The following is a 288,358-nucleotide window of genomic DNA, read 5'->3' on the forward strand; positions in this document are numbered from 1 at the left end:
TAACCTACTGATGACTTAATTAATGTATTTTTATTGGTATCTACAGTAGAGTCTCACTTATCCAACATAAACGGGCCGGCAGAATGTTGGATAAGCGAATATGTTGGATAATAAGGAGAGATGAAGGAGAGGCCTATTAAACATCAAATTAGGTTATGATTTTACAAATTAAGCACAAAAACATCATGTTATACCACAAATTTGACAGAAAAAGTAGTTCAATATGCAGCAATGCTACGTAGTAATTACTGTATTTATGAATTTAGCACCCAAAAATCACGATATATTGAAAACGTTGACTACAAAAATGCATTGGATAATCCAGAACGTTGGATAAGCGAATGGTGGATAAGTGAGACTCTATTGTATTTTTATTTCTGAAATTTACCACCTTTGGCTTATACTGGAGTCAATGTTTTCCCAGGTTTTTTTGTAGTAAAATTAGGTGCCTCGGCTTATATCCGGGTCGGCTTATACTCGAGTATATACAGTAAATAAATACTTGCTTTGTATTGGGGAAATGCTGCTGCGTTTGGGGAGGTCCTTGGCCACAACGGCGATACTTTCACATGCGGAGAAATAAGTCCGTGATGCCAGCAATGGGACCCAGGGTGGATAGTTTAGCGGCTTCGGATGGTGAATCCTTCTGTCTTTGTATATCGGAGCCTTCTTTCCGAGCAGAATGTGCAGTGAATCCACATAAGAAGGAAGACATCTCCATCTAGTGGCAAGGCCAAGGTCCTTTGAGTCCCTATTAAGCAGGCCTGGGCAAACTTTCGGCCCTCCAGGTGTTTTGGGCTTCACCTCCCACAATTCCTAACAATGAACGTTGGATAAGCCAACGTTGGATAAGAACGTTGGATAAGCAAATATGTTAGATCAGGGGTCCCCAAACTAAGGCCTGGGGGCCGGATGCGGCCCTCCAAGGTCATTTACCTGATATTTTTATATCAGTTTTAATAATATAATATTGTATATAATATAATATTGATAGAAATATTATAATGTAATACAATATAACACTAATAATAATACCATATAATAATAATTATATATTCTATATTACATATAATATTACTAATAATATTACAGTATAGTGGTATCGTTCAATATAGTAATATATAATGCTAATATTGTGCTATGCTAATAATATAATATATTGTATGTACATATAATTTGTAAGCCACTCTGAGTCCCCTTTGGGGTCAGAAGGGTGTGATACAAATGTAGTAAATAAATGCAGTAAATAAAAAATAAATTTTAGACTTAGACTCACCCAAAGTCTGAAATGACTTGAAGGCACACAACAACAACAACAGCAACAACAACCCTAATTAACTTGACTATCTCATTAGCCAGAAGCAGGACCACACTTCCCATTGAAATCCTGATAAATGTATGTTGGTTAAAATTGTTTTTATTTTTAAATATTGGATTGTTCTTTCATTGTTGTTGTTGTTGTTTTTGCACTACAGATAAGACATATGCAGCGTGCATCGGAATTTGTTTGTATTTTTTTTCAAATGATAATCCAGCCCCTCAACAGTCTGAAGGATTGTGGACCGGCCCTCGGCTTAAAAAGTTTGAGGAACCCTGGTTTACACCTTATTTAATTTTTTTGGTTATTTAATATTTAATGTTTATTTTACTTAAGTGATATTTGTCTTTACTGTTCTAATGTAGCACAAATCCTATGTGAAATCATACTTTGTATTTTTGACATTAATATTGAAATCTGAAATATATACAGAAAGTCTTTATGCCCAAATTCGGGCATGTCGGGTATTTGTGCCAAATTTGTGAATGAACATACTGTGAGGGTCTGTAAAAAAGACACCATGATGGAATGAGTTGACTGGAAAGGTATGTGGCGACAGCTGATTGGCTGAGCCAGCCAGGAGCCAGAATTCTGATTGGCTGCTGCCTCTAGCTTGGTGTTGAGGCAGTTTTAACTGCCACTTTCATCTCAGGTAGGGAGGAGAGCAGCTGACTGAAAATGGTCAAGGAAGAAATGGCTGCCATACTCTTCAAAGCCTGATTATTTATATGGCAAATGAGGCATATTTAATGACTGTTAAAAGGGACTGTTTATTCTCTATGTTCTCTGTGTGAATTCAGAAATACTGTTATATATATTGTTGCCCTGTTTGAACATTTGAACTGAAGTAAAGATACTGTTATTTGTTGCACAAGCCTGAGTGACATTTTATTATACGGCAGGGTTTATCTTGATTCAGAAACTGTGCTAAAGCTTCTACGGTAGAGTCTCACTTACCCAACATTCACTTATCCAACGTTCTGGATTATGCAACGCAGTTTGCCTTCCGCCCTGATCCACAGCTGTTTCTCTTGGCAGCAAGGATTGAACTTTTTATGGATTTAATTTCTTACAATGTTGTTACTGTAAGTTCATTTTATGCAATTCTATCTTTATTTGTAGTCAATTTGTTAGTAGCCAATGTTGTTTTAGATAATATTTTTTAATATATTGCAATTTTTGGTGCTAAATTCATAAATACAGTAATTACTACATAACGTTACCGTCATTTGGACTGCTTTTTCTGTCGATTTCTTGTAAAACATGACGTTTTGGGTGCTTAATGTGTAAAATCATAACATAATTTGATGTTTAATAGGCTTTTTCTTAATCCCTCCTCATTATCCAACATTTTTGCTTATCCAGCGCTCTGCTGGCCCATTTATGTTGGATAAGTGAGACTCTTCTTGTAATGAAGTACAAATTTTTGGTTTACAGATGTTATGTTTAATTGTGTGTTTGTGTTTTAAAAGGGTAAGTATTACAGTTATTGCATCTCAGCACTCAGAGGCTGGTTGCCATGGAGAAGTAGGCGGAGCCAACTGCGTTTAGCTGAAGAAGTGCAGAGTTTTTAAAAAAGAGGGTCAGTCTGTGCTCTGATGAGGCACAGGGAAGATTGATCCTGATCCTAGGTTGATGGGATCAAGGGGACTCAATTGTACATTTTGAGTCAGTTTAAAATAAGTTTGTTGACTTATTTAATATAATCTGTGTCCTGGTAAGGAACAGAGAATCTGTGATAGCATACCACAGGGGTGACTGTGGTATAAAAGTGGCAGAGGAATAGGGTTTAACTACCTTAGGTAAAAGAAGTGATACTTTAGAGATACTTTAGAGAGTTGATTCATCTTATTCTAGAATTGTAACTGTTAATAAGAATACCTCTACGTGAGAAACAATATTGTAACCACTAAGCTCTGTGCCTGAATAAACTACCATCTAAAGTGAATGAAAAGAAGAAAGAAGTAAAAGTAAAAGGTCTCCTCCCTGAGTCTTTGGTGGTTACATCTTTCCAAATTGGTGGCAGTTGTTATTATTCTTTACAAATTTGGGGCAGCGGATGGGATAAAAGCTTCCCCCTGCCTGAAAGAACCTTCGTCGTTCGTAGGCCCCTTGACACTACTGTATTTATCTATTTATTCATTTCTACAACATCAACAAATACATCCTGCATATCAGATATTTACATTGCAATACATAACAGCAGCAAAATGACAGTTATGAAATAGCAACAAAAATAATTTTATGTTTGGGGGTCACCACCACATGAGGAATTGCATTAAGGGGTCGCGACACTAGGAAGGTTGAGACTATTGGGCTATAGGAACAAACAGCTTCATATTATGTGCAGATCTTACCGGATCGAGGCCCGGACTCATAGGGAGCCCCATGGAGAGCTAAGCCTGCCATGCATTCCTAACTGCACCCCATACGGTGCCGGTTCCCCTGCAACGGGATCTATAAAGCGGAGCGCATGGCTCACTTTGGCTGATAAGAAGCCCCTTTGCCCCTCTCCCGGTGCCTGAAGCCTTGCAGATAAGGCAGCGCCTTGAGTTCCTCCATAATCCAGTCAAAGCAAAGCACTTTGTGGAACCCTCTGCTCATTTCAAAGGTGCTCTGATTGATTTGAAACCGAAGAGGGAGGAGGAGGGTTTTAGTGGGACTTAAAGGGGGCTCGGCTTTGGCGCACGGAAACGGGAGAAAGCACCACAGAGCAAATCAATGGGCACATCTGCATGGCATAAATGTGCACACGTGTCCTTCAATGGAGGAGGAACAACAGTACCTTTCGGCTGGACGGCAATACAGTGCGACCAAAGGCGCATCATCCAATGCGCCCGCTTCATGCTCACAGTGTGCACAACAGCACGACTCCACAGCCTCAAACCGAATGAAGAAATTCAGACTGCATTCATCCAATTGTGTAAATAATCAGCATGTGCAATGCGCCTCTATGCACAATGCGCACCAATGCACAACAGCACTACACATCCTCAAACCAAATGCAGAAATTCAAACTGCATTCATTCAATAGTATAAATAACTGCCATGTGCAATGTGCCTCTATGCACATTATGCACCAATGCAAAACTCTATAGCACAGCTCCACAGCCTCAAACCAAATGCAGAAATTCATAATGCATTAATTCAACAAGGTAGATGCTCTCTAGGTGCAATGTGCCTCTATGTGCAATGTGCACCAATGTACAAAAGCACGACTCCACAGTCTCCTACTGTGATGTCTCAGGGACCTTTGGCCCATGACCCCGCAGCCATCACAGATCAAACTGAAGAGGATTTGGGCTTTTTTCCATCTCAGCAAGATTCCTTCCCTTTCCAGATGTCTCCTGTTGACATTTTCGTGCCAGAGCCAATTAGAGACGCCCTTGAAACGGAGCCTGGTTCTCTGGAAAGTTTGGTCTTTGATAGAAGGGCATTTCTCAAAACAGATCTCTCACAAAAGCAGATTTTAAGGAGAAGCGTGAGATTAGCGGAGAGAGGTGATTGTGGCTAAACCGTTTCCCTTGGGAAGTTTCGGGGAGGCAGGCATCTGGTACGATGTTGAAACAGCTCCGTTCTCTGGGAAGATTTGGGGAGTCAAACACCTGCTTGGGGGGAGCTCTTGAACTTCCATAAAAGTTCTGCGCTGAGTTTTCCCTATCGCGGTGTCAACGTGACTATTGATTGAAGAACATCGTCTCTTGTTCCTGAGCTTCCAAGCGGCCCTCCGGTGTGCTTACTCATGAGTAGACCAGGAGTTGCGTTCCACTCCTTGTCAAGTTTGGACTGCATTTCAGATCCACCACGAATTACCTTGCCTAGCCTTGAATCCTTGTTCTGGACTTTACTTCAAGAATCTCCCTGTGAAACCTTGCTCTTTCCCCACTCAAACTTCCAAAGAGTTTGAATGTGTTTCAGTTATTTGGATTATAGACTTTGGACTCTAATACTGGACATATAACTTCATTATATTGGACTAATTTTGATCTTCTCTAAAAGGTCAACTGCTGGACTATATACTCTGCTTATTTTTGTTTAGAACTTTTATTGCTTTAATAAAGACATTAGATTGTTTATTGGCCTCCGTGTTGATTTCCAGTGTTCGCGCTGCTTAGGGGTGGTACACACCTACAGCCTCAAACCGAATGCAGATTTTCAAACTGTATTAATACTAATGTAGATGCTCTCCATGTGCAATGTGCCTCTATGCACAACAGCATGACTCCACACCCTCAAATTAAATCAGAAATTCAAACTGCATTAATTCTACAGTGTATACTCCATATTATATGCAGCAACACTTCTACTTTTGGTAGCACTCTTCTAATTTCCAAACCCTATGGCTGACATTTGTCCCTGTTGATGCCACGAAAAGGTGGTCAAGAGGAGTCTTGAAAGATTTCTCGTGGATCCACTGAGTAACATTATGTAGTAATTATTATATTTATAAATTTAGCACTAAAATATCCTCCTCCCCACTTCTTTTGCATAGCAACGAATGAAAGTTGAGAGCAAATGGAGGGAGAAAGAAAGAAACTGGGACACTTCCCAGAAGTTGGGAGAGAATGAGAGGCTTGGATGTGCGCATGCGCTACAGATATCCCCCCCCCCCCGCCGAATACGGGGACTGGCAGCGAAAGCAGCGCACTGCGCACGCGCGCACGGTGAGCCCTTTCTTCCAGGGAGAGAACGACAGGCTTGGAAATGCGCATGCGCCGCCCACTACCGATGTGAGACCCAGCAACGCAAGAAGGGCACTGCGCATGCCCACTGGGAATTTCTCCTCAGAGGCCTTTCTTCTTCTTTTAGAGGCATTTCGGTGAATGCTAAATAAAGATAATGTAGTTCCCACACACACACGCTACCATTAACTGGTTTCTTCAAGACTGTAAGTGAAAGGGCTGATCAGTTTCCCTTTGCCTATTTTTTAAATTTCGCCCGTCTCCAAAATGGCCGACGGAGGCATTTCCGCGCCCCGCGACGTGGTGACGCAATTTCGACCTCCCGACCAATCAGCGGCGGCGGAGGGGACGCGGCGGAGATTTGAACATAACGGCGGTTAGTCTGTGAGGAGAAGGAGCCGCCGAAGGAAAGAAGGAAAGAAGGCGAAATACGTCGAGAAGGTAGGGAGGAGATTACCCATAGCCATAATAATAACATTAATAGCCATAATGATAATGATAATAGCCATAATAATAAAACCAATAGCCATGATCATAGTAAAGGCCCATGGTTGAGAGGCCTAGTTCTCGCCTGAAGTCCATTTAAATGAGGACATGACAGCAATTTTTATATTTCTTTTAATTTTTTTACAGATTTTCCTCATCAAAGCTTTCAATAATATGTGTAATATATATTATTCTAATATTTTCTATAATATATATATATATATATATATATACATATATATACACACAGTAGAGTCTCACTTATCCAACGTTCTGGATAATCCAATGCATTTTTGTAGTCAATGTTTTCAATATATCATGATATTTTGGTGCTAAATTCGTAAATACAGTAATTACTACATAGCATTACTGTGTATTGAACTATTTTTTCTGTCAAATTTGTTTTATGACATGATGTTTTGGTGCTTAATTTGTAAAATCATATCCCAATTTAATGTTTAATAAGATTTTCCTTAATCTCTCCTTATTATCCAACATATTCACTTATCCAACGTTCTGCCGGCCCGTTTACGTTGGATAAGCGAGACTCTACTGTAATACAATAATGATACAGTATTATTATAGGGAAAAGAGCAGCATATAAATAATATATTATCATTTATTATGTAATAATGTTTTTTTAAAAAAAATAGGGAAGGGTATTTGTTCTGCTGTCTGTGTCCCTGTTCAGAAGATTTCATCTTCCTTTCTGTCTCTGTGATAATTGGATTTGGTTTATTGTAGAAACAAGATAAAGCTTCAGTGGAGACCCCATTACCTCATGATAATAATTCTTCCAGGAGTAGATTTCCGTTCTTTTTGAGGGGGAAATTTCACTTTCTTCCTGCTGTCCTGCTTTCTTCATAACTAGGAGACCTCTGTAAGTTGGGATGTTTGTCACTTGGAGACGGCATGTTATTTACACATTTTTTGCTGCTTTTACAGTAAGTTGATCATTTTAGATTCTGGAAGTTCAAGATGGCTGAGAATAATTCATAAAATCATAGAGACTCCATAGCCCCGGTGGCGAAGTGCATTAAAGCACTGAACTGGAGACCGAACGTTCAAACCCCGGGAGCAGCGTGAGCGCCCGCTGTTAGCTCCAGCTCCTGCCAACCTAGTAGTTGAAAACATGCCAATGTGAGTAGATCAATAGGTCTGGCGGGAAGGTAACGGTGCTCCATGCAGTCATGCCGGCCACATGACCTTGGAGGTGTCTACAGACAACGCCGGCTCATCGGCTTAGAAATGGAGATGTGCACCAACACCCGGAGTCAGACATGACTGGACTTAACGTCAGGGGAAACCTTTACCTTTAGACCATCTAGGCCAATCCTTTCTGCCATCCAGCCTCTGTTTTTTTAAAAAGCTTCCAAGGAAGGAGTTTCCACTGAATTCCAAGACATAGAGTTCCACTGCTGAACAGCTCTTCTTACTGTCAGGAAGTTCTTCCTAAAAATGTTCAGGTGGAATCTACTTTCCTGGAGCCTCCGGTGGCCTAGGGGATAAAAGCCTTGTGACTTGAAGGTTGGGTTGCTGACCTGAAGGTTGCCAGGTTCGAATCCCACCCGGAGAGAGCGTGGATGAGCTCCCTCTATCAGCTCCAGCTCCATGCGGGGACATGAGAGAAGCCTCCCACAATGGTAAAACATCAAAAACATCCGGGCGTCCCCTGGGCAACGTCCTTGCAGATGGCCAATTCTCTCACTCCAGAAGCAACTCTGCTTGCTCCTGACACGGAAAAAAAATACTTTCCTGGGATTTGAACCCATGGCTCTATAGAGTCCTAGTTTCCAGGGCAGCAGAAAACAAGCTTACTCCCTCCTCCTTATGACAGCCTTTCACATATTTATGCATGGCTCCTCTCAACCTTCTCTTCTGCAGGTTAAACAGACCCAGCTCATTAAGACACTCCTCATAGGGATTATTCATGGTCTCAAGACCTTTGATATTTTAGTTGCCCTCTTCCTCTGGACCCCTTCCAGCTTAGAGTCAATATCTCTCTTAAATTGTGCCCAGAGTTGGACACAGTATTCCAGATGTGATCTGACCAAAGCAGAATAGAGAGGCACCATGACTTTCCTCACTCTAGACCAGGCTTGGACAAACTGATCCTCCAAGTGTTTTGGACGTCAACTTTCACAATTCCTAACAGCCTGGAGGGTTGAAGCTTGCCCATGCCTGATCCCATAGGCTTTTAAGCTGCTGCATCAAATTGTTGGCTCAATTTACACATGCTTTGAATCTTGTCTTTAAATCATTAGTAATAGGAACTAATACAGAGTAAACTATGGAATATCTAAAGTGCTCCTTTGCTGTGTTTCCAATGAATTGGTCCGGTATAAAACAGTTTAATGGTGAAGCCGAGCATGGCAAATAGTCCATCAGCATGAAGAAGAATATGAATGGTGATCAATCACAATGATAAAACAAAAAATTGGCATGGTGAGAAGATGTCACATACCTATTAAAATAATTAAGTTATAGTGGGAGGGACAAAAACAAAAGCCGCTTTTTGCTTTCTGTTCATCTCACGTAGCTGTCCTTAGGGCCATGGATGCGTATTGTTAAATTCATCATCATCTGAGGCAGTTCCTTCACCTCTGTTTTTGGACTACAGACCTCAGCATCCCCTGTTAGATATTTTGGGAACTGTTAGTCTGTGTGAGGGAGAGATGTGAATTGATGGGCGGGTGGGTAGACAGACAGACAGAATCACATCTGGAGACCTGGGTTTTATGGGAGGGAAAGAATCATCATCTGATGCCATCTATCTGCCTTCTGTAGATACAAATCCCATCAACCCTAAGCAGCCATTCTGGGAATTGTCAGTCTGGGTGAGGGAAATATAGCTAGATAGACAGACAGACGGGCCGAGTTGGGTTTGGGTGTAGAGAAGTAATCATCCTCTGGTACCGTCTACCTTCCTCTTTTGCCTAGCCCTAATTTACTGATAAGCTTGTGCTCAGCCCTTTACCCCCAGCCCTGGCCCTATAGTTTGCTTCTTGCACAAGTCCATGCCCAGCCTTCTGTAGTCTGATCATGCCCACCATATTCCTGGTTACTGATTGTTGAGGTCAATTTGACACACTTTTATGATGTTTTTATACCCTGCTGTCTTTAACTGTTTTAATTAGACTATTTATGTTATATTATATGTCACTACATTTTCAACTGGTTTTCAGCTGGTGAATGTTGTTATACACTCTGGGCTTGGTCCCGCATGTAAGCCGTTCCAAGTCCCTTTGGGAAGACGGTGGCGGGGTTTAAAAATTAAGTTGTTTTGTTGTTGTTGTTGTTGTTCCAAATCTCCTTATCCTCAGGTTTTTGTTTTTTGTGTGTGTGAAAGAGAGTATGTAGAATGAAGAGTTTTGGAGAATGAAGGAAAGCTTCATATACTCTGTAGTAGTTGTTATTGCTGTATCCCACGTTCTTAAAACAAGAATTGTTTGTGTGGAAGTGTCCTCATCCTGGCCCTCTCTCTCCCTGGTTTGCTGCATTCCTGGACAGCCATCCATTTCTTTCCCCAGATTATGGGTAACTTGTTATGGTCACTTGCCAGTCAACATGAGGAGTTTTGTATCCTGAAAACTAGGACAAAGATCAGCAATTGTTACTTGAGTCTGGTGTAAATAATATTATTGTTCTTAGACACAAAACTAACCATTGTATTTTTCTTTTTAGCTAAGATGTGAAGGCCCTCTTTTCATAATAAAAAAAAATCAAATTGAAAGACTTTGCCATTGGAACAAAATGGAAGAGTCAAGTTTTGTTAAGGTACTTGCTACCTCACTGATAGTTTGAGGGATTTTGATGTCTCCATTCCCTTTGGGTAGAAGAGGAGAGATGAAAGCCGTTTCCCTCAGCATCATCCCTGGAGGCACGCCTCTAAAAGACTTAGGGAAATTTCGGGTGGACAGAACTTCTGGTTCACCTGTCAAAGAAGCTGTTTTTCCTTCATCGGTTCTTCCTTGTGGAAATAATGGCTTGAGAAAAGAGGTTAAAAGGGGAAACACCCTCCAGTCAACTCTCATCGCTGGTGCTCCTTTTGATAAATTATTTCTTGACCTCAGTGAGATAAAGCCAGTTACTGAAGAACCGGGGTCACCTTTGTGTGGCGTGAAGCATGAAGCCATGCCACCAACAGGGAGCACCTTCCTCAAAGGTAAAGCTTGCGAGCGGCTGCCTTTTAAGTCTCCATCAAAAGTCTTCTCAGACATGAAGACCAGGGCAGTTCTTAGAGCTATACAGCAGGGCAAGCTTCCGGAAAGGAATCTTCACAACACAAACAGCATTGCAGACTACATCATCACCCCTGCAAGACGCCCAGGCCTTTTGGGAAGGCAAGGCGAGAAATCAAATGCCGAAGAAGAGAAGCCAAAGGAACCGCTGGCTGAGGATCCACACGGAGAGGCCAAGGCGGAAAAAGGTTTGTTCTTTCAGTCCTGTCTATAAAAGTCCCCCATCCATCCTTCTTGGCTGTGGCCCCTCGGCTCTGGAACACCCTCCCTAGGGAGATTAGGTTGACGCCCTCCCTACCATCCTTTAAGAAACAATTGAAAACCTGGATGTTTGGGCTGGCCTTTGGAGAGACAGCTATTGGATGACCAGCCTCATTATAATTCTATTCTGAATGTTATTAGGTTCCTTTCATTGGGGTATTTTAATCTAATGATTTTATCTTATATTGCTGCTATAGTCTCCCCCCCCCCCCACCTTTGAAGCTGACTGAATTGCATTGGTGGTTGTTTGCTATTATTACTGTTGCATAAACCTTTGTTTTAACTTCAGTTTTATCATCTTCTTATATTTTAAACTGTGTATATTGTTAATGTATTTGCGCTGTTACTTTTGTAACATTGTGAGCTGCCCCGAGTCCCCACGGGGAGATGGTGGTGGGGTATAAATAAAGTATTATTATTATTATTTTATTATGACACAGCAAACAAGATAGATATGCTGGATTTTGTATCACAAAATCACAAGTCGAACACTTCCCAAGTGTCTAGGACTGTGTGATGTATTTTCGGATGATGCGTGCCGATCACCACCGGGACCACCTGCACTGGTTTCTGCCAGAGTCTTTGAAGTTCAATCTTGAGGTCCTGATAGCGGCTGAGTTTTTCCTGTTGTTTTTCGACAATGTGACTGTCACCTGGGATGGCAACATCAATGATCCAAACCTTTTTCTTTTCCACAACTGTGATGTCTGGTGTGTTGTGTTCCAGAACTTTCTCAGTCTGGATTCGGAAGTCTCACGGTATCTTTGCGTGCTCATTTTCCAATACTTTTGCAGGTTTGTGATCCCACCAGTTCTTTGCTGCTGGGAGGTGGTACTTGAGGCATAAGTTCCAATGAATCATTTGGGCCACATAGTTGTGCCTCTGTTTGTAGTCTGTCTGTGCAATTTTCTTACAGCAGCTGAGGATATGATCCATGGTTTCGTCAGTTTCCTTGCACAGTCTGCATTTTGGGTCATCAACTGATTTTTCGTTTATTATTATTATTATTATTATTATTATTATTATTATTATTATTATTATTTCCTACTCCCCTTCTCCTTGGCCCCTCCTACACTACCCTATATTTGAAGATCTGACCCCGGATTATTTTCTCCCAGATTATTCATAGTGGCGAGTCATATAATCCAGTTAAAAGCAAAATAACCTGGGATCTGATCCTGGGATATAGGGCAGTGTAGATCTAGCCTCTGTCTCCTGGCTGCAGAAGAGTTTTCAAAGAGAACAGGTGCTATATTGTTAAGTTTGAAATGCTTTTGAACTGCTTTAAATTAGTACTCTTTTTAATGTTTGTATGAGCCTTGAAGTCACCCATCAATGTATAGCAACCTCATCGGTATCATAGGTTTCCTTCGGCAAGGAGTATTCTGAGGTGGTTTGCCAAGGCTGTCTGCTGAAGGATGTTCAGAGTAGTTTATTTAATAGTTTAATCTATATTGTGTGTCTACACCAATATAGTTTTCAGCATTTCCTCAGCAAGATCAGCTTTTCGCTACCTTGATTGTATTGTTATGAAAGTTTGAAAACAAGAGACTCTACTATTGAAAACTACAGCAGACTCGCAATTAACTAGAAATCAAGCAGCTGGAAAAATTTTATTTTAATTAAAAGTGCATACTGCATTCTCAACACTGTATTTGATAATACAGTAAAACTGTTACATTAAGTTCAGTTTGTCATTATTTGCTTTTTATTACCTTATTTCAATATTAACATCAAATCAATGTAGAGTTTATGGTGTGGTATAGTATGAGATATAGTATTAGTTAGGCCTATTTTTAATAGTAGCTCTCACTCAACCAGAAGCTACATTTATGAGGCGCCTGCCAATCCCCGTGGTGGCCATGGGTTAACAGAGTTTCCTGAACTCATTACAAGTGTTGTTTCTGTATTTGAGGACCTGCTGAGTTTTCTTCTTTTGTTTCAGTGCCCAGCCATATTGCAACAAATGAAAATGTATGCGGCCCAGTTGCAGTGGAATCGCCTCATAAATTCTTCTCCCGCATAAAGCAGCAGCTGCAGCAGAAACTGGTTCGAAGAGGTACTTCTCCCCGCCTGCCCCCCATGTTTCTATCTGGGCTTGGAGACTTTTCCTCTCAGGCTGTTTGCTAGGTGGTAGTGACCACATGCATTCAACAGAACACCATTTTTGACAGAGTCCTACAAGCCTTTCTTCATATTGCCATTCTCTTGTAGTATCTCTTATTCTCATGGTGCTTGCAGGGAGCCTGGAACGACTGGGCAAAGATGGTGCCAGGGAGCTTCAAAATCCAGTGGCACCTGTCCAGCAAGATGCCTGAAGTTTCCAGGCTTGCTTCTGCCCTTCTCTTTGCACAGTACTGTTCCTACTCTGCCATTGAGCTTTGTTCCTTCTGGTGGGGTATGTGTGACCCAGTTAGGACAGCGAACATTCTCCTTGCATTAGAGCCACAAGAATAGCTGTGGGAGTTCAAAATATTTTGCCGTGTTGATGCAGGTTAACTCCCACTGAGCTTTCAGGGGTTATTATTGTTATAATTTATACCCTAGTTTTTCTCTCTGAAAAGAGATTCAAGGTAAAATGATAGGCACTTTTTTAGGGTCAGGACAGCTTTGTTTGCTTTCGGTGGGAAGTAGTAGTAGAGTTGGGTGTCATCCCCATATAGGTGTCACTAACCACCAAAACTCCGGATGACATCCCCCAGTGGTTTCATGTATATGTTAAACAGGATGAGGGATAAGACTGAGCCCTGAGGAACCCCACAGGTCAATGGCCAGGGGTTCGAACAGGAGTACTCCAGCGCCACTTCAGAGACTGGCCCTCCAGTGAAATAGATCTGGATAGGGATTACTTGTTATTCTTGTGTTTTCTGTGGTAGATGCTTCACTTGGCCAGAATAAGCAACCTGACCCTCCTCCAGCTGCTGTGAAGCCCCCCTCTACCCAGCAGTTAAATGATCTCAATGGAGGGTGTGTGAACCCCGCAGCCTCTCAAGTGGACACTTTCATAGTGGAGCCAGTGGAGCCAGGATCAGAGACTCTCAACCTGGCAGCTGATGAGATGGACACCAGCTTCTACCCTGATGAGCCCGCCAGACTTTTAGAAGGAGTGGCCCCTGGAAAGCTCCCCCAAGAAGGAAGGGCAGTGCACCTGTCCAACGAGATGTTTGGGCCAAGGGGACCCCAAGTATTGGAACATGGGCCACCGATGCCATCACAGCAGATGTGTGATATTGTCTTTGCTACTCCAAGAGTCCACATACCAAGAAAGCAAAAGACAGGAGGGGCTGTCTGCAAGCCTCTCTTGGAAATTCCGTATGCAGATAAAGCCAGTGATGGAAAGAAAGGGGTAGGATATTGTTGCATGTTAAATTGTATTCTTTGGTTTGTGGTGCTCAGAGAACATTGTCTTTCCTTTTTTCTTTTTGGATCACATACATTATTGTATTTCTGCTTTTGATACCATCAGGGGAGAGGGGTTGCCTAACGCACTGCTTCTTAAACTGCTGAGGCTCCTTAACTCAAATGTTGGGAGTCACAAAAAATTGGCGACAGTAAAAGGCTTCTGAATGCCACCTAGACAATTACAAGAACCTGTTTGCAACAACATGCAGCGTTTACAGTGGAGTCTGCAGAAAATGCTTCAGTTGTACTTCACAAAAAGAATAAAATCAGCCTGTTTAGCAAGCCTTGCACATTCTGATTTAGTATTACACTATGTAACAAAATTGGATTTTTTTTTCTGTTTCTGATTTGAAACTATTATTTCCTGTTAAATTGTGTGGCACTTTGTTTGAAATTAGTTGTTCTACTCCAGAAACTTCATTTCTGTGACTGCCACAAACTATGTTGTGCCTGTGAGCTGGCAAACTACGTATTGTGGGCAGGAGGACAGCCCAGCTCTTTTGGCTCCTATTGGAGCAAGTCCTAGCTGAATGTTCCTTTTCATTTCTCTTCATTTTCTGTATGGATTTTTAAGTGAGCTGATTCTGTAAGGGACCATAGATCATGCTCTGATTTCTCGCCATTACACTCGACAACACAAGATCTGTTGCTTTGTTGTGTATTCATTGCATTCACTTTTGCACTTGGGAGTCCAGGTTCTAAGATGGTATTAGCCAAGCTTTTGTTTCTGCTGGTGACAGAAACAACCGTAGCCATTACTTAATCTAGATGATTTTGTTCTTAAAGGGACAGCAAGTGGTCCATATTAGTGAGTGGCGAATTAAGGTGATCAACAACAACACTGCAGTGTGCCTGGAAGGAAAAAGGAGGCAAGTGACTCTCTTGATGTTTTGTGACTCTGGTTCAAATGTTGTTTTTCTTTATGTGACTCAGGACAGTGGGATCATAGAATCAGAGTTGGAAGAGACCTTGTGGACCATCCAGTCCAACCCCCTGCAATGAAACAGGAAAATCGCATTCAAAGCCCCCCCCCCCCTCCCGACAGATGGCCATCCAGCCTTTGCTTGAAAGTCCCCAAAAAAGGAGCCTCCACCACACTCTGGGGCAGAGAGAGAGTTACACTCCTGAACAGCTATCTGTCAGGACGTTCCTCCTAATGTTCAGGTGGGATCTCCTTTCCTGTAGTTTAAAGCCATTGCTCCAATGCGTCCTAGTCTCCAGGGCAGCAGAAAGGAAGCTTGCTCCCTCCTCCCTAGGACTTCCCCTCACACCTTGATCCATGGTCCTCATCATGTCTCCTCTCAGCCTTTTCTTCTGCAGGCTAAATATGCCCCGCACTTTAAGCCGCTCCGCATCAGGCTTGTTCTCCAGACCCTTGATCATTTAACTCATCCTTCCCTGGATCTACCACTAATCACATTCCTTAAATTTCCTTGGGCTCTGTTGAAGGACTCTGCCTTGAAAGGTGCAAATATATAATCCATGCTATATGATGCGTTGTAGACACATGCACTAGAATCACATTTGTGTAAGTCCCCAGGGCGCTCTGCCCTTGCCCTTGCATTCCATGCAAAATCTTCTCTCCATCTAGGAGGGGCTGCTGCATGAAACGGGGGCAGAGGCCCTTGGATGGCTTGATAGCTGTTGGATGGAAAGGGGTGCAGCACTATGCAGCCAGGCAGGGCAGAGCCAAACCCACATGTACAGTCTTCACCTTTGCATAGATAGGACATTCGTATAGGAAAACAGTTGTGGTTTAAACAGGTATGGTATATGTATGGGAGTGGGGAAGCAACCAGAGACATGGACCCTTTCTCATATACATGTTCAGTTTTGGAAATCAAACTTCTCAAAAGTCTAAACGCTTTATATAAAGAGAAAGAAAAAGAGTTGATCACAGTACAATGTATGCTGTTTAGTCTGAGGGGTGAATAACATATGCAACATATTTGTAGGTAAATCCATTCAGATATTTTTGCAGGCTTGTATCCTTTTCCATTGAAGAACTCCAGTTCCTCTTGTGCAAGTTTTCCCCTGGCAGCTTAACCAAAGCACTCCAGGAATGGCCCTCCTTCCCCACTCCTCACAAGGAAAGGGTAACCTAATGAGAGAAAGTGGCATTCCTTCTCAGCCCCATCATGCAAGCAAGTACAGGAATGATTCAGTGCATGGCAGGAACCACATCCAGTGCACATAATGCATAGCCAAATCAAGCATCTTACATACAAATAGAAAAGGGAAAAAAAGCATGGCAGGGCTTTGTTGGTGACATCTCTGCCATGTCAAATGGGGTGTAGGGAATGGTAAAGCCTCCCCGTGCTGGATGCATGGGGCTATTTCCCTGATCTTCACCTCAAAAGGAAACCAAGCCTGAAACCTCTTGCTTTGTCTCTTTTGTCTTAAGAGACATGAACGATGCTGAGTGGCACAGCAGTGCGATTGTGGAAAGAATTTCCTGCAAGCAAGTTAAAACGCTGACTGGAAACATCTATGTCTTGGAAGGGAGTGTGAATTCAAGCGCCATGAAGAAGGAAGGTAAGAGGCACACTGGAGGGCCTAGTGCAGGCATGGGCAAACTTTGTCCCTCCCTCCAGGTGTTCTGGACTCCCAACCTTCACAATTGTGGGAGTTGAAGTCCAGAACACCTGGAGGGAGGGGCAAGGTTTGCCCATGCCTGGTGTACTCATTCTCCTAATTATTAATTAGAATCATAGAATCCCAGAGTTGGAATTGAGGCCCCCGGGGGTCATCCAGTCCGCCACCATCTCCCAAAAGGGACTCGGGTCAGCATCATAATCTTTTCCCAAGGTGGCTTACAAATTAAACTATGCACAGCATGGTTGACACGTATGATAGATCAACCTTAAAACAAAATTACTGCAAATGCTGAGAACAATTCAGAGCATACAATTAAAAGCAATAAAAGGACTTTAAAAGCAGTACATTTAAATTAGTATGCTATCCTCTTATGTCACACACACAAAAGGATGGGAGAAATAAATTGCCATGTTTCTGGGTTATTCCTTTCATTCAAGGCCTGATTACGGGCCTGGGTTTTCAACCTTCAAGTGGGCAACGTTCCCACATCCCTACCTTAAGGGCTTCAAATGGAGTGGAAATGAAATGCTAGTCAGTTCAAGCAGGAAATAAAACATCCCTGTTGTTATCTCCACAAGTTTTTAAAAACACATACATGAAATAACTCCAGAACACAATATTTGTCCAAAACTTAATGGAGGACCTGTGTTTCAAACAGGAATGCCATCTACATTCATCAAGAGGTTCAGTTTTGGAATTCCAGAGAACTGGAAAAAGTTTGTTGATGAACTCCTTCGCTACTTGAGGTAAGTGCGGCCGAGATCATTCATTGGCATTCTGGAATTGCCAGGAGGGAGATGATTCAAAATTACAAGCAATTAACTGTTGTTTTCACTTGCTAATTACAATTTAGAAGCTTTCCTAACTTCCTGTACAGAAGAAGCTGGGAAAAGCCTGACACTGGGAAAAGCCTGACCTCTTGCTCTCCTTGTTCAGTTTCAGACTAAGTGCCTCTACATTATAGCATTAATGCAGATTGGCACCACTTTAAGCACCATGGCTCGCTGCTATGGGATCCTGGGAGCTGGAGTTAGGGGAGGCACCAGCACTATCTGGATAAAGCAAAGGCTGAAGACCTCATAAAACTTCAACCTCCAGGATTCCATAGTTAAAATGGGGTCAAGAGCCATATCGGGAGAGCTTTGCCTGGGTATGCTTTAGTTTTATGTTTCTTTAAAATGCTTTTATACCGTTTTAATTGTAAAACATATTGCATTTTGTAGTAGTTTTAATTGTTAAATTGTTTTTTTTAACTGTGATTACTGTTAATGTTTAATGTTTGCATATTTGTATATTTTAAATTGTATGCTAATGATTTCATGTTAAGCGCTTTGAGCCTCCTTCGGGTATAAAGCAGGGTATAAATAAATATAATGATGATGAACACACAGCTAAATAACCAATGCTGTCACTTTTCAGCACCTTGAACTGTTTATTAGCCTATCATTTGATTAGGAACAGTGCACCTGCTATCAAACCAAGTGTCTTTATACCAGGCATGGGCCAATTTCAGCACTCCTTCCAAGTGTTTTGGACTTCCATCTCCCACAATTCCTAACAGTCAGTAGGCTGTTAGGAATTGTGGGAGTTGAAGTCCAAAACACCTGGAGGGAGGGCCAAAGTCTGCCCATGCCTGGGTTGTATTCTTGTCAGGACCCAGGCTGCAGAACACCAATAACCATGCGCAGACGCCAGACTCTATCTAATATCTTTATTAAAGAAATATATAAAAACAATAAAAACAAGTGAAGGATATAGTTCAGAAGCAGACCTTTCAGATAAGGTCAAATATAGTCCAGAAATATATTGTCCAATACAAGATATTAGAGTTCAAAGTTTTAATCCACTTGACCGAAACACACACTTTGCCAAGCAATAGTGTGGGGAAATAACAGAGTCTTTAAAGTCCAATGAAGCTTGACAACAAGGCTGAATAAACTTGATTCTCGACTAGATCCTTGACTGGAGGCAAGATGAACATGAAGCATGAAACTTAGTCCGAGGTAAAAACATGAGACAAAGGCAAGGCTTGAAACTTGATCCGGGAAGCAAGGAACTGGGATTACGAAGTCCACACACGATCTCTCTCCTCAAGCTGATCAATTGACTCCGCAAAGTATCCCTGGGGCTAAGCACCTATATTGGGTCTCGTTTTCCCGCCAACAGAACTCTTTCCCTAGAGAACGAGAAGCGAAACCCAACTCTGTCCAGATGCATGACTCCTTAGAATTTCCCAAGGGAAGCAGGCCTAATCAGCCATTTGTTTGGCAGCGATTCTCAGGCTTCTGCGATTAGCCTCCCTGACTCCCCTATCTTTGGTATAATTGTCCCTCCGGGAAAACGGGGGGGGAGTTCTATCCAAGGCCTGTTTGGCTGGATTCTTGTGGGCAAATATCAACATCCTGCAGGTGAAGAGGCTCCGGCTCTGGCTGAACCGGCGAAAATCCCATGTTTTCCTCTTCGTCTGTCACAATAGTACTAGGAACAGGACTACAAGGCCCATGAGTCATCACAATTCTGCATGTTAAAGTGAGATGCCTGGGTAGCAGTAGGTTTCATAGTGAAAGAGCTCTGGACCATCGAAATGTTCTTCCTCCTTGCGTTGCTTTCTGGACGTTGTTTCTTGCTGCTTTAAAGCCTTCAAGGGGCCCTTGAGGACAAACAGTGCCAGAAACAGAACAGCAGAAGGCTGTTTGTGGAGCTATTGGTGTTGCCAGTCTCTTTGCATGTTTTGTAGAGCTTCTTCACCTGCCTCAGTGTGTTATTCCTTTCTTCCAAACCATCTAACTACCAGGAAAGAGAAGAGAACCTTTCCTTTAAGCAGCAATGGCAAGGACCAGGATGATCCTATGGAATCAGAGGCCTTGGAAGAACCGGGGCATCTGCCCAAAGATGTGAAGCAAAAGACGAAAGCGGAAAACATCACGTACAGCGTAATAGACCTGCACAGTAATAAAACACCCGGTAGGTCCATACTTCCTTTGAAAGGATGCTGGCAACCATTTTACTCCTCTTGTTATGTATAATAAGTGCCATTATAATATTCCATTCAAACTAGCATTGTATTTTAAAAATAATCTACAATGCATGGCTTTGGTCGGGGCCATGATATCTCCCAGGCTGAGCAGGTGTCTGATAGAGATGAAAAGAATACTATTAAAAAAAAAAAACCCGAAAAGTGGGGTTTCCCAAGTGTTGGCAAACTGTGAGGAAGAGTAATTCTGAATGGATGGATTGTTCACAGTTTGGGGCTTATCCCCCCCCCCCCCAAAAAAAAAGCCCAACCAGAACAGTTTTATTTATCTATTGCAGAAAATGCAATGTTTGTTTTCACTGTGAACATACCCTCAGAGCTTCAGTTTTGAGGACTATTTGGGGTTCATGACTCACTCTTTCCAAAACCTTTCCCCAACATGCACAGTGTTTATTATATTCAGCTGCCCTATTAGGCAGAAAAGGAAGCTGTGAAGAGCCTCCCTGCTTATTTGTGGTTCTTTTGCTGGGCAGGCAAAGGGCAAAGGCTGCCCCTTCCCCAGAGCAGCCCCAACGTCAGCTTCACCCGCAGCGGCCGACGCGTGAAGCCCCCCCTGCAGTACTGGTGCGGGGAGCGGATCCTGGTCGACCAAGAGCTCAATGTCATGGTGGCCAGAGGAGGTACCAACTATTTGTCGGTAAGATTTATTTCCTCTCTTCCCTTCCCTGTTTGTTTGCTCTTGTTCTAGAATGGATAAGAAAAACAGATCTTATGCAAGGGATGGATAGCAATTTTGCGATGAATAGCAGTGAACAAGCTCAACCTGAACCTGGAAAAGATGCCTGTTTTTTGGGCTGAGAAACCCCAGTGACAGTAGGGAATGGGGTGTGTTTTATGTGAAAATGTCTTTCTTGATGTCATTTATAAACACCTTGCAGCACAGAGGAAATGAAGCTCTCCAAAGTCAACCAGCTGTTAGGAATTGTGGGAACTGAAATCTAAAACACCTGGGGGGAGGGCTGAAGCTGGCCCATGCTTGGTCTAGAAGCTTTATTTAATAAAACAGAGGTCCTCCCCATACTGTAGACATTGTTAGTTGTTGCAACCCAGCCACCTACTTGATCCCCTTTTCACCCAAACACCACACAGATGAACAAGAATAGTTAATTTATTAAGGAAAGGGTATCTAATATAAAAACAGGTTCAAAATACATCTATGAGCTAGATTTCCAGAAGCTGAACAAAAAGCAAGAACCAACTCTGAGTAGGAATTCCAAAAATCATTTAAGGCAAAAGCAAGAAAGTGTAATCCAAAGGTTGTTGCACTTAAACTAGAATTACAGTAGAGTCTCACTTATCCAACATAAACGGGCCAGCAGAACGTTGGATAAGCTAATATGTTGGATAATAAGGAGGGATTAAGGAAAAGCCTATTAAACATCAAATTAGGTTATGATTTTACAAATTAAGCACCAAAACTTCATGTTATACAACAAATTTGACAGAAAAAGTAGTTCAATACAAAGTAATGTTATGTTGTAATTACTGTGTTTACGAATTTAGCACCAAAATATCACGATATATTGAAAACATTGACTACAAAAATGCGTTGGATAATCCAGAATGTTGGATAAGCGAGTGTTGGATAAGTGAGACTACTGTATATCCAAAAGCTTGAAAGCATGAACATGACGATAATCCAAAGGCTTGAAACTTGAAACAATATCTGTAATCCAAAGAGGAGACATGGAACTTAAATAGGAAAACAGGATACAGGCCCAAGAATAGAACTCCTGATTTAGAGCTCCCAAGACAGGCAACTTGACACATGCAAATCCAACCTTGATCTCCCCACCAAACATTGACTCCAATTCCTTAAGAATCCTCCCTATTGCTCCTGACATAACTCTTTCTCACAAGTGGGTTCCCTTTGTTTATCTTTCAGTCTCTGGGGACACCGGATTTGTCTCTGTTTTGCACTATCCCCTCTGATCTGCAAACGCTGGGTTATCTGTAACCCTCCAGTCTCCTCCACATTCCTTTCATAGTCATTCCCTGGCCTGTCACTCCCTATTTCCCCGACAACAGATCTACCCAAAACATTCTCATCGTCTCAAAAAACACTTTTGCTTTCCCCCTCACAGAAACACCAGGCTCAACCAAGAAATCCTCATCCTCAGAGGCTTCACAGACCTCAACATTGGGTCTGAGGAAAGAATGACTGCACAGTAGGCTTACAGGAAAAGCTATTAAAATATTCATTTGATGCATTCTTGCATGATTCCCCCTCATTGGCTCATTAATCCAAAACATGCAGATGTAGAGAAGGGGCACCTGTGGCCTCTGAGGCCCCCTACAGACACAGAGCCCCTGCCCAGATTTGGTTTTAAATGGATGAAAAATGAACAAAACACACAAAAATCTGGACACACATGATGCCATGGGTCCTTTCCTCCCACAGTCCCCATCCCAAACTTACAGGTCTACATAAAATGCCTGGCATTTTACTGTGTGATTTATTTATAATAGTTGGCTCCAGGGATGCCTCTTGAATGTGGGTGAAGAGCCTCCCAGGCCTTGCTCCCTTTGTGCTTATGTACCTTGCCTTGTTTCCCAAGACAGTGAGCAGCACGCAGTCCAGGGAAAGCTTCAAGTCCCCAAACAAAAACACAGCAGGTGAGATGAAGGCGAGCAAAGAGGGAACTCCAAGCCAAGCCAAAGGTAAAGAAACAGTTTTCACTCTTTGTTCTGTAATCAATAGTCCATAGTCTTTAAGTATACTTGTAGTCACTAAAGTCCATAAGCATACCTCTATATTGAAGTCCAAACAGCAACATACATTCCTCCACCTCCACTGAGATCTGATGCAAAAGGTAAATACAAAACGGAGTCCTGAGTCTGAACATGCTCAGTACAATCACATGTCTATAATCCTCCCACACCAAAGAGGTACAGTCAAACTGGCAAATCAACATATACATAGAATACAGGTTAGCAAATTTATATATTAACAAATAAATAGTGAGAGCCTTGGGATGTTGCTATTTCCAACAATGGGTCCATTGAGTTTGCGGTAATAATAATAGTAATAATAATCCGTAGTGCAAGAGTCTGGACTAAGCCTGTGATCCTACTAGTGCATAAAGGGTCTCTGTCTTCTTCCCATTCCCAGAAAGAACCAATAAAAGAGCTGAAGAGGTCATCAAAGAGCCTGAGCACAGAGAGCGGCAAACTCCACAGCGTTTTGTTTCCGATTCTGAAGAAAGTGACTCCGGGAAGGTAATTGCCGAGGTCCGCAAAAGGAAGGCCGTTGTCCCCTTGACACCTCTGAATCCAAAGCTCCTGCGTGAAAAGAACCCCAGGTTCGTCAGGCAGCCCAGGTTGGAGCGGAACGTGCTGCGTCCAGACAGAGAGACCAAGGGCGGTGGCAGAACAAGCGGGGCACCCGAAAGCAAGCCCCCCACCTCCAAGCACCCGAAAGCAGTCCTCTGCCGGGACTCAAGTGCGGAGAGCCTCCCCAACAGCAGCCAAGACGAGTCTGACGAGGACGACATCCTTTGCATCAAGAGGAAAACCCAGCCTTTCAGGAGAGAAGCTTTGAGATTGCAGCCTCCAGAAGCGGGTCCTGCAGCCCTTCAGAGCAGAAGGGCGATAACGGTGGTGTGCTCTGGTCAGGAGGAGCCGCCTGGAGAGACCTCTTCTCCGGATTCGCCGCAAAAGGGGTGGAACATAAAGAACGGGTTGCGAAAGAGGGTCCAAAATGACGCGGTAAAGAATGGCCTGGGATCGGAGTCGGAAGTGAGTGTCGGGGAGTGCCAGTCGAAAGGAGGGCGGAAAGGAGGGGCAGCCGGCAGAAGAGAAAGGTCCCCGGCTGCGGAGAGAAGAAAGGCTGGCAAAAGGCAATGGCAGGTCATCCAGGATCCCCCCTCAGAGACCAACGAAGAGTGGAGTGAGAAGGAAGTGCGGAAACTGCACAGGCAAGTGAGGCGGTTTTGCGGGGTGTGTATAAATTGGGTGTTTCAAAAAGAGGGACTCAATTTGAAATCCCTATATCTCTGCAATCATGAACTGTCTGTGAATGAAACTTTTGTGGCTTGAAAGAGCAGAAAGGCATAGAACAGGCATGGACAAATTTTGACTCCTCCAAGGGTTTTGGACTTTTAGGAAATGTGGGAGTTGAAGTCCAAATCACCGGGAGGGCCAAGGTTTGCCCATGCCTGCCATACTTTTTCAAATTATTACTGCTCAAATATATTAAAAAGATAATCTCCGGTTTTGTGGTTATTTTTTAGATTTGCCTCTGACTCAAAAAGGTTAGTCTTAATTGATAATGCAGTATACCACTGTACCGTTGTTGCCAACGGGAGGTATACTACTTTGAAATTGATTGGGTTCATTATTTTAGGGCATGTGCAAATGACTCATAAAAATTGGAAATCGAAAGAATTTGGAAGTTTTTTTAATCATAAGTCTTTTTGAAGTGTTAGCATGGCCCACTCCAAAAACTTAAGAATCAAAGTTGACCCTCAAAACCTTTTTGTTAGTGTTTTGTAAAGCTCGGAAGGCTCCCAGTCAGTTTCATTAAGTGTAAGGCAAGAAAGCAAGCTGCTACTAGTGAAAGGAAGCATAAAAGGCTAAAGCTACCATTCCTGGCCTCTTTTGCCATTCCTCTCCCTGTGTTTAATGGCTTCTCCACTTGAAGATTTCATGATGGCTTGCTTCTCATGTGAAGACAGGGAGAATTGCATTAGGAACACACTGAATTTGGGAAATGTAGTTTGGGAAAGGGAGAGGCCCTATGCCAAAGAATTCAAAAAGCTATTTCCCAGTATGCTTCAGAATGAGAATGCGCCAGTCAGGAGAGGAGAGAAAATTATCCCTCCCCCTAAACAGTTTGTTTTTCTGAAACTTTTTTTTAAATCCCTTTAATCAGTAGATGTATTAGTATTTCTGAAAGTTTGAGGGAATGATTCCCTGTTATCTTGTGTCATTGGATAGAAAATTCAAGGAGATTGCTCTTGTAGTTTTTTTAAAATGTTAAAAACTTTAAAAATTATCCATGGATAAGTCAAACGTTCTGAAAATTGGTGGGCTAACAGTGGTAAATGTGTTCTACCACTGTAGCAAGTTTCATCAGGATAGTTCAAAAATGAGTGGAGAGAGGAGCCCTTGACATTTCCCCACTGCTAGTGATGTTTTCCTATTGCGCAGTTGCGACTGCCATTTATGAAGATTGGTAAGTTTTGTTAAGTTCTGAGATTTTTACCCACAAAATTTGGAAAGAATTTCAGAAACGAAGTGCCAACACCCCCTACTTTTGAACGCAGTTTAGAACCATTTTTTAAATGGATCACACATGTGTACCCCACCTTTCTCCCAAAACTGGGACTCAAAAGTGGCCAACAACTTATTAAGACAATACAAAGACATTAAAAGTATGAATATGAGATTTTAAAGCCAATCCAACATTTTAAAAAACTGGTGGAAGATGAGAAGCAGGTTTGACTGTTGTGGGTTTGATTCACATGTCTTTAGGAATCTCTAGGTCCTGCTTCAACAGATGTGGGCCGTAGAACCGTACTGGAGGGCCTGGAGATTCCTAAAGAGGTATTCCCTCATCTTAAAAAGATGGGCATGGTTTTCCCACTTTTGTGGAAGACGTGAGCCCCTCACTCCAGCAAATGTGGAAAGCAAAATATTAGCATTAGGCCTGCCTGAACTGATTTAAGTCTCTTAACAACTATAGGAAATGCCAAAGGTCTCTTCCTGTATTTATCAGAAACCTGTCCTGGGTCTAAAATGGCTCAACCCCACCCATGGGGCAAAAGTATCTCTTCTTCCTTTTAGATATATCTTGGGGGTGTTGTTCTGAAGGCAAAAACATTGGACATCTCCCCCGGAGTCACTAGAGCCGCTAGACCAGTGGTGTCCAACCTGTAGCCCCCCAGGTGTTTTGGACTTCAGCTCCCAGAATTTCTGGCCATTAGACAAGCAGACAAAAGAGACTTCTGGGAAATGGAGTACAAAACATTTGGAAGACCAGAGCCTGGGAAACACTGTGTTGAGGCTCAGTGCCGCAAAAATCTCTAGTTCTATATTCCGCTCAGAGACTAAAGACAAGATTAAAATACAATATGTTGTCAAAGGCTTTCATGGCTAGAATTACTGGATTGCTGTGAGTTTTCTGGGCTGTATGGCCATGTTCAGAAGCATTTTCTCCTGATGTTTCATCTGCATCTATGGCAGGCATCCTCAGAGGTTGTGAGGTATGTTGGAAACTAGGCAAGTGGGGTTTTTTATCTGAGAGAAATAACTTGTCTGTTGGAGGCAAGTGTGAATGTTTCAAATGATGGCCAAGTATAAGTATGTGAAGGGAAGCCATAGGGAGGAGGGAGCAAGTTTCCTTTCTGCTACCCTGGAACCTAGGACACAATGGAACAATGGCTTCAAATTACAGGAAAGGAGATTCCTCCTGAACACGAGGAAGAACTTCCCGACTGTGTGAGAGAGAGAGCTGTTCAGCAGTGGAACTCACTCTCTCTCTGTCCCGGAGGAAGTGTGGTGGAGGCTCCTTCGTTGGAGGCTATGGAGCAGAGGCTGGATGGCTGTCTGTTGGGAGGGCTTTGAATGCGATTTTGGCCCACGAGGTCTCTTCCAACTCTAGGATTCTATGACCCATGTCTTCCCTTCCTTTCTTCCAGGGCCATGGCTTCCCTTCCGAGGCACAAGAGCGGCTTCTGGCTGGAGGTGGCGGGGTGCGTGGGGTCGCGCACGGCGGAGGAGTGCCAGCAGAGGCACCATGCGGAGCAGGAGGGCAAGGTGCAGGCCCCAAAGAGCACCGCCAGGCCTGGAAGAAGAAAGGAAGGCAGAGGTACAGGCCTGTGACCCTGTGCCTGCCTTCTTCCGGGGGAGGCTCTGTGGGCAGCCACTTTCCAAAGGGTCTTGAAAATTGCTTTCTAAACCCCACAGAACTGTGTAGTGTGGTTCATGTGGCACTCTCCCCAGGAAGACAACTTATATTTGTGTTTTGGGGGGCAGGAGAATCTTCTTGGGTGACCAGAGGCTGCATGGGCCTCTCCCTTGCCCAGTGGCTCTTTGTTTCCACTGAGGGCTCTCCTTGTTTGTCCTGCTTCTTGGCAGAAGAGAAGGAGGAGGAGGAGGGGGCCAAGCAGCCTGTGACGGTGGCAGCCAGAGTGGGGACCCTCAAGCGCAAGCAGCAGATGCGGATGTTCCTCGAACAGATGCCCAAGGAGAACCATGATGACATCTTCACCTCCTCCCCCTTACAGAAGAGGAACACCAAAGTAAATATCGTCCCAGTCACATGCAAAAAGGGATATTTTTTTTCCTCCAAAATTTTGTTTAATTGATATTTTTCCACAGTGTATATTAGGGAGTGGGAGGCAGAGGTAAAACTGATTCAAGTTATTCATAGTGTAATAAGTTTTAGCACATACCTAGCGAATCATCACAGAAAGGGAAAATGTTGTGGAGGGCCAGTGCACAAAACATTTAATAACATTATATTATGTTACATCCCAGTTGTTAGTCTCTGTTATCTTGACATCCTTTATTTAAACTACTAAAAAGTTTCTGAAAACAAGTGTTTCTTCTGTGTAAAGGAGGGATCTTGTTCTTTAAATCTACAGTTCGTTTCTTCTTTTAGAAAGTCTCTATGTCCTTTTAGTTGTCTTCATTTTCCCTCTTTCTTTCTCTCTCTCTCTCTTCTTGGACATTCTTCTTAGTTTTACCTGTTGGGTTACTTCTTTTCGATGCTGAACAGTGGTTCTCTATGTTTTCCAGGGGGCTTGGGAGTGCCACTGATTTCCCGGGGGGGGGGGGAGATTGCTACCCTGAGCATGGAAAAGATGGAAAAGTTCACTCCTGACCTTTTCCTGATCTTCATAGAATCCTAGAGTTGAAAAAGACCCCATGGGCCATCCATCCCAATCCCCTTCTGCCACAAAGGAAGACACAATCCAGGCCCTCTCGACAGATGGCCAGCCAGCTTCTGCTTAATAAGGGAACTCCATCAGATTCCACTACTGGACAGCTCTAACCATCACAAAATCTTTCCTAAAGCTTAGGTGGAATCCCTGTTCCTGGAGTTTGCATCCATGGCTCCACTGTGTCCCAGTCTCTGGAGCCACAGAAAACCTTACCCCTCCCTCAATGTGACATCCATATCTAAAGGCTATCCTGTCCCCCTTTTCAATCTTTTTTTTTCCAAGCTGAACCTACCCAGCTCCCTTGGCTGTTCCTCAGAGGGATTTGTGGCTTCCAGACCTTTGATGGTTTTGGTCACCCTTTGCTGAACACTTTCTGTCTTGTCCATCTTCTCCTTGAGTGGTGGTGCCAAGGGATACTCTGTTGAATGCAGTTTGACTCCTCTTTCCCTGCCATGGTTTAATCCTGGCAGCTCATTGTTGCGTAAGGCACTATTATTCTTTCAAAGAGAAGGCTAAAGATTCTCCAAAACTACAACTCCCATTATTCCATAGTGTTGGGCCTTGGCAGTTAGAGCAGTATCAAACTGTGTCTGTTCTATGGTGCAGGTGCACCATCTGAAACAGACAGAGGTTGGCGAGATGAGAACCTTCACTGAGGTTATAGTTGGAGTAAGGATTGCGACTTCTGGCTGGCTTTAATGATTCCGGCAGCTCCTCTGGATATTTCCACTGGTGACTGGGCGCCACGTCTGGGAGCATGGCTCCTTGTTCATTTATGGGGAATGACATGATGAAACAAAAGACTGAAAGAATTGTCTTAAGAAAACACATCCAGTCACAATACATGCCCAGGGGCTGAAGGGAACGGCCTCAGAAAGGAGAAGGTGGAGCAGGGTGGATTATGATTGCACATTAGAAGGGCCTTCTTGACAGGAAAAGCTGTTCAATAGTGGGGAAAGCCAGTGCAATTCCAGGCTGCATCCAGAGGAGTCTAGTGTCTAGATGGATGGAAGTCATGGTGCCTCTCTCTCCTGCTTTGGTCAGACTTTCTCGGCAGGAATCTTATCCCTGTGTCCATTTCTGGGCGAAGCAATTCAAGGAGATGGACAAGATAGAAGATGCACAGAGAAGGGCCACCAAAATGGCCAAAGGATTGAAAGCCATGACTTCCACTGAGGAGGAGATGAGGGAGCTGGAGATGTTTCTCATGAAGAAGAAAAAGCTGAGGGCAACTATCAGAGCCATATTTAAATACTGGGAAGGATGTCCCATTGAGTTGGGGGGAAGCTTGCTTTCTGCTGCTCTGGAAAGACAATGCAGCAGTGGATTCTAATGATAATAACTGTTCAGCAGTTAAATTTGCTGCCTCAGGAGTCCAGTGGATTCCCTTTTTCTGGAGGCTTTTAGGCAGGCAAGTGCTTTTCACCTCTAGAACAGACAAGTATCTCAAGCTCTGAGGATGACCTGGGAAGGATCCCCTCTGGAGCACTGCAGCACACCAAAACACCTGGAAGTCACTCTGGACTTACAAGAAGCACTGCCTGACTATCAAGCAAAACGTGGATGCTAGAAATAATATCATACGAAAGCTGACTGGCACAACCTGGGGATCACAACCAGACACAGTGAAGACATCTGCCCTTGTGCTTGGCTACTTCTGCTGAATACATATGCCCAGTGTAGAATACATCTCACCACATTAAAACAATGGATGTGGTTCTTAATGAGACATGCCACATTAACACAGGATGTCTACACTCCACACCACAGGCAAAATCATACTCTTTAGCTGGCATTGCACCACCTGACATCCGCCAGGAAGTAGCATCCAGCAATGAAAGGACCAAGGCAGTGACATCTCTGGTCAATCCTCTGTTCGGATATCAGCCAGCACACCAAAAAAAAATAATAATCAAGAGACAGTTTTCTAAGATCTACAGAGATACTCGCAGAAATGCCTCAGCAAGCGAGAGTCCAAAAGTAGCAGGCTAGAACCCAGAACCTCAAGCCATGGCTGATACCAAATGAGAGACTCCCTCCTGGGCAGACAGAAGACTGGGCGACTTGGAAGGTGCTGAACAGACTGCGTCCTGCCAGCATGAGATGCAGACCCAACCTTAAGGAATGGGGCTACAAAGTGGAGTTCACAGCATGCGAGTGTGAAAAAGAGCAAACCACAAATCAAGTAATACAATGCAGCCTGCCACATGCACAATGGAGGACCTTCTCACAGCGACACCAGAGGCATCCCAAGTGGCCAGCTTCTGGTCAAATACATTGCAACTATACCCTTGGTTCATTCCCGACACGATAAATAAATGAAGTAGAGGCTGGATGGCTATCTGTTAGGTGTATTTGGATTGTGTCTTCCTGCCTGGCAAAATTGGGTTGGACTGGATAGCCCTTAGAGGTTCCTTCCAGCAAATTGATTCCCTGGGAGGCGATGGCTTCTGGCCCATGCCTGCTGCTGTAGGGTAATAACAGGTGTGCTTTGCAGCTGCCAGAATTCCTGACGGTCCCGGAGGAAGATGTCTTCCAGCACAAGGAGGGCCACCCCATCACGCCCGGCTCGGCCGTCTTCCCTCCGGTCAAGACCCCGCAGTGCAGACATGTCTCCCCCGGGATGCTGCTGCAGTCCCAGGACAGGTGGGTGGTCGGTCTCTTGCGGGGGGTGAAGCGTGAGCCAGCGCTGTCCTTCGGCTAGATTCGACCAAAACAATCCAGGTCGCCCGCCTTTCTCTGGGTCTCTTAAACGTTTTTGTCTTCCAGGAAAGACCGCGAGAAGCATGTTTTCCAGCTGCAGAAGAACATCAAGGGCAAGGAGCGCACCTGGCAGAACGTGAAGAAGAAACCGGTATGGTCTTTCTCTTGTCTTGGCTTCTTTTTACCATATTTATCCCTCCCTATGTCCATGTAGAGCAGGCATGGGCAAACTTTGTCCCTTCAGGTGTTTTGGACTCCAACTCCCACCATTCCTAACAGCCTCAGGCCCCTTCCTTTCCCCCCTCAGCCGCTTAAGCGGCTGAGGGGGGAAAGGAAGGGGCCTGAGGCTGTTAGGAATGGTGGGAGTTGGAGTCCAAAACACCCGGAGGGCCCAAGTTTGCCCATGCCTGATCTAGAATCATATTCAAAGCTGTTAAAATAGGGTTAAATCGGATTACATTTCTTTTGCTGCCTCCAGGCTGGGACCACCTTCACGACCCCCACTTCCCGGAAGCGCGTCTTTACCTTTCAAGGTGGGTAACACCTGCCGCTCGGGCAAACACCGGGGAGACTGGGCTCTTTTGCAATGGAGATGCTTTGATGACGAACCTGTGGCACAACAGAGAGGAACACCGCCCCATTCTGATAAATGGCCCCTAAAACAAGTGGCGTGCAGTCTTTTCAGACCCAAGGGTCACATTCGAGATGCTGGGAGAGTGGGAGTGCCTATACAGAAAGATAGCAAAGCTCTTTCCAAGGGAATGTTACTTTCCCAGAATATTTAGTAGATTAGCAATCTTGGTTCCCAAAAAATTAGACTTCCGAAGCCATTGCTGCACCATGGCTCATGCCCAAGCTGCCTGGGCACATGTGGCAGGGAATTCCATTTTTCTAGGCAGACATCCACGTGCAATTGCTCTCCTCAATGAATACAGTCCCAGGGTAAGGTGGAAAGCTGGACAGAGATAAATAGTACATATAGCAGATTTGACTTCCTTCTGCTGAGTTGGAACCTCACAGTCCTTTGTGGGCCTGTCCGACTTCAGATTGCCTGTTGATGTGTAGCAGCCGCATGGATTTCAGAGGATTTTCATAGCAGAGGAATGGTAGCCAGAGGTAGTGAACCACTGCTGTCCCTTCAGTGCAGTGGTTCCCAATTGATTTGGGCCCGAATCCTGTTTCATCTGTTTCTTTTGTGGTTTTGTAACGTTCCGAACATTTGGATGGCACGGATTGGTACAACCCCCTCCGGAATGAAAGAAGCAGTGAAACAAAAAAGGGGGGAATGGTAGCTTTTTGGTTGGCTAATTTTCGGCGCTTGGCTGTAGGCCCTGGCTGGCAGGGCCTACAGTCAAACGCTCAAAGCCCGTAGGCCCAGCAGGCAGGCCCTACAGCTGAGCGCCAGGACCACTCGGATGTAGGGCCTGGCTGGCAGGTCCTGTCACTTTGCCACCCAAGGTCTGAAAAACTGGTGTGTGTGTGTGTTTTGATATCAGATGTAAAAGCTCATTCAGATAGGTTCCTGTTCTCATAAGCGGTGGATGGAAACGAGGCCATACGAATGGTACAAGTAGAAATGGGTAGTGATTCCATACAAATGCACAACACTAGTTCCAAACCTTTTTTTGACCAGGGGCCACTCTCCAACATTAGTACCAAAAGGGTTACGAATCAGTTTGTGATCAGCTTTAGATTTAGTTTGGTTATTTAGGGTGCTGATTCAGAAAAGTGCATTGAATAGACCACATCAACTCTAGTTTAGGATACAGCACATTATCCATCCAGTAGTCGCCATGTGCTCGCCCACAGAAAACCGTATTTAATAATGGTGTGGTCTATCCAATGCAATTTTCTGAGCTGATGAGGTCTATCCAATGCAATTTTCTGAATCGGCACCCCAAAGAACCCCAGGAACAAGCTTAAATGATGACACAAAGAAAATTTTTTGTTTGGGATGTGTTATTACCTGTGGATTTTGTTAACACTCATGTTAAAAAATAGAAGGGGAGGGGGCTGAGGTTCAAAAACATACAAACAGTGTAATGCGAGACCCAAGAAACTGTCCCCAATGACTTTAACAACAACAACAGGTCTTACAAAGGGCTGCTTTCCCATTACAACTGATTTGTGGCAATGAGAGCTAATAATACTATTAATACTATTAATAATAATAATAATTATTATTATTATTACTTTGGGGGACTCTCCTCTCTCGCTCGTGCCACTGGGTGAGTCTTCTTCGCCCTTGCCTGGAAAGCTGAAAAAGTGCTGGCAAGGGCAATGCGATGGCGTCTCCTTCCTTCTTTCTCCCTCTTCTCTCTCACATTCCTCCAACAGCGACACACACATATGTTGTTGCAATTTTCCCCACATGTCTCATGGACCTTATTTTAGGTCTCGGCCCACAGGTTGGAAACCACTACTTTAGTGTATTTAGGGAGTAAGTTAGTGAAAATGTGGCTTCCCATTAAAGGTTTTGGGAATGTATTGGCTGTGACCTCATCTGCACATGTGTGTGGTGTTAAAGTTGGTTTAACTTATCAACTGTGTAGTTTGGTTGAGTACGTTTCAATTATTTTCTGCTATTCCCCAAAATCCTATGATGTAGGGAGAGTGAGTCACTGAGAGAGAGAGATTTCTTTAGAAGCTAGAACAGCAGGGGTTCCTTGGCCATCTCCCACCCAGGCACTAACCAAAATCAGACGGGATCAGGTCCTTTGAGAGCATATAAACCCTGTCCTATATTGTATGTGTAGGTGCTTTCAAGCCACCTGTCGCCTTGCGAGGTCCCCATGCATCCCAGAGGGTTGGTTGCCTTAGTCTAGGAATCCCCAGTGGTGGCTCTGCCAGTTCCTTTCTTCCTCTTTCCTTGGGCAGCAGTGAACTTGGCGTCGGATGGAACAAAGCGGCTGTTCCAAGCGGAGGATGAAGAAATGGACTCTTGCGACGAGGTCGATTCGTATTTTTCCACGTAAGAAGCGGCGGGTCCTTCTTTGTTCCTTCCAAGACCCTCCTCTGTTCCCTCCTTCTGGAAGCTGGCGTTCCTTCTTCGGCGTTCTTCGGATGAATTTGGAGTTCGGTTCCATCTTTCACTTGGTTGGCATTTGCTTTCCCGGTTCAGAGTTTCTTTGTGTCCCAGAAGGCCTTCCAGGCGAGGAGGCCTAATCCTTCTCTCACTGGCCTGGGACTCTTCCCTGTGGCCCTGCCGCCTCTTGGAGCAGGGCTCAGCTCTTTTGATGTTTTTTTCTTCAAGGGGGGATATATTTTATAAAGAAGCAAAATAATGTTGTTGTTTTTTAAAAGCTACTGTCCAATAAACCGCCAAGTGCCGAGTTTATTGCTTGCAAAGGATCTTTACTGCATAAAAGAAGAGAGATTGTGTATTTTTGTATTAAATCTTTTTTTCCTCAATACCTTTTTATATGTTTTGATGCAAGTTGTTGTGCTGGGTTGCAACATATGATGGCATCACACGCATTGAAGGAAGGACAGCTTCATGCATGTTTCCTTTTCCTACTCTGAACAGCCATAGAACTGGCACGTCTTTCTTTCTCTTGTCCTGGCTTCTTGTTACCATATTTATTCTTGCATTTCTCCCTCCCTGTGTCAATGTAGAACACGCCTGGGCAAACTTCAACCCTGCAGGTGTTTTGGACTGCAACTCCCACCATTCCTAACAGCCTCAGGCCCTTTCCTTTTCCCCCTCGGCCGCTTAAGCGGCCGAGGGGGAAAAGGAAGGGGCCTGAGGCTGTTAGGAATGGTGGGAGTTGCAGTCCAAAACACCTGCAGGGTTGAAGCTTGCCCATGGAGTTGAAGACCAAAACAACTGGGAGGAGGGCCCAAGTTTGTACATGCTTACCATGGGACCCTGGGGTGTGAGGACTCCATGAACCAGATGAGATAGTTTATGCAGTTGCTTTTCTGAACGAGACTTGAATCCAGCGCTCCTAATGCAGACCTCCCCTTGCCGCAGTCCAATTTTGGCTCTTACTCTCTATCTTGGAGTCTTTCCTTGGAGGCTTCTAAGCACAGGCTGGATGGCCACCTGTTGGGGTTGCTCCGATTGTGCTTTTCCTGCATCGCTAGATCATCATCATCATTTAATTACTTATTAATCGCCCTCCATCCAAGATGCTCTAGGCGATTTACAAGATAAAATAGTAAAGGATAAAAATACATACATACAAATGATGACCAATGCAGTCTCGTCCAACTCTATAATTCGATGATTCTTACAAGAAGTCCCAACTGAGGCTTTGGTGACGCTCCAGAAGGACCACAATGTCTGTCGTGCCTATCAAATCTGTCATAGAATCATAGAATTCTAGAGTTGGAAGAGACCGTGTGCGCCATCCAGTCCAAATCCATTCGGCTAAGAAGCAGGAAAATTGCATTCAAAGCACCCCACACAGATGACCATCCAGCCTCTGCTTAAAGGCTTCCAAAGAAGGAGCCTCTGTCAGAACAAGCTTTTTCGGTGCCTCAACCCTGGACCTCTTGAGCTTTTGCTTTGGCCTCCAGAGCAAATGGAAATAGAAAACTGGAGGATGTCTCCCTCTTACTCTTCCACATTGATGCTAATCTTGGAGTGTTCAATTAGTATGGTTATTGTTATTGTTACTATCTTTTATCCCAACATTCTCCTGATATAGATTCTCTAGCCCTCTGATCTTCCTGGGAGGAAGAGCACGTGGCTAAAGCAGCCTCCAGAAAGTAAGAGACCAGACAGGCCCACATTTGCAGTTGAAATCCCAAGCGATCAAGCAGGAGAACTTGTGACTTTGGACACTGCAATCCAGTTCTGGCTTCCGAAGGAGGCCTTGTGCCAACACTTTGGGACCAAGCTGGATCTGGGTCTGACTTTATTGCTAGGAGCAGCTGCAGCCACTTCTAAGTATTTCTAAGCTTCGAGTCTTTTTGAAGAGCGAAAAGGAATATTGGTAAATGCTGTTGTTGTTATTTCTCCTTACATTGGCCACTACTACAGCCACAAGATGGCAGCAGATTATTTTTTTCCTGTGGCCCATAAATCAGCAGAACAAGCTCCACTTAAAAGCAAATAAACGCATCTGCAAAGCCTGACTATTACACCGTGTAACATGAATTTTGTTCCTGGGTTATAAATGTCATTTCCTAATTGGTTCTATCACAAAAACATGGGGAAAGTTTATTAAACTGCAAAAACTTCCTGTATCATATTTTGCTCTAGGTTTTCACTGGCTATCTCATCACTGAGTCTCAACCAATTCAACTTAGTTTGTGGGAGCCACAAAAGCAAAGATTCTGGAACATAACTAATTTCAAATGGAGTGCCACACTATTAAACAGGAAAGAACACTTTCAAACCAGGAACAGATTTTTTTTCAAATTTTGTTAGTGTTATTACAGGTGTTTTTCTATAAAAATAGCTTTTTTATTTGTTCCTTTTGAGGCAAATGCCTTGCAGCGCTCCTGGCTGTCCTTCCCTTTGCTCTGCTGAAGCTCCCTTAAAAAGGAGGCGTCCCCACCGCCTGAGAGAAAAGCAAGAGCCTGCGTTAACAGAGACTCTTTTCTGTGTCCAAGTTTATTTACATATCTTACAGTAAAGTGCATTTGCTTCCAAGGTCCGTGGGCCAGTCAGAGGCTCCCGTTGGGCAGCATTTGGGCATCGAAAGGGTGCCGCAGGTACTGGAAGACTTCCTCCGCCTTCTGCTGGCTCACCTGGGTGCGGGCCGCCATCTCACTGGGAGAGCTGGAGAGGAGCAGAGAGGAGCCATGGAGGGAGGGACAGCAAAAGGCAGTGCTCCCAGTAGCCCCGGCATGGGCCAACTTCAGCCCTCAACTCTCACAATTCCAACAATATGACTCCCGTATCCTCATGGGATACCTCCCAGGATCCCCACAAAAACGGATAATAGCACACTCTGTATTTTGACTTATATGTGGGGTGGAAGCATCCCATGGAACCACATTGTGGAGGATCTAGAGAGGCGCACAAATGCTCTCAGGGAACAAAGAGAAAGTGGAGTAAGTAAAACTGGATAGTGAATCCATAGATAAGGGGCTGCACAATATTTGTTGTGTGTAGGTTGCCCATGTCTGTGCTAAGGGTTAATGAACAAATCTACACAGATCCAAATGGGACCCAAATAGGGCTGCTGTCCCACTTGCTATCTAATCCTCCCATGACCAATACAGTAGAGTCTCACTTATCCAACATTCGCTTCAACGTTCTGGATTATCCAACGCAGTAGTCAATGTTTTTGTAGTCAATGTTTTCAATATATTGTGATATTTTGGTGCTAAATTTGTAAATGCAGTAATTACTACATAGCATTACTACGTATTGAACTACCTTTTCTGTAAAATTTGTTGTATAACAGGATGTTTTGGTGCTTGATTTGTAAAATCATAACCAAATTTGACGTTTAATAGGCTTTTCCTTAATCCCTCCTTATTATCCAACATATTCGCTTATCCAACGTTCTGCCGGCCCGTTTATGTCGGATAAGTGAGAGACTACTGTACTGTACACGAGAAATGCAGCATTTTGAACAACCACCTCCCAAGAACCCTGAATGGAGAAGGATGATGAGTATGAGCGAGTGAAAGCATGAATTACAAGTGAATTTTGGAGTGTATGTTCTTGTAACCAATATAGCCATTATAAAACCAGTACTGGGGTCTGTGTGTCTACTTTTTTATCTGGAAGTGCCTGATGCACTCTGTCTCACTGAAAACTGATAAAAGAACATTTTTAAGGTTCAAAAAGTATTCATGACACTGTTGCCTGTAAGATTACATACAATGCTGATTACACTGAACTCTGCTCTATGAGAGATCCCAAGTGTTCATCCATCCCTTACCGTGTTGAATGAGGAGGGGGCTGACCGAGAAAGCCCTCCACGGGCTGTACGTACCTATTGGCAGCCTCCCGGATGGAGCGGAAAGCGTGGCAGAGGGCCAGGGCCAGCGGGTGCCCCACGCAAGGGATGCTCAGGTAGAAGCGCAGGGCCCCTTCCTGACGTGGTGTGACCTCAACCGCTGGCCACGCGATGCCCACCTCCTTCCGCTGCTCCACCAAAGCCAGCTCCTTCAGCAGGCCGGCCGTCTCTTCCTGGCCAGAGCTGAAGAGGAGGCGGACCCCGGCCCGGACCAAGGCCGACAGGATGCCGTCGTAGTGCTGGGTCCGGCGAAAAGCCCTGCAGGCCTCTCCTGAAACAGGTATGAACACGGTTAAGGCTTCTCATTCTGATGCTGGGAAGAAAGAGGCACAGCATGCTGGCATTACAATCTAGCATAGGCATGGGCCAACTTCGGCCCTCCCTCCAGGTGTTTTGGACTTCGACTCTCGCAATTCCTAACAGCCGGTAGGCTGTTAGGAATTGCGGGAGTCGAAGTCCAAAACACCTGGAGGGAGGGCCGAAGTTGGCCCATGCCTGGGTTGTTATGAACCTGATGTTCTTTTTAATCCAAATATGATCAAGATAAGGGGGAATTCTCTTATGATATGAGCCAAGAGAAACAGGGAAACCAAATTTGGTTTTATCACTATACATGTAATATTTGAAACAAGACATTACATTTAATTCAGTATCAAGAGCTCTCAATCACACCCACCTTCATTCATCCATACTCGCATCCTCTTGAAAGGTGATCAGTCTTTTGAAGAGGGTCGGGCATTGTGTTACCATGGTTCAGGAGACGTGGAGACGTGGAAATCCCTGTTTTCGTATAGCCTGTTATCATTAAGTTGCAAAAACATGCTGTTTTGAGGTTCACCACCTTATTCAGGCTAGATAACCCTGGAACATCTTGCTCAAGGATGTACTCTATCACGTCTGCATTTCTTGATTTCTCCTCGCCTCGGCTGCTAGATCCATCCACAGAGATGCACTGATTCTCCTGTGTTGTGGTAATCTCTGAGCGGTTAGACTCAATTTAACCCTCTCTGGGGGAGATTCCACCAAAATGCAGCAGAGTAGCAAAAGCAAAAGCTTTCAAATGCAAGTTGCTTACATGGGGTGAGCAAAGAGAAGCCTTTCAGCTTAGGATGGCAATTGATTGCAGAGTCTCAGTAAAAAGTTCAAAAAGTATTTATTCAGGTAAAAAGAACTCCATTGTAGATAGAAAGGCTTGGGAGCTGTCTAGTCTACTCTAGACTGGTTTCTAAGGAAAAATAAGAAAGGAAAAAAAAACCAAACATCTAAATAGTTACATCTTGCCAGGAGAGACGGCAAGATGCTTCTTGTTAGCTAGAAGAACAAAGGGAAAAGAGTGAACCAAAATGGTTCCAACCTCATGGTCCAGTTTATTGGGGCCATAAAAGACATTCTGACCAATGAGAAGTTAGTGTCCCTAAAGATGCACATTTCTACTAACTTCAAAGTAAGGGATGTGACGTACACAGGATAGAGTGAAACACATTAAAGCCTGTCTAGGCATGCTTTGGAAACAGGGAAAAGATTCCCTTAATCTAACTCTATCATCTATCTGACTACATTTAGATTTGAGTGGTCTAGGGTGATTCCCAACATCCTGGACCGCAGCAATGGAATGTCTAACCCTCTTCAAAAGAGAGAGGTCTGTTGTGTGTATGATTGAGAGAGCTCTTGATACTGAATTAAATGTCTTGTCTCAAATAAATGTGACATGTATAGTGATAAAACCAAGTTTGCTCATATCATAAGGGGATTCCCCCTTATCTCACTCTGGATCAAAAAGAGCATCAGGGTCATAACAGGGTTAAATCCCCCTTCTGGCCAGGGACCCACCTGACTTGGGCCTCTCTTTCTCCACGATGACACAGATCCGGTCAAACTTCCTCCTGATCTCCTGCACCTTCAGGGCCGCTCTGCTCCGCTGCGCAGGGTGGAGGAGCTCCGCCGGGGACTTCCTCTCCACCGCCATCCGGTGGCTGACCACATAATCGCAGACGCCCAGGGAGCAGACCTGCACCTTGACCCCGTGGGCGGCCTTCAGGGTGGAGATGACCTCCGGACCAGAGGAGATCTCGCGGCTGTCCGCTAGGATGCACAGGGCGGCCGGGTCCTTCAGGGAGGAAGAGGAAGGGCAGGCGGCCAAAGCAGAAGAGAAGGAGGCACCCGAAGGCCTTTCCACCTGCAGAGAGAGAGCAACAGAAGGAAGCCTTCTTGTCACTAAGCCAAACCTATAGACCACCAAGGCCCTTCTCCTAGAATCATAAGAGTTGGAAGACACCCCAAGGGCCATCCAGTCCAACCTCAACCAGTGGGCCATCCAGCTCAAAAACCACCAAAGAAGAGGATAAGGTAACACCATGGGATGTAATATTAGACAAGGGAAGAGGAAAATTGCAAGCATATATAAAATTCTATTGGAATGGAGCACTGAGAAGGAACAAATAAAGGAGTGCATGACAAATTGGGCAAGAGATCTAGGAAGAACTATATTATTAGAGGAATGGGAACTTTTATGAGGGGGAAAATTTAATTACACATATGCCTATGAATTGCAAGAAAATTGGTAAGAAAATGTTCTATCGGTGGCACTTGACCCCAAGAAGGATATCAAAATTTACCAAAGGCAAGAAGATTAAATGCTGGAAATGTGGAAGAGGTGAAGGGTCACACCTACACATGTGGTGGTCTTGTGAGAAGGTAAAACCGTATTGGAGGGAAATCCATGATAAATGTCAAAAAATGTTAAAGATAAAAATACCACTACTCCCAGAATTCTTTCTACTGGGCATGACGAGTAACCAATGGGGAAAGAATGAAGATAAACTCTTTACACACTTAACAACAGCTGCCAGACTAGTTCTTGCAAGATTATGGAAACAGAAATTAATACCAAAAGTGGAAGAATGGATAAAAAGAATATGGGATATAATGAATATAGACTACCTAACATACTTGCTATCAACAACACAAAATAAGCCAAAAAATGATAGATTGGACACTAGTAAAGGACTGGATGAAGAAAGAAAAAGTTGGAATATTGTTATAAAGCCCTTAACACGAAGGAGAAGTGTTAGCAAAAAAGAAAAAAAAGAATGATACCAGCAACATAAATAATACAAATAATTATGACAACTTTATAGAGAAGAATGGAAGTCAAGAATCGACAAGGACCCCGACCCCAAATACCCTTATTACCCCTTTCCCTTTCCCTTCCTACCACTCCCCTCTTTACCCCCCATCCCTCCTCACCCCCATTACTTTCCTAACCCACTAAGATGGATTTTATTATTTTCAAAATTTAATAAAAATTATTTTAACATTAAAAACCACCAAAGAAGGAGGCTCCACCTGACTCCCATGCTGAAGCATATCTCTGCTGAACAGCCCTAACCATCAGGAAGGCCATGTTTCCTCTATGCAGGTGCCCTCACCGATTGACTTTGCAAACTTCATGACTACTCATACTAATTCAAGCTTGCCAATTGTTGCTTTAAAAACAGGGTTCTTTCTCTCACTCTGGACATTAGTCCACAGGGGTGTGTGTGTGTATATATATGTTGTACTTCAGCCCATGATTGTGCCTGCTCCTAATACCAATGAGAAAGTGGATCATGGGATTTCTGGGCCTGTGAGCCAGCATGAGATTTTAAATCCTGAAAGTGGGCACTCCGTGTCTCTTGCAGTTGGTGAAGGCGAAGGCCACATTCCAGAGAGAGGCCCAGATGCTGCTGAGAAGACTTTCTCGAGGGAAGCAAGTCCAGAGGACAAAATGCCAGGTAGAGAGGTTAATGAGCTCATAGATAAGAGACTTCGTTTTCTTAATCTCCGGGCTGCTTCACAAATTCGGCAAAGGTCACAGCACTTGTTAGAGAAAAAGTCGTTAAGGTAGTCAGGGAAGATGGCATGATTTCATGGCTGTATTAGCGAGACCAGAGGGATTTTCCAGCAGCCTGGTCAATGCCGGTTATTGAGGCCACATCCCATGCCAAGTTAATCCTGCTAAAGGAATTCTAGTTCCATGTCTTCGTTTGTTCATGTTTCATGCTTCCAAGTTTAAAAGTTTGTTCCTGGATTTTTTTGTATTGGATTTTATGCTGTGTGGTGTATCCTGGTTCTTTTGTATTCCTGGTTTTTGATGCTAGTCTTGTACCTTGGATCTTGTGAACTATTTCATACATTTAGACTTTTTACTATTTTTGCTGAACTGCTTTTTATATAATCTTCAATAAACTGCTTTGCTTTTTTACCTTGGACTGGAGTATGGTGGTTAAGTACAGAGGTGCTTCCTGCCTTGGAGTACAACAATGTGTGTGTTTGTGTGTGTATGTATATGTGTGTGTGTGTGTGTGTGTGTGTGTGTATATACACACACACACACACACACACACACAGTAGAGTCTCATTTATCCAAGACTTGCTTATTCAAGGTTCTGGATTATCCAATGCATTTTTGTAGTCAATGTTTTCAATATATCATGATATTTTGGTGTTAAATTTGTAAATACAGTAATTACAACATAATGTTACTGTGTATTGAACTACTTTTTCTGTCAAATTTGTTGTATAAGTTTTGGTGCTTAATTTGTAAAATCATAACCTAATTTGATGTTTAATAGGCTTTTCCTTAATCCCTCCTTATTATCCAAGATATTCACTTATCCAAGGTTCTGCCAGCCCGTTTAGCTTGGATAAGTGAGACTCTACTCTGTGTGTGTGTGTGTGTGTGTATATATATATATATATATATATATATATATATATATACACGAGGACTATCCACAAAGTAGGTTACGTTTTGGATTTTAAAAAGGATAAAGTATAGGAGAAATAATTTACCATATGCAGCTGAAAGACACATTCCAATACTACAATCTCATATTAATCCCCACTGAAATCTAGGCACGTTTCATATAGATAAATGAGTTTGAGAAGTACTGCTCCAGTAAATTCCCCGCTTGTGTCCTCAGCTCTTCCCCCTTCTCTCTTCCTGCAGCGTAGCAAAACGCTGCGCTGCTGCCCCATTGTTGGAAACAGAGGAGAGAGGCGGCAAATTTACTGGTGCAGACCTTTTCAAACTCATTTATCTATATTAGACGTGCCTAGATTTCAGTGGGGATTACATGAGATTGTAGTATTGGAATGTGTCTTTCAGCTGCATATGGTAAATGATTTCTCCTATACTTTGTCCTTTTTAAAATCCAAAACGTAACCTACTTTGTGGATAGCCCTATGTGTGTGTGTGTGTGTCTACACACACACACACACACACACACACACACACACACACACCACTTGCCTCACTGCCAATAGACCTCTGAAGATGCCATTAGCCACAGATGTAGTCGAAACGTGAGGCGAGAATGCTACTGCTACATAGTCATGCTGCCCAAAAAACTCACAGAAACCCAGTGACTCTGGCCATGAAAACCTTTGACAGTACATCAGGAAGTTCTTCCTAATGTTTGGGTGGAATCTCTTTCCCTGCAGTATGACTCTTTTCTGTCCTAGACTTCAGAGGAGCAGAAAACAAGCTTGAATGGGACCTCCTTTCAAATATTGAGACCTGGCTCTCCTGCCTCCTCTCAAGCTCCTCTTCTCCATGCTAAACATCCCCAGCTCCCTCCAGTCCACTCCTCAGAGGTGCCCAGATCTTACGGTTACTGTGCAGAGTTCAGGCCAACTGTCTACCTTGGTGGGATCCCGTAGGTCTCCAGCCATGGACTCCTTCTGGCCGTGGCTTTTGCGCAGAGGGAGGAAGTCCAGCTCTTCCGACAGGGAAGCCTTCAGCTTCAGGAGGCGGTGGGCCCTGCTTTCCGGGGGCCGAGGGGACAATGTCCGGTGGGGCTCCAGGGATGGAGTCGCGTGGGAACCCTTCTCTTCTCTACCAACTTCTCCCTCGTCTTCGCTGGAGTCTTCCAGGATCCGGACCCGGGAGGGTCTCCTTGGCAAGGAGGGAGCACCCTTTGCCTCTTCCATGCACTTCAGCTTCTTCCGACGGCGAGTGCAGTACAGTTTCCTCCCATTTGCAAAGCTCTCCTCCTCCAACAGGTCAAAATTGATGTGCACTTCCTCCTCCTCCTCCTCACAGGAGCCGACGCCAGAGTTGTCCTCCACATTGTCCTCAACGCAGAAACTGTCGGCCAAATAGCTCTCGTCCTGCTCCGGAACCTGGAACGCAAAGGAGAGAGTGCTGCGGTTTGTCTATGCTAGACATGGACAAACTTTGGGGGAAGTTTTTATAAACAGCATATTAAAAAGAAACAACACTACAAAATCTATCTCCTTGAATTATATATACAACACACAATATAACCAGGGCATCAATTCCCAGAAGTTTCAGAAAAATTCACCTATCTGCAGATCTTTGGGGATTTTTGAAAATTATCCCCCCAAAAAGTGACCACAGCAATCCCCTTGAATGCCTATTTATTTATTTATTACAATATTTATATCCCGCCCTTCTCGCCCAATAGAGGACTCAGGGCGGCTTACAATAAAACACACATATAAAATTGTACAATACATTGTGAATCAATTAAAAAGTTATTAAATTACATCAGACATTCATAAAAACACTTATAAATTACAGATGGGCATGTTCGAGTCTAAAATACTGGGTCTGTCAATTGAGTTCCAGCATACATAATAATAATTAGTGCTGCTAATTGTTATTCAAAAGCCTGGCCCTATCTTTCTTTATGACACACAACCACATAAGGTCGACTTAGCACAGATTTATACTACTACTGACTTATTTTAGTCCTCTTTGCAGATTCAATCATGTTATTTATTTATTATTATTAGACTGACTCTAAACGAGTGGTGCCATTGGGGCGTTCTGATGCTGGGCGCTGCATTCTGGGAAATGTAGTTTAGGGAAGGGCCTTTTGTATTCTCTGCCACAGGGCCTCACCTTCCCAAACTACATTTAAGATGCGATCGGGAAAAAAGAAAAAGGATTGGCTTTACCAAAGTTGCTTAACGCTGGGCTGTAGCGCAGCTGTTTAGTAGCCAGCTGCAATAAATCACTACTGACCGGGAGGCCATGAGTTCGAAGCCAGCCAGCGTTGGATTGAGCACCTGATCATTAAAAATAGCCCAGGTCGTTGTTGACCTAAACAACCCGAAAGACAGTTGCATCTATCAAGTAGGGAAATTTAGGTACCACTTATGCGGGGAGACTAATTTAACTAGCCTTTTAGTAGTCAGTGTTTTTGTAGTCAATGTTTTCAATACTTTGTGATGTTTTGGTGCTAAATTTGTAAATACAGTAATTACTACATAACATTACCGTGTACTGAAGTGTACACCATCCTGCCCCCCACCCAAGTGAAGGCTTTCATGCGGGGAACATTTCATCCTAGATGTTCTGTTTTTCCTTCAGACTGGACATCCCAGGGTTCCTTAATTTGCATGACCCCACTCACTGCCCCTCCCTTAACCCTTTCCTACCCTTTCCTATGGCACACAGCAAACAGAGGAATTGATCAGCAACTGAACAAGAGGTTTGGGGAGAATTCACTATGATTTAAAAGAGTTGTAGTTGACCCACATCCAGAGAACACTGTGAACCCAACCAATGATGCACCTGGACCACACTTGCCATGGATGAAGGGACTTGCAGTACCTTCACTGATACTGTGACCCCCACCAACAATGGACTGGGACAAAATTTGGCACAGAAATACCCCATGACCAACTGAACATACAGCAGGGGTTTAGGGGAATGGACCTTGATTTTGGGAGTTACAGTTCACCCTTATCTAGAGAGCACTGAACCCAGCTGACATCAGATCTGGACCAAACTTGGCACACAGACCCAACATGACCAACTGTGCATACAGGCCTGGTATCGGGATGATTGACTTCAAATCTGGGAGTTGTAGTTCACCCTTTTCCAGAGAGCTCTGAACCCAGCTGACGACAGATCTGCACCAAACTTGACACGCAGACCCAACAGGGCCATCTGCACATACAGGCACAGATGAGAACGCATGAGAGCTGTTCGGCAGTGGAACTCTCTGCTGCGGAGTGTGGTGGAGGTTCCTTCTTTGGAGGCTTTTAAGCAAAGGCTGGATGGCCATCTGTCGGGGGTGCTTTGAATGCGATTTCCTGCTTCTTGGCAGAATGAGGTTGGACTGGATGGCCCATGAGGTCTCTTCCAACTCTACTATTCTATGATAGGCAGGATTTAGGAATGATTGTCCTCGACATATGGGAGTTGTAGTTCACCCTTTTCCCGAGAGCACTGAACTCAGTCAACCACAGATTTGGACAAAACTTCAGTGATATTACCTAACATCCCAAAACAAATAATGCTTTCTTCTAATAATCTAGGCACTGACGGGTCCCCAAGCTAGTATCAAATAAAGCCCCAAACGGTGAAGGCAGTGGCTCCTGCCTCCTCCAAAATCATCTCCTATTGAGACAGTCCTTTGAACCAAGCCTCCAAAGGGAAATGAGGTGCCTTTTTCAGAAGGTGCGCAAAGGGGACATGCTCGCCTCTGAGCATAAAAGCTGAGAAGAGGAAGAGATTCTTTGTGGAAATTGCAGATCAAACTCAACCTTGGTCTCCAAGTCTTGCCGCACCGCACTGCTTGCCTTGAGTCCTACCTGAGAGAAGACGGTCAGCGCATGGTGCCCTCCTTTGCGCATCACCATCTTGTACCGGTTGCCCACGGCTGGGCTGCGCACCGATTCCAGGTAGACGCCTTGCATCTCAGACTCTGGAAGGAGGAGGAGAAAGACGGTCTGAAGGAAGAGGAATGGACATCATAGAATCCTGGAGCTGATGGGGACCCTCAAAGGCCATCCAGCCGTACCCCCTTCTACCAGGCAGGAAAAGCACAATCAAAGCCCACTCTGCCAGTCAATGCTCCATTTCTAGGTGGAAACCCTCTCCACCAATGGCGCTAAAGGTCATCCAAAGAGGTCAAAAATGGTTAAAAGAGTTGTGAGCCCTATCAAAGTCACTACACCACCCACAGACTAATATTTGCTCAGCCCAAAGCGAACGGCCTACCATTCAGGTCTTGTGTCTCGTCATTCAGGAACTGGGCGATGGAGCTGCTCATTGCGTCTTCGGAGGTCAGGCTCTCGTCCGAAGAGACCCCCGCGGATCCCTCTTCGGAAAGGGCGGCCTCCTCCTCAATGAAGCACCGGGCGGCCTCCTGAGGAAGCACCAGCGAGAGAGGAGCTACCATTATCACATCACTACTGTTTTATATTCCATTGCCATAGAATCTGATGGGAATTGTGGGTGTTGAAGTCCAAAACGCCTGGAAGGAAGACCAAAGTTTGCCTGTGCCTGTGATAGAGGCCGATTCCCTCCCTAACTTACTTATGGATCTGGAACAATGGGAGAGGCACACCTTCCTGCCTGGGTTGTATCCGCATCCTCGCCCCGGGTTCTGGGAGAGGGAACCGCGCTTGGAAATGCCACTCACTCACCTGCAGCCCAGCCCTGCCCTTCCTCCTCTTCTCCCTTTTTGCACCTGGAACTGGCCTCTTGCTCCCGCTGTTCACATCCCTCGGCACTTGGTTGGGTTTCTCAGTGAAATCTGTGTTTTCATCGCTGGACAAATCTGACTGGAAAGCAAATGAGGAGTGATAAATATGAACAATAGAATCAGCTGTGAATGTGTTTATGTGTATGTATATATATGTGTGTATATATGTATATGTATATATGTGTATGTGTGTATATATGTATATGTATATATGTGTATGTGTGTATGTTTGTGGATATGTGTGTGTATGTGGATATGTATGTACACATGTATATGTATGTGTGTGGATAAATATGTACACATGTATATGTGTATGTATATATGTGTGTGTATATGTATATAAGTGTATACATTATGTGTGTGTGTATATGTATATATGTATATGTATTTATATGTGTGTGTATATATGTGTGTGTGTGTGTGTGTGTGTATGTATGTATGTATGTACATACCGTATGTGTATCTAAGGCAAAGGTAAAGGTTTCCCCTGACGTTAAGTCCAGCCGTGTCCGACTCTGGGGGTTGTTGCTCATCTCCATTTCCAAAGAGCCGGCGTTGTCCGTAGACACCTCCATGGTCATGTGGCCGGCATGACTGCATGGAGCGCCATTACCTTCCCACTGGAGCGGTACCTATTGATCTACTCACATTGGCATGTTTTCGAACTGCTAGGTTGGCAGGAGCTGGGGCTAACAGTGGGCGCTCACTCCACTCCCGGGATTTGAACCTGCGACCTTTCTGTCTGCAAGTTCAGCAGCTCGGCACTTTAATACACTTTGCCACCGGGGCTCCGGTATATCTATGTATATGCATATGTGTATATGTGTGTATATATGTTTGTAGATATGTGTGTATGTGGATATGTAAGTGCACATGTATATGTGTACGTATATGTGTGTGTGTATAGTGAATGTGCATATGTGTATGCATACATGTGTGTATGTGTATACGTGTATGTATACAACTTCATACATTATTGTATTGCGTTCAGAGGCGTTTAGCTGGTGCATAATCAACAAATGCATAGCCTTGATTCTACTCCCATGTGAAAAGGTGTAAAGAAAGGGTATAAACACATTGCATTGCATAACTTGTCATTGGGATTCTCTTACCACCAACATAATGGATAGCTTTCCATTTGGAAGGTGTCCTTCTCTAATATCTTTGTGCCAGTTTGCCTTAATGTTGCAGTTTAGAGGGAAATATCCTCAAAAACAGATATGACTGTTTTGGAAGCTTTGACTGCTGCAAGAGGAGGGCCATGGGTTTTCTTTTTCCCACCGGCTGCTGCTCAACCGGCTGGGTTATAAATGTATAAATTAGCCTCACATATAAGTCGAGGGCAGGGTTTAAGACTAGAGATAAATGTTAAGGCAGAGTTATTATATTAACCAGTGGATACAAGAGGAATCCTCTCATCTCTTCAGGAGTCTCCTGTATCCCATGCAGCTGAGGACAAGTCTCCATAGGGACCACCACATGCACCAGCATTGCCCAAAAACGAATCAAAGGGCACGAAAGGCACTGTAAACTCAACCAGAGAAGTCAGCCATAGCAGAGCACCTGATGAAGCAACCTGGACACAGGATATTATTTGAGAACACAGAAGTGCTGGACCACTCTCACAACCACCATGTCAGACGACACAGAGAAGCCATTGAAATCCACAAGTATGTGGACAAGTTCAAAAGAAAAATGGAAACCATGAAAAGGAACAAAATCTGGCTCCCAGTATTTAAAAACTCTAAATCGGGACACTGAATAAAGAACAACACTCTGAAAACAAAGGAATTCCAGACAAGAAACAATCAGGGCTAGCTAACACTTCCCAACAAAGGATTTCCCCAGGCAGGAATCAGACAGGCTTTGAAGCTGCAAGGCTTTTCAATGCTAATCAAGGTGGCCAACTGCAACATTCGCACTTGCTTCCAACAGACAAAAGTTCTTACTCCCACCCTGGATATATATGCCCCACGTGCCTAGTTTCAAACAGACCTCACAACTTCAGGATGATTTATCTGAGGCACTTTATTCTGTCCCTTCAGTAGAGAATCCTTCACTAAATGCAGCACTTTATCTCTCTACCTCACCCTTTGGGTTTATAATTTCAGTGCTTGCACCATGGCCCAGTTCGCTTTTGTTTCATTCCTGTTTTGATTTATACTATACTTTATTATGTTATTGTTCCTATTTTACTGTTTTACCATGTTACTGTGCATATTGGGTTTTACTTTGTTGCCTTTTTTTATCTGCTAATGATGCATGTCATGTATGTATTTTATTTTGTTTTACTGTGTTGCCTGGGCTTGGCCCCATGCTAGCTGTCCCGAGTCCCTTCGGGCAGATGGAGGTGGGGTACAAAAATAAAGTTGTTATTATTTTATTATTATGCCTGCCATAGATGTGGGTGAAATGTCAGGAGAGAATGCTTCTGGAACATGGCCAGGCAGCCTGGAAAACTCACAGCAACCCAACCAGTGGATACGTCAGCCCAAGTTTTTAGGGTCATTTTGAGGGATGTTTTAGGTCTTCCAAGGACAGATTAGATAAAATGAGGGGTCCCATTTGGATAAGTGTCAAGGCAAAGTATTTTTATTGCTCAGTGGAAGAGTCAGCCCATGTTTTCTTGGACAATCTCTAGACTAAACCATCTAGACTTCTACCTGAGAGTATACAGTATCTTGCTGTGTCTGGAAAGCTAAGCGGGTTCTGTCCTATTGTGGGCCAAAATCCCTTTTAGGCCGGAAGAACTGTTTTCCTGAGAATAAAAATGAATACTGAACCCTGAAAGAGCAGCAGCTGTGTTGTAAGAACATTAAAGAACACAACGCACAGAACGGCGACTCACCGCAATGAGGGGACGTCTCCGCTTCTTGATGGTGTGAATCGGTGACTCAACGTCGCCGCTGTTGTTCTTGCAGGAGACATAAAGGAAAGGAAATAATGTCAAAATTGCACCTTGAGATTCCAGGGAGGAGAGGTTTGTGCGTGGCCTCTGAAGGCATTCAATTCCAGCCCAAGGACTTACATTTGGAGACGTCAGAATGGTTCTTTTCTTTTTATTCTTCCTGAGAAAGACAATGTCCTCTTCGCTGTCAGTGCCGGGCCCTGCTGGGAGGGAACAAACAGGGAACAATAAGGAAAGGTGGCTTTCCTTCTGCAATATATTGGGAGGTTAGAGAGAGAAGAGAAGCTTCATTTTGATCAGCCAGGTCTTTCTTCCTCAGAAGACGTCAGAACCGTCTGCCTCCCATTCCCCAGAAGCGCCGGGGACAAAATGGACAATATGAATGATGTCTCCTGCTGGGTGAATGGGACAAATTGGTCTTGCTGGGAAATAATGGGATGGAAGGAAGAAGAAGGGTGGGCAGGCAGAGAGCTAAATCTGTCAGGCTGGTTCTGAACAGTGACTTCAGCCATTGCATAAATGTCAACGTGGGACATACAAGCTTTAGATCAGGGGTGTCCAACCCTTTGGGTTCCTTGGACCACACTGGAAGAACAATTGTCTTGGGCCACATATAAAATACACTAATGATGACAGATGTGCTAAAGCTGCAATAACAACAGAGGTCTGGCTATCATCTTTAACACACTCAGCTTGTGTTAAAGATGGAGGGCCGGCCGGAGTCTGTACCCGACAGTTTTCATCAGTGCCTCGAGGCCATTATTGGATGGTTGCGTTCCAGTAGGTTGAGGGTGAATCCAGCAAAGACGGAGAACCAATGGCTGGGCCGACCGGGCAGTGGGGATATCTAGTTGCCAACCCTGGATGGCGAAGCGCTACGCCCGTCTTCACTAGTAAAGAGTCTGGGAGTCCTCTTGGACCCTTCATTGACGATGGAGGCCCAGGTCTCCGCCGTTACCAAAACCGCCTTTTTTCATCTTCGGCAGGCTAGACGGCTAGCCCCCTATTTGTCTAGGGACAACCTGGCTACAGTGATCCAGGCTACAGTCATCTCGAGACTGGACTACTGTAATGCCCTTTACATCGGCCTTCCTGTGTCGGTGATCTGGAAGCTCAAATTGGTGCAAAATGCAGCTGCCCGGCTCCTTGCGGGAGTCCCGATAAGATGCCACATAACACCCATCTTACGGCAGCTGCACTGGTTACCAATTGAGCACCGGATCACTTTCAAAGTGATGGTACTTACCTTCAAGGCCTTACATGGTCCAGGGCCGATGTACCTGAGGGACCGCCTCACCCCCTACAAACCCCAGAGATCCCTCCGTTCTGAGGACCAAGACCTGTTGGAAGTCCCCAGTTTTAAGACCTTGCGTCTAACGGCAACTAGACGCAGAGCCTTTTCAGCAGTGGCGCCATCTCTGTGGAACACCTTGCCACCTGAAGTTCGTGCCTTGCGGGACTTGCCGGCTTTCCGCAGGGCATGTAAGACACACCTGTTTAGGCAGGCTTTTGAGTTCTGTTATTGATGTTTTAAAAGGTGCTTTTAGGATGTTTTTAAAGATTTTTTTAAAAAAATGTTTTTAAGATGTTTTTTAAATTGTTGATTTTAGCCGGTTCTTGTAAGCCGCTCCGAGCCCTAGGGGAGTGGCGGTATATAAGTTTGAAAAATAAATAAATAAATAAATAAATAAATAAAAATTGTGATATCCAGCACCACAGGTAACTAAAAACGTCCTCACATAATAATCCTTATTATGCACTGTCCCATTCAGAGGATCTTTCAAAATCATCGAGCAGACCTTCCGGCCAAATTGTTTACAATTACAGAGTTTGTGCTCAAGAATTACATAATCGAGTTACGTTTTTTTTTTAATGTCATAATATTCTGAGTATCATAAATGTACAATTTTGCTTTGGGACCCATGCAGCTCATGGGCTGCGGGTTGGAGAAGCCTACTTTAGAGGAGGCCTTTTGTCCAAAACGTTTGGCTGAGATGACCCATGAAGCAAGAAAGGGTTGAGCTTGGGAGACTGGACCTTTCCTTAGAATCCTAGAATTGGAAGAGACCTCATGGGGCATCCAGTTCAACCCTCTTCTGCCAAGAAGCAGGAAAATCGCCTTCAAAACCTCCCCGAGAGATGGCCATCCAACCTGTTTCAAAGCCTCCAAAGAAGGAGCCTCCGCCACCTCCCCACGGGGCAGAGGGAGAGTTCCACTGCTCAACAGCCCTCACAGTGAGGAAGTTCTTCCTGATGTTCAGGTGGAATCTCCTTTCCTGTAGTTTGAAGCCATTGCTCCATTGCGTCCTAGTCTCCAGGCAGCAGAAAACAAGCTTGCCCCCTCCTCCCTAGGACTTCCTTCCCCTCCCATCTTGATCCCTGGACCTCCTCATGTCTTCTCTTCTGCAGGCTAAACATACCCAGCTCCTTAAGCCACTCCTCATAGGGCTTGTTCTCCAGACCCTCCTCTGGACACACTGCAGCTTAGAGTCAACATCTACCTTCAACTGCTGTGCCCAGAATTGAACACAGTATGACACACTAAGTGATGAGCCAATTAACATTTTGGATGTTCTTTTTCCAGAATGGGAGTTTTTAATGCAGGATAAAGCAGAAAACTGTTATAATGCCAATGAATGCCATGCAAAGGGTTTCTCTGCATTTTCTTAACAAATAAAGTACTATCAGCATGACAGTGAGGCTTTTCTCTGAAAGTTATAATGCCTTAAATCCCCTGTTCTTCCCAAAAGTCATTAATTAATCAGCCCCAGAGGGTTTTTAATAATCTATCCTGTATTTATTACGGTCTTACCATGTATGTGTTTTAAATGCAATTTTTTTATCCTTGTATTGTTGTTTTAATTGATATATTGTATTACTGTTTTCGGAGCCCCGGTGGTGAAGTGTGTTAAAGCGCTGAGCTGCTGAACTTGCAGACTGAAAGGTCCCAGGTTCAAATCCCGGGAGCGGAGTGAGCGCCCGCTGTTGCTCCAGCTTCTGCCAACCTAGCAGTTCAAAAACATGCCAATGTGAGTAGATCAATAGGTACCGCTCCAGTGGGAAGGTAACGGCGCTCCATGCAGTCATGCCGGCCACATGACCTTGGAGGTGTCTACGGACAACACCGGCTCTTCGGCTTAGAAATGGAGATGAGCACCAACCCCCAGAGTCAGTCATGACTGGACTTAACATCAGGGGAAACCTTTACCTTTACCTATTACTGTTTTATCTTTTTTATATTGTGATTTGTATTATGTTGCTTATATTTTGTCCTTATGTTGTTTGGGCCTCTGCCCCATGTAAGCCGCCCCGAGTCCCTGCAGGGAGATGGTGGCGGGGTATAAATAAAGTTTTATTATTATTATTATTATTATTATTGAATGGGCTTCCTGCCCATTCCTTTGGGAAGGGAGCTCCTTTCTGCCTCAAGATGCCTGACCCACAGACATGAGAGTCAGCATTAGGGGCTCTTCTCCCAAAAGTCAATCATGTTCTTTTCTGTCTACTCTTTTATCTGAGATATACTACATGTAGGAATAAAAGTTTTTACTTGTTTTACTTTACCAGAGCATCCTGCATGTTTCCTCTCTCACATACTCTGTACTCCGCTATAGATACCAAAGATTGCTAGAATATTCTGTTGAGAGCCTACCTTGAGCAGGGAGCAGCACGATGGAGCCCTTCAGGCTTTCCTTCTCCGCCTTTCCCTTTGCTTTCTCTCCTGGAAAAGCTGACTTGGCCAAGACTTTGACCAGGCTGCTTTGGGCTTGGCTCGGCACCGCTCCGGGTGGGCTTCTCTCCCTCTTCCTAGAAGGCAGACCACCCAGGGTTCCTTTCAAAGGCCCCTCCGGCCTCCGTCTTGGTGTGGAAAACTCAGGCTGTGCAGCATGGAAGGACGGGTGCTGTTTTAGTCCGGCTGGAGTCAGAGGGGAAGTCACGGGGATCACGCTTTCAATGGGCGGCAGGGCAGAGCGCGGGTCCGGCGGGTGCAACGGAGTGGAGGACTTTGTCCGGCCGAAGCATCCCTCGCTGGAAGTTGGTGGGGATTTCCTGGCCACGTTCCCCAAAGGGGAAATATCAGCACCAAGGAAGCCAGGTGTGGCATCTCTTCCGTCTCTCGCTTCCTCTTCCTCTGATTCCTGGATAGAGAAGCCAAGGTCAAAATTGACAGAGAACAACTCCTGAGACGCATCAAAGAGACCTTCGTGAAGCTCCGGCTTCCCTTCCTTTGCGGTACAAACATCACCAGCTGGCTCTAAAGTCTCTTCTCCATAAAGGACCAGTGAATCTGCGGGTTCTTGGTGGGTGACTTGAACGTGGTCATCGCAAGACGGCCATTCAAGTGTCCCTATGGCTTGACTATTGGGTTGACTACACAAGTCTGAAATCACCAAAGGCCTCTTCCCTTTCCCAATGGGTGAATGTGCGTTCTCCGATAAACATTCTTCCTCTACGGAATGCGTAACTGCTTGATCCGGGGTCATATTTCTCCCAGACTTTGTACAGGACCCTTGAGGCTCTTCATCGCCATCCTTTCCCATCTTTAGACAGTGTTTTGTCACAGGCAGGTTTCCCTCTAGGACCCCAATCTCTTCTTCACTACTATTATCAAACAGCTCATCCCAATCGAGAGCGCTCGTCTTGCCAACGGAAGGACTGGAAGCGAGGTTTGTTTCCAAATGGAAGTTCAAGGGGCCAAGTGCATGGACATCACTATGTCCAGAGATGCTGTCAGGTGCGCTGGGTGGATTTTTTAAAGGAACCGGGTTTTCTGAAGGCAAGGGGCCAAGAGACAGACTGGAACCAGATTTCTGCCCGGAGCCTCTCTGTCGTTCTTCGTCATTCCTCCTTTCCTCAGAATCAAAGATCTCCTTCAGGGAAGGAGGGGACCGGGACAGGAGCTTGGCAACTGCTCTGAGGATGTCTTCTCCACAAAGAGGGCCCTCACCCGCATCTGTACCTGCAAACAAGTCTGTCTCTGATTCGGGTAAGTAAAACAGGGAGGAAGCGGGGGAGCTTTCTTCTGCAAGACGGCCACAGCCAGAATCCACACTGTGTCCATTCTCTGGGATCCTCTCTTCTGCTTCTTCGGGGTGACTCTGAAATCCTCTGGATCCTTCACTTCCACAATGAGACGTGCCTCTTTGGAGAGCGTTTGTTTTGTCATTCTGTCCCATGCTTTCTCCATCCTTTTCTGCCCATCTTGGGTCCTCAGAATTGTTTGCTAAGAAGGTATCGGAAGAGCCAATGCCCTCTGAAGCCCGGGTGGAAGGGGCTGCTGTCCGCACGTGGGCCCTGCTCGCAGCTTTGACGCTGTTGGGCTTAAAGAGAGCGGCCCATTCTGTGTCCATCTCTGCGAAAGAAGAGGAGCTGCGTTTGGAGGCATCCAAGGCAGTTCTTCGGGACTTGGAGGTCTTCTGGGCGATTGCAGTATCGCAGCCGCTTTTCTTCTTCTGAACGCCCGAGATGTGCACATCTTCCCAGTGAAGATAAGGCCGGATTTCCTTCTCATAGCTGCAGTCTCCCTAACGAACAAGAAAAGAAACAGAGCTCGTTATTTTTCATATTTGCAGAGTTCAAACCTTCCATCCGTTGTGTTCAATAGGCTCCCACTGTTTTGGATTTGAGAAAATATGTCATCTTCTGCTGAGCTGGGGTTTCAGCCTGTTTTTCAAGATCCCAGGGGAGCCTCTTGCCTTGGTCCTCACATTCAGGCCATGGTGGTGCAACCCTAACCACGAATAACAGGAAACCAAAGAAATCTAAATTAGCAATCTCAAAATCATACTTCCAGTTGATTGCAGGTTAGGCTTCCATTTCAAAAATGTGTGTCCCCTTGCTGTTTTGAGTGTACATCGTGCTCTTTCACATGCCACCCCAGCAGTAAAAGATCACAATTCAGTTCTCAGGTGTATTGAGTCAATGGGATTGATTGCAAGGCTGTTATCTTTCTGTCTTGAGATGTTAAAGCTTGGCTTAAGAAGTGGGAGATGGGAAGCTTATTTATTTATACTGGGGTTGAGCCAACTGCACTTACACTGGGTGAAAAATTTTCATTTAGTCCCTTTGGCTTAATATCCAGGTCTTTTTTGTCCATATGTTCTCATAATACTAAGGCTGGTTTGATACTAAAAAAAAGTAGAGATACAGAATGGAGGACGATGCCTGGCTTGATAGAAGTACATGTGAGAAAGATCTTGGGAGACTTTGTGGGAAGGAAGGAGAACATGAACCAACAATGTAATGCAGTGGCAAAAAAGCCTATGGGATTTGGGCCTGCATCAAGAGGAGTCTGGTGCCTAGATCCAGGGAAGTCTATTCTGCCTTGGTCAGACCACTTTACCTGGAATCACACTGTGTCCAATTCTGGGCACTGCAATTTAATAGAGATGTTGATTCTAAGCTGGAAGGTGTTCAGAGGAGGGCGACTCAAAGGATCAAGGGTCTGGAGAACAAGCTCTACGAGGAGCCGCTTAAAGAGCTGGGCATGTTTAGCCTGCAGAAGAGAAGGCTGAGAGGAGACATGGATCAAGAGGTGAGGGGAAGGAAGTCATAGGGAGCAAACTTGTTTTCCGCTGCTCTGGAGATTAGGACACAATGGGACAATGGCTTCAAGCTTCAGAACATCCTGACTGTGTGAGAGATTGAGCTGTTCAGCAGTGGAACTCTCTCTCTACCCCAGAATGTGGTGGAAGCTCCTCCTTTGGAGGTTTTGAAAGAGAGACTCAATGGCCATCTTTCGGGGGTGCTCTGAATGTGATTTTCCTGCTTCTTGGAAGAATGGGGTTGGACTGGATGGCCCACCAGGTCTCTTCCAACTCTAGGATTCTAGGATTCTGTGACTCTATGAAATGACGGTTAAGGGGAGATTTGGAAAACTGGCAGTTTTGCTGGCACACACCATCTGCAGGGACCTAAGCATGCGGCATCACTTCCATGCAGCCTTTAATCAAGGATTTCAAGGCACACCACCACAATTGAAATATGGAAGCATCTAAAACCAAAAAATAAAAATAAAATAAAAGTTTGATTAAAAAGTCAGGAAGTTTAAGAAAGCTACTCCTCAGAGGGATTTGTGGTTTCCTTTCTTTGGACTAAAGGCAGCTCCCAAGTTACATACCAACAAGATAGGTTTTGTAGGTTTGTTCTTAAGTTGAATTTGTAAGCTGGGATAAGTACATTTCTCGTTGTAATTCCAGCCAATATATAGAATCCCAGAGTTGGAAGAGACCTGGTGGGACATCCAGTCCAACCTCATTGTGCCAAGAAGCAGGAAAATTGCATTCAAAGCATCCCCGATGGATGGCCATGCAGCCTCTGCTTAAAAGCCTCCAAAGAAGGAGCCTTCTGAGGGGGAGATTCCACTCACTTCCAGTTGTCTCAGCCCCGTTTGTAACTATGAGCCGGGCCGGCCAGTACTCTCCTCTGTGTCTCTGCTCAGAAGGAAGGCCCATTGTCCCAAACGAACTTGTAGCACTTTATCTAAGATTTAATTCGCAACTTATACAGTGCACCTTGCTGATCTATTATTACAGCCTCACTGTTTTTAATTCTATGTTTTTAATTAAGTGTTTTTAATTTTCTGGTTAATGTGTAAATGCTATTACTGGTGCATGTTATTGTTTGTTGATGTATTGTATATTGTAATTGCTCTTGTATCTGATAGTTCTGTGAGCCGCCCCGAGTCCCCTTTGGGGGAGATGGAGGCGGGATACAAATAAAACTTATTATTATGATTATTATGATTATTATTGTGGCTCTTGGGAAAAACATGGCTGTATCTGTTCGTATGTGTATATGAGTGATATATAGACTACACCATTCTTTCCCTCTGCAATGACCGAATTGTACAACTGGAATAGAAATATTGTAAATAAACAAACAAACAAATAAACGGGTACATCTCAGTGGTCTTTTTGTTATATAATGCCTGGTTGCCATGTTCCACCAAGAAAGATCAGGAGGGGTTTTTTGGAGGGGTGGGCAAAGAGGCATCATCCCGGATCTCATGTAAAACTGATCAAGAGATCAAACCGGCCTTGGTACACTTAGGTCAGACTCACCTGAGAACAGACTCTCTTTTGCATGTTTCCCACCCATTAATTGGCAACTAGTCAGCTGCAAATGTGATATTCAAAAATACTACCCTGGAAAAAAAGGCTAGCTTCCAATCCGAACAAAATCACTTAAAAATGATTTGATTGGTAAGTTGCATAAGGCCTTCTTCCAGGGAGGCTGAAGCCTCTCCCCAGCAGGGATCACGGTGTGGCCTCATTTCAGGCTGATTATTGCCGGGAGTTACATAAATGCTCTCCTTTGCTTCGGAGCAGGTCGCTTTGCCCTCACAAGGTTACAAAGTGCAAGAAAGGCCCACGGAGAAGATTCACACCTTTCCATTCTGCTTGGTGCGCATAATGCCCAAAGGGTTCACAGAGCCCAGGCTGGGACCTGCTGCTCTTCAAAGCAGAGACAGAGACAAAGCATGGGACAGAATGGCTGCCGGTCCAGAGGGACCACATTGGCAGCTCTGCAAGTTGCAGATTTCAGTCCCATTCACCATGGGTCACAACCCCAAGAAGGTGGAAGAACATGCAAAGACTGCAAAAGAAATGCTTTCAGTATGTGATTAAGAACACATCCTCTTCTAAGCATCAGTGAGGTTGTCAATGACTGGAAAAGTCCTAGCTGCAAAGGCTCAAGTCCACAGAGCCTTGGAAATGTGAGAAAACTATTAGTAGTAGTAGTAGTAGTAGTAGTAGTAATAATAATAATAATAATAATAATAATAAAACTTTATTTATACCCCACCACCATCTCCCCACAGGGACTTGGGGCAGCTTACATGGGGCAGAGGCCCAAACAACATAAGGACAAAATAAACAGCAACATAATAGAAATCACAATATAAAAAAAGATAAAACAGTAATACAATATGAAACAAGAGTATTATAACAGTTAAAGCCAATCAATTAAATGTCCCTGTACTGTGTTAGAACTTAACAAAATTTACATTATACTACTATTCAGATGTTCTTTGCAGAGAAAACAGACCCAATTGCTCTTCTAAGTTTCTTTAAAGTTTCCAAAAGTAAAACCAAGTCAATCCTGGTCATGATAAAACTGCAGGAAGGAGAACAAGGAAGGAATGGTGTGCAGGGAGAAACACTCTGTGAAAACGCAACAGTGCCTTTTTACTGCTGCATGCTGTGCATTTTCTGCAGCACGAAAGGGAAACACATAGGGAAAGTATTGCAAAGCCTCTCAGGCTCCCAAGCGCAACTATATCCTCTTAGATCTTCAAAGGGCCCTTTAATGCTCTGGGGCAAAGATATAAGTGTTGAGAGAAACCAACCAAATAGGCAAACAATTTCTGTGTTTGAGGCGAGAGGAGGGGCAATAGCGCTTTCTAGGGCCCTCCGTAGAGCCCTAAGAGGTGCCACGTTGAGGCCATTTCAGGCCCCACAAAGCCAGGAAAGCGCCACTGGCCTTCAGATGGTCAAAATGTCACCAGTATAGCAAAACAAGACTACATCTTTCCCATTGGAGAACATCACCAAAAGACACAAAGATGTAGCCTCTTTTAAAGATCTGTTTTACTATGGAGAGCAGAAGGAATAAAACAATTATTTATTTATTTATTTACAGTATTTATATTCCGCCCTTCTCACCCCGATGGGGACTCAGGGCGGATCACATTATAACACACATAGGGCAAACATTCAATGCCCATAAACACATCAAACAGAGACAGAGAGAGACACGCAGAGGCAAGTTAACAATCCTGCCAAATGAATCCCCTTCAGTCCAGTTAACATGTGAGCATCAAATTGGAGGGACAAAGGGGAAACTTTTTCTGATTTCCATTTGGGGTTCTTGTACTTTTAGAGTTTGGTGGCAGTAAGTATTATGGCAGGGTTGCAGTGAGTTTTCTGGGCTGTATGGCCATATTCCAGAAGCATTTTCTATGGATGTTTCGCCCACATCTATAGCAGGCATCGTCAAAGATGGTGAGGTCAGTTGGAAACTAGGCAAGTGGGGTTTATTACCTGTGGAATGATGTCCAGGGTGGGAGAAAGAAAGAACTCTTGTCTGTTGGAAGCGAGTGTGAATGCTGCAATTTCTTTCAACAGACAAGAGTTCTTTCTCCCACCCTGGACATTATTCCACAGGTATATAAACCCCACAACCTCCAAGGATGCCTGCCATAGATGTAGGTCAAATGTCAGGAGTGAATGCTTCTGGAATATGGCCAGACAGACCGGAAAACTCACAGCAACCCAGTGAATTCGGCCATGAAAGCCTTCGGCAACACAATATTATGAGATCTTAGCAACTAGGAAGCAGGCATTTGGTGATGCCCTTGTTGCTGTTATTTGCCATGAAGCCAGGTTTGACTTGTGGCAGTCCTAGGAATCAGAGACCTGTGCAATCCCTTTCTTGGTGGCATCAACCCACCTCTATTGCAATCTCCTTTCCCCAATACATTCCATTTAACCAAACACTTCCATCTTTCCCAATGACTGGTATCTATCACCTCTCTCTCAGGTGTCCTGAACTGTAACTCTATGAAGAGAACGAAGAGTTGACGACACGGATATAAAACTAACGGAAAACTCAAACCACCAAGAGATCAAGAAAGACGGTGGATGAACAATTAGAAAATATATTACGACGATTATATGTAACGGATGGAACTAGATGAAGCAGCAGTATAGAACGGACAGTGCTGTATTGTATATAACCCTAAGTGAATGATGGGGAAGGGCTGGAGGGAGTCAAGATGTGGGAGCAATCGATGTAACAATGTATTACGTGAAATGTTTCCTAACATGGCAAATATATTACATGAAATGTTTTCAATCAAGTAAATGATGCTTTTTAATAATCATAATAATATATACATAACGGTTATACAACGTAACAAGATAACCGTGTTATGTGAAATGTTTTCAATTAAGTAAATGATGCTTTTTAATAATCTTAGTAATATATCCATAATGGTGATACAATGTTACGTGAAATGTTTCCTAATAAGTAAATGACACTTTTTAATAATATTAACTATATACGTAACGGATATCTAAGTTTCAGAATGCCCAGATGTCCTCCCGATATTTGCACAAGATCTGGCCTGATTTCCAAGAGAGGCTAAAGTATCACAGCCATTTAATAAATGCTTCATAATGGTTACGTGCGCCTTCAGGCCTGACCCCTTCTGAGGCCAAATGGCTGCTTGTGGAAGATCCCATCTGCCTGCCACGTCCCTGTTGCCATAGCAATGCGCACAGAAGGCAATCACAGCAACTTTAATGGGGTTGTATATGTATGAATGCGCACCCAGGTGCAGCACAAGGAGACACGTTCTTCCCTTTCCTCCTGTTCCCCGCTGTGTACTTGGAGAAAAGGTACATCAAATTGGCCCGAGAGATACGATGTTCAGATCTGCTCAAAAACACATATGCTTAGAACTCATTAAGTCGAAATCCAACGTTTCATGAGCTCATACAAGGGGGTCTTAGATTAAAGAGCTGATTGGCCAAAATGAACAAAATGAATGTCAACAGGGAGAAAGGTAAAGTCTTGTACTTTGGCAATAAATATGAAATGTACAGACATTGGATGGGTGACATTTCGCTTGCAAACAATCCATGTGATGAAAGAGATCTAGGGGTCTTAGGAAAGCATAAGGTGAATGGAAGTACTGCTGAATATTGCAAATGCTTGGACTTTTTCCTGATAGTGGGGATGCGATAATTCCGTTCAACCAGGGTCCAATATAAGTTGACAAGCAACAGAAGAAGCCTGCAGGAAAGCATAGCCAAAGCATAGACAGTACTGGGATGTTTGGACATGCTGATCATGCATCTGGTGCAAATGTAGCAAGAATCTTGGCCATAGGGTCCAAGTCTAAACAGGACATTATGTTTCATCCACACATAGAGCCTGAAGGTAATTCTGAAGACAGTACTGGTAATAATTTTGTGCATGGAAGGAAGTTTGTGGACACTATTAGAAGGCACAGTTGTCACTCTCTCAGGCACCCAGGTGGACCTTTTCAGACTCTGTGGTATTTTGGATTTCCAGATAAGGAATGACTGCCCTGGATTTCCTTTTTGAGCACCTTATCGACCAATAACACTGTGTAACTGTCAGAGTATTGCAGCGCAGCAATAGTAGTATGAAAAGCAATGGAGCGCAGAATGAAGCAACACTTCAAGACGTCAGTAAAAGCAATATACAAAGCTTTACTGAATGAAGCAGTAAACAGCACAAACAGACTCTTGCAAACAACAAACAAACACAGGACTGATCTGTTCTCCAACAGATCTCAAACTCGACTTGAGCTCAAGACAGACTGAACTGATGCAATAGATATGCACATACTCTTGTGTCTGGATTCAGCCACACACCAAGGTCATCATAGCTCATTAACTCTTTACACACTATCACACACTCTGGATGATGCAATCTGACTGCAATACAAGCATGGCACAAATTACATTTAAACACTCTCATTACACAAATCACACATTGACAGTAACAACATTTGACTTTTTTTTCTGTTCCTGGTTTGAAAGTCTTATTTCCTGTTTAATTGTGCAGTCCTTACTTTGAAAGTAGTTGTTCTGCTCCAGAAACTTTATTTTTGTGTCTGCCACAAACTATGTTGAATTGGTTGAGATTCGATGAGCTATTCATTGAAAACTAGAGCAAAATGCACTGCAGGATGATGTCCCTCTCGCAAAGACCATGTTTTTGCAGTTTAATAAGCTTTCCCCATGTTTTCATGATAGAACCAATTAGGAAAGGGCATTTATAGCTCAGGAACGAATATCCTTGCAAGACACAGGCATCGGGGCCCCTGAGGGCACACTCACCTCCTCGTGCCGCATCTGCTCTATCATGTCCATGAGGCCAATGAAGTGTTGGCAACGGCCCGAATGGTCCACCAGGACAGTCGGGAAAGGGCGGCTCTGCCAGAGGCTCCATTCGGTCAAGGAAAGCACACGGACCTCTTCGGCCACAGGTACCTGGGAGACACGCCAACAGGGTCAAGAAAGAGGGTGAAATTGGTAGACTTTTTAGGAAAATAAAAAGTGGAAATCTATGTCAAAATCACTTAAAGAAAAGCCAAAGGATCAAAAGAAGTATTATATTAACAATAAAGATTTAAAAAGTAGGGCAAGCAACTCCAAAGGACCTGGAAGTTTAAGGATTTTCTTTTCTTTTCTCTCATTTATTATTATTATTATTATTATTATTATTATTATTATTATTATTCGTTTTATATTTTTCTCCCCTCCCCTCGCTCTTTTCTATCTCTGCTTTCATTCCTACTACTCTATAACTGAATTGTTCCACCACTTTTATTGTAAAAGGAAGGAAGCATCTACTATCTACTCCATTCACTATCATTTTATTCTCAATAAAAATGAATTAAAAAAGAAAGAAAGAGGGTGATGATCATGATTATTGCTATTCTGCTTTTTCTCTCCAAAGAGAAACCCAAAGTGGTTAGCATTAAAAGCAGCACAATACATAATTTATAGTTTATGGGGCACCTTCTCATCACAGCTTTATTTGCCCTCCATAAAATTCTTGGAGAACGGAGTCACCAACAAAATGCTGTCTGCTCATCACTGCTGTGTTTTGACCATCCAGGACCGGGCTGTGGCGCAGGCTGGAAAGCAAGCCAGCTGCTACAAATCAACAAATCACTCTGACCAAGAGGTCATGAGTTCGAGGCCAGCCTGGTGCCTGCGTCTTGATCTCTGTCTCTGTTCTGTGTCATGGCATTGAATGTTTGCCTTTATGTGTGCAATGTGATCCGCCCTGAGTCCCCTTCGGGGTGAGAGGGACAGAATATAATTACTGTAAATAAATAAATAAATAAATCCTCTTTAATGATTCAAGGACAGGCATGAGCAAATTAGGCTGGTGGGCCGACTGTATTGCTGTTTCCGAGAGCCAAGGGTGAAGGTAGGGCGAGGTTATGGCTGGATGGATATGCATTCCTCGGCATGTGTGAAAGCTGCCCTCTCCTGTTCTGTGCAATCAGAAGAAATGCAACTCTTCATTACTACCCTGTGGGAAACTCAAGCCTTTGGGCTTATTTAGTCTAACAAAGCTCAGAATTTATTTCCCCAACAACGATCATCTCCGACATGCCCCTCGGTATCCAACTTACGCTTTCCGTCTCCTCATCTGGGAAAGTTTCAAAGCGGCTTCGAGGCAGTGCGGGCATCTTAATGCCATCCCCAGGTTCTAATTTATACAACCGGCGCCATCTTTCAAACTCTTCTGGAGAAAGGCCCCACCCTTCGGAAGGACGCGGCTGCTTTCCTCCTGGACAGGGAGAGAAAGGGAATCACGACGGAGCGCAAAAAAGACAGGGACATTCTAGTGCAGGCTGTCCAGATCAGGCATGGGACAACTTCAGCCCTCCAGGTGTCATTAATACTTTTTAAACAAAGGTTCTTCTTATTGCAGTTTCAGGGTGAGAGGGTATCTCAGAACTTTTACACTTGTACACAAAGAATGACATTGGACATACAGACGTACAGATTCTGTGCAATTACACTGAATTCACAAACCACCTACAGTTAGACTGGCTAACAAACAAAGGGGAATTACATTTTTACTCAGCATTCACACACATATACACTCATTTATCATCATGTATTGTAAATATTGTCATGGTGGGTTTTAAAAACAATCAGCTCCGCAGCACCCTGATTAATTGGTGATCCTATGACCCTCACCAATTCCTCCTCGGTCCAACTGCTTGCTCGTCCGGAGAAGCAGTACCGACAAACGACACCTCACAGTCGTTAATCAGCTGCAGGCAGCGGTTCAAGGATTTATTCCATATATACAAAGATATTTACAAGTTGCAAAGTCCATTGCTAGAAGCAGACATGCTTCTCTTCTTGCCGTTCAGCAGAGCACACACAGACTACTGATAACAGCACATTCCACAGTCCGAAGGAAGAACGTCCTCTCAGGCCGGAAGTCATGGCCTATAGGATGCAGCCAGCTGTTAACTGTTTCATTGCTGGAGCACACAGTTGCAAACAGCAAAAAGCACTTGATTCAACATTTCGTACTTACACAAAAATACTCCAACAAGTATTTCTGCAATCATTGTTTGTGTCAGCACCAAATGCATAACTGGTTAACATTAAGACCAGATATAACAATGGAAGACTCTCTCAATATTCTATGTCTTGGGAGACAAGGAAGGACCCCCCTTGCGTGTCCACACAGTCCACAGGTGCAGCCTCACCTGGCCCCTCCTTACCTGTGCCAGCGGAAAAGGGAAGCCAAGGCTGGAGTAAAGTGTCCCCTTTGGTGTTCTCTGCTTCCTCCTCCTCCTCCTCCTCCTCCTCTTTGGGCGCGATGACCACCAGGTGCATCTGTGGGTCTATGCCTTCCGGAATCATGCGCGGACTGTGCTGGTACAAGCGGAGCCCCTTGTTCTCGGCGAGAGCTTTGAGGAGACTCTTTCTGTTGGACTGGCTTTGGTTGTAAGTCTGCAGAAACAAGGGGGGGGGGGGATTGGCACATTGCTGGCCTGCAGCACAAATGGAATCCCACACTCCAGTGGATTCTATCGGACTTGCTCCCAAGTAGGGATGCATGCGAATCCGCTTTAACACAGGATTGCAGGCCTTGCTCAAATTGATGAATGCCAGTCCTTCGTAGGTAAGATATTCTCTACACTCATCAGTATCAGCTGGATAATCTGTCTGAGGCTGAGTTTATACTGCCATATTAAATCCACATTATATGCTTTGAATTGGATTCTGAATTTTAGAAAAGCCCTGAAAACATGGCTATGTGCCCAGGCTTTCAAAGATTAAATGATAAAAGACGACCCTGGACTGATTTACGGCTACAGCACGAGGATTTTGGAGGAATGGATTTTAATCATATGTTTTATATTTTTCTATTGTTTTAATTGTTTTATTGGATTTTCATTGCTGTTTTAATTATGTGCAGGCATTGAATTGTTGCCAATTTGTACGCCGCCCTGAGTCCCTTCGGGTGAGAAGGGCGGGATATAAATGTTGTATATAAATAAATAAATAAATAAATAAATAAATTATATGACAATGCAGACTCATATCACCCAATTCAACTTAGATAACGTGTTTTATCTGCTTTGATAACCTGGATTATATGGCAGTGTAGATCCAGACTGCTTTCAAAACAGCATTAAAAACACTATGCAACATGATTTTTGTTCGTGTCTTATACATGTCATTTCCTGATTGGTTCTATCTTTAAAACATGGAAAAAGTTTATTAAACTGCAAAAACTTTGTTTTGTTGCAGGAGGGACATCATCCTGCGGCATATCATATCTGATGTATTCGCTGGATTAATGTGTAATTGAATACAGACTGGCTCTGAGTTTTGGCCCAAGGCTACTGGCCCTGTTGTAATGGCCACACAGTGTTTTACTGTTTTAAATGGGGTATGATATTGGATTTTAAGTGTGTTTTTACGATCGTTTGTTTTACTATATTTTGTATTATATGTGGCACTAGCTGTGCCCGGCCACGCGTTGCTGTGGCGAAGTATGGTGGTATGGGAAATAAAGTATTGAGGAATTCGTGGTAGTTAAGGTCAAGGGTAAAGGTTTTCCCCAGACATTAAGTCCAGTCGTGTCTTACTCTGGAGGTTGGTGCTCATCTCCATTTCTAAGCCGAAGAGCCGGCGTTGTCCGGAGACTCCTCCAAGGTCATGTGGGATGACTACATGGAGCGGCGTTACCTTCCCGCCGGAGCAGTACCTATTGATGCACTCACATTTGCATGTTTTCGAACTTCTGGGTTGGCAGAAGCTGGAGCTAACAGTGGGGGCTCTCTCCGCTCCCCCAATTGAAACCTGTGGCCTTTCGGTCCAGAAGTTCAGCAGCTCAGCGCTTTAACACGCCGCGCCATCAGGGGATATTATTTCCTAAAGGTTGTGAATATACAATATTTCTTATTGGTTTTTTTTGTTTGTTGGAGGCAAGTATGAATGCTGCAATTAGGAAAAATGATTAGGATGTAATGGCCTTGCAGCTTTAAAGCCTGGCTGTTTCCTCCCTGAGTGAATTTTTTGTTGGGAGGTGTTAGCTGGCCCTGATTGTTTCCTGTCTGGAATTCCCTTGTTTTCAGAGTGATGTTGTTTGCGATATTTTATGTGCTTCTACTGTCTGTGGCCCTGAGAAAACAGGATTTGCCAGACTTTGATGATGGGAATACTTTGTTGGGAGGTGTTAGCTGGCCCTGATTGTTTCCTGTCTGGAATACCCTTGTTTTCAGAGTGATGTTGTTTGCGATATTTTATGTGCTTCTACTGTCTGTGGCCCTGAGAAAACAGGATTTGCCAGACTTTGATGATGGGAATACTTTGTTGGGAGGTGTTAGCTGGCCCTGATTGTTTCCTGTCTGGAATTCCCCTGTTTATTTACTGTCCTGGTTTTAGAGATTATATTGTTCTGCATTATTCTATCCCAGTAATTATTTCATATTAAAGAAGAATCTCACTTATCCAACATTCGCTTATACCATGTTCTGGATTATCCAACATAAACGGGCCGGCAGAACGTTGGATAAGCGAATATGTTGGATAATGAGGAATTAAGGATAACCCTATTAAACATCAAATTAAGTTATGATTTTACAAATTAAGTACCAAAACATCATGTTAGACAACAAATTTGTCAGAAAAAGTAGTTCAGTACACAGTAATGCTATATAGTAATTACTGTATTTATGAATTTAGCACCAAAATATCACGATATATTGAAAGCATTGACTACAAAAATGCGTTGGATAATCCAGAACGTTGGATAAGTGAATGTTGGATAAGTGAGACTCTACTGTAAATACTACATAGCATTACTGCGCATGGAACTACTTTTTCTGTCAAATTTGTTGTATAATATGATGTTTTGGTGCTTAATTTGTATAACGATTACCTAATTTGATGTTTAATTGGCTTTTCCTGAATCCCTTCTTATTATCCAACATATTCACTTATCCTGCCGGCCTGTTTACGTTGGATAAGTGAGACTCTACTGTATATTTCTAATCTTATATTATCTGCTCAGAACTGGATTATCTGAGGCCCCTTCTCCACAGCTGTATAAAATGCACACTGAAGTGGATTATATTGTAGTGCGGAGTCAAGATAATCCAGTGCAAAGCAGATAATATAAGATTATAAATGGGTTATATAGCTGTGTGGTAGGGCCTTGAGTCTACACTGCCATATAATCCAGTGCAAATTAGATAATCTGTGGAAGAGGTCTAAGTGAGGCCTAAATCTGCCTGTCCCCTAACTGAAACCTGGCTGTCCCTTGGTTGCTAGGCAACCAAGTGGGCAGAGATTAGCCCTCTAAACTGGCAGCAATTGGATAAAAACAATTATTGCTCTCCCTCTAATTAGGACTTTATTTTTCTTTTCTTTTTGTTGTATCAACCTTGAGGCATGGATGATGGGTTGTGTTGTCAAATTTTGAGGTTGGGGGGCCTGTACTTTTGTTGTTTTGTGAATTGCCGTGATGCCATCACTCTTTTATATATATAGATTAATCTTGCCATTATGTAAGACCGCTCTGGGTTCCCCTGGGGGAGAAGAGCGGTATATAAATTAAATAAATAAATAAAATAATAAATAAATATCATCCTGAGTCTCAACCAATGCAATATAGTTTATGACACATTTTCCTATGGTTTTTCCATGAATATCTCATAGATACTAAACCAATTCAACCTGGTTAGTGGCAATAACAAGTGTGTGCTTTCCACCTACGTAACCGCGAAGCCAACAGGAAACTGAAAGTTACTTGGGAAGGCCAAGAGCTCGAACACTGTTTCCATCCTAAATACCTTGGTGTCACCTTAGACTGAACACTAACATATAGGAAACACTGCATGAACACCAAGCACAAAGTCGCTGCACGCAATAAGATCCTGCGGAAACTGACTGGCAGCGCATGGGGAGCAGACCCACAAGTAATAAGAACATCAGCCCTGGCCTTGTCTTTCTCAACTGCAGAGTATGCCTGTCCTGTTTGGCACAAGTCTGCCCATGCAAAGCAGGTGGACATAGCACTGAATGAAACATGCAGAATCATCACGGGATGCCTTAAACCTACACCTGTTGATAAACTCTACAAGTTAGCTGGCATTGCCCCTCCTGACGTGCGACGGGAAGTTGCTGCTAACGGTGAGAGAAAAAAGGTCGAACATTGTGAAAGCCACCCACTGCATGACTATCACCCTCCTCCCACCAGACTCAAATCAAGGAAGGGCTTCATGAGAACCACCACTCCTCTTGATGTTCCTCCAGCAGCAGCAAGGGTGTCCCTCTGGGCAGCTAAACCTGGCCATTCTAACTGGATGGCCCCCCAAGAGGGTCTTCCTCCAGGGGCAAACCAAGAATGGGCAACTTGGAAGTCCCTGAACAGACTGAGAAGCGGAGTGGGCAGATCAAAAGACAACTTGGCAAGGTGGCACTACCTGGAGGAACCCTCCACCTTGTGTGACTGTGGAGCTGAACAAACAACTCAGCACATGTATGCTTGCCCACAATGCCCTGCCTCATGTACGGAGGAGGAGTTGTTTAAAGCTACAGACAATGCAGTTGCTGTTGCCCGTTTTTGGTCCAAAACTATTTAGTTGCTTGTGATTTTTTTTCTTTTTTTCTTTTTTTTAAAATTTCCATTATTTGAAATGTATTTGTTGTACAATGCTCTTGACACGAAATAAATAAAAGTGGCAATAACAAAATCCAAGTTTCTGGAGTAGAATAACTACTTTCTAAGTAAGTACCACACAATGAAACAGGGAGTAATACTTTCAAACCAGGAACAGATTCCCCTCCCAAATATTATTTTGGATACATACTCTGCATGCAAAATGACAGGAGAAAATGCTGCTAGAACACGGGCATACAGCCCAGAAAACACACAACACCCCATTATTATTATTATTATTGTTTTCCTCCTTCGTCTCACCCGCTCTTCCCGTCCTTCGGAGAGGATGACCACGATGCGCCCCTGCCGCTTGCGCCCCGTCCGTCCCATGCGCTGCACCAGGCGGATGGGGCTCTTCTGGGCGTCGAAGCAGACAATGAGGTCGACCTCCCCGATGTCCAGGCCTTCTTCTCCCACACAGGTGGAGACCAAGGTGTTGTAGCCGCCCTCGCGGAAGCGCTTCACCACCTGCAGCAGGAAGGAAGGAAGGAAAGACCGAAACACTGGCCAAATTGGCTTCGCGTAACCCTTTGTTGCGACTACCTTCAGCGCTCATCATGTGTTTCAAATGATAAGCGAGGCATTTATGTCTTTCTACTCATACCAGAGGAACAGAAACTGGAGGGGTTTGCATCCCACACAACAGAGCCTTGAAGGCAATCTGCTTCAGGGTAGACATAACAAGCAAGACTCCTGCAACCAGGAGGTGACTCTGCTGTTTGAGTGTGTGCATAGCTCGGCCTCACCTCCAGCTGCTCCTTCTGCGTGAAGCCCCTGCTGCTGCCCCCACTGCCGCTGCCCTTGCCTCTGCCCACCGAATGGCCCACGAAGGTCATGACCCTCAGGAGGGGGTGGTGCCGGCTGAGCATCTCCGCAATTTCCTGGACGCTGTCGCGGAAGGAGGAGAAGATCATCACCCGCGTCTGGCCTGTTTGGTCCAGAGGAAGGAGCAGAGCAGTTAACAAACGGCGAAAAAAGTCCAGCTCAGAACCCACCCAGAATTCCCTACTACTATACAGTGCGGAAAAGTTTGGCAATATAAGATCAAGAAGAATGTTATTTTAATTTGTTGGCTTCAAATTTGTGTACGGATTTGTATGTATTTTAGATAATGTAAGAGTAATAATAATAACAACAACAACAACTACTACTACTACTACTACTACTACTTTATTTTTGTATCCTGCCTCCATCTCCCTGAAGGGACTTGTGGCGGCTCACATGGGGACAAGCCCAACAACACAAGTTAAAACACAGGACAATCAATAAAAAACATTATAACTACATAAAACAATAAAACACACCAACAGAATTAAAAACCAGGCAATAATAATAACTAAACATTCAGAGCGAAAAATTGTGAAGAGCTCTGAATAGGGCTCCTAAGAGTCATAGGTAAAGGTAAAGGTAAAGGTTTCCCCTGACGTTAAGTCCACTCATGTCTGACTCTGGGGGTTGGTGCTCATCTCCACTTCTAAGACGAAAAGCCAGCGTTGTCCGTAGACACCTCCAAGGTCATGTGGCTATAGGCATGACTGCATGGAGCACCGTTACCTTCCCGCCGGAGCGGTACCTATTGATCTACTCACATTTGCATGTTTTCGAACTGCTAGGTTGGCAAGAGCTGGAGCTAACAGCGGCCGCTCATGCCGCTCCTGGGATTTGAACCTGGGACCTTTCGGTCTGCAAGCTCAGCAGCTCAGCGCTTTAACACATTTCGCCACCGGGCGATTAAAAATAGGGGCGGAGGAGCAATCTCAGTAATCTCTAAAACCATAAAGGGTAGGAACAGTGATAAAGTGAAATAACTGATAATAAGATGTAAGCGGGCTGAGTATCTGGTGGGACTGCTTACTCAAAAGCGCACCAGAACATCCACCTCTTTAGGTCTTTGCAAAAGGTGGACAGGATGGATGCCAGTCTGATTTCCCTGGGGAGAGAGTTCCAGAGCCGAAGGGCCACCACCGAGAAGGCCCCCTCTCTCCCTCGTCCCCACCAGTCATGCCTGAGACGGAGGCGGAAACGAGAGAAGGGCCTCCCCGGCAGATCTTAAGGCCCACGTAAGTTGGTAGGGCAGGAGGCGATTACAAAGGTAAGCAGATCCTGAACCATTTAGATATCGGATAGTTTATTTATTTCATGCCAAAAGCATTGCGTAAATAGATAAAACTGATAATAAAGGGATTGCAAGCTGCTAAATAGTTTCAGACCAAAAACGGGCAACAGTGACTGCATTGTCTGTAGCTTGAAACAGTTTTTTCTCCTTGCATGAGGCAGAGCATTGTGGGCAAGCATACAGATAATAACTTTATTTTTATACCCCGCCTCCATCTCCCCGAAGGGACCCGGGGTGGCTAACATGGGGCCAAGCCCAGATAATTACTCATGTGAGGTGGGTGAATAAAGTGCTGCATTTCATGAGATTTTTGGGGGTGGGATACACAAGACTGAGATTAAACGAAGGACACACATTTAAAGATAGGTTGTGTAGTGGTAAAAAGAGGGAATGAACGATAAGGACACGTAGTAGATTAAGTATATATTCAGGTTGGTTATATAGTCTAAGTATATATATAGTATAAGTATATACAATACTAAGTTAATTAAGTACTAGCTTACTAAGAATGGTTTGGCAATAAAAAGAAACAACCTAACAGCACACCCAAGAAGAAGCTTCAAGAAGAAAAGGAAGAGGATAACCAACTGGAAAAAAGATCCATCATAAGAACATATGATCATTAGGTTTAAAGGCAATACAAGCCCTCTTTTATGCAGAAGAAACATTGACTCCCCAAAGATTTTAGTACTTTAAGCAATGAATGTTAAGGCACTAGAGATCAAAAGCTGGATGTAATACAATATAATGTTTTAAAAGGTTTTGTACTGGTACAAATGCAGTTTTGCACCACTTTAACCACCGTGGCTCAATGTTATGGAATAATGATAGCTGTATTTCAGTGAGGCACCAGCATTATTTGGCAGAGAGGCTTAAGACCTTGTAAAACTGCAATTCCCAGGGTTCCAAGCAATAAAAGTGGCGTCGAGACGCATCAATTCTTAAGTGTCGATCAGGCATGGCCCAACTTTTACCCTCTCCCAGGTGTTTTGGACTTGAAAATGCTATGAAATGGAGTTTTAAGCATTTTAACTATGGATGGGATGTACCTGCGTTCTCATTCCAGGACTGGAAATGCTCTGTCACGACCTCTTCTAATTTCTTCAGCTTTGGGTGGCCATAAACAAATGGCTTCTTGCTTCCAGTTTCTGTAATCCCAAAGGTATTTACTTTAGATATGTATCTAAGCAGCATCTCTTTTGTCTGAGTGAAAAGAATACTTAACAAAACAATACATCCTGGTGAAAGGCAGGACAATTGTTGAAATATACTGTATATTTTTTACATATATTGTATTCCATTCAAAAGCAACTTGAGAAAGGTCTGGACCATTCATAAACGGTTAAAAAAGGAAACACATTAAAAAGCATCACCAATGCCCAACACTCAAAGATGAATCATTTCCTTTCTGCCTCTCTATTTCTGGAATATCTGACCGTATCATAATATAGTCCTCATAATGGGCAAATTGAGCAGCTGCCTGACATAATAATATAATAATAGTACTAATACACAGACTTGAACCGAAAAGAGCCAACCTGGAACTTCATTGCTGCCATTTGCGGCAGGCGCACTTGTGTCTGCAAACATGCTTTCCAGCTGACTGTACAACGTCACAAAGTCCTCGTTGCGCCCAAGTTCATTCCTGGCACGCGTCATGCCTTCAAAAGAAAAAAAAAAGATGTCATATAGCAACCTTCTACAAGCCTCCTATAATAGTTGTTTGTTATATCTATAACCAGAGATTGCTTACGATATTGTAAGTATTGGTGTGCATTTTCCCTTAACTCTATGTTGTTAGAGGTTGTGGGAGGGACTACAGACCACGTGACCCTAATCTTAGAGTAAAACTCCCATTTTAGAATGTGTTTGAATCAGAAGTCGGTTGGAGTCAGTTAAGTTAATTTGAAGTCAGTTGTGGATCGAGTCTGTTTGTGTTAGAAGTCAGGAAAGTCTGTTGATGTCCATTAGAGCAGGAGTAGAGTCAGGATCCTGCAGTGTTCAGTTGGTATAAGAGTCTGTTTGCAGCAGATGTATAGTATAGTAGTTTGAAGATTTAAGCATTATCCAGTTAACATGAAACCAAGAAGCAATGTACAGTACCTGTATTTTAAATATATGAACTTTGTAAGTAAATCAACTACGTTAACTTTGGTCTCTTGAGAGCATGATTTGAAAATATATTTTATGGAAGATGTTCTTTTCAGCAACTGAAATAACACTTCTAAAGATCTGCTATATATATTTTATGCATTGGCCTATCTTTGTTCCTAACAGTTCAAAGAGATAACCAGGTATATCAGTCTAACAACTGAAAAGCGTAAATTGTCTTGCATGAATACTCGTGGGTATTTACCACTAAGGAGAAGGTTGACTCAAGCGAGGTTTTAACTGTGTTGTTGAAAGCTTTCCTTGCAATATGGATCAGTTGAAGTAAAAGTGGACAAACCTGCTCTTTCCTGTTCTCCAAGAGTTAGCTGTCTAGATATCTGAAGAAGTCTACCTCATTACCTCTCAATATCTCTTCTCTAGTTTAGTGGATTGAATATGATTTCAACATACAGTATAGTCTCGCTTATCCAACCTCCGCTTATCCAGTGTTCTGTATTATCCAATGCAGTTTGCCTTTTAGTAGTCAAATGTTTTTGTAGCCAATGTTTTCAATACATTGCAATGTTTTGGTGCTAAATTCGAAAATACAGTAATTACTACATAACGTCACTGTGTATTGAAGTGCTTTTTTCTGTGAATTTGTTGTAAAAAATGATGTTTTTGGTGCTTAATTTGTAAAATCATAAAGTTATTTGACGTTTAATAGGCTTTTCCTTAATCCCTCCTTATTATCCAACATTTTCACTTATCCAACGTTCTGCTGGCCCGTTTATGTTGGATAAGTGAGACTCTACTGTATATATTATGCTATGTCACACTATTTTTATTGCTGGGTTATCAATGTCATTTCCTAATGGGTTCTATAATAAAAACATGGAAAAGGTAGACTGTTAGGAATTATGGGAGTTGAAATCCAAAACACCCAGAGGGCCAAAGTTTGCCCGTGCCTGTATTAACCTGACCAGCTGGAATGTGTCCCCCATGGATACGAATGGGGGTCATACTGTATCTCTGATTTTTCCTGTTCTTTTCATAGCAGTTCCCAACATTCTGGAAACACTTCTCTCCAAGCGCCTCTCTTTTGGATGGTTTGGGGAGGAGCGGAGCTTTTACCTTTCGATCCATCCATGATTCCCGTCAAGAAGATATAGAGCGAACGCATCCCCATCTGCAGCAACAGCTCATAGCCATGATACAGGCTGATGCAAAGGGCAAAGTCGCCTTCTATGGCTCCTTGCTGCTTTCCCTGCCAAAATAACAGAATCAATGGATCAGAATCAAGAAAGGAATGGCAACATGGGACTTCCAATCCACCGCAGACAAGTGACAAAAGCCAGAGAATGAGATTCCGTACCGGCAAGTGCACCACACTTAATCAAGGCCTTTGCCCAGCTCCAAGAGGTCAGTTTTAATTATTTTAATAGTTTTTAATGGTTTAAAAAGATTTTAGAATTCATTATTAATAATTCTATGTTTAATTCTATTTTAACTTTTATATGTTGTAGGATTTAAATTGCAAATTGTATTGTGTTTGGTATTGTACCACCAAGTCCCCTCAGGGAGATAGGGCAAAATATAAATAAATGATGATGATGATTGAAAGGCACTTTTGAGTCTTGTTTTGAGAAAGGAAAGTGAAGTATAAGTCAGTAAATATAACATTATATAACACGGTTTTTGTTCCTGAGTCATAAATGTCATTTCCTAATTGGTTGTATCGTTAAATTATGTTATTTTATTATTAAACTGCAAAAACTTTGTCTTTCTGGGAGGGAAACACATTTTGCTATAATTTTTCAATGAATATTTCCTAATAGCCACTTTGTGTCACCTTTGGAAGAGATAAAGTAGGGTAAAAATAAATATAATAATAATAATAATAATAATAATAATAATAATAATAGTCTCAACTAATTCAACCTAGTTCGTGGCACCCACAAAACGATTAAAGAGGAAATAACACCTTTAAACCAGTAAAATAACCTTTTTCAAATTTTGTTACATAATCATCATCGTCACCGTCATGGAAGCCACTTTAACTGCCTTGGCTCAAGGCTAAGGAATCCTGAGAGTCGTAGGCCTCCTGAGGCACCAGCCCTCTTTGGCAGTTAAAGTGCCCCCCACTTTAAAGACCTTGTAAAACTACAACTCCTGAGATCTCATTGCATTGAGCTATGGCAGTTCAAAAGGAGTAGAATTACATTAATTCAACAGTGAAGATGCACCTCTTCCCTTTTACCAGTATGACCCAAAAGCAAATACAGTATTCCAGTAAGCTGGTATCTTCCTTCACATGGATGATTTTCTTTAAATTGGCTTATGATGAATTATGCATTTTATGCATTTGTGTATATGCATTTGTGTTTTCTAAACCTTTGTATACCACTTTGAACCCCACCAATGGGAGAAAAGCGGGATAAAAATGAATTATTATTATTATTATTATTATTAATAATAATAATAAAATAAAAATAATTGCATTTTACAGGTTGCAGAGTAGTTGGATATTCCTTAGAAATAAATCTAAAAAGCTCTTATAGCATACTGGCAAGGCCACTGAGCTGTGCAGAAGAAAGTCTTGAGTTCCCATCTCATTCTATGGGATTATCCTGGGAGACGTCATAGGTCAGCCCTTACCCCTGAGCCGCCGCAGCCCCCCCCCCCTTCTCCCTGACCAAATTGTTGCACAGTTTCTGAGGAAATTATAAAGATTTGAAAAGCATGATGAAAATGGCAGGTAGCAATATTTTAAAAGTAGGGATCTGGGGAGACGGACTTGTGTAGAGAGATTGTGCTGCTGGGAATCTTTACCGTAAAGTGTGAAGCTGGGTTCTTCCGAAACTGGTCCCGGGCCAGGATGATCTGGTATTTGGTGAGAGAAGAGATGTCACGCTGGGACAAGGCCCGCAGGCTGGTCAGCCGGCCGGCAAATGCTTCCAGGACCTGCACAGAGAACAGAAGGAGCGTCAGGGACCTGAAATGCATTAGCGAGTCATCTATCAATTTCCAATTGCCTTGTTATTGATATGAATGAATCAAATAATCATTGAGTTGGAAGAGACGGCATGGGCCATCTAGGCCAACCCCCTGCCATGCAGGAAAGGCACCATCAAAGTACCCCTGACAGATGTGAATACGTTTTAATTTTATGTGATGTCTTTCAAGATATGTATTTCAAGGGTTTTATCCACTGTCTTATACCCCTCCCTCAAGCCTAGAGGAGAGGTGGAAAAGAAATAATGTTATTACTCTATGTAACACTATTTTTGTTCCTGGGTAATAAATGTCATTATTTCCTAATTGGTTCTATTATAATTCTGGTTCTATTAGACCTCTCAGTGGCTTTCGATACCATCAACCATGGTATCCTTCTGGACTGCCTCGCGGGAATGGGACTTGTGCTGTGGTGGTTCTGGTCCTTCTTAGAGGGTTGTGTCCATAAGGTGTCCAGAAGGTGGTGCTGGGAGACTCCTGCTCAAACCCATGGCCATTGTCCTTGAGGTCAAAAAAGGTTCAATTCTGCCCCCCCTTGTTGTTTAACATCTACATGAAACCATTGGGAGGGATCATCTAGAGCAAGGGTCCCCAAACTACGCCCCGTGGGCCACATGTGGCCCATCAAAGCCTTTTATCCGGCCCCCACAGCACAAAGGCAAAAGGGGGTTGGGCTAAATGGCCCAAAGGGTCTCTTCCAACCCTCTTTATTATTGTTGTTGTTGTTGTTAACATTGAGGCTAGGTGGCCATCTATCAGGGGTGCTTTGCTTGTGCATTTGGTCCACAAAGGCAGAAGGGGGTTGGGATTATTATCATCATTATCATCATCATCATCATCATCATCATCATCATCATCATTGCTCGGTGGCCAACTATAGTCCGGCCCTCCTATGGTCTGAGGGATGATGAACTGGCCCCCAGTTTTAAAAGTTTGGGGACCCCTGATCTAGAGCAGTGGTTCTAGTGGTTCATTTGGCCTACTGCTCCCTTTCCAGAAAAAAAATATTAGTGCCCTGGATTTTTTTTTTAATTTTAATAGCAATTAAACAGAAAGATATATGTACTTGTGGCCATCCCCGCTCCCCTTGATTGCTGTAGTGCCCACCAGGGGGCAGTAGCACCCACTTTGGGAATCACTGATCTAGAGTTTTGGAGTTTGATGCCATCTGTGTGCAGATGACACCCAACTCTACCACTCATTTCCACCTGATGCCAAGGATGTTTTCCTGACGCTAAACCAGTGCCTGTGATGGACTGGATGAGGGGGAACAAATTGAAATTGAATTCAGACAAGACAGAGGTCCTCCTGGTCAGTCGCAAGGCCAAACAGGATTACAGCCTGTGCTGATTCAGTTTATGCAATTACACCATTGCGTGTTGCCGTAAATTGGTGGCCTTTAATGCACTTACCACGCTTAGAAAGACTAGGGGACACCTGACCAAGATACGGAGGGGAGGGTAAGCCAGTTAATGAATTCCTTCCTTCCGCAAGAAGGCTCGCTGCATGATACCAAGGGAAGATCAATGTCACCAAGGGAAGATCAATGTTAGGTAATAATCCAAGGCAGGATTGTTATATTGATTAGCTCCCTACTCGCTCCTAGCAATTTTCATCACTCAGCCTGCTTCCAGAAAAAGAACCCCCAGAGCATCTTTTACTTTACTAAAGTCACTAATATTAATTCCGTGTAAGGTGCATCTACATTGTAGAATTAATGCTGTTGATACCACTTTAATGGCCATGGTTCAATGCTATGAGATCCCCGAGTTGCAGTTTGACAAGGTCTTGAGCCTTCTCTGCCAAAGGGTATTGGTGCCTCACTGAACTACAACTCCTAGGATCTCACTGCCCTGAGCCATGGCAGTCAAAGTGGTCTCAAACCGCATTTGTCTTAGGGCTGCCATGAGTAAGAAATTACTAGAAGACACACAATAGCAGTCATTCCAAGCTCTGCCCTTCATTCAAGGCAAGTATTGAATGTCTTTGATTCTAAAACACCCCCTCCCCATATAAACATCTTTAAAAATGGGGTGGGTCTTTTCAACACATGCTATAGTCAGTACCCAAGTTATGAACAAGAGAGGTTCTGCAGGTTTGTTCTTGAGCTGAATTTGTTTGTAAGTCAGAACGGGTACATTTTTAACTCCAGATATATCTATCTATACACATAATAAAATGTGTATGTGTGTATGTGACGGAGGTGTCCACTGATACAGACGGCCTCCCTCCTGCCTCCACAAACAGTTCTAGTTCCAACCGAGCAGGAGACACCCATGGCCCACCCTCCACAGACATGCAGGTTATAGTGAGCGCCATGAACATGGAGCCCAAACCCTGCCAGTGCCCTCCACAAAGATCATCCTGCCCCCCCACCCAAGTGAAGGCTTTCATGCGGGGACAATTTCATCCTAGATGTTCTGTTTTTCTTCCAGAATGGACATCCCAGGGTCCTTAATTTGCATGAACCCACCCACTGCCTCTCCCTTAACCCTTTCCTACCCTTTCCCATGGCACACCATTAACAGAGGAATTGATCAGCAACTGGACAAGAGGTTTGGGGAGAATTCACCATGATATACAAGAGTTGCACTTGACCTACATATAGAGAGCACTGAACCCCCCATGACCAACTGAACATACTGGAGGGATTGACTGGGACTATAAATCCCAGTCCCTACAACAAACAAATGTCAAGGCCAATTCCACCAGTACTCAAATTTGGGCATATTGAAATTGCTAAATTTGGTGCAAATCCATCAATGTTTGCATTCACAGTGCTCTCTGGATATAGGCAAACTATAATTCCTATAAATCAAGGTGAATTTCTCCCAAAGCCCTCCTGCATTTTTGTTGTTAATCAAAGAACACTCCAAACCCCACCAATGATGGAACAGGACCTAACTTGGCACACAGAACCCCCATGACAAACTGAACATACTGGAGGGATTTGACGGGACTGACCCACCATGGTGGGAGCTGTAGTTCATCCTGCAGCTGGAGAGCAGACTGAACCCCACCGATGATGCATCTGGGGTACATTTGCCCAACATGACAAACTTAAGTACTGATATGAGTTTCAGGGAGATAATCTGGCATGATGTGAGTTGTAGCACACCTATAACCTCATGCATTCTGTAAAATAAAAAATGACTTCTTCTAATGATCTGGGCAGTATGGGGTACCCAAGCTAGTGTAATATAATAGAAGATTCCCCTCACTTCCAGATGTCTCAGCCCCGTTCTTAACTGTGAGTCGTTTGCAAATCAGATGTTTGTAACTCTGGAAGTCTTTTCCTTTTCCTTGTATTGCTCTAATTTGGGCTTTTAAACCAAGTTGGAAGCCAGAAACAACTTGAAGGCAAGCAAGAACAAAGGGTGAAGACATTGATGGAGTCATCACCTGAGGCCGGCCGGCCTGCCTGCCTGCCTGCCTTCCTCCCTTCCTCCCATTCCTCCCATCCATCCCTCCCTCCCTCCCTCCCTTCCTTTCCTTCCTTCCTTCCTTCTTTTTGCCTTCCTGCCTGACTTTCCACTTAACTGTTCCTAATGCTGCCTTCTTTAATTTCCTCGTATTCCGTCTCCTGACCTAGTTCCATGGAAAGAAAACAACGCTGCCTGCTCTAATCATCTTTCAGAAAACAAGCAAAAGCAGTCCTGTAAAGTGCAGATGGCAGGATCCAATCCCCTTAATGTCTTTATAACAAATATAACCTACTTAGATATGACACGGTGACCCCCCTCACCCCAGATTCTACGGGAGCACACGACTTTATAATTTCATAGAAAAATATGTAGGTTAGCAAGTCATTTGAAACAGCCAAGTTCATCAGTCATATGTATACAAGGATGTGCATATTGACTGAGACCCAAGTGGCTCACAAACTTGAAAACAACAACAGTGAGACTGTAAATCTACAGGATATTAAAACAGAATTAAAACAACCAGTCATTTTAAATCCTTTAAAAGTAATTAAACCACTAGGCAGCACCTTTTGGCTCTCTCTTAAGAACGGTCTTCTTTAAAAGCCAGTCTGAAAAGGAAGGTTTGAGGCTGCCGCTTCTGCTTTCTGGCTTTGTCAGGGGCTGCTGTGATTTTATATGCTTTCTAATGATGCTTAACACTGTTTTGGAGTTGTAGTGGCACAGTGGGTGAACTTGTGCCAGCTGAACTGCTGACCTGAAGCTTGGGTTGCTGGTTCAAATTCGCAAGACAGGGTGAGCTCCCATCTGTCAGCTCTAGCTTGCAGAGACGTGAGAGAAGCCTCCCAGCTAACACATCTGGGCGTCCCCTGGGCAACGTCTCTGTAGACAGCCAATTCGCTCACACCAGAAGCAACTTGCAGTATGTTCTCAAGTTGCTTCTGACACAATTTAAAAAACACTGTTTTAATACTTGAATACAGTAGAGACTCACTTATCCAACACTCAATTATCCAACATTCTGGATTATTCAATGCATTTTTGTAGTCAATGTTTTCAATACATCATGATATTTTGGTGCTAAATTCATAAATACAGTAATTACTACATAACATTACTGCGTATTGAACTACTTTTTCTGCCAAATTTGTTGTATAACATGATGTTTTGGTGCTTAATTTGTAAAATCATAACCTAATTTGATGTTTAATAGGCTTCTCCTTAATCTCTCCTTATTATCCAAGATATTAGCTTATCCAACATTCTGCCGGCCTGTTTATGTTGGATAAGTGAGACTCTACTGTATCTGTCTCTGGCATTCAGAACTTGGAATAGTTACTCTGGTTGCAAAAGGTCCTATATATATATATGTATATATGCATACATATATATGCATACATACATAATTACATACATCTATATCTACCTTTGACATCCAGAGTATAGTATAGTCACTTTGGTTACAAAAGGTCCTATATGTACAGTATATCATACATACACACTTACATCTATCTATCTATTCAACATTTCTGGCATCCAGAGCTTGGAATAGTTACTCTGGTTGCAAAAGGTCCTACGTGTATATGCTTACATACACACTAACAGCTATCTATCTATTCACAATTTCTGGCGTACAGAGCTTGGAATTGTTACTCTGGTTGCAAAAGGTCCTATATATATGTATATATGCATACATATATATGCATACATACATACTTACATCTATATCTACCTCTGACATTCAGAGTTTAGTATAGTTACTCTGGTTACAAAAGGTCCTATATGAACAGTATATGCATACATACACACTTATAATAATAATAATAATAATAATAATAATAATAATAATAATAATAATAATAATTTTATTTTTGTACCCTGCCACCATCTCCCCAGAGGGACTCGGGGTGGCTCACAGATATAAAACCAGCATACAGTGATGTCAAATACAAATATCAAATACGAAAACACACAAATAAATTTAAAAGGCATTTTAAAAAAATCACAATCATTATAAAACTTTATATCAATCATTATAAAACATTATAAAATCATTATAAAGCTGGGCAAAGTGCACTGAGTGAAACCTGTAAACAAGAAGGAAGTTAAGGTGCTACAAGGTTATGGGAAGAACCTTAAACTGGGGTGAACTCTGAGGCTATGTCAAGGAGTTAACCAACAGGTACAACTGGTCAGAAGAAACCGCTAGTACAAGGGTTTAGCATACAGTGGGTGGTACTTACATCTATCTATCTATTCAGAGTTTCTGGTATCCAGAGCTTGGACTAGTTACTCTGGTTGCAAAAGGTCCTACGTGTATATGCTTACATACACACTAACATCTATCTATCTATGCACAATCTATTGCTGCCAAAACTTGGAATAATTATTCTGGTTGCAAAAGGTATATATCAGGCATGGGCAAACTTTGGTTCTCCAGGTGTTTTGTACTTCAACTCCTACAACTCCTAACAGTCTGTTAGGCATACCTAATATGTACAGACAATCAATGGCAATCCTCCCCCTGACTCCCTCCTGGCCCCACCCCCTGGCCCAGGGATGCTGTGATAAAAGCCCAGGAGGGAGCGAGTGAGGGAGAAGGAAGGGGATTCAGCTGCGATGGAGGAGGAAGCCGGTCAGGGCCGGAGCTGTGCCATGAGCGGAGGAGGGGGCTCCTCCATGGATCTCCTTCCTCCCCCGGGGGCCATCACCCTCGAGCAGCTCCAGGGGGACTTCGAGGAGGAGGACGAAGAGGAGGACGAGGAGGAAGAATGCCAGGAGGACCGGCTGCTGGCCTACTGGCAGGGGGTGGGCAGGGGCCACCAGGTGGAGGTCCCCCCAGGTAAGACAGAAAGAGAGAGGGAGCTGGGGGGACTTCTATAGGGACGATTGTGATGGCCATCTGTCGGGAGGGCTTTGATGGTGCTTCCCCTGCATAAAGTCACAAAGAAGAGGTTGAACTAGATGGCCTTTTAGGGTCCCTTCCAACTCCAGGATTCTATTATTATTATTATTATTATTATTATTATTATTATTATTATTATTATGCTACTGTAAGGCTGGGTGGCCACCTGTTGGGGGTGCTTTGATGGTGCTTCCCCTGCATGGAGTTAGAAAGAAGAAGGTTGGACTAGATGACCTTTCAGTGTCCCTTCCAACTTTAGGATTCTATTATTATTCTTATGCTACTGTAAGACTGTGTGGCCACCTGTTGGGGGTGCTTTGATGGTGCTTCCCCTGCATGGAGTTAGAAAGAAGAAGGTTGGACTAGATGACCTTTCAGTGTCCCTTCCAACTTTAGGATTCTATTATTATTCTTATGCTACTGTAAGGCTGTGTGGCCACCTGTTGGGGGTGCTTTGATGGTGCTTTCCCAGCATGAAGTCAGAAAGAAGGTTGGACTAGATGACCTTTCAGGGTCCCTTCCAACTCCAGGATTCTATTTTTTTATTATTATTATTATTATTATTATTATTATTATTATTATTATTATTATTATTATTATTATGGTACTGTAAGGCTGGGTGGCCACCTGTTGGGGGTGCTTTGACGGTGCTTCCCTGCATGAAGTCAGAAAGAAGAAGGTTGGACTAGATCAGGCACGGGCAAAGTTTGGCCCTCCAGGTGTTTTCCTAACAGTATGCTGTTAGGAATTGTGAGAGTTGGAGTCCAAAACACCCGGAGGGCTGAAATTTGCCAATGCCTGGACTAGATGGTCTCTGAGGGTCCCTTCCAACTATAGCATTCTATTATTATTATTATTATTATTATTATTATTATTATTATTATTATTTATTTGAAACACAACAAGATGAGTCCACAGCAGACACTCTGCTGGGTGTTGTACTGGATCACACGCCGGACACTTCCCAAGGGCTGTGTGATTATTTTATTATTATTATTATTATTATTATTATTATTACAAAGGCTCGATGGCCATCTGTCGGGAGGGCTTTGATGGTGCTTTTCCTGCATGGTAGAATTGCGGTTGGGATGGCCCATGGGGTCATTTCCAACTCCAACATTCTATGTGTTGCTGTGAGTTTTCCGGGTTGTAGGCCATATTCTGGAAGCATTCTCTCCTGATGTTTCGTCTGCATCTTCTGAGGATGCCTGCCATAGTTGTGGGTGAAATGTTAGGAGAGAATGCTTCTGGAACATGGCCATACAGCCTAGAAAACTCACAGCATCTCAGTGATTTTGGCCACGAAAGCCTTTGACAACACATCTAACATTCTATTGTTTTTGTTGTTGTTATTACAAAGACTGGATGGCCATCTGTTGAAGGTGCTTTGATTCTGCTTTTCCTACATGAAGGCACAAGTGAGTTGAATTAGATGGTGTTTGAGGGTCCCTTCCAACTCAATTACTGCAATGGGACCCCAGAGGGAAGGAGGAGCAGATGAGCCAAACATCCATATTCCCAGAATCCCAAAGTGAAGGAAGGGATCCCTAAGGACCATCTAGTCCAACCCCTTCTTTCTTGGCACTTCAATTCCCACCGGCTGTTAGGAATTGTGGGAGATGGAGTTGAAAACATCTGGAGGGAGGGCTAAAGTTGGCCTGTACCTGCCCTAGAATCATAGAGTTGGAAGAGACATCTGCAAGTCTGCAAACTTGAATGTTTGCAAAAATAAACATAATGATAATAATGATAATGACAATAATTATATCCTCCTCTCGCCCAAGCGGGGTCTCGATGAAGAGAGTGATTATAAACCTGTTTCTCTCCACATGTTCCTTTCTGTAATGTCCTTTTGCAAAGAGTTAAAAGGCAAGTTGCAGTTTTTATAGATTTGGTTCTTAGTCTTTACTGGGTTTTAATGGGAAAGGAAGGGACTCTATACACAGTACGGTGAGGATGGAGGTGTTCAGAGCGAAAACAAAGCCTTTCGGGCAAAAGGGAAACAACACTAGCTTTGCACCAACTGCACATATTTTTACTTTCTAAAATCAATTCCATTCTACTAGAATAGCAAGAAGAGGCCAAAGTTTCCAGAAAAGGACACAGGAATGGGGGAAATCCTGAAAAAAGTATGAAAATGCTAGTTTAGAGAAAGTCCCATAGTCGACTGTATTTTAGAAATGCAGCTTTTCTTCCTCCCCAAAATGCAGAACAATTTTTAATGGAAAAATCCCATGTTTATGAAAGCTGCACCCTTTCTCTAGCTTTTCACCTCTTCTACCACCATTCACATAAATCTCCTCCAAAATGTTTATTTTCTCTGTGTATCTGCTGTGCTAATAATAACAACAACAATGTGTTGTTGAAAGATTTCATGGCCGAAATCACTGGGTTCCTGTGAGTTTTCTGAGTGTCTGGCCAAGTTCCAGAAGCATTCTCTCCTGAAGTTTCGGCCACATCTATGGCAGGCATCCTTAGTGGTTGTGAACAGACCTCTGAGGATGCCTGCCATAGATGTGGGTGAAACGTCAGGAGAGAATGCTTCTGGAACATGGCCATACAGCCCGGAAACACACACAACAACCCAGTTGTTGTGAAAACCATCGACAACACAGTAATAATATTTTTCTGTCTTACCCACCTCTCCTCAAGGTAGGTCACAGCACAGTCAAAACACACAAACATTACAAAAATTCTATAAACTCACACATTAAATGTAGGCCAGAGATTAAAAGACAGGACATGAGTTTAAAACTCATGTTTTAAAACTGGCTGGGACATATCATGCTAATGAAGTCCCCCAGGGAAAAAATGGTTGCGATACAGTCGTGTTATTTTGTTCTCAACTAAAACAGAGGAAGCTAAAGTCAAACCAATGTCATAATTGACTTTTCAGAGATTATTTCCATCTTTCCCAAAAGGAGAAAGAGAAATGCCTGCAGACCACTTGCATTTCTGCCTGCGATCTCCATCTCCCTGGTAAATTTTCAAGAAGGTTTTAAAGATCCAGTCAGGAGCTGCTGTGGTTTTTGGCTTTGAATATATGATTTTGTGGATTTTAATTAATTTTTAAAAAAAATACCAATGATACTTAATTCAGTGTTAATGTTGTATATTCGTAGATTTTAAAATGTATTGAAATGCTTTTAATGTAAGCCACGTTGAGTCTCCTTGTGGAGAGAAAAAGTGGGATATAAATAATCATAGCAATAATAATAATTTTCTCATCTCAGACATGGCAGAGCCAATCCAGCAACTGACAAGGAATAACCAGGCACAGGACAGAGAAACGGTCCCCTTCACTGTAATAAACCGAAAAGAGAAGGTAATCACTTCACTCATGTGCCTTATTATTATTATTATTATTATTATTATTACTACTATTATTATTAGCTGTTATTGGTGCTGCTGTGTGCCTCCAACACTGCAACACACTGGCTCTGCATCTTACCATATTACAGAATAATCTAGTAATTGGGTTGCTGTGAGTTTTCCAGGTTGTCTGGCCATGCTTCAAAAGCATTCTCTTCTGACGTTTTGCCTGCATCTATGGCAGGCATCCTCAGAGGTTGTGAGGTTTGTTGGAAACTAGGCAAGTGGGGTTTATATATCCGTGGAATAATGTCCAGGGTGGTAGAAAGAACTCTTGTCTGACTGCGGCAAGTGTGAATGTTGCCACTGATCACCTTGATTAGCATAAAATAGCCTGGCAGCTTCAAAGCCTGGCTGTTTCCTGCCTGGAGGAATCCTTTGTTGGGAGGTGTTAGCTGGCCCTGATTCCTTTATGTCTGAGATTCTCCTGTTTTCAGAGTGTTGTTCTTTAATATCAGGAGAGAATGCTTCTGGAACATGGCCAGACAGCTTGAAAAACTCACAGCAACATAAGGTTGTTTGTTTAAATGATTTTAGTAGAGGACATTCAGAAAGAAATGTATCTGAGTGAATAAAAATAAAGGGCCCTTCATGACTCACAAGGCTGTTATTTCAGATTTGGCTGTTTTTGTTACTCCAATGCTTGGCCACTCTTTGCCCATTTAATGGAGTTGTGAACAAGGATTGACTGTTGCAACACATGGTGTGGAATATGATCTGGGGCGCTGATCCTAGAACCTTCTATCTCCCTAACCTTTGCAGTTTGGGGAGCTTCTTTATGAGAAGCGGCACTACGGGCCGTCCAAGTGGGCCTGCGTCAACGCGCAAGAAGAGCAGTACGAGCAGAGCATCTGCCTGGGATTCATGAAGATCATGAGATACATCTGTGAGCAGAACTCCTCAGGTAAGGAATGAATGGTCTTTCGTATGTGCCTTATCGGGGGAAAGAATGTGTGTATATGTGCATATATGAACCCACACTCCTATAGGGCATGGCCTCTGCATCTGCAAGGGATGTCTTTCGAAGTCCCCATACATACCAGAAGATAATACTATGTAACACATTTTTTGTCCCTGGGTTATAAATGTCATTATTTCCTAATTGGTTCTGTCATAAACACATGGAAAAGTGTTTTCGAAGGCTTTCATGGCCGGATTCACAGGGTTGCTGTGAGTTTTCTGGGATGTCTGGCCATGTTCCAGAAGCATTCTCTCCTGACGTTTTGCCCACATCTATGGCAGGCATCCTCAGGGTAAGGGACCCCACATCTTCTGAGGATGCCTGCCATAGAAGTGGAGACCACCTTTTGAAAATCACTAGTCAAGAAAAGCATGACCTTGTTAGAAGTGAACCCTTTGAACCAGTGATATTCGTAAAAATTCATGTAATGGCTCACAGGTAACTCAGCTGTTAAACTGAAGAACTATATCTTTGGACTGCCAAGGACAAAGACATACCACTACAAAAATATATTTGGTTAGCAGAGAATGGTTGCATGTTTGAAGTTGTAATTGCCCAAAAATATACACTCCCTTGAAACCACTTAGTTAAAAAATGCACTCAGAGATTAAAAAAACAAAGTCTTCTTTGAAAAATAACGTATCTTGTTTACTCACAAATATCTTGTATTAATTCACCATACAGGCATATTTCTTATTAAAGTTCGGCTATAGATAGGATGTAGTTCTCTCTGTGTTGTGAACACAGGGTAACATTCTTTATCAATAGTCCATAGTCTTTAGTATAACTGTACTCGCTAAAGTACCTAAGCATACATACATCCACCTCCACTGAAATCTAAAGCGAACTGGTAACATTGAAGTCCAAACAACAACTGAACCCAAAATGGAGTCCTGAGTCTGAACATGCTCAGTACAATCAAATGTCTATAACCAAAGAGGTACAGTCAAACTGGCAAATCAGCATACACATACAATACAGGTTAGCAAATATATACATTAACAAATAGTGAAAGGTTTAGGAGGTTGCTATTTCCAACAAAAAGACATTTCTAAAAATGGGCTGCATCTTAGAATCGTGGCTGCATCTTTGCTGGTGGCGATCCTGACATTAGGCTGCACCTTACAATCCATGGTGTCTTAGACTCGAAGTAATGCAGTATTTCAGAAATCCTTTCAAAAACCAATGAACTACACGAGAGCAGAAAATAACCACCCACCATTTGCCTTCCTTAGGTCTGTACCTGGGGATGACTGTCCCCATCGTGACAGTGGTCCACACTGAGGAGGCCGTGCCGGACATCCGTAGGCTGGTGACAGTGGCCTACCGCCTGCCCTCGGAGCTTCAGGACCGCCCCCCGGAGCCCTGCGACCCTGACATCTCCATCCAGGAGTGGCCCCCGGCCACCGTCTATGCCAGGTGAGAGCCAGAAGGGAGACCTCCAAGGGTCATCCAGGCCAACCCCCTTCGGACAGGTAGCCAAGCACAATGCAAGCCCACCAAACATGTGCGATTTCACAGACACAACAAAGAAGAACATCTCTGACCACAGGGAGTACTTCCTAACATTTAGGTGGAATCTCTTTCCCCCCAGTTTGAATCCATGGTTCCACTGTGTCTTCAGAGCAGGAGAAAACAAGCTGGCTCCTTCTTCAAAACATCCCATAATCTGTTCCTCAGAGGGAATCATGATTCCCAGACCTTTGACCATTTTGGTGGCCACCTTTCATCTTAGAGTCCATATCCATATCTTGGATTGTGGGACCTAAAACCAAAATTCAGTAAGGTGTTTTTCATGTGAGGTCAGACCCCAAAGCATTATTTCCTTTTGACGTGGACATTGAGCTGCTTTGGTTCCCAATCAAGAGGAAAAAACTGGGTAGTTGTTGATGCACAGTGCCCCTTATATTTCTAGCACTTTTTATTTCCCAATTAAGACCAGGAATCGAGGAGATTAAAATTCAATAGTTTGATTCTGCAGAGTGACTAAGGGGTGTTCTTCCAATTGAAGACAAGATAGCATCAAGAAAGTGTCCCTGGATCATGGGTTTTATAGTCCCAGTTGATGCAAACATGCACATGCGTACCAGGTCAAGAAATCAAAACTTTCATTTCCCCCGTCTGTTTGTAATTTTCCTTCTCTCCGAGCTTATCACCTGCATCAGCACCTATGTGTCTTTCTGTTCTGGAAACATCCTTTTATAATAATAATAATAATAATAATAATAAATTTGTAATCCGCCCTATCTCCCTGAGAGGACTCAGGGCGGTTTCCAAGAACATAACAAAATGGCAAACATTCAGTGCCAAAACAGGTAAATAATATGTGTTGTCGATGGCTTTCATGGCTGGAATCACTGGGTTTCTGTGAGTTTTCTGGGCTGAACGGCCATGTTCCAGAAGTATTATATCCTGATGTTTCACTCACATTCTCAGAGGTTGTGAGGTCTGCTGGAAACTAGGCAAGTGGGGTTTATATATCTGTGGAAAGGATTCCCTCAGGCAGGAAGCAGACAGGCTTTGAAGCTGCAAGGGGTGCTTTGAATGCGATTTCCTGCTTCTTAGCAGGGGGTTGGACTAGATGGCCCATGTGGTCTCTTCCAACTCTACTATTCTATGATTCTATGAAATGCTAATCAAGGTGGCCAATTGCAACATTCACACTCGCCTCCAACAGACAAGAGTTCTTTCTCCTACCCTGGACATCATTCCACAGACAGGGTTGTTGTATGTATTCCGGGCTGTATGGCCATGTTTCAGAAGTATTCCACATATGAACACATTCCACAGACATATAAACCCCACTTGCCCAGTTTCCAACAGACCTTGCAACCCCTGAGGATGCCACAGATGTGGGCAAAATGTCGGGAGAAAATGCTCCTGGAACATGGCCAGACAGCCTGGAAAACTCACAGCAACCCAGATAAATTATACATCAAATAAAATACAACAAATACAATGTTTTCTCTTTTTTTGTGTAAACAGTTCCTTTGTGTTTGCAAAAATTTCCTACACATTCTGCTAGTTCTGCTTCCCCCTCCCATCTTGTCAGGTCAACTTGATCCCTTTTTTTAATTACGAAAGGTCACTTCCTGCCCTTTATGGCTTCAGAGATTTATTGGGATGGGAAATGTAATGTGATGCATGAAATATCCTTTTCCAAACGTATCCTTTGAACAGGGGCTTCAGAGGCGTCACCAACGAAGGCACCATCGCAAGAGAAATCACTTCCCTGGCCGAACTTCTGGAGAGCCCCGAGCTGTATGTGCGAGATACCTTCGTGGTGGCGGGTTACACCAACCCAGCGTCGGCAAATCGGCAGAACGAAATATGGTTCCTTGAAAAACCAGAGGCTGCTTTTCAGCTGTGAGCCGAAGACCGGACCCCCGGGTGGCACATCCCACCAGCACAGCCTGACAAACCAGCTCCCTTCCTTTGGTAAAATGTGAAATGTTTGTTGCATCTGTGCTTCTAGCTCAGGTATGAGCCAACTTTGGTCCTCCGTCCGGGTGTTTTGGATTCCAACTCCCACCATTCCTAACAGCCTCAGGCCTTTTCCTTTTCCCCCTCGGCCGCTTAAGCGGCCGAGGGGGAAAAGGAAAAGGCCTGAGGCTGTTAGGAATGGTGGGAGTTGGAGTCCAAAACACCCGGACGGAGGACCAAAGTTGGCCCATGCCTGTAATCTTGCTGTTCTGCTGCTACAATTCTTCATAGCCTTTGTTGAGTTTTATTCTATCACTTTCCTCCAAAATGAGAGATGCTAAACACGAGGCAGAATGTATTCAGTAGACAGAAACATCTGATTCTTGCAAGATGAAGCTCATATAATGATGGTGAGGAAGGTTATCTGCCCAGTTTTCCTTTTACAGATTAATGTAGGACCTAGAGTTGGAAGGGGCCGCACAAGCCATCCGGCCCAAGGTAATAGTAAATACAGTACTACTGAAAACACTTCTAAAAGAGGCCCATCCAGTCTCTTCTTTCTTTCTTCTGTTCTCCAAGGTGAACATACCCCAATCTCTAAGGTGTCCATCAGAAGACTTGGGCCCCATCTATGCTGCCAGATAAAAACAAGACTATCTACTTTCAACTGGATTAAATGGCATTGTAGACTCATACAATCTAGTTCAAATCAGCAGTATACATGGGGCCTTGGTTTCTAGACCTTAGACCACATTAAGATGTCCTTATTCAGCTATAAAATAATAATAACAATAATTTTATTTCTTACCCGCCTCTCCTTGTGGTTTGAGACGGGTCACAGCATAGTAGAAACATAAAAATATTTTTAAAAAATCTATAAAAACTCATATTACAATAGAGTCTTGCTTATCCAACATAAACGGGCCGGCAGAACATTGGATAAGTGAAAATGTTGGATAATAAGGAGGGATTAAGGAAAAGCCTAATTAAATTACATTACAATCAAATTACATTATGATTTTACAAATAAAGCACCAAAATATCATGTTTTACAACAAATTAACAGAAAAAGCAGTTCAATACACGGTAACGTTATGTAGTAATTACTGTATTTACAAATTAGCACCAAAACATCGCAATGTATTGAAAACATTGACTACAAAAACACTGACTACTAAAAGGCAGACTGCGTTGGATAATACAGAACGTTGGATAAGTGAAGGTTGGATAAGCGAGACTCTACTGTAAACTGTAGTTCTATATAAAAGACACATATTAAAACATATTTCAATAAAATACATATTATCCCCTCTAGCCCATTTCTTCCTTGACTTCTGTTGCCCAGAGCTGGACACAGGGTCCTTATCTTAGCGGAGCCCTGACCAAGGCAAATGAGAGAGAGAATACTATGATGTGAAACTCCTTTGGGGAGAGAAAAACTCATATACACAATAAATAATATTTCCCTCCAATTGCTTATTTGCTGGTATTGATGCAACCCCTTCCCATCAGCATGGAAGAGGCTTCCAGTTCTATATTCACAGCTGTGAATGCTGAACAAAATTGTGAAATGTATTTAAGTTGTTATTAATATTATTTATTTATTTATTTACTTTTATCCCACTTTTTCCCCCTATATGGGACTCAAAGCGGCAAGTACATGTTCAGGTTTGAGGTGAACTTGTACTTGAATTGTTCCTGCTTAAGACACCAGACAACAGAAAATCAAAGCTCAAAGAGATGCTAAATCTTAACATAACGGTTGCCCTCGTTAAGATCCATTTGGAAGAGCCCAGCTGAGCTCTTCCCGAAGGCTCACTTGAAAGGGTTTCACAATAATTGTATATAAAGAAGTTTGTGTTCAGGGACTTGGATTATGAAATATATATATATTATAGAAAGAGTGTATTTTTTTAAAAGAGAATCTAAATTTGAGTTGGAAATATCCCATGACCTGTATGTTTTAACAGCAGGCTAGGAAAATACTGCTTCAGGCAATCCTTCACAAAAGACCTTATAATGTGACCACTTAATGTGATGACCTGCTGCTGATGTTAATAACCTCAGAATACCTCCACTATAGAGAATGCAGTTTTCTCTCTCTCTCCCCCCCCCCCCCCCAAAAGTACAGACATTCCTACTTCCCATGAGCATCAACTGATGTTTTGCACATTAACTATTCCTTTATAAAGACGTTTCAGGAATGAATAGCCGTCTAGAGCAGTGGTTCCCAACGTTTGGGCCTCCAGGTGTTTTGGACTTCAACTCCCAGAAATCCCAGCCAGCTTACCAACTGTTAGGAAGTGTGTGAACTGAAGTCCAAAACAACTGGAGGCCCAAAGGTTGGGGACCACTGGTCTAGACAAAGCAGAGATGTTCTTCTAATTTCCCCCAAAAATCTCTAGTTGCCCATTGGAAATGGCCTTGCACACTGTTTACTATAGGCTTCTGTTTAGACAGCTGCTATAGGGAGGAGACATAGAAAAGGACTGATTGCCAATACTCAAAGGACACACCAGCTGAATGAGCAAGTATTTCAGAAAGCTAGCAGCACTTTTCCGTTCCTGGTGTTGACAATCGTTATGACATGTCTCAGTATTCTATCAGTGCAATTTGTGATGTAATCCATTTTAAAGTCTATTTTTAATTACAGGATCCACTGGAGTACTGTTTTCTTTGAAAACCCTTTTTAAAGGCTTTCTTAATCAAGTACTTTTTTGTAAGCTGTCTCTGTGGGCAACGGAAGATACAGGAAAAATGGACAAACGTGCAGAAACGTATTTAGGTCAGGCATGGGCCAGCTTTGGCCTTCTCTCCATATGTTTTGGAATCCAACTCCCACGATTCCCAACAGTCAAAACACCTGGAGGGCCAAAGTTTGCCCAGGCCTAACTTAGATGTTTCCTTCTTTGGCTTGATCTGGTGGCTTTCTATGTTTGTTTTTTTGCAAGGCCAAATACAAAACTGTACACAAATCAGAATTGTACTGAGGTGGAAAAGAAGCCCTTGTGACAGCCTAAACAACATGGAGAAATAATTTACCTTGCTACCTCAAGCTAAACAAACAGTATATATTCAGTTTTTGCTGACCGGCCTGGAGAAATTACCTTCTCACGAGTGGAGTTAGAGTAAAAGGTTTAAGTCCCACAATTGACACAAACTGACAGGCTCTCGTCTCAAAATGGAGCCATAAATTAGCTGCTTCAGAGGCTACCAATCTGAAACCTGGCAACAACACTCCGCTCTAGTCTTGGGATGTATACGTATACAGCCAACCTCTAACCAATGCCAATCTTTTCTGAAAAGAGCTCTAGTCACCTTCTTTGACACACAACTTTGAGATACAAATCCGCCACTCAATATAATAACCACAAACAAAGTAACAGCTACAGGCTGCTAACCTGCCTTGACGTAATCCTAAATCACACTCCGACCTGATCAAGAGCTAGGGAGTTACTTAGCGTGAAGACAAACTCTTTCAAATACCCAGCTAGAGCAGATCACAGAAGATTGCCGCCTTAAGTAATTAAACAGAGAGCCTCTCACTGTGTGGGAAGAGATGAGGGCACAGATTACCACTCAAAGAAATAGTTACACGTATGGGCACAGATGGAGGACATTTGCCCTTCTTTTAGAGTGTTGTTGTTGTTGTTGTTGTTATTATTATTAGTATTATTATGACTATGTAACAAGCCCCAAGGTTTATTCCCTTGTGAGCGACAGTTATCCGTTCAAAACAGTCTAAGTGCAAAATGCTCTTTGATCACATGATTTATAGGAATGAATTTATATGGAAAAACACACAGGGATGGTTTTAGAGAAGCATACAATAGTGAAATTCACCAAAATGACCAGAAAAGTCAGCATTCTCTGAATATAAGACCAAAAAACACCACTTGGAAAATGCCTTACAGCAAATCCAGAGTCGCAAAATCAAAATAGAATCCAGTTCCGTACCGTAAAAAGAGCCGATGTTCCTTTCCATGTAGGAAACTCAAGTATCCAGACCAGGCATGGGCAAACTTCAGCCCTCCAGTTGTTTTGGACTTCAACTCCCACAATTCCTAACAGCCTACCGGCTGTTAGGAATTGTGGAAGTTGGAGCCCAAGACACCCGGAGGGCTGAGGTTTGCCCATGCCTGTTTAGAAGATGCATCTTAATGCTTTCCTTCCTATGCCGTGCCAGTCCAAAACACCGGGAGGGAGGGCCGGTTTGTCCGTGCCTGATCTCAAGTGTAGAAATGATTCAGTCCTACTCACCCGGATGTACGCTGCTTGGACCCCGGCCAGCTCTTTTCCCAGCGGGACCACGGTCTTCTCAACGCGCCGCTCGTGAGAGTAAGGCTGGATGTCAGGAGAGTCTTCCGTACAGAGCTCGATGTGCGAAATCAGCAGGTTGGAAACCACTTGCTGGACGGCCTGCAAAGAGAGGAAGAATGTGGCACAGCACGTCTAGGCTTCAACCCCAGCATGGCTAAGAGATCTCATTATTATGTATATGGCAGGCACGGGTGAGCTTCGGCCTCATTTAAGGTATTTTGGACTTCCAACTCTCCCAGTAGGCTGTTAGGAATTGTGGGAGTTGAAGTCCAAAACACCTGGATGGAGGGCTGAAGTTCGCCCGTGCCTGGTATATGATATTCCCAAATCCACGTATTTAAGGACACAAAAGCATTTAAATACAATTGAAAATCTACAACTATACTAACATTAAGACAGAATTAAATATCATGGGTATTAAAAAGTCAGTTAAAATCATTACAGAATGTAATAAGTCACTGATATTCACTTTGGATATAAAGCTGGCCTTACAATCTACAGATTCTGCATCAATGACTGGAAACTATCCAAAAAGGCAAATGGTTTTGACATTTTATATAAAGGATACCTGTTTTACTATAGCAATAGAACTTGAGGAATTATTGGATTTTAGTATCCACAGAGGATCCTAGAAGCAAACCCCAGCAGACAGTAACGCCCCACTATACTTGTTTATTATAATGGTTTGTTTCATACGTATATCTCACCTTTTCCAAAATGGCACAACCTGATTCCCATATAAAAGATACCTCTCAGGGACACAAGCTGGGCTCAAACCATGGCTTTTACTTAGATGTTTCAAGCAACAGGCCTGTTTTGCTTTCACTCACTCACTTAGACAAAAAACATACTGCTATCCTATGCTTCTTCAGTTCTGCAATTCATGTAACTTGGGGTGTATCTATACTGTAGGACTGATGCAGTTTGACACCACTTTAACCACTGTGGCTCAATACTATGGAATCACAGGAATTGGGCAATGCTTTCCATCCTAAATATCTTGGTGTCGCCTTAGATCGAACACTAACATTTAGGAAACAGTGCATTAATACCAAGCACAAAGTAGATGCACGCAATAACATCCTCACAGGAATTGGGCAATGTTTTCCATCTTGGTGTCACCTTAGATTGAACACTAACATTTAGGAAACACTGCATGAACACCAAGCACAAAGTAGCTGCACACAATAACATCCTGCAGAAACTTACTGGCAGTGCATGGGATGCAGACCCAAAATTAGTAAGAACATCAGCCCTGGCCTTGTCTGACTCAACTGCTGAGTACGCCTGTTTTGTTTGGCATAAGTTTGCCCATAAGAAGCAGGAGAACACAGCACTGAAAGAAACATGCAGAATAATCACAGGATGTCTTAAACCTACATTTGTTGATAGACTCTACAAGCTAGCTGGCATTGTCCCCCGGATGTACGGCAGGAAGTTGTTGCTAACTGTGAGAGAAATAAGGTTGAACACTGAAAGCCACCCACTGCATGGCTATCAGCCCCCTCCCAGGAGACTCAAATCAAGGAAAAGTTTCATGAGAACCACCACTCCTCTCAATGTTTCCCCAGCAACAGCAAGAGTATCCCTCTGGGAAACTAGACCAAGATGCCCCCCCCCCCCAAAGGGTCTTCCTCCAGGGGCAAACCAAGAATGGGTAACCTGGGAGGGGAGGGGAGTGGGCAGATCAAAAGACAACCTGGTAAAATGGCACAACTTAGAAGAATCCTCCACCTTGTGCAACTATGGATCAGAACAAACAACTCCACACCTGCATTCTTGCCCACCATGCCCTGCCTCACACACAGAGGAAGAACTGTTTAAAGCTACAGACAATGCAGTCGCTGTTGCCCGTTTTTGTTCAAAAACTATTTAGCCGCTTGTGTTCCCTCTATTTTTATCAGTTTTATACTTTATGCAATGCTTTTGGCAAAAGAATAAAAAATAAATAAAACAGGAATTGGGGCACCAGCAAGCACTCTTTGGCAGAGAAGGATAGAGACCCTGTGTCTAACCAAAAACCCCAACATCCCATAGTATTGGGCCATGGTGGTGAAAAACTGCATTAATGTGAGGATGTAGATGCCTCCAGGAGTGGCTGACCTTTGCATCGCTGCCAGGGGTGGCCGTCAGAGCCAAGATCCGGAACTCATGGGTGTATTTGCATAATTCCTTCACCACCTGAGGAAAAAGGACCTCTCATCACCAACAGTGTCTTTGCATAACATCTTAGTATTTCTCAATGTATCCTAAAAATCTTTTGATATCTTACAGAAAAATTTAGTAAGTAATAATAATGTGTTGTGGAAGGCTTCCATGGCCAGAATGACTAGGTTGTTGTGCATTTTCCAGGCTGTATGGCCATGTTCCAGAAGCATTCTGTCCTTAGGAGATAATATTTATTATTATTATTATTATTATTATTATTATTATTATTATTATTATTAATAATAATAATAATAATAATAATAATAATAACAACAACTTATTACTTGCCTCTCCTGATGACTCAAGGTGGGTACAACAAATTCAGAAACAAATGGACATAAAAATACAATACATTACTAAATTTCATAAATAGACACATACACACACATATGTATGAAAATGTATACCAAACCCAGCTTTAGAATTGACATATAATGGTAATAGAATGCAAAATCCATGGGATTACTCCACTCTGTAATGATGAATCAGGAAGAAATTCGAGCCAATAAATAAATAACTTTGTAAAAATATGGGAGTGTCCTAAAAATCCTCTTATAAATGGAATAATTAGACAAACAAATTAGGTACATATACTGCTGTACAGGTTGCAATCTTACGGCACTAGGTTTATCTACACTACAGAATTACTGCAATTTGACGCCACTTTAACTGTCACAGATGAATGCAATGGAATTCTGGCATTTATAGTTTGGTGCAGCATCATCATTAATAATAATAAGGCCAAATAACAACATCCAACCAAATCAAAATAGATATAATGATATGTTTACGTGTTTTAAATGCACCTTGATATCGTATTTTATGTTTTATTTGGGCTTGGCCCTCATGTGAGCCTCCCTGAGTCCCTTTGGGGAGATGGGGCAGGATATAAAGTTGTTGTTGTTGTTGTTATTAGAACTAGCTTTACAATGTTCACTTAAAGAGCACAAAACCAAAGCACCACCTAGTGGCAGACGGTTTCCTCATCTTCTTGCCTTCAAAGCAATGTGGTTAGATAAGGACTTGACCTAGAAAAATCCAAAATCTAAGAAAGATTCTAGGTTCAAGAACTCCATAATTTGTTATTGTCTTCCCCACTTCTGTCTCATTTCCTCAGAATATTTTACAAGAAGGCTGGGCCTCAATTAGATGAAATAATAATGAACCAGAATATAAAGTTATTTTGGTAATATCAAACATGATATCACAGTTATTTGCAACACCTCACAACCTCTGAGGATGCCTGCCATAGATGTGGGTGAAACGTCAGGAGAATACTTCTAGAACATGGCCATACAGCCAGGAAAACATACAACAACCTCCCACAAACCAAAGATTGTCTATCTAACTTAAATTAATTTTAAATTAATTATTTTATTCATTTATTATCCACTTTCCTTCTCTGAAGGCGACTCAAAGCAGTGAACAGTAGTAAAAGCAATTCAATACTATTTAAAACCCAAAGACTATAAACATTATAATAGAAGTGAGCTTTTGACTAGCTAAAAATAAATAGTTCAAACCATTAAAACAGTGGTAAATACAACTGGCTCGGTCTTAAAAGCTTATATTCCGTTAGTGTTGTATTTTAATCTTTGTACTATGTGTTGAAATGTACTGTATATATTTTATGGCAATTTGTTTTTGATACATGCATTTTATGATACATATTTCACTGTAATGTTTTAGCTGCACTGTAGCCTGCCTTAACCTGTGAGGAGAGGGGATAACAAATAACAGTAACATTATTTAACAAAAATTGAGAAATTTTCTGTTCCTGGTGTAAAAGTGTTCTTTTCTGTTTAACTGTGTGGGGCGTACTTTGAAAGTAGTTGTTATCCTCCAGAAACTTCATTTTTGTGGCTGCCACAAACTAGGTTGAATGGGTTGAGACTCTATGATGAGATATTCATGGAAAAACTATCACAAAACGTACTGCAGGTGTCCCTCCCGCCAAAACAAATATTTGGCAGTTTGATAAACTTTCCCCATGTTTTTATGGTGGAACCAATTAGAAAATGGCATTGATAAACCAGGAACAAACATTGTGTTGCATAGTGTAAACAATGGTAAGAGTGCTGCGAGGGGCTACCTGGCAATATGCATAATTCCCCAGCGCCCTGTGGGCTTCGTCGAGCACCAGGCACTTCACTTCTGCAGCCGGGCAGATCCCTCGGGAGAGATCGTTGACCAGGATTTGAGGTGTCAGGAAGAAGACCTTCTTGTGGCGCCAGAGCTCCTTCCGGTCAGCGATTGAAGTGCCTCCTGAAACGACAAGGAAAAGCAAGGGCTGGATAATAATAATAATAATAATACTTTATTTATACCCTGCTCCATCTCTTGAAGGACTCGGGACGGCTTACACTGGGACAAGCCCAAAACAGTATTACATCAATAAAAACAGTAGCACAATAAAATCACAGTATAATAACACATCTTACAGAAGTTAAAGTAACTTAAAACATACCCTGTTTCCCCGAAAATAAGACATCCCCAGAAAATAAGACCTAGTAGAGGTTTTGCTGAATTGCTAAATATAAGGCCTCCCCCAAAAGTAAGACCTAACAAAGTTTTTGTTTGGTAGCATGCCCACCAAACAGAACAAAGCATGCAGGATCATTAAATGTATGTACTAGAGATTGTTGTACATGGAAATAATGGTAGTAACAAGAAATTCTTGATAGGATTCACAGTTTGGTTATGCTGGTTTGTGATAACAACTACTGTACAGTATATAATAAATGTTCAATTTTTTTTGTTCAACCATAAATGTGAATTCTTCTTCATGGAAGAATAAGACATCCCCTGAAAATAAGACCTAGCATATCTTTGGGAGCAAAAATTAATATAAGACACTGTCTTATTTTCGGGGAAACAGGGTAGACAGTAATCTATGTCAAGCATCATAGGACATGGGCCAAAGGGCATCTAGATGGTCTCATAAAACCATAGGTAAGGAAAGGGGTCCCCAAAGGCCATCTAGATGGTCTCATAAAACCATAGGTAAGGAAATGGGCCTCCAAAGGCCATCTAGACAATCTCATAAAACCATAGGTAAGGAAAGGGACGGTCTCATAAAACCATAGGTAAGGAAAGGGGTCCCCAAAGGCCATGTAGACGGTCTCATAAAACCATAGGTAAGGAAAGGGGCCCCCAAAGGCCATGTAGACGGTCTCATAAAACCATAGGTAAGGAAAGGGGCCCCCAAAGGCCATCTAGACAATCTCATAAAACCATAGGTAAGGAAAGTGACCTCCAAAGACCATCTAGATCAGGGGTCCCCAAACTAAGGCCCGGGGGCCAGAGGCGGCCCTCCAAGGTCATTTACCTGGCCCCCGCCCTCAGTTTTATAATATAATATTTTATATCAGTTTTAATAATATAATATATTGTATATACATATAATATTGATAATAATCTTATGTTATACGATATAATACTAATAGTAATACCATATAATAATATCAATTATATGTTATATATTACATATTATGTAATAGTATAGTGGTATAGTTCAATATAGTAATATATAATGCTAATATTGTGTTATGCTAATAATATAATGTATTGTATGTACATGCAGCTGCTCTGAGTCCCCTTCGGGGTGAGAAGGGTGGGATATAAATGTAGTAAATAAATGCAGTAAATAAATAATTAATTTTAGACTTAGGTTTGGCCAAAGTCTGAAACGACTCGAAGGCACACAACAACAACAATCCTTATTAACTTGACTATCTCATTGGCCAGTAGCAGGCCCACACTTTTCCACTGAAATCCTGATAGGTTTATGTTGGTTAAAATTGTTTTCATTTTTAAATATTGTATTGTTTTTCGTTATTGTTGCACTACAAATAAGACATGTGCAGTATGCATAGGGATTTGTTTGTAATTTTTTTTCAAATGATAATTCGGCCCCTCAACAGTCTGATGGATTGTGGACCGGCCCTCTGCTTCAAAAGTTTGGGGACCCCTGATCTAGATGGTTTCATAAGACCACAGGTAAGCAAAGAGACCTCCAAAGACCAGGCAGACTTAGGTCAACCTCAGTTTGGGGACCCCTGCTCTACTGTATATGCATATAGGCTAAAGCAGGGATCCTCAAACTTTTCAAGTGGAGGGCCAATTCACAGCCCCTCAGACTGTTAGGGGGCCAGACTATGATGAAATAGTCCAAAATTAGGATTGTTGCTGTTGTGTGTCTTCAAGTCATTTCAGACTTAGGTCAATCCTAAGTCTAAAGTTTAGGACAGAGGCCAGGTCAATGACCTTAGGGGGCCGCATCCGGCCCATGGGCCTTAGTTTGGGGACCCCTGATCTAGACGATCTCATAAGACATAGGTAAGCAAAGAGACCTCCAAAGGCCATCTAGATGGTCTCATAAGACCATAGATAAGGAAAGGGATCCTCAAAGACCATCTAGATGGTTTCATAAAACCATAGGTAAGTAAAGGCACCCTCAAAGGCCATCTAGACGGTCTCATATGACCATAGGTAATGAAAGTGACCTCCAAAAGCCATCTAGTTGGCCGTAGCTAAGCAAAGAGACCATCAAAGACCATCTAGATGATCTCATAAGGGTATAAGTAAGCAAAGAGACCTCCAAAGACCATCTAGACAATCTCATAAGCCCACAGGTAAGCAAAGAGACCTCCAAAGGCCATCTAGACAATCTCATAAAACCATAGGTAATGAAAGTGACCTCCAAAAGCCATCTAGTTGGCCGTAGCTAAGCAAAGAGACCTTCAAAGACCATCTAGATGATCTCATAAGGGTATAAGTAAGCAAAGAGACCTCCAAAGACCAGGTAGACTTAGGTCAACCCTAAGTCTAAAGTTTAGGACAGGGGCCAGGGAAATGACCTTGGAGGGCCACATCTGCCCCCCGGGCCTTAGTTTGGGGACCCCTGGGCTAAAGTAAGGGAGCGAGGCCCGGGCGGCGCATGCGCAGAGACGCACCGGTGACCTGGGCGGCGTCCCGGGCGGGGAGGCCCATGAGCCTGGCGCATGCGCGGCGCTGCTGGGCGACCAGGGGCCGTGTGGGGGCCAAGAAGAGGGCCTTCCCGGCGGGGAACCAGCGGGAGAAGTTGTGCAGCACGGCGGCCGCCACCAGCGTCTTGCCCAGGCCCGTGGGCAGGCACAGGAGCGTGTTGCCCAGCAGCGCCGCCCGCACCGCCCGCACCTGGTAGGGCCGCGTCTCCAGGCCGGGCCCGCCGGGGAAGAGCCACAGCCGCCCCGCCGGGCCCGCCACGAAGCCCCCCGGCCGCGCCTCCGCCTCCTCCGCCGCCGCCAGCAGCAGCGCCTCGTCTTCATCGTCCTCCCCGTCTTCTTCCCCGGGATCGGGCCGGGCGCCCCAGGCCTCGAACAGCGTCGCCTGCCGCCCTCCGCGCGCCGCCTTCATGGCGCTTTCCTCTCAGGCGCCGCCATCTTGGGCGCTGCGGAGGCGCCGCCATCGAAAATACGCGCCGCGAGACCTGATTGGCTCCCGAGTACGGAACGGGGCGTGGCCTCCACTCATTGGCTGCTCTCCCAGTGTGCGCTCCACCCTGATTGGCTACGGGCTGGTGGATAACGCTCCGCTCGGCGGCTGCGAAGAAATATCTACTGCGTTCATTGGCTACAGCATGAGTGCTCCACCCTGATTGGCTATGCCCTGCGGCACCTCGAATGCTGATTGGTCGGGACGCTTACCTCAGCAATTCACACCCAAACAACTACTATATTCCAGGCATGAGCCAACTTGGGCCTTCCCTCCCAGTGTTTTGGACTCCAACTCCCACAATTCCTAACAGCCTGCCGGCTGTTAGGAATTGTGGGAGTTGAAGTCCAAAACGCCGAGAGGTGAACAAGCTCTGTCAGCCTTTAGGGTGTGCTTCCGGCCGCGAGGACTACATTACCCAGGCTCCCTCGGGCGTCCTTTTAGGAAGTCCCGCCTATACCCCGATCCCATTGGCCAGATTCCTTTCGGGTTAGTGACGGGCGTGGTATTGCTCCAATAGGGAGCGTTCATTCTCCCGAGGCAGCCTGGGAAACGTAGTCCGGGCTCGGTGAGGGGAGAGTTAGGCAGCAGGGCGCTCGAGGAGGAGAAGGAGGCGTGCCTGTGGGACGGCGAGGCCATGGAGGCCCCCGCGCGGCCCTGGAGCCCCGAGCAGCTGCGGAGCGAAGAGCTCCCCAAGAGGGACCTGGTCCGCTTCCTCCAGGAGCAGGCCGCCCACAAGGTGAGACGCGTGTCAGGCCGTTCACACGTGCAAACGCGGGCAGGGGGAGGGGCCCACCTCTTTCTTGAAGGAGATATGGTATATAATATAACAATTAAAAATAACATATTAATAATAATTACGATAAATAATATATTTATAAATAAAATAAATGATATAAAAATAACCATAATAGATCATATAGTAATAAATAACGTTAATATATAAATATTCGACAAGCCTCCACCGTCCTGGGCTTCAGAAAAGCTCTAAAAACATGGTTATGTGCTCAGGCTTTTAATGAATACTCCAAAAACTATCATGTCAGGCTACACAGAGAAGCCATTGAAATCCACAAGCATGTGGACAACTTCAACAGAAAGGAGGAAACCATGAAAATGAACACAATCTGGCTACCAGTATTTTGAAAAAAAAAATCCAAAATCAGAACAGTAAATAAGAAGCAACACTCTGAAAACAGAGGAGTTCCAGACATGAATCAACCAGGGGCAGCTAACTACTCTGAATAAAGGATGCCTCCGGGCAGGAAGAAGCCAGGAGATAAAGCTATTCAATGCTAATTAGGGTGGTTAACTACAATATTCACACTGGCCTCCAGCTGACACCTCACCCTGGACTTTCCACAGATATATATAAACCTTCGTTGCTTAGTTTCTCCATACCTCACTACCTCTGAGGATGCCTGCCATAGATGTGGGCGAAATGTCAGGAGAGAATGCTCCTGGAACAAGGCCAGACAGCTCGGAAAACATACAACAACCCTTTTAATGAATAAATGGCAAAGGTGACATTGTCCGATTTGAGGCTAAAGCATGAGGTTTCTTGGACGAATGGATCTAATCATATGTTTTAAATTTTTATACTGTATTTTAATAGTTTTTAATTGATTGTATGTACTGTTTGTGATTTATAACTATGTGTAGGCAATGAATTTTTGCCAATTGTTGTAAGCCACGCTGAGTCCCTTCAGGTGAGAAAGGCAAGATATAAATGTTGGTAATAAAATAAATAAATAATTATAATAAATAAATAATATTTATTTATTTATTTACTACATTTATATCCCGCGCTTCTCACCCCGGAGGGGACTCAGAGCGGCTTACAAATCAAATGTACATACAATATACTATTAGCATAGCACAATATAAGCATTCAATTACTATATTGTACTATATCATTATATGGTAATATTATTAGTAATATTACATTTAATATATAATTAATATTATTATATTATTAGTTTAATATTGTATTACATTATATTATTGTCAATATTATAAGTATATACAATATATTATATATTTATAAATTATTGTATATTATATATACATGTATGTAAAATTAGCATAGCATGTTGCTATGGCACAGAAGACAAAATGGAACTATTTTCCTGGCTCTCAGCATAACATTAAAATAAATTATATAAACATAATCATAATAGATAATATAGTAATAAATAGCTACAATATATAAATAATTATAATAAATAATATTTTAATAATAAATAATGATAATACACAAGCGTAAAGTTAGATTGTCACCTTGTTGTAGTAAGGAAGCTTGAGGTGTTCCAATTTCCTTATTTTATTTATGTGCTTCAGTTGTATATCGCTTTTCTCACTCCGGGTGGGGGACTCAAAGTGGTTTCCAAACATGTTATGGCAAAATTCAATGCCTACACGAAGCAATAGTGACATACAACTATCAATTAAATCATAAAGTGCAGTAACATTAAATATTGAAATCAAATCATAGACCTGCATAAGTGGAGTACAGTCTCAAAGGTCTGTATAGGAAGGGTAAAAACATCGAGGGTAGCTTTGACAGTGTGGTGAGTGAATTAGAACCAGACATCCTGAGGAATGAGGTTGAGCGGGCCTTAAAAAGCATTGCTAATAGCAAGTCAGCAGGAGATGACGGGATCCCATCGGAGTTGTTCAAAATCTTGAAAGATGATGCTGTCAAGGTGATGCATGCCATATGCCAGCAGATATGGAAAACACAAGAATGGCCATCAAATTGGAAAAAATCAATATATATCCCCATACCAAAAAAGGGAAACGCCAAAGAATGCTCAAACTTCCGTACAGCGGCACTTATTTCTGCCAGTAAGGTAATGCTCAAGATCCTGCAAGCCAGACTCCAGCAATACATGGAGCGAGAGTTGCCAGATGTCCAAGCTGGGTTCAGAAAAGGCAGAGGAACAAGAGACCAAAATGCCAATATCCGCTGGATAATGGAGGAAGCCAGGGAGTTTCAGAAAAACATCTACTTCTGCTTTATTGACTATTCTAAAGCCTTTGACTGCATGGATAATAAACTGCGGCATGTTCTTGGTGATATGGGGATACCAAGCCACCTTGTCCGTCTCCTGAGCAATCTGTATAACGACCAAGTAGCCACAGTAAGAACAGATCACAGAACAACAGACTGGTTCAAGATTGGGAAAGGAGTACGGCAGGGCTGTTTCCTCTCACCCTCCCTATCTGACTTATATGCAGAACACGTCATACGTGTGTGGCTTGATGAATCCAAGGCTGGAGTTAAAATTGCTGGAAGAAACATTAACAACCTTAGATATGCAGGTGATACCACTCTGATGGCCGAAAGTGAGGAGGAGCTGAGGAGCCTTATCACCAAGGGGAAAGAAGACAGTGCAAAAGCTGGGTTGCAGTTAAACGTCAAGAAAACCAAGATGATGGCAACCAGACCGATTGATAACTGGCAAATAGAAGGAGAAAACGTGGAGGCAGTGACAGACTTTATATTTCTACGCGTGAAGATCACTGCAGACGCAGACTGCAGCCAGAAAATCAGAAGACGTTTCCTTCTTGGGAGGAGAGCAATGGCCAACCTCAATGATAAAACAGTGAAGAGCAGAGACATCACACTGGCAACTAAGGTCTGCATAGTAAAAGCAATGGTATTCTCTGTAGTGACCTATGGATGTGAGAGAGAGCTGGACCATAAGGAAGGCTGAGCGAAGGAAGAAAGATGCTTTTGGACTGTGGTGTTGGAGGAAAATCCTGAGAGTGCCTTGGACCGTGAGAAGGTCCAACCAGTCCATACTCCAGGAAATAATGCCTGACTGGAGGGAAGGATATTAGAGGCAAAGATGAAGGACTTTGGCCACATCATGAGAGGACAGGAAAGCTTGGAGAAGAGAAAGATGCTGGGGAAAATGGAAGGAAAAAGGAAGAGAGGCCGACCAAGGGCAAGATGGATGGACGGTATCCTTGGACTGGCATGAACTTGAAGGAACTGGGAGCGGCGACGGCCAACGGAGCTCTGGCGTGGACTGGTCCATGAGGTCACGAAGAGTCGGAAACGACTGCACGAATAAATAACAACTTTTATGCAGTGCTTTTGACACGATATATATATATATATGTGTGTGTGTTCCCTAAGTGAGCTGTAGAATACAATCAATAATAACATACACCACAATGTATACTGATCAATATTCTTCTCTTTACACACTGTTATTCCAGGTGTGGTGCAGCTACAGAGATACAGAAATGCAGATAAACTGCTTTTTTGAAACTGTTGTGCTTAATCTGTACTCTGAGGACAGAATACAGATTTCACCATCCAGAGAAACCAGCAGCAGGTTTTTCGATATCAATATAAAATATTTGTGACAAGAATGTCTTAACTGTGGAGAAAGCAGGATGGGAACTTCACGTTTTCCATTGCTCATCCTTACTGCTTGGGATCTTTTAGCTGGAGATCCTGCCTTGAGCAGAATGGGGTTGGACTACATGAAATGCTTTTAATGTAAGCCGTTTTGAGTCTCCTTGTAGAGAGAAACGCGGGGTATAAATAAACATCATAATAATAACAATAACCAAGAAGATCTTGGGTTTTGTGACCAGAGCTTAAGAGCAGGATCCCAAATGATCTTTGCAGTTGACGTCCAAAACACCTGGAGGGAGGGCCAAAGTTTGCCCATGCTTTATTTAGGGGTTGTACATTCCCAAAGGCCCTGTCTTCGCATTTCTTTCCTCGTGTCTGATTTTTGGTTTTTTTTTCAGTTCCTTGCAGAACACAAACTTCTTGGGCAGATTAAAAATGTGTCCAAGACAGCCAGCAAGGACCAGCTGATCACCGCTTATAACCAGCTCTTTGAGACAAAGGTAAGGTACTTCGCCTACAGAACTGTGGCCCTGTGCAAGGCTCGCCTACTTAGAATGTAAGGTCTTTATTTTTGTGTACATTGGAGGTGGTTGCTCAGTGGGCAGAGTTGGTCCTTTGCATGTACAGCTGGCCTCCACATTTGCTGACTTGACTATTTTGGTTTCAAACCGAAGAGGAAGAGATTCCACCTAAAAGGTAGGAAGAATTTCTTGATGGTCTACCATGGGATATTCTGCTTCCTGGGAGTCTGATCGACTCCTTTGTAGGTTTTGAAGCAAAGGCTGCATGGTCATCTGTTGGAAGGGCTTGGGTGTAGTCTTCATATCTGGCAGGAGAATGGGATTGGCCTCTAGGATTCTCTGAGGCTCATGCACTTCTACAGGCTTTTTATTTGTGGGCAAAGCTGACCCTTCTCATTTACAGCTAGGTCTCCACATTTGCTTTTTTGACATCCTCAGATTCAATTATTTGTGAGATTTCATCAACTTCCATTTTGCTTTGGTTCTTTAGCCCATAGAAATGGGAGCACAGACTGAATCAAGGCCCTCCAAACCTGTACTTCCTCTAACTATGAAACTAAAGAACCTGAGCGAAGTGCAGAGCTCATGGCTTGGAAGGGGCCAGGAAAAGACGTGGCCACTGCCACCTCCTCTTCCCTCAAGGTGCATCCACATCCACACATTAGTCCTGCACTTTGGAATCAAGGGGGGAAGGGGGGGTCACTGTTGCCATAAATTGCCTCCCAACGATGGGGCCACCATGTGCGCTATCACACAGCAGCCCTGCCCTTTGGGAGAAGTCAGCATTGCTACAAACTTATCATCCTGTGTTTAATATTAATATGCATTAGGGTTTAAATGGTATTTTTTTAATATCATGAACTGCTTCTCAATCAAAGAGGCAGAGGAGGAGACAAATAATATAACTACATCAAGAGTAATAATAATTCTGTATGGATGTTCATGTGGCAGCTGCAGACTTAGAGTAGGAGGATCTCTCCATCTGTCACACATTCTTCATGTTTCCTCTGTCTGGAGAATTTCCAAGCTTGCAAGCCTAAAGGGACCTTCCATGATTTGCCCACTGTATTCTTGGTTTTCCCACTTTCATTGGGGGGGGGGGGGGGTTCCTATGCTTAAGGAAGGCAACTGTGGAGAAAGCCAGTTCCATTTCCTAGATTTGCAGTTCAAATGGGCCTCCGATGTCTGAGGTTAAAATTTAAAATGTTGCTCTGCTGGTTGAAGTCTTTCTATGTCAAGTTGTTTGGGACTGAAATATTGTGAAATGTGCCCTGCCTTGGTAGCCTTTGGCCAGCTGCTTTCCTCAGCGTTGTTATATGGATAATAACCTGGACTTACTTTATAGCAGGCATGTTAGGAATTGTGGGAGTTGAAGTCCAAAACACCAGGATGACCGAAGCTGGCTCATGCCTGCTATATTCTCTTTAATGGTGAGGAATCACCTCACAGTGGGTGCCTTTCCCCCCAGAGTTTCAAGGGCAGCGAGAGCCCAGAGGAGCTGGCCGAGCAGGTGAAGAGTGTCAAGTTGGATGAAGGCAAAGCCAAAGAGGCCAAGCAGGAGGAGGCCGTCGACGAGGTGAGTCCAGAGAGAACGAGGAGGGAGGGAGGGAGCCAGGGAGGGAAGGAAGGAAGGAGAGGGCTGGGCAGTTCTGTCACGGTCAAGAAGTGCTGCTTTCCAGTTGTGGAAGTCCTTGAGGGCCAGGGCTAGTTTATTCTTCGTTTGGCTGGAAAAATATATGCATACTGTCGCTGGCGGCACAGTGTGTCAAAGCGCTGAGCTGCTGAACTTGCAGACTGAAAGGTCACAGGTTTGAATCTGGGGAGCGGAGTGAGCGTCCACTGTTAGCCCCAGCTTCTGCCAACCTAGCAGTTCGAAAACATGCCAATGTGAGTAGATCAATTAGTACTGCTCCGGTGGGAAGGTAACGATGCTCCATGCAGTCATGCCAGTGGCCACATGACCTTGGAGGTGTCTACGGACAATGCCGGCTCTTTGGCTTAGAAATGGAGATGAGCACCAACCCCAAAAGTAGGGCACGACTGGACTTAATATCAGGGGAAAACTTTTACCTTTACCTTACTGCCCTTGTAGTTACAAAGGGCGCCGTCCTGAGAGCGTGGTTGCAGTCATGGAAGTCCACAGGCTAAATGAAGATGTTGAATGATGAATTTGAAACAAACCCCTGAAATGGCTTTCATAGGACTGTGTTGGTCTATTGGAGTAGTTGTGTTTCCTGGGCAATTTGTGCCATGGTCTTCCTGAGGAAAATGAAACACATAATGCGTGTACTCAGAATGGGAGGACCTCCTTTGTAGGAGGAAACATTCTGTTTTGTGGTTTCACCGCAACGTTCATCCCATTGGTTCAGACATAAATCTGACTGGGTTCAGTTCCTGAGTCTCCATGCACAGAATTTAACGCCAATGCCTTTGAAATAGTGAAGGAATGTATGTGCCGGTGGCTGATTCTCCCTCTGCTTCCAGGGCCCTCCAAAATACACCAAGTCTGTCCTGAAGAAGGGGGATAAAGTCAACTTCCCCAAAAAGGGCGACGTTGTCCACTGCTGGTACACGGGAAAGCTTGAAGACGGAACCGTCTTTGACAGCAACATCCAGACAAGTAAGAACAGGGCAAATGGCGAAGAGCTGCAGAAGGGGCCATTCCCTGTTTGGTTGCTTCTATTCACCTCCCTTTTTGCCGCTTTAATACAGATTTTAATAGGAAAGAAGCACAAATAGATGAAACATCAGTTCTTATACATACATACACATAAACATACTTGAACAACAATTACATAACCAACTATACCTCAAAGTGGAGTGGAGGTTTTTTCTCTGGAGGTGTTTAAACAGAGGCCATCTGTCAGGGATGCTTTGTGCTTTTCCTGCCTGGCAGAAGGGGGTTGGAATAGGTGGCCCATGTGATCTCTTCCAACATTATTATTCTATACATGTAAATCTAAAACACAAACATATGTACATAAATTAGTTTTAAAAGAGGATTTCCGGCTTCCCTTTTTGTGGATTTCTCTGTAGTTTAACTTTTTTTTCTTCCATTTTAATATGTGTGCTTGTAGAATTGTGAAAGTATTTTATGTGTTTTTGATTATGCCGTGACCCTCCTCGAGCTATGGGGTGAGGTGGATCAGAAATATAATAATAATAATAATAATAATAATAATAATAATAATAATAATAATAATAACAATAATAATAATTCTAACTTATATGCAGCAAGGTTTTGACTTCTACTTTTTTTACATCCACAAACATATCCCAAGAGTTTATGTCTACAAATCTGTATATATTTTCCTCTCCTTCAAATCTATATAGAGAGGTTTCCACTCTTTTAAGAGTGTGCCCAGTGTCTTACCCTTCAAGAAAGTCGCTAACTTGTCCAATTTGGTTAGTTCCTATATTTTTGCTGTCTAGCTTTCTATAGTTGGCCATTATTTCAGTCTTTTCCAGCCACACTGGGAGAGATGCCAGTTCCTTGCCTGTAAGACAGGCATGGGCCAACTTGGGCCCTCCCTCCAGGTGTTTTGGACTTCAACTCCCATGAATTGTGGGGGTTGAAGCCCAAAATCCCTGGAGGGGGTGCCCAAGTTGGCCCATGCCTGTTCTAGGATCAGGCCCAGAAGTGCAGTATTGAGTTGGCCAGATCTGCTACAAGGCCCTCCGCCTCACTCTCTCCTTTGTTTTCCCAGGTTCAAAGAAAAAGAAAGCCGCCAAGCCCCTGAGCTTCAAAGTCGGTGTTGGGAAAGTCATCCGCGGCGTAAGTACTAGCGAATGGAAGGAGGGCCCTTCAGCCTTGTGTGCAGCCGAGAAGGGCCTTTGCAGGGCAGGCACCCAAAGGGATGCCTCATATTGGGAGGAAAGGGGGCTGAGGAAAGCTTGACCAGGAAAAAGCATACCCTTGTATGGGACCGGGGGGGGGGGGGTGGCCTTCCCCTGACCATTTGCTCCTCCCACGTTTTTTGGGGTCCACGAGAAACAGCTTCAGGAGCTGGTTTGGTATGGCTTGGAGGAAAGAAGGGGACCCAAGAGCCATGTTTAGATAAGACTATGGAAGACAATTTGAAAGATGTTCTGTTCCTGGTTTGAATGTGTTGTACTCCAGGAACCTTGTTGTTTTTCTGGTTGCCACAAACTAGTTTAAATTGGTCGAGTCTTGGTGATGAGAGTTTTATTGAAAAACCAGAGCAAAATGTGCTTTAGCAGGATGTCCCTCCTGCAAAGATAAAGTTTACGTCCTGCAGCGTGATTAATTTTAGTTACGTCCTGCAGTAAAATGTTTAATTGTAACTGTTTTAATGTATTTTAATATTAGTATAGTTGTTAAAGCTGTGAGCCACTTTGAGTCTCAGTCCTGAAAATGAAGCAGATGAGTATTTACTACTACTACTACTACTACTAATAATAATAATAATAATAATAATAATAATTCTAGATGTAAGCTGTGTTAAAGATTGTTTCCAGTCCTTATTAAAATAGAAAAGTGCCTAAGTGACACTTGAGCTTTAATTCAACTGGAAATGAAGGAAAGGATGACCCATAAGACATGGACTCCCTCTCATCGTCTTCCGCCTTGTTTCCACAGTGGGACGAAGCCCTGCTGACGATGAGCAAAGGAGAGAAGGCTCACTTGGAAATCGAACCGGAGTGGGCTTACGGGAAGAAGGGGCAGCCGGACGCCAAGTATCCTTACCAAGGAGTCAGACTTAACAAGGGGAAGGGGCCGGGGAGGGGTTGTCTCCCTTTCCAAATGTCTTGTAAGTCAGACAAACGCCCTCTCGATGTGCCTTGCATTCAGGAATGTTTGAGGCAAAGGGAGTGCAAAAGAGCCAAAGTGTTGGTAGTGCGGCTCCCTTTGCATCATGGCCTCCATCCTTTCGTAATGAGGGCAAAGAGCACAAATGGGTTTGAGGTTCTCCTGCAGTGGATCTTGGGTGATACAGTGGCTTCTGCTTAGCCGGGACGATATTTGGAAAAGTGGGTGTTGGGGGTATCGTGTTGAAAAAGCCAAGTTCCCTGTTGTGAGAAATGATGGTTTTCATCACCGTTTGCTGCAGCTCTGTACAGGAATTAGCCCAGAGAAGATGCCCCCAAATGTTCTCTCCTCCATTACTTGCCTCCCTTCCTATTGAACATTTAAAAACAGGCATGGGCCAGTAAGCTGTTAGGAATTGTGGGAGTTGAAGTCCAAAACCCCTGGAGGGAGGGCCCAAGTTGGCCCATGGCTGATTTAGAACCTTCCCAGTTCATTTCTTGGTGCAAAAGGTGGTGCTCCTTAACCCCTGAACCTCAGGATCCCACCCAACGCAAAGCTCTTCTTTGAGGTTGAGCTGGTGGACATTGAGTGACCGGTCGTGTGGCCCTCCTGGGCCCTGGCAGATGGTGAGGAACCCCTTGAGTCCAGAAACGAAGACAGATGTGGCCTTGTACACTTACTTACACATTGCAATGGGGGGAAGGCGTAATTGCAGCTTCTGTACAGTCTCCGCTGAATTAAAGTCTTGTTTATACATGGTTTTGGACACTCATTCTAAGGCAGCAGCCAATACTTCCTCCAAAACGCAGGTCTCGAGGGTCTGGGGTGAAGCGGCAGGCCTCAGCAGGGACTCCTTTGTTTGAATAGCAGGCTGAGCTGCATTGCAGTTGCGACAGAAGGATCAATCACTTCCTGGTGGGAAGTGACTCAAACACTGCCTTCTGCTCTGGGTTCTGGCCATCTGTTGGGTGTGCTTTGAATGCAATTGTCCTGTTTCTTAGCAGGAGGTTGGCCTGTGAGGTCTCTTCCAACTCTAGGATTCTTGTTTGTAACCAGTGAGAAACATTCAGGCGTTTCTTGAAAGCAAATGAAATGCTCGCTTTGAAAACAACCCCTAGGAATGAATGATGCACATAAAAGGGTGACTGCTCTGCTGGGAGAAGGACAAGGGCATTTCTGGGGCTGAACCCTTCTGCCATCGATCTATCCTCAGACTGGTAGGGAGCGCATCTCGCTCTCATTGGAGTACAATGTAGTTTAAGGCACTGCTTCTGAAAGTGTGGGTCTTGGCCCCAAATGTGATCTCCCAGCTCAATGCTTGCGTTACAAAGTTTGGTGACAGGAAAATGTTTCCTGAATTGCACCCATTTACACAAATCTGTAAGCAACATGCAGTGTTTACAGCAGGGGTCCTCAAACTTTTTAAGCCGAGGGCCGGTCCACAATCCTTCTGACTGTTGAGGGGCCGGATTATCATTTGAAAAAAAAATACAAACAAATTCCAATGCACACTGCATATGTCTTATTTGTAGTGCAAAAACAACAACAACAACGAAAGAATACAATATTTAAAAATAAAAACAATTTTAACCAACATACATTTATCAGGATTTCAATGGGAAGTGTGGTCCTGCTTCTGGCCAATGAGATAGTCAAGTTAATTAGGGTTGTTGTTGTTGTTGTTGTGTGCCTTCAAGTCATTTCAGACTTTGGGTGAGCCTAAGTCTAAAATTTATTATTTATTTATTTACTGCATTTATTTACTACATTTGTATCACACCTTTCTCACCCTAAAGGGGACTCAGAATAGCTTACAAATTATATGTACATACAATATATTATATTATTAGCATAGCACAATATTAGCATTATATATTACTATATTGAACTATACCACTATACTGTAATATTATTAGTAATATTATATGTAATATAGAATATATAATCTATATTATTATATGGTATTATTATTAGTGTTATATTGTATTACATTATAATATTATGATCAATATTATATGTATATACAATATATGATATTATAAAACTGAGGGCGGGGGCCAGGTAAATGACCTCGGAGGGCCGCATCCGGCCCCTGGGCCTTAGTTTGGGGACCCCTGCACTATACTGTAATATTATTAGTAATATTACATGTAATATATAATATATAATTAATATTATTATATGGTATTATTAGTATTACATTATAACATTACTATCAATATTATATGTATATATAATATTATATTATTAAAACTGATATAAAAATATTATATTATAAAACTGAGGGCAGGGGCCAGGTAAATGACCTTGGAGGGCCGCATCCGGCCCCCGGGCCTTAGTTTGGGGACCCCTGGTTTACAGCATACTCTGCAGAAACATTTCAGCTGTCTTCTGCAAAAAGGAAAAACAGCCAGCATCTTTAGCAAGACTTGCTAATGCTGATCTGTTATCATCAGTAAATGTCTGGTTTTTATACCAATTTTATTTACAAACATACCTGGGGTCATTTAAAAAAAAAAATCAGCCCAAGTGGGGTTGCAGTTGCATTGGCTGGTCCATCCATCCATGGCTATTATTTATACCCCATTGTTAAGCCAGGCAGGAAGAGATAGCTTGCACAAAGGCAGAGGAGACAATAAGAGACACACTGTATCCATGCATATGTTGACCTCATGTGCAAGGGCTGGTTTTGGGGCCAACGGCCGCCGGAGGGGCTGGGGCCAGAGCCTGCTCATATAAGAGCGCTTTTAATTTAGATTCTCTGTTTTTTCTCGCCTGCGGGGTAAATCCCCGGCACACTTGGCAGGAATGGGAGTTATGGCTCTCTCCCAGACACAGCAGACATCTTGAATGTCCATCAGCCTCGGGGAGATTGCCCCCACACGCCTCGCACTTCTTAAAAAAGGAAGCCATTACTCTAGCCTGCCTTAAGATATCCAAAGAGCGTAGTCCGAGTCCTTTCCGAGTCATATGGGCTGGAGAAAAGCGGTAAACGATGAAGCGGTCCAAGTCAAATCCGATTATACCAAATAGATTGAAAGAGCTAGAGGTTCCTAATGCTGACTGAGTGGCGGAAAAAAGAACTGGGGCTAGCCCCGCCCACCGGGCTATATATACTCTATTGGGGAGAGTGGGCGGGGCCTCCGCCAAAATGTTTCATTAAGAGGTTCTAGAAGGTTCCGAAATGCTGCGCAGGCGCAGTAGAAGATCCCATAAGTGCGATTTCCACAGAAGCACCACGAAGAAGAACCATGCATATGTTGACCTCATGTGCAAGGGCTGGTTTTGGGGCCAACATTATGGACAATTTGATATGATCTGTAGGGAAGTCGAGGGTCATTCTATGGAGAGGGAAAGCACCAGTGCTACTGGTGGGCTGTTAGCAATTGCGTGAGTTGCGTCCAAAAGACCTGGAGGGCTGAAGTTTGCCTATGCCTGACCAAGACTAATATATAGGGTAGTTAAACCTTCAAAAATAAGATCCATTTATTTATTTACAGTATTTATATTCCGCCCTTCTCACCCCGAAGGGGACTCAGGGCGGATCGCATTATACACACATAGGACAAACATTCAATGCCCATCCATCCCACTGATCCTTTGAGTCCTGTGGAACAGTGGGACAGATCTTGGTTTAACTATCCTATATATTAACCTAGGGGTTTGAAGCTGGGAAAATGGCTCAAATAGTAGCAGCCGCTGCTGTGAAACAAACCCAAGGGACAGCGGATGGAATCCACTCTGGAGGAGCCCTAGCAGGAAGAAGTAGTAACTGGCCCATTTTTTACACAATTTCATTTTTATTACAAAAAAGAAAGGCATCTGAACAGAAAAATGTCTGAACGTACACATGAAAAAACCCAATACAAAATCTCCACCCCAAACACAGCATGGTTCTAGCAACACGCTTCATGTCGTTGTTCAAGGGAAGGAGAGGAGCTCACATCTTTCAGGGCTGGCTGCCTTCGCTTGAAGTGCGGAGGACGTTTCCTTCAGAGCGGAAGAGGGGCCGAGATCAGGGGCTTAGGGGGCTTCATGTCGCCCTGAGCGAGAACTAAGAATTCATGAGTCCATTTCATTTCTGGGTAATTTGGGAGGGAGCCGAATTCCTGGCAAACGAGGGGCACAGCAACATACCAATGAGCACATCGCGAGTCTGTCACAAGGAGACCCCCGTGGGCAGCCCCTCAATGCACATGCAGAGAGACACGGGGGCCACAGAAAGGGCGGGTTCACATCCATCATCCCCCATTCGTTCGTTGTTCTAAAAAAATAACAAAACCCTTCACACTCCTTGCCTCCGGCCCCACGCTTCTTCCGATCAGGTGGAGGAGGCCTGGTAATATTGTCCGTAATTCCAAGCATTTGGGTAGTTGTACTAGGAGGAGGAGGAGGAAGAGAAAAGGGGAGAAAACGTTAACAGCAAGGAAGGAAAGAAGGAACAAAGCCATGAAGCCAAATACTGCTCAGCACAAGAAGGGCACTAAAGGCTCCCCTATTTTCTGCCTGCAAAACATAACATAAACAGGAGGTATTTGCAGAGTACTCTGCAGTGCTCAGACAAAATGGCACTCGACGCCAAGCCTCTTTTAAGAGAGAAAAGGCCACATGATAATAAGAACAGACTAAATGCAAGTCTGACACCACTTTAACTGCCATGGTTTAATGTTAGGGAATCCTAGGATTTGTAGTTTTTATGGCCTTCAGCCTTCCCTTCCAAAGAATACTGGTGTCTCCCCAAACCACATCTTCCAGAATTGCACTGCACAGAGCCATGTCAGTTCAGACTAAATTAATTCCACAATGTAGACACACCCATTAACTGGGTTTCTGTTTTCCAAATTGGCCGTCCTAGTTCCAGAGAGGAGAGAAAGGGAGGCCAGAGCAAAATACCTGCTAAGTAGCAATAACGTTCTAGCAAAGAAGTAGCTTTTATTGAAGAAGCAAGAATGGATTTACACACACTTCTGAGGCCTGAATACATTTCAGTCAGACCATATAAAAACCATTCCAGTTTGCTAGCTGCCCAATCAAAGGCATTATAAGCTCCATTATCCAGCTGTGTAAAACCTACCTGGTACCACGCGCTGTAGTTGTAGGCGGCCTGGCTGGCCTGCATGTCTCCGTCTGCCACCTGCCCCGCGGCCAGGGCTGCCTCGTCCCCGTGGGGCCGCTTCTCGTCCCCCTCCTCGCAGCTGCAAGAGCCGAAAGAGAGGAAGAAAAGGGCAGTCGTGAGAGGGGTCCCTGAAAGCATTGCTTGCATGACTGACCCACAAGGCCCCTAACCATTCACTAGCAAGTAACATGCCTGCAAGCGTATTACTTTGGCAGAAATAATCATAGCAAATCCAAATTTTTATATTATATGGCATTTCCTAGAAAGGTGACTTATACACGATGGATGGGCAGTCCATGCACATAATGCCAAAGACAGAGATCCAGGCAGGACGGGAAAGGCTCTGGAAGAGCCTTTCGAAGCCAAGCCTGTTGAAGTGGGAATGATTGTATATAGAGTTGTTTAAATGTAATTGAGTCATGGTTGTGCAATGTGTGCTAGAGATTGCATCATACACTGTGTGCTGCCTGCTATACCAGTGTGTAAAAGGTTAAACTTGGATTGCATCAGACAGCAGAGGATGAGATAAATAGCCCTCTACTTCCTATCTTTTTCTCTCTGTCCCTTCCCGTGTGTGCCTGCATGAGCTGTGTATCATCTTGTGAGATTTCCGTTCGTAAGTAAACTTTTGATAGATAAACGAAGACTGCAGCATCGTTATTTATCCAGAGCTTCCTCGTCAGTGACTTCTGCTGCGTGTGTGCCTAGCAAACCGCTCTGATAAAGCCTACACCGGGGTGCACTTGGGGAGGGGGGAGGTGGCATGGGCCCATCCCTTCACACACACTGCACATTTCTTGGTGCTCGCAGACGTGTGTCATGCCTCAACAGCCTTCCCTCCTTAAACACCACTCCCCTTGATTGGCTGAGGTGGTTCTGTCCTACGAGCTTAAAACTTTCAGTGGCCGATTCTCTCCTCTTGTTGTGGCAGCTTCTTGTGCCTGAAACTCAGGCCTTCCCTGCAGCCTTTAATGTAGGAAACTCCTGTACGTGACTTATCAGTGGATTAGTGTAACAATATAAAAGGAAAACAATCATTCCCAGGACGTATGGAGTCTGTTAATAGTGGCCACCATGAGGTCGAACATTCTCTTTTACCATCAACCTCTTACCCAGATGTAAGTAACTGTAAAGCTGTAATCATAATAAACCGTAAGCCACCACGGGTACTCTTGTCTGAGAGACAGTGTTCCAGTGTGCTGCTGATTCAGAACAAGCACGGAGGCAGGGAGAAAAGAGCAGCAGAGAAGCGCAGTGGAGGCATGCGTGTTACAGGCCTGTGACTGCAAATGACAGGGGAACCTAAGTGCTACTGTATTCCGTCTCCCAGGAGAGGCCATTGAAGGCTTGTACATTGGTGTTTCAAAAATAGTCTGTTTCTGTCTGTTAATGTTTTCCAGGTCTATTATATACAAAGAGCAAAGCAGGAACCATTTTCACCAATACACTAAGATCCCAATCTGTGCAGTAAATCAAAAAAGAAGGGCTGTTCAGGTGAAACTACACTGTGTGTTTAATGCAACTTGACACAACTTTACTTGCCGTGGCTGAGCACTACACAATCCTGAGAGCTGTATTTTTACAAGGCGTATTTTTCCCTATCAAAGGTGCCTCAACAAACCACAACTCTCAGAATTTCATAGCACTGAGCCATAGCAGCTCAAGCAGTATCAAAATGCATTATGAAATGTAGATACCCTGAGTGAGCCTTCTCTCCCACCCGGCACAATTAACACGGCCTCCAAGGCAGCATTCGAGAGGCAACCAATTCTCCCAGCGACATAATAAAACCATTCTCACCCATTCTCCGCTTTCCTTTTCAAAGTTTCTTGCTCCTTCAGAAGGGACTGGTGCTCTTCGTAGGCATCCAGAAGCCTGCAAATAAAAAGTGATTGAGGAGGTGAGGAGGGAGAAACGCTCAGTGTGCACAGGCCTGGGCAAACTTCGGCCCTCCCAGGTATTTTGGATGACAACTCCCACAATTCCTACCAGCCAGTAGGAGCGTCGAAGTTTACTCCTGCCTGCCACAGAAGCTCTCAGGAGAAACCTAAACCAAGACTGAGGAAAACACAGCAGGAGCCTTACTTGTTCACATCCATGCCAAAGTCCTCCATGAATTCCACTTTTCTCTGAGAGAATATGATCCTCATCTTGATGGGCAGGGTCCCGCTGATGGCTTTGTCGAAGCAGGCGATGATGTGCTCTTCGTTCTGCTTCAGGTCACCATTGTACTCGATTTCCAGCAGGTTGAGGTACAGCTTGGCATTATCCTGGGCCAAAGGAACAGGTATGTAAGAAGGCAGGGAAGAAAGCGGGTAGAAAAAGAGAAACACAGAAACCTCCACCGAGTTCAGGGCCTAAATCTCAACACATTGACCTCTATTAACACCTGGAGCCTTTGAGACTCTTGCCTCCAATGAGCAACAGGCTGTTTTTTTTTATATTTGAGGGGATATTTAAAGTTGTTACAATGTCAATAGTTCATTTTTAAATGTTCATTTCTGGCCTGTTTTTCATTTTTCTTGTTTTAAATTGTAAGACGCTTTGAGTCCTAATTTTGGGAGGATAGTCAGATTATTATTGTTGTTGTTTTATTTATTCAGCCAATCGAGAAAGCATTTAGAAAACAGCAAAAACCAAGCAGGGGCCCTCCACAATATGATCTCCTTTCAAATATTTAAACATCGCTATGAAATCCTCTATTAATTGACTATTATTATTATTATTATTATTATTATTTATTAACTGTATTGATACCCCGCCTTTCTTCCCATGAAGACACAAGGTGGCTAACAACCCCACCCTTTAGTCAAGTTTAAAAAGTGCAATACAAAGTTTAAAAATAATTGAATCGCATAGTGTCGTAAAAACAGATTAAAAAATAGGAACAGATTAAAAAATAATTTCCAAAGCCGCTCCTCACGGGGCTTCCAGAATGCGACCATTTTGGTCACCCTTCTCCGGTCACAGAAAGTCAGCATAAATGTGAAGAAACAGAATTTTGGATGAAGTGTCTTAACATTTGAATGTATTTTAATTATGTTTTTATGTATTTAATTTAAATTTAAATTTATTTCAAGTTTATGTCTAAGGCAGTATGCAAGTGCCGTCTGTAAGCCGCTTTAAGTCCCCTTTGGGGTAGAAAAAGACGGGATATAAATATGGTAAATAAATAAATAAAGATGGGACTAGAGCCCATAAGGGGTGAGACAAGAAGCCCGACAACTATTCTTGTGCATTTGTATAGAATTGCTATCAGGTTCTGTTTGTTTCATTCGGAAGGCTCCCATTTTTGTTTACAAGAGGCACCTTTCCAAATGGGCACTTTTGTTCCACATCCGAAAATACAAAAATTGATCCATTGGTGGCAATAGGCGGGCTTCTCTAGGCTCCCCTTCCCGTTTTAGGGCACAAATGGAGGGCACATCTACCACTCTTAGCCCAGCATTTTTTATCTAACTCATGAGACCATAATCCTTACATTCTTTGCACCACTGCCCAGCCTTTTACTATTTTAACCTGTTGTATTTTTTTTATATTTGGTGGTTTTACTTACCATTATATTGTTGTTAAAATGTTGGTTTTATTTATGTAATGTTAAATGTCTATGATGTTCATTTTACTGTATTTATTTTGCTTACTGTGGAAATTTGGGCTTGGCCCCATGTTAGCCGCCCCGAGTCCCTGTGGGGAGATGGAGGCGGGATATAAAAATAAAGTTGTTGTTGTTATCATTATTATTATTTGACATTTGGGTCGTCCCCCGGCTTAAGCTACCACTATTTCTGTGATGCTTTCCTCTCCGTCTGCAGAAGAGAACTGGGGTTAAATACAGGGCTTAAGCTACCACTATTTCTCTGATGCTTTCCTATCTGTCTCTACCAGCAACATCAGGTTAGAGGGACTGGTGTCTCCACGGAGCAGCCAGGGCCCTGCAGGGTCACAGTGTCATCACCGTTGCCGGTCACTGGCCGAAGGGGAGCGGCAACCAGGGGCCGCGGTCGAGGGGGGAGAAGAGGAGAGGCCTACCCTGTCGCGGTCGATGGCCTCCAGGAGGACCTTCCTGGCTTTGGGGAGGCTCTTCTGGACCTTGAAGAGGTGCCGGGCCAGCTTCACGGCGAAGAAGGAGGCCTCGTAGTTGGACTTGGAATTCCTGACCGCCTCCTGGAGCAAGTGCTCCGCCTCCTCCAGGTTGCCGTGCCTCCGCTCCAGGCTGACCCTGCGCAGGCGGATCATGGCCAGGCCAGAGACATTCTCCTCAAAGGTTTTCAGGATCCTCCTGGCCTCGTGGATGTTTCCTGGGAGCAGAGCAGAGAGGGATGAGAAGAAGAAGAGAGTGTGGAGGCTGGACGAAGGGAGAGGGGCGCAAGGTTATACCACAGGAATGGGCCAACTTGGCCCTCCTTCCAAGTGTTTTGGACTACAACTCCCACAATTGTGAGAGTTGAAGTCCAAAACACCTGGAGGGAGGGCCCAAGTTGGCCCATGCCTATTATAGCAGAACCAGGTCCCATCCTTGGGGTTCGGCAGCCTGCTTCGCTCCTGTTTGCCAAGTATGTATGTATGTACAGTAGAGTCTCACTTATCCAGCACTCACTTATCCAACGTTCTGGATTATCCAACGCATTTTTGTAGTCAGTGTTTTCAATACATCGTAATATTTTGCTGCTAAAGTCGTAAATACAGCAATTACTACATAGCATTACTGCGTATTGAACTACTTTTTCTGTCAAATTTGTTGTATAACATGATGTTTTGGTGCTTAATTTGTAAAATCATAACCTAATTTAATGTTTAATAGGCTTTTCCTTAATCTCTCCTTATTATCCAACATATTTGCTTATCCAATGTTCTGCCAGCCCGTTTATGTTGGATAAGCGAGACTCTACTGTATTTATTTATTTCTAACTTTGATATTTCGCCCTTCTCACCCGAAGGGACTCAGGGCAGCTTACAACAATTGGCAGAAATTCAATGCCTACACATAGCTAAAAATTACAAATAGTGCATACAATCAATTAAAACTATTACAATACAATATAAAAAATTTATAAGCATTAGTCCATATTGTGGAATGAGCTGCTGAAGGGATTGTTCTCCAGCAATCCCACTCCTCATGATGTCACAAGGACCTCCATATCTTGTTAGGGAGATAATACACTGTTAGATAGGAATGCATTGGCTATAACCCCATTGTGTAAAACTGTTGTAAAATACAGTTCTAATGGACATGTGGTCACACACCTATTGAAGGTGATGGGGAACTGGAAGGACAGGCAAAAGAAGTCATAATCATGTGACAGGCATGACAACGGTTGCATCTGTTGGAGATAGCAACCTTCTCAAGCCTCCTTTGTCTGTTTTATGTGTCTGTTTATTTTCTGAAGGTTATGTTTTCTTTCATTTGCAGTTATCTTAGCTCTATGTACTTAGAGCAGTGGGAGGGGCTGCAGACAATGCGACTGGTTCAGTGACTGTTTAGAATGTTGTTTTAAAAGGATGATAGTTAGAAGTCAGTTAAGCCTTAAGCCAGCTTCAGTACAGAAGTCTGATAGAGTGCACAAGACAGTGTAAGGAGTTAGAAGACGTTGGGGCTTGAGTCTGTTTGAGTACAGAAGTCTGTGTAGGAAGTTAGAAGTGTTGAGGCTTGAGTTCCTTGGAAGTAGACTGTTATTAAAGACAGCTATACAAAGCAATATAGTTTTGAGGCTGTTAAAGATTGTAAGTTAAAGATACAAACTGAAATGTTTTAAAGCTTAACTTGATAAGAAATGTACATTATTTATAAAGTTGTAAGTAAAACAAGCTTGTTATTTAAAGAAGTCTAATTGAATCTTTGTCTGCTAAAAACATCGAATAGAAACAAGATATTTATGTATGCAGTGATCATCCATTAACCAATAAACTAATGGAACACTCCTGAAATTCTGGTGCCCAATAGATTATGATCCTAACAGGTCACAATCCAATACCCCAATAGCATCATTCATTTTTGTCCCTGGCTGATGAAGAGAAACAATGGGTATAAAAGAGGGCAGCAAGCATGTGTTTTTTTTCCCCCTTGCCATTATTTTCCTCTTGCTTCTCGCTATACATTTGAGTGTATCTCTGTGCACATGCCACTGATTGATAGGACATCAAGGGATCCTAATGTGTGTGTATATAGCTGCACATAAAGCAACATGTCAAGATTAAAAGCCTCCACGGTGAGTAAATAAGTTTTCTAAAACAGTGAACTGCACAAGGTCAGGCTACGCAGTAAACTCTGCTGACAACTGATAAAGGACTCTGCTATGTTTGAGTTGATTTTTAAAGCTTGCCTATGAGACAATCAGCATATTTGGGAAGGGTGTGATCGTGAAGGAGAACTCTTAAACACACACTTATCTCACCGTTCTGACAGATTCTGACAGATCCTCATCCCCTGCCCACTAATAAATAGTACATGAGCTGACAAAACATAAAACTGAATTAAAGATCTCTCTCTCCTGGCAGGTCTACCCAGTCAATGAAAAACTATAAATTTTATATTTAAATTTAATTTGCATGCATGATTGTAATGTGTTTTAATCTTTGCTCTGTGTCTTTTAATATATGCATTCTGATGGTCTTATGTTTTATCGACACACATTATCCCCCCTCAAGCCTTGAAAGGTAAGTAAAGATAGAGATGATAATGATTTTGATAGTTGGGGGTAGTCCTGGAAGTATGTGTGACTCTGGGGAGGGGGACTGCCTAAGAAAGAAATATGTCCATGCTTTTCCTTTCATCTTTCTGTTGTTGACCAAGCAGACCTGAGGGCCTGGTGAGAGGCCAGTCCTTCCCTTCCTTAAATCAGCAAAGACCTAGAGCTGTGGCTGCCTTCCTTGCCTCCTCCCTCCCTCCCTTCTTTCTCTCCTTCCTTCCTTCCTCCCTCATTCTTCTCTTCCTTGACTTCCTCCTTTACTTCCTCCCTCCCTCCTTCTTCCCTCTCTTGACTTCCGCCCCCTTTCCTATCCTTCATTCCCTTTTCCTCCCTCCCTCCCTGGACTTCCTTCTTTCCTCTATCCCTGGACTTCCTCCCTTTTTCTTCCTCCCTCCTCCTCCTTCTTCCTCCCTCCCTGCTCACCTTGCTGCTCCTCGAAGGCGGCCCAGAGGAGGTGCACCATGGGCTTCTTGGTGAGGTGGATGGTGCATGCCCGGCTGTAGACGTGCCTCACCCCTTCGATGCTGTGGTTCTCCATGTACTTGGCATACTGCATTTGAAGACAGAGCAGAGACTGAATGCTTCCTACCTCACTTTGGGCCGCTAAAATACTTGAGAGAACTATAATAAAATAAAATTCTTGTGTTTAAACCCATTCAGCACCTTTATTGAACCATTAGACTAGTTTCTGTAAGGAAGGACGAAGAGAGGCAACGAAGTTGGCATATGCAGCTGTGTCAAATCTGGTTGCAAGCAGACCATCTCCTAATGCAACAGATATAGTTATACATGAACAACATTCGAACAAGAGAACAGAAGGCGAGTCATCGCTGAGCATCAATGTTTGCAAAAGGGAGAGAGCCAGAGCGGGGGGCGCCCCGTACCTTGATCCAGAACTCCTCATAGAGGGCACAGGAGATCACGCAGCGCTCAAAGAGGACCACCACCCGCTCGTGGGTCCCGTTCTCGATCTCAAAGTCCAGGTACTCCTTCCAGTTCTTCAGCTGGGTCTTCTCCAGGGGCTTCACGTGGAAATAGGGGCGCTTGATCTGCAAGAGAGCCAATTGACACAGAGAGGTCACTGCAAAACAGCCACAAGACCAGGAATCCAAACCTCTTGCTGCCTTTCAGAAAGGCCTAAACCAGGCATGGGCCAACTTTGGCCCTCCAGGTGTTTTGGACTTCAACTCTCATAATTCCTAACAGCCGGTAGGCTGTTAGGAATTGTGAGAGTTGAAGTCCAAAACACCTGGAGGGCCAAAGTTGGCCCATGCTTGGCCTACACACTTTACAATATACACAGTATATAAATGAACAAGTCAAGTAGAAAATAGCATCCCAGATTTGTGGCAAAAGATGGAAATAAATTTGGTATCAGAGCAATTCAAGCTTTCCTGTCATCCTTCAGCCATAGGATAAGAAGACAGGACTCACTAGGAAAGACTATCATGCTTGGCAAAGCCAAAGACAGCTGGAAAAGAGGAGGCTGCAATAGCTGATGTAACTGCTGCCCCTTGAGCAGGGCACAATAATAAACTTGACTTGACAGCAATTAACAACCCCCAACTGAGCCCAGTGACGGGCTTAATATAGTACCTATCCTCCTGGTTTTAACCTTCACACTGTATGGGGTATGGTGATGTTGATACCTTGCCTTTGTGCCACCCACAATGAGTAAACAGAAACAGGGCTGGTGGAAAGCACAATGCAGTTTTTCCTGCTGCATATCCACTTCTGATCAGAAGAGCATCTGAAGTGTTTTCAAGAAAAGCTAACCAATGAAAGATGTGATCAACAGAGAAAAGTGTGACATACAAAGCAAATCTGACACTTCCTCACTTCAGAGACCTATGCTTCATGCAAGAAAGGACAGACTAAGAAAACACAACTGATACAAGCAAACAAAACCCATATTTTATCGTTTCGCTTCTTGACTTTGAGGCTGCAATACACCATGGGCATTTGATTTATTGTATTTATTGTATTTACAATATGATTTATTGTAGTTTTTAAGCTAGCCTCACTGTTTTTAATGCATTACACAACTCCTGGCCTCAGATGTGGTCAGGGTAAGTTACAGGAAGATTTAGGTCCCAATACAGAGCAAACATGCAGTGGGAAGACACAAAGCCAAGAACCTGGCGCTGCTATTCATCTCCACTGTGTTCCTTGTGCAAAAGGCCAAGGAAAGGCTCTAAGCTCTTCTCTAATGGCTCAAAACCCGTGCGGACACATTGCTATCTATTGCAGCATCCACTTCCACAGCATTTTTAACACGTCTCCTCTTCCAGGAGTGGACTTTCCTTCTGAGGGGTAGACTTCTCTCACTTCCTACTGTCTCAGCCCCATTCTTAACTAGGAATCCTTTGCAAGTTGGACGTTTGTAACTCAAGGACGGCCTGTACTCCCAAAGGTTTGGGTGTTGCTCCTAAACTGCAAGAAGATCTATACAATCACAAACTATAATAGGGTTCCATTGCCACAACACTGAGTTAGCATGCATATGAAACACATGCATATGAAATATATAGTAAGAAAACTTGTTTGAACTGGAAGATACTCCGATAACTTAAAACATTTGACCTACTTTGAGCTTCCTCGAAGAATAGTTTGCACATTTTTAATTAAATGAGTCACCCACGACGTGTCACACAGCCCACTGAATTTCCCATGAAGAGACGCAGGTGAGTGCTTTGGCATGATATAAATGCATACAGAAATAGACTTCCCTGAGAAAATCATACGCTTGGCCTAATCTGCTTTACATGGTGGCTACAATCCATGACTCTAACCCTTTTAAGAGAATCTGTCTCTCTTTAATTGCCTTTTTAAGGGGAAAGCGACATGCCAGCCAGCCAGCCGTGTGGAATGCAAGCCATGCATCAAAGCCTGCCAACTACAGAGAAACTGGATGGAGGCCAAAGGGATCGGGAGGCACACCCGAGTTATGTAACGTCCCCTGCCTTGGCCTTGCAGAAAAGCCACATGTCCCACTGTCTGCCGCTTGGTCTTCAAGGCAGAACCATTCAACATCCCGTCTCTGCACGAGACCTCTATGAAAATGGTGCAAGGAGATTAAGGTTGCCTTGGGCCAACAGAACCAGCCAGCAATTCCACAGAGGAGCATGAGTCCTTGAGGCCTGTCTTCTTGAGCCTGTTGATTGAGTAGCATTACAAATAAAAGTCAGCCAAGTTCCTGTAAAATTATGTATGTCCGTGCCTCCATTAAGTTCTTTGAGTCTTCTGGAACAGTTCTTGAGTACCATAAGAGGACAATGTTCAGTGCGCTTCCAGATTTCCACTCTTGTGCTATTCACTGTCAGGACTCTGGCAACTAGAATTAGGAGTGTCATTAGGTCCTTATGTGCTAACTGAGCATTGGAACCAGAGGAAATGTTCACCAATGCTAAATCTGGAACTAACTGCACTTGCTGGGTGGTAAGTTAATATTGTTAATATTGTTTTAACATTTGTTTATTTTAAAATGTATTGTAATGATTTTGAATCTCCTTATAAAGAGAAAAATATATAAATATAAATAACAACTGCAACACTGGGTGCAGTGCCAAAAGACCTTGGCCAGCACTTTAAAACAATTGGCGCTGACGAAATCACCATCTGTCAGCTACAAAAGGCCACCCTATTTGGATCTGCACGCATAAATCACATAGTGCTAGACACTTGGGAAGGGTCCAATGTGTGATCCAATACAACAGCCAGCAGTACATAAGCACATTCATATGTGCAGGAAGGTGCTCCTCCAGTCCTTTGGACACACCCTGTCTGCTTTGCACTTCACAACACACCTGGTCAGCCATTACACTATGAATAGCAAAGGCCTGTTTCTGCCTAAGAAGCAGGTTCTGAGCAACATTGTCAGCCCCTGACTTTTCTGATGCTGCAAGAAACAGAACTTTCTAAAAACACCAGAGGACATGCAACTCTTTGCTGAGCTGAGAATAAGCAGTGGGTTTCATTCCCCCCCCCCCCAATTGAGAGAATTACTCCTCTCCAACTTGTATGCATAAAAAAAACATTTCTCTGCCTTTTAAAACTCCCAAGGAAAACTGAGGATTAAAGAGGAAGGGATCTTCAGGATCTAGTTGAACTTGGCTAAACCTGGAGCACTGGGACATCTCTCCGCCCTTTCTTGGGAGACTGCCTAATTATGGCAAACAGACACAAGTGAACTCTAACAAATGAGAAAGGCATGGATCTCATTCAAAGAGAGAAGCAAGGCATAAAGTTCTTCAAATAAATAGATAAATGTATTTAGGTGGAATTCCCTGCTGGGTCGGAAGCCCCAGTGCTCTCAAAACTTGCTAATTAAATCAGTGGGATGCAATGCAATCATGAAAATACATCTTAAAGCAGGCATGGGCAAACTTTGGCCCCTAGCGGGTGTTAGGAATTGTGGGAGTAGAAGTCCAAAACACCTGGAGGGCTGAAGTTTGTCAATGCCTGTGTTAAAAGTACAATAGTAAATCCCAAAGCACAACTGTGTCCTCCTGCCTGGCAGAATGGGATTGGAATGGAGGGTCCCTGTGGCCTCTTCTAAGTCTATGAACTTCAAAGACAAAAGGAGACAAGACACCAATCTTGCCTGTGCCAGACATGAGACATTAGAATTAGAGAATGCATCTTTCACTAGAGAAGAGGCGTGCCCATAAAGGAATGCAGAGGGGAGAATTCCTTTAATGCAACCACTGGAACAGCTGCCTCCGCCAAAAGGGAGCACAACTCTATCTCTGTGCAAATCTGCCACCTTGACGGAAGACAGGCAGAAGCAGTCACAAGGCATTCATGTGAACCAGGAGACAGCTTCCCGGGGAGTCCTTTGTGTTGGATTTCAACCTCACACTGTTCAAGTCTGCAGTCCTCAATGAGAAGTAGATAAGATAGCATTAAGCGAGGCTGAGGGAATCCCTTCTTTCCCCCTCATCCCTGAATGCCTGTAGTTGCTGTGTCTGTTTTCTCTCTGACCTTTCTTCCCCCCCCCTCCCCCATCCTAATTGATGACTTAGAATGGAATTCTTCAGGATGCATGTTCCCTTTGTTCTAAAACCTCGTGGTCACTTCTTTTTCACCTCCTTTTTCACCACCCTGATTTCTCTCTACTCTGTGTGAATGGGAAAATGTAGGCTTTAGGGATTTTTCCTTTTGTTGAACCTTAAAAATAATGGAGTTAGAACGGATGCTTAGACCCAATCTTTTCTATCAAGAAATGTAATTGTTACGTTTTAATAAACCTTTGGAAACCTGTAAGATTGAGCTCTGCATCTAGCTTCCTTAACTCAAGAATTATTTACAGCCACACCATCGCTGCCTGCTGCTTGATGTGAGCTGAACTGCTCTGTTTCGTATTTTTAAATACTTTGCTATTTTGGGGAATTTCCCTAACACTCTGAGGAACTGAAATGGAATACTTTCAAAGTAAGTGGATTATGTAAGGACTCCATCCTGAGACAGCCAGGGCTTCCTGGACTGGAAGAAAACATGGATTTGTCCATGTCATGGCTATTATTATTATTATTATTATTATTATTATTATTATTATTATTATTATTATTATTATTTGGGGGGGGGGCAAAGGGAAGCAAAACAAATGCTCCTTCATGTGTACACATCACATTGAGGCAGCCAACAGGACACTGGTCTGCCTTTTCAGGCCAAACAGGATCAGAAATATTCAGGAAGGGGCTTCTACTGCTTGCATTGATTTTAGTTCAGGGGCTTCTGTCAGGGAAGGGAACAGGCCCTGCCTGCCTTGTCCTTTAGCCGTGCAATGGAGCAAAGCCTCTCCCATAGGCAACCCATTGCAATGGAAGGCACTCTCAATATAAACACAAGCAGCAATCAAGGCCAGTCATAATTTCACAATAATCCGGCTCTTTTTTTGTTGCAACTAGCATTAAGTATCAAGCCTTCTGCTTTTTTGTTGTGATGATATTAAGATTTTAATTAGAAAACGAAGCTGATTTCCAAATGAAATTAAAAAGCCAGGGCAAATCCTGCAATTGACTTAAGTAATTTTTTACAAAGTTTTAATCAACTGCCTACCCAACAGAAATCACACATCAAAGCACAAAAATACAAGGTTGGCTTACAATTGTCAGCATTGTTCCTGATGTCCCAATTCTATGGTATCAGAAAAATACCCAAGTGCCAAAACTAGTATGTGCAACTGTGCCATGCATCCTCTCACTCAGTTTTCATACAAAGCCCCAAGTATCATCCAATGCATTTCATGACAGGACTATGCCAACCAACTCACTCCTTCTTCAAAGGTCCACCTCTTGCTGACTTCATGCTCATTGTGGTTGAACATTTCTTGATGGATCTCAATGATTCGATGCCGCATGTTTTCTATTTCAGTGATTAGCTGTGGGGAACACAGACACAAAAAGAGAGCTTTCAATAACATGTAGAAAGATATAGTTCTGTTTCAAAGTGTTTATGGCAGCCTTTTCTGAAGCAAATGCATATGCACACCTAAGCCCAACAAATTTAGAAAACAAGATATTCTTCTGGTACATAATCTGGCAGGTGAAGAATCCCAAAGACGCCCTACAGCTAATGATGATGACAATAATAATAATAATAATAATAATAATAATAATAATAAATAATTTTATTTGTTACCCGCCTCACTTTTTGTTACTCTCCTCACAGCTAAAGGTGGGGCACAACACAATTAAACAAATCTTATAAAATACATACAATAAAGTGTATATACTACAACACAGTGCTATAAAATATATACATTAAAATACATGGTACAAAAATTAAAATGTAATAGAAAAGAATGTAAATCATTTAAAATTGGCCTTTGGGATTCTGGCCTGCTGAATAGTGCTCTAAGGAGAAACCCCCAGCTGCTCCTGGGATACGGAACATGGGAAGGGAGGCACATAACAGAATTGGGAAAGCCGTGGAGGTTGCTGCCAGGCAGGGACTCAATGCCATATGAGTGGGCCACAGGACAACTGTGTAAGTAACAAGCGCTCAGTTTTAAACAGAAAAGTCCCAGACCTCTGGAGTCCACTCTAGTGTGTTGTTTGCTCTGAGCTGCACTAATCCAGCCTCTCTAGACTTTGCAGGCATGCCAGTCCTGTGTTCCCCAAAATATCCTAAGCCTCAAGTCTCCCCCCATTCCAACCTCAATTGGAGTATAGACCCAAATAAGCCCACAATCCCGCCAGCATTAAAGGAGCAGTGGGCCTCCCCACTCCCAAACTTGCTGAGGTGAGAGAAGGCCCTCTCTTTAGCTGTGCAGCCACCTAACTACCTTCCCAGCTTTCAAGGGTAGTGGAAAGAGCAGGGATTGCTTGGACAGACCACGAGAGAGCCTTGGTGGCGACACGTGGCCTCACCACTCTCATTGGGATGCCAAGAGGCCAGTAAGAGGAAGGCTAGGTTCGCTTTCCTGGAGAGGAAGGAGCTGGTAATGACCTTTCCTCCATGTGACAAAGCGATAGGTAGCCAAGAGGTACAATTCTGCTTATGATCAGTTCACATGAATCATGGAATGCATTGTCAAAAGCACACCTGCTACCTCTGGGATGAGGGAATCCAGTCTGGCTAAGGGACAAGAGGCCAACGGATTGATTTTTTACATGTGACGAAGCCTGAAATGAATGTCAGTGTAGGCCTGAACCTACCTGCTGATGCCATTTAGAACAGACTCGCTGAACAAACTAATGAAGGACAAAACAATTTACAGCAGTGCAAACGACTGCTTCATTGGGTCTTCTCTAGGCAAAGGAAGACATTCCGTTTCAGCCTTATTTAGCACTCACTCCCAAGCACATCCTTTATAACAAGCAGCAGGAAGACTGAACAAAGGCTGGTGCCTCAACCAAAGTACTTAAACTCTCCCTCAGATACATTGGGAAATCAGACAGGCTGTATACAGATCTATCCATTTGCACAAGTTACCTTTGCAGGGTCAGTGATTTCTTCAGTCCCAGAGGGGAAGTCATCTCCCGGGGGTGCCTCTTCCCCATTATGACTATGGGCAGAAGCCAGTTCCCTGCGGAGCTGAACAAATTGCTCGGTGCTTAGAATGTCTCGGGGCAGATTGTTCTGCACATGCTCTTTGAACCTGCAGAACAACAAGACATATTCCTTATGTAACACATCATTATGCTCCTTGTGGCACATGACAAGAAACCACACTTTGCTTTACAGCTTGAGACACCAAGAAGGTACCATAAGCACCCGTCGGAAAGGAGGACATTCAAGATTCACTGAACCAAGGACAGAATGAACAACCAGCTCTGGCAGAGAAGCTGGGCTGTGAAGGACAGGTTGCTCACCTGTAACTGTTATTTCTTTTTATGGTCTTCTGTGAAGTCACACAACTGGATATTCTATGTCTGCACAAAGCCTCTTCGGAGCCTTTTAGAATCGCTAAGCAGAAAAGGTTTGGGTGGTAACTGTCCCAAGGCTATATAAAGCCCTTTTGCTACACTGCAGCCGAGCTCAGTAATCTCTGCTCGCTTCAAGCTATTTAATTTTTGTTATGTCTGACTAGAAGTTTTAGTCAGAGCTCCAGTCTTCATTTGTGCTGTCATTTTGCTTAGCTCACTCTCTTTCTTGCTTGTTCTGACAGACTTGGGAACTCTCCCTACATCACGGCCTGTGGGATAGCCTCTACTACAAGATTCAAGATATTTGAGCAATGTAATGGGAAATTCACAGGCACTGATGGACACTCTAAGTGCCTTATGTGCCTAAGTGAAGAACATTTAGCTCAACTGCATTCAGTTCCAGGAAAAATCAGGAGGCCCTGATCAACAGACTCTGTTTCCCTCATCGTCTGTGCCAAACAGTCAACTTCAACGCCTTGGGTTCAGCCCAGCGGCTCCTTCGAGTTCAGAGAAACCTGTGCCTGCACTCACTTCTCCAATGATAATAGCTAGTCACAAAATGCTTGGTCAAGGAGGAGGCTGCCTCTCACTCCAAAAAAAACAAGTCAAAGGAGCCCACTCCTTCTCCTGAGAAGCCAGTTATGTCGGGCAAAGCATACAAAGCTGAGGAGGCCAGGAAGAAGATGCCCAAAAAGCCCTCTTGTCAGAAGTATTCTCATCCTTCTGGAGAAATTGTGTGATTCTCAGAGTTGAATCTATATACCCAGAAGTTGTATGATACCCAATTGTGAGATTCACAGAAATCAAGGTGAAAAAACATTAGTTCCCCCAGGGCACTCAGTGCATGTCACTAAAGCAAGTGCACAGTTCACAAAACTATGCTCAGGTTGAACAGGAAAAGTTTCCTGCTCAGTGAAGCTGTTGTAGGAAACACACAAGCAGCTTCAAATCCTCTATCTTTAATGCAAGAAATGCAATGCTTCCCTTCCCATCTTTCAAAATCATTATTACAATTTAAACTAGGTTTTTTTGCTGCTCCTTTGGGATGTGGGTTAAAATAACGGTCCAATAGTTCAGCATGCATCCTTTTTTAATAACATATGCATGCATAAGTACCATTAGGTAAGTGGATATACACCTTTGGCTGTGGTATAAGATCCATATTCAATGGAAGACTGAATGCCACTGGGCACTGCATGTGCAGGAGGGCAATGTCCATTTTGCATCTGTTTGCATACATTCTGTTGTGGTGTTGGAAATCATCAATGCATGATGGCAATAGAACTCTTAGTGTAAAGTTACACATTGGCCTACATTCTGTTGTGAGTCCTGACTAGAGCAGACCCATTCAATCAATGCAATTTGCCTACGTGTTAATTTACCATCCAACAGTTGCCTGAATAGGCCTTCTAACTGATAAAGTGATCATTCCCATCATTACACTGTTTTTATATAAAGCACCCAAAATGCCTGGAAGCTACAGTGCCACCTCAAAGCATTGTAACAACCCCTCCCTTCTCCTGCTTGAAGCACAATGAAGGTGGGAAGGGAAAGGACTGAACACAAAAACAGTCACACCAGCCAAAGAATGCTAAGAGAACCTTACCTTTGAAAGTGATGGCTGTACAGCTGAGTCGGGATTCCAAGAATGCGGTCAAACACAGCAGTGACAGCTTTTAGGCTGCCCTCATCATTTTCCCAGTTTATATACATTTCCCAGAGTTTGTCTGAGCGGAAATCCGTACCTGCAGCTAAGACTGCGTGCTCATAGGTCCTGGGAAGGAAAACAATGGCGGGGATCATGGAAGCATTGCGTCAGTATGAAACAAGCAACTTTCACTTTAAAAAAAAAACACTGCTGCATCAGGCCTTTTCAGCAATAGACTGTGGAATTGTTTATAATGATCATTTCATGTGCCCAGGAAACTTAAACAACCTGGGTTCTTTCATATACTTCCATCAGCCCCAAGACACGAGGCCAATGGTCAGAGGTGACGGGAATCAGGCTAAAACATCTCTGATTTGATGCAAGTTGTCGAAGGCTTTGACCTAGTTGCCCCATATTTTTTTAAGGAATGTAACTATTAAAAAAAATAGGACTGTTCAGTAAAATCCTGTGAGGGCTTTATGTGTATTTATAGCACATATTTACATTAAGTGTAAAGTAAGACATTGTGGTCCTCCACATATGGGTGCATTAGGACTCCAAGCAGCATGGCCAAGGGTGAAGAATAATGGCATCTGCAGTCACCTGGAGGATCCCAGCACTCACCCCGCATTGTTACAATACAGGGATTAAAGCACAGGGACTCTGCCCAGGGCTAACAGACACAGGTTGCCCATCTTTCAGTTCCTCCTTCCAGAAGCCAGAATTACACACAAACATGATTTTCATATTAGGTTTTTTTTTTTAAAAAATACAGAGGCATTAGAATAAAACGTATGTTCAAACCTCCTTGTCTTATAAAGTTCCACTGTATTCACCTGCAGCCAGGACTAGAAAACATTTTAAAATGATAGCTCAGGGAAAGCAACTCCATGCTTTATGAGAGAAAGTGTTAGGGGGTTGGCAAGAACATGACTCTGTAAGAATCCTTATGTGAGGTAAGCAAGCTTAATGCGAGATGTGCACAGAAAAGCCTGGGAGGGACATCCAGTGAGCTGCACAGTAACACATGGGTGACTATGTGCCTCCCGGGAAGAAGGGATGAAAACAAATCTGTGCCTTTGAGGCTGAAGTGGCTTCCCACTCCCAGGAGAACAGCCCTTTCCTGTCAGTATCAGGGCTGAAGGAGGGAGCCACTCCCCAGAACAAAAGACGCCTTACTGAAAAGACATTTTGCGCTGGCTCTATATCACTACATGCCTCAAGGGGAAGAGGATGTCTACGCACAGAGCACTCCTCTATTTGCCAGCCTAAATGGTGATTAGCCCATAAACTCGACAATCAGCACAACACCCAAAAACTAAAGCTTAACTTTCTCAATGAAAACCCATTATCATTTTGCTAACAATGTTATCAGCAGAGCAACCCCTGGGTTGCGGTGAGTTTTCCGGGCTGTATGGCCATGTTCCAGATGCATTCTCTACTGACATTTCACCCACATCTATGGCAGGCATCCTCAGAGGTTGTGAGGTCTGTTGAAAACTATCTGTGGAAAGAATTCTTGTCTGTTTGAAGCAAGTGTGAATGTTGCAATTGAAGGCCGACCACAAAGATCAGTATTCAAGTTTCCCAAGGGCCAATACCAGACAAAGAAAGCATCTTCTATTCCTCAGCCCTACAATGTCATGACCCCAATTTCTTGGTCAGGTAGAATTCAGGCTGGCTGCATTTACCAGACCTATTAGCTGGATCTTAGTGCAAAAGGAATATGCTTAGAATGAAAAAATTATCCGCTGAGGGCTCACATCCGACCAGATAGAAAATATACTCCTAATTATTACAAGTTTTCTTCTTGAAATCTGGATATCTTTATTATTATCGCTGTGCCTGCTGCTTGAAAGCCTAGTCCCACAACCATGTTTTAAGTTTTTTCCTAAAGGATAGGAGGGAGGGGGCTGACCTGATTTCATCAGGGAGGGAGTTCCACAGAAGGTGGGCCACCACTGAGAAGGCCTTGTCTCCCATCCCCACCAATTGAGTTTGCAACGGTGGTGGGATCGAGAGAAGTGCCTCTCCTGATGATCTTAACCTCCAAGGTGGATCCATAGAGAGATAGAAGTTCAGACAAGTAAACTGGACTGGAACCACTTAAAGCGCTTTTGATACTAAAAAGACAAATGTCAAAAATAGTACCAATACAAATGTCCTAGAAATACAAATGTCCAAAAATAACCAATTCAACAGAGAGCAACTTCTAGTGGAACATGACATCTCCTATTCCACATGAAGGAACACCATGCTGAACTAAAGACTTGTTGGCACAAGGTACACCTTATAAGGCAGGCATCGGCAAACTTTGGCCCTCCCTCCTGGTGTTTTGGACCAATTCCCACAATTCTTAAGAATCAGTAGGCTGTTAGGAATTGTGGGAGTTGAAGTCCAAAATGCCTGGAGGGCCAAAGTTGGCCCTTGTCTGCCATACACGATACATCTGCCTAAACCAAATTATACGGCACAGAGAAAGCACACAGGATTATCTTTTCCCTCGACTCACCCCCGGATGGTGCCCACGGCTTCAGGGTCACTGGCATCCAGCGTCTCTTTGAGGAAGTTGATGTAATGGATCCAGAGATCAATGCTCAGAGGTATAGCCTGCAGCCCTCTCCGATACACCTACAAAGAGAACACCAGAAAGAGCTATCCTTCAAATCCTCCGTTTAGAGCACAAGAGAGAGGCATCACTGTGTTATCCGGTGAACCTTAAGAAATACTAATGTACTGGAATTTTGTGTAAATGATCTACCATTACCATTTGGGTGGAGGTTGGCTAGAACATGGCAATGCTCTGATCTCCACGTCTTGGATCTTCAAGGCGCAGCGGTCTCTGCGTCTGACCAGGCTGTGTGGGCAGGCCTTGGGGTACAGACCATAGGGCACAGACCCTTTAGAGCACCAATGACAGCGTCTGACCAAAAATGCAACAAGATGTAGCAATAGTGACCAGCAGAACCAACCACAGCGTTTGAATTTTGTGAAATAATAATAAAGGTATATAATTGTATATAAGGGACAGAAAAGCCCTGCCCTACTTGTTAAGCTGCAGTGTAATGCAGACGCTTGCACTGCAAAGCTTGACAAACTGTAGTAGAGGTTTAACGCACCTGCCAACAAAGAGAGAAGATGTTAGCTCCAAACGTCACCAGGAGTGACCAAGTGCAAACAGAAAGCCCTGGCCAAAAGTGGCACCGGGTTCTGGCAGCCAAGGAGTCCCTTTTCCTGGCAGTGGACTAGTCATCCTTTGGCTCTCAGGACCACAAGCAAAGCCTGGGTACCCCTACACAGGTACATACCTCATCCGACTGCTTCATGTTGCCGTGGCGCTTCTCCATGTCGGCATACTTTTTCCAGTAGCCGTAACAATATGGGTAATGCACGAAAAACCTGTCAAAGGCTTTCCTGGCGGCGAGTAAATGGTTCTGGGAGAAAACACACAGTCCGGTTTAAGGCTTTCCAAAGGACATGGGAAATACACACTAATCCACTCATCATCCACCTTGGCACTGGGGTAACACAGATCCCACATACTTGGGCCCTCCTGGTATTTTGGACTTCAACTCCCACAATTTCTAACAGCCAAGGCTGTTAGGAATTGTGAGAGTTGAAGTCTAAAACACCTGAGGGAGAGCCGAATTTACCCATGCCTGCCTTAGGGAATACCTTAAGAAATTCCACCCAGAAGTCCAGTCTTGCTATGAATCAGTGTGCCGAGTCTGTGAAACAAAGGTACACAAGTGGGCACTACAACCACCAGCCTGCAACAGTCCCAAAACCCTGACCATCAATGAAAGTCACCTTCTTTTGAAGATATTCCAACAGACAGCTTTAAGTTAAAAGAAGGCAATTCCCCTTTAGGTTATGATGCTTAAGGGTGGATCTTTGGTCTTAGTTTTAAGCTCCTACCAGATATTAGAACCTGTCCAGAACATCCTTGAGATGAGGACGGTAAAAATCAAAATGTATTAAATCAATTTATGGTCTCTGAAATGGGGAGACCAGGAAAATACGAAGAATGTCCCACAGAACAGTTCATTCAAAGCACAGAAAGCAAAGTCTGTAGTTTTGGACTGAAGGAAGAATAAGGTCATCTGCTCCAATCTCCCATTCTGACAGCTAGGCTTTGGTATATAAATGCCTCCTTCAAGAGAAGGGCATTAAATTCCCACCACTTGGCTCTGCTGGCTAGGGCTGATGGAAATTGTGCTCCAACCACATCTGGGGGCACATGACACCCACTTAATACTCAGATTCTCACAAATGCTGTAGACTCTCCTTCAGTGCTCAATCCTCCAAGAATTAGCTACCAGACCTGCCCCAAGGAGGGGGACTGGGATAGAGAGGGATCGGGACATCAAGCTCTATGAGGAACGGTGGAAACATCTGGCTTGCAGGAGAAAAGGTGAGGAAGAGACACTGTGCAGATCTTCAAATATCCCAAGCACCGCCACACATTCAAAATGAAACTATCTTATTTTTCTAGTGCTCTTCAGCACAGGACTAGAGCCACCTCCATAAAGGATAATTAAGTATTTCAGTTCAAACGCAGAATGGGATATTCAGTTCTGTGTAGTAAATCTAAGTGAAAATAAGCATTGTAGATCAGATTAAAGCACCAGTTCTGCATTTTCTGGGGAAAGAAGGCATCTAATGGGAATAGATTGTTGCAAGCTCTCCTTAGGAGGAAAAATCCTAAGTAGTTAGAGATTCACCTGTCGGAGATGGATATGGCATTGAGAGTCATGAAATGACAGGTGATGGAACAATTGCCCATAACTACTATTATGTGCTTGTCCAGCAAAGTTTAACAAACATATCTAAGGGAAATGCAAAACAGAAGACTGAACAACAGGCTACCAAGATCTTTTAGGCTTGAAGGCAAGTTTTATTTTGTTTAGTGAGTTGCTTCACTTCTGCACTTTATGGGGCTGGTATTGTGTGCAGTCACTATTTTTGCTGCCTGCTGGGTTTTATAGTACCCTTTAAATTATTAGGGGTTTTATTGCTGTTTGTAGTAAATTGGGTTAATTTTATTGTTGTTAACTTACATCTTTTTATATATTGTTGTATTTGTATATTGCTGCACTACGTATTGAGTGCTTTCTTTGAACTGCCCCAAGCCCCAATGAGATGGTGACAGGATACAAATAAAGCTATTATTATTATTATTATTCTCCCCACTGTGGCACCCCACTTGAATGCTACCTTTCCAACAAGTTTCCAACAAAATTTCCACAAAGTAAAAAATAATGGTACCACTAGTGAAATGCATATAAGACACAAAACAGCAGGACTAAAGCTTATCCTCAAAAGATTGGAGAAATCAGAAATGAAGTAAATGGGAGGAAAACCCCAGAGTAAAGGGACCTCCCTCCCCATATTAACTGCTCAACTGGGATCATATTGCTCCGCCATCATTTGTCCTCAGTAATACTGAAAGAACAGACAATAAGGTGGTGACGATGAGCCGGCAAGGTGCTTCATATAGTTCTGGCTGCCACACTCTTCCAGCAGGAACTTGTTTTTGCCAGTATCAGAAAACTACCATTAATCATTAGACAGACTATTTAAGGCCAATGACAGATAATTTCTATGGGCTCTAAGAGATTAATCTAAGAACTCAGACTGAAATCCAACTGAAAGCTTCAAAGTGAAGCTTTGAAGTTTAAGTGTAAATAAAAACCCTTATAAAACATTTTACTCTGCTGCTTTGGGAAATCAATGCACATGTCATTTGCAAAGAACCACCTGGCAAAGAACCAAAACGAACATTTTCAAAGAGCTGGAAATCATTAGTCATGTGTTGAAACGGCTCTTCAAAATGCTATAATCAGGCGATTTCAAAAGACAAAGAATGTTTCAAAGTATCAGGGTTATAAATGCATTTTTATCTTGTCTGCCTTCTTGTTTTGAAAGGTCTTTGGCAAGAAAGAGAACTACATAAATTCTGCAGGCACAAATAACAACAAAACAAATTCACAGCACAAACAAAAACTTTGAACACTCATTTTTACCAAAGAGCATCCTGATAGGATCTAGGTTGCCAAAAACACTTTGAAACAGTTTTAGATTCTTATAATTTTGCAGACACAATTCAAGCTGCTTTGTATGTCACAAACTATTGAAGGGGAGAACACAACAGATTACACTTGCCAGCAGCTTTCTCTTTACTCCTAGAAGACAGCTAGGACCCAGGACTCCATAATCTGTTGAAAGTGATCTTTGAATGTTATTTTCCGCGTGGCAATTTAGAACTCCCATGATTCCAAAGGGAGGTTCTCAGTGGTTGTTTCACTCTTTCAACCTCCTAGCTCTAGAGAACTGACAAAGCCTAAAACCTGGGGAAAAGCACAAGGCTCTGAACCAGCATTCAAGTATAAATGAAGATGAAGGCTGGGATAGAATCTTCCTTGTTGCCTTTGCATTTGGAAGTGAAATTTTTTCTGTCCTAGCAAGGTACTAAGAACTGACTGCAAATGCTTTTAATAGTATGCTGTTTTGGTGATAGTTAGTATTTTTTTGTCGTTTAATGAATTTGCTTTAAATGGTTTTAATTCAACTGATAATTCAACTACATTTTAGTAACAACTTTTTATATCTTCTACTTGGGTTTTTAACATTTTTTATTTTCAATTTTTGTTAAGCCACCATGAGTCCCAACATTCAGGAAAATATGAGATAGACAGGTGGTCGTCCATACCCAAAGATTCTGCACCCAGAGCTTCAACCATACAAGGCTTCAAATTATTTTGAAATCCAAACAGCAAACCTTGACCTTGCCATTCAGGGATTAGGCCATTTTATGACACTATTTTTATAATGGGACTTGAGCATCCAGCGGATACTAAGGGCTAACTGTAAGTCACTGCAAGAAAGAAGGATATTTTTTTGTGTCAGACAGTGCCCACTCTGGCCGGCAGCAGCAGCTCTTTGGGGCTTCATGCATGGCATCTTCCTAGGCTTACCTGAGGATCCCTTTTGCAGCCTCAGCCAAGGATGAAACAGTCCAGGGCAGCTTGGGGATGAGAACTGAAGAGCAAAACTGGCATATATTGAAACAACAAATTATCAGCAAAACAGGACCAGAGGGAAGAAAGACCAAAATACTCACCTCTTGCTCGACATACTGCAGGAGATAGACCCAGCCTGTGAAATCCTGTGGATTGGTTTCAACTACGTTCCAGAACTTGTCAAACTCAAGAGGGAAGGAGTCCTCGGAGTCCTCAGTTTTGTCTTCCTCAGCGCCTGGCGCTTCACAGTCCTGAGCCTCCTCCTCCTCCTGGGGCTGAGCACTGGGGGAATTGTCCGGGGACTGCTCCATCTCTGTGACGCTCATAATTTCAGTGCTGAAATCCGACGGCTGCTCGCTCTGGGCTTCACTATCTTTACCCATGTTCTCCGTTTTCAAATCAGTGCTGTCGTCCTTAGGATCGGAACACTGCATAGCGATCAAAGCACTTCTTGTTCCGTTATGAAGTAGCCTGTGAAAGCAGAAGAGCACCATCATCTCCCAAAGAAGGCAACTCACAGTGTTCACTTCTATCATGGTATAGATGAATTGAGGAAGACCAAAAACATAGGGAACTAAGGCTCAAAAGAAGGGTCCAGACATTCAAAGCAAAGGCCAAAACTGAGGTAAGATGCTAAAACATCAGAGACAGAACCATCTCATCATCACACACACAAAAGGGTCTCAAAACAGCAGATGTGCAAAACACTATATGAAGAATAAACAACCGTCTGTCTCAGTTGACACTGAGAATCAAAATCAAGACCGGCCTGACACCAGAATTACTCTTTCTTCTCACAGATCCGCCTGAGCACACCAATTCAGAGTAGATGGGAAAGACTGACCAAGCATCTGTGCATCTTCAAAGGGTAACTGAACTTATTCTGCCATTTGCAATGTACGAGCAGAATGCCATGAGGAGAAAGATCCATTTTGGGCAGAGGATAAAGCCCTGGAACTATTCAGTGCTCAAGTTTAATCCTGTAGTCTGAACTGTGATATGAAAAACATGCTAGAAAATAAATAAACAGGTTTATTTGAAGTACCTATAGCCCACCCTTCAGCCAAAAAGGACCCCAGAGACAATCATTTTGTGTTCTAAAGACGTGCCAATAGCTTTGTAAAAATTCTGCACTATCTGAGCTTATCCATTCCTTCTCTATTTTCATCAGTTTAGACTATGTTGATTGTAGAGTTTTCCCTTCATACTCATTTCAAAAGCAAGTAATAACAGCCCTTCAAAAGTAGACTTTGCAATGCTATTCAAAACCTGTCAGTCCTTCTGGTGTGATATTGCAGACTAGAGCATGGCAATTCATGCACGCAAGCTCCCTCACTCTCAAACATGTGCCCAAAGAACAGCCTGCCAATTTCAAGTTTTCAATTCACTGGTTTAAACACGTCCAAAGAGCCTTTGCCAACTATGGGGAAGCCAATATTGCCAATCCAACTTCAGTGGAGGCCTATCTCAGATCAACATCCAAGGAGAGAGATCATCTTTCCCACTAGTTACAAAGAGAAGCTGTATTACTCAAGTTGATATCTGATACTCTTCAGCTGCCCTCTTCATTACTGTGCCTGCACAATCCAAGTTCCACAAACCCTCAAAACCATAAAATAACCATATTCCCTATTTTCAGAAGCCAACCAGGAAGAGGGAGGGAAGAGCCCTTACCAAACCCGACCCCCATATAATGAAGTAACAGCCATAGATGCTTCTGGCAGCCCTTCTTCTGTAGGCCTTCTTGGCAAACCAACCTAATAATCATAGGGTTAGACTCCTGTATTTGTAGAACTGGAAAGGTCTACCTAGCTCAGCCCCTGTCATTGCTAAAGCAGTCTTGGCAAGCAAAGTCCTCATCTTGGTGGTGGATTCTAAAAGCTGTTGACACTAAGGCTTCCAAATCAACAGAGCCTCTTCTATTCACAGTATGTCCATACACCTGAATAGCAATTCTTCAAAGCTCCAACAGCCTTTATAGCGCATTGCAATGCAAAAGAAAGGCCTCCTACTTTGGACAACTGGCAAAAGCCTGCAATTAGGGTGTGGCAAAAAACCTTTCCCATCCCAACCCTGAGGGTCAGGCATCGCTTCTGTGATAATCCCTAACTTTGCAGGACCAAAGGCCTGCAAAGGGATTGTCTGCATATTTTAATCAAGATGGACACACTACCTGTCAGGCTTTGATGTGGGGATCCTCCCACACTGCTTTTAAGGGTACCACTTAGTAATCTCTAACTAAGGTGTGGACTAAATGACAGCAACCAATCAGAGCAGGGCTGTAATTGAAAAGGCAAAAGAAATTCAGTTCCCAGTAACTCTGCCTGGGAAACACATCCTAAGCAATGTTTCAAGGGAAAAAAGTAACACCTTTATCACACCATTCTAGCTGGAAGGTGAAATTGAGAAGAACGCTGTGCCCAGCAAGGAGAACCCTTACCCAAGGCTCTTCTTTTCAAAAGATGAGAAGAATCTATCACTTCATTCAGAGACTGAAAGAAAAAAAACGGTACCATGCGTGGGCAGTACATGTTTTGAATTTCAGTTGTCACTCCTCCAGAAATAGAAGGTTTCACAACTCCAGAAAGAAGCTAGAAAATGTAATGGCAGGAAAAAAAATCTAGTAGCTTACTATTATTTTCAGCCTGCATCAATAGGGGAATAGCGTCTAGATCCAGGGAAGTTATGCTCCCCCTTATTCTATTCTGCCTTGGTCAGACCACACCTGGAATACTGTGTCCAATTCTGGGCACCACAGTTGAAGGGAGATGTTGACAAGCTGGAAAGCGTCCAGAGGAGGGCGACTAAAATGATTAAGGGTCTGGAGAACAAGCCCTATGAGGAGCGGCTTAAAGAGCTGGGCATGTTTAGCCTGCAGAAGAGAAGGCTGAGAGGAGACATGATAGCCATGTACAAATACGTGAAGGGAAGTCATAGGGAGGAGGGAGCAAGCTTGTTTTCTGCTGCCCTGCAGACTAGGACACGGAACAATGGCTTCAAACTACAGGAAAGGAGATTCCACCTGAATATCAGGAAGAACTTCCTCACTGTGAGAGCTGTTCGACAGTGGAACTCTCTCCCCCGGACTGTGGTGGAGGCTCCTTGTTTGGAGGCTTTTAAGCAGAGGCTGGATGGCCATCTGTCGGGGGTGCTTTGAATGCGATTTCCTGCTTCTTAGCAGGGGGTTGGACTGGATGGCCCATGAGGTCTCTTCCAACTCTACTATTCTATGATTCTATGATTCTATCACAATATTTTAGGTCACAATATTTTAAGCCTAAGCAGAGAATTGCTTGAAGATCCACTGAGAGAAATACTTTGCAGTATTTCCCATTTTGGGACCATACCTTTGGAATGTGCTCTCCTTGGAAACCTATGTGGGACCACATTTCAGCACCAAGCACAAATAGTACTCTTTACCAAAGCCTCCTGGGTCTAAGAAACTTGACTTGAATCTGTATAAACATATAGTTTTCACAAAGTTTGCAATTACTCAGTTTCTTCAGGTTATTCCATTCATGTTATATGTATTAGGCGGTTTTAAATTACTATAGCCTACATGCTGCCCTGAAATCTTATGATACTAGGTAGGAAATAAGTTTTTATTTTGTCAGATAAGTATAGAAACCATATCCAACAACATAGAAAACTATGGAGAAAACTTTCCTTACCTTAAGGCTGTCATTTTAGGCTGCTTTGTTTTAGGTAAGCCTTCCTAAACAGGAAGAGATTTCCTTCTCATGAAATGTGAATATGACTGACTCGCACACATATCTAATAGCAGTTCGAAGATTAACCAGCAAGGAACCGACCTTTCATTTTAATTATTTTAATTATTTATTGGAAAGAAAACAGCTATTTTAGGTCACTGTAAAGGGCAAAATACTCCCAATGTGAATTAACATTCTGAACAAATTCACATTGGGACTCATAATACATTTAAGTTGTTAAAGAAAAGGTAGAATTTCTGAAGAGAAAAGTAAAAATAAGACACAGTCTAAAAGATGGGGTCCCAGGGTCTAATGATCCAAAACCTAAATGTTCACTGACACTGAATGATTTGAGATGTTTTTACATCTTTGGTAAAACACACTCACACATGGAATTTCTATTCTTCTAGGAGGAAATGAAGTTGCTTTCAAGTATGTATCTGACCTATAGTGACCCTAAGAACTTATCACAGGGTTTTCTTGGTGAGATTTGTTCGGAAGAGGCCCCTATGGCATAATCACTCCTTGAGAAAGGGGATTAAATGACAGGAGGGGGCAGTGAAGGCCACAAAACCATTCACTTCGCCTTCTCCTCAATGCTCAGTGTGACTCACACAAATAAAGGGCACTAGAATAAAACGTTACTATATTTAAAGCCAAAGGTAACTTCCCAAAGAACAGCAGCAATAAAAGAAAGCCTAAAACCGTCAGGGAGTCTTGGAGGGCCTGGGCTCAAGGCCAAGGAATGTGCATCCAACTCTCTCCCCAAGGCAGACAATGGGGAAACACAATGCACACTCCTGTCCCTGAGTGGCTTATGCCCCACAGATACTGTCTGCACAGAAATGCAGCTGGTTCTCACAGCCGGGGAGAGAAAATGGCCTGAGATTCAGGGACTGAGGTGTGGGGTGCAAAGGGTGTCTCCCCAAGACTGTATGGGGATATTCCTAAGCTGGTCTAGGCCCATGAGCTGAAGATCCCTACCTTACCCTAGAAGGACAGGAATAAGCACAACCCGCCATTAATTGAAATAAGCAGCACATTTCCCATTTTTATACAGAAAACTCATCCCTACTCACAAGAATCAACACATGTTTACATTTTGGTCTTCAAAAGTGTAGGGCAAAGGAGCACAATTAAACAGACCAAATCTGTAACAACAGGGAATTTACTTTGCTGGTCTTATTTCTGCTACTGAATGCCTTCAAATCATTCCTGACTCAGAGCCCCTAAGGTGAAGTTATCACTGAGTTTTCTGGGCAAAACTTCCTCAGAGGGAGTCTGACCTTAACTCTGCCTTCCTTCTGAGGCTAAGAGCGATTTGCCCACGGTCATTCACTGGGTTCTCATGGCTGAGAGGGGACTTGAACTCTGATCTTCCAAGTCCTAGTCCAACCACTGCATCTTCTCTCAATTCTTTGTCATTTGTTTCCATTAAAAAAAAAATATCAAGTGAACAAAAGCACTTTATTTTTCATTCCAGCCACAGCTAGCCCTTTTTGCAGAGAGGATTTTCAATTAAAGCAAACTGGTCTTTGACATTGGCAGGTCACTTGGAAGGACATACCACCAGGATACGTCAGAGAGCAAACAGACCAGAGGAATGTATTCCTGGCAAACTTTCCTGTTCTACATGGAAGGAAATCTCCACAGTAGAAATAAGGACAGCATTAAGAGAGAATTCAGACAAAAAAATAACCTGGAAGAAGTCAGAAATTAAAAGTCTGTTGTAGCAGTTTGCCAGGAAGCAATAAAAGCCATAACCCATCCTACATTTCCACCTATACCTACTCACAAGTAAGTAAATTTACGAGGTATGTTCCCAGTTAACTGTGCATCAAACTACAGCTTTAGTCTGGGCTCATTTCAAGATATTAAGCAGCTGGAACAAAAGTGCTAAGCAGATCACAAATTACATGTGCAATAACTGAGAATGCATACCAGAAGTTTATTTCATGCAGCAAAGTCAATGACAATTCTTTTGTAATATGGTATGTTGTTTTTGCTTGGCCAGTTTATTTTAAATATCTTAACATTAAGATATTTGTGCTATGACCTGCAAAACTACGGAATAGAAAGCATAGGTACTGGTAGATGATTGAGAGAGATGATATTTTCTATTATCCTGGAGCTATCAAATAGCCTCTCTTTTTAGGCTGTCCTTTTTTCAACACATCCTAACATCTGCACACTTTATCTTCAGCTACTATTTAGATTTTACAAGCTACACTTCTGTCAGTGGCAATTAAGCTATTGTGGTTTAGAGAATTTGAAAAACGAAGTACAGCAAAAGAAATATGCAGAAGTGTTCAAAAATAATATATAAATCTTAACTTTCAGACTTGCGATCCACAACAATCCCACCAACTACTCGGATTATCAGGCTACCTGGCCCTGAGCCCAAAAGACTACAGAAGGGCCTCTTCTTATATCGCTCATGCCTGTACACGATGCTAAGCTGTGGTTTAATGCAATATATATGTAGGAGCTGGGGTGAGACTCAGCAAGCGTTGATCAAACCAGGCACTCTCATTTATAACAGGCACAATGCAGTTCCAGAATTAATTCAAACCACAATGTCTGAAGATGGCTCAGTCAGGGCTTTTCTTTCTTGATAAGTCAATCTCACACAAATGTGCCCAGTTTCAGGGAAACAAAATAAACGATCCTGGAGCCATCTAGGCAGCACAGGGAGTGCATGCAAATCTGAATTTTGTTCTGCCCTGTTTCAACTCAACAACCAAAACTGGAAGTTGCAAGACCGCCAAAGAAAAATGTGTTTGGCAAACCTGGAACAAGGGTATTTTTACATCTCATATGATCTCCATGCGCATTTAGACCACAGTCCACCTGCCGCACAACTTCCACCCAAATGCCTGCCCCACACAGCTCTTGCCAATCTCCCCTCTGCTCCCACATGTCTTCCTCTGCCATTTGTCATCCTCTAACCTACATGTCAAGCCAGGAACCCCATTCTCCTCTTTCAACACCTGTTTTCAGTGCCTAAAAAGACACTGAACATTAAACAGTAAGAAAGAAAATGCCTATTCCTACAAAAAGGGGAAAATGCTCCCCTATAAAAAGGGGAAAACACTCTCCTCGAATCTCATGCTTTTGCTTCCTTGAAAATATATATTTTTATAAAGTAAACCGACAAAATATTTTTTATAGAATCATAGAATCCCATAGCTGGAACAGACCCCAGGAGCCAGCCAATCTCCTTCCAGGTAGGAGGACCTGATTAAATCATTCCAACAGATGGCCATCCAGCCTCTACTTTAAAAACCTCCAAAAAAAGGCCACTCCACCAGACTCCAATAATAATAATAATAATAATAATAATAATAATAATAATAATAATAGCTTTATTTATATCCTGCCCCATCTCCCTAAAGGGATTCAGGGCAGCTTACAAGGCAACACAGTGCAAAACAGAACACATAAAATATACAGCAAAATTAGCCAAAAATCAATAAAAACACCGAATAAGATAAAATAACAGAATACAGGGATTAACATCAAAATCAAAATGAAACAACCAATAAAAGCACAATAATAAATTGTAATTAAAAGCAAACTACACAAACTGAGGAGCCCCCGATGGCACAGCGGATTAAACTGCTGAGCTGCTGAACTTCTGACTGAAAGGTCGGTAGTTTGAATCTGGGGAGCAGAGTGAGTGCCCACTGTTAGCCCCAGCCTCTGCCAACCTAGCCATTCGAAAACATGCAAATGTGAGAAAATCAATAGGTACCGCTCCGGCGGGAAGATAACGGTGCTCCATGCAGTCATGCCGGCCACATGGCCTTGGAGGACAACACCAGCTCTCTGGCTTAGAAATGGAGATGAGCACCAATCACCTCCATGTCGGGGGGGGGGGGGGGGGAAACCTTTACCTTAACTATACAAACCGAGTGTAAAGTCCCAGCCACAAAACGGGTTAAATATTAGCATTACAATGTCAGGGTAAAAGTTCATTCTATTTAGGTCATCAAATGTATATGATACATTAACCATTAATCCAAGGCAGCAGATACCAAAGCCAAAGAGCTCTTACAGCCATTACTCTGTTCACACCCTGTTCCACTCACAGGACACCAAATCCAAGGGGGAACCCAACCTTCTGTGCTTTGTCCTGCCATGTACACAATGACAAAAGGGAGTGCCCCCCTCACACAAACACTCTCTTGAGTTATATAGTATGTTGTCATCCAGAGCAAAGGCTCTGAAAGCTTCAACCCTCCTCCCTGGGACTGACAAAGATTATTCTTTGATTAAGACACAGACACACAGACCTGAAGGCCTATGGTAGTTTTGGGTGCAACCAAACTTCTCCCTTTAGTTTTACTGCCCAGCCATTTGGCTATGTTTCCTTTCCTCAACCTCTTGGGGGTTTTCCTTCCCCCAAGTGAAGATAGTAATTGATCCAACCTAGGCTTAAATTTGATAAATAGATCCTATTGTATGTAATCAATAGAACAGAACATATAGCTATTTTAATAAAAGAAAACAAACAAGTGTGACCCTCCAAAGCTTCCCAGAAGAAATTTGAGGAGAGTGGAAGGGAAAGGAGCACGTCTTCAACATCCTGAAGATCTCTACTGTGGTAATACTTCTGTTAGGCTACTCCAGCAGCAGTAGCTGAAAATAAAGATAACATTCTGGATGTGCAAACATTCAAATGTATGGTCTGCACCACACTACACAAATACGCTACTCTGAGGAGGATTGAAATACAGTAGAGTCTCACTTATCCAAGCCTCTGGATTATCCAAGCCATTTTTGTAGTCAATGTTTTCAATATATCATGACATTTTGTTGCTAAATTAGTAAATACAGTAATTACAACATAACATTACTGCGTACTGAACTACTTTTTCTGTCAAATTTGTTGTCTAACATGATGTTTTGGTGCTTCATTTGTAAAATCATAAAATAATTTGATGTTTAATAGGCTTTTCCTTAATCCCTCCTTATTATCCAAGATATTTGCTTATCCAAGCTTCTGCCGGCCCGTTTAGCTTGGATAAGTGACACTCTACTGTATTACGTTTTACAACCTTGACTAGAATACTCTGGCCTGTTGGCAGCAGATAAATTATAAAACAATGGTTATTTTAAGTGTTTTTAATTGTTTTTAAACTGATTAGTTTTGTTACTTTGTAGGTTTAATAGATTTATATGTGTTATTTAATGATATAAACTTTGTGAGTAGTGGTTATAACTTGATATAGCTATTTTAGTCATGCTACTATTTGTTCATTTTGCATTATTTTATGGCATTAAATGTTTGCTGGAAACTGCTCTGTGTCCCCTTGGGGAGATAGGGCAGTTTATAAATAAAGTTGTTGTTGTTATTATTATTATTATTCCAATTCAATGGTCTGAAATTCAGAGTTCTCTGCCAGAGACGCTCCAGTACCCCCATCCAAACTACAAACCCCAGAATTTTGTTAGATGAAGACACTGAGATGACTGCATTTGTTGGGGAGAGGGGGCTAACAGGAGAAGTAAAGAAGCAGAGTAAGAAGATGAGGCAACTGCCTTTTCCCTAAACCCAGACAGGTCTTTCAAGTTTTGGCATTCGTGGTTTCAAAAAAAAGACTGACCCACAAAGAATGACTTTGCCCATGGTTGCAACCCAGTTCTTCTTTCTAGGTACCCTCATCAGGAAATTCCAAGAGAGAAATGTGAAGGAGAATTTCTCCTTTTTGTTGCTGCAGAGAAACCTCATTTTTTCTTCTATGCTTGGACTGTAGGCCAGGTGAGAGAAGCGAAAGGGGCAACGCTCAGCAGGAACAAACTGAGGAGGCATCACAGACGCTTCTGTAGAATTTCACAGGCCTTTGCTGAAGGTCACCATGATCTTAAACAAGGCTGGAAGATGTTGGACAAAATAAGTCCGGATATATCAATAAAATTGGTGGCCTTTCCACCCAAAGAATAAAGAGAGAAGTGATTTATCGCCCCTTTCATCTCTGGCCCTGTATGTGCAAAGGGATGTACCTGCCTGACAAGGTTATCTGAGGGAATATGACTTGTTAAAGGTCACCAGTGGGCTTTCACAGCTGAGTGAGGATTCAAACTCATCGTCCAACCACCACACAATTACCTTCATGTAGTGAGTCTCCTTGGGTCAAACTCCAGAAGAAAAGCAGCACGTAAAATAAAATGAGTGAATAATTTCTCTGCTATGGAAACCCTCCCCTCAGAGGCCCTTCAGGGCTTAATTAATTTTATCCGAATTCCCACAAGTTTCTTGTGGTTTTATGTTGGTTTAAAATTGTCTCCCTCTTAAGCATCAAGTCACTGAATAAGAGTTTAGCTTTCTACAAACAACTCCTATGGTTTTAAAAATATTCTAATTTGAAACCGCAAGATAGAAGAAGAATTTAAATATTCAAATAAATAAATGCTTGCTAGTCAGCTTTTACTCTTCTTTGCCTCCCATAAACTATTCTTCCTGAGGATATTTGTAGGTAGGGAGAGAGCCCTCTGAGAAGGTATTTTGGGGAAGGCGATACTTCAATTCCTCATCTTCTCTTTCCCTGGGTGTGTTACTTTTATGTATATATTCATTTATTTTATTTACTTGATGATTTATATGCTGTCCTTCTCCATGACAGGGAGCCAAGCCAGCTTCCAAAGGGAGTAGAGGCTGAGCCTCCTTTATCTGAAACACCTAGGACAAGAAATGCTTCAGATTATGGAATACCTGTATTTGCATATAAGAACATAATGAAATATCTTGGAGATGAGACTCAAGTCTAAACATGAAATTCATTAATGTTTCATACACACCTTAGAGACATAGCCTGGAGGCAATTTTATACACAATATTTCTTTTTTTGTGAAACAAAGTTTGCATTCATTGACTCATCAAAAAGCAAAGAGGTTAGTGCAATTAGAACAGAAGTATATTAAAAGTACATCAAACTTTTAAAATAATCATTGGTGTTTAAATTTTTGTTCTGTGTTTTAATATATGCATTTTATAATTCTTTGTTTTATTGTTTATTAAAAGTATTTTAACTATGGAATACCCCATTTATAACTGTGAGGGAAGTCAGGTAACAAATAAAATGTGCTGTGGCTATTATTATTAGATAAATACCTTATTTTGAGCAGGGGAAGTCAAATGTATTTTAATATCTTCTAAATATTTTAATTTCATTTGTGTGTGTGTGAAGGCAGGGGAGGGGGAAACTATGGGAAGGAAGAATTATTTAATATGGTTTTTGTTGCTTATTTCGAATCTGCTTTTTTCTAATCGGGGATTTAGACTGTATTTTTTGTTAAAAAATCAACAGAAATAGAGTTTAAAAAAACCAAAAGCAAAAGGGTCACTATCCTTCGACACAGCCAAATAAAATCTAGATTATCTTCTTTGAACTGGATCATAGGGAAGTGTAGACTTTTATTCAGACAGGCTTTTAAAGAAGGTTTTTAAGATCATGTTAGGGGCTGCTGTGGTTTTATGTGGATTTAATCTTGAATCTTTGTATATTTTAAATTGTATTGTGATTTTTTTAATGTTAACCCCTTTGAGTCTCCTTATGGAGAAAAAGCAGAATATAAACATAATAATAATAATAATAATAATAATAAGATCCAATTCAAAGAACATAATGTGGATTATCTGCTTTGATAATCTGGATTATATGGCAGTGTAGAAGGGCCCTCTCTCTCAAACTCCTCTATGGACAATCCTGAATCATTTCAGATTATTGAGGTAAATAACTGCTTCCTGGCAGGCACTCTCTTCTCCTTTATCTGAGGATTTTGAGGAGAGTGAGAAATTCAAAGGATTTCTCCTCTCTTTCTGTCCCTGTGATAACTGGATTTTGAAAAAATGTGGTTTGTTGTGGAAAAAAGGATTAGTGAGAAAACTTCAGTGGAGACACGTTTTCCCCACAAAAACTCCTCTTCCAGGAATGGATTTCCCTTCTGAGTAGATTTCCCTCACTTCCTGTTGCCTCTACCCCATTGTTAACTAGGAGTCATTTCTAAGTTGGATGATTGTCACGCTGGGACAGTCTGTATTAGCTCTCCATCCTAATTTGGCATCATCTGCAAATGGGATAAGAATCATCCGTCATGGGTAAAGATGTTAGATGGCTCTGAATAGCCCAGGACTGAAATGTGGAACCTAAGCAGTCCTTTCTCTCCAGGAGCAAGAATGAAGAGCCATTGGACAGAAGCATCTTGTTAGAATGCAAACAGCCCTAATAACTGCCCTGATTTTAACTGCAAAAGTCAAAAATTGAGGTGCTATGATGACCATGCAGTCACTCCCCCCTCCATCAATGTGTATTCATGCAATGCCTGCCAATAAGACTACTGTGTCTTCTATGTCACTTCTATGTACATCTGTCTGTGTCCATCTCACGGAAAGCAGTCATTGCAATTATTTTTAATCTGGTGAGCCACTTTGTATCTCAATCAAAGCACGATATAAATAAAATAATAACTATTATTATTATTACTTTCTCAGACGTGGCCAGGGTGGCTTCCAGGCAGTAAATGGGGGGGGGGGGGGGGCTTTCAAGAAAATGTAAAAGCAATTAAAATACCCTCATAAATAAATCATGCTGAAATAGTTTCAACAGCAAATATAAAAAGATCAAGGATGGCAACAATGAATAATAATAATGATGATGATGTTCAAAAAGATAAACGACAATAAAGAAATAATAATAGCAATACAAAAAGATAAATGGGCTCCCGCACTCCTTTTTCCTGAAGGATCCGTGAAGGGGCCTCTCCTTCCTCTACTTCATATAACAGTGATAGCAATATAAATAGAGTAATGACACCAACAATAAACAATAATGTTAATATTAATGGTAACATAAAATGATAAATGAACCCCCATGCCCCTTTTTCCTGAAGGGGCCCCTGTCTGCTCTACTTCACATAACAATGACAGTAATATAAAAAGTAATGTATAATATAAAAATACATAACAGTAATATAAAAAGCCAAGACACTAACAATAAAAAACTACTAGTAATAATATAAATAATAGCAATATAAAATGAGCAATGAATCCCTACGTCCCTCTCTTCCTGGAGGGGACATGAAGGTGCCTCTGGTTGCTCTACTTCACATAACAATGTTCGTAATATAAGTAATAAAATTGTACAAAAATATAATATAATATATAATAATATAGAATATATAAAAGTAATATATAATATATAATACAATGTATACTATAAAAGACAATATATAATAAAATATAATATAGAACTGCAATATATAATATATAATATAAAAACTATAAAGTAATATAAAATATAATGTATAATATAGAGATAAAGATATATAATATAAAAGTAACATAAATGTAAGATATGTTATAAAATATGTAATACAAAAAACTAATATTCAAAATAAAAATATAGTATAAAAGTATATCATATATACTAGGTAAAGGTAAAGGTTTCCCCTGACGTTAAGTCCAGTGCTGGCCAACTCTGGGGGGGGTTGGTGCTCATCTCCATTTCTAAGCCGAAGAGCCGGCGTTGTCCATAGACACCTCCAAGGTCATGTGGCCAGCATGACTGCATGGAGTGCCGTTACCTTCCCACCAGAGCAGTACCTATTGATCTACTCACATTGGCATGTTTTCGAACTGCTAGGTTGGCAGGAGATGGGGCTAACAGCGGGCGCTCATTCCGCTCCAGGGATTTGAACCTGAGATCTTTTGGTCCGCAAGTTCAGCAGCTCAGCGCTTTAACACACTGTGCCACCAGGGGCCCCTATCATATATACTATAATGTATAATGTTATATATTTATATTTTATATTATACCTTTACCATATATACTATAACTAGCTGTGCCCGGCCACGCGTTGCTGTGGCGAAGTATGGTGGTATGGGAAATAAAGTATTGAGGAATTGGTGGTAGTTAAGGTCAAGGGTAAAGGTTTTCCCCAGACATTAAGTCCAGTCGTGTCTTACTCTGGAGGTTAGTGCTCATCTCCATTTCTAAGCCGAAGAGCCGGCGTTGTCCGTAGACTCCTCCAAGGTCATGTGGGATGACTACATGGAGCGGCGTTACCGTCCCGCCGGAGCAGTACCTATTGATGCACTCACATTTGCATGTTTTCGAACTTCTGGGTTGGCAGAAGCTGGGGCTAACAGTGGGGGCTCTCTCCGCTCCCCCAATTCAAACCTGTGGCCTTTCGGTCCAGAAGTTCAGCAGCTCAGCGCTTTAACACGCTGCGCCATCAGGGGATATTATTTCCTAAAGGTTGTGAATATACAATATTTCTGATTGGTTTTTTTTGTTTGTTGGAGGCAAGTATGAATGCTGCAATTAGGAAAAATGATTAGGATGTAATGGCCTTGCAGCTTTAAAGCCTGGCTGTTTCCTCCCTGAGTGAATTTTTTGTTGGGAGGTGTTAGCTGGCCCTGATTGTTTCCTGTCTGGAATTCCCTTGTTTTCAGAGTGGTGTTGTTTGCAATATTTTATGTGCTTCTACTGTCTGTGGCCCTGAGAAAACAGGATTTGCCAGACTTTGATGATGGGAATACTTTGTTGGGAGGTGTTAGCTGGCCCTGATTGTTTCCTGTGTGGAATTCCCCTGTTTATTTACTGTCCTGGTTTTAGAGATTATATTGTTCTGCATTATTCTATCCCAGTGATTATTTCATATTAAAGAAGAATCTCACTTATTCAACATTCGCTTATACAATGTTCTGGATTATCCAACGCAGTCTGCCTTTTCATAATCAATGTTTTTGTAGTCAGTGTTTTAAATTCATTGTGATATTTTAGTGGTAAATTTGTAAATACAGTAGAGTCTCACTTATTCAACATAAACGGGCCGGCAGAACGTTGGATAAGCGAATATGTTGGATAATGAGGAATTAAGGATAACCCTATTAAACATCAAATTAAGTTATGATTTTACAAATTAAGCACCAAAACATCATGTTAGACAACAAATTTGTCAGAAAAAGTAGTTCAGTACACAGTAATGCTATATAGTAATTACTGTATTTATGAATTTAGCACCAAAATATCACGATATATTGAAAGCATTGACTACAAAAATGTGTTGGATAATCCAGAACGTTGGATAAGCGAGTGTTGGATAAGTGAGACTCTACTGTAAATACTACATAGCATTACTGCACATGAAACTACTTTTTCTGTCAAATTTGTTGTATAATATGATGTTTTGGTGCTTAATTTGTATAACGATTACCTAATTTGATGTTTAATTGGCTTTTCCTGAATCCCTTCTTATTATCCAACATATTCACTTATCCTGCCGGCCTGTTTACGTTGGATAAGTGAGACTCTACTGTATATTTCTAATCTTATATTATCTGCTCAGAACTGGATTATATGAGGCCCCTTCTTCACAGCTGTATAAAATGCACACTGAAGTGGATTATATGGTAGTGCGGAGTCAAGATAACCCAGTGCAAAGCAGATAATATAAGATTATAAATGGGTTATATAGCTGTGTGGAAGGGCCTTGAGTCTACACTGCCATATAATCCAGTGCAAATTAGATAATCTGTGGAAGAAGCCTAAGTGAGGCCTAAATCTGCCTGTCCCCTAACTGAAACCTGGCTGTCCCTTGGTTGCTAGGCAACCAAGTGGGCAGAGATTAGCCCTCTAAACTGGCAGCAATTGGATAAAAAAAATTATTGCTCTCCCTCTAATTAGGACTTTATTTTTCTTTTCTTTTTGTTGTATCAACCTTGAGGCGTGGATTATGGGTTGTGTTGTCAAATTTTGAGGTTGGGGGGCCTGTACTTTTGTTGTTTTGTGAATTGCTGTGATGCCATCACTCTTTTATATATATAGAAGGTATAATACAAATATAAATTAAAAAAAGGTAAAGGTTTCCCCTGACGTTAAGTCCAGTCATGTCTGACTCTGGGGGTTGGTGCTCATCTCCATTTCTAAGCCGAAGAGCCGGCGTTGTCCGTAGACACCTCCAAAATCATGTGGCTGGTATGACTGCATGGAGCGCCGTTACCTTCCCGCCGGAGCTGTACCTATTGATCTACTCATGTTGGCATGTTTTTGAACTGCTAGGTTGGCAGGAGCTGGGGCTAACAGCTCATGCCGCTCCCGGGGTTTTTCAGTCTCCATCTCAGTGCTTTAACGCACTTCGCCACCGGGGCTCCTTAAAATATAAAATATATAACATAATATATATAATATAATGTATACTATAAAAATATAATATAAAAGATAATATGTAATATAAAATATGTAATATACTGCAAAAAGTAATATACATTATAAAATATAGTATAAAATATTTAATATATACTATAATGTTATGATATAAAAGTATTATTTTATATGACAGTAACATAAAGAAAGATGCCAATAATTAATAATAATACGAATACTGGTAGCACTATGAGTAGAATGCACCCTGCTTTCCTTTCCTTTCCTTCCCTTCCTTCCCCATGGGAGCCTTTGAGGCCTGGTCCCTGAGGCGCCTGAGGGAAGCCTGCTCCTCGCCTGAGGGAGTGAGGCCCACACCCCTTTCTCACTGTCCTCCTGAGGCCTTCCCTCCTCCTCGCTCCCTGCCCTTCCAGGGCCTGGCTTCCCCGATTCCCCTGCTCACCTGCCCGCGCCTCTGGGCCATCAGCCCGGGCCCCGACCCTCGCCGCCGCCGCCGCCGCCGCCGCTTCGCCCCGCTTTCTCCTCAGAGGCACGCACTGGGCACGCAATGCGCACGCGCAACCCAGCTCGCGGCCTCCCCTCTGACTTGCCCTGCGCCGGCGGCGGGAAACGAGGCACGCATGCGCATGGGCTCCTTCTTCCCTTCCCGAGGCAGAGAGGGAGGGGGAATGCGCATGCGTACAGAACTGCACACTCCCTACGTTGGAGGAAAAGACAGCGCATGCGCATCTCTACCCCTTCTGGCTTCCTCGTGCGCTCGCCAGCAGGGCCCTTGTGAGCATGCGCATTGCAACTGTCCTCTCCCACCTGGCTCCCTGACAACTGCAACCCAGCAGAAAAAACTGGAGTCATTATATTATATATATTTTTATATAATAGATGGCTATCATTATATATTAATTTTATATTGTATATCATATAATATATATTTATATTATAGATTACTTTTTGTATTACTTTTTATATTATATATATATAGATTATATTAGATATTAATTTTAAATTACTTTTTATATTATGTAATACAGTAGAGTCTCACTTATCCAACGTTCTGGATTATCCAACGCATTTTTGTAGTCAATGTTTTCAATATATCGTGATATTTTGGTGCTAAATTTGTAAATACAGTAATTACTACATAGCATTAATGTGTAATGAACTACTTTTTCTGTCAAATTTGTTGTATAAGATGATGTTTTGGTGCTTAATTTGTAAAATCGTAACCTAATTTGATGTTTAATAGGCTTTTTCTTAATCTCTCCTTATTATCCAACATATTTGCTTATCCAACGTTCTGCCGGCCCGTTTATGTTGGATAAGTGAAACCCTACTGTATTTTTATTTAATAGATTGCTACCATTATATATTAATTTAATAGTAATAATATAGTATAATATAGTAATATAGTATAGTAATAATATAGTATAATATATAATAATATAATAGTATAATATAATAATATAGTAATATAATAGATTACTTTTTGTATTACTTTTTATATTATATATTTTATAGTATATATATTTTTGTATTATATATTAATTTTAAATTACTTTTTATATTATGTAACATATATAAAAAGATACGATTAATAAAATTATCAATAATTATAGTAAGATAAAAAGACTCATGCCAGCAATAATATTTAAAAAATGAAATGGTCCAATAAAATGATCAATGATTAATGACACCAAGAATAATCATAATACTGATAATATAAACAGATAAATAACGCCAACAATAAATAATCATAATAACATCCCAAATTGACCTTAAACGAATCTGTAGCACTTTATCTATGTTTTGAGTTTACAACTTATAATGTGCACTTTGGTAATCTACTATTACAGCCTCACTGTTTTAAATATGTTTTTAATAAGTGTGTTTTTATTCTTTTTGGTTAATGTGTAAATATTACAATTGGTGCATGTTTGTTTATTGTTGTATTGTATATTGTGTTTTGTATTTGATATTTCTGTGAGCCGCCCCAAGTACCCTCCGGGGGAGATGGTGGCGGGATACAAATAAACATTATTATTATTATTATTATTATTATTATTATTATTATTATTATTATGACACAGCAAACAAGATAGATATGCTGGATTTCATATCACAAAATCACAAGTCAAACACTTCCCAAGTGTCTAGGACTGTGTGATGTATTTTCGGATCTGCCAGCATTTGGAAACAATAGACATTGACAAAATTACGATCTGCCAACTGCAAAAGGCCACCCTGCTGGGATCCGCGCGCATCATCTGAAAATACATCCCACAGTCCTAAACGCATGGGAAGTGTTTGACTTGTGATTTTGTGATATGAAATCCAGCATATCTATCTTGTTTGCTGTGTCATACACCATCATTGTGTCAATAATAATAATAATAGCAATATAAAAGGATGAACCCCCACAACCCTCTTTTCCTGAAGGGGGCCATGAAGGGGCCTCCCCCCCCCCTCTAATTCACATAACCATGATAGTAATATATAATATAAAAAATAAATAATATAAAATGTAATATATAAAATATATATGTAACATAAATGGAAATGAGGGAAGATCCTACTATTCACATGAGAATTTTATAGTTTTACTAATCTTTTAATAAGGAATTAGTTCGCTTCTAATTTAAAGTTATCTTAATCCAATTAAAAGAGCCAATGTGGCGCAATGGGTTAAATCAGGCATGGGCAATTTTTTTTGCCTTGGGGCCTCCCTAGGACTTCCCCTCCCATCTTGATCCATGGCCCTCATGTTTCCTTCTCTGTCTTCTCTCCTGCAGGCTAAATAGGCTGTGCTCTTTAAGCCGCTCCTCATAGGGATTCTTGTTCTCCAAACCCTTGATCCTTTGAGTCACCATCTTCTGGACACATTCCAGCTTAGAGTCAACATCTCCCTTCAATTGCGGAGCCCAGAATTGGACAGAGTGTGATTCCAGGTAAAGTGGTCTTTAAAGTGGCAGAATAGAAGAGACGGGTAGCATGAGAAGGAAAGGGAAGGGAAAAGGTATGAAGGGAGGGAGGAAAAGGAAGGAAGGAAGGAAGGAAGGAAGGAAGGAAGGAAGGAAGGAAGGAAGAGAAAAGAGTATGAAGGAAAGCCAGAGAAGGACAGGAAGGAAGAAAAGAAAGGCAGAAGGTGCAAGAGGTGAAAGGGAGGAAAGAAAGAGCCACAAAGAAAATTCAAACCCAAGCAATGCTGGGTATATACAATAGTAGTGTTCAAAATTAAGTCTCTGTAAATATATGAGACACAAAATGGTTTCATTTTAGGCCATCTCCAAGATCTCATTATGGAATGACAGGTGTTCTAAAACCCAACACAATCCCAATATCAAATATGGGATACTCCGCATGTAACAGCAACAACAGCAACAAAACCCATCAATTTAGTAAGTTCCTTGAAAACATCTTCTTATGTCTGTCTGTTGTTCCCCGCCTTGAGCTGAAAGGAGAGGTAGGTAAATAAAAAAATTATTATTAGTAGTAGTATTAACTGTGCTCCATGCAGTCATGCCGGCCACATGACCTTGGAGGTGTCTACGGACAATGCTGGCTCTTCGGCTTAGAAATGGAGATGAGCACCAACCCCCAGAGTCAGACATGACTGGACTTAATGTCAGGGGAAACCTTTACCTTTTTAGTAGTATTAATATGGAGCACCCTATTTTTATGCCACAGTATTCAGGGCAAACGTCCAAAGCCAAGCCAATGTGTGAAACAGAGGAACTGCCACAGGAGTACAGAAATAAATCCATTTATTTTATAACTTTTTTTCCTTTAAAATGAATACAGTACTTGTAAGGTGTCGAATTCTGAGAGCAGAAGAAGAACTGGCACTATATCGCTGAAGGTCGCACAGCAGGGCAAGGAAGGGAACACTTGTATACAGATCTCGGACAGAAAGAACCCAGTAGGAGTTTTTCACACTAAAATATGGAAGCTTAGATTCAACGCGTGACACTTCTGTGTTTTGATCGAAATTGATTTAAAATGAGGTTCCACATTTCTAGAAATGTTGGTCGACATGCTCCACGAACCTGTTAAAAAGGTTGACAACGGTGTGCGGATTTCAGGCCCGACTGTCAAGCGATGGAACAAAGAACGTCAAGGGCGGCAGAAGCGAAGGAGAGCGGAATGGCTTCGAGAATGAGTTACGTTTCCACAAATGCCACAGAGCCCTGTTCTTCCATGCGTCTCTCGAGGACTATTATTTTTACACACACCCCTTTCCCCCCTTTTAAGGCTATGTGAGAAGACATGTTGAACAACACGATCCATGATTAAGAGTGTTCCTATTTCCAAAATGTCCTCTTCGTTAGTTAGTCATCGCAGGGCACCGTGCCGCCCAGGGCGAAGGACCTAATCCAAGGAGACACGGTTTGTGAAAGAGCCACACTGGTTTTGGTATCAAGCCCAAGAGGCAAAAGTCCATGATGGTCGGCCATTGAAAGACATCGCTTCGGGTTAGCTTCGGCATCAAAAGTGCAGGCGCAGCTCAGGAAACGCCGCTCGAGGATCATCCGGGTTCGAGGATCGTCAAAAGGCCCAGTTGGCTGTCAAGTGGGCTGCTGCTCCAGGAACTCCTCGAGGGTCCTTTTGATGTGGGGCGGCTGGGAGGCGGCGTGGGCCAAGAGGCCCGGCCCCATCTGTGCAAAGAGCGCCTTGGAGAGCTTGGCCGTGGCCGCCCTGATGTTCCCGCCGGCGCCGGGCAGCGAGCCGCTGTTGGTGAGGTTGCCCAGGAGGTGCCACAGCACCACCAGCACCTTCTGCTCCACCGCGTGAGGCTTCCGCGGGTACAGCTCCATCACCAGCTCTGAGGGGAAGAACGGGAAGAACCAACAGCATGAGTATAGGGGAAAATACAGGTTTGGAAAACTGGGGAGACTTATGGGAAAAAATGATTTATTTATTTATTTATTTAGAGTATTTATATTCCTCCCTTCTCACCCCGAAGGGGACTCAGGGCGGATCACATTGCACACATATAAGGCAAACATTCAATGCCATAACATAGAACAGAGACAGACGCAGGCATGGGCTGGCCTCGAACTCATGACCTCTTAGTCAGAGTGATTTGTTGCAGCTGGCTGCTATCCAGCCTGCACCACAGCCCGGCCACTAATAAATCTCTATTTGTACGGCTCACAGAAGCATTCCAAGTGCCACATATAAACAGTAATATACAAGTATAAATACAATGACATAAACCATCTCCGAGTTTAAGATCATCTGGAGAGGCCCTGCTCTCGGTTCCGCCTTCTTTGCAGGCGCAATTGGGCGAGATTCAGCATCATGAACTCTTCTACCAAAGTTAGGCATCTTTTTAATTTTTCTGTCTATCTGTTACTTTATCTTACCAGCAAGCTTTTCCGTGATGTCCTGCTTGGCTTTCCCATTCAGAAACTGGGCCTTTGTGCAGAATGGCTGGAGAAGCAGGTAGTTATCTGGAGGCAAAGGAAGAGGAAGAGACATGGAAGGACAAATGAAGAAAGAGGACAAAAAGGTCTGCAACTTTCCTTTGATTCACAATGAGGAGAAGGGTGTCATAGTTTGCAAACACTATGCATACAGTATGTGTGTTAACTGGAAAATCAAATGCATGGAGCCGATTAGCTGAGTTTGCAAGGGCCTGGGAATTGGTTTTGTAACTGTTGCTATCCTGCTGCTGGAGAACCAGTTTGAACAAGTTTCTTTCTGTGTGTGTGTGTGTGTGTGTGTGTGTGTCTTTTCTGAGTACTGGCTGGAAAGAAGATGGCATGCTTTGGGAATGCAAAAGTGGGTCTCGGGCTGCATGTCCTGCCGCCTGTGGATCCCACGATCCCTGCTTCGATTTTAGAACCCTGTGACATTATACCACCAGTCTCTGGAATCACAGTCTCAATAATTCCTCATCTTTAAAGGAGAAATAAAATTACTAGACCAAGCTTGCAGCTGTCAGAATTTAAAAGCCATCTAAAACCTATCTCTCCCAGCAGGCCCACCCTATCAATTTTAAGCATGAATTTCAAACCTAGGTGCTGTGTTTTAATCTCTGTCCTATGTATTTTATAGAAATACGTTTTGATGTGTATCTTTTAGAGAACTGCCTTTTAATGTGTCCTTTGCAGAATTTTTGCAATGCTTGTGTGTTTTAACTGTGCTGTGACCCGCTTCGAGTCACAAAGAGACATAGGTAAGAAATAAAATCATGATTATTATTATTTCCCAGCTTCTTGTTGTCTAATTTCAGGATAGGCCATGCACACACATATTAAAAGGGAAGGGTTGTCTGGAGGCTCTCTGCATGCTCATACTCAAATGCGGGCTAGTCAACCTTTTGGTTTCTCAGCAGAGGCACAGCCAAGGGATGGAAGGCCAAGGGAAGGCAAGTGTGTGGTGGTGAGGTCCCCTTCTCTCTTCCCTGAAAAGGGCCCCCTCCTCACCCAGGTGGAGGCAGAGCGCTTGGAGGACGCTGGTGGCGGCCGCGTAGATCCCGGGGTTCTTGGAGTTGAGGTTGTTGTCGACCAGGGCCGGGATCAGCATGTTGACGACGGGGGACAGCCTCTCCTTCAGCAGCGGGACCAGGCGCCGCATCGTCTCCAAGGCCACCAGGTTGACCTTGCTGTTCGAGTCGTGCAAGCGGGACTTGAAGGCATCAAAGATCTGGATGGGAACATGAGCAGCAAGAAGACTGTTGTTTCGAGGAAGAAAAGGGCACTCCTCCCTCCTCCACTCATTCACTGCATCCCTTCATGTTCCCCAGCCTCCCCTGAGCTCCAACTCCAAAAGCAAAAGGAAAGACATCTCTCCTCAGACAGCAACATTAGGAAATGCAGTTTCTGAGACTGTTTAATAATAATAATAATAATAATAATAATAATAATAATAATCTTTATTTATATCCCGCCACCATCTCCCCAACGGGGACTCGGGGCGGCTTACATGGGGCCATGCCCAGAACAATACAATATAACAAAATATAAATAAAACAACAAATCATAACGCATTAAACAATACAATAAAAGAAAATATACACTACAATAAACAAAATCAAAAGAACAGTAGAACAATAAAACCAAGGGCGGGCCACATGAACACTAGGTTAAAACTCGGGGTGAGAAAGGAAGTAGGAGTAAAAACCACAGAGAACAGGCTTATAGAGTGGTGGGGCAATCTGGAGGACAGATATTGGAGAACAGCAAAAGGGATATATGTTTGAGAATGATTTAGAACGGGTCCTATCACATGACGTTTGCCCCATCCCGTCAGTATTCCATTGGAATCCGTCTGCAAAGCATCGCAGAAACGGATTATTTGCAGTCAATTCTAATCATGTTTTTGGTAATACTACAGATTCTTCTGTTGCTGAAGCACTGTTCTTGTATGTGATAGGAAAATCCGTATGCATCCCATCAACAACGTTTTTTTTCAAAGGCCATGAGTGATGGATTGGGAGAAGGATTGGGAGAGGCCAGCCTTCTGTGGTGTGATGAGTCAAAGTATTTTCAAATCATAAGAATCATAATAATTAGTTGTGATGAGGACAGTATGCATCCCGTCTCAATACAGTATGCATCCAGTCTGAAATTTTTTTGGGATGCATACTGAAATAAATGGATTATATCCTGATGTGATGAGGCCCTAAGTATCCCTCCTCCTGTGTAAGTCGAGGGGCCAAAACGTTAGCTTGCTATCGCCTATGGATCAATCCCAGGCCGTTCTGCAGAGAGGGAACAGCGCCTCAGAGACCGGCGGCCCATTTTCCTGGCCAGGCTGTCAAAAAGGACAGAAGAAGCATTGCCCAAATGTGGAAGCCCATTTTCAGCCCGAGGTTTGCCCCAGAGCAGGCATGTGATAAACAGGCAATCCCTGAGTTAGAAACATCTGACTTATAAACAACTCATAGTTAAGAACAGGGGTGAGGGCACAGAAAGTGAAAGGAATCCAGCCCTCAAAAGGAAAATCCACTCCTGGAAGAGTTATTATCAAGGGGGAAAGGGGTCTCCACTCAAGCTTTAGCATCAATCTTTGTTTCCACAACAAGCCACATTTTTCAAAATCTAATTCTCACACGGACAGAAAGTGAGGCAGAATCTTCTGAAAAGAGGCACAGGCAGCAAAGGAAACCTCAAAGGGATTTGAACCCATCCCTATGCTACCCTAAGTTTGTATATATGTATGTGTATGTGTATATGTGTGTGTGTAACTGGAGTTACACTTCCATAGCCATTGTGATTTCTGGTTCAGTTCTCAGAGTTTCTGACCCACATAGCTTCCCAGTATTTCTGATGAGGAGGTTGAGCCCCCCTCTCTTTCTCTGTCTCTGTCTCTCTCTCTCTCTCACACACACACACACATTCATACACCAGCCCTATCTCATGTTACCTTCACAATGTTGGCAACAACAAGGTCTTGGTTACTCTCTGTGTCTGCCAACAGTTGCTGAATTCCACTAATTCGGTCCCGGAAGTCTTTTGCATTCAGTAAGCTTGTCAAAACCTTCACGTATTCTGCACTTTCCAAGGCATTACGGGGAGCCAGTTTCCTTGAAATCTCACGTACTTCTCTGATCTCCCTGTTGAGAAAAAGATGGCAGAATATTTTACAAATTATGCACAAACACGACAGGAAACTTTCCTACTTCTATGTGATGCTGAACCTCAGTAATGGCTTCAGCGAAGGGACACGGTCTAAGCCAGGGGTCCCCAAACTAAGGCCCGGGGGCCGGATGCGGCCCTCCGAGTTCATTTACCTGGCCCCCGCCCTCAGTTTTATAATATAATATATTCTATATACATATAATATTGATAATAATATTATAATGTAATACAATACAATAATAATACCATATAATAATATTAATTATATATTCTATATTACATATAATATTACTAATAGTATTACAGTATAGTGGTATAGTTCAATATAGTAATATATAATGCTAATATTGTGCTATGCTAATAATATAATATATTGTGTGTACATATAATTTGTAAGCCACTCTGAGTCCCCTTTGGGGTGAGAAGGGTGTGATACAAATGTAGTAAATAAATGCAGTAAATAATAAATAAATAAATAAATAAATAAATAAATAAATAAATTTTAGACTTGGGCTCACCCAAAGTCTGAAATAACTTGAAGGCACACAACAACAACAACAACAACAACAACAACAACCCTAATTAACTTGACTATCTCATTGGCCAGAAGCAGGACCACACTTCCCATTGAAATCCTGATAAATGTATGTTGGTTAAAATTGTTTTTATTTTTAAATATTGTATTGTTCTTTCATTGTTCTTGCTGTTGTTGTTGTTTTTGCACTACAAATAAGACATTTGCAGTGTGCATCTGAATTTGTTTGTATTTTTTTCAAATGATAATCCGGCCCCTCAACAGTCTGAAGGATTGTGGACCGGCCCTCGGCTTAAAAAGTTTGAGGACCCCTGGTCTAAGCACATACAAGCTGGTCTGTTACACCAGAAAGAACACAGGTTTAAAACACCCAAAGGACGAAATGAAATAAGAAACCATGGTGGCTTAAGGCAGACTTGGTGAACCGTCTGCCTTTTAGGTAGGCTTCACATTCTATGTTTATTGTGTTTTCATTTTTGTCTCAGATATTTTGATATGTGTAGGTTTAAATATATGCTTTTATCGATGCATTTTAACTGTTAATTTGTGGTTTTATGGAATGTTTTCAACTACGTTGTGCCCTGCCTCAAGTCAAAAAGAGAGGTGGGTAATAAAAAAAATTACTGTTATTGATGTTGTTGTTAAACTATAGCTCCCAGGATTCTATATCATGAAGCATGGCAATTTAAGTGGCATCAAACTGCATTAATTCTGCAGTCTAGGAATGCACCCACTGAGAAAGGCAACAGACCCTAAGAATACAAAAAAAGGACAACTTTAGCTGGGAATTTCTATAACCATTATTATTGGCCACAGAATCAAGATACAGGGAGTTTGATATTTGCAGCCTCAAACCAGTTTACAGGTTAAACTGAGGTCCCCTCTTTTCCCAATATATCCCCAAATTGGTTTGGAGTCACACACAGAACAACCCAAGAAGCCCTCTATGACTGAAAGCTGCCACTCTCGCTTGTTTTGTTCATGTCGGTCATGGCTTCCAGGTGCGTTGGTGATGCGATATTAAGTGCAAGGCCAGTGCCTTTGCTAGCTTAACACAAAAAAATGATTTGACCTTCTAGAGGCCTAAAGACAGGTTAACCCACAAGATTATTTGATTTGGCCAGTTAAGACATTTGGGTGTTCACTCGCGCCCTGCTGAAAAACATACATTCTTCGAGCACAAATTCAATCCAATCTATTCAAAGCTTCCAATAAGACAGACAACTTTGAAGGGACTGGGAGAAAGAGAAATAAAGGGGGAAAAATGGAAAATTACCAAGCTAGCCAAAGGTTTAGACAGAGAGGGGGGGGGGGGGGGCTGAGTGGGAGATAATCCAAACAACAAAGATGGAAAGAGGAGAGAGCTCAGAGGATGGGACTTGATGATCTGTAAGCCAGGAAGAAGGGGATTTTTTTTTGTGAATTGCTGTTGTCGATTTCTGATAAGGAGGCACCAGAAGAGAACAAAGGGGAAAGAGACGTGTGAATAAAATATTATCCGCATTATCCCTGCAGCCTTCGCTCACTGGTACCTGTCTCCCGCGTGGAGCGCTTCTCGTGACCCCGAGGAGGACCTCGAACTGCCCATGTTCCCGTTGTGCGAACGCCTCCCCTTGGCCGACGGAGTGACAATCGGCATCTCGCCCAGGCCCTGGAGAGGAAAGGACAGGGAAAGGTCAGCACATAGCTTCTCTTTGGGTTCCATCGTTTATACAGCTTAGCCGTTATCTGGATAGGCTCTTCTTCTTTCTAAGCTATTTCCCCAATGGAGGGGTGAGCACTGTGAGTGTCATTTCCACAGGGCTTTGTTTTGGGCATCCTCAGGTCTCAGGGTGGCAGTGCGCATGTCTTTGTTGATGGTGTCCATCCATCTTTGGCCTTTTGTCCACGTGGTTGCTATCCTGCACTCTCCAAATGCAGTGCTGTTTGTGCTCCTGATGTTGGTTCTTTTCTCATGACACCACCATAGCCTTGCTTCCTGCATTTTCTTGATCGCTGAGATGGACACTTAGCTTGACACTTCTTGACCAATTATCTGGATAGGCAATTATTAAAAAAAAAAAACCCTTGTGCCAAAATAATCCAAAACAAGTAATTGTGGCATCTTGGAGACTGAAATATATATCTTAATTACCCATCACTGAAAGGATTCCAGGGGAAATCAAGTCTATATCAGGCATGGGCCAACTTCAGCCCTTCCTCCAGGTGTTTTGGACTTCAACTTCCAATCACCTGGAGGGAGGGCTGAAGTTTACCCATGCCTGGTCTGCTTCTGGTCAAAACAGAAGCAAACCAGAGTAAAGCCCACTTTGACAAGTGTTGCATGTCAAACGAGAGGGCTCTCTGCGGCCTACCTTCTGGCGGAGGTTGCTGACTGTCTCCTTGATGTAAGGCAAGTCCTTTGGTGGCACGTACTTCTCCAGCATCTTATCAAAGTCGCCGTGTGTCATCAAGGTGAAAAGCATCTTCCGCCCGTAGTACCTGCGAGCGCCAAGATGTGCATTTGTTAATTTACAACCAGGGACCTCATCAGTTCATAGAGTGGGACTGTTTGAAGGGGTTGTGTAAAGGCAGCCTAATGCAACCTGATGCATATCCAATCTAAAATATATCGTAGGTTGAATCTCCTTCCTCTAAAACAGGAGTCCTCAAACTTTTTAAGCCGAGGGCCAGTCCACAATCCTTCAGACTGTTGAGGGGCCGGATTTTCATTACAAATAAATTCCGATGCACACTGCACATGTCTTATTTGTAGTGCAACAACAACAACAACAACAACAAAAATGAAATAGCAATACAATATTTAAAAATAAAAATAATTTTAACCAACATACATTTATCAGGATTTCAATGGGAAGTGTGGTCCTGCTTCTGGCCAATGAGATAGTCAAGTTAATTAGGGTTGTTGTTGTTGTGTGCCTTCAAGTCATTTCAGACTTTGGGTGAGCCTAAGTCTAAAATGTATTTATTTATTTATTTATTTATTTATTTACTGCATTTATTTACTACATTTGTATCACACCCTTCTCACCCCAAAGGGGACTCAGAGTGGCTTACAAATTATATGTACATACAATATATTATATTATTAGCATAGCACAATATTAGCATTATATATTACTTTATTGAACTATACCACTATACTGTAATATTATTAGTAATATTATACGAATGTAATATAGAATATATAATTAATATTATTATATGGTATTATTATTAGTGTGATATTGTATTACATTATAATATTATATGTATATACAATATATTATATTATAAAACTGAGGGCGGGGGCCAGGTAAATGAGCTCGGAGGGCCGCATCCGGCCCCCGGGCCTTAGTTTGGGGACCCCTGCTCTAAAAAGTGCTTGGGACCAAAAGTGTGTTGGATTTTTTTCAGGTTCAGGAACATGTGTTTACATGAGATATTTTGCAGATGGGAACCTATCTATCTATCTATCTATCTATCTATCTATCTATCTATCTATCTATCTATCTATCTATCTTATCTATCATATATACCCTTATACACATAGCCTGAATGTGACATTATAAGGTTTTTCATGATTTTGTGCAGGAAACATAGTCTGTGTACATTGAACCATCAGAAAGTAATGGTGTTAAACTCCCAGTCACTCAAGTGGATGATTTTGGAGCATTTTGGATTTTGTAACTCTGGATAATGGATGCGCAACCTGTACACATGGACCACACAAATATGATTAAAGAATGGCTTTTGGAGAACCATTACTGTCCTTGAAAAGCTGAGTTCTATCAGAAACTCCCGTGATATTGGCATAGAAATGTACATCTTAGCCAGCATATAATGAATGGTGAGGAATACTAGAACAGGCCTCATGCTTCCCTGTAAATAAAGCTCTCTCGTACCCAGTGAAAGGATAAGAGCCGCCCACCAAAACGCCCAAGGCTCTCGGTTAAAAAACCAAACCCTGTACATGACAGCTTCCCTCTCTGCACTTCTAACAAGACTCTTACTCTAAATCATCTTTAAGGTGAGAAGATCTCCTATGCTGTCTTTGATCTGTCTGATACTTCTTCCACACACTGTCTTGATGTGTCTTTGAATACAAGGCCCAAAGACACAGGTTTTCACCATAGCAGGTGCTCTCCACATACCGACACACCTTCTCCAGGCTTCCCAAGGGCTCACCTGGTTTCCTGAGATCCGTCTTGGACAAACTTGGTCACGGCCGAGAAGATCTTGTCTGTCACGTCCTTCAGGCCGGAGAGGATGCGCCCCGGCCCCATGTGCTCCACCACGTCCGAGAGGTGTTGCGCAGCGCATCGCCTCACATTTGCATTCAAGTGGCTGAGAGAGCAAAGGCGGAGACACATTCAAAAGGGGAATGGGAATGATTCACATCCCAATTCCTGCCTGGCATGCAGCTAGTCTATATATTAGGGGCTGCAAGTTCTTTGCTCTTCAGTTCAGGCAACGTGGCTTTTACAGTCAGGCCTGGGTTCTCTAGTTATTGTCTTGATTTTGGGATTCAAGTATTCTGGGAGTTTTCCATGCTCATGTTGTGTATTCTTGTTCAAGTTTTGCCTAAGGACCCAAGTTGATTTTGGATTTTGGACTATTCTTGAATTGTCTTGCTTTCGGATTTGCAAAAGACATTTGATTGCTGACTTTTTTGGACTTTACACCCTCTTTCCTTATTCCTGCTTTTGCTATATATCTTTTGTGTGCTTTTTACAATAAACTGCCTTTACTCTGGACTCCTGTGCGATGCTCTGGTCATAGGTGGCCTCAGGTCTGGGGTGCGACAGAAACACAGAACAGAGTATGGGGAAAAGAGTTGTATTGGAAACGGAAGTGTTAGGATATACCATGCATGAAAGCTGCATACTGCTAGATGTATATTGTACCAGTTACAATAAATATGTATCTCCTCATCTGTTTCTGGATGTTCTAAGTATTAATTAACTTAAACACAGAAGATCCGTCATTCTTTGCTGACTGGTCAGCTCAAGCACTTGTCTACCTTGAGGCGCAAGTGCTGGACCGAGAGGGATCGTAAAGGCAAAAGGGCCACCAGCCCAAGGGTCAACGGGGGCAAGGATCCTGTCCAGTTACCTCTGGCCTCCGCTGACAAGAGCGGAGAGGGCGCGGGACGGTGTCGCGTTGTTCACCATGGCCTTCAGGGCCCGGTCCACGTCCTCCCGGATGAAGGTGTTGGACTCCCCAGCCTTGTGGAGCAGGACTTTGACCGTATTATCCAGCTCTTGGTCCATGCTCTTCTTCAGGTAGTTGAACAAGTCCCCTACGCAAACCACGGCAGCCCGGGAGACCACCGAACGCAGGTTCTTCACCTGAGGACGGGAAAGGCCAGGATCAGGAGCCAAACACGACTTTTCCTCTTGGGGAACACTGACGTGACACAGAAGGATGGTGAGGCGCACATCTGGACAGGTGTGTGTGGGGTGACAAGGGAACCAGGCGAGTGCTAAGGGTCACACGCTGTTTGTGGCTCACCTGGCGGACTTGGTTTCCAGTCCCACCTTCTGCCCCTGAGGAAGGAGGGAAGGGCCCCTTGCCTAGGAAAGTTCATGCCACAATCAGCCAGGTCAGCAATGCTCGCAGTTTCATTGAAGGCTACAAACGAAGCCTTCTAAAGTTCAGGGTTCTCACAAGAGGGAGAAAGAGAGGGCCGGCATCTATAGGAGCCTAGTGTCTACAACAGGCATGGGCCAACTTTAGCCCTCCCTCCAGGTGTTTTGGACTTCAACTTCCACAATTCCTAACAGGAATTCCTGTTAAGAATTGTGGGAGTTGAAGTCCAAAACACCTGAAGGGAGGGCTGAAGTCTGCCCATGCCTGGATTGCATAAAAGATAAGAGAGAGCTGAGAAAGGTACAGCGAAAGGCAACCTTCAAGATCAAAGAGATGGAACGCCAACGCCAACACCCTTTTGAGTGAAGAAAAAAAAGCATTTTGGTACAATGTGAAGTAGAAAGCACAGAATTGGTTCTACAGATAAATACATGGACATTGTGGGAGCTGAATTCCAAAACACCTGGAGGGAGGGCCAAAGTTTGCCCATGCCTGAATTAGAGGACTGTCATTGAAGCAGACGTGTGGCTATATAGTAGTAACTTTAGGGAGTAGAAAAACAAGGGTTTTTAAAAGAAGACTGTGTGAGATCTATAGTATTGCCTGTGTAGTTGTGCATTCGTTAGTATGTGCACGTTAATGTAGTGATGTGTTAGAAAAGTGTGGGAGATTTGTGAGGAATGCAGCCTGTCCACCCGCCTCTCTGCTCCAACAGCAAGCCACGAAGGCGCTGTGAGCATGCAAGTATTGGATGTATGTGAATATTGAGTAAATGTGATGTTTCCTCTTTGTCTATGTAACCAATATAGCTATTATAAAACCAGTACTGGAGTCTATGCGTCAATTTTTTTCTCCAAGTGTGCCTGATATATTCTGCCCCACTGAAAACAAATTAAAGAACATTTTAAGAATGAAAAAGTATTGATCAGAGACCTGAAAGGAAGACTCACCTCCTGAACCACCGCCAGACTGGCCTCGTGCAGCTTTGCGGCCAGTGTCTCCGGGTGGTAAGCGGAGAGGCACCGGATGGAGTTCAGGCCCTCGATCTTCTTCTCCCTGAAGGGACAAAAGGATTGGGGCTCAATCCGTACAAAGAGCACAAAGGGGCCCACCCACTCACTGCATGAAAAAGCACCTTTACCTAAAAGCTCCCATGTTTTCTTGACCTTGTTTTACCCAGAACTACCCACCAGGTCAAGCCATAATAATAATAATAATAATAATAAATAATAATAATAATAATAATAATAATAATAATAATAATAATAATTTTATTCTTATACCCCGCCCCATCTCCCCGAAGGGATTCGGGGCGGCTTACATGGGGCCAAGCCCGGTCATGACAATATAAAAACAAGCAGTAAAACAAGCCATTAAGAGAAAAGGCTGTGCTGATAAGAGTTAGCATCTAAAATGAAGACCCTGGACCATCCCTTCTATCAGGAGCTGGCAAATATATGCTCGGGACTAGACTTGGGATGGTTCAAACACCAAAGGCAACCTGTCCGCAATACTTCTCATGTAAAAAAAGATACTCCAAATGGCAACTCTAGGGATCGAATGTGTCGAATGGATGTGAGTGAATGCTGATTAAATGTGATGTTACCCGTTGCCTGTGTAACCAATATAGCTATTATGAACCCAGTACTGGGTCTGTGCGTCTACTTCTGCCTCTGAAAGTGCCTGATGCAATCTGTCCCATTGGAAATGCATGAAAGAACATTTTCAAGGTTCAAAAAGTATCCATGACAGACGGGTGGGAGCCTCCCTTGGCGGCCCATACGCACCAGTCCTCCTCGCCCAGGTTTTGCAGGGCTTCCGAAAGGGCCGCCTCTGGCTTGGCGAAGGGGCGCAGCTCCGAGGGCTCCATGATCTCTGGACTGTGCAGGACACACAGCGTCCGGTCCTTGAACGGCACCCGGGGCCCTGGAGGCATTTCTCCTGCGAGGACAGGCATTCGGTTGTACCAGAAGGAGGGACAGGAGGGAAGCCAACAGGCAGAAGGCAACAAGAACAGGCCAAGAGGCCCCAAACTACCAGGCACAGAAGGCCACATCCCTCACACCCTGCACCCATTATCAGTTTAGCTTTTGCGCTGCAGAAATTTACCCGAGTCCAGCAACACCGATGGCTGTGTCCTTTTAATACTTGATGTTCGCTTCAACAGAGGACTGAAAGCAGCGTTTCCTAAAAAGGAAAATGGCCCATTCTGATTATTACCACACTCCCATGACAGCTTATCATTCATTAGATCAGGCATGGGCCAACTTTGGCCCTCCCTCCAGGTGTTTTGTCAACTCCCACAATTCCTAATAATAGCTATTAGGAATTATGGGATTGAAATCCAAAACACCTGGAGGAAGGGCCGAAGTTGGCCCATGCCTGCATTAGATGCATTGACTGGAGAATAATAACAACAATAAATACTTTATTGATAGTCTGCTCTATTTCCCCGAGGGGACTCAGAGCGGATGACAAGTAAATATATGGCAAATATTTAATGCCGTTATACAATTGACAAGGACAGACAGTACATAAACAGAGGCAAGGCTTCCAAGGCTCAACTCAGCCATTCTTCCACACCGAGGAGCTTGTTGTCCATGGACACCTTTCTGCTGGCATGTTTTTCAGGGGCACCTTTTACCTTCCTGCCAAAGCGGTACCTATTTATCTACTCACATTGCTGTTTTCTAACTGCTAGGTAAGCAGAAGCTGGGCTGACAGTGGGAGCTCACCCTGACACGTAGCTTGAACTGCCAACCTTCCAGTCAGCAAGATTGCCTATAGCTGGGGGTTTAATCTGGATATGGATACATATACAGGTAAAGTATTTTTGGTTTTGGATACTAAAACGATAAAAACATTCTGCCCCAGCCCATAATGTCTGTTGCATAGTTTTTAATGGTTTTAATTTATATTTATATCTTACTGATTCAGTTATGTTATCTATTGTTTTTATATGTCTGTTCGGCATTAAATTTTTGCCATTTGATATGCTGGACACCACTCTGAAGGGTGAGGAGAACAGTACTGAAATGGAATAAATAAATAAATAACCTAAAATACAGGTTGAGCATGCCTTTTTCTGGAATTATGAAATCTGAAACACTTCAAAATTGGGGAATTGCTTGCCTGGACAGCCATCATAGTGCCCAGTTTGCTTTTGTGGACAGTTCAGTATACACAAACTTTTGTTTCATGCACAAATTTACTAAAATTAGATATAAAAGTGCTTTTAGATTATTAATATGGCATGTATAGAGCACAAATGAATGTTGTGTTTAGTCTTGGGCCCTATCACCAAGAACTGTCTCATGATATATGTAAGGATGCATTTTAAAAACCAAGTAAGATCTGGAACCCAAAATACTTCTAGTCCCAAGCACTCTGGGATAAGGGATACTCAAACCTGTATATTAGAAATCCAATTGAAAAGGAAAGTGAAAAAGCTAAAGAGTGAAAGCAGTGGAGGAGGAGGAGCGTGAAGGAGCAAGACAAATTACTGCTCTCTGCAGCCATCTTCTCCGGTTCGTTCGGCTTCAGGAGTTCCCATGGGCTCGGTTCCTTTCTTTCCAAGTCTCTAACTTCTCGGTATTCTTTTTCTTCCCTCTTCTTCAGTCTCATCTTCTCCCGGGCAGATTTCGATAAGGCAACTTTCACCTGTGTAAGACAGCAAAGGGGGTGCTGATGGACAAGGTCCTGGTCGGCTTGCATAGCAGTGTTGTATTTCGAGAGCTTGTTTTACAACTGCATTGTACAATTTGGATTATATCAATTCCTTCCCCATTTTCCTTTATCTCTTCCATTAGGCTGCTTGCCTCTGCCAGGGCTTCATGTCCCTTTCATTGCTTTATACATAACATAAATATAAAAACAACAATGCATGTAAAATCCCAGTAAAAATTGCAAGTACAGTAGAGTCTCACTTATCCAAGCTTCACTTATCCAAGCTTCTGGATTATCCAAGCCATTTTTGTAGTCAGTGTTTTCAATATATCGTGATATTTTGGTGCTAAATTCGTAAATACAGTAATTACAACACAACATTACTGCGTATTGAACTACTTTTTCTGTCAAATTTGTTGTATAACATGATGTTTTGGTGCTTAATTTGTAAAATCATAACCTAATTTGATGTTTAATAGGCTTTTCCTTAATATCTCCTTATTATCCAAGATATTCGCTTATCCAAGCTTCTGCCGGCCCATTTAGCTTGGATAAGTGAGACTCTACTGTATTATAAAATTTCCTAAAACACAGTAGAACCTGCGAATGAGCTGGCTATCTGCGATAACAATGTGTGGAGTGGCACAATCAGTGGGTCATCAAGCGGGCCAGATTGAACAGGGTCAACGGCCTCTCTGAAGAGCCATGTCTTTAAACTCGTCCAAAAGGCTTGAAGGGTGGGGGCAAGTCTAATTTCTTTAAGTAGGGAATTCCAGAGCAGGGGAGCTACTACCGAGAAGGCCCTCTCTCTCTCTCTCTCTCTCTCTCTCTTTCTCTCTCTCTGTCTCGTCCTCACCAACCGTATTTGAGACGGTGGTGGGACCGAGAGAAGGGCCTCCCCAGTAGACCTCAATGCCCACACCAGTTCACAGAAGGAAATGTGGTCTCGAAGATAGGTTGAACCCGTAGCATATAGGGCTTTATAGGTAATCGCCTGCACTTTGAATTGGCCCTGGAAACTTGTCGGAAGCCAGTGAAGGTGCTTTAGGAGGGGTGTGGTATGCTCCCTAAAGCTCGCCCCGGTTAGGAATGTAGCTGATGACCTTTACACTAGCTGCAGTTTCCGGACCATCTTCAAAGGCAGCCCCACGTAGAGTGCATTAAGGTAATCCATTCTGGATGTAACTAAGGCATGGACCACCGTGGCCAAGTCAGGCCTCTTGAGGTATGGTCGCAGCTGGTGCATAATAAGACTTGGAAGAGAACACATGGGCCATCTAGTCCAACCCTCTGCCATGCAGAAAAAGCACAACGTATCCCTGACAGATGGCCATCCAGCCTCTGTTTAAAAGTTTCCAAGGAAGGAGCTTCCACCAGACTCCGAGGCAAAGAGTGAAACTGCTGGACAGGTTGTACGGTTAGGAAGTTCTTCCTAATGTTCAGGTGGAATCTCCCTTCCCTGTAATTTGAACCCATTGCTCCATTGAGTCCTAGTTTCTAGGGCAGCAGATAACAAGTCTGCTCCCTCTTCCTTATGGCCTCCTTTCACATATTTGCACATGCCTCTCATGTCTCCTCTCAACCTTCTCTTCTGCAAGGATTCCTGCTGTGACAGCCTTCAACAATATGATATCATCATCATCATCATCATCATCATTATTATATTATAATAATAATACTATGCTATTGTTCTTTTCACAACTGGCTAGGGTTTCCAAACTGTATTTGATGGATCATGCTTACGTCTCTTTCGTTATCCACATCCAAATAAGGTGCAGAGCTCTGCTGCTGGACAGCTCTCCCGTAGATCCCGGAAAGCGGCTCCATGTTTGGCTTGAAGGAAGAAGGGGCGTCTCCGTTCTCCAGGGAGAACAGGACGGATGGGCTGTAGCTCAATGGAGCCGACGGTGGGCTGCCAAACACCCCTGGGAAAGAGAGGGGCAAGAAAAGGGGGAGGTGGAAATATCTCAAAACAAAAGCCTTTCCTTGCACCTGAAGAAGCCCCAGGAGAGCATTCTTCCCCAAGCAGCAAGTATTATGGGTGGGCCGAAACAGAGCAGGGCCATTCAAATCCCTTCTTTGCAATTTTCTATCCTTCTTTGCCAGCTGAGCGCTGTTGTACACAGTGCAGAATCATAGAACCATAGAGATGAAAGAAACCACATAGGACATCTAGTCCAACCCCCTTCTGTCATGCAGGAAAAGCACAATCAAAGAACCCCAGGCAGTTGGCATCATTCAAAGGTATGAAAGGATAAAAATAACTCCAATAATAATTATTATAATAATAAGTATATTTTTATATCCTGCCACCATCTCCCCAAAGGGACTCGGGGCAGCTTACAAATGGGACCCAGCCCAGCACAAAAAGGTATACAAACTAAAACCTCATTTAAAAACATAATACACATATACTAATCTGATGAAACAATTAAAAACAGCAGAATAGAAAACAACTATTAAGATGAATCAAAACAAACATCAATAACCAGATTGGGCAAGATCAGAAATTGGGAAGGGCTGGGCATGGGCTTGTGCAAAGACTGCTGGAGCTGGAGTAAAGTGCTGAGTTCACCGCCGTGGTCAGTTTGTTATTATTTTGTATTATTCCTTATTATTCTGAGGTGTTTGTATCTCTTCCTGGGCACTGAATGTTTGGCTTTTTGTGTGTAAACTGCCCTGAGTCGCCTTGGGGAGATAGGGCGGTCTATAAATAATTTTTATTTATTTGTGGCATCAAATTGCTGCCTATTTGTAAGGCCTCTCTGAGTCACCTTTGGGATGAGAAGGGCAGGGCATAAATACTGTAAATAACTAAATAAGTCAACCTTGACCCATAAATGACTGGAAGACATACCTTTTCCAACAACGACAACAGAGTCTTCTGGCAAGGCACTCGGTGAAACAAACTCTAGGCTAGTCAGCTGCTGTAAACTCTGAATTGGCCCAGCAAATCCTTTTAAAAAATCACAATAAGAAGACCATGAGGGATATTTCTCCATTATATTGCGTTCACAAGGTTAGAATAGTTTTTTGTTTTGCAGTAACTGCCAAACAGATGTAAATCTGGCCACTCCCGCATGCAAAAGCGGTTTCTACATTTGGCATATGATGAAGCTTACCATGAGAACCCAGCAACACTGCTCTTATGAGACACTGGACACAATCCCTGGAGAACCTCACAACATTTCCATAAATTTTTACACGTTTGAACTTTAAAGCAGAGCAGCATGTGAAGCTGGCAAGACTACTTTACGGTCAAGCTCTGACACAAACAAGCATGCACCCAGCACCCAGCATAAATGAAGGGAAGGTGAGGGAGGAGGAGGAGGAAGGGCCCAACCCCTTGCCTTCAGCACAGCATGCCAATGCTCATCTCCAACATCTGTCTGCCTGCTTCCGTGGCACCTAGAACCCGCTCACCTTTCATGGGTTTACTGTGCCTCTGGTGCTCTTTCCCCAGCCCTCTCACAGCAGCAGGCGATGGCGCTTTGGGCCTGTCCTCTTCGTAGTCCCCTGATCCATTTCCACAGGTCACGCGATGGCTGCTGCTGACGCTCACGCCGGAGGGAGAATTCTCATGAAAGAATATCCCTGAAGGAGAGAGAGCGCACAGTTCCATGAGCAGCCATGGCAAAACCATCATCCCCAATTGGTCACTGCATTCTGGGAGCAAGCATGATCCCCAATTATGACTATCTGCAGAAATCTAGAGAGAAGAAACACTCTTACATCTGTCTTTAAAAAGACCCCAACTCAAGCTTGGTCTCAAACAGATTCACGACTCCAATATACTGTGGAACAGTGGCTCTCAACCTGTGGGTCCACAGGTGTTTGGACCTACAACTCCCATCAATCCAAGCCAGTTTACCAACTGTTAGGATATCTGGGAGTTGAAGGCCAAAACATTTGGGGAAGCACAGGTTGAGAATCACTGCTGTGGAAGAACACAGAAAAGGATATGGAGGCAGGACTGAGGTTTTCCATATGTTACCTTGTTGTAGATGCATTAAGTCCACTTATATCCCGTGGAGCTCAGTCAAAGGTGAATGGAGATGCTCCCTTTGGGTAAATAACCTCAAATACATTAACAACCAATTCAGTGACAGCTGTGTCTGGTATTTCAGCCATTCCAGTTGCTCGGTTTGAGAACAATATTATTGTTTTATCAACACTATATATTCCTCCTCTATGAATGAGAGTGCATGATTTGCTCAAGCCCACTCAGGCACCTTCTACACTGCCATAGAATATCGAGATTATCTTCTTTGAACTGGACTATATGGCGGTGTACACTCTTATAATCCAGTTCAAAGAACATAGTGTGGATCATCTACTTTGATAATCTGGAATATATGGCAGTGTAGAAGGGGCTTCAAAGAGCTTCCACAACCAAAAAAGGATATGAACCCCTGCTCCTCATTCAACTCTGACAGCACTGCACCATGCTGGATCTCAGAAAGCAAAAGAAACAAACTACCTGAACTACAGCAAACTGTTTCTTCCAATCTCTACTCTCATATCATCTGCAAGCCGTTGTATGGATCATTCATAGAGGAATGAGTGAGAAATCTTTATCTGGCCAAGAGAAATACCTGGGCTGGGACTCTTCTCTGCTGTGATAGGACCTCGGCTTCGTGTTGGTGAAAGTTTTGTGGGCCGGGAGCTGCCTCCAAGCAGAGGGAAGACGTCAGACCTGTTGCGACAGAAAAGACATGTCTGTTCTTACATCAAGGCCTTGCACAAAGGGAGTATCATTGCTGCATTTCAGCTGACAGACAAATGAAGCGCAAAGAGAATCCATGGCACAAAGGGAAGCCCTTCTTCAAGAAACCCAGGTCACAAAATGTCCACTGAGAGACACTGCCTGGGCCTGGCGCAGGAGCAGCCGGCACACTGTGGAAGAGTGGGTAAGCTACAACAGATCTACATCTTTTGGGTTTGCTCTTAAGAACTCTTGACCAGATTCTAGAACATTGATATCCACCTTTTCCCCTTTTTTTTTTAAAAAAAAAAGTCTGTTTCATATAAAATGTAATTTTGTCATTGAAGTGTCTCACTCAGTTAAGAGAATCAAAGGTTATATGGGACTCTTTCCTACAAGGCCACATGTGCAAAGGAACATATGCTACACTATTTTAACAGCTGTCATGTGGCACTCTGAGATCTTTAGGCATAAAGTGGAGTGTAATTATTTAAATAAACACCTAGATCAGTGATCTCACACATCCTGAATACACTGGGCCACTGCGGAGATTCAGAACACTACCATATAATATTGATAATAATATTATAATGTAATATAATAATATTATTAATAACAATAATACACTATTATAATTGTATATTTATATTACATGTAATATTGCTAATAATATTACAATATAATGTTATAATATAGTAATATATAACGCTTATATTGTGCTATCTTAACAATATAATACATTGTATGTAAATATAACTTGTAAGCCACCCTGAGTCCCCTTCAGGGTGAGAAGAGCAGGATATAAATGTTGCTAATAAATAAATAATACCGGCCTAGGTTCAGAAAAGCCCTTCCCTATCCCCCCCGCCCCCACCATCATTGCGTATATGTACCTTTCATCTGGGAAGGATAACCTGTGGCTCTCTAGATAGTTTGACTACTAGCCTTGAAGGACCGTAATGTCAGTAGACCAGCCATATTTGGAGGAATGATAATAGCTGCTCTGCCCAAACATCAGGTTCCTGGTCCCAGCCCTTAACCACTCTGTGAAGCTGCACAAGAGTCTCTATAAAGCATCTGCTGCAACTAGGTGGGTTTGTGCAGCCAATGATTAAACTGGGGGGGGGGGGGGGTTTGGCATACAATTTGAGCACGTTCGTCAAGCGAAGGCTGTTTAGCTACAAATGCCGTGGTGGTTTGGGGATGGTGTTCCCCCACTTTCTCCAAACCCAAGGCCCAAGAACCCCATCTTGGCAGGGGGTTGGACTGGATGGCCCATGAGATCTCTTCCAACTCTACTATTCTATGATTCTATGATCTGTTTCCCTGTGGCAGGTGAAACGCACATGGTCCTCATCCCTGGGGGTCCGGCAGAGAGCGGGGAGGAGGCCGATTCCTGGCTGTAGATCCCGCTCTCGCTGTAGGAGCTGGTGCTCGGGGAGGAGAGGCATGACGGCGACTCCGAGGCCAGGTCCAGCTTCAGCACCGAGTCCGGGCTTTCCAGGTCGGAGACGCTGCCGTTCAGCTTGGCCCTCTTCTTGGCAGCACTGTTGCGCAGGGAGCGCAGGGAGCTCTGCATCTGTGGAAAAGGGAAACAAATGCATTCAAATCTTTGGTTTTTTTTTCTAGGACAGGATATTAGTATGAACAGATCTTTCTTGTTCAGAAATCAGTTTATTTTGTTCTTTTGTGCTGCACTGCAATCGTTCCAGCTGAGGAAGAACACCGCAGAGAGAAAAAGAAGCATCAGGCCTGGACCTGAAAAGTGTCTCCAAGCAGAAAATAATGGCAGGTATACTTCAGTCCACAAAGTATCTAACAGAGAACCTGGCACCAAAGACAGAAATTACATGGAACTTATAGGGACATATTACTTTATTTACTTGACTCTAACGCTCACCTTTTTTGGCTAAATTACCTTGCTTAATTACCTAAATTAGGGTGGACATTAGGTTCGCATAATAAGGTAATCTTAGTGCTGAGCCAAAGCAATAGGGGAAGCTGCTTCAGGAGCACGTGGAGCTTGTATTACAGGCATGTCATCTGTGATGTAATTGTCATAGGTCAATACTATGTAATCCAGGGATTTGTAGTCTGATGAGGTATCCGCCCTCTTTGGTAGAGAAGGCTCGAGGCCGTGTACAACTACAGCATTGAATCAAGGCATTTAAAGTGGATTCATTCTGCAGCGGAGATGCACCCCAAGGTTTCTTTTCCATTGCTGAAAGCTTTGGGGTTCCAACACAACTGTTTTTCAAGAAGAAATTCTACGCAGGCAGCCACTGTAATGCGCATATTACAAATGCCACTGTGCATTACATTAAGCAGCAAATAATTTTTTTGGTTCCAGGGTTTTGAAAACTGAGGTGCATATTAGATTCAATGGCGCATTAGACTCAAGTAAATACAGTACTACACTACAAAAGAGACCATGAGCAGTCTCAGCAAACCCTCACTTAGTCTAACCATATGCACTTGTGAACTGAAACAACCAGGCCAGGGAAGCTTTGCATAGGCAAACAAAAATACCACGTTCTTTCTATAGATCACTTGAACCCTTCCTCAAATATGATACCAAGAATGATTTTTTTTCTTTGATTAACCATCACATTTCCTTGTGAGATATATATACACACACATACATACACATACACACACACATACATACAGTAGAGTCTTGCTTATCCAACATAAACAGGCCAGCAGAATGTTGGATAAGCGAAAATGTTGAATAATAAGGAAAAGCCTATTAAACATAAAATTACATTATGATTTTACAAATTAAGCACCAAAACATCATGTTTTACAACAGATTGACAGAAAAAGAAGTTCAATACACAGTAACATTGTGTAGTAATTGCTGTATTTATTACTTTAGCAACAAAACATTGCAACATTTACTACAAAATTATTGACTATGCATTGGATAATACAGAATACTGGATAAGCAAATATTGGATAAGTGAGACTCTATTGTATATATATATACACATACACACGTATATACATATATATACACATACATACACACACACATCTGCGTAGGGTTTTTTTTTTTTTTGTAACATGATGGGGGGAGTCAATGAGTAAGGCCTAACTACTCTCCCCATGTGCTCAGTAAAGGGCCCTGGAGGTAGCTGCTGCTTGGTTTGACTGCAGAAATGAATGCGTAGAACTTCACTCTGTCCAAACTCAACCTTTATTGCATTACTATAACCTGGAACGAAAAATCTGTTCCTCCAGCTCTCATCCACTATGTTTCCAATACTAATGCTACTAAAAACACTCAGCTGGATAGAGGACAAGAAGGGGAAAAGGGGGCTGAGGAGACATAAATTATTATTTTTATTTGTTTATACCCCACTTTCTCTCTCCACAAGGAGACTTGTTAAAAGGTGTTTCTCTGGGCCCTTCCACACAGCCATATAATCCAGAATATCAAGGCAGAAATTCCCACAATATCTGCTTTGAATTGCGTTATCTGTATCCACACTGCCATATATCCCAGTTTAAAGCCCGGGCTGTGGCGCAGGCGGGAGAGCAAGCCAGTGCAATTAACTGCAATGATTCACTCTGACCAGGAGGTCTTGAGTTCGAGCCCCGCTCGGAGCCTATGTTTGTCTTGTCTTTGTTCTATGTTAAAAGGCATTGAATGTTTGCCTATATGTGTAATGTGATCCGCCCTGAGTCCCCTTCGGGGTGAGAAGGGTGGAATATAAATGCTTTAAATAAATAAATAAATAAATAAAGCAGAAAATGTGGGATTTTATTCAGCTGTGCCTTTGTCAGAGGCTTTGATAACTGAGATTTTCTTGTAACAACAACAACAACAACAACATGTTCAAACCATGCTGCAGCTTTCAATGTAGGTATAGGTAAAGGTTTCCCCGGACGTTAAGTCCAGCCGTGTCTGACTCTGGAGGTTGGTGCTCATCTCCATTTCTAAGCCCGAGGTGGCGTTGTCCGTAGACACCTCCAAGGTCATGTGGCCAGCATGACTGCATGGAACACTGTTACCTTCCTGCCAGAGCGGTACCTATTGATCTACTCACATTTACATGTTTTCAAACTGCTAGGTTGGCAGAAGCTGGAGCTAACAGCGGGCGCTCACTCCCCTCCCCAGATTTGAACTGGGACATTTCGGTCTGCAAGTTCAGCAGCTCAGCGCTTTAACACACTGAGCCACCGGAGGCTTTCGATGTACCTGGCCACAAAACCACATGGTAGAAACCAACCCACTGCTGACTATGTTAACACCCACTATGAGAAGCCCATGAAAAGAAAGGAAACAGCAGAGCAGGTCTACCATCCATCCATTTTCTAGAGCTGCTTTGAGTCTCCTTATGGAGATAAAAAGCCATAATAATAACAGACACAATAATAATAATAATAATAATAATAATAATAATAATAATAATAATAATAAAGCCCAGGCTGAAGCCTCCCACCTCTTCCTCGTCCAGCTCCTTCTCGCTGACGTTCAGCTCCGAGAGGTCGATGGCCAGCTTCCTGTTCCGCTCGTTCAGCCACAGGTCCTCTGGCTCCCGGCTCTTGCGCCCGCCTTCCTCTCTGTCTGGCAAGGGGCTGACTCCCCTGGGGATCGGGGGCACCGGCTTGGTCCCACTCAGGCCCCTCCGTGAAGACGGGGATCTCACAAAGGCCGGCTTCAGCTGGATCGGAGGAGGAGGAGGCGGCGTCCCCTGCGACTTGGCCTCTGCACAATCACATCCACACCACGCATGTTAACAACATGTTGCTACCAGAAAACAGAATTCTTCAGCCATTTAAAAGAGCAATTGTGTACATTCGCAGTAGACCTTGCGCATTCAATAGGGGCAGGAGTACAGGAGCCTTGCAAGAGTAGACAAAGTGTCAATAAAACCACATCCCTCTAAGGATCTCTAGATTAATCAGCGTGACTCCAACAGAGGTTGACCACAGAATCACACTGCCGGACCTATATTAATCACATCTATGAATAATCAAATCTGCCAAAAGTAAAGCTGTCACTTTTTTTAGCATTTCAGGAAACATTAGGATTGACTATTCTGTTCCATTTGGTTTTTAAGAGATACAGAATGACGCCCATATCTGCAGGAGATACATTCAAGTTTATCTGCAGAAACTGTTGATAATAACAAACTTTATATCTTGAGAATATTTAGGCTGGAAGCCTGTAATTGTTGAAAATGACAACCTTCTTCAAGCCTTCTCTAGTAAAGTTTATCTATGATCCTGTTGCTTACTATTTCCTGTATGTATGTTCTGATATGCAGCTTCCTTTATTCTATGGTTCCTAGAAGTTATAAAAGGGGCTGCAGACCACATGTTCACCTTCTCTCTCCTTTTGACTATGTGACCTGCTGATAGCTGTTTTGCTGTAAGAGATGTCCTGGCCGGACGGCACAGAAAATTATCTCAAACATATCTGAAACTGGATTGATAAGTTTTGTACCTGTGTAATACTGAACACATGAAGGTTGTGAATATACCAAATATATTATTTTTATCCAGGTCTACTTCATTTTTTTTTCATGAGTGCATGATATAAAACAAGTTATTTTAGAAGAGAGTATATATTTTGATGTACTGAAAAACACTTCTAAAGCTCTGCTGTTTTTATGCACTGGTAAATCTCTGTTTTCCTAGCAGATCAGAGATAATAGGTTATTCAGTCTGACAAGTGAAACCCTTGCCTTGCATAATTATATCTGGTTGTATATCACAAGAGAAGATTCTACTCTAAAGGATTTTTGGCTCTTTTCTGAAAAGTCATGCTTTTCTTAAAAAGTTATGATCTCCAAAAAGTATAGAATGGCACTGAGGCCCAGAAACAATTCCATTCCTTTTTGGAGGGCAGGTAAGTGAAACCTTGGATATTGAATTTGTGGATAAGGGGGATGTACAGGTGTTGTGTTTAAGCCAGATGAAGATGAGGGGATTGGGGTTTCAGAACCTGGGAGAGTGATAGATGGTTCTTTAGATAAGGAAAAGGAGGGGATTTCAGAGCAAAATTCTGTTTGTGAGGCGAAGTTTGAAAGTGGAACTGTTTTGGAGTCCAGCGGACAGGGAGAGGGGCCTTTCACCCACAAGGAGCTTAGCAACCCCTGATAAAGATCTGACAGACCAATATAGCTCCTCTGAGAGAACAGCTGGATTAGACAGAGATACTGTACCAGGCTGCATTTGAGGGGGGAAAACATCAGCCACAGGAAGTCTTAAAACATTCGGTGAAAAAGAAGCACAGAAAAAGGGACCTCAAGGTCAAAGAAATGCTTTCATGCTTTGCAGCCCTTAAATCAGAGAGTGTTTGTTGAGATTTTAGATCAGGCAACGCTGCTGTATAGTTAGGACGTCCAGTTCATATTTTACTTTGTGGGAGTTTTGATTGATGTTTAAGAAGTTCTTATAGCCTTGGCTTTTCTGGATTCGTGTTCATGTTTTGATTCTTGTTTTCCTTTGGATTATACTCATGTTATGATTCTTGTTTTCCTGTACCATTTGGATTATTGCCTTTGAAATGTTTTCCGTCCTCAGCAGCTTGGTTGGGGTTTTATATATTGACTACCTTTTCTGATTACCTGTTGGATTTTGCCTTCCTTATTCCTTTTGGTGATTTTCCCCTTTTTTATGTACTTTCTTCAATAAGCTGTTTTACTACTACTTTTGGATTCCTGGTTGGTGCTAAGGGCAAGGTGAACTCTGTCTGGGGTGCAACAACAGGACTCTCAGCCTCCACCCCAACCACCCTGCTTTAGCTCTGCTGGAGGTTGCATGAGAAACTCTTACCGGTGTCCTCTCCGGCCCCCGGGCTGGAGAACTTCTTCTGAGGGGTGGGCTTTGGAAGTCCTTCGAAGCTCTTCAGAGGCCAGGAGTTGGAGAAGTTCACCCGGTGGTCCTGTGAGCTCCTGAGGGCGTCCGTGGGAGGGGAGCTGTGCTTTGGGCTGTGCCGGGGTGAGGAGAACGGATACGAGGGCAGGAGGAAAGCCCCCTGGCCGGTGGGGGGGCTCAAGGCGGGCGCCCCGTGCTCAGGGGGGCTGCAGAAGGTCCGCTGGTGGGGCTTGTGGGTGAAGTTGAGGCTGGCGTACACTGGGGACAGACCAGAGAGAAGCAAAACGTGTCGCAAAAACCACAAGCTCAGAACAATATGCACAAACGTATTCTCACCCAGCCGGCTTGATCACCAAACCTTAAACACCATCAGTGCGGAACGTTCTTCCTTGAACTCATCAGAATGTGAAACAGAGAAAATAGTTTAAACTCTGTCCAAAAGTAGGGGGCGCTGGCACTTCATTTCTAAAGTTCTTTTCGAATTTTGGGGGTAAAACTTTCAGAACTTAATGAAACTTACAAATCTTTGTAAGTACTTCGTTAATGGTGGTCTCGATTGAGCAATAGGGAAAACATGACAGGCACTGGGGAAACTATCTTCTTCATTCTGAGCTACCCTGATGAAACTTGCTACAGTGGTAGAACATATTTACCACTGTTAGCCCACCAAATTTCGGAACGTTTGACTTATCCATGGATTTTTGGCAAATTTTTAAAGTTTTAAACATTAAAAAAACGATAAGAGTGATCTCCTTGAATTTTCTATCCAATGAGACAAGGTAACATGGGATCATTCCGCCAACTTTCAGAAATGAAAATACATCTACTGATTTAAGGGATTTTTTTTAAGTTTTCAGAAAAAAAAACTGTTTAGAGGGTGGGATAAGCTTCTCTCTCCTCTCCTGATTGGCGCATTCTCATTCTGAGGCATACTGGGAAATGTAGTTTAAAGCAGAGCCTTCTGAATTCTTTGGCATAGGACTGCTCCCCTTCCCAAACTACATTTCCCATGATCTGTGTGTTACCAAAACACAATTTTCCCTGTCTTCACATGAGAAGTAAGACATTGTGAAGTCTTCAAGATGAGAAGCCATTAAACACAAGGAGAGGAATGGCAAAGGAGGACAGCTATGGTAGCTTTAGCTTTTTATGCTTCCTTTCACTAGTAGCAGCTTGCTTTCTTACCTTGTACTGAATGAAACTAATTGGAAGCTTTTCGAGCTTTACAGAACATTAACAAAAAAGTTTTGAGGGTCAGCTTTGATTCTTACGTTTTTGGAATGGACCATGCTAACACTTTGAAAAGACTTTCTACTTACAAAACTTACGAATTCTTCCGATTTCCAATTTTTACGAGTCATTTGCACACCTCTAGTTCCTATCTTTCCTTTTTAAGTTTTACATGCTAACCTGATATTGAGACTGCTTATCTCTACAACTTCGTATTAACATGGAATGATAGGGAAAGAGATTCTGATTGAACGAGACCACCAAGACCACTCTAGGTTCCAGTTAATTTGGGAAAAAGCTATGAATAACCACAAACTATTCTAGGTGGTTTATCTCTCTCTCAATTTCTCATCTGTTTCTTCCATAGAAAAAAGAAGACAATTTATCAGTACAAGACAATGCAATAGTGCTACACATACCTTTATCCTGCCAGGGATTACTCAGCCCTAGGAACTGTAGATCTGAATCCACACTGCCGCTCTTTCCCCGCGTGTGAGAGAAGCCAAGGATCCCGCATTTTCCAGAAATATGGGGCTGATGAGAAGACATCACCCCTTTTGAGCAAAAAGGAAAAGTCAACAGAGGTTACTAAATGCTGCTGAAAATGGTATATCTTAGATTGTAAAGCATACAAATATGTCATGAAATATGAAGTATGGATTGAATGGAATTGAAAGAAAGGTGTATGGTTAGGGTCCATAGAGAGGCTAGAGATGCCATCTTAAGATTGAAGCCTGGATAACTACAAAAGGAAAATGAATTGTAATTAAAAGTTGCTGATGAGAACTACTGAATTGCTGATATTGATGACCAGAAACAAATGATTAACTCTGTGGTGTAAAACATCATGTTTACATTACCAAAGTCAATGACTCTATAAGTTAAGAAGGAAGCAAACAATGCTCCTTAAGAAGGAACCAGTGCTCACTTAAGGAAGCAAAGCCAACGTCTGTCCAGGATCTGACAAAGTAAGGATGTTTTAGTTAGAAAACACCCATCATTCATTTACAACTATCAGAGCAACTTCAGAAAGAAACATTGCTATATAAGAGACACTTTACTATTCCAAAAGTGTGGCAGACAGTGGAGTCTGGTCCACCCACTGATCTTCTCCAAGGGATGGAGGAAGATGGTGTATATGCAGAGTGGCAGATTTACTGGGAACACAATCTGGCCTAAGTGCAGCTCTCTTTTCCAAGAGAAGGAAAAAGAGTTGGAAATGTATGAATATAGGAGTGAATGTATATGTATATGAATTCTGCGTGAAATGTAATATCCCTTTGTGTTTGAATGTAACTACAGAGTCTGTGTATCTATCTTATTTCTCCGTATTGCCCTGTGGTATACTCCATTTCAATGTGGACAACATTTTTTAAAAGAAACTTTTTAATGCTTAATATTCATGACAAGCAGACAGTCTTCATTCTGGCATTTCCTACTGGGTTTTTTTTGGGGGGGGGGGGGGGTGGAACATTAGAAATGTGCATATCCATTTGCCCAACATTTCAAAAGCATGTCTATGAAAGAAACAACATACTCAGCAGACTACAGAAAAGTAAAGAACTCAGAAGTGAAATTCATGCTTAAAAAAAATTACTTTTTGCCTCAATCTTTCCAGTCCAGTCCAAGTCAAAGTAAGAGGTAAAGTGTATTGGGAAACAAACCTGTTTAACTAAAATTCAAGTGGATGAGCACCCACCCACACACACACACACACAGGCGGCCTTGTGCTCTAAGCAAGGCCTCCTTCTCGGGCCAAATGGGCAGCGAACCCTGAAGTCCCTCTGAAGCAGCACAGCCCTTTGGCGAACAGAAGGCAGCACCAGGCAAAGCAAGCCCAGTCTTGCCCAACACAGCCTCCTGCTACTCACATGAGGAGTGATCAAGGCTGGCTACTTACCACAGCAAGGCAATGCTTCAAAACCACTAATTGATAAACATTCATCATCCCAAGTTCTTGCTCAAGAATGACTTTCCACATTACAGGCCTAGTTCACATGAAACTCCAGGTTCCTATGATTTTTCCCCTTAATTTTATTTTGAAATTGCAATTTCCCCAAAATTGAGACTCAAGGCAGCTTGGAACCATGGTGAATATATCAGAGACACCAAAGAGAGGGCAAAAATTTTTTTGTTTCTTTTCTTTACATTGACTCATCTGCAGAAGTCCTCTGCTAGAGCAACTGGTGCAGAAAGACCTCCAGCCTCCTTCAACCTGGAAATTTTGGGAGAACGGCAATCTGCGTTTCAGGCTAGTGGAGGAACTAGAATTCAGCCAGGCTGCAGAACCCATATTTGTGGGTCTGCGTGCTCAGGAAATTAACTCAAGTCCTCTTCTATTAGTAACTGTCTTTTTTCTCACTGTTTTGAATCATATTCAGTTACTATATAATATGAGATAGCGGCGTACTCCTACTACCGCGACTCTCTTGTATTTGAGGAATAGGAAGCCAGGGCAGCCTCTGACTAGGAACTGAATGCCCCAGAGCACCTAAGCAAGGGACCAGAAATAGCCAAAGTCTGACTGTAGAGAGAAAGGAAAGCAATCTGACCCCAAGACGTCCAGAGCAAAGTCACTGTATGCATGAGACAAGCTAAACTTGCCTTGGTTTAATGGGCAAAGGAGAACCTTTCAGAACAGGCATGAGGAAGTGGTAGGCTGCTAAGAATTGTGAGAGTTGAAGCCCAAAACACCTGGAGGGAGGGCCGAAGTTTACTCATGCCTGTTTTAGAAAAAACCTCCATCCAAATCATCCCACCACACACACAACCCCATGTATATTTGGTATTTATCTGACTTACCTTGAGAAGGCCTCAGTTTTGGAGAGTGAAGGAAATTGTTTGAGGTTGAAAACTGCAACAAAATTGAAAAGAAGAACACATTACGATGTATTTCGGAGCAATCTTTTCTTTTTACCTCTTGTAAAAAGCTGAGAAAGCCACATGCCATTAATGATACTGCAGAAACTGGAGCAGCAAGGCTATTTTAAACAAGATACACAAATATCACATCGTTTATCTTTCTCATGGCTGCCTCCATCTAACAGGTCTGAGATCCTGTGAAAATTGTGGTCAGGATAATTTCAACCACAGCCATTTGCTGTTCTTCAAACAAAGAAGACTGTCTGGCTGTCCCACTCAAGGAGTTCTTCCATTTACAACCCTGCAGGACTTCCTCAATTTCTCCGAAACCTTTCTGAGCGACTTACTGCAAACATTCCTGAGCTCACAAATTCCTTCACCCACCAAAAGGGCTATCCATGTTAATTTATAACAAAAATGAGCTCACTGGAATGTAGCTGGATGTAATTATTAATTCCTACTATAACTGCAAAAAAACCTCATGTGCTGTTAAATGTGTTGTCGACTGCTTTCATGGCTGGAATCACTGGGTTCTGTGGGTTTTCCGGGCTGTCTGGCCACGTTCCAGAAGCATTCTCTCCTGATGTTTCGCCTAAATCTAGGACAGGCATCCTCAGAGGTTGTGAGGTCTGTTGGAGACTAGGCAAGAGGGGTTTATATCTATCTTTTTATCTGTGGAATGATGTCCAGGTGGGAGAAAGAACTCTTGTATGTTGGGAAGCAAGTGGGAATGTTGTGATTGGCCACCTTGATTAGAATTGAATAGCCTTGCAACTTCAAAGCCTGGCTGCTTCCTGCCTGGAGGAATCATTTGTTGGGAGGTGTTAGCTGGCCGTGATTGTTTCATGTCGGTAATTCTCCTGTTTTTGAGTGTTGTTCTTTATTTATTGTCCTAATTTTAGAATTTTTTAATATTGGTGGCCAGATTTTGTTCATTTTCATGGTTTCCTCCTTTCTGTTGAAATTGTCCACATGCTCGTGGATGTCAATGGTTTCTCTATGTAGTATCCCGCCCTGAACATTCCACAGGTATATAAACCCCACTTGACTGGTTTCCAACATACCTCACAACCTCTGAGGATGCCTGCCATAGATACAGGTGAAATGTCGGGAAAGAATGCTTCTGGAACATGGCAGGCAGGCCGGAAAATCCACAGCAACCTATGCTGTTACTTTTAAGGATTAATTCGATACCATGGGAGTAATATTGGTGTATGTTTCACTATAAACTAACCAACACTTAGATTACAGACAGCAAAGATTTAGTATGAGTATCAATGGCCAGCATTCCTTTAAGCATGGTATGGGCAAACTTTGGCTCTCTAGGTGTTTTGGACTTCAACACTCACCAATCGCTTAAGCGGCTGAGGGGGAAAAGGAAAGGGCCCGAGGCTGTTAGGAATGGTGGGTGTTGAAATCCAAAACACCTGGAGGGCCAAGGTTTGCTCATGCCTGCTTTAAGCATCTGTGGCCCTGGAGGGAAGTGCTGGTGGGGCCGCATTCCACCAAAAACAAGATGCAACAGGACCAGAGGTAGCTTTCCTTTGATGTGACAGGGCTTTTCTTATTATTATGCACTAATATTTTCTTGGTGCTAACAGGACCATAATTTCATCTTGCTCGCTGCCATAATAGATTATTCATCTAGGTTAAGGATAAAAGAATGACAAAAAAGGGAAATTAATTATCTTACAGCTACCAGGCTCTGTTTATCCCCGAGTTATTTAAGACACACGTTTTGATTTGTGTAATTAAATCTCTACATTGCTCCTTTACAAAATGGTTCACTGGTTTGATCATGACAGCTGCACGCTCTTAGCTATTTTTGGGGTTGCTGTGGCAACGCAGGCAGAACATCTCTCCTGGCTTGTCCTGCACCATGTCGAATGGAGATGGTTGCTGCAAATTAAGAAGCACGAAAGCAGAACGTGCACTTCCCATCTGTTCCCTGCAAGGGCAACAGCAGATCAATTGCAAAAACGTACATCGGCTGCCTCTAACCATGAGCACAAACCCAGGAAACTGGAAATCCTACTGTCCAAGCCTTTGGGGCAAAAACAACAACTTCCCCAAGGGGTTTAGGTAGAAGTCTTCTCCCAGCTCGACCTGGAGATGCTTCCAGGTACTCAAAGAATGTGTTGCCCCAGAGCTTTTCCCCATGCTTGCAGTTTACACCTTTCCTAGCCTCTGGTGGCAATAAAATACTGCATTCAGCTAAACAGGCAAGAAAGGGCACTTTTGTGAACATGAAGACAAAAAAGGTGCCCCAAAGAAATGTTACAGGGACTCAAGGGCAGACGTTTTAACTTCAGAAGGTTTCTATTTTGAATTATGAACCTGTTTGTTTCCATACCTTAGTAATGGGCTTACCTTTCAGCTACTTTCCTGTTAAGGAGGCCCAGCATAACAAAGTGTGGCTTTCTACCCCGGCATTCTGTATTTCATAGCATCCTAGTGTCGGAAGAGACCCCAAAAAAGACCATCCAGTCCAATCCCCTCCTGCCATGCAGGAAAATACAATTAAAGCACTCTGTTGTCGAAGGTTTGCATGGCCGGGATCACAGGGTTGTTGTATGTCTTTTGGGCTGTGTGGCCATGTTCCAGAAGTATTCTCTCCTGACGTTTCGCCCACATCTATGGCAGGCATCCTCAGAGGTTGTGAGGCATGGATAAACTAGGCAAGGAAAGGACGGCTAATGACTGAACAAAGGATGCCCCCCCCAGACAAGAGACAAACCTTTCCCATGCTAATTAGGGTGATTAACTGAAACATTAATACTGGCTTCCAACTGACAAAGGACTCTTGTCACACCCTGGACTCTTCACAGATATATATTTTTTCCTTTCCTTGCTAGTTTATCCATGCCTCACAACCTCTGAGGATGCCTGCCATAGATGTGGGTGAAACGTCAGGAGAAAATACTTCTGGAACATGGCCACACAGCCCAAAAGACATACAACAAACCAAATAAAGCACTACCAATACATGGCCATCCAGCCTCTGCTTACAAACATCCACAGAAGGAAGTGACTACACTACACTCCAGGAAGCATAGTCTATCACTGAACAACTCTTCCAACAGTGGACTACGGTGCAACAGTGGAATCTATGAAAAACTTTGCGCACTCCCTCAATTCTGGGAGTGCCCCAAATATGCTATAAGTGACCTAATACCATACTTTCTTTGGCGCCTTTGCCCACAGCATTCATGGCTCCACACCTTGATTTTGGTGCATGCAGCACTGAGCAGCAGCCTGATGAAGCCATTTTGAGGTGGACCAAAAGCAGAGGACCAGCAAGGGAACCTGGCAGCCTAGATGGTGAATCTAGCTAGCAACGCGGAACTTCCAGGGGTAAGAGCGGTTCAATGGTGGAATATGACACCAAGCAGTGTAGAGAGTTATCTTTCTTTGAAATGCTTTCCAAGGATGTTCGACCAAGTGGGCCTTGTGGCCTCTTCCAAGCCTATGACTTTATGGTTGTATCTATTGGGCAAGTGGGATAATTAACAGAAGACCCTCTTCATAAAGGAACAGGAGAGTAGCTTATTAGCAGCAGCATGACCCAGCATCAGTAGCCAAAAGTAATAAAAAGAACAAAAACACACAGACCAATATTATCTCTTCCACAGGAGGCTTTTCTTTCTAGTAAAATAATAGGGTTGAACTATTTACAAAAACAAGGTTTCCATAACACAAATGAAGTCCTTATGTTTCCTTCTTTGCTTTCACACTGGGCTTCTTCCTCATGCAGATAAACAGCTTCACTCTCACAGAGCTTCCTCTCAACCTGAACTTACACAGCAACTTCACACAGTAGCTTTACACACAGCAGCCTTCATACACAAGGCCTTCAACCTGTGGCTTCTCTCACCAAAGCTTCTCACACCAGACCTTCTCACAGACCACGGCTTACCTCACAGAGGCTTCTCTCACAGACTAAGGCCTACCTCACACAGAAGCCTCCTCACACAGACTGAGGCCTTTCTCCCACTGAGGCAAACTAACACAGAGTCCTACTAAGCTACAGGCACACCTGTTTATACAGAAATTCAACTTTTGCAGAGTCATTACATCCATTGAATCCTTTCAATGCTTGACTCACATTTTTGTAATTAAAATAGCTAATTTTTAATATTTCTGGCAGTATCTACACTGTAGAATGGATGCAGTTAGACGTTACTTTAAGTGCAATAGTTCACTGCTATGAAAACATGGTAGATGTAGCTTTACAAGGCCTTCAACCTTCTCTGACAAAGGGGGCTGGTGCCACACCAAACTCTAACTCTCAGGATCCCACAGCATTAAAGCAACTGCATTAAAGTGGCGACAAACGGCATCCGCTCTATGGTGTAAATCAGGCTGTTAAGAATTGTGGGGGTTGAACTCCAAAACACCAGGAGGGAGGGCCAAAGTTTGCCCATGCCTGGGTTAAGTCTTAGTGTGCTTCTATGTCCCAAGGGTATCCTACTCACCTGCTCGCTCCCTTTCATAAAACAGGAATGGCTGCTCTCCCAGGGCAGCTTCCCCTTCCCGGCACTCAGCACCCGCCGCACGCCTCCCTGGTGGTCCCCGAATGGCGCAAGTGGGGCAGGAGGCTCCCCGGCACAGCTGTGGGCGCTCTGGATGCGGTTCCCCTCCAATAGCCAGTCCGTGTCAGCCCCGTGGGGCAAGCGGAAGCCCCCGTGCCCGGAGGAAGATGAGGAGGAGGAAGGCGGCAGGGGAACGGCGTAATCCACAAACCAGTGCTCGGTCAGCTTGGGAAGGGTCTTGCGGGCCAGGCGGGCCTGGACGGCAGCCATCACACCTTCCCCGTCGTCCCGGAGCTCCACAGCATCCACTGCTTGGAAGAGGAGGCCACTGCGCCCGGGCCCCAAGGCGTAGGCCAGGACAGCAAAAGCCTCGAGAGCAGCGTGCCGGACACGACGTTTGGGGTCGGCCAGGGCCGGAGCAACCGAGGCCACCAGGGCGGGCAGATCAAAGTCCTCGCTGGGGAAGGTGAGCAGGGCAGCGATGCAGAGGGCCAGCACTACTTCGCGCACACGGGAGTTGCGGTGGCGCAGGTGCTCTTCACGCAGCAGGAGGTCCAGAACCGGCTGAGGCCCGGCGGCTCGCATCAGGCCCAGGAAGAGCTGGTGGTACTCCTGGCGGATGGCCAGCTTGGTGTCACCCAGAACCTTGGACGCCGCCGACACCAGCGGCTCCAGCCACCGGACCCCCGGGTCACTACCGATACGTCCCTTTTCTTCTGCTACCAAGCGAGAGGCCAGTAGGCGAAGTCCCTCAAGGGCCCCCAGGGCCACCTGAAGAAGAAAGAATGAAAGAAAACAATACCTTATTTACTCAAATCTAATGCTACCTTTTTTGGCTAAATGACTTCGCCCAAATGAGGGTGTTCATCAGATTCATGTCATGAAGTCATCTTAGTGCTGAGCCAAAGGGGAAGCTGCTTTAGAAGCTGCGTCTAGAGCTTCCATTTGAAGGATGACATCTCTCATTTATTTGCCATGGCTCAATGCTACATAATCTTGGAATTTGTAGTACTTTAATAAACTTAATAATAAACTTTATTTGTATACCACCCTATCTCCTCGAAGGGACTCAGGGCTGTTTCCAACATGTAAGGAAAACATTCAATTGCCAGAAGAACAACCATACAGACAACAAAACAAAATTGACACATTCAACAGTATAATAATAATAACAATTTTAATCTTATACCCCGCCTCCATATCCCCGCAGGGACTCGGGGCGGCTAACATGGGGCCAGGCCCAAAGTTCCACAATACACAAAAATAACACAACATAATTACTGTAACAACCAAAATATCATCCTAAAATAACAAAAAAAACCTTGTTAAAATACACTAAAAGTAAAAATAAAAATATTTAAAAACCCATTTCATTGTAGCTCCATCTGTAAAAGATTCAGCTTTGGAAGAGAAGGCTCGTGGCTCCCATGATTCCATAGTATTGAACCAAAGCAATTAAATTAAACTCATTCTACAGCATAGATGCATCCCAAGGTTTTCCTTTGTGTTGCTGGAAGTTTTGGTGCTCTATCACTTTTGCTTTTAAAGAAGGAATTCCAAGCAGGAAGTAACTGTAATACGCACCTTCTTTGGTCAAATAACAAAGAGTTACCGTGCATTCGATTTAACAGCAAATACTTTTTGTGGTTTCAGGGTATTGAAAATAGAGGTGTGCATTTGATTCGATGCTGCAAAGAGAACTCCAAAGACCATCTAGATAGTCTCATAAGACCATAGGTAAGGAAAGGGACCCTCAAAGGCCATCTAGATGGTCTCATAAGGCTGTAGCTAAGCAAAGAGACCTTCAAAGACCATCTAGACGATCTCATAAGACCATAGGTAAGCAAAAAGACCTCCAAAGACCAGGCAGACTTAAGTCAACCCTAAGTCTAAAGTTTAGGACAGGGGTCAGGTAAATGACCTTGGAGGGCCGCATCCGGCCCCCGGGCCTTAGTTTGGGAACCCCTGTTCTAGATACTCCTGTAACCAATCTGGCTCCCATCGTTAGACCTAATTTTAGAGTAAGGGCTTTTAGCCTAGAACCTGTGTTACATGCTCACTCTTGGATGTATATATAAAAACATAATTTCAACTAATTGTAGTGTGATTTTGATATAGTGATTTTGATCTAGGCATGATGTTTGATGTTGTTGTTTATATAAGCTTTTAATTTTGTTCATGTTTCTGTTCTTTGGGCTTGGACCCGTTTATGCCGCCCCGAGTACAGAACAGAAATAGGGATTACAGTAGAGTCTCACTTATCCAAGGTTCTGGATTATCCAAGACATTTTTGTAGTCAATGTTTTCAATATACAGTAGAGTCACACTTATCCAACATAAATGGGCCGGCAGAATGTTGGATAAGTGAATATGTTGGATAATAAGGAGGGATTAAGGAAAAGCCTATTAATCAAATTAGGTTATGATTTTACAAATTAAGCACCAAAACATCATGTTATACAACAAATTTGACAGAAAAAGTAGTTCAATGCGCAGTAATGCTATGTCATAATTACTGTATTTACGAATTTAGCACCAAAATATCACGATGTTTTGAAATCATTGACTACAAAAATGCGTTGGATAATCCAGAACGTTGGATAAGTGAGACTATACTGTATCGTGATATTTTGCTGCTAAATTCGTAAATACAGTAATTACAACATAACATTACTGTGTATTGAACTACTTTTTCTGTCACATTTGTTGTATAACATGATGTTTTGGTGCTTAATTTGTAAAAGCATAACCTAATTTGATGTTTAATAAGCTTTTCCTTAATCTCTCCTTATTATCCAAGATACAGTAGAATCTCACTTATCCAACACTCACTTATCCAACGTTCTGGATTATCCAACACATTTTTGTAGTCAATGTTTTCAATATATCATGATATTTTGGTGCTAAATTCGTAAATACAGTAATTACTACATAGCATTTATGTGTAATGAACTACTTTTTCTGTCAAATTTGTTGTATAACATGATGTTTTGGTGCTTAATTTGTAAAATCATAACCTATTTTGATGTTTAATAGTCTTTTTCTTAATCTCTCCTTATTATCCAACATATTCACTTATCCAACATTCTGCCGGCCCGTTTATGTTGGATAAGTGAGACTCTACTGTATTCGTTTATCCAAGGTCCTGCTGGCCCGTTTAGCTTGGATATGTGTGACTCTACTGTATTATTATTATTATTATTATTTTTAAGGTGTGGACCACCGTGTCCAAGTCAGTCCTTTTAAGGTACAGTCGCAGCTGTTTTGCCTTGTCTTTGATCCCGATTTCTCCTCATGTCTATGAGGCTGGCTGGCCCTCTGTCGGGAGGGCTCTGACTGGACTTTCCCTGCCTGTCAGAAAGATGGGCGACTGGCCTGGGTGGCCCTTGTGGTGGTCCCTCCCGACCCTGGCCCCCTGTGCTGCTTTTTTCTTGGCTGTCTCTCTGGTCCAAGGATGTACCTTGAAGTTGGCGTCGTCGAGGAGGGCGCGGAGGAGGGCGAGGAGGCCGAGGAGGCTGTGGGCGGGCAGGGCGGCCAAGGCGGGGGCCTCTCCGGCTCTCTGAGGCGGAGGCTGGGCCCCGAGCGCGCGCTTGAGCTGCTCCATGGCGCCCACGCGGCCCCGGTAGTCCTGCTGGTCCAGCAGCCGCGCGTGCAGCTCGGCGGGCACCAGGCCGAAGCGCAGCGCCGAAGGGCCGCCCTCCCCCCGGCCTCCTGCTCGTCCTCCTCCTCGTCCTGGCTCGCCGTCTTCGCCCTCCTCGTCTTCGTCTTCTTCCTCCTCGTCCTCCTCCTCGTCCTCGCCGCCTTCGCCGCCCTCGTCATCCCCCGGCGCCTCCTTCCCGGCGCCCATGGTCCGCCGCCCCGCCAGACCGACCCCGCGAGGCCCAACAGGCCCACTAGGCCGCAAAAGAGCACGGGAGGAGGAGGCGGAGGAGAAGGAGAGAGGGACATCGCCGTCGCCACGGCAACCAGCCCACTGCGCCTGCGCGGCCCGGCGCCATCTTGGGAAAGGAGGGGCGAAGAATGTGAAGGGGCGGGGCCACGGAGCGGTCTCCCGGGAAACGCGCCCCCTCCGATTCTTCCTCGGCTACTACGCCTGCGCGGCCCGGCACCAGCTTGGAAAAGGAGGGGCGAAGACTGTGAAGGGGCGGAGCCACGGAGGAGTCTCCAGGGAAACGCGCCTCCTCCTAATGTTCCTCGGCTACTGCGCCTGCGCGGTCCGACGCCATCATGGAAGGGGAGGAGAAAAGAACGTGAAAGAGGCGGGGCCATGGAGGAGTCTCCAGGGAAACGCGCCACTTCGGCCACTGCGCCTGCGCAGAAAGCAGATTATGGGTAGGGGCGGGGCCAGGAACGAGAGGCGCGGCCAGAGAAGTCTCCTGGGAAACGCTTCACTTCGGCCACTGCGCCTGCTCAGAAAACAGCAAAGCGGGATATCGAGAACAGCTGTCAGGGAAGGGGTCACGTGGGTCGCCCCATGCCGTGATGACACTTCCGGAGGGGGTATTAAAAGCAATCGGAAGTGACGTAGACCGTATCATTTCGGCTCTTCCTGTGCCCGCCCGCATCCTTCCGTCCTTCCTTTTCGCGGCGGCCGCCGGGCGCGGTGTTATTGTGGTTGTTGCGGTTGTTATCGGCGCCTCAGAAGAGACAGAAGGAGAGAGAGAGAGATTGACGCCCCTCCCCTCCCCCACCGGAACCGGGCCGAGGTCACGTGACTCCGGTGAGTGACAGCGGGGGAGGGGCGGGACTAACGGCAAGAACAACAACGACGACGACGTTGTTGTTGTTCTCACCACTAATATCGCAGTAGTTCTAACAACAACAGTCATAATAATAGGAATGGCAACTGCCATCATCATCATCATCATTATTATTTGTATATACAGTAAAGTCTCACTTATCCAACATAAACGGGCCGGCAGAACATTGGATAAGCGAATATGTTGGATAATAAGGAGGGATTTAGGAAAAGCCTATTAAACATCAAATTAGGTTATGATTTTACAAATTAAGCACCAAAATATCATGTTATACAACAAATTTGACAGAAAAAGTAGTTCAATACGCAGTCATGCTATGTAGTAATTACAACATTGACTACAGAAACATTGACAACTAAAAGGCTGACTGCATTGGATAATTCAGAATGTTGGATAAGTGGATGTTGGATAAGTGAGACTACTGTAAATTAAATGGACTCCCAACTGAACTTACCCAAAACAGAGTGTCTGGAATGTGGCCTCCAAACTGGGAAATTCTTAAATACAGTAATTACTACATAGCATGGGAAAAGAATGCAAACCACTAAAGAAGGAAGGCTTCAAATCAAAATAAAGTAACAATAATCATAACAAAGGTTAAGGTAAAAAGTTAAAGCGTAGTATGCAAACCCATTTGGACTACCCAGCCACAAGTCAATTAATATCAACACCAGGGTAAACCTCAACCAAGTCAATTGTTGGATGTTCTATTTGCCATTATCAAAGGCCTATTTGAAAAGTCAAGTCTTCCTTTCTCTCCGAAAACTTTGAAGTGTCAGGGCCTGCCTGATCTCCCTAGGGAGGGTGTTCCTGAACTAATGCTAAGACGGACACTTGGCTTGACACTTCTTGGCCAAATAATGATACAGTAGAGTCTCACTTATCCAACGTTCTGGATTATCCAACATATTCGCTTATCCAACATTCTGCCGGCCCATTTATGTTGGATAAGTGAGACTCTACTGTACCCATCAAAGACTAGGAATACAAGAGATCAGCAAGAAAATGCAGAAACAAGGCAACAGTGGCACGGCCATGTCATGAGAAGAGAACCGACATCAGGAGCAGAAACAGCACTTTGGAGACTGCAGAATGACCACCACGTGGTTAAAGGCCAAAGGAAAGATGGATGGACACCATCAACGAAGACATACATGCTGCCATCCTGAGGCGGCTCAGAACAAAGCCCTGTGGAAACGACAGTCACAATGTTTAGCCCTCCATTGGGAAGTAGCCTAGAAAGAAGAAGAAGAAGAGTAGAAACTGCACTTACTCTATATTAGCATTTATTAGTATTATTATGTTATTTTTATTTTTGTTGTATTATATTATTATAATGTATTATTATGTATTTATTATATAAGTGTTGTGACTGCGCCTTCGGGGATTATGGTTGATGGTGATGGAATTCGAAGAGGAAGAAAAAACCCTCGTGATGGGGGTTCACTGGAGGAGTTGCGCAGGAAGCGACTTAGAGAGCTATATGGGGGATCTTCTGAGGAAGATTCAGATGGGGAGATGGATGCTGAGGAACAGGTGGTGGCTGGGGAAGCGGGCACTGAATGGGCACAGCCACCGGAGATGTCTGGGGATTTGGGGCTTATGGATACTTCTGAACCTGGGGTTTCTGCAGGAGCTGATCCCAATTGGGATGCTTGGAGAAGGGAGGATGGTTCTTTAAGTGTTCATGGGGCTAAGTGTGGGCAGGATGATTGGGACTCCGACGAATTGCTAGGTACTCCAGATCCACGAGCTCTAGCTGTGTGGAGTTCAGACTCTGAGTAGATTTGGGACATCTGGTGTTTGGGTGTGAGTGTTTGGTCACCCAGGAGGAAGGGGAATAAAATGGGAATGTTTGGCCACTGCACTTTGCGTGTGGCAAGGTGTTGCTGAGGCGCCATTGGGATCTCTGTGTTTCCATGAAGACTGGACTTGGACTATGATTTGAATCTGCTGATATCATCTAGCTTGGCTCTCGCTGTGTCTTATCGTGGACCTGTTTTGGATGACTGCACCCTCTTCGGACTTTGGATTGAATTTGACCTGGCTTCTGTCTACGCCCTCTGACTGACGGCTACTCCCGGCTTCTGACTATTGGTTTGTCTTTCGGAATTTTTGCTGCCTCCTGACCTGACCTTGGATTCTTCTGACGACGGCTATTCATCATCCCTTTGAGGCTCTCGGTTTATCTGCACCGTGGAAGCAGCTTTACTGCTTTTCTAGTTTGTTTATTTTCCAGCAATTAACTCTATTTGTTTTCCAAAGCTGAATTGAAGCGTTATTTAGTTTTTTATTGAATGCCAGCATGGGAAATTAGCGTGGCTCGTTTTTGAGTTGTTATTGTCCAATCTACTCTCGAAACACTGAAAAGTGAAGTGTTTCAAGGATATTTCCTGTGTTTATGTTATTTTTTGGCTTATCTTCGGAATAAACTCTGTTTTGTATGTTAACTGGCGTCTGACTCTTGACAATAAGGTGGTGGTGGTTCTTGCACCTGCTTCTCTCCCAAGGGCAGCCATGGTCATGATAGCAAAACCAGCAGGTGCAGCAGGAAGGAGAGCTGTGAATCAGCTGGAAAAGCCAATGCAGTGTCCAGATTGAAGGAAGGCATAGTCCCATTTTTTCTGCTTTGGCCAGGCTTTCTAACCTGGAATAATAACCCTGTTCCCAGTACTGGGAAAAGCAGGCCAAGATAAAGAGATGGACAAGAGGGATCATAGGACCATAGGGTTGACCTATGCTGGGAGAGATCATATGGAGTTATGCCTGCTGTCTTGTGTTTCATAGAATGATAGAATAATAGAGTTGGAAGAGGCCACATGGTCCATCTAGTCCAACCCCCTGCCATGAAAGAAAAGCACAATCAACACTCCCCCCCCCCCCGACAGATGGTCATGCAGCCTCTGTTTCAAAGCTTCCAAGGAAGGAACTTCCACCAGACTCCAAGGCAAAGAGTTCCACCGTTGAACAGCTCTTGCCCACAGGCATCTCCTTCCATGTCTTTTGAACACATTGCTCTATTGAGCCATTGAAATTATTTAGATAAAAACTGTTTAGATGTGTCTTTTAGCTTTAAATAGTATAGGGAAGGGTCAACACTCCTGTAGGGTTTGCTTTGCTGTCTGTGCTCCTGTTCAGAAGATTTCTGTCCCTGTGTGATTTGGATTTTGGAAAATGTGGCTTGTTGTGGAAACAGGGATTGGGGGTAAAGCTTCAGTTGGAGACCCCTTTTCCCCAAGATAAGAACTCTTCCAGGAGTAAATTTCCCTTCTTTCCGAGAGGAAGATTTCCCTCACTTACTGTTGTCAGTCGGATGTTTGTAACTCAGAGACGGCCTGTAATAATAACACTAAAATCATTTGTACCAATCATTTGTATAAATCCATAATAAAAAATTTGACTAGATAATAATAACAATAATAATAATAATACGAATAATATAGTTCTTACTCCTGGTGTTCTTGCCAACATCCAGCAAATATGTTTTTGGCCTACAATGATGCCCTGTGTGCCCGTCTATCTGTACAGGGTGCTCCCTTTAAAAATCTATATACTGCTCACAGCATATTAATCCTACACCATAAATTACAACAGAAGTGAGGTTTGCAAAACTCAAGCAGTGCCTGGTTGTGCACAGCTTGAACACTTTGCCCTAAAACTGCCTTTTAAGATGGTGACAGGATTCAGAGTAAACACACGGGGAATGAAGATAACGCGGAACATAAGGAAAAGTCAATATCAGGATTTGAAAAAAAAGATTTAAATCAAAATATCAGGGTACTGCAATTCCAAATAATGGATTAATCTTTATTTTAAAATAACTACAATAAAATCCACAATTAAAATATCTGCATTACACCGTAACCAAATTTGAAAAATATCTGTTGGTTTGAAAGTGCTATTTCCTGTTTAATTGTTCAGTCCTTATTTTGAAAGTAGTTGTTCTTCTCCAGGAACTTAGTTTTTGTGGCTGCCACAAACAATATGTTGTATTGGCTGAGATTTTGTAAGGTATTTATTGAAAAATGATAGCAAAATGTGCTGCAGGATGTCCCACCAAAACAAAGTTTTTACAGTTTAATAAACTTTCCCCATGTTTTTATATTGGAACCAGTTAGAAAATGACATTTATAACCCAGGAACAACAACATCAACAACAATAACTTTATTTGTAGACCGCCCTATCTCCCTGAAGGGACTCAGGGTGTTTTCCAAGGATCTGATTCCTCACTAAACCTGCTTGCAACCTGAGCCCACCCTCACTCTGTCTGCTCTCTCTCCCGCAGATGGACCGGTCGTCCCCAACCTACATGGTTGCCAACTTGACCCCTCTGCACTCTGAGCAGCTCCTGCAGGGCCTGAACCTCCTCCGGCAGCACCATGAGCTCTGCGACGTGGTTCTCCGGGTGGGGGACGTCAAGATCCATGCCCACAAGGTGGTGCTGGCCAGCATCAGCCCCTACTTCAAGGCCATGTTCAGCGGCAACCTCTCGGAGAAGGAGAACGCAGAGGTGGAGTTCCAGTGCGTGGCGGAGGCCGCCCTGCAGGCCATCGTGGAGTACGCCTACACGGGCACCGTCTTCATCTCGCAGGACACAGTGGAGTCCCTCCTCCCTGCGGCCAACCTGCTCCAGATCAAGCTGGTGCTGAAGGAGTGCTGCTCCTTCCTGGAGAGCCAGCTGGACCCCGGGAACTGCATCGGGATCTCCCGCTTCGCCGAGACCTACGGCTGCCACGACCTCTACCTGGCCGCCAGCAAGTACATCTGCCGGCACTTCGAGGAGGTCTGCCAGACGGAGGAGTTCTTCGAGCTGACCCACTCAGAGCTGGACGAGATCGTCTCTAACGACTGCCTGAACGTGGTCACAGAGGAGATGGTCTTCTACGCGCTGGAGTCTTGGGTCAAGTACGACGCGCCTGAGCGGCAGAAGTACCTGGCCCAGCTGCTCCACTGCGTGCGCCTGCCCCTGCTGAGCGTCAAGTTCCTCACTCGGCTCTACGAGGCCAACCACCTCATCCGTGACGACCACACCTGCAAGCACCTCCTCAATGAGGCCCTCAAGTACCACTTCATGCCCGAGCACCGCCTCTCTTACCAGACCGTGCTGACCACGCGCCCCCGCTGCCCACCCAAGGTCCTCTGCGCCGTCGGAGGGAAGGCCGGGCTCTTCGCATGCCTGGAAAGGTGAGACTCAGAAGCTGTTGGGTGCTCTTGATCATCTAACAATAACAATAGTAAAAAAAAAAAAAAGGTTTCCCCTGACGTTAAGTCAAGTCATGTCTGACTCTGGGGGTTGGTTCTCATCTCCATTTCTAAGCCGAAGAGCTGGCATTGTCTGTAGACACCTCCAAGGTCATGTGGCCGGCATGACTGCATGGAGCGCCGTTACCTTTCTGCAGGAGCAGTATCTATTGATCTACTTACATTGCCATGTTTTCGAACTGCTAGGTTGGCAGGAGCAATAATAATAATAATAATAATAATAATAATAATAATAATAATAATAATAATAATGTTTTCTTTTTCTGTCCTCCCTTTATCTTGCTGAGGGGACTCAGAGCAGTTAACATGGGCCCAAGCCCAAAAAACAAAACATAAACAAAATTGAAAACATAAGTTTTTAAAACAGGCATGGGCAAACTTGGGCCCTCCCTCCAGGTGTTTTGGACTTCAACTCCCACACTTCCTAACAGCTTTTTTTCTTTCTAGAAATATAATCTCTTTTAAACATTCTCCAACCCCATTCCCCATCAGGGAGAAAAATTAAAAGTAGTGGCTAGTCAAAGGAATGAAAATATTATAATGGGGGAGGGAAAGAGGTAAAGTTAGTAGTTTGGAGGGTTTTTCTCTTGGTTAAAATTGCTATTACAATAATATAATTATATTTAAGAAGGAGAGGAAGGGAGTAGAAAAAAATAAGGCTGACTAAGGCTCTCTGAGCAACACACATATTTTAAAATATTTTAAAAGTAAAGCAAAGAAAACAAGAAACACAATCGGCATGGAGCAAAGAGCTCTTCTCTTCAAGCCCTGGCATAACGCACATCACCCGTTCAAAACTCCCAGTCCCTTTAAATAAAAATAAAAAAGGAATAAAATAAAAAGGAGAAAGAAACAAAAAAAGATGTCAGCAGCCAAGCTAAGACAAAAATAAATCAAGCTCAATGGTAAATAGGCAGACACAGGAGTCAGGCAGCAGTAGCTGCGTGCAATGCAATGAGCGGAGGAGGCACGCTCGCCCATAATATGGACTCTGCAATGCGTGCCCACGTGATGGCATTCCTCTCCTCCGATTGGCACAACAGTCAGGGCTCAGAGGGAAATGGCACGCCGTGATTCTCCATGGGCCACATGAGGAGCGCCACGTGGGCTGAAAAGCAGGCAAGTAAATGGTACCCGCTCTCGCTTTTGTTTTGACGTTATTTTTGTTCCAGGGAGGGGATTCCTGTTTCATGCCCCCGCCCGAAACAAAAGGGACGAATGAAACAGGAGAAACGGGTACTGCACACACCTCTATGATAAAGTTTTATACCCTTAGTCTGTGACCGTAACAATAAAATCCATTCATTCAAAGCATGTATCTGAGACCCAGCCTTCTTTGCCTCACGGTTTTGTGCCTTGTGCCTTCGCCCTCTCTTTCCCAGCGTGGAGATGTACTTCCCCCAGAACGACTCCTGGATCGGCCTGGCGCCCCTCAATGCCCCCCGCTATGAGTTCGGGGTCTGCGTCCTGGACCAGAAGGTCTACGTGATCGGGGGCATCGCCACCCACATGTGCCAGGGCATCAACTACCGGAAGCACGAGAGCTCCGTGGAGTGCTGGGACCCGGACACCAACACCTGGGCCCCTGTGCAGAGCATGAGCGACAGCCGCAGCACCCTGGGGGTGGCCGTCCTCTCACGGGAGATCTATGCCCTGGGCGGCTACGATGGGCAGTCCTACCTGCAGTCCGTGGAGAAGTACATCCCCAAGGTCAAGGAGTGGCAGCCTGTGGCGCCCATGAGCAAGACCCGGAGCTGCTTCGCCGCGGCCGTCCTGGACGGCATGATCTACGCCATTGGTGGCTACGGACCCGCTCACATGAACAGGTAGGTGAGTGCAGCGCCCTTTATGGGGCCTGGTGGATGGGAATGATAACACTACCCAGAGGATCGCTTTCAGGCCTTTCCAAGGGTTTTTACCTTTCTCCTGATGCGGAAGGCAGCTGCAGGTTTATTTTAGTGATATCAATGATTGCCCAAAGCTGTCTCTGTCATGGGTTCTGATCTGGTTCCCTGAGGCACCTGAGCACTTCCATGCCATGAGTTCAACCCAGGCTGAAGAATGCAAAACATCTGGAGGCCCAGCATGGGAAAGAGACTGATCACACTATGTAACGAAATGTGAAAAAAAAATCCTGTTCCTGGTTTGAAAGGTTCTTCCTTTGAAAGTAGGTTTTCTGCTCCAGAGACTTTGTTTTTGTGGCTGTCACTACCTGAGTTGAATTGGTTGAAACTCCATGAGAAAGTCATTGGAAAACGATAGCAAAATGTACTGCAGGATGTCCCTCTCGCAGACACAAAGTTTTTGCAGTTTAATAAATGTTTTGTATGTTTTTATGATAATGAACCAATTATAACCCTGGAACAGAAATCATGTTACATAGTGTAATTTGGGCCTAGCTTAGGAAGAAGCTGATAACGAGAACCAGCTTAGACTGGAAGTTACTTTGAGTCTCCTTGTGGAGAGAAAAAGCGGGGTATAAATAAACATAAACATAACAACAATAATAATAACTGGAGGCTGCCTGAAGAAATTTCGTGAGTGGAAGGGGTGGGGTTTCAGGGGGGTATTGAACTGAATGCTTGCCCGCCTCTTCTTTAGTTGTAACTTTGCTGTAGTGCAGCAAAGATAATAATTATTGTAATATTTATTTATACCCCGCTTTATCTCTCCCAAAGGGGACTCAAAGCAGCTTAACATAAAAGCATTAGTACACTGGGTCGCTGTGAGTTTTCCAGACTATATGGCTATTTTGCAGAAGCATTGTCTCCTGAGGTTTTGCCCACATCGGTGGCAGGCATCTCCAGAGATTGTGAGGTATATTGGAAACTAGGTCAATGAGGTTTATATATTTGTGGAAGGTCCAGGGTGGGAGAAAGAACTCTTGTCTGTTGGAGGCAAGTATGAATGTTGTAATTAATCACCTTGATTAGCATTGAAAATTTATTTATTTATTTATGTGCAACATTTCTACCCTGCCTTTCTCACCCGAGGGGACTCAAGGCGGCTTACAACACCCGGCAAGATTCAATGCCAAACAAATCAGTAAAAATTAACTACAGCCTTGCAGCTTCAAAGTCTAGCTGGTTCCTGCCTGGGGAAGCCCTTTGTTGGGAGGAGTTAGCTGGCCCTCATTGTTTTTTGTCTCGAATCCCCCTGTTATCAGAGTGTTATTCTTTATTTACTGTTCTGATTTTGGAGTTTTTAAAAATACTGGTAATGAAATTTTGTTCCTTTTCATGGTCTCCTCCTTTATGTTGAAATTGTCCACCTGCTTCTTGTGGCTTTCAATGGCTTTACTGTGGTTGTGAGAGTGGTCCAGCATTTCTGTGGTCTCCAGTCATATACTGTGTCCAGATTGGTTCTTGAAGTGCTCTGCTGTGGTTGTCTTTTCTGGTTGGGTTAGTCTGCAGTTCCTTTTATGGTCCTTGATTCGTGTTTGGGTGTATTCGTACACTATTTAAAATATACAAATAAGATATTTGCTATCAAGGTTCTGCCATTATTGCACTCTGACCCCATTTGTCTCTTTATCTGTCTCTGTCTCTGCCTGCCTGCCTTCCTGGCCTTTCAGCGTGGAGCGTTACGACCCGTGCAAGGACTCCTGGGAGGCGGTGGCCCCGATGGCCGACAAGAGGATCAACTTTGGCCTGGGGGTGGCGCTGGGCTTCGTCTTCGTGGTCGGGGGCCACAACGGGGTCTCCCACCTCTCCAGCATCGAGCGCTACGACCCCCACCAGAACCAGTGGACCATCTGCCGGCCCATGAAGGAGCCCAGGACAGGTGAGGGGAGCTGTCCAGATAGGATACACGGGGGACAAGGTCTCCATTGCCTTCTGGTTTCCCTTTTTAGTCCTTTTGTTAACCAGAACTCAAGCCACCAGGACTCTCAAGCAACCGGCAAACATCAAATCAAAGAAATAACGCTTTAAATAAAAATTAACATAAAATAATTTACACTATGTAGCAGTAACATGATTTTTGTTCCTGGATTATAAATGTCATTTCCTAATTGGTCCCATCATAAAAACATGGGGAAAGTTTATTGAACTGCAGAGATTTTGTTTTTGAATCCTGCAGCGCATTATGCTATAGTTTTTCAATGAATATCTCATGGACTAGCAAACAATTAAGAGCCTCCGGTGGCGCAGCGTGTTAAACCACTGAGCTGCTGAACTTGCTGATCGAAAAATTGCTGGTCTGCCCATGTTCCAGAAGTATTCTCTCCTGACGCTTCGCCCACATCTATGGCAGGCATCTCTGTGTATATACCTCACAACCTCTGAGGATGCCTGCCATAGATGTGGGCGAAACGTCAGGAGAGAATACTTCTGGAACATGGCCATACAGCCCGGAAAACATACAACAACACTATGTTTATTGTTCATATGTTATGTTGTAAACCACTTTGGGTCCCCTAGGGGAGGGAGGTGGGATATAAATGCTATAAAAGGTAAAGGTAAAGGTTTTCCCCTGACGTTAAGTCCAGTCATGTCTGACTCTGGGGGTCATCTCCATTTCTAAGCCAAAGAGCCGGCGTTGTCTGTAGACACCTCCAAGGTCATGTGGCCGGCATGACTGCATGGAACGCCGTTACCTTCCCACCGGAGCGGTATCTATTGATCTACTCACATTGGCATGTTTTCGAACTGCTAGGTTGGCAGAAGCTGGACCTAACTGGGCGCTCACTCCGCTCCCGGGATTTGAACTTGGGACCTTTTGGTCTGCTAGTTCAGCAGCTCAGTGCTTTAACACACTGAGCCACCGGGGCTCTATAAATGATATAAATAATAATGATTTTGTGATACGAAATCCAGCATATCTATCTTGTTATAATAATGATGATAATAATAATAATAATAATAATAATAATAATAATACAAAAGCATTGACTACTAAAAGGCAGACTGCAGTGGATAATACAGAATGTTGGATGAGCAAAAGTTGGATAAGCGAGGCTCTACTGTATATGCTTTAGGGCAGGCATGGGCCAACTTCAGCCCTTCCTCCAGGTTTTTTGGACTTCAGCTCCCACCATTTCTAAAAGCCTACTGGCAGTTAGGAATTCTGGGAGTTGTAGTCCGAAACACCTGAAGGGAGGGCTGAAATTGGTCTACGCCTGGTTTAGGGAGACAATGATCTATAGAAAGCATGGATCTCAAGCATTCAACATAATACGATTCTCACTTTTCCGCAGGAGTCGGCGCGGCGGTCATCGACACGTACCTGTACGTCGTGGGTGGCCACTCGGGCTCCTCGTACCTGAACACGGTCCAGAAGTACGACCCCATCTCGGACGGCTGGGTGGACACGGCCGGGATGATGTACTGCCGCTGCAACTTCGGCTTGACCGCCCTTTGAGGAGGCGAGGAAGCGATTGGCGGGCTCGGCCGGTTCGAAGGCGCCCGTCCGTCCGCCCATCCGTCCTGCAGGAGGCCGGAGGCTGTGCTTTCCTCGGGAAAGGGCATCGGGGCACGGAGCGGACCCCGGTCCCTGCCGCCGGCCGCGATGGATATATCCCGCCTTCGGGTTGGTTCAGGAAGCGAAACCTTGGGCTGCGTTGCCCTCGAGCAGGACCTCTCCGACGCAGCAGGGCTTTGGGCCATTTCCTCTTCCTCTTCCTCTGTCTGTCCCTGACCTAGAAAAGGGAGCCTTGAAGGTGTGTTTCCCAAAAGGGCTGCATTTAATCCCCAATCCCCATGGGCCAGCTTGGCTCCTCCCGCCGGGTGTTTTGGACTTCAACTCCCACCATTCCTGGCCTCAGGTCCCTTCCTTTTCCCCCTCAGCCGCTTAAGCGGCTGAGGGGGAAAAGGAAGGGACCTGAGGCCAGGAATGGTGGGAGTTGAAGTCCAAAACACCTGGAAGAAGGGCCCAAGTTTTCCCATGCCTGCCATAAACCCATTTACCTGCAGCAATGCCATCAACATCTCCCCGCACATCCACTCTCATCCCTTTTTTGGGTGGGAATTTGAGGATTATTAGGAAGGGAGTGTCACGTTTTTAGGTTGACATGCTTGCCATTATTATTATTTATCGATAGAGAAAAATGCCTTTCTAACCCCGTCCCCTTTGGGCCCTTGGCTACACACACTTCATCGTCCTGGACGGCTGAAAACTCCTTTCCGTGCATCTTGGGTTTTCCCAGAAAGATGCTCTGGGTTTGCCAGCCTTCCGCCCTGCGTCCAAAGGGAACGAATGCGCCGCCGGAGCGTCCTGGCGTCAACATGGTGCTAAATAAACCCGAACGTAAGGAAAGAAGGCCGTTTGCAGGCCGTGCCTCGGAAGAGAGCGGCGTCTTGGCCTTTCAAGGAACGGGAAACGACCCCTTGCTCTGTCTCTACGTAGTGAATGCTCCCGTCTTCAAATCACGGTTTCCCTTCCTGTTCATCTGTGCCTGACGGACCTTGAACTCTTCGGGATTTTTTAAGGATTTGCTCACCTGGAGAAATCAGAGCCTTAACAGAGGCAAACGAAATGCATGTGACTTCCATCTTTTTATTTTTATTTCCTTTCGAGTAGTATAGAGTGGTTGCCATATAACCGGTTGGGTTACTTGTGTTGTCAAAGGCTTTCATGGCCGGAATCACTGGGTTGCTGTGAGTTTTCCGGGCTGTCTGGCCATGTCCCGGAAGCATTCTCTCCTGAGGTTTCGCCCACATCTATGACAAGCATCCTCAGAGGTTGTGAGGTCTGCTGGAAATGAGACAAGGGAACAACAACAACCAGGCTTTGTTTATATACCACTTTATCTCCCGGTTTACACATAGGTAAGCATTCAATACCACATGGAACATACAGCAGCCCTATAATAAAACATAAACATAATAACGATTAAAAACAAATATACCCATTTAAAATATAAAAACAGTTTCAAAACTATTTCATCGGGTGATGTTCAGCAACCAATGGACAAGGGAAGTTTACATACCTGTGGAATAATTTCCAGAGTGGGAGAAAGAACTCTTGTCTGTTAGAGGCAAGTGCGAGTGTTGCAACTGACCACCTTGATTAGCATTGAATAGCCTTGCAGCTTCAGGGCCTGGCTGATTCCTGCTTGGGGGAAAAGTTTGTTGGGTGGTGTTAGCTGGCCCTGAGTGATTTTCGTCTGGAATTCCCATGCTTTTTGAGTGTTGTTCTTCATTTACTGTCCTCAATTTGGAGTTTTTAATATTGGTAGCCATATTGTGTTCATGTTCATGTTTTGTGTTGTCGAAGGCTTTCATGGCTGGAATCACAGGGTTGTTGTGTTTTCCAGGCTGTCTGGCCATGTTCCAGAAGTATTGTCTTCTGACATTTCACCCACATCTATGGCAGACATAATAAACCCCACAACCTCTGAGGATGCCTGCTATAGATGTGGGCGAAACGTCAGGAGAGAATACTTCTGGAACATGGCCATACTGCCCGGAAAACACACAACAACCCTGTGTTTCCGGTCCTCCTGTTGAAATCATGAAAATGAACCAAATCCGGCTACCAGTATTTTTAAAAAGCTAAAATCAGGACAGTAAATAAATAAAAATGCTCACAAGACAGGGGAATTGCAGACAAGAAACAGTCAGGGCCAGGAAACACTTCCCAACAAAGGAATCCCCAGGCAGGGATCAGCCAGGCTTTGAAGCTGCAAGGCTACCCAATGCTAATCAAGGTGATCAAGAGTTCTTTCTCACATGCTGGATCTTCCCCAGATATATAAACCCCACTTGCCTAGTTCCCAACAGACCTCACAACCTCTGAGGATGCCTGCCATAGATGTGGGCAAAACGTCAGGAGAGATTTTTTCTGGAACATGGCCAGACAGCCCGGAAAACACACAGCAACCCATTGGGTGACTGTTCAGCTCCCTTTTGTTTCTTCCAATTAGGGAAGAGAAACACGTTGCTGTTGTTGGGCTACAGCTCTCTTCTCCGCTCTTCGTGCTGGGGCTGATGGGAGTCGCAATCCAACACAGAGTCAAAGGCTGCCAGTCCCCAAACCCAGCTCCTATTTGGGGCCTCTGCTTTTAAACCATGAAGGAGAGATTAAGAACGGAGATAGAGTTGCAGATTGAGAACTGCCTGACTCCCGCTGCCTGTTACTGTCTTTGCCAACATATATTTCTGCTTTGTGCAAGGAATTACGGATTTGTTTTGCTGTTTTCCTCCTCTCCCTTTCTCCCCGTTCCCAGGTCCTGCCTTCCTCCTCCCTATTCAGCATGCTGCTCCTCCTCCACACACGCACACTTTTTTCGTATTTACAAACATGCAATAATACTGGTGTGTGGTTTATTTCAGCTTTCTATGTCTGAGAGCATCAGAGGTGAGGCTTGGAACCAATGGTTCCTGTCCTTGTTGTGAGGAAGCTGCCAGCGCTCTTCCCTCCTCCTCCTCCTCCTCTTCCGTGAGTTCATATTCTGACTCCCAAGTGAGCACACTTTCTCCTTAGACTATGTTTTAAGAAGGAATTGCATCATGTCTCTAGCCAACACTTGAACTTACCGCGAATTCCCAAAGCACTGCTGGGTTTTCAAGCAACCTAATGACAAAGCAATCTCTGCTGCCGAGAGGTTCGCCGGTCTTTCTTTACGCAGCAATAATGGCCTGATGCAACCCTTTGCAGCGACCTTTGGTGTGCACAATTGCGCATTTATGTCAGGTGGCAGGCCTTCACCATGGAGCAAAGCAACTAATGGGTGCAATTCCTCCTTGGCTCTGTGTCCTGCTTTGTCTCACCTGAAAGAAAACCTGCTTTGGTGAAATCCCAAGACATTGTCTGCAAAAGCTTTGGATGTTGTGACATACCAAGGGCAAGGGGGCTGTGCACAGAATTGTGAGACAAAGGAAATAGTGTTAAATTGGTGAGAGAAGGAAAGAGGTGCAGAAGTTTTAAAGAGGAAGGAGAAAAAACCCTTGAGAAGCGCACTGGGCTGCTTCTTCTCTTGTTTGCTGGATCTCAAAACTTCCCAGAGCCACGTATGGATTTTGAAAGGAAAAATCCAGCCCTGATCTTGACTTGGGGTTTGCTCTTCTGAAAATGGGGAACGGGCAACTCCTTGGGATAGCGCTCCTAGCGACCATTACGAAGATCATTCTTAAGTTGTTTTGATTATTTGACAAAATAATCCAAACCAATCTCTTGGCATTCAGAGGAAGCCCTTTAGAGCACAAGGCTGGTTCTGTTATTGGTTGGTTGTTGAAAAAGCAGTGGATAGGTGCAGTGTTATATATGGAATTTGGGCAGGATTGTTCCTTGAAGTTTTTCCTTGACCCTTCCAAGGTGAATCGAAAGGAAATGCTTCAGTCACAAATCTCTCTATTTTGGTTCCAGCCAGAATCAGCTCCTTGCAAAGTCCATACGTGAAGGGGAGGAGAGGCCTTTGGAGGAATGATCACGCAAAATAATCCAAACCAACTTCTTGGCATTCAGAGGAAGCCCTTTAGAGCACAAGGCTAGTTCTGTTTATTGGTCGGTTATTGAAAAAGCGGTGGATAGGTTCAGTGTTATATATGGAAATCGGGCAGGATGGTCTCTGGGGAAGTGTGTCCAAATGGGGAAGGTGTTCCTTTTGCTCTCATTCGAGGAGAGGAGACTGTCCCTTCCTTGGTGGCAACATGGAAAGAAATCCTTTTACTCGTGACGTTGAACAGAGGCTCACCAGGGAGAGAATATGAGGGACGTTTCCTCCATTCTGGGGATGCAAAATGTGGAAAGATGGACAGTTGTTGCCCAGGTTTAAGGGCGCACTTTTGAGGTGCTGGCAAAGCGTCCCAATGGCCAACAAGGTTTCTGTCGCCCAAGAGAGAACCTTGTAGCTTTGCTTTGAGTTGGTCTGCTTTGTTCCTCACCTGGGATTTGCTCCTCACCTCCTTCGAAGCCTCTTCTCTTTCTTCTTCTTTCCCTTTCTTTCTCTTCCTTCTTCCCCTTCTGCTTCCACTTGTGTCAAAGAACACGGTCTCTTTCCGCAGCCTGCCTTAAAATCCTGTTTTCTGACTCCGCTCAGAATTAGCAAGGACTGACCTTGGTTGTTGCGTTGAATGCAAGGCTAGGCCGATCTCTGCTGGGCTCTGGGCCCTTCTTTGCACTGTCTCCCTTTCCAGCAGAACCCCTCCAAAGCAGAGCAAGTCAGTCGAGGTTTATCTGCCAGACCCTCCCAGCTTGGTCTTGCCGTCCCTTCCTGCCTCTTTGGGGGCATCCACACTGGAATCAATGCGGTTGGACTCTGCTGTGGCTCAAAGCTGTGGGCATTGTTGGTGGCTGCAAGCTAAAGGACTTTGGGAACCCCGGCTCCCCTGATTCCACAGCGTTGAGCACGTAAAGGGGTGCCCAGCTGCATCAATCCCACCGTGTGGATGCGTGCACCCTTTGTGTCTTCCCCACTCTGCCATCGTCACCCCAAGGATGGCATTCAGGTTGGGCACGGAGATGGAGAACTGCTCGCCAATGTCTTTCTCATTCGTTCCCGTCGGCTAATCATTGGAAGGCTATCTCATTTTGAATGTGCAATGTTTAATAAAATCTGTGAACAAAAGAGGCTTCGTTGGCTGGGTCTCTTACCCCTCAACCCCACCCTTTATGATTCTGGTCAAATGTTTACATTACCAAAAGCTTGGTAAAGGTAAAGGTAAAGGTAAAGGTTTCCCCTGATGTTAAGTCCAGTCATATCCAACTGGGGGTTGGTGCTCATCTCCATTTCTAAGCCAAAGAGCAGGCGTTGTCCATAGACACCTCCAAGGTCATATGGCTGGCATGACTGCATGGAGCACTGTTACCTTACCTATTAATCTACTCACATTTGCATGTTTTCGAACTGCCAGGTTGGCAGGAGCTGGGGCTAACAGCGGGTGCTCACTCCACTCCCGGGATTTGAACCTGGGACCTTTCAGTTCGCAAATTCAGCAGCTCAGTGCTTTAACGCACTGTGCCACCAACATACAAACATGCAATCCTAGAGTTGGGACTTCATCCAGTCTAATCCCCTGATTTGCACAAAAAGCACAGCCAAAGCATCCCCAACAGATGGCCATCCAGCCTCTGCTTATAACCCCAGAGAAGGAGCCGCCAATGGACTCTGAGGCAGAGAGTTCCACTGTTGAACAGCTCTTCTTACAGTCAGTTAAGTTCAAGTTAAGCTGGAATCTCCTTTCCTGGAGCTTGTTTTCTGCTGCTCTGAAAACTGGTTCCAAATGGAGCAGTGGATTCAAAGGGCAGGAAAAAAATTCCATCTAAACATAAAAAAGAATGTAATGAGAGTCAGAGCTGTTTGGCAGTGGAATCTGCTGTTGCCTTGGAGTTTCCGTCTTTGGATGCTTTTTTGGTGATATCTCTTTATTTTTATTTTTAAATGTTGAACATTTAAAATACAGTATAGTCTCACTTATCCAAGCTAAACAGGCCAACAGAAGCTTGGATAAGCTAATATCTTGGATAATGAGGGATTAAGGAAAAGCCTATTAAACATCAAATGAGGTTATGATTTTACAAATAAGCACCAAAACATCATGTTATACAACAAATTTGACAGAAAAAGTAGTTCATTACACATTAATGCTACGTAGTAATTACTGCGTTTGCAAATTTAGCACCAAAATATCACAATGCATTAAAAACATTGACTACAAAAATGTGTTGGATAATCCAGAACGTTGGATAAGCGAATTTTGGATAAGCGAGACTCTATACTGTAGTTCAATATGCAATAATGCTATGTAGTAATTACTGCGTTTGCAAATTTAGCACCAAAATATCACAATGCATTAAAAACATTGACTACAAAAATGCGTTGGATAATCCAGAACGTTGGATAAGCGAATTTTGGATAAGTGAGACTCTACTGTAGTTCAATATGCAGTAATGCTATGTAGTAATTACTGCGTTTACGAATTTAGCACCAAAATATCACAATGCATTAAAAACATTGACTACAAAAATGTGTTGGATAATCCAGAACGTTGGATAAGCGAATTTTGGACAAGCGAGACTCTACTGTAGTTCAATATGCAGTAATGCTATGTAGTAATTACTGCGTTTACGAATTTAGCACCAAAATATCACAATGCATTAAAAACATTGACTACAAAAATGCGTGGGATAATCCAGAACGTTGGATAATATAAATACTGTATACAAAAATGCGTTGGATAATCCAGAACGTTGGATAATATAAATACTGTAAAAAAATAAATAAATAATAAGAGACTCTACTGTATCTCTATTTTATTTTTTATATATTTTTTAATTTTTAAATGTTGGACATTTTAAATACATTTAAATACTCCAAGTTGGCCCGTGCCCGAGACGAAGCTTTAAAAGTGTCTACACTGCAGAGTTAACGCGGTTTGACAGCAACTTGGGAGAGAGGGAAGCCTTGAGCCAGGAAATTTGCATTCTCAGCTGCGGAGAGGAGCGATTGGGTGCGCCCGGGAAGCTCTCCTCCAATCGCCGCCTTCGTGGGCGTGGCCAAGCGAGGAGCGAGGCGGACAGAAGCGCGCCTGCGTTGTGCGACTAGCCCCGCCCCTTTCCCGACTCCTCCTCCTCCGTCGCTCAGCTCCTGACATGCGCAGTCCGCGACATGCCTTGGCCAAAGTGGAAGTGGCCAAGATGGCGGCTTCCGGTGTGTTCGGCGCCTTCTCCTCAGGAGCCCTCCCGCTCGTGTTGATGCTTCTTCTTCTTTCGGAAGCAGAAGCCGGGCGAGGCCGGGTGCAGGAGCTGAGCGACGGCGAGTGGAGGGAGCTGCTGCACGGAGAATGGATGCTCGAATTGTGAGTGGCCGTCATGAGGAGACTCTGACACAGGCCTGGGCAAACTTGGGGCCTGCGGGTGGTTTGGACTCCAACTCCCACAATTCCTAACAGCCGGTAGGCTGTTAGGAATTGTGGGAGTTGGAGTCCAAACCACCCGCAGGCCCCAAGTTTGCCCAGGCCCGAGATATGATAAACAAATACTGACATGTTCCAGAAGCATTCTCTCCTGACGTTTCTCCCACATCTGTGGCAGGCATCCTCAGAGGTTCTGGGGTCTGTTGCAATCTAGACAAGTGGAGTTTATATATCTGGAATGTTCAGGGAGGGCGAAAGAACTGCAAGTATGAATCTTGCAATTGGCCACCTTGATTAGGATTGAATAGCCTTGCAGCTTCAAAGCCTGGCTGATTCCTGCCTGTGGGAATCCTTTGTTGGGTGGTGCTAGCCGCCCCTGATTGATTCATGCCTTGAGTTCCCCTGTTTTCAGAGTGTTGATCTAATAATAATAACTTATTATAATAACTTATAATAATAATAATAATATAACTTATTATATTATTATATAACTTATTATAATAACTTATAATAATAATAACTTATTAATAATAACTTAATAATACAAAATCCAGTATATCTATCTTGTTTGCTGTGTCATAATAAAATAATAATAACTTTATTTTTGCACCCCGCCTCCATCTCCCCAAAGGGACTTGGGGCGGCAACACATAAAATAAACAGACAGTACAACGCGAAATAAAACCACGAGTATATAAAACAACAATTTGAGCTCAGAACAACACTCAATAACCTATAGTGTCATCTGTCATAAAAATATGGCTAACTATAAACAAGAAGAAATGAAAGGGATAGAGCAAGTTGTGGCTAAGGAACAAGGAAATGGGATAAAAGTGCTGTGCTGTATCATAATTGCAGACCATTGGGTTAGACAGTCTGAAAGGCTTGTCTAAACATCCAAGTCTTCAATTTCTTCTGGAAGGAGTATAGGGTGGGGTCCTGCCTAATCTCCCCAGGGAGGGTGTTCCAAAGGGTGTTCTATAGCAAAATGTGCTGCAGCAGTCCTAATTTTAGAGAGTTTTTAAAAATACTTTTAACCAGATTTTGTTCATTTTCATGATTTCCTCCTTTCTGTTGAAATTGTCCACCTGCTTGTCCACACAGCACCCAAACACAAATCAAGGAACATGAAAGGTACTGCAGACTAATTCAACTGAAATGAGCCATAGTAGAGCCCTTGATAAACCAACCTGGACACAGCATATTATTTGAGAACACAGAAATGCTAAAAACCACCATGTCGGACTATCCAGAGAAGCCATTGAAATCCACACAAAGCATGTGGACAATTTCAACAAAAATTTTGAGTACTGCTTCTTTAGTATGTTTTATTAATATGTTGTTTGAAAAGGGAGTGCCATGAGGTTTTTCTCTTACATATGGACGAGAGAGTCAGCTGTAAGAATTCTTCTACTGAAGTTAGCTCACTTTCTTTTGTCTCTCTGCTCTTTTATCTGGGATATATTACTGGCAACAATAAAAATCCCTTACCAAAGCATCCTGCCTTTTGTGTCACCTGTTTCCTGTCATTAGCTGATATATAGCACTGGCTGCTCCACTGCACCGGCTGTTTATTTATTTCGTGTCAAAAGCATTGGTACAGCACATACATTTCAAATAATGGAAATAAAATAAAAAAGAAAAGAAATCACAAGCTATTTATTTATATAAATAAATAAATAAATAAATAATTTTATTTTTATACCCTGCCCCATCTCCCCGAGGGGACTCGGGGCAGCTTACATGGGGCCAAGCCCTGGCAATAAACAATATAAAACTCAACAGTAAAAACAAATCATAAATAGATAAAACCACATATACCAATACACAATCAACATACTTTGATAAAATCCTGAGATGGCTCCTAAAAGGGGAAGTGGTCCAGACAAGTGCGATTAGTTTTGTACGATGCAATTAGGAGAGAGGTAGGTACCAGGGACTATTGTCCCATTAAAGTGCTGGAGAAGGCATACACTTAAAAACTATGTATGGCTAATGAGTAAAAATACTATAAAAGTAGGATAAACAACAGGGCAATCCCAAACTAAGGAGATCAAGCACCAAAAGCCTGTTGGAAGAGCCAAGTTTTCAGACTCTTCTGAAATTGTGGGAGGGAGGGCCCAAGTTTACCAGTGCCTGTTCTATAGAAAATACATTGATAACCCCATGGAAGTACATGCTTGCATTCCCAGTCTTTGGGTGTTTAAAGTGCTGAATCATCTCCTGGGATAAATTAACAGTTTTGGGAGAGAACAGTGTTCACTGACATAAGCTTTGTTCTCCAGCTATGCTCCCTGGTGCCCTGCATGTCAGAACCTGCAGCCGGAGTGGGAAAGTTTTGCAGAATGGGGTGAAGACCTGGAGGTTAACATTGCTAAAGTAGACGTGACAGAGCAGCCAGGTAAGGCCCCGAGCAATATCACGCTGTGGCATGGTTCCTGACTGAATCCACATTAGTCCCGTTAGATTACGAATATGCTGTGCAGATTGTTTTCTTGTGTGAGATTTACTAAACACACCTGAATGAAGTAAATTTACTGATTCTTCCAAAACTTCCTCAGTGCCCCACAATACAAAGGTGAAGTAATGGCAGAGAGGCCAGCCACTGACTGTGAACGTATGCCGTTTGCTGAGCACCATCCTATGCAGGTAGCACACATGACTCCTGCACATGATGATAATGTAAGAGTTCCATCAGCAGAACTCCCAGAGTTTAGAGAATAATCCCTTTTTTGGGTGGATTTTACTGCAAACAGGCAATCTTCTGTTGTTGCTCAGAACATCAGATGTCATTTGTTTTAAAGTTTGTCTGTTTCATCAGTTCTGTGAGAATAATGGCCCAGCTTTTGGTATGGTGTGAGGCTTCGTGTAAGCTGTATGGACCTTATAATAACTGAAAGTGGATCGTAGCCTAATACTATGTTTTGCAACTGCTTTGAGGAAGTGTACATTGCATAACTATTTTCGTCTTAACAGTTGTGTTTGCTTAAGCTTTGTGTATGAGAAAGAGATTAAGAAAATTGTCTGTTATGTGCCAAAGGCTAGTGCTTTTGTTTGAAAAGGACTGATAATTCTGTTTGGCAGGAAGAGGATGGACTCCTATTAAGTAGCTGTTGATGGCCTTTTATTAGGATGAGATTCAGAAACTTAACCTGCATTAATCACCTAATAAAATGTGTAATAATAATAATAATACTGTGTGATTGATGTGAACTTGGCTCAGACTTTTAAATGGACATAATAATAATATTAAAAATAATAATAATTGTTATTGTTGTTAATTGTCATTATAAAAGCAGACAGGTAAAATTTCTGATGAGATATAAAGGTTGAAGCAGATATCCACAGCAAGAAAAGAAACATTTTGAACATGCATATCTTTTACTCTCAAATCTGTAATTCTCTTTCTCTTCTAATGGTAGATTTTGCTCTTCTAAAATGGAAATCATGCAGGGTTTTTAACCCAGATCCATAACAGCAAAACTAATGCCTTGCACCAGGCTTTTGCACAGCAGGTTAAACCACTAGCTGCAGTAAAACTTGTCAATCAAAAGGTTGATAGTTCAAAGCCCAGGTCAGGGTGAATTCCTGGCCTTTAGCCTAGCTTCCACCCACTTAGCAGCTCTACCTCTACCTATGTACAATTGTCTTGTCTGGATATAAAAGGCATTGAATATTTGCCGCATATATATGTTCTGTAATCCACCCTGAGTCCCCTTTGTGGTGACAAGGGTAGAACATAAATATTGTAAATAAATAAATAAATAAATAAATGTAATCACCTCTGCTTTCAGTAATTGTAAAGCTCACCATAGTTTATACCTTCTAGAGGTTTTTTCTTATGTGGGCAGTGAAGACAATATATATTCTGCTAGGTTTTTAGTGGGTTTTATTTGTCTTATTAATTGTGCTATTGTTTGTTTGTTTCTACAGCCTCATTTTTCTTTCTTGTATTTTGTGTTAGTGTTATAAACCACCTTGAGGGCACTTATGGGGGAGGTGAGGCTCAAGAGGAGTGTGTAAATGTCTTTATAAATAAATACATTTTTAAAAAGAAAGAAATTCAAAAAAATGAATTGAAACCTGTGAAGTTACGCTGAGGGAACCTTAAGAGGTCTTGAGCAGCACTGATGGTTTGGAGCAGATAGCCCAAAACAGTTCACCGGCTAACCTTGACTTTCCTTTGGATCTTTGTACAGGACTCAGTGGGAGGTTTATCATCACAGCACTGCCCACCATCTACCAGTAAGTATACCAAATTCTGGTAGTTTTTTGCTCAGAATGGGGAAAATCCACAACTTTTTAATGTTTGCCTTCACATCCTGCTGGTTCCAAACTTCTGCTGATTTTGTTAATACTATTGACTGCCTCTCAGTACCAATAACTTCTCACTAAACATGTGGGAAGAACATGGTTCACAGGTAGCTGAGGCTGTATGGATATATTAATTCTATTTATGTCTTTGCATATTCAGTGAGTTAAATAACTATAAGGATCTGCTTCTTCATCAATTATTTCCCTACATACTTAATATTTCATCAGTTACTGTCATTAAAAGAAATGCTTAAACAAGAAGACAGCTGGTAAAGAGCGTACTTAAAATTGCCAGCAACTCAACAAAACACACAATTCAGTAGCGTTAAATTGGTGTTTGTGTGTCTTCTTGCAGGCTTTGAAGACTACCAGTGTTTTGAGCAGTGTAAACTAAAAATTAGGTGATCTCATACTCGGTTCCATGCATTCTTGGTTCCTTAAGCCTGAGCATAAGTCACTCTCCTCATTCCCTCCAGTGTTAAGTGCATAAGAGCCTTCTCTTGGGAAACATGAGTCTGCAAGAAACGCAGGGCAGGGTCTTCTTGGGGGAGGCTCCTTTCTTTCTGACTGTGTTTTACAAATTGACTTCTATTTCTCTGACTGATCTTTGTCTTGCACTGCCCAGCCTCCTTAGTGGAGGCTCCTTAGAGCCCACAGAAGTCCTGAGGTCGTCAGAAGATGCCCTCTCTTGGTCCCACCACTGTCTCAAGTACGGTTGGTGGGAACGAGAGAGAGGGCTTTTCGAGTGTTGGCCTCGTGGCTCTGGAACTCCCTCCCTAAAGGGGTTAGAACGGCCCCCTTGCTGCTTTCTTTTCGGAAGCAAGTAAAACCCTACCTTTGGAAGCCGGCCTTCCCTGAAGAAGATCAGTAGGCAAATGTGGGATTCATATACAGAAGACTTTAAGTAATGGCATGTTTATGGCTTATAGGAATTGAATTTTATGTGGGTTTTTTAAAACTAGAATGTGAAATTATGCTTTTTATGTTATTTGTCTTATGGGGTTGGGGATGGAGACTTCTTCAATGTGACAAATTGATAATCTCACATACATTAGGGTTTATGACTGTATTTTATCTTATGTAGTCGTCTTTGTTGTATGCCGATTTGAGTCCTGCTTTGAGACAAAATTGGGATGTAAATAAGTGAATGAATGAATAAGTAAATAATAATAATTTGAGTCAAATAGCTTTAATTCCATGGGTAGTTTGACTGCATTTTAGCAGTAACCTGCATATGTATTGTCAAAGGCTTTCATGGTCAGATTCACTGGGCTGCTGTAGGTTTTCCGGGCTCTCCTGACGTTTGCCCACATCTATGGCAGGCATCCTCAGAGGTTGTGAGGTCACAAACTCTGAGGATGGCTGTCATAGATGTGGGCGAAATGTCAGAAGAGAATGCTTCTGGAACATGGCCAGACAGCAGAGAAAACTCACAGAAACCTGCATATGTTTTTGCGTATGTCTTTGAAAGTGCTTTTGATTGAATGTTCATTTTTGAAGCCACCTTGAATCCCATTATTGGGGGAAAGGTGGGATATACGTGGTTAGCAACCCTAACCTTGGCTCTGCTCAGCCTTCGAGAGACTGACGCGGCCCCTTTCCTTCTGTGCAGCTGCAAAGATGGTGCGTTCAGGCGGTACCAGGGTCCGCGGACGAAGACCGACTTCATCAACTTCATCAGCGACCAGGAATGGAAATCCATTGAGCCGGTTTCCTCCTGGTTTGGCCCGTCTTCCTTCCTGTAAGTCCCTCTCCTCTCTGAGTGCACTTTGCACGGGAATTACTCAGGCTACAGGTCTTGCCATAGATCAGGATTGGACTAGATGGCCTAGGTGGTCTCTTCCAACTCTATTATTACTTGATTTTAAGATTATTCTATGATTCTCAGGGTGGGAAAACTGACTGCTGGGTTGCATTTTTCTTATGTCGTTCTTGGAGCATTCAAGCAATTTTTCCTGGATTCCTTCTTGTTTTCCCATACTTTAAATTGCTCGACTATTATATTGTAAGAGACCTTGCAATGTGAATTAATCGTCAATACACTCCCTCCTCCTTTCTTTTAACTCTTTCTAACTTTTCTTAAATTCACCTTACATTTTTCTAGTCCCAACAGTACGGTTCTATGAGAGAGAGGGGAAGTAGTTTGAGGTATCTAGGAGGGGCTGGTTCAGCCTCAGTGCCTGAATTGTCACTGGAAGTGTGAACCCATGGTATTAGTGTCCCTAAGGGAGGGGAACATGGGTTGTGTAGTCCCAGCTTTGCAGGATAGTTGAAACCTGCCAATTGGCTCAACTGCAGCCTCCCCTGAAGGTTGGTTCCGGTTTTGTCTCCTCACTTCTGCCTTGCTTTGTCTCTCCTCTCTTTCTCTTCTGCTTCTCCCTTTCCAGGATGAGCAGCATGTCTGCCCTCTTCCAGCTCTCCATGTGGATCCGGGTAGGTTCCCCCAAAGCCCCCTTTGCCCCTTCCCTCCCGTGGGTGCCGGGGCCCTTCTTCCTAATGCTCTCCCTTCCCCTGCAGCACTGCCACAACTACTTCACCGACAACCTCGGCCTCCCGCCCTGGGGATCCTACACCATCTTCGCCTGCGTGACGCTCTTCTCGGGGCTGACGCTGGGCCTTGTAAGTGGAATAGATGCAGGAATAGAGGCCCCGGGGGTGTTTGCATAAAGCACCGTGCTATTACTGTGTGCTGTGCTTCTCTTTCCCCAGATCATGGTGTTCCTGGCAGATTGCATTTGCCCTTCCAAAAAGCACAGGCCACCGCAGTATCCGCACCAAAGTAAGTCAACTGCAAGGCTTGGGTTCTTAGTTCTATCCGGACAGAAAAGTTATGATACAACCCTTCAAAGTCACCACAAAGCAGGAAGCTTGGCTCCTTCGTCAGATGGGGCTCTGTTTGGTTCAGGCTGGAAGCAGGTGGCAATCCTCCCGGGGAGAGGGCGGGATAGACATTTTGGGAAAGACATGACCTTGTTAGAAATCGTAACCTTTTGGAAAAACCAGAATCTCCAAAGCCATTTGGAAGTGTGACCCTTTTTAGAGATGAATTAGCATTCACACTATTCAGAATAATCAAAACCTTCTTGTAAAGCATGATCTCCCTGAGAAGAGTTAAAAACTCGCTTCAGTCAACCTCCTTAGCGGTAACTATCCACTAGTATTCATGCAAGGCACTTTAGGCTTCTCAGTTGTTAGACTGATATGCCTGGTTTTCTCTTTGAACTGTTAGGGACAAAGATAGGCCAATGCATAAAATATACCAGGTTTTCAGAAGTGTTATTTCAGTAGCCCAAATAATATCTACTCTCCCATAAAATATGCTACCTTTAAATCATGATCTCAAAAAATAAGTAGTCTTTGTTAAAAAGTAACATAGTTGATTTACTTATGAAACTTCAGAAGTAAATTGAATTTAATATTTTGGAATACCTCTCTGTATATACAAGCTAAACAGGCCGGCAGAACCTTGGACAAGCGAATATCTTGGATAATAAGGAGGGATTAAGGAAAAGCCTATTAAACATCAAATTAGGTTATGATTTTGCAAATTAAGCAACAAAACATATTATACAACAAATTTGACAGAAAAAGTAGTTCAATACGCAGTAATGTTATGTTGTAATTACTGTATTTACAAATTTAGCACCAAAATATATTGAAAACATTGACTACAAAAATGCATTGGATAAGCGAGTCTTGGGTAAGTGAGACTCTACTGTACTACGTAGTGAGAAATACTGGAGGTGGGACCCAGGTCTAAACACAAAATCCATTTCTATTTCCTATACTGCAGTGGTTTCCAACCTTTCACCCTCCAAGATCCTCCTTTGGACTTCAACTCCCAGAAACCCCAGCTATCTTACAAGCTGTTAGGAATTGTTCTTATTGTTATTTTAAAGCTAATTGTATTGTTTTAATCTATTTCTGTAAACTGCTCCGAGCCAAATTGGGAGTAGCGGTATACAAGTCTAATAAAATAAATAAATAAATAAAATTGTGAGGGTTGAAGTCCAAAACACAAGGAGGGCCAAAGTTTGCAACTCGATGCTCAGCATCTGATAGAAGTTGAACATATTGAGTTGTGCTGGAGGATCTCAAGCTGTCCAAAGGGACAACTCCAAGCTTCTATGGCCAGAATCATTGCATTGCTGTGAGTTTTCCAGGCTATCTGTCCATGTTTCAGAAGCGTTGTCTCCTGGCGTTTCGCCCACATCTATGGCAAGCAACCTCAGAGATTGTGAGGTCTGTTTGAAAACTAGGCAAGTGGGGTTGTTATATATATATCTGTGGAATAATGTCCAGGGTGGGAGAAAGAAAGAACTCGTGTCTGTTGAAGGCAAGTGTGAATGTTGCAATTAATCACCTTGGCTATCATTGAAAAGCCTTGCAGCTTCAATGCCTGACTGAGTCCTGTCTGGGGGAATTCTTTGTTGGGAGGTGTTAGCTGGCCCTGATTGTCTCATGCCTGGAATTCCCCTGTTTTCAGAGTATTGTTGCTTCTGGAACACGGCCATATAGCCTGGGAAACTCACAGCAACCCAATACTCCAGGCGTTTGTGTGTCCACCATAATCCTGCAATCAACATCCTGCAGGCCTGGCTCTGCACTGGGAGGCCCAAAGGTTCCCTGAGATTGCCAAGCCTTTGTGCCCACAATCAGTCTTTCCTTTCTCTGCAGAAAAGCTTCAGGAGTCTCCTCCTCAAACGGCAAGCGAGGAGTTCTCTGAGAGCGAAGGGGAGCACAGAGGCCCTGATCCGAGCACCGTGAGGCAGCGCATAGTGGCGCCGGGGGCTGAAGCAAAGGAGCAGTCCTAGCCCCCGCCTGATGGCTCACCTGGCACGAAGGCTGAGCCAGGCTGGGCAAAACCCTCTCTTTCCCCTTGGCAGAGGCAACCGAGGCCCGTAGCAGAATTTCCAAGTCAAACAGTGGTGCCACTTGACGCGTGAAGGGCCGGAGGAGCCTCCCTTGGTCAAGAAGGGAGAGGCCCATCTCCGAGACTTGTGTGCGACTTCAATGTTCCTGGGCTGCAGTGCTGCAGAAGGCCAACCCCCACAGTCTTGCCGCTTTTCTGGAGGAGGTTGCCAGGGGGAGAATGCCTCCTCTCCTCTCTCTTTCATCTTAACAAGAGGCTGCTTATAAGCGGTTCGCGTATAGAGCTCTAGTGCTGACTAACAGGCCCAACTGAGCCAGCAACTTTGGACGCCCTGGGGCTCTTTTGGGCAGAAGCAGGAGAAGAGCTTCAAGGGTCCGCGTGGCGCCTGCACTCCGAATGGGATATGAAGTCCTTGTGGCTGTCCACAGTAGCCTAGATGTTTCCTCTGTGTTGTTATTATCATGACCATTATTACTGTTGTCCCTTTGCTTCCCACTGAGTGTCGGCCTGCCCCTGCCCTCCCTGTGTCGCCTTCTCATGCAGAGAGCTTCCTGGGCAGCAATGGTCAGAGTTAGCAGCGAGTCCCCTTGTCTGCTTCTTCCGTGTCATGATTCCCTCTTTAATAGCTTTGAAAGTAAGGGATAGGGATCTCAGGACAGATGTTGTCAAGGGGTGCATTTGCACTGTGGAATTTACGCAGTCCAACACTACTTTAACTTCCATTATTCCTTGCTATGGGATCCAGGGAGTTGCAGTTTGGTGAGGCCCCGTCTTGGCAGAGTTTCACTGGCCAGGATTGATCCCATAGCCTTGACCCATGGCTGCTGCAGTGACGTCAACCTGGATTCCTTCTACAGTGTAGACAAACAGAGTCCTTGATATTTTTCCTGCTTAAATGTACATTACTTCTGTTTCCTTTCCGTTGTCCAGAATCGCTCTGATTCTTTGAGCCCCTTCTTTGGGTTGAAGGTGAAGCTGAGTAATTCCTGTGCAATTCCCTCTGAGGCTGCAAGTCCTGCTTTTGGGGGTCCAGCGGCTTCTGCTTTGTGGATTTCATTTGTTTATAGTCAGTCTTCTACATTTCCGGTTGTTCTTGCCGGTTGCTCTCGTTTAGCAATCCTTGTTCATGGCAGACGGAGTGAGTTCTTGACCGGTGCAGACATCTCCATTAAGCTCTGACCAGGCAGGCAAAGAGGGAGACAGAGCAGTTCTCTAGAATGGATATTGTGTTGGTTTTCAACAAGAAAAATCTTGTCTCTTTGCTAGGTCCTATGAGTCCCGGTAGGTAGCCATGGGGAGTTTTCTCTGCAGTGCCACTCAGTAATGGACTTGGCCAGCTCTCCATTCCATTCCAGGCAGAAGCGGGATTTGGAGAGGCCGACCTTTTACTTGTCTCAGTTTATTGCTTGACTTTTTGCTCTGTTCAAGCCCTTGGTGGCCTCTCCAGGAAGTCAGAAGTTTTGCATCACTCCAGTTGCATTGCCGTAGTAATACAAATCCTGGCCAGTTCGCAGCCCCATCCTCCATGGGGCCAACCTTGAAGTTTTCCTACATGGCTGTCAAACCAAACAAGATGGTAGATGAAGGGAATGCAGTGGATGTAGCATACCTTGATTCCACAGTGCTTTCAACAGGATCCCCCCAGATAATAAAATGCTCCCATGAGGTGGATTAGGAATTGTTGACAGGTCAGACCCAAAGGGAGCTTCTGTCCAGTGCTCCGTCTTCATCCTGGAGAGACGGGACCAGTGGAGGCCATCAAGCAGGCGTTCCGCCTCAACCTTTGGGCAGCTGTCTTCACTGCAGTGTGTTGAATGCTACAATTCTCTTTTTCTTCCTCATTGGGAAACATTTCAAAGTAATAAAAGTGATTTCTGTGTCTAGAATGTTTTCTGCCTGCAGCTTCAGCAAACAGTGTTCTCAGTCAGATCAGCAGCAGGGGTTCTCAAGTGGCGCTCTTAACATCATTCACATCGAGTGGGTCCCAGAAGCTTGCAGGCATATCTCAGGCAAGTTGCTACGCGTGACTTCTTTAACTGAGCATTTGATAAGAAATGGCATCATAAGAATAAAGTGAAAAGAGCAGAGAGCAGGAAGTCTCCTTGGGACTCAAGATGTGCATTTAGAGCAGGCCTGGGCAAACCTTGGCCCTCCCTCCAGGTGTTTTGGACTTCAACTCCCACCATTCCTAACAGCCGAACGGTTCAGTACAAATATAGAACACATTTACCACTGTTAGTCCAAGTTTTAGTACATTTCACTCATGTATGAGATTTTGGGGAATTTTCCAAGCTTTTACAACATTTTTTAACAAGAAATGACCAGAGCGAACTTGAATTTTCCATACAATGACGTGAGATAACGGTCATTCCCACACGTTTCAGAAATATTCATACAACTAGTGATTCTGGAGATTTTTAAAAGAGTTTTGACAACGTATTTTAAAAATAAGCCACAAAAGCTACCTCATTGAATGTCTGCAAACAATAGAACTTCAATTTAGGAGTGTCTTCCCAGGCCAGCCCTGATTTACTTGCTTTTATTGAAGCCTCCACCAGTCCGTCCTCTTTGCAGATTCAACCATTCATTGGAACTCTGCCTGACTTCTCTCTGCTCTCCTGAATGGGGCTTTCTGATGCTGAGCAGAATTCTGGGAAATGTAGTTCAGGGCAGGGCTTTTTGCATTCTCTGCCATGGAGCTCCTCGCCTTCCCAAACTATATTTCCCAGAATTCTGTGCTCTCTCAGTTGAATTAGATACGATTTAGGATAAAGAAATGAAGTTTTACACATCCCTAATAAGTAATAACAAATATGTAATACATATACTATTTAAGTTATTTGCCTAGCCTTCTAATGCTTATGGGCCCTTGATGCCATATCTCTCTGAATTCTGGGTCCACTTGATGCAATCCATTGCTGTGGCTTTTTCCTTTGCTTTGAGGCTGGGCCTGCCAATCTATGTGCCTAGGCTCCGTGATTAGGATTCCTTTGCATTGCACTGTTCCTCCAGGACCTTGACTCCAAGCAGCTTAAAGCAAATGGAGGTTACACTAAGGAATCAAATGTATTGTTTATTGCAGTGTAATTGAACAACCTATTGAGTTAATCACAAAAAGATCGAAGCCCAAAGTCAACAAGACCCCGAAGTGAGGTTTCGATAGCACCACTAAACCAAGCTGTTTCTCCAGCCAGGTGTCCATTTCTTGACCCATTTTTGTTGCTTTTCTGTTAAAACGTGGACCCAGGTGGTTTATAACAATCAGGGAGGCTTGAAACATACTTCAAAGGGAATCTAAATCAGGGCTGAGCTAAAAATAAATACTTTGGGAGAAATAATACCACCCCTAATGATAGTCAAGGGAAAAGAGCCATCTGGTCCAGGATGATGTGCATCACAAGCCACAGGAGCCTAAGGTTTGGCCTGATTCTACCTTTGCACCACGTTTATGCTGCATCCTGCCCAAGGTCTCAGATGGTCTTTCCTGTATCTCCAATGGCACCGACAATATCGCCCAAGCTGCCTATGTCCTGCCTGCGGAAAAGATCTAGAATCCAGAAGCAAAGCATTTCAACTTCCCTGGACAGACATACGATCCTAGACTCCTAGAGTTGGAAGGGAACTCCAAAGGCCATCCAGTCGACCCCACTTCTGCCAGGAAGCAAGGCACCATCCAATCCCTCCTGACAGATGGCTATCCTGCCTTCGCTGAAAATCTGCCGGAGGAGGAGGCTCCACCAGATTGAGGCAACACTTGATTCCACTGCAAAACAGCTCTAACCATCAGGAAGTTCTTCCTAATATGTGACTGGAATTTTTTTCCTGCCATTTGAATCCATGCCTCCGCTGTGTTGCATCTCCGGAGCATTTTCTCCTCAACGGGACATCCTTTCAAATATGTAAACATGGCTCTCATGTGCCCTTTTCTTGGCCGTCTCTTCTCCAAGATAGACATCCCCAGCTCACTCAGCCACTCCTCAAAGGGATTCATAGTTTCCAGACCTTTGGCCCTTCTCTGGACCTTTTCCATCTTGTCCATCTCCCTCTTGAATGGCTTTGTCTGGAACTGGACACGGGTTTAATCCTGTTGAGAAGGTCTGACCAAAGCAGAAGAGAGCTGGACTAAGACCTCCCTCCCTCTGGACACCAGGCTCCTCTTGCCACAGCCTAGAATCACCTTGGCCTTTTTACCTGCCGCATCGTACTGTTGGCTCCTTTTGCTCTTTGCCCCATAGCCACGCTGCTAGACTTCTTCAAAGTCCAGGAGTCATTAATCATCATGGCCATTTCATCCCGTTTGTGAATTCCTTGTCAGATTATTTGCAGCGCAGCAGTAGTTGGATGGAAGCAGTGGAACGCAGAACTAAGAGACACTCAGAGACGTTGGTATTTACAAATTTTACTGTATGCAGCAATAATCAACACAAACAGACTTGCAGACGACAGACGAACACAGGACTGTTCTGTTCTCCAACAGACTTGACTCGAACTTTAGGCAGACAGAACTCAACTGAACAGAACTCAACTGATGCAATCATTATGCACAAACACTTGTGTCTGGATACTCCCTAGTTCCAGCCACACATCAAGGTCATCATAGCTTCTTGGCAATTAACTCTTTCCACATTATGGTACATTCTGGATGATGCAATCAGTTGCAATACAAGCATGGCACAAATTGCATTAAACACTATCGATACACAAATCCAACATTAACATTCCTCTCTTCGTAGAATCACAGACTCCTAGAGCTGGAAGGGACCCCCAAAGGTCATCCAGTACACCCCATATCTGCCAGGCAGGAAGACACCATCCAAGCCATCCTGACTGGTAGCCATCAGTCTCTGGGTTGTTATGAGTTTTTCAGGCTGTATGGCCATGTTCCAGTGGCATTCTCTCCTGACCTTTCACCTGCATCTATGACAAGCATCCTCAGAGGTTGTGGAGTCTGTTGGAAATGAGATAGTGGGGTGTGTATACATACATATATTTGTAATGTGGGCCAGTTGGCGTGGGGTTTGATACCATTTTGACAATATTTTACATGGTGTTTCCTTAATCCTTACGTGTTTAATTTCCTTAATGGCTCTTATCCAATTGCCAGTCTCGTTCTCCTTACAATTTAATTCGTCTTTCCATACCTCAATCAAAGTGTGTTTCATGTTGTATTTCTTTCCAAGTATTTTTTAATACTTGTGGGCCAATGTGGTCTAGGCACATCATTGGTGGGGTTCAGTCTGCTCTCCAACTGCAGGATGGGTCAGTCCCATCAAATAACTTCGGTATGTTCAGCTGGTCACGGAGGTTCTGTGTGCAAAGTTTGTCCAGGGCCATCACTTGTGGGGTCCAAAGTGCTCTTTGATGGCAAGTGTGTCAGGGTGGTTTTAATTAACTCTGAAACACCCTGATTTATTGGTGAGTCTGGAGTCTCACCATCTCCTCTCCAGTCAGACCGCTTAAACGTCCAGCAAAAGCAGCACCGACAAATGACACCACAGTTGTAATTCGGCTGATCCCAGCGGTTCTAAGGCTTTATTATATACATCTATATACAATTACAAAGTCCATTGCTCTTAAGACTCATGTTTTCCCCAGCAAGGGTAAAGCATGTCCTCTCTCTTTGCCAAGTGTCTGCAAACCACTCAAGCAGGCGAATCCCACATTCCACTCCCGATGATGAATGTTCCGTCCGCTGCTAAGTCCGGAAGTCTCAACCTATTGGCTCTGCAGGCTATCAATCAAGCTGACCTGTGATTAACCCGTGTGCTGCTGGAAAGTTAGCCAGAATACACAGTTGCAAAAAACCAACAGCAAACACTTGATCTAACATTTCCCTCTAACAACAAAATACACCAACAAGGTGAACTATACATCCCAGTACCTACAGTTGCTATAAATCAAGGTGAATTACCCCCAAATCTCTCCAGTATTCTTCTTTCTTCCTGGGGGTTCTGTGTGCCAAATGTGGTCCGGATCCATTGTCAGTGGGGGTCACAGTGCTCTGTATGTTTAGTTGCTGCTCAATTCTTCTCTGTTATGCAGACAGAGTTGAAAAGAGTGGAAAAGGGTCAAGGGAGAGGCAATGGGTGGGATCATGCAAATTTCCCACCAATGGAGAGAGAAAGGAACACTGGGATGTCTGAGGAAACACATAAAACCTAGGATGAAATTGTCCCTGAATGAAAGCATTCTTGAGTGGTGGGCCATGGTGTTTGGGGAGGACACTGGCAGGCTTTGGGCTACATGTTCGTGGTACTCGCTGTAACCTGCAATGACATTGTAGGGAGGGCTTTTAGTGGCTCCTCAGCACTGTGGGTTACACCTGTTTATAGAGCCTGTCTGTGCAAGTGGGCACCCCAGCCACATACCATATTTTCACTTCTATTATGTGTATAGATATATAGTATGCTTGAATATCATCATCATCATTCTCATTATTATTATTATTTATTTGACAAATTCCAGATACTAAAACAGCAGTTTCTTCAGTTGCAGTAAGAAGAAATCCCTTGAATTCTGCCTTTTGGGAAGCAGATGTATTGCGTTCACATGTTGATACTAAAGCACCTGCTGCTTGAAAGGCCTGCATCCTTTGACATGAACGGCTTTGAAGATGCATGTCCAGGGCCACCATTTGCATCGTTCTGAATCCTCTAACATATCCCGTCCCACTGACACCACTTTGTTGTGGTGCTGAACTACCTGCGGTTTTAATATCTCCACGTCGGAAGTGGATTGATAGTCTCGGAAGCTCATGTCAAGATTAATGGTTGCCGTTCTCCAAGGGGCTTCGGGATGCTTTCCCTCCCTTTATGCTGACTACTTTGAAAGCCTGCTTTGCTTCTCTCTCTCTCGCAGAATAGCCGGCCCAAGATCAAGCGCACGAAGCCACTTCAAATGGCTCAAAACAAGGTGCCCGACTTAAAACCAAAGCAGGGTCTGGAGCAAAGCCTGGCCCACGAAATCCCCGCTGCTTCGTGGTGTTTAAGAGGAAGGCAAATGGCAGCAAAAAGATCAAGTCGGAAACCCCAGATACTCTCTCTGTACAAGAATGGGGCAGATTCAGACGTGTTTCTTTGTAGAAACAGTCAGGCTTTTTTCTCCAAAGCAAATGGTCTGCATTCAGTTCGCCTCTATGGAGTTTTGCATGTGATACCAATGTGCATTAGGCTTGTGCATTTTGGGTGAATCACTATCCATTTCTGCTTGCCGGATACCAGAAGCCCCCCATATCCATTTTTCTTCTTCTTTACTCGTTCAGTCGTTTTCAACTCTTCATGACTCATGGACCAGTCCACACCAGAGCTCCCTGTCAGCCGTCGCTGCCCCCAGCTCATTCAAGGTCGATCCATTTTTCAGCACCTCCCAAAAACGGGTGAGCCGCCAAATGGGTGTTTTTGTTCCGCATCAGAAAAAAAACAGCTCTTTTTGGCCCATTGATGGCAATGGGGAACTTATGGGGCTCCCCTTTCCCTGCCCGGGAGCCTTTCCTTTCTTCTCTTCAAGGGAGCCTGGGGGTCAGCAATGGGGTTAAGAAACACCCTATATCCAGCCCTTATGGGGTGGGGGACTTCTCACAGGCTCCCCTTCCATATCCTTCATTAAGACCTGGATTTTAAAAAGCATCAGAGTTGCCACTTTTAAGTTTCTGGATCCTTTCTTTTCTGTTTGTAGAGGAGGAAAGACCGGGTTTTCTGCTTATAATAGTAATAATAATAATAATAATAATAATAATAATAATAATAATAATAATAATAATTTATTTCTAGACCGTCCTCTCTCCCCAGAGGACTCAGGGCAGTGAACATACGAAGTTATCCAGAAAGTAGATTACATTTTGGAATTAAAAATGAACAAAGTATATAGGAGAAAACATTTACCATATGCAGTTGAAAGCCACACCCAAATACCACTCCTCAACATAGTCGCCATTCAAGTCTAGGCACTTACCATAGCGATGAATGAGCTTGGCAACTCCTTCTCCACAAAACTCTGCCGCTTGTGTCCTCAACCAGCCGGTCACCCCTTCCTGCAGCTGCGATCCAGGACGAGCGTGGGGGAAAGTTGAGGGTGGGGATTTTGCACGGCGGATGAGAAAACAACTCCCACCCAGAAGACTCCAGAACTTCACGTGTGTGACCCGCTGTGTGGGGCTGGGCATCCCCATGAAAGAGCAAAATCCCTGTGCTCAACTCCCCCTCCCCCCCATTTTTGTGCAACATTGGCCATTGATACCAGGACTGAACAGCACTAGGATCAATGGGTCCACATTCCATGAACCAATGGATCCATATGGCAAGAAAGGAGATTCTCTGTGTGTGTTAGGAAGGACTAGGTGACCCAACTCTACATGGCAGAATGAATGCAGTTTGACTCCACTTTAATTGTAGTGACTCAATGCTACAGATTCATGGGAATTGTAGTTTGACAGAGGAGACTCAAAGCCTTGCAAAATCCCCGTTCCCGGATTCCATAGCACTGACCCATGGTGGTTAATTGGTGTCAAACTGCCTTCATTCGGCTGTGTAGATGCCCCTTGAGACTCTACAGTTCTGTGATATGGATGCATCCATCTTCATGCAGCTTGGCTCTGGAACATTGATTCTCAGGCTTCTTGGATTGTAGATTTGGATATAATTCCATAGCTATATATATAAAAGGGTAATGAAATTTTGGCCTTGGACAAAACAACAAAACTACATATCCCAGAAACACTAAACTTGGCAGCACAACCCCTCATCCATGCCTCTACGTTCATACAACAAAAAGAAAAGAAAAATAAAGTCCTAATTAGAGGGAGAGGTATAATTGTTTTTATCCAATTGCTGCCAGTTCAAAGGCTAAGCTCCACTCACTTGGTCTCCTAGCAACCCACTCAGCTATTTAATGGCACCCAGGGCCTCTTCAATCAGGCCTCTTCCACACTGCCTATAAAATACAGATTATCTGATTTGAACTGGATTATATGGCAGTGTAGACTCAAGCCCCTTCCACACAGCTATATAACTCATTTATAATCTTATATTATCTGCTTTGAACTGAATTATCTTGACTGCCATATAATCCACTTCAGTGTGCAGTTGGACACAACTGGACTTAATGTCAGGGGAAAACGTTTACCCTTTACTTTAACTACCACCCGTTCCTCATACTTTATTTCCCATACTACCATACTTTGCCACAGCAACACGTGGCTGGGCATAGCTAGTGTATATTTATAATCAGACCTTCTTGCTTACAGTTCCAGCTGCTGGGCAAAGGGTGTAATGCTTGGATTTGGCCAGAAGAGGGCAGCAAAACTCCATCAGCAGAAACAGCCAAGGCCTCCTTTAGGAGAGATTCAGGGCTGGAAGTGAGGGCGGGGCATGGGAAGGGAACTGCAACAACAACAACAACAACAACAACAACAACAACAATGCCATGCAGTTGACGAATGGAGCGCTAGGGTGAAAGGTTCCCCAGAAGCAAGTCCTTCTATGGACCTGTAGTTTGGCACCAGCTCTCTTTGGCAGGGAAGGCTACAGATTAATAATAATAATAATATTGCAGCCCAGGAGCAAGCCATCAGAACAAATGCAATTAAGGCCAAGATTGAAAAATCAGCTGATGACCCAAAATGCAGACTGTGCAAGGAAACCGACGAAACCATTGATCATATCCTCAGCTGCTGTAAGAAAATCGCACAGACAGACTACAAACAGAGGCACAACTATGTGGCCCAAATGATTCATTGGAACTTATGCCTCAAGTACCACCTGCCAGCAGCAAAGAACTGGTGGGATCACAAACCTGCAAAAGTATTGGAAAATGAACATGCAAAGATACTGTGGGACTTCCGAATCCAGACTGACAAAGTTCTGGAACACAACACACCAGACATCACAGTTGTGGAAAAGAACAAGGTTTGGATCATTGATGTTGCCATCCCAGGTGACAGTCGCATAGATGAAAAACAACAGGAAAAACTCAGCCGCTATCAGGACCTCAAGATTGAACTTCAAAGATTCTGGCAGAAACCAGTACAGGTGGTCCCGGTGGTGATGGGCACACTGGGTGCTGTGCCAAAAGATCTCAGCCGGCATTTGGAAACAATAGACATTGACAAAATCACCATCTGCCAACTGCAAAAGGCCACCCTACTGGGATCTGCACACATCATCAGAAAATACATCACACAGTCCTAGACACTTGGGAAGTGTTCGACTTGTGGTTTTGCGAAACGAAATCCAGCGTATCTATCTTGTTTGCTGTGCCATACAACGTCGTTGTGTTGATAATAATAATAATAATAATAATAATAATAACAATCCCCCAAAGGGCTGCCTTGATGAGGTGGTGGGGCTTGGGTGCTCCAATGAGTCAGAAAAATGATGACCATAAACAGAGCACTGCACTCACTAAAGAAGTAACACAGGCAGGCACAGGGCTGGCCCTAGACAATCTTCAAGTGTAAGCAAACCATTTTTGGTGTATTTTGGTGCCCCCTCCCCCGAAATGCAGTGAGAGTGGAAGAAGAGAGCCATGGAGATTTCCCCAAAGTGCCAGGCCTTGGCCGAAGGGAGGAGTTTCTTTCCTCCGGCAAAAGCCCAACCTAGGGAAACCTGGGGCACGTTGCTGTTTCCTAGAAATTTTGTTTGCCCACCACTTTCTCTTTCTCTCTCTCTGGGCACTGTACTGGGTGCCTCAATAGCGCCCCCAGGGTATTGGCGCCTTCTGCATTTGCGTACTTCGCTTACCAATTCAGCCGATCTTCTGATAGCCAAGCAAAGCAATAATGTGACCCACATATTCTTGTAAAATGCCAATGATGATTGAAATTTCTCTCTGAGTGGTACGACAATCGTCCTGAATCAATCTGTCAACCTTTTGCTTGTGAAACTCGGTGGTTGCTGTCACAGGACCTCCAACTCTTTGTTTGTCACGCAACTCCGATGTTCCCACCTCAACATCTTTAAACTTACTCGCCCAAGGAGGCACAGGACTCACATCAACACAATCATCATCAACAGCTTGCATTCTCTGATGAATCTCCTTTGGAGTGACACCTCCTGCTGTCAAGAATTCAATGGCTGCATGTTGCTTAAGTCGCATTGACCGACCTTTTGCACAGGGTTCCATACTTCACACTTTAACAACACAACCGTTCAATGCTAGGGCTTCCCCGTCTGCGCAGGGTTCCATACTTCACACTTTAACAACACAACCATTCAATGCTAAGGCTTCCCGCCAAATGGAACTAACTATAAGAAGAGTCTACTGAACAAGCCAGGACCTGCCACAGACCAGGACTACCATCTCTTGAGGAGATACTAAGGTGGAGGCATTACTTTTAATTCAGCCCTCGTAGTATTATTATTATTATTATTATTATTATTATTATTATTATTATTGTTTTACATTATAATATTATTATCAATATTATATGTATATACAATATATTATATTATTACCATAGCACAATATTAGTATTATATAGTACTACTAGCTTTGCCCGGCCACGCCTTGCTGTGGCTTATGCTTTCAGAGTGTTGTTCTTTATTTACTGTCCTGATTTTAGAGATTATATTGTTCTGTATTATTATATCACAGTAATTATTACATATTATATTTATAATCTTATATTATCTGCTTAGAACTGGATTATATGAGGCCCCTTCTACACAGCTGTATAAAATGCACACTGAGTGTGGACTCAAGATAATCCAGTTCAAAGCAGATAATATAAGATTATAAATGAGTTATATAGCTGTGTGGAAGGGCCTTGAGTCTACACTGCCATATAATCCAGTTAAAATCTGATAATCTGTATTTTATAAGCAGTGTGCAAGAGGCCTAAGTGAGGCCTAACTCTGCCTGTCCCCTGGGCTGAGTGGGTTACTAGGAGACCAAGTGGGCGGAGCTTAGCCTTCTAACTGGCAGCAATTGGATAAAAAAAATATTCTTCTCCCTCTAATTAGGACTTTATTTTTCTTTTTTGTTGTTGTTGTTGTTGTATGAACGTAGCGGCATGGATGAGGGGCTGTGCTGTGTTTCTGGGATGTGTAGGTTTTTTGTTTTGTCCTAGGCCGAAATTTCATTACCCTTTTATATATATAGATGTTGTTTCTGGGAGAAGGGCTCCCAACTGGTGGCAAGTCTTGATAATGTAAATTAACATAAGTTAGCACAATCCTAGACACAATATTGTGTAATAGGAATGAGCCAATGTTTTGCTGTCCTTGTGACTTTTGCCAGCAAAATGTGAGTTGGGGAGGCCAAGGGTTTCCTTCAAGCGCCATATTTATTTATTGTGCGTCTCCCCGGACTCCAAGGGCCCACCCGGCCTGTATTGAAACAACATACAGCTAAAACTCAGTCATGTGTAACATTAGAGAACAATTAAAAGGCAATTAAATAGCAATTAAATCCATCCTGTTAGAACCAGGCAATGCGTTAAAAATGCTTTAAAAGCATTAAAAAACTTCACGAGTAAATGGGAAGCAGGAGAGAGGAAGGAAGCCCAATTCCTGTCCAAGGGAAAAGACTTCTGTCTAAGTTCTTGTGGGAAGGAGTTCCAATGGTGGGAGGAGCCACCCCGAGAAGGCTCTGCCTTTGTGTCCTCTCTGCCTCTTGGCCAGAGAAAGGTCAAGCCTTGCAAAACTACAACTTCCAGGCTTCCATATCATGGGGACCTTCCATAGTATTGTAGAATCCTAGAGTTGGAAGAGATCCCAAGGGCCATCCAGTCCAACCCCCTTCTGCCACAAAGGAAGACACAATCCAAGCCCTCTCGACAGTTGGCCAGCCAGCTTCTGCTTAAGGAAGGAGACTCCATCAGATTCCACTGCTGGACAGCTCTAACCATCACAAAACCTTTCCTCATGCTTAGGTGGAATCTCTTTTCTTGGATTTTGCATCCATGGATCCGTTGTGTCCCAGTGCAGGAAGACACAGTCAAAGCCCTCCCAACAGATGGCCATCCAGCATCTGCTCCAAAACCTCCTGAGAAGATACTCTGCTAGACTCTAAAGCAGGGGTCTCCAAACTTTTTAAGCAGAGGGCCGGTCCACAATCCTTCAGACTGTTGAGGGGCCAAATTATCATTTGAAAAAAAAATACAAACAAATTCCTATGCATACTGCACATGTCTTATTTGTAGTGCAACAACAACAATGACAAAAGAACAATACAATATTTAAAAATGAAAACAATTTTAACCAACATAAACCTGTTAGGATTTCAATGGAAAGTGTGGGCCTGCTACTGGCCAATGAGATAGTCAAGTGAATTAGGATTGTTGTTGTTGTTGTTGTTGTGTGCCTTCAAGTCATGTCAGAGTTTGGCCGAGCCTAAGTCTAAAATTAATTATTTATTTGCTGCATTTATTTACTACATTTATATCCCACCCTTCTCACCCCGAAGGGGACTCAGAGCAGCTTCATGTACATACAATATATTATATTATTAGCATAACACAATATTAGCATTATATATTACTATATTGAACTATACCACTATACTATTATATAATATGTAATATATATATATATAACATATAATTAATATTATTATATGGTATTACGGTTAGTATTATATTGTATAACATAAGATTATTATCAATATTATATGTATATACAATATATTATATTATTAAAACTGATATAAAAATATATTATAAAACTGAGGGCGGGGGCCAGGTAAATGACCTTGGAGGGCCGCATCCGGCCCCCGGGCCTTAGTTTGGGGACCCCTGCTCTAAAGCAGCAGCGGATCCTGTTATCGAACATCACTACCCTTCCCCCCCCCCCCCAAATAAAATTGATCTTTAGCTTGGGGATCTATAGTTTGTTTAGGACATCAGGCTAAAAGGGTTAAGTCTTGGTCACTCTATGACAGGACGAGCAGCAGCATGGGCTCCCTTTCTCTCTAGCTACATCTGTACATATCTTACCAGGTTTCATATATATTTAGAGCAGAAATGAACATGTGGCAAATGTGCTGGGATCCATGTCATAAGGGACACAGACCTTTGCTTGACCTAGGCTAGCAGCTAAACGCCATACTGAGAACAAGCAATGGGATTCCATTGTTTGTTTGTTCACAAACATTGTTTGTTTGTTCACAAACAAAGAGATTCCAAGGCCTTTTGTCTAGCTGGGGTTGATATCGAGGTAGCATTTGGAGGTCTCCTTCCAATAGAAAGGGACCTGAGACCCTCCAAAGGGTTCGTTGCCGCTGGCGAGAAGGAGAGAGCCGCTAGAATCAGAATTTCCCAGTTTCCAAATAAATCTCACCAGTAGGCTGAAGAAGGAGCACCGAGATGTTTAATGTGATCCAGCTGGAAAGGATGTCAACCGCAATCATTTGTCAGGAAAACATGACATACAACAGAATTCAGCACCCTTTATAGTGAAAAAGACAGGGTGGCGAGGTTTGAATTTCCCGCCCCGCCTCCCTCAGCTTGCTTCACGTTGATTGGCTGTTGGAGTGGAGGCGTGAATGTCCTGCCCAATCAGAGAGCTATCCCTACTTCAGATCCTCAGCCAATCAGGAGCGAGGGGGCGGCCTGAGTCATTGACAAAGGGCGACTGAGTGAATTTGTGAATGAATCAGTGGGTCTAATCTGTACATGATGGGCACCGATAGCTTAAAAAGCTCTCAAAATGTCCAAAGGTTATTTCCAGGGGTGAAAAATATACATATTGATCTGGCGTGGCTTGCCAGATTCTGGTTTTCAAAAGGCTGGAAGCAAAGCAGATGGGCGAGTTCTTTGTCAATATGTTCGGCTGGGTAAAGACAAAAGGAATGATAGGCAGGACGATCTTGGCTTTCTGAAGGCTACACTGTCCCAGATTTGAATGTGACAAGGAGCCAAGTGATCAATTCCTCTTTTGAGCGGCCTTGCTCCAAGACTCAAAGGGGAAGACCAGTGTCTATTGTTCATGCAAGGTATTTGGTGATGTCCTTATGTGAGAGGCTTTCCCCTCTCAGGAATGCGGATGACTTTCTGCCAATCAGGTCAAACAGAGGTGTCCCTTAATATCACATACATTGGGACATAAGGGGAAAAAGGGAGACCTATAGATATACATAGAATACATTCATAGAATCAGAAGTCATATTGCCTACTCCCACCCACCCAAAAGTCCAGGGTAAATCCATAAGTCTCATAGGAAAGTACAGAATCCAAGGGGAAAGGAAGGGGGTTTCATTGCATGTCCATAGAATGGCCAAGGTTCAGAGAGTCCGATGGAGATTGGGGTCTCTGCCTGAGGCACAAGGAGACCCTCTCTGTGTTCAGCATGCAGTCCAAACTTGGTGAGCCATGAAACGGCGGCAAGGCGAGCGGCGCACCGGCAGAGAGGCTTAATTTGACAATCAGCTGTTGTCTCTGGAATTGCTAGATACGCCAGGCTTCTGAACCAGCGGTTTTAGTGAAACTGCAACCACGCAGCACCATGATCCAATACTAGAAAGGTTGTCTCATGGAGGAAGAAGGAGCAAGCTTGTTTCTGCTTCTCTGATGGTGAGGACACAAGGGAGCCATGGATTCAAATTGCAGGGGGAAAGATCCCACCAAAACATTGGGAAGAACTCCATGACAGCAAAAGCTGTTCCACAGGAGAATATAGATTGCCTTGGAGTCCAATGGATGGTGTCTTCCTATATAGAATCATAGAGTAGGAAGAGACTGCATGGACCATCTAGTCCAACCCCCTTCTTTCTACCATGCAGGAAAAGCACAATCAAAGGATGCCTGACAGATGGCCATCCAACCTCTGTTTAGAAGCCTTCCACTGCACTTTGAGGCAGAAGTTCTTCCTAATGTTCAGGTGGAATCTTCTTCCCTGGGATTTGAACCCATGGCTCTATTGAGTCCTGGTCTCCAGGGCAGAAGGAAACAAGCCTGCTCCTTTTTCCTTATGGCATCCTTTCACATGGCTCTCATGTTCCACCTGAACATTAAGAAGAACTTCCTAACCTTGAAACAGAGTTAGTCAGCAGAGGGACTCTCTCTTTTCCCCGGAGAGAGTGTGGTGGAGACTCCTTCTTGGATGGCCATTTGTTGGGGGGTGCTTTGAATGTGATTTTCCTGCTTCTTGGCAGAATGGGGTTGGACTGGATGGCCCACGAGGTCACTTCCAACTCTAGGATTCTATGACTTTGTAATTCTGTGTCTCGTCTCAACCTCCTCTTCTGAGGCTAAACAGACCCCAGCTCTTTAAGACACTTCTCAGAAGGATTATTCATGGTCTCCAGACCTTTGATCATTTCAGTTGCCATCCTTGGGACACCTTCCAAGTCAGAGTCAACATCTCTCTTGAACTGTGGGGCCCAGAATTGGACTCAGAGTGATTCTAGGTAAAGAGATCTGACCAAAGCAGAATACAAATGCACCAGGACTTCCCTCGATCTGGACACTTGACTCCTTTGGATGCATCCCAGAATCCCACTGGCTCTGCTCCCCGAAGCGGCAAACGACTTTCTTTTCATCCCTTCCTCGAGGCCAGATCTCTGGGCTGCCTGGCCATGTTCCAGAAGCATTCTCTCCTGACATTTCACCCACATCTATGGCAGGCATCCTCAGAGGTTCTGAGGTCTGTTGGAAGCTAGGTAAGTGGGGTTTATATATCTGTAGAAATTCCAGGGTGGGAGAAAGAGCTCTTGTCTGTTTGAGGCTAGTGTGAATGTTGCAATTGGCCAGCTTGATTAGTATTTAATGGCCTTGCAGATCCAAAGCCTGGCTGCTTCCTCCCTGGGGGCATCCTTGGTTGGGAGGTGTTAGCTGGCCCTGATTGTTTCCTTTCTGGATTTCCCCTGTTTTCAGAGTGTTGCTCTTTATTTAGGCTTTTCCTTAATCCCTTCTTATTATCCAACATTTTCGCTTATCCAATGCTTTTATTTTTCAGTGATTGGATTTTTTTGGGGGGAGCGCCAAAATTCTGTTCGCCTATACTTGAAATTTATTTTGGGTCGGCCCTGCATGAAGACTCCAAGATCTCACATGAACTGTTGTTGAGCCAGATGTCTCCCATCCTGTATCTTTGCATTTCATTTTTTTCCCCCTACTTAAGTGTAGTATTTTGCATTTCTCCTTGTTGAAATTCATTTTGTTATTTTTGGACAATCCGCTCTCCACTCTGTTAAGGTCAGATTAGACCACCTTTTCTGCCTGGTGAGAAAAATCAGCCACAACGAACGGTGCAGACAGAGATCTATGGACAGGATGGCCGTGCCTTTCAAGTCACGATTCTCGCTGCCGTCCCCAAAATGTCACACAAGAATTATTCTGCAGGGAAACAAGCCTGCCATTTTTTTCCAAGGTTCCCCACATAGTGAGGGAAAACATGCATTCTTCTCTTGTGTGGCATTTGGGACATTTGAATGCTTGGAGAAAATGTTGCAAAATGGGACGCTGGGCCCACTCTTCTTCCCAATGGGGCTTCTATGCAATCAGCAAGCCCATTGTTCAGCACAGGGGCACATAATAATAGCAATAAGGACCTTTTTTCCATCTCAAATTCACCTTGTGTTGCACATATTTTCCAGCAGATCAAGGGCTCTTGTTCATTCTATCATCTGCAGAGTGGCCTTTCTATTTTCCTTCCCATATTGGGAGATTTTGGGTGCAAAACACAGGAAAGATGATTTGAATTTTTCTGCACTGCGAGCCAATGGACATTATCACACAATGTCACCAGTTTGCAAGGTTTGCATTATATGGTCAGTTTAGTAGACTCATATAGTGCACTTCAGTGCAGTATAAATGGCATCATATGGGTCTATACTTCAGTGCAGTATAAATGGCATCATATGGGTCCTAATATTATAGGATTCTACTACAATTCATTATACCAGGCATGGGCAAACTTGGGCCCTCCATGTGTTTTAGACTTCAACTCCCACAATTCCTAACAGCCTACTGGCTGTTAGGAATTATGGGAGTTGCAGTCCAAAACACCTGGAGGGCCCATGTTTGCCCATGTCTGTACTATACCATAAACCCTGTGCTGACTTGATATCAATGTCAACCACTGTTTATTTTCATTTATGAATGATGTTGTGTCCTTTTAAAATCCATAAAATTGCCCCGGTGCCTTAGAAATAACAGCAGCCATCTTCTCTCCTGGCTGTTTCCAGTCAGCATACACACACACTTTCAGTAGCATGGCAGAGAAATTGACCAATCAGATTCCTAGCTGTTCGCAGGCTCAGCCAATCAGCTTCTTACACATACTTTTCCAGTCAACCATAATGGCGTATTTACAAACCACAAAAGGTTCCTGTTTAGAAAGTGTAATTTCCTGTTTAATTGTGCGGTCCTTACTTTGCAAGTAGTTGTTCTTCTCCAGAAACTTCGTTTTTGTGCCACAAACAATGACTCTATGAGACTCTACGAGGAGATATTATTATTATTATTATTATTATTATTATTATTATTATTATTATTATGTATTTATACCCCAAAGGGGACTCAAAGCAGCTTGACATAAGAGCAACATAGCCATTTAAAATATACAAATATACAAACGTTAAAGCAGAATTAAATATAGACGTTATTTAAAAAAAATCCCAGTTTAAAGCCATTAAAACAAACCCAAAGTGAAAAGCCACAGCACCCCTTGAGTTGATCTTAAAAACCTTCACATTTAAAAACCTGTCTAAATAAAATAAAAAAACCTATTCATTGCAAAGCTATAGCAACATAATAATAATAATAACAACAACAACAACAACAACAACAACAACAATAATAATAATAATAATAATAATAATTTTATTTTTATATCCCGCCCTGCCCCATCTCCCCGAAGGGACTCGGGGCAGCTTATATGGGGCCAATATAAAAACATAGCAATAAAACAAGTCAATCAACAATAAAACAAATAATAAAACAAATGAGGTCACATACAATAAATATACTGATAAAATCTTGAGTTGGCTCCAAAAAGAACTGGGCCAAAAAGTTCAAGTAGTGTCATGTGCTATAGTAGGATGTCCCTCCCACAAAAACAAAGTTTTCCCCTGTTTTTATGATATAACCAATTAGGAAATGATATTTACAACCCAGGAACAAAAATCATGTTACAGTGTTCCCTCACTTATCGCGGGGGTTACGTTCCAGGACCTCCCGCAATAAGTGAAAATCCGCGAAGTAGGGACACTATATTCAGGGTTGTTGAGTGTTTTCCGGGCTGTATGGCCATGTTCCAGAAGCATTCTCTCCTGACGTTTCGCCCACAGCTATGGCAGGCATCCTCAGTCATCCTCGCAACCTCTGAGGATGCCTGCCATAGATGTGGGTGAAACGTCAGGAGAGAATGCTTCTGGAACATGGCTGTACAGCCCGGAAAACATTCAACAACAATGTGATCCTCGCCATGAAAGCCTTCAACAACACATTGACACTATATTCATTCTATGTGTGGAGGAGAGCAAACCACAGACCACTTACTACAAAGCAGTCTGTACTTTATTTTAGCAGTTACAATAAACAGAGAAGGAGAATGGAAGCTAAATAACCCTTTTTAAATTTTATTTCCAACCCTTCCCTACCTTCCTCTCCCCTTCCTTTATTTCTCCCTTTCTCCCACTTCCAAAACCCTTTGCACACCACAAAAAAGTGTACATTAATATTAATTGAAAATCTGCGAAACAGCGAGGGCGCGAAAAGCGAAGTAGCGAGGGGACATTGCACATACGTAGTGTAATTTGTTGCATTGGTACTCAGCAGAAGAATGGTGCAGCGCAAACGTTGTGTAATACATAAGGACAGAGTTACATTCCTCAAATGCAATGTCGGATTCCGGGCTCTGCTTCTGTGGCATTTTGTGGCCCAGTTTGCTATTGCAATGGGTGCATGAAATAGGAATGTTATCAAAGGAAAGGAATTAAAAAGTGGGAGAGAGAGCTTTGAAGGGGCCCGTCCTTTCCTCCCCCCTCATCCCAGTTTTTGTCGCTCTCTTGTAACTTCACAATGCTTCCGGGTGTGGGTCAACACCGGCGAGGAGCGTGCCTGGCATTGCACTACGAAGCAAGCAAGCAAGTGCAGAGGAGTGGATGGAAAAGCCCTTTGAATTCACAGTAAACAACCAGGAGAGAGAGAGAGAGAGAGAGAGAGAGAGATTTGGAAATAAAAGGCTTGTCTGAAGTGTCTTGTGCCTCTGAGGTTTCATTTCAAAGGCAGGCCTCTCCACGAAGAATGCGCTCCAGCTTCAAGTTCACATTGGTTGACCTCAGCCTCACGTCATGAACGGAGGAGCGAGGGCCGAATGGGCTCACAGGGCACAGAGCCATAGAGCCATCCGTTCCGAAGAGGTCATCCAGTCTAACCTCCTTCTGCTACCCTGTTTCCCCGAAAATAATTTTGCTCCCAAAAAATTAATCCCAAAAAGGCGCTAGGTCTTATTTTCAAGGGACGTCTTATTTTTCCACGAAGAAGAATTCACAGTTATGGTTGAATTTTTTAAAAATGAAAATTTATTATCTACTGTACAGTAGTTGTCATCACAAACCAGCATAACCAAATAATAATAATAATAATAATAATAATAATAATAATAATAATAATAATAATAAGTTTATTATTGGGGGGAGTGTTTTTAAGATTTTATTTTTTTAAAGATATTTTAAAGATGTTTTTAAATTGTTAGATTTTAGCCTTTGTTGTAAGCAGCCCCGAGCCCTAGGGGAGTGGCGGCATATAAGTTTAAATAATAAATAAATAAATAAATATCCCGCCTCCATCTCCCCTGAAGGGGACTCGGGGCGACTTACAGCAAAATCAGATACAAAACAATGATAAAATAAAATATGAAACATCAAAGAACAATAACAAAAACCAATAATAATATATACACAGCAACCGAAAAAACACAACGCGGTATTAAAACATCGAATTAAAAACAATGAGGTTGCAATAGTGGATAAGCAAGGTGCACATTATGAGTTACAAATTTTTAAATAGATAAATAGATAACCAAACTGTGAATCCTTTCAAGAATTTCTATATTATATTTTATTGCTATACTGTTTTTAAGTTACTGTTTTAAATTTCTGTTCGTATGTAAATTTATGTTGCTGTTGGGCTTGTCCCTGTGTCAGCTGCCCTGAGTCCCTTCTGGGAGATATAGGTGGGATACAATAATAAAGTTATTATCATATTATTATTATTTCTTGTTACTACCAATATTTCCATGCACAACACTCTATGGTACGTACATTTACCGATCCTGCATGCTCTGGTGTTCTGTTTGGCGGGCATGCTTCCAAACAAAAACTTTGTTAGGTCTTACTTTTGGGGGAGGCCTTATATTATAGTAATTCAGCAAAACCTCTACTAGGTCTTATTTTCTGGGGATGTCTTATTTTCGGGAAAACAGGGTATGTAGTAAGACACCATCCAAGCCCTCCAGACAGATGGTGTCCTCTTTTGTCTTTCAAGAACAGCCTTAAAACACTGTGGTAAGTAAATGAAAACTGCTTTACTTCAGCAAAACCTAAAGTACAGCACACTCAGTGGAATAATGCAAAATGAAGCAAGGAAGTCTTCGAGTAAATATAGTTCTTAGTCTCTGTTAAATTCCCAAATCAAATAGCAGTCTTACTTCAGACAAAGAAACAGTAATAAATCCTTAGGAGCAGTTTCCCAGATGCAGACTTGAAGCAGGCACACAGGTAACAAAGAGTCAGTTTGTTACCAGCAAGAGCTGGCTGCACCTGCTTCTGCTTTATAACCCTGAGTTCCCTCACAGCTGCTAGACCGGTTCCCAATCACTCAGCTGGCAGCTATTCAAGCTGAACGACGTCTCTGCTCTGCTTCCTTTCGCCTCTCCTGAAATGTAGGTACTTGCAAAATCTCCTTCTCAGATTCCAACTCACCCTCAGATTCATGAACATGCGGATGCCTGAAAATTAAGACATTGCATGTAGCAGAGGAAAAATATGAAAGACTGGGGTTAGAGCAGAGGTAAAAACGTTTAAGGACTTTAAAGAAGGCGATTAAGACCCATTAAACACAGAGCAGCACACAGCCTCTCTCTCCCTTCAAAGAGCCATGCGCATAAAATAACTTCAGAGATACCAATGTACATAACACACATGTACATTAAGTCTGATAGGCTTGTGCATTTTGGCTGAACCTCGAGCCGTTTCTGCTTTCTGGATTTCAGGGGACACGCGGATCCGTTTTTGCGCCCCTCCCGAAAAGGGACAGATGCCCAAACGTCAACCGGAAAATGCGGCTTGATCTGGCCCATTGGCAGAAATGGGGAGAGATTAACAGGCTCCCCTTCCCATCATTTTCAGGGGTGCTTTGATTGCCCTTTTCTTGAACTGAAGAAAGGCGTTGGACTAGGTGGCAGATGTGGTATATTCCAACTATTATTCTGTGATTATTCTATAAAAGGGCTGGGCTGCGGCACAGCTGGTTAGTAGCCAGCTGCAATAAATCACTACTGACCCAGAGGTCATGAGTTCGAAGCAAGCCCGCGTCGGATTGAGTGTCCGACAATTAAAAATAGCCTAGCTCGTTGTTGACCTAAGCAACCCGAAAGACAGTGGCACCTGTCAAGTAGGAAAATTTAGGTACCACTTATGCTGGGAGGCTAATTTGACTAATTTACAACACCAAAGGTATGAGGAAGTGGAAAGGAATGAGGAAGTAATCCATCAAGGACTCGGTGTCACAGTGGATGATGAAGCAGCAGCTCCCCCTGTGGCCAGAATCGAGCACACCCTCATGAGGCCTGGAAGCTGGAAAATGTTAAATTGCCTCTGTGTCTCCGTCTCTATCTCTGTCTCTATGTCATATGGCATTGAATGTTTGCCATGTATATGTACATTGTGATCCGCCCTGAGTCCCCTTCGGGATGAGAAAGAAGGGCGGAATATAAATACTGTAAATAAATAAATAAATAAATAATGATTCTAAATAATGAGGATATTGCAACATGAGAGAGGAGGAGGAGGAGGAGGAGACACATTATCTTCCTCTCCTGGTCTTGGACAGCAACGGCTCCCAAAGTGACCCATTTAAGGTGGAATCAGGTGTCAAACAGGGATGTGTTATTGCCCCCACCTTATTTTCCATCTTCGTCGCTATGATACTTCACCTTGTTGATGGGAAGCTTCCCACCGGAGTGGAAATCATCTATCGGACAGATGGCAAGCTATTTAACCTCAGCAGACTGAAAGCCAAAACCAAGGTCACCACAACATCTGTTATAGAACTCCAATATGCTGATGATAACGTAGTCTGTGCGCATTCAGAAGAAGACCTACAAGCCAATCTAAACACCTTCGCAGAAGCATACGAGAAGCTCGGCCTCTCACTGAACATCGAGAAAACCAAAGTGCTCTTCCAACAGGGACCAGCTAATCCCTCTGCAAAGCCAGGAATACAGCTTAATGGTGTCACATTAGAAAACGTCGACCATTTCTGCTACCTTGGCAGCCACCTCTCCACAAAAGTCAACATCGACACTGAAATACAACACCGCCTGAGCTCTGCGAGCGCAGCATTTTTCCGTATGAAGCAGAGTTTGATGACTGGGACATCCGTAGAGAGACCAAGGTGCTTGTTTATAAAGCCATTCCCCTCCCAACCCTGCTCTACGCTTGCGAAACGTGGACTGTCTACAGACGTCACACCAAACTCCTGGAGCGTTTCCATCAGCGTTGCCTCAGGAAAATCTTGCAAATCTCTTGGGAAGACAGGCGGACAAATGTCAGCGTGCTTGAGGAAGCAAAGACCACCAGCATTGAAGCGATGCTCCTATGCCATCAACTCCACTGGACTGGCCACTTTGTCTGAATGCCCAAAGATCACCGTCTCCCAAAGCAGTTGCTCTACTCTGAACTCAAGAATGGGAAACGTAATGTTGGTGGGCAGGAAAAGAGATTGAAAGATGGGCTTAAAACAACCTTAAAAACTGTAGCATAGACACCCAGAGAGAACTGGGAAGCCCTGGCCCTTGAGCGCTCCAATTGGAGGTCAGCTGTGACCAGCAGTGCTGCGGAGTTCGAAGAGGCATGAATGGAGGGCGAAAGGGAGAAACGTGCCAAGAGGAAGGCCCGTCAAGCCAACCCTGACCGGGACCGCCTTCCACCTGGAAACCGATGTCCTCACTGCGGGAGAACATGCAGGGCCTTTCCACAGGCTTTGAAAAGGAAGATCACCCACCTTGGAACAGGCTCCAGTCCTGGATCTCCCTTGCACCATGTCCACACTGTGGAATTATTTATTTATTGTGTCAGAAGCGAATCGAGGGCACAAGTTGCAATGTATTTGAAAACACATGATGAGGGCCAGGGATGAAGAGGTGAGGGCGAGTCACAGGGAGGAGGGAGACGAGGACCCAATGGGGCAAGGGCTTCAAACCTCAGGAAAGGAAGGAGATCCCACCTGAACATGAGGAAGAACTTCCTGACTGAAAGAGAGAGAGCTGTTCAGCAGTGGAACTCTCTGCCCTGGAGGGAGTGTGGTAGAGGCTCCTTCTTTGGAGGCTTTGAAGCAGAGGCTGGTTGGCCATCTGGCAGGGGTGCTTTGAATGTGATTTTCCTGCTTCTAGGCAGAAGGGCCCACCAGGTCTCTTCCAACTCTAGGATTCTAGGATATGTTTTCATGCACAGCGCAATGAGAACCCATGTTGCCCAGCAAGACCTCTTCCCACAGTGCGCCATTCCTGTGAGGTTCTCTTCTTCCAGTTGTGCTGTGGGTAAGTCTTCCACCAGAAGAAAGCACCAAGACACACGCTGGTAGATTCCAACAGGTTTTATTGTACAGAATACCAGAATCTTCTCTGTAGCCCATTTATATAGGGGCTCTCACATACCAGAGGGTAATTGAGGTTTTATGGCTGGCCCATTTTATGGCTGGCATCTGTTCTTTGTCAGCGCTTGCTTTGTGTCCGGAGATGTCAAAGATTGGAGATCATGACATCTCCGCAGCATTGCCGTTCAGTATCATTGTGTCGCTTGTCATAAAACTGGCCTCAGGTGCATACACACACACACACACACACGGTCATAAACAATAACAACCCTACTATATTGTGTTCTGTTTTGCCTGCCATAGATGTGTGTGAAATGTCAGGAGAGAATGCTTCTTGAACATGGCCATCCAGCCTCTGTTTAATAGAATCATTTTTAATAGAAGATAGTTAGAAAGAGAGAGAGAGAGAGAGATGATAGATAGATAGATAGATAGATAGATAGATAGATAGTAGGCTTGAGCAAAAATCTCAGAAACCTTGTAATTCGGATTAAAATCGTATTAATCCAACTTGTGAACGTGGTTCCGACAGACAGACAGATTGGAAGATAGGTGTATAGACATAGTGAGATAGATAGGCAGTAGACAGAAGGTAGGGATGTTGGGAGATAGAGATAGATAAATAGGTAGGTAGGTATATAGATTTTGCGGCTCCGAAGTAAGAACAAAAGAGTAGATCTTCCAAGCCCAAAAGTCCATTTACTCCTGATTTATAAAATGTATACATTTCAAGGAATGCCGGGCTATTTACTCATTGCACACTCTCTTAAAAAGTAATAAAAATATAAGTAAAAGGCAGGAGGGTAGAAGCAGTGAAGAAGTCTTTTGTGCAAGAGCATATACATTTGTGTAAGATTCATCTTTGCAGAATATATACACACACACACACACACATCTGTCTCTTGACTGTGTTGCTGCCTCTGACTGTATTTCTCTCTGTTTCCAGGGCAAGAGGAGCCTGTCCTCCGGAAAGCTTTCTCTGAGGCTCCGGCGGGCTTAAATCAGAAGGCAATGGGGCTTCAGTGTAACTGGAAGTGACTTGTGTTTGGGAGCCCTCCTTTAAAACGCTCACAAATCACAGGTTCACTCCGAAAAGAGTCCCATTAAAAATCCATCGCTGTGCAGGGGGGAAAGCGGGTGCCGGCCCCCTTTGAAGTGTTGCTGCCGCCGGGGCCTCCGCCTCCTCCTCCTCCTCCTTGCAAGGAACAAAACGTGGCCATGGCTGTTTCATGTCAGAATAAAACAAGAGAAGAAGAAGAAGAAAAAGAAGGAGAAGAAGGGGATGCTGACAGAGAGAGAGAGAGGCCGAGGGATGCAGAGGATTGCCTCCAGTTTCCATGGCAACGGGTCCAAATGAACACCTTCGCTGCAAAATTGATGGCCAAAAGCAGAGAGAGTCACGTCTCCCATCACAAAATGTCAAGGCCAGGGATCAAAAGGGGGTAGATCCCCCCTTCCCTATCTATCTATCTATCTATCTATCTATCTATCTATCTATCTATCTATCTATCTATATCTACCTATCTACCTATTTATCTATCTCTATCTTCCAGCATCCCTACCTTCTGTCTACTACCTATCTATCTACCTATGTCTATACACCTATCCTCCAATCTGTCTGTCTGTCTGTCTGTCGGAACCACGTTCGCAAGTCAGATTAAATACGATTTTAATCCGAATTACGAAGTTTCCGAGATTTTTGCTCAAGCCTACTATCTATCTATCTATCTATCTATCTATCTATCTATCTATCTATAGCAGGAAAATCACATTCAAAGCATCCCCGACAGATGGCCATTCAGCCTCTGTTTCAAAGTCTCCAAAGAAGGAGCCTCCACCACAGTCCAGGGCAATGAGTTCCACTGCTGAACAGCTCTCATAGTGAGGAAGTTCTTCCTCCTGTTCAGGTGGAATCTCCTTTTCTGTAGTTTGAAGCCATTGTTCCATTGTGCCCTAGTCCGCAGGGCAGCAGAAAACAAGCTTGCTCCCTCCTCCCTATGACTTCCCCTCACATTTTGATACATGGCTATCATGTCTCCTCTCTCTCCGCCTTCTCTCCTGCAGGCTAAACATGCCCAGCTCTTTTAGCTGTTCCTCATAGGGATTTTTGTTCTCCAGACCCTTGATCCTTTCAGTCTCCCTCATCCTCTGGACACATTCCATCTTAGAGTCAACATCTCCCTTCAATTGTGGTGCCCAGAATAGGACACAGTGTGATTCCAGGTAAAGTGGTCTGACCAAGGCAGAAGAGGGGGAGCATGACTTCCGTCCCTGGATCTTGGCACTAGACTCCTATTTCTCCTATGAGATTGATCTACTGAGCCAAGAAGGACAAGTGAATGGATATCTTAATTGTCTCAATCAGAGATAGAATCATCATCATCATCCTCATGATCTCCAAATGGCCATTCTTTGACCAGAGAAAGCAACCGAGAAAGCCCCGTTAAGCAGAAGGATCAGTGAGCAAGCCATGAAAGTCTCTGAGCCAGGTGGTTGTCTGAAAGGACAGAAAGGCAAGCTGGATGGCTGCATATCCCTTTTCAAAGATGCACTGCCCTTTGCAAGAACAAGGTCTTCTCCCTGCTCTTAAAATCAAAGCTCTGCCGCATCGGAGTGACTTTTGCCAAAGAAAGGAAGTGAGGAAAGGAAACGTCTCTCCAGCTGCTGCTTCTTTAATTTGTGACCTGAGCGGAGACTTGTCACAAAGCTATGCCGCCATCCGACTGGAGCTCCGGTTTGTGCCCGCTGCTTCCCTTTCTTCCCGAACGATGTCCTTTGCCGGATTCTGCCAAAGAGAGGTCTGCACCTGCCCCTCCTTTGGGCCCGGCAAAGAAAGGGAGCGCCCAGGGGAAGGAGGCCTGGCTTTGAAGGGAAATGGCCCCAAAGCCAAGGCGAGAGGAACGCCGCTCTGATTGGGCTTTGAGGCCAGGCCTTCTTCTCTGGAGGAGGCAGAGACCTGAGTCCAAGGTGGGAGAGTGGAAGCGCATCCGTGGAAAATTGGGGGGAAAGAAGGAACCAAGCAGAACAGTTTCAGACTGAGAAATGTTTACATGACTCTGTGTACCTAGCTATACAAAAATAGTTGTATAAAATCTAAATCTACTAATAGCAAACTCGTGCTTGCAAGGCTGGGTAAACAGGCTGGTTTTCCTTTCTATAGAGTTCTTGCTGACAGATTGGTGCAATATCTAAAACAGCCACTAGGTGGCATTCAGAAATCTTTTATTGTCAGATCATCACCATCATCGGTGATTCCTCCTGTCCAAGTAGAATCATAGAATCATAGAGTCGTAGAGTTGGAAGAGACCTCACGGGCCATCCAGTCCAACCCCATTCTGCCAAGAAGCAGGAAATCGCATTCAAAGCACCCGCAACAGATGGCCATCCAGCCTCTGCTTAAAAGCCTCCAAAGAAGGAGAGCTGTTCCACTGCCGAACACCTCTCACAGTGTCAGGACCCAGGCTGCAGAGCACCAATAACCATGCGCAGAGGCCAGAATCTATCTAATATCTTTATTAAAGGAATATATAAAGTCAGTAAAAACAAGTGAAGAATATAGTTCAGTAGTAGACCTTTCAGGAAAGGCCAAATATAGTCCAGGAAAACAATGTCCAATATGAGATATTAAAGTCCAAAGTTATAATCCAATAACCGAAACACACACCTTGCCAAGCAAAGCGTGGGGAAATGACAGGGTCCTTTTAGTCCAATGGAGCTTGACAACAAAGGCTGGAAGCAAACTAGATGCTTGGCAAACAAGGCTTGATATGTGGCAACAAGAGGCAAGAAGCAAGAACGAGGTCCGTGGCAAGATCTGAGGACAAGGCAGGCTTGAAACTGGAACAAGGTCCGAGGGAACTGGAGTAGCGTAGTCCACACACAATCTACTCCCGAAGCTGACGAATTGACTCCGCAAGGATTCCTTTGCGGGCAAACACCTATATAGGATCTTGTTTTCCCGCCAAGGAACACTTTCTCTGGGGAACAAGAAACGAAACCTATACTGTGTCCAGATGCATGACTCCTTAAAGTTTCCTAAGGGAAGCAGACTTAATCAGCTAATTGTCTGGCAGCTATCCTGGCGCTCCGGCGAGTCGCCTCCCGAGCGCCTCTATCTTGATTATAATAATCCCGGCGAGAAAATGGGGGAGATTTCTGCTCAAGGCTTGTTTGGCTGACTTCTGGTGGGCAAACATCTTGCAGGTGCAGGGGCTCCAATTCTGGCTGAAACGGTGGGAAACCCAAGTTTTCCTCTTCATCTGCCACCATAGTACTGGGAACGGGACTACATGGCCCATGAGTCATCACACACAGTGAGGAAGTTCTTCCTGATGTTCAGGTGGAATCTCCTTTCCTGTAGTTTGAAGCCATTGTTCCTCATCCTAGTCTGCAGGGCTGCAGAAAACAAGCTTGCTCCCTCCTCCCTGGGATGGCTTTCCAAGCGTAGGGTCTTGGTAGTGGGTCCATAGGTGACTATTCTTGACCTGCATGTTCTTCCACCATTTCTAGGTGAAAGGATCCCAGCCAGCATTGGCTTCTTCCTCTTGACACGTTTCTCCCTTTCACGCTCCAGTCATGCCTCATCAAATTCCACAGCATTGTTGGTCACAGCTGACCTCCAGTTAGAGCGCTCAAGGACCAGGCCTTCCCAGTTCTCCCTGTGTCTGTGCCACAGTTTTTGAGGTTGGCTTTAAGGCCATCTTTCAATCTCTTTTCCTGTCCACCAACATTCCATTTTCCATTCTTGAGTCGAGAATATAATAACTGGAAGGCAAGGCGTTCCCGTTCGTTCCTTGCAAACTCTCCTTCCTGACCTTCCTTCCGGAGCCCAAGGTCGGTGCGTCCGGTGCCAAATTAAATGAAAGGCCCGCTCCGTAATGGAAAGGGTAGCATTCCATGAAAATTACCACTTTTCACTTAAAGGAGGGAGGCATGGCTTGTTAAGTAGGCCGAAATTACAATGTCAGGGTAACTTTCCAAAATGAGGTGTGTGTGTGTGGGTGTTTCCTCCCTTTGATATTGTGTAGGAGAGCAAGCCAAAGCACAGCTTGGGGGGATTTCATTTACAGTTAGTTAACCCCCATAGTTTGCTGAATTAATTTGAACCGTATTAAGCGTGGAACTGGAAAATGTGCCGTGGAAGCACACACCTTCCCCAGAGTCCTTTTCGGGGGGAGAAAGGAGACTTGTGTGAACTAACTCAATCCTCCCACAGACCAGAGCTCCTCGTGTGCACATTCCCCTGCAAACGCAGTTGGGTGTTTTTTGGTTGATACCAATGGCTGTTTTTAATTCAAGGTTGTGGAAATCCATTGGTGCCAATGATAGAACCCTAGAGTTGGAACAGACCGTCTTCTCCAGGCAGGAAATAATAACTTAATAATAACTTAATTTTTGTATCCCGCCTCCATTTCCCCTAGGCGACTCGGGGCGGCTCACATGGAGCAAGGCCCAACAACACAATTAAAATATAAATTACATAAAATTACATAGTTTACATACACAATACCTCACAACTTCTGAGGATGCCTGCCATAGATGTGGGCAAAACGTCAGGAGAGAATACTTCTGGAACATGGCCATACTGTCCGGAAAACATACAGCAACCCCAAATTACATAAAAATGCAATTCAGAGTGTATACAGAATAAAAACAACAACATTATAACAATAAATTCATTGTCTTTCTCACCGAGTTTCAACTTAGTGTTCATGTGGCCTGCGCTGGTTTTATTGCTTTTTCTGAATTTTGGGTTGTAATGTATGTTATTATTTATTGTATTGTTAAATTGTGTTATGATATGCTGTTTTATATTTTGTTATATTGTTTGGTTTTGGGCATGGCCCCATGTAAGCCGCCCCGAGTCCCCGTTGGGGAGATGGTGGCGGGGTATAAATAAAGTATTATTATTATTATTATTATTATTATTATTATTGACACAACGACGTTGTATGACACAGCAAACAAGATAGATATGCTGGGTTTCGTTTCACAAAATCACAAGTCGAACACTTCCCAAGTGTCTAGGACTGTGTGATGGATTTTCGGATGTTGCACGCAGATCCCAGTAGGGTGGCCTTTTGCAGTTGGCAGATCGTAGTTTTGTCAATGTCTATTGTTTCCAAATGCCGGCTGAGATCTTTCGGCACGGCACCCAGTGTGCCCATCACCACCGGGACCACCTGCACTGGTTTCTGCCAGAGTCTTTGCAGTTCAATCTTGAGGTCCTGAGAGCGGCTGAGTTTTTCCTGTTGTTTTTCGTCAATGCGACTGTCACCTGGGAATATGGCAACATCAATGATCCAAACCTTGTTCTTTTCCACAACTGTGATGTCTGGTGTGTTGTGTTCCAGAACTTTGTCAGTCTGGATTCGGAAGTCCCACAGTATCTTTGCGTGCTCATTTTCCAATACTTTTGCAGGTTTGTGATCCCACCAGTTCTTTGCTGCTGGCAGGTGGTACTTGAGGCATAAGTTCCAATGAATCATTTGGGCCACATAGTTGTGCCTCTGTTTGTAGTCTGTCTGTGCAATTTTCTTACAGCAGCTGAAGATATGATCAATGGTTTCATCTGTTTCCTTGCACAGTCTGCATTTTGGGTCATCAGCTGATTTTTCGATCTTGGCCTGAATGGCCTTTGTCCTGATGTCTTGCTCTTGGGTTGCAAGGATCAGGCCTTCTGTCTCCTTCTTCAGGGTCCCATTCGTGAGCCAGAGCCAGGTTTTCTCCTTATCAGCTTTTCCTTCAATTTTGTCAAGGAACTTTCCATGCAATGTTTTGTTGTGCCAGTTGTCAGCTCTAGTTTGTAGTGTGGTTTTCTTGTACTGGTTTTTTGTCTGCTGTGCTTTGAGGAGTTTCTGATTTTTGACTTCAATCAAAGCAGGTTCTTCACTTTGCTTTACATATTCTGCCAGGGCATGTTCTTTGACTGCTTGTTTTACTTGTAGGAGTCCTCTGCCCCCTGATCTTCTAGGCAGATATAGCCTATAGAATATAGAATATTATTATTATTATTATTATTATTATTATTATTATTATTATTATTATTATAAATAGTAGCTTCAGCCGGCAACCAAACAACAGCTTCTGTTATCTTCATGGGTGGGTGGACTAATTGCAGCAATAAAGGATAGGTTGATAAGTAAAATGTAAAATCAAAACTCTCCTGACAGATAGCCATGCCTTCAGGTTGACATTCTATGCTAGTGATTCTCAACTTGTGGGTTCCTCCCCAGGTGTTTTGGCCTACAACTCCCAGAAATCCTATCCAGTTTACCGCTGTTAGGATTTCTGGGGACTCACAGGTTGAGAACCATTGATCTATGCCAGGGCTCCCCAAACTAAGGCCCGGGGGCCGGATGCGGCCCTCCAAGGCCATTGACCTGGCCCCCGCCCTCAGTTTTAGACTTAGGCTCGCCCAAAGTCTGAAATGACTTGAAGGCACAACAACAACAATCCTACTTGATTATCTCATTGGCCAGAAGCAGGCCCACACTTATTTATTTATTTATTTATTTACAACATTTATACCCCGCCCTTCTCACCCGAGGGGACTCAGGGCGGCTTACAAAAATTGGCAAAATTTAATGCCCAAAATACAATAATAAAAACAAAACAATATAAACTGATCTATTAATAACATTGTTAAAACACATTATAAAAACCTTAAAAACGTATATATAATTAATTCACTTCCCACTGAAATCCTGATAAGTTTACAGTATTGTCACAGACAGAACGCCACCAGATAAGATTCAACACAGTTTATTAAAGATACAGAACCAAAAATGCCCGTAAAAGACAAAGGGCTAGGCAAAAACTCGCCTTCAATATGGAAAGACACTAAAAAACAGTTCAAAAGATAAACCGGATTAAACGGGAGTTTAATCCGGGTTAAACCAAAAATGCTTACTTCAGCCTGGCTCTTAAAACAAACAAAAACTGGTAAACTAAGATTCAATGAAACATAAATAACTGGCAGCAGATTACTCTCTGCTACTCAACAGCTGTGGTTGAGTAACTAAGTTGTTACTCCTCCGTGCAGCAAGCGAACTCCGGGTCCAAACACATCAATCAGGGCAGAAGCAGTCAGCGGGGTCCCAATCCGGTCCAAGGTCGAAGGCCAGGTACAGACGGCTTTAGTTCACCAGTTCCACCGATAATCACAGAAGGGATAGTCCAAGGTCGTAGTCAGTCAGTCAGTCCAGCGTCAATCCAGAGTAGGCAATTAATGTCCGTCAAAAAGACGACGGAGGTCCAAGCTATCAAGATTAAACACAAGTTGCACAGGAAAAGCCCACACAGTTCCTCCCGCCGTCTATGCCCAGTGTCCTTGGTAACTTACGTATCCAGCAACGAATCACACCCGTCTTCAGGAAATTCCCAACAAGAGCCCAAGCGTTCGTCCAGATTACCTTGCCCAACGCAATTAGCCCTGGATTCTAAACCCCATTTTATGCCAGTTACAACTCCTCATCGCTGTCAGCTGTTACCCTAATTCCAGGTGCCTCATCATCATCATCCTCATCAGAACTAAAACACCTTTGACTACGCCCCAGAGCATCCCCAGCTGTGGATCCCGTTCCATCCCTCCAGCTCGTCCATGGGTCTAATCCTGCAACCCCCCAGTCGCCTCCCATACTATCATTGCCGGTGACACCCAAATCCTCCCTCACACGAGTCCATTCCATGTCATCCTCCTCTGAGCTAACCATCTCTTCCTCCATTCCCTCGGTAAAACCCTCAAAGGAGTCTTCGTCTGTTGGTTCTGCAAATAAGTCCCGCAGCCGTTTCCTTTCTCGCTCCTCAAGAGAGTCTGACTCCCGAGGAGTCTTACGACCACGTCTCCCAGTATCGGAGCCATAAGGCTCAACCATAACAAGTATGTTGGTTAAAATTATTTTTATTTTTAAATATTGTGTTGTTCTTTCATTTACCAATATTGTAAATGAATAATATGGTAATAATATATTGTGTATGCATATAAAATTCATAATAATATTATAATGTAATACAATATAATATTTATTTATTTATTTATTACAGTATTTCTACCCCGCCCTTCTCACCCAATAGGGGACTCAGGGCGGCTAATAATAATACAATATAATAATATTGTATAATATAATAATATTAATTATATATTATATATTAAATGTAATATTACTAATAATATTACGGTATAATGGTATAGTACAATATAGTAATATATAATGTTAATATTGTGCTATGCTAATAATATAATATATTGTATGTACATACAATGTGTAAGCTGCTCTGAGTCCCCTTTGGGGTGAGAGAGGGTGGGCTATAAATGTAGTAAATAAATAAATAAGTAATTGTTGTTGGGGAGTTTTTTTGCACTACAAATAAGACATGTGCAGTGAGCATAGGAATTTGTTCGTTTTTTTTTTTTTCAAATGAAAATTCGGCCCCTCAACAATCTGAGGGACCATGAATCGGCCCTCCACTTAAAAAGTTTGAGGACCCCTGATCTATGCCATCTGGGGTGGAGTCAGCACTCCACATTTGTTGAAGTTGGAGACACAGGACCACTGAGAAAATGGATATATATATTTCTAGGTGTGAACATTACTGCAGACGCAGACTGCAGCAGGAAATCAGAAGTATTAACCAGTATTTAAAAACTCAAAAATCAGAACAGTAGATTGGAAGCAACACTCTGAGGGCAGAGGAGCCCCAAGGATGGCTAATGACTCTGAACAAAGGATGCCCCCCAGGCAAGAGACAAACCTTTCCAATGCTAATTAGGGTGATTAATTGCAACATTAATGCTGGCTTCCAGCTGACAAAGGACTCTTGTCACACCCTGGACTCTCACAGATATATATTTACCTTCCTTGCCTAGTTTCTCCATGCCTCACAACCTCTGAGGATGCCTGCCATAGATGTGGGTGAAATGTCAGGAGAGAATACTTCTGGAACATGGCCACACAGCCCGAAAGACATACAACAACCCTGTGATCCCGGCCATGAAAGCCTTCGACAACAAATCAGAAGATGTTTCCGTCTTGGGAGGAGAGCAAGGACCAACCTCGATAAAATAGTGAAGAGACATCACACTGGCAACGAAGATCTGCATAGTTGGTATCAGTGGTATTTCCCATAATAACCTCTGGATATGAGAGCTGGACCAGAAGGAAGGCTGAGCGAAGGAAGGAAGATAGGCGATTTGCAACTGTGGTGTTGGAGGAAGATTCTGAGCGTGCCTTGGATCTTGGCAAGAAGATCCAACCAGTCCATCCTCCAGGAAATAATGCCCAATGGAGGGAAGGAGATGAGAGGCAAAGATGAAGGACTTTGGCCTTGTAATGAGAAGATAGGAAAACCTGGAGAAGAGAATGATGCTGGGGAAAATGGAAGGAAAAAGGAAGAGAGGCCGACCAAGGGCAAGGTGAGTGGGTGGGATCCTTGAAGTGATTGGCTTGACCTTGAAGGAGCTGGGGGTGGCCGCAGCCCACAGGGAGCTCTGGTCTGGGATGGTCCATGAGGTCACCAAGAGTTGGAAACGAGTGAACGAACAAACAACACACACACACACACACACACATATATGAAATAATGCCTCTTGGAATCGCTAGGTCCTCTGCATGACTCCATGGTCAACAGATCCACTGGAAACGGAGCAACCATTTGTTTACACCTGCAAACTCACCAATGTGGAAGGCCAAGAGTATCTCACAAAGGTTATGTCAGGTCAAGAAATGGATTCAAGAGGGAATCCCTTTATGACCAGAGGAAGAGGAGAAACACATTGCACTTTCGTTTTTCAATTGACTATCAAAAAATCAAAAAATGAAAATATGTTATTAGATTTTGAATAGCGTATAAAAAAATGAAAAAAGGCCATGTTTTTCATTATTTATATTTCATTATTTAGGCAGACACAGTTGTTTCATATTTCAGTGGAAGCATACTTTCCTTTTTAGCTATGGTCACCATTTTAGAAATGGGCTGGGAAGGAAGGGTCACGTGGCAAGAATGCGACCACAGGTCTAATGCCATCCTTTGATGAAATATAAAATAGCCTTTTTAATGTATTTTATACTGTGGTCAGCAATGCTGGTGGCCTGTGTGTTATTGATTTTATGACAGAGACTTACAAATTTGGACATTTGAACACGGGCCACAATTGACCCCCACGTGTTGTCCTCTGGCAAGTGTCAGAGCATTCTGAGGATGAAGGGATTCAAAATGAAATGTCTGAAAGTGTTCAGGGAAAATCGCAGACAGGTCAGGCTGACCCAGCTGATGCTTTGCATACTTTAGATTGTTCCCTGGCAACCGGGGAAAGTGAAAGTGACGTTTCCCTGGAGAAAAGACCTTGGGAAGATTGGGAGGGGGAAGAGGTCTCAAGGGAATGTAGATTAGACTGAAAACGTAGGGCATGAAAAGTAGGCAGACTAAGTCTTCCCGGCAGATCCAAGTTAAAGCCCTGCAATCCAGGTGCCATAGACGTGATTTCATGGGAACCTGGATGGGTTTTAATTAAGTGCTTTAGCTTCAAGAATTTCAGAGTAGACAACATTGCTAAAGGGGAAACAGTCTCTTTTAGTGTTTTTGTGATATTGAGTGAAATGTTTAATCTATTGTTGCTGTGGAATTGTGTGCATTCGTTCCGGCAAGCATTCCAGCAGTCAAGAGATTAATTGCAGCGAGCCCTGATTGATTGCTGGAAGGGCAAATGACAGAGACTTCCATTTGTGCTACATGACAGGAAGATACATCACAGGCTGTGGAATGCAGAGGAGGCGCTTCAGTGTACAGAGAACGGACTCTGAGAGAGACGGAGAAGCTCCATGTTTTGATCTTGTGGATGCAACATGTGTCCTGAGAGCTTTGGTCAATTAGCACTGTAAATATTATTATTGTAAATAAAGCTTCAATGCCACTGGGATTCAGCAGATATAAATCAGCAAAGTTGTCGTTCTTTGTTGGTGCCACTTTCGCCGTTTGCAAAGTGATCTGATGGATGGGCAGGGGTGACACCTTGCTCATCAATCAGTCAGGGTCGCCGATTCCCTGACAGTCTCCTGTTCATGTTTCTAGGTTTCCAAGTTCCTGGTTCTTGAATTATCAGGAATCTTGTTTCATGTTCCTGTCTTTGCCGATGTACTTTTGAAGAGAGAACCTGGAAGAGATTCCTGTGTTCATGTTCATGGAATTTACCTTGGATTATTTCTATGTTTTTGGGTTTCTTGGTTCTGAGATTTTTCCCTGGCATCTTTGAATCACTGCTATTGAACTCTTATTTCCTACATTGCATGTTATATCCTGACTGTGTCTTTTGGGTTTGACTTTTCCCCCCTTTTTATATTCTTTCTTCAATAAAATGTCAGCTTTTGAAAGCTATAGGACTCAAAGCAGGCTCACACAGCCAGCTCTGTGGAAACGCTTTATTGAGGACCTTCTTTACAAGATGAAAACAAAGCTAGAACTGACATATTCCCGCCAAACCCAGAGTATATCCACCTCCTACCTTCCCCCCTCCCCACATTCACACATATCTGTTATATGGTCCTTTCCCAGGCTTGAAAAACCAGAGCTGGCCATAAAACCCATCCATGGCCAGATGGCTCTTTATCATTTAGATTATCTCCCACCCCGCCCATTGTTCTGGCAGGATATAGAGAGTACAGTTGTTATGAATGCTGGGCTTTCACATCCTGACATGAACATTTTATTACTGGACTACTGGCCTTCTGATGGGGTGCTGGGCGAAGAGGTGCCTCAGTGCCAAGGTGCAACACTGGGTTGGACTTTGAACATGCCTGTTTTAGTTTTAGGACTGTGCTCCTTCCTCACATTCCTTTCCCTGCATGCGTCCATCATCCCTGGTTCCCTGCCTCGCTTTTCCTTGCAAGAGTCCTTTTTAAGACCCAGCAAGCCATGCTATTCCATGCCAATAGGGTCCTTTCCACAAAGGCTTGCCTGGAGCCACTCTGCGGTTGCCCAAAGGCCCGGCAACTGGCTCCCTGCGATAAGGGCCTCCTCGTCCTCCTCGTTCCAAAAAGTTCCTCCTGGAAAGGGATGAATCTGTCCTTGTGAGACATGCCTCCAATGGGCTGCCGGGTCCTTTGTGCCCCTCTCTGCAACAGAGACGCGGGGCTTGTGCCTTTCTACAAACGCACAGATCCATCTGGTCCTTCTGCAGGGGGTCTAGGAAGGAGCCCAGGAAAACATGTGTTTTCTCCCCCTCTCCCCACAAAGATAAGCACAGGCTCAGCGGCGCCACCGAAGCGTCTTTGAACATTAGAAACAGAGGGAAGTCATCACACGGAGCTCTTGAAGCGGTTCATGCCAACACAAGAGACTGGATTACGCCTGCCTAGACCCGCTGCTTATCGCACCGAGCACACATACATGCACGCACAGATATATAAATATGGCACTGCGAAATTGTATTTCTTCCACCATAGGTGCAATATCACATTACACCATCGAAACCATTCGATCCACCCTCCATCCCTTCAAAGTCACAGAGGTTTGTGTTGGGGATTGTAGATGATAGATAGAAGCTCTTATGTGTGCCCGTGAGCCCAGAGACACCCTGCAGAATGATGCGCCTCTCAGCTTTGCAGAATAAATAACACAGGGACTTTCACTGATTCCAAGAGATCAACAGAACAATGGTATTATTTACAATAGTCCCCCTCTTTGCTTACATAAATCAGCAGTTATAGGCAATCCTTTCTTTGTCCATAAATCTGCTTCAGTAAAGATCAGCAGCAAACAAGGCCTCAGAAATAGCCAGGCCTATCTGAGTACAGAGCCATCTTCTTTCCAGCCAGTACTCAGAGACCCCCTCCCCTCTCTCTCACACACACAGAAACCTGTTCAAACGGGTTCTCCAGCAGCAGGATAGCAACAGTTACAAAACCAATTCCCTGATCCTTGCAAACTCTCTCACACAGAGAAACCTGCTCTAACTGGTTCTCCAGCAGCAGGAGAGTAACAGTTACAAAACCAATTCCCTGGTCCTTGCAAACTCACATACATAGAGAAACTTGTTCAAACTGGTTATCCAGAAGCAGGATAGCAACAGATACAAAACCAATTGCCTGGTCCTTGCAAACTCTCACACACAGAGAAACCTGGTCTAACTGGTTCTCCAGCAGCAGAATAGAAACAGTTACAAAACCAATTCCCTGGTCCTTGCAAAGTCACATACACAGAGAAACCTGCTCTAACTGGTTCTCCAGCAGCAGAATAGCAACAGTTACAAAACCAATTCCCTGGTCCTTGCATACACAGAGAAACCTGTTAAAACTGGTTATCCAGAAGCAGGATAGCAACAGTTACAAAACCAATTGCCTGGTCCTTGTAAACTCTCTCACACAGAGAAACCTGCTCTAACTGGTTCTCCAGCAGCAGGATAGCAACAGTTACAAAACCAGTTGCCTGGTCCTTGCAAACTCTCACACACAGAGAAACCTGCTCTAACTGGTTCTCCAGCAGCAGATAGCAACAATTACAAAACCAATTCATTGGTCCTTGCAAACTCACATACACAGAGAAACCTGCTCTAACTGGTTCTCCAGCAGCAGGATAGCAACAGTTACGAAACCAATTCCTTGGTCCTTGCAAACTCAGCCAATCGGCTTCATGCATTTGATTTTCCCGTTAACACACATATAGCATCTTTGCAAACCATGACAGCTTGCAGGCGATATATGCATCTACACGGCAGAATGGATGCAATTGGACTCCAACTGAACCGTCATGGCTCAATGCTACCGAATTGCAAGCTCTTTCGCCTGCTCTCCCAAAGTCACAGATGTTTGCAGACTACAGGTGCGTCTGCACCAGGCATGAGCAAACTTGGGCCCTCCTTCCAAGTGTTTTGGACTCCAACTCCCACCATTCCTAACAGCCCCGGGCCCCTTCCTTTTCCCCCTCAGCCGCTTAACTCCCTGGATGCTGGTGCCCAGTTTGTAACACTTTAGTGCTTCTAATAAAAATATCACCCAGCATTGATTTTTTTGCTTCTGCTACTTTATGGACCATGTGGCTGCTTTATTATTTTGATGTTTGCCTCCTTGTTTGTTTCATAAATACTGCATAATCTTAGCAGTATATTTCTCACCAGCTGCTTCATCATCCACTGGATATTTCCTCATTCCAAACGTTGCTGGACGGTTTTTATGGTGTCGTAAATTAGTTAAATTAGCCTCCCTGCATAAGTGGTACCTACATTTCCTACTTGATAGATGCAACTATCTTTCAGATTGCTTAGGTGAACAACGAGCAGGACTATTTTTTATTTTAATGGTCGGTGCTCACTCCGACCCGGGCTGGCTTCGAATTCATGACCTCTTGGTCATAGTGATTTATTGCAGCTACTAACCAGCCTGTGCCATAATAATAATCACCAAGTATCAAAACATACTGTATTAATTCCACAATGCAGATACAACCTAATGTCTGGAGTGATAATACTAATACTAATAAAACTTTCTAATTGGGTATTTAGTGAAATGCTTGGCTGTTGCTGCCTGGAGGCATCCTCTGCTCGAGAGGTGTTAATTTGCCCTTGATTGTTTGCTGTCTGGAGTTCCCCTGTTTCTGAGTGGAGTTCCTTATTTACTGACTTGATTCTGGTGTCCTTTAATACTGGTAACCAGAAATTTTGTTCATTTTCATGGTTCCCTTCTTTCAGTCAGACTATACAGAGAAGCCATTGAAAACCACAAAAAGCACGTGGACCATTTCAACTGAAAGGAAGAAACCATGAGAACGAACAAAATCTGGTTACCAGTATTAAAAAAAAAAGTAAATAAAGAACGACACTCAGAAAAGAGGGGAATTCCAGACAAGAAACAATCAAATTGCCAGATAACACCGCCCAAACAGAGGGTGCCTCCAGGCAACAACATCCAGGCTAACTCTATGCAGATACCCTCAATGATTGATTTTGCAGCTTCATGGCTACTCAATGCTATTCAAGCTTGCTAATTGCAACATTCACACTTGCTTCAAACAGACAAGGGTTCTTTCTCCCACCCTGGACAATATTCCACAGAGACAGACAGATAGATAGACAGATAGAAAGATAGATAGATAGATAGATAGATAGATAAGACATCTCTATTTATTTATCTATCTATCTATCTATCTATCTATCTATCTATCTATCTATCTATCTATCTATATATATATACACACACATACTAGCTTTGCCCGGCCACGCGTTGCTGTGGCTTATGGGAATCCTTTGTTGGCCAGGTGGAATAGCAGTGAATAGCCTTGCAGTCTCAAAGCCTGGCCGTTTTCTGGAGTAGCTGGAGCTTTTTGTTGTATGAACGTAGAGGCATGGATGAGGGGTTGTGATGCCAAGTTTAGTGTTTCTGGGATGTGTAGTTTTGTTGTTTTGTCCTGGGCTGAAATTTCATTACCCTTTTATATATATAGATATAGGTAAAAGTAAAGGTTTCTCCCCGACATTAAGTATAGTTGTGTCTGACTCCAGGGGTTGTTGCTCATCTTCATTTCTATGCCGAAGAGCCGGTGTTGTCCTGAGACACCTCCAAGGTCTTGTGGCCATAGGCATGATTGCATGGAGCACCAATGTTACCTTCCCACCAGAGCAGTACCTATTGATCTACTCACATTTGCAGGTTTACGAACTGCTACGTTGGCACCTGCTTCACTCTGAACCACTGAGGATGCCTGCCATAGATGCAGGCGAAAGGTCAGGAGGGAATGCTACTGGAGCATGGCCACATCGCTTGAAAAACCTACAGCAACCCGATGGTGAACATCCTCTGGATTAACAAGAAAACTCTGCACTCCGCTTGGAGGCACATGGCGTAAACGGAGAGGGTTGTTCTTGTTGTTATTTTCCAAGCCAGTGCATGATGCGCTTTGTATCAATGGCCCCAAAAAAGTAATCTGGAGCACGGCGTAAGTCGGCATCGCAAATCCCCGAGGAAGAGTCTGTGCCAAGGAGACAAAGGCTTTCAACCGACATGAAAAAACAGAGGCTTTCCTATCAGTTCTCCGACTGAATCCTTTCTGCTCTTGGCTCCAACATCTCTTTCTGATATTTATCTCCTGCACAGAGAAAGGGCCTCTCGATTTTAATTTCAGCAGGAAAGCAAAGGGGGAAAAAGCCCCCCTCTCTTGCTTGCCTTGGGCTCCGGCTTGAGATAACAAACAAGGAGTCCGCGTCTTGTTGTTCCTTTCTGGCATTTTCTCAGGAAATCCAATCATGTGCTTTCATGCCATGCAACGCCAAAGGTGCCAAGCAGAACAAGACATTCGACAGTTTCCTTCCAAGAGCATGCGGCGTCCGTGGAACGGTGAATCTGCATTGGGTTTTGGCCTGACTTGGCTTTCCAAGATGCTGAATGTTGTAGCGGATTGATGATGATAAATGGAAGCTCTTATGTGTGCCCGCAATCCAGAGTCACCCACAGAACAATAGCATGCCACTCAGATTCGTGGAACAAAAAATACAGGAGCTTTACTGATTCTAAGAGATCAAAAACAGTAGTATTTACAATGATCCCTCTGATCACTTACAGAAGTCCACAGTCATAAACAGTTCTATCTGAGTCCACAAATCTGCTTTTGAGAAGAATACAGTCTCCCTCTTTTCTCAGCAGCAGACAGGCCTCAAAATAGTAAGGTACACTGCTCTCTTCACTAGCAGTACTGAAAAGTTGTCCAAACTGGTTCTACAGCAGCAGAATAGAAACAGTATCAAATCAATCCCCAGGTCTTTGCAGGCTCAGCCAATTGGCTTCATGCACTTCATTTTCCAATTAACACACACAGCACAGTGCCTTTGCAAACCATGACAAATATGACATCCCCAATCTCTCTAAGGCCCCTTCTACAACGGCTCTGTATCCCAGGATCTGATCCCAGATATTTGGCAGTATTTATTTATTGTGTCAGAAGTGAACAGAGGGTACAAGTTGTAATGTATTTGAGAATACAAAGTTAAAAATACTTGGGATTATGCTAAATGTCCTTTGATCAGAAGCTGGCCACTTGGAGTATCTCTGGTGTCACTATGAGAAGGTCCATCATGGTGCACGTGGCAAGGCTCAGGCTGCATTGTAGTACGTGGTCTGTGGTTTGCCTTTCTCCACACTCGCATGTCGTGGACTCCACTTTGTGGCCCCATTTCTTAAGGTTGGCTCTGCATCATGTGGTCCTAGAGCATAGTCTGTTCAGCAGCTTCCAAGTCACCCAGTCTTGGATTTGATACTGTTTCTGTTCTGCTTCTGCAGATACTGTTTCTGTTCTGCTGCTGCAGAACCAGTTTGGACAAGTTTTCAGTGCCGACTGAGTACTGATGGTGAAGCAAACTTTTGGGCTCTTGTTTGTTGAGATATTCCTGCAAGTAACTCTGTAAATCTTAGAAAGTGGTTTCTTGATTTAAGACATTGGCATGCTGGCTGATGTCCGAACAGTCTTCCAAGTCTTCCAGAACTTCCTGACTGTGTGTGTGTGTTTCTATGGATTCAACTCCGGGTCCTTAGGACAGGCATGGGAAAACTTGGGCCTTCCCTTCAGGTGTTTTGGACTTCAACTCCCACAATTCCTAACAGCAAGTAGGCTGTTAGGAATTGTGGGAGTTGATGTCCAAAACACCTGGAGGGCCCAAGCTTGCCCATGCCTGCTCTAGGGTCTAGTACTCAAACCACACAGTCTCCCAGTATGTTCCTCCTAAGTTCTAGCATTAATTTATGAAAATCCAGCCATGATACTATACTGAGATGCTTTACTAATTGTTGGGGTGGAGTTGGGGGAGATTTTAGGAAGCCAACACACTGGAAATCCCTTTCGGAAGATGCCAGAAGAGTTATAGCACCGTCTGCCCGCCAAACAAGCTCCGCCGACGGCACCGAAGTGCTGTTTTCCTGGGTAATATATGTACCCAGCGGTGCCGGTGCTAAATAAGCGTGATATGTATTGATCTGCGCGTATAATTTATTTATGCCTCTCTATAGGAGTGGGAGTGCCGGAACAGTCCGATATATTACTGTATGATAAAAGAGCATAGGCTGCTCCCCTCCAAGCCTCTCTTTCTCAATCTGGAAAGAGACTTCGGTTTGCCTTTTTGCTAAAGAACAAGAGAGGCAGCATGTGTGCTGGGGTGCATCCACACTGTAGAATGAATGCAGTTTGACACCTCTTAAACTACCATATCTCAATGCTATGAGATCCTAGGAACTGTAGTTCTGCAATGGGTTCAAGCTGTAGGAAAATATAATTTCCTGAATATTAGGAAGGGCTCCTTAACTGTAATGGACTGCACTGCATGGGAATCTGGCAGAGTCTCCTTCCTTCTCTGGAGGTTTTTGAGCAGAGGCTGGATGGCCATGTTGGCCCCATTTTAGGAGGCAACTCCTGGCAGTGAGACCAGGAAGATGCCTGTTGACAGAAACCCAGGAAGGTGATTTACCTGAGCTGCCCATTTTAGTGAGTCCCTGCTTTGACGAGCAAACAGATTAGGCCCAATTGAAATTAGCCAGCAAGCAAGGAGAGAAGGTGATTTTCAGGCAAGGAAGATTTTATTATCTGCAGATAAGATGCCAGCTAGTGATACATTCACAAAGTAGATAGCATACAGAATACAGTTTCACAGCCCTTTTTATACACAAGCTGGCATAGACTGCAGCCAAACTTCAAATTCTGACAAGTCACAGAAAGGAGTTTGGCTCACATGCCAGCATGGTCTGGGACAAGGGATGATTAAGTATTGATAAATGAGGTTCCTTTTACTGAACAGGAAAAATAACAAAGTAAATGAGGGCATTTTCTGGCCCTACCCAGGAATGCTATTGTCTTATGAGATGAACATGACATGGACCCTTAATAGGGCTGGCTGGCGGTTTCAGATCCCAGAGAAACAAAACATCATATATTAATACAATCATGCAAAAATGACAGAGGATGGGTTTTGGCTGTAGACATGCAGATTTCCTTCTGATGCGAGAGGTCCCAGTCATCAAAGGCGCAGGAAGAAGTGATTGCCCTGCCCGGGTAAGCTATTGTGTTACAATGTCCAGATGAAGTCCAAGAGATGGGTGAGGCTGGAAATTGATGAGGAAATTCCCAGCTTGGTTTCTTTTCCCCAGGCTATGCAATTGTGTGGGATGCAAGACTTCTTTGGGTTCAGGAACAAAGTTTCCCCCAAAGGGAAGGAATGGGGATCACAGGAGCATAAAACATTAGGTTAACACAACATATAGGCAAAATAGGAACACATAGGAAAAACATGGAGCGTTTATGGCAAATTATATACATGAGAGACATAGTTTTCCAAAGTACCTTTAACAAGCCAGGCTTCCCAGAGGAAAAAGGGGAAGGAAGGCAGGCAGGGTGGAATAAAAGGAGGAAAGGAATAAAGAGTGAGGAAGAAAAAGGGAAAGGGAAGGAAAAGAGGGAGGAAAAGAGAAAGAAAGGAAGGGAAGGAGGAAGAAAAAAGAGAGGAAAAAAGGAAACTTCAGTGAGTGGGGACCTGGCCCAGGTAAACTAGATATCCCAGGGACCCAGTGCGGGTTTTCTCATGCAACAGCCATCTGTTGGGAGGGCTTGGATTGTGTCCTCCTGTATGGCAGAAAGGGGATTGGACTGGATGGCCTTTGGGGTCCCTTCCAAATCAATGGGTGACTCCATCATATTCATAAACAGCCTTGCATATTTGAATGAAGTAGTTTTTCAACCTGTGTGATCGTCTGGGGCCGATGTGACATTGCAACTTGCAAGCATCTGCTGAACAAAGGTGGACTGATTGAGGCACAACGGGCTGGTGCGCAATATACAGCAGAGTATCAGTTCCTTGTTGCAGGCGGATAGTATTTGTGACACAAGTTCCAATGAATCATCTGAGCAACGGTGTGTTGTGGCTCAGCCTTTGCCTTTGTGTGATTCTGATGAAGATTCTGGGTTATATGTGTATAATGATGGGATCCAGGATGAATTTGAGGATGACTCTGATGCTGGGAATTATAGGAGGGTTCCAGCTGTGGGAAATGAAGAGCAGGGAGTTGTTCCCATGGGAATAAATCATGATGTTGTTTCTAACGAGAAATTTCAGGTGCAGGGAATAGAAAGGGAGGATAGCGCTTTGCCGCCTGATAATAAGCTTAGTGGCCTTGACTCTGGGGATCTCAATCGGCTACGAGACTGGAATTTAGAGGGTTGCAGAGAAGCCTTCGCATAGCCAAGGCATAACACCTTTATGTCACACTTTTAAAACAGTCTGCTGGTAGAAAGATCTCTGTCAATGCAACTCCATCGCTTGATCTAGAAGCAAGTCTGCTTTCCTGAGCTAAGTTTGCCTTCCTGTAATATCTCGTGGATATATTCTGTTTGCTGGGACTTTTGGCTTCCATGAAAAGGACCTTGTTCTATGCTCTATGTTTCTATGGACTTATTGCTTATAGCCTTGGTTTTGTACCTATGTTTTTTACCCTTTGATGAACTATCTTTTGCCTGTTTTTTAGATAAACTACAAAAGACTACTTCCTGTGTGTGGCTAGGTGTCTTTAGCAAGGTGAAGCTAACCTGAGGTGCGACATGGTGTTATGCCTCTGCTTGTAGTCTGTCTGTGTGATCTTCTTGCAGCGGCTGAGGATGGGATCTATTGTTTCATCTGCTTCCTTGCAGAGTCTACATTTGGGATTAATATTATTTTGCTAGGGATGGACTTGCAATTCATGGGCAGGATTTCATTGCTTGTTTACAACACAGTATTGCATGTGTAAAGTCATGAAAAGCGCACTGTGATTGATAGTGGAAGATGCAGCCTGGGAGTCCATTAGAGTCTCCCTCTCTGGAGGCTTTTAAGCAAAGGCCGGGTGGCCATCTGCCGGGAGGGCTTTGACTGTGTTTCCCTGCCTGGTAGAAGGGGGATGGACTGGATGACCCTGGTGGTCTCTTCAAACTCTGGGATTCGGCGATTCTACGATTGCATATCTGAGAATGGCACATCAGTGCCTGCTCCATCCGTATTCATATTCACCCGTATGTATTCTCTTGTTCATGTGTTGCGGAGATTGTGCAAGTGAAAGGGGGCTGAGAAGGTCGGTCAGCTTCCATAGCCCCAATCTACATTTACTAACCAGCAGCTGGTTGTCCTTCTCAGCCCCCATTCACTTGCACAATCTCTGCAACCCTTTCCCCTCCTGTTTGCAATGGAGACGCCTTGCCGGAAAGAGTGGGAGTGATCGACGGCCAGTTTCTGAGCGACCGCCGAAAAGACCCCTCCGTGGGATTCATTAAATAGACCTAGATGACTACCCTGGCCACATAGCAACATCGCGCATAGAGGACTCTGGCTCATAACGGCCCGTAATCTCTACCAGCTCCTTTACTTAAGTATATTTAATTAAACAGCAATTTTCCTCCTGCTATGAGTAAGTATACTTAACTAAGCAGTAGCCTCTCCTGGCCTGATGGGAACGTCAATCACCCTTCGTCCTTCCATTACTGGCTGAAAGGATCTCCAGCTGAGACCACCTATTAGAGTCTGCTGCAATAGGTCGGAAGGTTGCATCTACACTGCAGAATTAATTCAGCTTGACTCCACTTCAACGGCCAGGGCTCCATGCTGCGGGAACCTGGGAGATGGAGTTTGGTGACATATCAGCACTTTGGCAGAAACGGCTGATGGCATTGGAAAACTACAGTTTCCAGGATTCTGTAGCATTCAGCCATGGCATTTATTCTGTTGCATCAGGCATGGGCAAACTTTGGCCCTCCAGGTGTTTTGGACTTCAACTCCCACAATTCCTAACAGCCGGTCCAAAAGTCCAAAACACCTGGAGGGCCAAAGTTTGCCCATGCTTGTATTACACTAAGTTATGTATCAATAAACTAATCAATCTTCAAAATAGTCCAGTGACAATTTATTAAAGTTTCCCATCACAGCAATGACATCAAATAGAGTCCTGGGCCAACCACGGATGGTTGGACACTTTTGCGACCAATCAGAAGCCAGTGCAGGAGTCTTGAATACCTGTCAAAATACAATAAATATGTACAGTAGAGTCTCGCTCATTCAACTTTTGCTTATCCAACATTCTGTATTATCCAACGCAGTCTGCCTCCCACCCAGAACCACGGCTGTTTCTCTAGGCAGCAACGCACAGCGACAACAACACCAGTGCAGCCACACTCCCAAAGAATTGGCAGACTTGATGCAAAACGTGATGTTTTGGTGCTTAATTTGTAAAATCATAGCGTAATTTGATGTTTAATAGGCTGTTCCTTAATCACTCATTATCCAACATTGTTGTTTATCCAACGTTCTGCTGGCCCGTTTATGTTGGATAAGTGAGACTCTACTGTACTTATAATTATGGAATATAGTTCTTAATAATAATAATAATAATAACAACAACAAATTTATTTTTATATCCCGCCCCATCTCCCCGAAGGGACTTGGAGCGGCTTACATGGGGCCATGCCCGACAACAATACAATAGCAGCAATAAAACAATAAAACAAGGTCAGCAATAAAACAATGTCATATCAATAAAAACATAACATCAATGAACAGTTATAAAAGTCAGCGCACGGGATAAAATGGTTAAAAACAGGGCTAAAAACACGGAGCTGGGCCCAGAGGAAAAACTTCAGCGTGATAGAGGTAGTTACACAATTTAAAATCAATAAAGTGCTAAATAATCGTGGCCAGGCAACCTAATATCACATGAGCAGGAAAATCAACCCTATAATAATTAGCCCTATAATAATTTAGAGAGCTGTCTGCGCTGACATCCTCTCTAGGCATTGAGAATAAAACCTCTGCTTGTTCTTCCATCTGGTCTCATCTGGTCCTTTGGAAGCTTGGTACTCCAGGCCCTGAACCTGTGGTTCTTACGGATGTTGAAATCACACAACAAATTGTACAGTGTGGATGCACCTTTAGCGGCAGTTGTGTTTCACTGGAAAGCAGGAGTGCCAATTGGGGTGCATTTACATTGTAGAACTAATGCAGCCTGACTGCCGTGGCTCAATGCTATGGAGATCTTCGGAGTTGTTGTTTTGCAAGGTCTTCAGCCTTCTGTGCCAAAAAAGTGCTGGTGTCTCACCAAACTAAAAATCCTAGGATTCCATAGCCTTGAGTTAAGCAGTTGAGTTAAGCAGTTATTCTATTCTATTCTACAATGTAGATCAGGCATGGGCAAACTTGGGCCCTCCAGGTGTTTTGGACTGCAACACCCACAATTCCTAACAGCCTACCGGCTGTTAGGAATTGTGGGTGTTGCAGTCCAAAACACCTGGAGGGCCCAAGTTTGCCCATGCCTGGTGTAGATGTACCCTCAAGGCCCTGGTGCAGAACCCTGGCCATTTGCAGAAGATGCTATTTCCTGCTCAGCAAGTACAGTTTCCTCTGCAAAAAGACTACTTGCAAATTTGACAGAGAGAATGATAAGTCCCCAAAGCTCCTTGTGCGGGTTTGCAAGCTGAGGAGAAACCATTTTTCTGATATTTCCAATTTTTTTCTGTCCCTAGCTCCAAGACAGAGGAAACAGGGTTTTTCTAGGGAGCCTTATTGACTCTCTCAGCCTCTTCTCCTGGGTGGAGTCTCCTTCTTTGGAGGCTTTCAAACAGAGGCTGTATGGTCATCTATTGGGGGTGCTTTGATTGTGTTTTTCCTGCCTGGCAGAAAGAAAAGGGTTGGACTGGATGGCCCTTGGGGTTCCCTTCCAACCCTATGATGGTATGATTCTCCTGCATTTGGTGGAAGATCTTATGGTGGCACTAGCAATTTCCCATCCATTAATGGAAACCAAGCCTGCAAAATTGAGGATGCATCTACAGTGTGGAATGAATGAGCTTGGCACCCCTTGAATTGCCATGCTTCCTGGGAGTTGTAGTTTGACGGAGGAGGATCAAGTCCTTGCAAAACTACATCTTCCGGGAGTCTATAGCATTCAGCCATGGCAACTCAAGTGGTGCTGAACTGCATTAATTCTACAGTGAAGATTAGTGACCGTAGCATCCCAACCTATCCACCAGAGACAGAGATGCTTTTGTCTGGAGCTTCACCTACTGTTGTGTGACAAAAATATGATATATGGTTTGAATGGAACAGTATGGAAGATGAATGAATGAAACCTAACAATTTTGAATTCTAAAATATTAAGACCTACAATGACTAACTACTTGCTTGCTGAATTGTAATTGGGATGCTTATAGCACTTTTAACTTCCTCCATGTTTACAAGTCTCACTTAGTGCACTTTGATCAGCCCATCCTTATGTTTTTATTGATGTGTTTTAACTTTGTCTTATTAATGGTTTGATTTTAATCGTATGTTTTAATTTTTCATTTGTGCGTTTCGGTATTTGATGTTTTTGTATGTATACTCTTTTGCATTTGTAAGCTGCCCTGAGTCCCTGAGGGGAGATAGAGGCGGGGTACAAGAATAATAATAATAATAATAATAATAATAATAATAATAATAATAATAATTAAAACGTGCTAATGAGAACTATGATAAGAACTGTGACAATGATAAGAGAAAAGTTTGCATCAAGTTAAGGAAATGTATACAACTGTTAAGAAGGAGGTCAACACAAGGCCAACACCAATCAAGAAGAATCAACATTTGGTCCAGGAAACTGAGATGGAGCCAGGATATGCGAGGATGGAAGATGTCTATCATTCATTTACAACTTTGGGACAGCATCAGCAAAATATCTATATATATAAAAGAGTGATGGCATCACGGCGACCCACAAAACAACAAAACTACAGGACCCCCAACCTCGAAATTTGACAACACAACCCATCATCCACGTCTCTAGGTTGATACAACAAAAAGAAAAGAAAAATAAAGTCTTAATTAGAGAGAGAGGAATAATTGCTTTTATCCAATTGCTGCCAGTTAGAAGGCTAAGCTCCTCCAACTTGGTCTCCTAGCAACCCAATAAAAAATAATAAAAAACACGAAAAAATAATTTAAGACACTAAAAATTAATACAATACAATAATAAAATATAATAAATAAGAAGATAACTTACAATAAAATTAATTAAAAAAATACAAATAACGTCAAATAAAAATTACACAACAATTTTTAACCAATACCACCACCACTTTGCCACAGCAACGCGTGGCCGGGCACAGCTAGTTACTCTATAAGTGACCTCGTGACCATCCAGAAAGTGTGACAGACAGCGATGGTGTTCACCCGCCATGCCCAGTGGAGATGGTGTCCTTGGGAGTGTCAGATCTGCAATGGGAAAGCAGGATTCTGGTCACTTTGGGCTCCTTTTCTCAAGGAAGGAATGAGATTTTGGAGTCATAATACGTGTTGCAGGGAGTCAGTTCTGCTGTACGGTCTGATCCTTGGCACCGTTCTCAGGGAAAGAGAAGTTTTTGCATTTTGGCTTTTTGGAACTATGTGTCAGCAGGCTGCATTCCTTGTTGTTCTGTGAAAGTTCTGATATACCTTTCACACTGAAATTGCAATACAAAGAACCTATGCTTTAAAGTTATGGAAAAGTTATTCATCACCCTGTTCCTTCTCTCTCTTCTTATCCCGCTTCGGATCCCAAGGTGACCCAGAGAACATCCAGAGACGCGTCCCGCCCGCCCACGCTCTGCTCGCAAATGGCATGTTTTTGCAAAAAAGAGAAACAAGCCCCGTTGTTTATGGGTTTAATTAAAACTTCGCATATGAGGAAAAAACTTGCTAATCTTATTTGTGCCGGGACGCTGCTAAAGTGCTCGCATCAATATATATATCTGGCTTTAAATATTTTATTGTGCCGGGGTGTAAAATATTCATGTCGACACCAGGAATCAGAACTGAGGGGGAAGAGCCTCCGTGGGCAAAAAGAAGGGAGGAGGAAGAAGAGGAAGAAGAAGAGAAGGAGAAAGTGGAGGAGGAGGAGGAGGAAGAGAATGAAGAGCAGAAAGAAACGGAGGAAAAGAAAGAAGAGGGAGAGGGGGAAGAAAAGGAGGAGAAAGTGGCAGAGGATGAGAAGAGGATGAAGAGGAGAAGGAGAAAGTGGAGGAGGATGAGGAGGAAGAGAATGAAGAGCAGAAAGAAATGGAGGAAAAGAAAGAAGAGGGAGAGGGGGAAGAAAAGGAGGAGAAAGTGGCAGAGGATGAGAAGAGGATGAAGAGGAGAAAGAGACAGAGGAAGAAGAGGGAGAGGGGAAGAAAAGGAGGATGAAGTGGAGGAGGATGAGGAGGAAGAGAAGAAAGAGCAGAAAGAGGCAGAGGAAGATGAAGAAGAAGAAGAGGAGGAAGAAGGGAATGAAGAGAAGAAAGAGATGGAAGAAGAGGAAGAGGAGGAAGAGAAGAAGAGAAGGAGAAAGTGGAGGAGAATGAGGAAGAAGGGAATGAAGAGGAGAAAGAGATGGAGGAAGAGGAAGAGGAGGAAGAGAAGAAGAGAAGGAGAAAGTGGAGGAGAATGAGGAAGAAGGGAATGAAGAGGAGAAAGAGATGGAGGAAGAGGAAGAGGAGGAAGAGAAGAAGAGAAGGAGAAAGTGGAGGAGAATGAGGAAGAAAGGAATGAAGAGGAGAAAGAGATGGAGGAAGAGGAAGAGGAGGAAGAGAAGAAGAGAAGGAGAAAGTGGAGGAGGATGAGGAAGAAGGGAATTAAGAGGAGAAAGAGATGGAGGAAGAGGAAGAGGAGGAAGAGAAGAAGAGAAGGAGAAAGTGGAGGAGGATGAGGAAGAAGGGAATGAAGAGGAGAAAGAGATGGAGGAAGAGGAAGAGGAGGAAGAGAAGAAGAGAAGGAGAAAGTGGAGGAGGATGAGGAAGAAGGGAATGAAGAGGAGAAAGAGATGGAGGAAGAGGAAGAGGAGGAAGAGAAGAAGAGAAGGAGAAAGTGGAGGAGGATGAGGAAGAAGGGAATGAAGAGGAGAAAGAGATGGAGGAAGAGGAAGAGGAGGAAGAGAAGAAGAGAAGGAGAAAGTGGAGGAGGATGAGGAAGAAGGGAATGAAGAGGAGAAAGAGATGGAGGAAGAGGAAGAGGAGGAAGAGAAGAAGAGAAGGAGAAAGTGGAGGAGGATGAGGAAGAAGGGAATGAAGAGGAGAAAGAGATGGAGGAAGAGGAAGAGGAGGAAGAGAAGAAGAGAAGGAGAAAGTGGAGGAGGATGAGGAAGAAGGGAATGAAGAGGAGAAAGAGATGGAGGAAGAGGAAGAGGAGGAAGAGAAGAAGAGAAGGAGAAAGTGGAGGAGGATGAGGAAGAAGGGAATGAAGAGGAGAAAGAGATGGAGGAAGAGGAAGAGGAGGAAGAGAAGAAGAGAAGGAGAAAGTGGAGGAGGATGAGGAAGAAGGGAATGAAGAGGAGAAAGAGATGGAGGAAGAGGAAGAGGAGGAAGAGAAGAGAAGGAGAAAGTGGAGGAGGATGAGGAAGAAGGGAATGAAGAAGAGAAAGAGACGGAGGAAGAGGAAGAAACAGAATCTGTGGTTTCTGCCAAGCAGGATTCCTTCTGTTCAAAATGCAAGTCTTTGGCCTGAAGAAGAATCAAAGTTCCCAAAGTCAAGGGCATGCAGACAAACACCTGGCAGGAAACATGCTCTGATCATGCATGTAGAAAACCACACACATGCACATAGTAAGCAGGACATCAGCCAATTGGAAGCATGGACGATGTGGAGCAATCAACAACATGCAAGAGCTGAGTGGACGTATAAAAGACAGGGTTGTTGTGTGTTTTCTGGGCTGTCTGACCATGTTACAGAAGCATTCTCTCCTGACGTTTTGCCCACATCTATGGCAGGCACCCTCCGAAGTTCTGAGGTATATTGAGGATGCCTGCCATAGATGTGGGCAAAACGTCAGGAGAGAATGCTTTTGGAACATGACCAGACAGCCCGGAAAACACACAACAACTCTGTGATTTCAGCCATGAAAGCCTTTGACTACACAGTATAAAAGACCCTCCAAAAATAGGAATAAAAAATAGGAATTCACCAAGTTTTGAGCCTGGTCAGCTCTGCTTTGCAGAAAATCTTTCTGGCTTCCTCCCTCCGAAACAGTGGCAGAGTAATACAACCCCATGGCTCCACTCTGAACTACCCTGGGATTTGTAATTTGGCAAAGGACTGTTTGAAATGCATCAATGCTCAGCATTCAAAGAGTCAAACGTGCCTCAGAGAAAGAGGCTTCGGCAGTTTTGAGCGACCCCAAGCCTCCCAGTTTCTTCTTATCCGCTGATTCGACTCACTTTCTGTGTTATGAGTGGCCCGCAATAGGGGTGCCCCCTCTTCTCTCCTGCCCCACTTTTGATAAAAGCAGAACGAATTAATCCTCCGCTGGAGACCTTTCCTATCTTTGGAGGAAATCAAGGCCTTTATTTCTTTAGCTATTGGAGCTTTTGTTCTTTCATTGCAACCACTGGCTGTTGCACACATTCACTTTCTATCAGATACTTGGTATCCTCTCCACTAAAGCCTCGTTTGGAAGAAACATAGGATATACATCAAAGAAATACATACCGTAGGACCCTTATAACCATGGAACCCACATCCATGGTTCTAGTTATCCATACTCTACAACAGGGGTCCCCAAACTAAGGCCCGGGGGCCACATGCGGCCCATCGAAGCCATTTATCCGGCCCCCCTCCTCCACATGCCTTTCCCACCTCCTCCCTCGCCTGGTGCATGCCTTCCAAAACTTTGCTTTACAATAGTATTTTATTATTTAATTAATTATTAATTATTAAGGGGTGCTTTGCTAGTGCTTTTGGTGCACAAAGGCAGAAGGGGGGCGGACTAAATGGCCCAAGGAGTCTCTTCCAACTCTCTTTGTTATTATTATTATTATTATTGACAGAAGGACACAGTATAACACAGCAAATGAGATGTATATGCTGGATTTCGTATCACAAAATCATGAACACTTCCCAAGCATTTAGGACTGTGTGATTTATTATTATTATTGACACAACGACATTGTATGACACAGCAAACAAGATAGATATGCTGGATTTCATATCACAAAATCACAAGTCGAACACTTCCCAAGTGTCTAGGACTGTGTGATGTATTTTCGGATGATGCGTGCAGATCCCAGTAAGGTGGCCTTTTGCAGTTGGCAGATCGTAATTTTGTCAATGTCTATTGTCTCCAAATGCCGGCTGAGATCTTTTGGCACGGCACCCAGTGTGCCCATCACCACTGGGACCACCTGCACTGGTTTCTGCCAGAGTCTTTGAAGTTCAATCTTGAGGTCCTGATAGCGGCTGAGTTTTTCCTGTTGTTTTTCGTCAATGCGACTGTCACCTGGGATGGCGACATCAATGATCCAAACCTTGTTCTTTTCCACAACTGTGATGTCTGGTGTGTTGTGTTCCAGAACTTTGTCAGTCTGGATTCGGAAGTCCCACAGTATCTTTGTGTGTATTATTATTATTATTATTATTATTATTATTATTATTATTATTATTATTATTATTGACACAACATCATAGTCTGACACAGCAAACAAGATAGATATGCTGGATTTCGTATCACAAAATCACAAGTCGAACACTTCCCAAGCGTTTACAACTGTGTGACGTATTTTCAGTGATAAACACTTGGGAAGTTATTATTACTATTATTATTGTTGTTGTTGTTATTATTAACAACATTGAGGCTAGGTGGCCATCTGTCAGGGGTGCTTTGCTTGTGCTTTTGGTGCACGAAGGTAGAAGGGGGTTGGACTCAATGGCCCAAGAGGTCTCTTCCACCTCTCTTTATTATTTTTATTATGATTATTATTAACATTGAGACTGTATTTGTTCCCATTTTGTTTTTTTACTTTAAAATAAGATATGTGCAATGTGCATGGGAATTTGTTCATAGTTTAAAAAAAAACAAACTATAGTCCGGCCATCCAACGGTCTGAGGGACCGTGAACTGGCCCCCTGTTTAAAAAGTTTGGGGACCCCTGCTCTACAACAACAACAATAAAACTTTATTTTTGTACCGTTCTATCTCCCATGGGGACCCAGTGCAGTTTACACATGATAAACACTCTGGGGATTTGCTAGGCCCTCCTGCTAATTGTATTGTACATTTCCTCTGGAAGTTACTATAAAGTTGCAACGGAGGAGCCAGAAATTCCAAGGACCAGATCCGGACCTACCTAAAAGCCTCTCTCAATCCCTGTTAGGACCACCTTCCACCTAGAAATGGATGTCCTCACTGCAGAAGAACATTCAGATCAAGAATAGGTCTCCATAGTCACCTACGGACCCACCGCCAAGACCGTATACTTGGAAGGCAATCAGACTCAGACCTGAGGGATCACCTAGGACATGATTTCAGAGAATAAGCTCCCTTTTGAGGTAGGAAAGCTTTCTTTAAGAAAAGCAGGAATAAGCCCCTACAGCCTGTTTATTGTCAGAAATAGCATCACCTATCTATACATATATATCAACAATGGGTCCAGTGATTACCTAGAATCATAGAATAGTAGAGTTGGAAGAGACCTCATGGGCCATCCAGTCCAACCCCATTCTGCCAAGAAGCAGGAAATCGCATTCAAAGCACCCCCGACAGATGGCCATCCAGCCTCTGCTTAAAAGCCTCCAAAGAAGGAGCCTCCACCACAATCCGGGGAGAGAGTTCCACTGCCGAACAGCCCTTCTCACAGTGAGGAAGTTCTTCCTGATGTTCAGGTGGAATCTCCTTCCTTTCCTGTAGTTTGAAGCCATTGTTCCCTTGTGTCCTAGTCTGCAGGGCAGCAGAAAACAAGCTCCCTCCCTCCTCCCTATGACTTCCCTTCACGTATTTGTACATGGCTATCATGTCTCCTCTCAGCCTTCTCTTCTGCAGGCTAAACATGCCCAGCTCTTTAAGCCGCTCCTCATAGGGCTTGTTCTCCAGACCCTTAATCATTTTAGTCGCCCTCCTCTGGACGCTTTCCAGCTTGTCAACATCTCCCTTCAACTGCGGTGCCCAAAATTGGACACAGTGTGATTCCAGGTGTGATCTGACCAAGGCAGAATAGAAAGAGGGGGAGCAGGACTTCCCTGGATCTAGACGCTATTCCCCTATTGATGCAGGACAGAATCCCGTTGGCTTTTTTAGCTGCTGCATCACATTGTTGGCTCATGTTTAACTTGTTGTCCACGAGGACTCCAAGGTCTTTTTCGCACACACTGCTGTCAAGCCAGGCATCGTTCCCCAATCTGTATCTTTGATTTCCATTTTTTCTGCCGAAGTGAAGTATCTTGCATTTGTCCCTGTTGAACTTCATTTTGTTAGTTTCGGCCCATCTCTCTAGTCTGTCAAGATCGTTTTGAATTCTGCTCCTGTCTTCTGGAGTGTTGGCTATCCCTCCCAGTTTTGTGTCGTCTGCAAACTTGATGATCGTGCCTTCTAACCCTTCGTCTAAGTCGTTAATAAAGATGTTGAACAGAACCGGGCCCAGGACGGAGCCCTGCTGATGGCACTCCACTTGTCACTTCTTTCCATGATGAAGAGGACGCATTGGTGAGAATCACCCTTTGGGTTCGTTCGCTTAGCCAATTACAGATCCACCTAACCGTAGTTTTGTCTAGCCCACATTTTACTAGTTTGTTTGCCAGAAGGTCGTGGGGGACTTTGTCGAAGGCCTTACCTGACCTGGGAAACAGCCAGAGGGGTTTGTCCAACCTTTCTATCCTCGGCAGGCTCGCACAAAGTTGACTGTCTCTAGGCTATGTCAAGACACATTTTATAAAGCAGTTTATACATTTTATGCACAAGTGATTGTTACAGTACACAGACAGATACAAGCTACACAAAAATCATGAAAAATGGATACAATTTATTAAAGGCTTAGAATGACAAAGTCTTTTTGTGCGGGGGGGGGGGGGGTGTGAAGCTGCTGCTGTTTTGCTTCTGGTCTCACAATGCCTTGAACTGACAGAAGTTTGGAAAAGAATATAAAAAGGAACAATCATATATGTATTACTAGCTTTGCCCGGCCATGCGTTGCTGTGGCTTATGCTTTCAGAGTGTTGCTCTTTATTTACTGTCCTGATTTTAGAGATTATATTGTTCTGTATTATTATTAATCGCTTTGAATGCGATTTCCTGCTTCTTGGCAGAATGGGGTTGGACTGGATGGCCCATGAGGTCTCTTCCAACTCTACTATTCTATGATTCTATGATTCTATTTCACAGTAATTATTACATACTACAGTAGAGTCTCACTTATCCAAGCTAAACGGACCAGCAGAAGCTTGGATAAGTGAATATCTTGGATAATAAGGAGGGATTGAGGAAAAGCCTATTAAACATCAAATTAGGTTATGGTTTTACAAATTAAGCACCAAAACATCATGTTATGCAACAAATTTGACAGAAAAAGTAGTTCAATACGCAGTAATGTTATGTTGTAATTACTGTATTGATGAATTTAGCACCAAAATATCATGATATATTGAAAACATTGACTACAAAAATGGCTTGGATTATCCAGAGGCTTGGATAAGCGAGGCTTGGATAAGTGAGACTCTACTGTATATTTATAATCTTATATTATCTGCTTAGAACTGGATTATATGAGGCCCCTTCTTCACAGCTGTATAAAATGCACACTGAAGTGGATTATATGGAAGTGTGAAGTCCAGATAATCCAGTGCAAATTAGATAATCTGTGGAACAGGCTGAGGCCTAAGTCTGCCTGTCCCCTGGGCTGAGTTGGTTGCTAGGAGACCAAGTGGGCAGAGATTAGTCCTCTAACTGGCAGCAATTGGATAAAAACAATTATTGCTCTCCCTCTAATTAGGACTTTATTTTTCTTTTCTTTTTGTTGTATCAACCTAGAGGCGTGGATGATGGGTTGTGTTGTCAAATTTCGAGGTTGGGGGACCTGTAGTTTTGCTGTTTTGTTGGCCGCCGTGATGCCATCACTCATTTATATATATATAGATGGAGCCCTTGGTGAACTATAGATCTTCTGGTGTGTGTGTGTGTATGTGCATGTTATCATGGTTCCATAACACTGATATCTTACCAAACTAGAATTCCCAGGATCCCATAGCATTGAGCCAGGGCAGTTCAAGTGGTGCCAAATAGTATTAATTCTTCAGTGTAGAGGCTCTCTAGGTTTCCTTAATTCTTCACCATGGAGGCCCCTGCTGTAAGGAACCCCAGCCTCTCTGGCCCTCAAGCTGCCATTCCATTTCCTTCCCTCTCATTTTTCTGGCCCTGTCAACTCTCCACAACCCTGCCGAGATAATCCCCTGAGAATAGAAAGGTTGGACAAGCCCCTCTAGCCATTTCCCAAGCCAGGTAATCACCAGACCCATTGTTTATATGTAAAGATAGGTGACTTCCCGTGTCAGCCCAGATGAACCCCAAATTTGTATAGTTATGTGGTCCACTTGAAGCCGAGAGACTGCAACCCCTGGAAACAGAAGCTCAGTCAGTGGCTTGCCTTAACTCCGTGAGTTGTCCTCCTGTTCTGGACCATTCGGTTTTAGCATATGCTCGCCAGGCATGGATCCTTTTATCCACGGTCCTAGCTTAACCACTACATCAGCACTCTAGGGCAGAGAAGGCCGAGGACCTTGAAAAACTGCAACTTCCAGGATTACTCTTTGAGTTTTTTTCCCAAAATCCATTCCAAGGATATTTTCACCGGACTAGTTTCAGTGTGTTGGTCTGTGGCTGAAGGGATCGGAAAAAGAGCTTATCCAGTATCCTGACCACTTTCAGCAATCAAGGGCTTTTCAAACACCTTATTTTGGAATGAGACTTGATTCTGGATTAACAAACGGCTCCCAGAGGAGACGTGAGTATTACAGGTTTATATATAAGTCTGATGTTTTGACTTTTTTCCACATGGCTTGCTTTCAACCCTGATTAAAAACTAACAGTCTGGAGGCTGTTCTGTTTCGTTCCCAAAGCTACACTAATTCTAAAGAAACGTTAAATATAGAAATATATCTGGCATCTCATCCTACTTTCTATCCAATTTAGGCGTAATCCTGTTGTCACTTTACACATTGGGATGTCCCCCTTGAAAAGGGAAAATCGGATTGTCACCATCGCAGACGGGCAGTCGCAGGCAGAAAAACCTTGTGCATTCTGCATGCATTTCCATGCGCTGAGTTTTAAATGTAGCTTTGATGGGACTTTATTATATATTCATTCTTGTATTTCATGATACAAAAGATATAATTGTTTATTTTAATTTTCACATTCACATTGGCATATATATGCAGCATTGCCTCGATGTTGGAGAGCCTGTCATCCCACCCGCTTCAAAACAATCTTTCTGTGGTCCAGATCCATCAATCCGTGGAGGAGCCTTTAGGAATCAAACAAACTTTTTTTTTACTGTCAAGGCTTCTCTGTTAAAGAGTGCTGGCAACTCGGAGAACTGCTACGCCTAGGATTCCATATTTTGGAGAAATTATGATCTTTGGAAAGGCACACACTTGTTAGAAATCATAACCTTTTGGGAAATGGAAATCTCCATAACCTTTTGGGAAATGGCACTCAACACCATTTTGGGAAAATCTGGATTTTCCCTGAGAAGAGTTAAAAACTCCTTTGAGTCAACCTTCTCCTTAGTGGTAAATATCCACTAGTATTCATGCAAGGCAATTAGGTTTCCCAGCTGTCAAACGGATATACCTAGATATCTCTTTGAACTGTTAGGGACAAAAGATATGCCAACTCCTGGCTTATATATAGCAGAGTTTCAGAAGTGTTTTTTCAGTTGCCCCAAAACATCTACTCTCC

The 288,358-nt window shown here is 43.5% G+C and overlaps 8 protein-coding genes and 1 non-coding gene across 14 annotated transcripts; 5 read left to right on the forward strand and 4 right to left on the reverse strand.

The window, feature by feature from the left end:
* The first annotated feature begins 6,098 nt into the window (after positions 1-6,098).
* Positions 6,099-35,702, forward strand: mis18bp1 (MIS18 binding protein 1). 3 transcript variants are annotated; one of them, XM_062968729.1, is made up of 18 exons: positions 6,101-6,441; positions 7,231-7,366; positions 10,171-10,915; positions 12,934-13,047; positions 13,865-14,334; positions 15,177-15,259; positions 16,795-16,925; positions 17,647-17,734; positions 19,783-19,952; positions 20,496-20,659; positions 22,581-22,683; positions 23,135-23,939; positions 26,664-26,833; positions 27,103-27,266; positions 30,409-30,557; positions 30,681-30,765; positions 31,093-31,147; positions 33,492-35,702. In XM_062968729.1, the coding sequence occupies exons 3-18, from the start codon at positions 10,300-10,302 to the stop codon at positions 33,587-33,589; spliced, it is 3,465 nt and encodes a 1,154-aa protein (XP_062824799.1). In that variant the 5' UTR covers positions 6,101-6,441; positions 7,231-7,366; positions 10,171-10,299; the 3' UTR covers positions 33,590-35,702. The 3 variants fall into 3 exon arrangements, with proteins under 3 accessions (XP_062824800.1, XP_062824799.1, XP_062824798.1); XM_062968730.1 differs by lacking the exon at positions 7,231-7,366 and having other exon boundaries at positions 6,099-6,441; positions 33,495-35,702; XM_062968728.1 differs by lacking the exon at positions 7,231-7,366.
* Positions 35,703-36,158: 456 nt separating this feature from the next.
* On the reverse strand, positions 36,159-102,996 carry fancm (FA complementation group M). 2 transcript variants are annotated; one of them, XM_062968727.1, is made up of 23 exons: positions 102,495-102,996; positions 99,632-99,804; positions 97,435-97,512; positions 95,272-95,430; positions 76,746-76,877; positions 75,048-75,180; positions 73,361-73,483; positions 72,872-72,970; positions 70,453-70,634; positions 69,968-70,174; positions 65,253-65,484; positions 64,140-64,297; positions 62,830-62,982; positions 53,604-55,476; positions 50,072-50,151; positions 49,892-49,957; positions 46,985-47,122; positions 46,557-46,704; positions 46,148-46,260; positions 43,223-43,702; positions 39,368-39,713; positions 37,514-37,808; positions 36,159-36,345 (listed from the first exon to the last, which is right to left on the reverse strand). In XM_062968727.1, exons 1-23 carry the CDS (start codon positions 102,934-102,936, stop codon positions 36,231-36,233), a joined length of 5,925 nt encoding a protein of 1,974 aa, XP_062824797.1. In that variant the 5' UTR covers positions 102,937-102,996; the 3' UTR covers positions 36,159-36,230. The 2 variants fall into 2 exon arrangements, with proteins under 2 accessions (XP_062824797.1, XP_062824796.1); XM_062968726.1 differs by having other exon boundaries at positions 50,072-50,154.
* LOC100562696 (heme-binding protein 1) lies at positions 82,927-93,666 on the forward strand. The gene is made up of 5 exons (XM_003224898.4): positions 82,927-83,192; positions 86,489-86,580; positions 87,390-87,531; positions 88,824-89,007; positions 90,769-93,666. The coding sequence occupies exons 1-5, from the start codon at positions 82,970-82,972 to the stop codon at positions 90,956-90,958; spliced, it is 831 nt and encodes a 276-aa protein (XP_003224946.1). The 5' UTR covers positions 82,927-82,969; the 3' UTR covers positions 90,959-93,666.
* Positions 102,997-103,534: 538 nt separating the features above from the next.
* fkbp3 (FKBP prolyl isomerase 3) lies at positions 103,535-113,440 on the forward strand. The gene is made up of 7 exons (XM_062968731.1): positions 103,535-103,753; positions 107,788-107,889; positions 109,379-109,486; positions 110,395-110,530; positions 111,618-111,685; positions 112,511-112,608; positions 113,219-113,440. The coding sequence occupies exons 1-7, from the start codon at positions 103,652-103,654 to the stop codon at positions 113,271-113,273; spliced, it is 669 nt and encodes a 222-aa protein (XP_062824801.1). The 5' UTR covers positions 103,535-103,651; the 3' UTR covers positions 113,274-113,440.
* A 3,021-nt stretch (positions 113,441-116,461) lies between these two features.
* On the reverse strand, positions 116,462-158,003 carry prpf39 (pre-mRNA processing factor 39). Of its 2 annotated transcripts, none has more exons than XM_062968733.1 (14): positions 157,845-158,003; positions 141,627-141,996; positions 137,812-137,937; positions 137,016-137,134; positions 134,462-134,629; positions 132,422-132,587; positions 130,758-130,865; positions 125,368-125,532; positions 124,907-125,033; positions 121,827-122,095; positions 119,883-120,067; positions 119,598-119,672; positions 117,756-117,876; positions 116,462-117,059 (listed from the first exon to the last, which is right to left on the reverse strand). In XM_062968733.1, the coding sequence occupies exons 2-14, from the start codon at positions 141,957-141,959 to the stop codon at positions 117,003-117,005; spliced, it is 2,019 nt and encodes a 672-aa protein (XP_062824803.1). In that variant the 5' UTR covers positions 141,960-141,996; positions 157,845-158,003; the 3' UTR covers positions 116,462-117,002. The 2 variants fall into 2 exon arrangements, with proteins under 2 accessions (XP_062824803.1, XP_062824802.1); XM_062968732.1 differs by lacking the exon at positions 157,845-158,003 and adding an exon at positions 148,990-149,042.
* Positions 121,680-121,760, reverse strand: LOC134295807 (small nucleolar RNA SNORD127). Its single transcript, XR_010002413.1, has one exon. It is a non-coding gene; the product is annotated as a small nucleolar RNA SNORD127 (small nucleolar RNA).
* Positions 158,004-161,143: 3,140 nt separating the features above from the next.
* togaram1 (TOG array regulator of axonemal microtubules 1) lies at positions 161,144-199,902 on the reverse strand. The gene is made up of 23 exons (XM_062968734.1): positions 199,377-199,902; positions 195,860-196,687; positions 191,325-191,376; positions 188,942-189,076; positions 187,251-187,550; positions 184,910-185,175; positions 181,808-182,040; positions 180,352-180,452; positions 179,180-179,350; positions 178,614-178,712; positions 177,500-177,681; positions 175,594-175,750; positions 174,200-174,277; positions 173,878-174,031; positions 173,041-173,146; positions 171,614-171,849; positions 170,687-170,845; positions 168,874-169,000; positions 168,052-168,170; positions 165,770-165,959; positions 163,828-164,047; positions 162,763-162,849; positions 161,144-162,218 (listed from the first exon to the last, which is right to left on the reverse strand). The coding sequence occupies exons 1-23, from the start codon at positions 199,761-199,763 to the stop codon at positions 161,962-161,964; spliced, it is 4,644 nt and encodes a 1,547-aa protein (XP_062824804.1). The 5' UTR covers positions 199,764-199,902; the 3' UTR covers positions 161,144-161,961.
* Positions 199,903-200,297: 395 nt separating this feature from the next.
* klhl28 (kelch like family member 28) lies at positions 200,298-216,446 on the forward strand. Of its 2 annotated transcripts, XR_010002260.1 has the most exons (6): positions 200,298-200,636; positions 204,963-205,861; positions 207,322-207,765; positions 209,514-209,722; positions 211,137-211,665; positions 211,770-216,446. XR_010002260.1 is itself a non-coding variant. In XM_062968735.1 (5 exons), the coding sequence occupies exons 2-5, from the start codon at positions 204,963-204,965 to the stop codon at positions 211,298-211,300; spliced, it is 1,716 nt and encodes a 571-aa protein (XP_062824805.1). In that variant the 5' UTR covers positions 200,298-200,636; the 3' UTR covers positions 211,301-216,446. The 2 variants fall into 2 exon arrangements, 1 of the variants encoding a protein (XP_062824805.1); XM_062968735.1 differs by having other exon boundaries at positions 211,137-216,446.
* Positions 216,447-218,434: 1,988 nt separating this feature from the next.
* On the forward strand, positions 218,435-229,806 carry tmx1 (thioredoxin related transmembrane protein 1). The gene is made up of 8 exons (XM_003224903.4): positions 218,435-218,676; positions 221,019-221,134; positions 222,933-222,978; positions 224,660-224,788; positions 225,435-225,480; positions 225,565-225,666; positions 225,757-225,826; positions 227,725-229,806. Exons 1-8 carry the CDS (start codon positions 218,471-218,473, stop codon positions 227,859-227,861), a joined length of 852 nt encoding a protein of 283 aa, XP_003224951.3. The 5' UTR covers positions 218,435-218,470; the 3' UTR covers positions 227,862-229,806.
* The last annotated feature ends 58,552 nt before the right edge of the window (positions 229,807-288,358 follow it).

The sequence above is a fragment of the Anolis carolinensis genome, chromosome 1 (genome assembly GCF_035594765.1).
Source record: "Anolis carolinensis isolate JA03-04 chromosome 1, rAnoCar3.1.pri, whole genome shotgun sequence".
Classification (NCBI taxonomy): Eukaryota; Metazoa; Chordata; class Lepidosauria; order Squamata; family Dactyloidae; genus Anolis; species Anolis carolinensis.

Excerpts from the sequence above, each read along its gene's own strand:
- prpf39 (XM_062968732.1), bottom strand. The coding sequence starts at position 149,027 with ATGACTGCATGGAGCACCGTTATCTTCCCGCCGGAGCG. Across the intron at positions 141,997-148,989 it reads GTTATCTTCCCGCCGGAGCG|GCTACTTCATAACGGAACAA; the intron begins GTACCTATTGAT and ends CTGCTTTCACAG. Across the intron at positions 132,588-134,461 it reads TACAGCCATCACTTTCAAAG|GTTCAAAGAGCATGTGCAGA; the intron begins GTAAGGTTCTCT and ends GTTGTTCTGCAG.
- fancm (XM_062968726.1), bottom strand. The coding sequence starts at position 102,936 with ATGAAGGCGGCGCGCGGAGGGCGGCAGGCGACGCTGTTCGAGGCCTGG. Across the intron at positions 55,477-62,829 it reads AGCAGATGCGGCACGAGGAG|GGAGACTGCAGCTATGAGAA; the intron begins GTGAGTGTGCCC and ends CTTGTTCGTTAG. Across the intron at positions 43,703-46,147 it reads CGCTGACCGTCTTCTCTCAG|GTTCCGGAGCAGGACGAGAG; the intron begins GTAGGACTCAAG and ends TTTGCGTTCCAG.
- mis18bp1 (XM_062968729.1), top strand. The coding sequence starts at position 10,300 with ATGTCTCCATTCCCTTTGGGTAGAAGAGGAGAGATGAAAGCCGTTTCC. Across the intron at positions 19,953-20,495 it reads GCACAGTAATAAAACACCCG|GCAAAGGGCAAAGGCTGCCC; the intron begins GTAGGTCCATAC and ends TTTGCTGGGCAG. Across the intron at positions 22,684-23,134 it reads AACTCCAAGCCAAGCCAAAG|AAAGAACCAATAAAAGAGCT; the intron begins GTAAAGAAACAG and ends TCCCATTCCCAG.
- LOC100562696 (XM_003224898.4), top strand. The coding sequence starts at position 82,970 with ATGGAGGAGGAAGCCGGTCAGGGCCGGAGCTGTGCCATGAGCGGAGGA. Across the intron at positions 83,193-86,488 it reads CCAGGTGGAGGTCCCCCCAG|ACATGGCAGAGCCAATCCAG; the intron begins GTAAGACAGAAA and ends TTCTCATCTCAG. Across the intron at positions 89,008-90,768 it reads CCGGCCACCGTCTATGCCAG|GGGCTTCAGAGGCGTCACCA; the intron begins GTGAGAGCCAGA and ends TCCTTTGAACAG.
- fkbp3 (XM_062968731.1), top strand. The coding sequence starts at position 103,652 with ATGGAGGCCCCCGCGCGGCCCTGGAGCCCCGAGCAGCTGCGGAGCGAA. Across the intron at positions 103,754-107,787 it reads AGGAGCAGGCCGCCCACAAG|TTCCTTGCAGAACACAAACT; the intron begins GTGAGACGCGTG and ends TTTTTTTTTCAG. Across the intron at positions 109,487-110,394 it reads AGGAGGAGGCCGTCGACGAG|GGCCCTCCAAAATACACCAA; the intron begins GTGAGTCCAGAG and ends CTCTGCTTCCAG.
- togaram1 (XM_062968734.1), bottom strand. The coding sequence starts at position 199,763 with ATGGGCGCCGGGAAGGAGGCGCCGGGGGATGACGAGGGCGGCGAAGGC. Across the intron at positions 185,176-187,250 it reads GGGGGCCGGAGAGGACACCG|AGGCCAAGTCGCAGGGGACG; the intron begins GTAAGAGTTTCT and ends GTGATTGTGCAG. Across the intron at positions 162,850-163,827 it reads AGCGCTCTGCCTCCACCTGG|ATAACTACCTGCTTCTCCAG; the intron begins GTGAGGAGGGGG and ends CTTTGCCTCCAG.
- klhl28 (XM_062968735.1), top strand. The coding sequence starts at position 204,963 with ATGGACCGGTCGTCCCCAACCTACATGGTTGCCAACTTGACCCCTCTG. Across the intron at positions 205,862-207,321 it reads CTCTTCGCATGCCTGGAAAG|CGTGGAGATGTACTTCCCCC; the intron begins GTGAGACTCAGA and ends TCTCTTTCCCAG. Across the intron at positions 209,723-211,136 it reads CATGAAGGAGCCCAGGACAG|GAGTCGGCGCGGCGGTCATC; the intron begins GTGAGGGGAGCT and ends ACTTTTCCGCAG.
- tmx1 (XM_003224903.4), top strand. The coding sequence starts at position 218,471 with ATGCGCAGTCCGCGACATGCCTTGGCCAAAGTGGAAGTGGCCAAGATG. Across the intron at positions 221,135-222,932 it reads AGACGTGACAGAGCAGCCAG|GACTCAGTGGGAGGTTTATC; the intron begins GTAAGGCCCCGA and ends ATCTTTGTACAG. Across the intron at positions 225,667-225,756 it reads CGGGGCTGACGCTGGGCCTT|ATCATGGTGTTCCTGGCAGA; the intron begins GTAAGTGGAATA and ends CTCTTTCCCCAG.